The 288,358-nt window shown below is 42.9% G+C and overlaps 1 long non-coding RNA gene across 1 annotated transcript; it reads right to left on the bottom strand.

Moving 5' to 3' along the window:
• Window positions 1-45,038: 45,038 nt before the first annotated feature.
• Window positions 45,039-209,535, bottom strand: LOC130302987 (uncharacterized). Its single transcript, XR_008853125.1, has 4 exons — window positions 209,460-209,535; window positions 198,233-198,292; window positions 186,115-186,272; window positions 45,039-45,703 (listed from the first exon to the last, which is right to left on the bottom strand). It is a non-coding gene; the product is annotated as an uncharacterized LOC130302987 (long non-coding RNA).
• Window positions 209,536-288,358: the final 78,823 nt, after the last annotated feature.

Below are 288,358 nucleotides of genomic sequence, written 5' to 3'. Positions count from 1 at the left end.
GGCAGCAACGGACGCCACACAGCACCACACCAGTGTTAACAGGGTGTAAAAGCTCACTTACCATGTGCTCCCAGTCAGATTGGGAGGCTGTTAGGAAAGAAAAGGCCCTTGTGTAGCTAACTACTACTTATATAGGGTTGGGCTGAGGGGGTGGGGCAGAGTGCAAACACAAGTAAAAAAAAAAAAAAAAAAAAGGGGATAGAAAGCACAATGTGAATTCAAGTAGAAAAAAGACATGGCCGCACATCTACATATTGTATTTTGATGTAATTTCTTCTCAGCATAAATTCAAAAACTAACAGGTTGTTAGTATACATTCTGATCAAAAGGTACAAGCCCACTCTCCACGTCAAGACAACCTAATTAGAGTGGGTCCCTAACGTCCCAAGCATAAAATTTGTAGCGCTGGGCGGCGACCGCCACTGCCGCAACGCCAATGACCACAGGGGGAACGACCCACTGGCAGAGAGGCCCCAAGTCCACTCAAACCAGACTCTGGGTCGCACCTCCCTACAGACACAGCGCCAAGGCAGCAACAGACGCCACACAGCACCACACCAGTGTGAACAGGGTGTAAAAGCTTACTTACCATGTGCTCCCAGTCAGACTGGGAAACTGCTAGGAAAGACACAAGTTAAACCAAAAAAAAAAAAAGAGGAGATAGAAAACACAATGTGAATTCAAGTAGAAAAAAAAACATGGTCGCACATCTACATATTGTATTTTGATCTAATTGCTTCTCAGAATAAATTCAAAAACTAACAGGTTGTTGGTATACATTCTGATCAAAAGGTACAAGCCCACTCGCCACTTCAATACCAACATACCAGCATATGGTCTTACAAGGAGTCTGAGGATTTCATCTCGGTACCTAATGGCAGTTAGGCTACCTCTGGCAAGCACATGGAGGGCTGTGCAGCCCCCAAAGAAATGAGACCCCACACTATTACTGACCCACTGCCAAACTGGTCATGCTGGAGGATGTTGCAGGCAGCAGAACATTGTCCACGGCGTCTCCAGACTCTGTCACGTCTGTCACAAGTGCTCAGTGTGAACCTGCTTTCATCTGTGAAGAGCACAGGATGCCAGTTGGGAATTTGCCAATCTTGGTGTTCTCTGGCAAATGCCAAACATCCTGCACGGTGTTGGTTTGTAAACACCATCCCCACCTGTGGACGTCGGGCCCTCATACCACCCTCATGGAGTCTGTTTCTGACTGTTTGAGTGGACACATGCACATTTGTGGCCTGCTGGAGGTCATTTTGCAGGGCTCTGGCAGTGCTCCTCCTGCTCCTCCTTGCACAAAGGCCGAGGTAGTGGTCCTGCTGCTGGGTTGTTGTCCTCCTGCGGCCTCCTTCACATCACCTGATGTACTGGCCTGTCTCCAGGTAGCGCCCCCATGCTCTGGACACTACGCTGTCAGACACAGCAAACCTTCTTGCCAGAGCTCGCATTGATGTGCCATCCTGGATGAGCTGCACTACCTGAGCCACTTGTGTGGATTGTAGATTCTGTCTCAGCCAAAACATCAGCCAGATAGCATAGGAACTCAGAAGTGGTCTGTGGTCACCACCTGCAGAACCACTCCTTTGTAAGGGGTGTCTTGCTAATTGCCTTGCTAATTTTCACCTGTTGTCTGTTCCATTTGCACAACTGCATGTCAAATTGATTGTCAATCAGTGTTGATTCCTGAGTGGATAATGTGATTTCACAGAAGTGTGATTGACTTGGAGTTACATTGGACCTGTGTTGTTTAAGTGTTCCCTTTATTTTTTTGAGCAGTGTAGAAGGCCCATACAAAAATATGGGGAAAACTGTTCCAATTCAATTGTTTGATCTATATATGCCTATTTTCTCTTGTTGCACCTACAAACAAGCAAGATTTCTGGCTCTCACAGACCTGTAACTTCTTCTTTAAGAGTCTCTTCTGTCCTCCACTCGTTACCTGTAATAATGGCACCTGTTTGAACTTGTTATCAGTATAAAAGACACCTGTCCACAACCTCAAACAGTCACACTCCAAACTCCACAATGGCCAAGACCAAAGAGCTGTCGAAGGACACCAGAAACAAAATTGTAGACCTGCACCAGAATGGGAAGACTGGATCTGCAATAGGCAAGCAACTTGGTGTGAAGAAATCAACTGTGGGAGCAATTATTAGAAAATGGAAGACATACAAAACCACCAATAATCTACCTTGATCTGGGGCTCCAAGCAAGATCTCACCCTGTGGTGTCAAAATGATCACAAGAACGGTGAGCAGAAATCCCAGAACCACATGGGGGGACCTAGTGAATGACCTGCAGAGAGCTGGGACCAAAGCAATAAAAGCTACCAGCAGTAACACACTACGCAGCCATGGACTCAAATTATGCAGTACCAGACATGTCCCAATGCTTAAGCTAGTACATGTCCGGGCCCATCTGAAAGCCTTTGGAGGAAGTTAAAAGTCTGTGTTGCCCAGCGACAGCCCCAAAACATCACTAGAGGAGATCTGCATGGAGGAATGGGCCAAAATACCAGCAACAGTGTGTGAACACCTTGTGAAGACTTACAGAAAATGTTTGACCTCTGTCATTACCAACAAAGGGTATATAACAAAGTATTGAGATGAACTTTTGTTATTGATCAAATACTTATTTTCCACCATAATTTGAAAATAAATTCTTTAGAAATCAGACAATGTGATTTTATGGATTTTTTTTCTCATTATGTCTCTCATAGTTGAGGTATACCTATGATGAAAATTACAGGCCTCTCTCATCTTTCTAAGTGGGAGAACTTGCACAATTGGTGGCTGACTAAATACTTTTTTGCACCACTGTATGTTTATAAATGACCTTTTAGAAGGAATACAAAGTAGTGTTTTAATATTTGCAGATGACACTAAACCAGGTAAGGTAATCACCATAGAGGAGGATACCATTAGGGGTCATGTCCTGTAGGAATGCATATGAACTGAGTTCATGCATTTTTTTGACAGCAGGAACACCATTTCCATTAGCAGGAGTCCCACAGGACCAGCCCTAAAGGGGAAATCATGAGTTCCCTCACTTTTTTTCCCAGGACTTGACCCCTGGATAACATAATATTACAGAGGGATATGGGAAGCTAAAGGCTTGGGCACAGTCATGACAAATTAAATTTAATGTGGACAAATGTAAGGTTATGCACTTGGACCTTAAAAACAACATACACAATCATGTGCTAAATAATAATACAATAGGTTAAACTTCTGCTGAAAAGGACTTGGGGGGCACTGGTGGACAGAAAACTCAACTCAGCAAACTGTGCCAGGCAGCTGCTGCCAAAGCTATCAAGGTCATGGGATGTATCAAGAGAGGCATAGAGGCTTTTGACAAGGACTTAGATTTGCCTCTGTATAAATAACTAGTCTGATCACATATGGAGTATTGTGTCCAATTTTGGGCCCCTGTATAGAAAAAGGAAATGGCTGAACTAGAGAGGGTGCAGAGTAGGGCGACAAAGATGATTAATGATATTGGTAGATTACAGGACCAAGACAGGTAATCAAGCTTGAGGTTATTTAGTTTGGAGAAAAGACGATTGGGGGCGATCTGTTCACAATGTACAAATATATGAATGGACAGTACTGAGATCTTTTTAGTGATCTCTTTATACCTTGGCCGATAACCATGACAAGGGGGTATCCTCTACGTCTAGAGGAAAGAAGGCTTCACCAGCATCATAGATGTAAATTCTTTGATGTAAAGCAGTGAGACTATAAGTTAAAGTTCAAGGGGGGCAAGTTATGGATACTTGATTTATGTGTATATAATGTTGATCCGGGACTTGTTCTGATTGCTATATGGGAATCGGGAATGAATGTTTCCTCTGCCTCATGGGGACGGGGATGGTGGTGTTGGGAGGGTGCATTGTCATTGCACAATGACTATGCACATCCTCGTACAGCAGCAGAGATTGAAAAGAACGTGCTTTTGCTGTTCCAGATTAATATCTGATGATAAAATAAACAAGGTGGTGCTTATCTGGCCACTGAATAGCCAAAAAGATTTCTTCTCTGCAGGAATACAGAAACCAGTGACACAATAAAACAAATGTGACCTCTTGCATAGGAACTATGTAAAAAAGTGGTAGTTCAATTGCTCACAGTTACTTTTATTTAAGCCATCAAATGAATTTTTACTTTACTTTTCAATGCACCCCAGCACAGCATAGTGGGGTCCCAGGGTACTGTTGGCTCTAGTGTCTTTCTGAAATCCCAAACATACAGTACAATGTCCAAAAATGATGGAAGATGTAGTCATTTTCATTTGTAAGGTTTAATTCCAGCTGTATTTGTATTCTACAATGAAACACAATTTAGATGCAGCTTACAACGTGACCTAGATAACAAGCTTTAGTAGAGAGTTTAAAATAGAGATAAATATATGTTTGATAATTGATATTTTAAGGTCTAAAAATGCAGATAAACGAAAAAGAAAAACAAAGTCACAATACAAAATCTTCTCAGATATCAAATTAGATATAGAAGAAACCTTTATTTATAAACAATGGGGAAGCTTTACTATTGTTATTGTGCCAGAATTCTTGTGTAATCTACACCCATAAACTAGCTTATATGACTTGCCTTTTTATAACAATAATTCCTTGTTCGACAAGAGGAGGTGACTTAGTGGAAAGGACGTGGGGCTTGCGCAAAATATTTTATGCAAACAGTTGCACCAAAAGTAAACCAATAAGCCAATAATTTTGGAGTAAAATTAGCCAATAGTCCGAAATAAAGTAAGCTTACTGTATACTTTATCTATACTTAGACTAAAGAGTCTTAAAATATTCAATGTTTATCAAAAAGCTTAAAGCATTACATAAAAATAAAACATTTGACATATCACACAGAAATGTCAAAAGTTTTGATCAGTTGGGGTCCTGGTGCTGTGACCGCCACCAATCATTAGAGCTGGAAGAAATGCCCACTTACAGCTGGACAAAATGCTCAGCTGTGCACGTCACTCTCTGGCTCACTGCTTGATCACACTAATCGCAAAAGATGGGGATGAAAGTCTTACAATGGAGTCAGTGTCCTTTAATTTGTTGAATTAAATGGATACTCCGCCCCTAGACATCTTATCCCCTATCTAAAGGATAGGAGATAAGATGTCTCATCGCTGGGGGCCTGCCGCTGGTACCCCCAGTGATCTCCCTGCAGCACCCGGTGTCCATTTAGAACACTGGCTTCTGCATCGGAGGCTCATGACATCACAGCCACACACCCTCATGATGTCACGACCTTGCCCCTTCAATGCAAGTCTATGGGAGGGGTCGTGGCGGCCATCACACCCCCTCCCATAGACTTATAGACTTGCATTGAGAGGGAGGGCGTGGCCATGACATCAGCGCCATATCGCTAGTCATCAGGCATGGAGAGAAGTTCGCTCCATGCACCTGATGACTGCGGCGCCGCAGCAGAGATCGCAGAGCGTCCCAGCGGCGGGACCTTTGGATAGGGGATAAAATGTCTAGGGGTGGAGTACCCCTTTAAGCAGCAAATTGGGGATCTAGCTATCACTGGGGGTCTGTGTACAGTGACCCTGACTGATCAAAATTTTTGACATGTCTGTTTTAGTAATGAATACTAAGAAAAAAAAAAAAGAAAGGGGTTGGTGCAGCTCACAATTTACTACTGTCTGAGGTATCGGGGCAATCACTTATACCCAAAGTGATGAAATAATCTAAATATGTTGTGCAAAAATAGCCCAAACCTCAAGGATAGTATTTTTATTATTAATATTATTATTTTAACTACTATCCTTAAGGTTTGGGCTATTTTTGCACTGTTTTAGTAATGCTTTAAGCCATTATGATAAATGTCATGCACTTTAATATGGCCTAGTCTACGTGTGCATTGTTTGAATTTTCCGCAATATTAAGCATGGCCTGTCTGCAATTTGTCTGCAATCTGACCCATTTAAGCACACATAAAGCTGGTTGGAGGAGTAGTATTTATCTCAGTTAAGACTACTAAACTAACTAATGTTAAAGCAGCAAATGGGCCAGCACTGACTGGATAACTTTACAGTATTGGAACAAATAATGGATAGACAATCTAAGATACAAGAAACAAGAATTTAACTAAAAAGCACCAACAGAGCACTATTAAAACTAGACCTTAGAGAGGGGCGTGGCTTGCCGCACCAGGGATGAGTCGCAGCGTGTGAGAGCTCCTGCAGGGCAGACGGTAAAAAGGCATATCCCCCGGTCATGAGAGGCAAACACAAGGGGAGAAAAACTCACAAGATCGCCCCACCACCTAAAGAACAGCCCGGCTCCATCGCCGCCTACTTCGCTGTGCGGCGCAAGTCTGAAAAGGCTGAGCGGCCTGCTGCCTCACAGACGCGGCCGCCATTAGCTGCGCCTTCACTTCCGGCCACAGGAGAGACGGAGAGAGAACGCACAGATATGGCCAGGTGCCCTCGACAGCACGCAGATCGCTGCGGGGATCAGCTGCCCCACCAGCCCGAGATGCCCGGAGGAGCCCCACAGGGAAGGGCTCAGCACGGCTCACCCCTACCAACGATACAGCAGGGAACTGCTGCGCATGATCACAACGTCGCGGTTCAGAGAGCGGCCTCCCCTCAGCCCCCCATCCTGCAACATGAGGGTAGAGGCTCCTCTGGCCCGGCAACTACAGGTATGGATGCTCCTCCGACCCAGGCAGCACAACCACTGAATACTACCCCACAGGGTGCTTACCTGCCACCCGGAACAGCTGCAGATGGCGCTCCCTTGTTGCAGACACACCAGCATACCCCAGCTACCCAGATGGTGCCCATCCCACACATCTTAATTGAGGGTCACTCTGCTCGCTCTCCTGACCCACCCGCATACGCAGAGGCAGCAGCTATCCAGTCTGAAAAAAGGAGACGGGACCCCAGGCCCCACGGGTTCCTCACAGCGGCTGCTGACAAATCTCCCTTACTTGCTGTTGATCCCATCCCTGCCCCACGGTCCCCTCAGAAAACTCCTGGCCCTCCTGCACAAGATGTTACTGACTGGGCAGATAACATGGACTCTGATGATAATGCTGACTCTCAAGACTCTGCTAATGACAGTGATACCCCGGATTATTGGGGTGCGAGCCCCCCAGCCAAAAAAACGCTGTTCAAAACACCTGTCAAAAAAGAATACCCAGGTCCTGTTGCTTCGGGAAACTCCTCATCTGATGATACAATGACAGACCGCAGACGCCCTCTGAGACGCCATTTCACCCCAGACCGCACTCAAGCGCGGATCAACTCGCCAGTGGAGAATATGCTACCCACACCGGAGGCGGCTGCGCACACTCTTAAACGGTTCCCTGAACTCCAAGCTCTCCTAGCGTTACTATCTACCAAGAATGACATGCATACTCTCACAACTGACCTAAAAACGGCATGGCGCAGAGACCTGCAACCAGTAAAAGATGATGTGACTAAACTTACTGCTAAAGTTAAAGAACTGGAAGATTTCCGCTCATCTATTTCCTCACAAGTTCACTCTCTGACCGACACAGTGAAATCTCTCACCTTGAGGCAGTCTGTGATGACAGATCAAATAGACGATATGGACAATAGAAATAGACGGAACAATATCCATATAAAGGGACTCACTGAGGCCGTCTCCCCGCAAGATCTAGATAAAACAGTGCAGAAAATCTTTAATGAAATTTTGAAAAGACCCTTGGAAACACCACTGGAACTGGATAGAGTGCACCGTGCACTTAAGGCGAAAAGTCCAGACCCCCAGAGACCTCGAGACATCATCTGCAGAGTGCACCGATACGTGTTGAAAGAGGAGATAATGCGCAAGGCGAGAGATCTGAAACACATCTCCTACAATGGCTCCAGAATTTTTCTATACCCAGACTTGTCTCTGCGCACCTTGAAATTAAGAGCGACCCTGAAGCCTCTACTCCAGGTTTTGATTAATGCTCAAATCACTTATAAATGGGGCTTCCCCTTCTCTATGACGCAAGACATGGACGTGTCTCTGCGACGTTGCGCAAACCGGAGGACTTACCCGCCTTTCTGGACACCTTTAAACTGCCTCCAATTGCTCTGCCGGAGTGGGACGGCCTGTTCCAGCCGATGCATTGGCCGAGAGCTGCACCCCCGAATCGCATTCAGCAACAACAGGAAAGGTCGGAATACCTGAAGAAAGCACCGCGCTTCCTACAGCAAGACCGAGAAGCCTGATCTCCTAGTTTTTGCTCCCTAGAAGGTTCCGGAATGTTCCCCTAGGGGTACCCCCATTTGTTTCCTGTGAAATGTAACTTATCTGACTTTTCCGGGATCTGGTGCAGTGACTGGAGCTGATTTCCCCATTCAGTAGCTTACCCTTACTGTTATAACTTAGTTTTGCCTCTCTTTTAGCCCTAATTTGTGGGGTGCTTGTCACCCTGCAGCTCAGATTTCCATTGTTGCCTTATATAAATAGTGCTCCCTTGCTGCCTTGTTTCTACTGTTACTATGAGAACATGGGAGTCTCAGTTATTTCTGGTAATGATTAATGCCCTGTATTGCCTCAGTTTACTTGGTTCCAATACTGTTTACTACTATAGTGCTGTACCCTGCCTGGGTTGCGCCTTCCATAGACACCACCACTAGCGTCATGATGGGGCTGGTACCTATCCCAGCATTAGCCTTATGGCTATTCTCCTTAGGACCCGTGCACCCCGTTCTATAGGGTTGCTGCTCTTTCTGCACTCTTCCTTTGTTTTCCCACTAACACTTTCTTTTCCCCTCTCTTTCCACCCTAGGATCACACCATGTATTACCACCTTTTTGCCTCGCGGGCTGACCGACCAGACACCCCACGACATAGCTGGTAAGTGGACTACATGGCATATCCCCTACTATGGCAGCTAACATCGCACTTACCTCCCTGAACGCTCAGGGATTTAATACACCTGAAAAGTGTGCACAGATTTTATACACTTTGCACAAGCAGAGGGCACACATACTGACTTTGCAGGAGACTCATTTTAAGTCCGCTCATGTCCCGGCACTGTCCACTAAATATTATTCGACCTGGCTCCATAGTACCAATCCGGAGTCTCGATCAAAGGGCGTATCAATCGCCTTCCATAAATCTCTCCCACTTAAAATCCTCACCTCCCTACCAGACCCACAGGCCAGGTACTTATTTGTCAATAGCGAAATTGCCAACCAACCATTCACCATAGCCTCTATATATGCCCTGAACAGGGATCAGGTGAAATTCATATTGAAAACCCTTACGGCGTTAAAATAATTTGTCACTGGTCCCATCCTCCTTAGTGGGGACTTTAACTTACCCCTGTTCCCTCCGGTTGACACGTCCCATGGAACTTCGAGTGTGTCTCACAGTAAATTGAGAGCTCTTAGGAACAGACTGCACTCGATGCAGCTGAGTGACACATGGCGAATATTCCATCCACAGGACAGAGACTATACCCACTATTCCGCGCCCAGAAATTCTTATAGTCGCATTGATTATATTTATTGCCCGCATTTCCTACTCCCTTCTGTAACTAGGACTCATATTGGCCTACGCATATTGTCCGACCATGCTCCCGTCAGTTGCTCGCTGATGCTTCCCTCTCTGTCAAAACCACAATCCTCATGGAGGCTGAATGAGTCGTTGTTGCGAGACCCGGTATGCTTACAAATTTTCTCTCCGATCATGCGACAGACGACTCTTCGCCCATGATCAAGTGGGAGACGCTCAAGTGCGTCCTTAGGGGCATCTTAATTAAACATGGTTCCCGTCTGAAGAGGGAAGCAGCAGCGAATATATCCAGACTACACCTCACCCTCCACTCTCTGGAGACACGGCACAAGCAATCCCAACAGGATACTGTCCTGAGGGAACTTATCCAAGTTAGAAGTGAGCTGCTTAGGGCTCTCTCGTCCAGGCATGCTTACCATAAACAACTGACAGGTTGTCTATACTACGAGTGGGGTAATAGGGCCGGTAGACTTCTGGCCAACGCTCTGAGGGAAAGGAAATCGTCCCTATTAGTCGCGGTGGTCAAGAATGCCTCGGGTTCACCCTGCTCTTTGACCCCGGCCATCCTTGAGGCGTTCCGACAATACTACACCTCCCTATATAATTTACCCCCACCTTCTCACTCTCATGCGGCGGCACCCGAACCCCTCTCCTTAGCCGACTACATAAATAGAACGGCACTCCCCATCCTTAATCAGTTAGATATCCAGGCTTTGGAACAACCGTTCACGTCTATGGAATTGGAAGCCGTATAGCTTCCCTACCGTCGGGAAAGAGCCCTGGGCCAGATGGTTATACGGCAAAATTTTACAAACTACTATACCCGACTCTTTCTACCTCCTTATTGGCGGCTTTCAATGACATATCAGTGAATACACCCCCCCCCTCCTTCCTGCGGGCATATATCACAGTGCTGCCCAAAGAGGGCAAAGACCCCTTGCTCTGTCCAAGCTACCGTCCGATATCACTCATCAACACTGACACTAAATTGTTTGCCAAACTGATAGCCAATCGCTTGTCCGCACACATGGGCTCCCTTGTCCACCCGGACCAAGTGGGCTTTATCAAGGGTCGGGAGGCGAGGGATAATACCCTAAGAACGTTTTCTGCGATCCACTACGTGAAGCGTTCTGATCTCCCCCTTTTCCTCTTGTCCCTTGATGCCGAAAAAGCATTTGACAGGGTGGACTGGGACTTCATGTCGGCGACATTATCGCAAATCGGAATTGGCAAAACTATGCTGTCCCGCATAATGGCCCTTTACTCCCACCCCCAGGCCCAAATTCGGATAAACCTTTCGACATACGCAACGGCACACGTCAAGGATGCCCCCTGTCCCCCCTCTTATATGTGTTGTGTATGGAACACCTCCTGGTAGACATCAGACAAAACACCGATATTGGTGGTCTTGGGATAGCCCGGGACCATTACAAATGTTCGGCATATGCGGACGATCTATTGTTATACCTCTCCCCTGATCTCCCTCCCATCGCTCCTAGCCACAATAAAACTCTTCTCCTCCTTTAGCAATTACAAATTAAACCCCTCCAAATGTGAGGCTCTGAACATCACTCTACCCGGATCCCTAGTACAACACCCGCGGTCGACTTACCCGTTTAAATGGCAACCCTTGTCCCTTACCTACTTAGGCATTCAGGTTCCGTCGGACTTGGCGGACACCTACAAGTTCAACTTCCCCCCACTTCTGAGTTCCCTGAGGAGGGACCTGACGAGATGGGAGAGGAAGGATTTTTCCTGGTTGGGCAGAGTGAATGTCATGAAGATGAATATTCTTCCCAGACTTCTCTACCTGTTCTCATGTATTCCCATCCATCTTCCTCGAACCTTCTTCAGGGAAATTACATCGTTACAAGCTTCTTTTGTCTGGGCCAACAAACATCCTAGATTAGCCAGGCAGGTTCTGATCCGTAAAAAATGCGCTGGAGGCTTGGCCCTTCCCGATTATTTGTCCTACTACCTCTCTTCCATATTGACTAGAGTACTGGACTGTTGCCATCACGGGCAGGATAAGCAGTGGGTAAAGATGGAAAGCTCGATTATAGCCTGTGATTTGAAAGCATTCCTATGGCAACCGAGACTAGAACAGCCACGATTGCCAGTTGCCTCCCTCCCACCCGTACTCCACTCAATATCGAGATCCAGGATCAAGGGGCCCTCAAACTTGGCCTTTTCCCATTTGAGGGCCCCTTGACCCCCCTGTTCTACAATCCCACCTTTGCCCCTGCGGACTCTAAAGGTAACTTTTTAAATTTTTGTCATGATCAGGGTATCACATTTTACGATATGGTGTCTCACTCCAGCCTTAAAACTCTCTTAACCTTAGTCCCAGACTCGCCCCCCACGACCACTCACATGTTTCAATATGCTCATCTGACACATTATTATCACCACATGAGAGACCAATTGCAACTGCACAGACCCCTCACTAAATTTGAATTGTTGTGTGTGGCACCTAGACCAGTGGAACACGCAGTCAGACTACTTTACTCCTATCTATTGGAGGCCTCAACTGCTTCGCCTCTCCCTTACAAACTGGGTTGGGAGAGAGATCTGGGTCACGTTGTTCCGGAGGGAGAGTGGAACAGGGCTATTGTCAATTGCCACAAAATGTCAGTATCTTGTAAGCACAGGAGACTAATTTAAAAATTCTCACCCGGTGGTACAGGGTCCCCGCTCTTCTGGCTTCCTTCTATCCGGGGACTTCAGATATGTGTTGGCGCTGTGCTTCTGGCAAAGGTGACATGATACACATTTGGTTAACATGCCCCTTGCTCGTCAATTATTGGACCGGAGTGATGGATGCCATAGCACGTATCACCTCGGTCCGCCTAGCTCTTACCCCTGAAATTGTGTTACTGTCCATGCTCCCCTCTGACACCCCGAAATGCTCTGTTAAATTAATCGCCTTTCTACTATTGGCGGCCAGAACAGTCATACCACGACTGTGGAAATCAACATCAGCCCCCACGATCTCGTCATGGCTCCAAGAGGTCTCCCACATCCATAGGATGGAAGAGCTCACTGCTGACTCACACAACCATCTATCAAAATATACGGCCACTTGGCACCCCTGGTCAGAGTTCCTGTCCTCATGGGAGTTCTCCACTCTCCACCTCTCTGAGTAACCTATCACACTGGACCCACATGCCCCTTAGCCCTTCTGTACCGCACACACGCTTAGATACACTCAGCTACATTTAGGTCACCTTATACTTACCCTTCAGAGATCTGGCTGCTGGTTGTGGGGGACTGGTATCGACTCGGCTCACGTGGTAAGCATTTACCTTTCCTCTAAGATCCTCTCCAATTCTTTCCCCATCCCCCCTTTTTTTGCTCCCCCCTCCTCTCTCTTTCCTTCCTGTTTTCCACGCTCTCTCTTCTTCCTAGACTTTCCCCTTCTTTTGGCCTGCTCTTATGGCTCTCCTTCCACAACTATAATCTGTAGACTCTGTTTGGAGGCGACTTTCTGTGTTTTTCTTATTTTTTCCCGATGACACCGCTGGAGTAAGTGTACAGGGTTCAGCGTAGCTTTACTAGTGCTCTCTCCTTAGTTTATAGCTGCACCCCCGCAGGGCTGTATTCTTTAGCGACCAATATCACTTATCCCATAGCCTGACTAGTGGTATCCTGGAAGGCTCTGATGTACACTCCAGTAAGTTGTTAATTAACCCATGCAATGCCTCCCTTGTCCGGGTTCTTCCAAATTTTATATGCCGCCCCCCCCCAGATATTAACCCCTAAGATATTAGACCTTAACCCCTTAAGGACTCGGGATTTTTTCGTTTTTGCACTTTCGTTTTTTCCTCCTTACCTTTTAAAAATCATAACCCTCTCAATTTTCCACCTAAAAATCCATATTATGGCTTATTTTTTGCGTCACCATTTCTACTTTGCAGTGACATCAGTCATTTTACACAAAAATTCACGGCGAAACGAAAAAAAAATCATTGTGCGACAAAATCAAAGAAAAAACGCCATTTTGTAAATTTTGGGGGCTTCCGTTTCTACGCAGTGCATATTTCGGTAAAAATGACACCTTATGATTGTTCTGTAGGTCCATACGGTTAAAATGATACCCTACTTATATAGGTTTGATTTTGTCGTACTTCTGAAAAAATCATAACTACATGCAGGAAAATTTATTCGTTTAAAAATGTCATCTTCTGACCCCTATAACTTTTTTACTTTTCCACGTACAGGGTAATTTGAGGGCTCATTTTTTGCGCTGTTATCTGAAGTTTTTAACGGTATGATTTTTGTTTTGATCTGACTTTTTGATCACTTTTTATTCATTTTTTAATGGTATAAAAAGTGACCAAAATACGCTTTTTTGGACTTTGGAATTTTTTTGTGCGTACGCCATTGATGCAGTGGTGTTTAATTAATGGTATATTTTTATAGTTCGGACATTTACACACGCGGCGATACCACATATGTTTATTTTTTTTTATTTACACTGTTTTATTTTTTTTATGGGAAAAGGGGGGTGATTCAAACTTTTATTAGGGAAGGGGTTAAATGACTTTTATTAACACTTTTTTTTTACTTTTTTTTGCAGTGTTATAGCTCCCATAGGGACCTATAACACTGCACACACTGATCTCCTATGCTGATCACTGTGATCAGTGTTATCGGCGCTTGACTGTTCCTGCCTGGATCTCAGGCACGGAGCAGTCATTCGTCGATCAGACACCGAGGAGGCAGGTAAGAGCCCTCCCAGTGTCCTGTAAGCTGTTCACTGCGGCGGTCCCGAACAGCCCGACTGACTAGCCGGGATACTTTAATTTTCGCTTTAAAAGCGGCTGGCAGCTTTGACCGCCACTTCTAAAGGGTTAATACCACACATTGCCGCGATCGGCGATGTGTGGTATTAGCCACGGGTCCCGGTCGTTGATGAGCGCCGGGACCAACGCGATGTGATGCGATCCCGCTTCATATCGCGGGAGCCGGCGCGGGACGTAAATATATGTCCTGCGTCGTTAAGGGGTTAATGTCACAATAATTAACAAAACAATGTTGTACCCGATATGCACAAAACAACATCTATTCTGACCAAAAGCATATTTTCAAAGGAATAAGACAAAACATTCATTTTCTACAGTTAGGAGATGAGTTATTCACTGTATTACTTTGTTGCTGTAAAATACACATACATATCTCTCACTGCATTTCCCTCCAAATTGCAATACTGGATTTTCTATGGGGACTATTAATTTGCCAAATGTAAAATACATTAGCTTCCCAATTAGTGAAAGTGTTCTGTAAGGAGATGAGAAGTGTATGGGTCTCATATGTGTATGGTGTCCCCATAGTTTACCACTAATTCTTTAAATAGCTGATAATATTGGTGAAATGTTATCCGGCCTTTAACAGGCTCATCTATCCAGGAAGCACACAGACAGGAGGGCTACATTAAATTTGTTATGGGTCCAATTCGATCAAATGAATTGTCTGAAGAGGTCAATTCAGACCCAGAAGTGTCCTGATCCCTGGAAACCCTGAAAAGTTATGCATATTGCTCTGAGGTCTCCTAGGATGGTAACCAACTCCTTTCAAGGTCTCCAATGAAAATACACTATTAATAATTTCAAAGTGACAGAGGGTTTTTTAATTCCGTCACCATTTTTGAGGCAAATGCTTACCATTGTATATACACATAGTTGTATTAGAAGAGGCAATGGCTTTTTAATCCTTAAATAAATTAGTAATTACTTTATTGATATTGCAATGACTAATTTCACACATGACAATTTCCTGTAGTATGGGAGGAAAACAGATTAACCAGAGGAAACACTTTAAAAATGCAACAGAACGGACAAACAATATTCTAATGTTGTACTTGATTTGATTTGAATCTAGTAACTTAGATAATTCTGGAAAGGGAAGAAACAATGGCTTTGTCACTTATACATATGTGGTAGCCTTGGGGGTGTATGGTAGTTGGGATGTTCTAGTAGATAAGGGGTTAATGTTAACCCTATAGTTTGTGACGCCAGGCTGAGGGCTAGTATGCTGAGGTAATTCTCCGGCCTATCGCCGCCCTTCCCAGAAACGACAGGTGCATGTAATGAAATGACTGAAGGTCCACAATGTACTTGAACTTGAACTTGGGTAACTTTACTTAAGTGCTTGCGGTACATTCAATGAACAATCACAGTCTCAGGAATACAGTCTCTATATAACTCAATGACTGACAATTGTTGCAGATCTTGAAATAAATTAAAGTCTCTGAATTTAGGGTAAGTATTGTAGATTTAGGGGATAGATAAGGTCCGGTGATCCTGCAGAGTGCGTGGGGATTGATACACTCAGAATTTAGAAGTTATCGGCCGTCGCCGCAAGGTTCAGGCCTAGACTCACAGATCTCAGCAGAGCAGATGCTTCTTGCTTGCTTGCACAGGAACTAGAGAGATGCTTACAGCTTGGCTGCACAGGAACAAGAGAGATGCTTACAGCTTGGCTGCACAGGAACAAGAGAGATGCTTACAGCTTGGCTGCACAGGAACAAGAGAGCGAGAACATGGCCGCCGCTCCCTTATATGGGCAGGGGCTAATCTGATTGGTCCGAACATTCGTCATTCACTGTTACAATGAGTGATGGGATTAACTACGTCACAAGGACCTCCAAAGGTCCTCAAGCAGAAATACCATAGAGTTCACCTTACCACGTGACCCGCAGGTCCTGCTACGCTATGGGACAGGTAATTAACTATTAATAGAGCTTATATATAATATTTACATGCTTCCTAAGTAAGCTATTGGTGCAATTACTATCTGGATGAGAGGTGACTAGGGGTGGATAGGACAATAGGAACCCCGACGTCCTAGGGACTCTGGCTACGGGGACCCACAATAAAAAGGTACCAGATAGGCTACGGTACCGGGACACCACAAACCCCCTTACTTAAGATAAGTCGACCTCGACATATGTCTCCTAAGGACTAGGACTAGAACAGGATGATCTATAAATTTGCTATACATCCTAAGTAAACATTGAACACATTTACATTCTTTTGATACTCTTACTAGTATCTGGACTAGACAATTAGAATCTATCTAGGCATTAGTGATATCTAGACAAGAATGCTATCTAGACCTTTGAAGAAGCTATCTATCCTTTAGCTTCTAGCTTCCTAGACAACTTTATTAAACTTATTATACAGTTTAAAGCTTACTAGACAATTAGGCAGCTATCTGACATGTAGTTGCTAGCTCCTAAGACATCCTATTAATTCTCTACACATTCTATGAGGCTAAACTGAACATTAGTATAACTCTCTATACATGAGACTATCTAGACATTAGTACAGCTCTATTTACCGTTAGTTTCAAGCTGACTTAGACACTTTTATTATCTCACACATTTTATTCGCCAACAATAAGTTACCTGTTAGTACACAAAAGGTTATACTGGCTAGCCGGAAGCTAGGTCACAGTAAGGGTGGCTGCTAGGGTCTATCGGCTACACGCTACTTATCCCTAGAGCACTTTCAAAACAACCTATCTAGGTTATTCTTAGAATTACGTGTTTAATTCTATATTCGCAAGAGCACTTACTGGTCAGGCAGAGCATCTCATACATGCAAAGAAGAAGAAGAAGAAGTGTATCTAACAGTGGCAGGAATTGGGTATCAATATGCTACAATTCCTAAGTGTTTTCTTAAGTGAGATATTTATTTTGATGTATGTACTAGAGAAACTTGAGGTAGTACATTTAAGTTAGTAATCTAGAGTACTATGTGTGCAAGTACTATTTTAAGGGGAATCCTCCCTACTGTTTTTGTTGAGACAGGTGCTAGCGATGGACGACAGCAATAATACTACCCTCGGAGAAGCCGGGGTGTCACCTGTTGAGTTACCTACTAAACACCTTTAGCATTTTATACATTTGTATGTACAAGAATTATATATATTTTTAGTGTTGAGTGTACACGTGCAGTACGTCGATATTTTCTGTGTACAACTCTAACTTACTTTTTATGTACATAGACATTAGACTAGTTTTCCTATGTACAACCTTTACTTACTACTTATGTACACAGACACGAGTATACCTTCCTGTGTACAGAACCATATACATATTTACTATACATTTATCAACACTCCAACATGTTTCAGCTGCATTCACCCGATAAGTGACACATTTAGCATAAGAGTTCTTATGAAGCTGCTGGTATATACATAAAGCAGACGTGTAAGGATCAGCAGTCCACCTACACTAAGAGTCTAAGGCAAATATACAAATGGGTGTGTAAGGATCAGCAGTCCACCTACACTAGGAGTTCATAGGAAGGGAAAGGTAAACACGGCCTTAACCACAACTCAGCCGGGTACAGTCCTTGATGAATCTCCTACAGGCTAGGAGTCACTTGACTTAATAGTTAGGCACAAGCTTAGTGGTTACATTGCTGAACTTTGAACTGGAACAATTTAGCACAGTCCTGCTAGGCACTAGTCTTGAACTTGGTGGCTGTAAGACAAAATGGTTAGACAGAAAAACAATAGGACATTACGTTAGAGTCTCTTTAGAAGATGTTCTTCTTTACTCTTGTAGTGCCTCTCTTGGTTCCCCTATATCTGCCAACATCAGGGGCAGGATTAGAATTAACATAGCTTTGCCTCACCACATTGGTGAGGTTGGAGTGGTGGAAAGCAGCTTGAGAAGGGGCAATAGGGCTTGAGTACCATCTCCAAACTAGGATGGACCCATGACTCTTTCGTTGGTACCCTGGAAGCAGGCAAACTCTCCATGTCAGAAGAGGGCCTTGGTATATATGTTGGTACCTGTGCAGGAGGCAAACTCTCATTGCTCCGAGAGGGCCTAGGTACGGTCATTGGTGCCCGCAATTTGGGCTTACATTCGTGAACTTGAGCAGACCTTTTCGGCCTCAAGTTGAAGGGATCGGACTCCCAATCCGTTGACGGGAAATATTTGAAAGGAAGCTGTTTTGGGGCTGTTGGTCTGGTGACCGCTGCAGCCCATTCTCCACGGAGGCTCCGGACGGGGGTGTGCTCCACAATTTCACCCACCTCCAAAGTGTAGAACTTCTTATGGAGATATGGCCTTTGCACTGCTCGCCGGTTTACGAGGATGGTCTGCCCAGTGTGGCAGTCAAGGAGTGTCCCATAACCTCTGACCTTGTCGAACTTGGCCACAGTTGCTCTTCTTCTTTCTAATGGCTCCTCCCCTTCTCAGGGGTGATCCCATTTACGGATGTACAATGCCTCCATTTCTTTGGTATTTTCTTTATACCGCACTCTTACTTCATAAGGCAAATGCACCTGCTTGGGAGCATAGAGTTCTTTGTATCTGGCCTTTAGCTTTTCCATCAATTCGGCCAGCTCGGCTTCTTGACGGGCCCTTTCCCTTTCTGCAGTTGGGATTGGTGGGAGCGGCCTCCCAGGTAATGGTTGAAGTACTCTGTGCATGTACTCGATCAGCTCTGGCTCATCTCCGAACACCCATTGCGGCAATTTTGGTGAGCATGGTCGTACACTTGGCAAGCTTGATCGAGGTATGACCTCAGGGCTGGAGGAGGAAGAATAGGCACCCTCTAACGGGGTACTCACAGCAGACTCCTCCAACGGGAGCTCGGCCCACGAGCCCCAGGTTCTGTGGTGAGGGGACAATCTCACCGGTGATGCACCTCTAGGTGTCCCTGCACTTTCCGCTGGAGGTGTTTCTGGTCAATCGTCGTCATCATCAGGCAGTGGGGGAAGATTGCAGGCCCCCTCTTCGTCTAATGACAACCGCTGCAGACGGTCAGCAAGCTCTTGAAAAAGTTGGACTGCGACTGCCACAACTTTCCGTGTTTCCGGCGCCATTTTGCCAACTTCACCACGTGGAACGCTGCTCTCCGCCATGTCTGTACTCTCCTGCTCTCCGTGCAGACTGAAGAGGTTGCTCTGCGTGGTGTCTTTTATAGTGGGCTTCTTCAAAATGGCACTGGGCAGGAAGGACACTGTCGGTGCAGCCCTGACTTCCGGTCCCTCCAGAAACGACTCCTGTATCTCTGAGTTCCCTTTCCGCTGCGACACAGCAACTTGGTGGCCACGCCCAGGGGCGGGGCGTGGTGCAGCATGGGCTTTCTTCACACGCTTTTTCGGCAGCAGTTTGGCTCCGCCTGTGCCGACCGGACCAGAGGATCTCAGCATGAACTCATTGCGCAGTTTACACATTTCAGTACTAGATGAATCTTCGCCTCCCCCCTTACTTTTCTCTTGGCCCCCTTGTGTGGTGCAGCGCAAGCACCGTTCCTATACACAGCAACACGGTTTACAACACATGAATAAAGTTAGTTTTCTGGGGGGGGAGTACACTTTCACTAATGGCGACTATACAAGGCACACCCGTATCCTGTTCGTGCAACGCCAAAAAGGCTTTGTGGTAGCCTTGGGGGGTGTATGGTAGTTGGGATGTTGTAGTAGATAAGGGGTTAATGTTAACCCTATAGTTCGTGATGCCAGGCTGAGGGCTGGTATGCTGAGGTAATTCTCCGGCCTATCGCCGCCCTTCCCAGAAACGACAGGTGCATGTAATGAAATGACTGAAGGTCCACAATGTACTTGAACTTGAACTTGGGTAACTTTACTTAAGTGCTTGCAGTACATCCAATGAACAATGACAGTCTCAGGAATCCAGTCTCTATATAACTCAATGACTGACAATTGTTGCGGACCTTGAAATAAATTAAAGTCTCTGAATTTAGGGTAATTATTGCAGATCCGTCTGGATTTAGGGGATAGATAAGGTCCGGTGATCCTGCAGAGTGCGTGGGGATTAATACACTCAGAATTTAGAAGTTATCAGCGGTCGCCGCAAGGTTCAGGCCTAGACTCACAGATCTCAGCAGCGCAGATGCTTCTTGCTTGCTTGCACCGGAACAAGAGAGATGCTTACAGCTTGGCTGCACAGGAACAAGAGAGATGCTTACAGCTTGGCTGCACAGGAAAAAGAGAGCGAGAACATGGCCGCCGCTCCCTTATGTGGGCAGGGGGTGGGGCTAATCTGATTGGTCCGAACATCCATCATTCACTGTTACAATGAGTGATGGGATTGACTACGTCGCAAGAACCTCCAAAGGTCCTCAAGCAGAAATACCATAGAGTTCACCTAACCACGTGACCCACAGGTCCTGCTACACTATGGGACAGGTAATTAGCTATTTATAGAGCTTTTATATAATATTTACATGCTTCCTAAGTAAGCTATTGGTGCAATAACTATCTGGATGAGAGGTGACTAAGGGTGGATAGGACAATAGGAACCCCGACGTCCTAGGGGCTCTGGCTATGGGGACCCACAATAAAGAGGTACCAGATAGGATATGGTACCGGGACACTACACATAGATTGAAGTGTAACAGTGCTGTTTACATGCTGACTTAATGCAGAACAATATGATTTTTGGTGACACTAGCAATACAATGCAAAATGCTGACTGCATAATGCTACCAGCAACAGAAGTTGAATTGTTGCTTGGACACAGGCTGAGGTATAACTTTATTGTGTAAATGCGTGATGCAACAGCACAGTATGAATATAAGGATAAATATGTTTTAGATATGTTTTTATATTCACTGATTGCATACTGCAGCTTCTCTCACTTAGCAAAGGTTGAGACTGAAACACACTAAAACTTCTAGCTCTAAGACTAAGACTTCTAGCTCTCCAAATTCAATCTTCACAAATGAAAAAGATTTCCTTGTTTTTCATAGGTAGCTTTGATTAGTCCACAAAGACCTAAAGTCTTTCATTAAGGGGGGGGGGGGGGGCAAAATGAAAAGCACTATGGAAATCCACAGGGCCATTATGAGGTTAAATAACTGTGTAGTACATGAAGACTAACAGTTTGTAATCTAAAACTTCAGCTACTTTCTTTGTAGAACAAACCTGTCCCATAAATGTCCTCCTTATATGGGACAATATTTTGAATACTATTTAATGAAATTTTTTTTAGATTCCCACCATAAGTGTGAATGGATTTTGGGGTGTTTTACTCTGTATATCCCTAATGTAATTGGGCTAAAGACATTTTGTTTCATAGATGGTACCCCTTTGTTGTACCTCTATGTTATGTGTAATTCAATTAACATATTGTATGCCTTTAATTTTAAAAGTTGCTACTTAGATGCTGAGCCATCAGAATGTCTGTAAAAGACCACATGGGGTGCCTTGGAAAATGTATAGCTCAGTGAAAAGACCCTAGAAAGCTAATACAAGTAATAAAACACAAAAACTTTTGAGAAGGATAATTAAAGAGCAACATTTTGCAAATGACTAGAACCAGGGTCTTGAATTTGAGTAGTCCTAAGAAAAGAGATACCTTATTTCTGAAACCTGGCAGAGAGAAAGTAAATATGGACTATAGAGTAAATGCAAGCCAGTAATGACAAAATTCCTATTCATCTAGATTATTAAACATTCAAAGCTGCACAACAGAAATCAGAGTCAATCCACAATGCAGATGTAAAATTGAGTCCTGCACAGGTTACCAACCATGGCTAGGCCTTTCCTTTTAGTTATGTGCTCTCTTAATGTTGCATATACACTCTCAAAATTGTAATATGTCCTATGGACTCAATTTGATGTGAAAAATGTATGTTCTTCATTTATTGTTCCAATAATTTTAGTAAAATATAAGGTCATTAGGACATGATTCTTACTGCCCTGGGATCAGTTTACAATATATCACCTATCATTTGAATGTCATAATGGACATTTTCTAAATGATTATATTGCAGCTGAATATGTCCATCTTAGAAAATGTGTTTCAAATGAACTTCACTGTCTGGGTGTCTTTCTGCTTGATTCATGTTTTTTTTCCCTTCTCTTTATTAATGTATTCTTGCACTTCTCAAAGACTTTTAGACTATAAATGTTACTACTCCCCTAAAAAATCCTGAAAAAGTAACTGTTCATTACATAGCATTTAAAAATTATTTCCTTCTTACATCATTATCTTAAATATAAAGATCAATAATTATTTTGGTCTTTAAGAGCAATAGAAATAGGTGTATATAATCCTTTTATTTATTAAGGGCTTGAGATGATAAAGCTTAAGAAATCTGCACAATTTATGTAAAATCCTCTAGAGCTACAGCTCTTTGGTAGTAACATTTAAAAATTATATTCTCCTGACCTTCTATGCTTACTTGACTTCTGTCTAGGGGGCTATAGAATAAATGTTAAGCATGGGTTTATGCTAATACACACATAATTTTGCAAGCGAAATGTTACAGTAATAGTTCAAACTAGAAAGCACTATCAAATGAAATAACTGAAGTAGAAGAAAGCAAATGATCAAAAATATACTGCTACATTATTTATTATGATTATTGTATATTTACATTTAGAGGACAGATTCCTCTGTGCAAAATTGCATAGAAGATAGCAAAGAACCTCTTTAGAATCTACTTCAGAGTGCTTGAAAGCAATGTTAGTGCTTTCAAAATTTCTTGGCACCTCTTAATTTCCACATGAAAATATTGTAACATTGCAGATGCAGCTATTTTTCATTGCCAAGGGAGATCATTTAATATATTCCACTATTTCAAAATATATATTTTTATATTTTAAATAGGACATATTTTTATAAATGGTGTATGCTTGAGGACTGACCCAGAATCATAAATGCTGGAACACTATCCCTTAATTATTCATTTAAAAGTTTCTATGAATCAACACAGATGTACATGCATAACATTCGGCTAAAGAAAAGGATGAGTGAATTGAATATACCCTTTCAGGGAAAGTGAAATTATGTTTCTTTGTTCAATAGGAAAAAAAAGATTCAGCGTTACTAATGTCACACAATAGAATGTAGGACTCGAGATTCATGTGAAGCTAATGACTGTAAAGCTGAAACATGAATCTGTCATGGAAGTAGTGCAATTTTTATTTTGCATCATTTAGAGGTGACACTGCCAGTAGTGAGGAACAGAGTCTAAATTTGCCCCCCAGTCTACCCAAGGGTCCCCCACAAATATTTAATTTACTTCAGGCCCTTTTATACAGGCCAGTCATCAAAGATCAAAAAGCATATTATTTTGTGTGGCCATTTAACTTAAAGTTGTCAGCTGCGTGAGGTCCGTGGACTTTATTTTCCGTAGTAATAAATGTGATCAATAGTGATCAAAAACAAATTTGTCACGGACAATCAAACTGAAGTACAAAATTCTGTAGTATGCAACAATAGGCTAGGACTTGGTTCACACAGTGCTATTAATGTACAACTCAGTAATATGTCAGCATACTCAGCAGTGGATCTGTCCAACATAGTCAGCTAGTGACTACATTTATGACACTTACTTGTGTACATATTGGGGTCATTTACTAAAGTGATCCTGACAGTTTTTTCTTAAAGGGGAACTCCGGTAGAAAAAAAAAAAAAGGGTTTACATCTTGGCACTTCAAAAAGCTTTGTAAATAATACAAGATATGCCATCAACCCAGATGAGAGGTCCTGTGGGCTTAGTTTCACCTCTCTTGGGCTGCTGGCAGGTCCACTTTAAAGGTGTACTCCGGTGGAAAACAAATGTTTTCAAATCAACTGGTGCCAGAAAGTTAAACAGACTTGTAAATTACTTCTAAAAAATCTTAACCCTCCCAGTACTTATCAGCTTCTCTATTCTACAGAGAAAATTGTGTAGTTCTTTCCAGTCTGACAACAGTGCTCTCTGCTGACACCTCTGTCTGTGTCAGGAACTGTCCAGATTAGAAGTATATCCTCATAGAAAACCTCTCTTGCTTTGGACAGTTCCTGACACGGAAAGAGGTGTCAGCAGAGGGCACTTCCTGTGGAACACAGCAGCTGTTGGGTGTGTCTGACTTCCAGAGAGAGAGGATTGAAGCAGTGTTTCCTACAGCCTTTTCCCCAGGTGGGTGGCAGCTTCCTTGGGAGAGCCTCCTGCTATGGAGCCCCAGGCTTCCACCCCTCGAACTAGGCCGGAGGGGGGTGGGAGTGAGAGAGCTACGGCCGATTCCCAGGACAGGGTGAGAAGATCCAGCAGGCTCCGTAGTAATGTGGAGCCCACTCCCCCGTCCTTCGCTGGAAACCGCAAGGCGTCCGGTAAGAAGCTTATGGTTATGTCTTCGGGGACTGTGTCTGATACTATGGAACCCCAGCAATGGGGGGTGAAGGGTCCCAGGGAGTCGCTAGCTACTTTCGGTTCCCGCATGCAGGCAAATCTTGTAGAATATGAGCAGCTGGGGAAAAAGCTGAAAATCATAAGGGAAGACCTGAAGTTTGCTCGCTACCAAACAGATAACTCTGCCAAGGCTATGAGGGCTAAGTTTGCTGCCAGGGTGTGTGAGCTGAAGGCAGAGGAGCAGGAGGTGGTGAGAGCCCGAATGCTGATTGTAGAGGGAGCAGGCATGTTTAAAGAAAAATTAAAGAATGAAGACCGCTATAAAACCATGCGGACCCCTGTGAAGGAGGAAGAGGATAGTCAGGGGGAGGAAGAGTGCTTGTGTGTTATGGAGGAGAAGATGGAGGAAGGTGGTGAGGGAGATGGCGGCAGTGAGGGTGATGAAAGTGAGGGGGATGTGTGTGATACCCCGTGTACCCCTAAGACCTCTGTCACCCCGAGTGCGGATTACATCAACCCTGCCTAAGTCGCCCTACCAGCCACCTCTGAGGAAAGTGACAGTAATGATGGCGGTGACAGTGGACTGGTCTGTTGGGGGCTCCTGCGGGCCATAGTGATGCAGGAGTCACCCACCCGTCTGGAAAATTTCAGTTTTGGCCAGGACCTGGGCCCTGAGGAGAGGAAGAGGAAGAAAAAGAAGAAGAAGAAAAAGGCTGAGGAGCAGATAAAGTTTGTTTTCTCTCCTATCCAGCAGTCTGAAAAGTTGGTTCAGGCTGCTGGGCCCCCCACCCTGCCAGATCCCGCTTCTGTTGTGGAACGGGACCAGCACGGGGGGTACAGTGCTGCATCCAACATGGCCGCGGGTGCTACAGTCACGCGTCCTGCTGGTAGGGAAGAGCAGGACGGGCTAATAGTGGGCAATAGTTATGCGGCAGTTTGCAAGGGGAGCGGTTCCCCGAGTATTGTGGGCAATGTTACTAGCCCTGCGGGGCACTTCCCTGAGAGGGGGGGGAGTGTCCAGGCGCCTGAGGTGTGTGGTGAGATCTTCTGCTTGGGGGGCAGTCCCCTGGGCGCTGCTAGTAGTGTCGGTGCTGCGGGGCACTCCCCTGAGAGGGGGGGGAGCATCCAGGTGTCAGAACCTGCTGCTGAGCCTGTGCGGTTGGGCACAGTGTGTGGCGCAGGCACTGCAGGGATCTCCCCTGTGAGAGAGGGGAGTCCCTGCACATCAGTGGCAGGAGGAGTGGTGGAGGTGCGCCTGGAGGGGCAGCCTTAGCTTCGGGAGGTGATGTCGGCGGTGACATCTCGAATGGAGGAGGAGTCAGCGTCGCCGACAATGGCAGCCGCCGGTGACCTGAGAATGTACAAAAAGGCCAAGCTAAAGCATGTCCAGGCCAGCCCAGAGGTAGTGGGTGAAGCAGCTGCTGATCCCAAAAATACTGTCAATAAAAGCAATGTTAATACAAGGTGTGTGAAAGATGGGAGTGGTAGTGCTGTGGATGAGAGGGGTGTATGTGGCAGTGGTAGTGGTGCAGATGGGAGGAGTGGTAGTGGTGCAGATGGGAGGAGTGGTAGTGGTGTGAATGAGAGTGGTGATAGTGGAGTGAATGAGAGGAGTGGTAGTGGTGCAGATGGGAGGAGTGGTAGTGGAGTGATCGGGAGGAGTGTCAGTGAAGTGATTAAGAGTGGTGATAGTGGAGTGAATAGGAGGGGTGGTAGTGGTGTGAATGAGAGGAGTGGTAGTGGTGCAGATGGGAGGAGTAGTGGTGTGAATGAGAGTAGTAGTAGTAGTGGTGTGGATGGTAGGAATAAGAGTGGCTTTTGTGGCAGTACAGGTGGCCTAGGCGGGGATGTAGGGACGGTGTCTGGTCCGGCTGCCCCCCCGGTCGTCAGGAGTTATGCAAGTGTGGCGGCTGGGGGTTCAGTAGGATCTTTACCTCCTGCATCTGGTGAAGGTCAGTTGCAACGGCGTCTCCTGGAGGCACTAAAGAGAGGAGAAAGGATGCTCCAGGTAGAGGGAAAGGAGATGGACCTGTCTTTTTGGGTGGAGAGACATGGTCTGGGAGCGTTCCGAGAGAGGAATGGGGAGACCGTATGGTCCCTCCAGACACACGGGCAGGAGGTAGGTCGCAGGAATGTGGCCCGTTTGGTCTGGAAAGGCGAAGATGCGTGCCCCCAAAGGGGCAAGGTGGTGGAGCTTCTTTTCCAGATGGGTTTCAGGGCTGGGGACATCTTTGCCCTGATTCACCCCTTCGGCTCCTCCGAGTTTGACGTCAGCTTTGTTAGGCCGGAAGGACTAGATCTCTTTTGGTCTAATTATGAGCTGATGAAAAACGAGCCCGGATGGCGAGATTTCGCTGTAAAAGCGGTATCTCGCCAGAGTATGGTAAAGAAAGTGACCGTTTTGACCCGTAACGAGTCACTTTCTTGTTATGACATTATGACCTGGCTGGGCAGGTACGGGGAGGTGACGGACGTCCCCCGGAAGAACTTTGACGAGCACAATATATGGTCTGGGGCCTGGACGTTTTCCGTTCGTCTCAGGCGTTCAGGGAACACGGTCACCCACATCCCTTCGGCCGCCTTTCTGGGACGCGACAGGATTCAGATCTTCTACCAGGGGCAGCCGAGGCTGTGTCACAGGTGTGGTGACCCAAACCACTTTAGTGCCAACTGCACTCAGCAGATATGCGCCCTCTGCTGTGGGGTGGGTCATCTGGCGGCCACCTGTGGGCAGATTCGGTGTAACTTGTGTGGTGACTTAGGTCACCCGTTCAGCCGGTGTCCAGGCTCGTTCTCCAACACTGTGACCGCCCCGGCTGGGGAGAGCCTAACGGTTGCCCCAGCGGGGGAGGGGACTAGTGGAGGAGAGGGGGCACCAAAGCCAGTGAAGGAAAAACATAAGACCCCCTCTATGCGGAGGCGAGAGGAGAAGCGCAGGTTGGAGAGGGCCCTTGAGAATGCCCAGGTGCCAGGGGTAGCTCGGGGTCCCACTCCAGACACTAGCTCAGAAGGAGGTCAGAATAACTCTGAGGCTTTGGGTGGGGCCGAACTGGATGAGGAGATAGGGAGACTGCGTAGGGAAGAAGGTCAAGATGCTCCTTCCTCCAGTCATGCCTCTGAATCCGAAACTGTGGATGAGGAGGAGAAGGAGGGGCAGACAGTAAATGGTGGCCAGGAAAAGAAGAAGAGGAGGAAGAAGGGTAAGAGTAAGGCAGCGCCGTCCTCCTCTTCAGTTGTAGCCTCAGACCATAGAAGGAACAACTCAGTCTCTGACCCTCTGATCGTCCTTTCAAATCGATATGAGGCCCTTGGGGATACCATCTCCCCTCCTCTTCTCGAGGGTCCGGAGGCAGTGCGGCCTCCAGGAGGTGCCGAGCCTCCTTCTTCTGGGGCAGTTTCCTCAGGGGGAGAGGTAACACCAGATGCTGGAGGTAAAGATCCTGGGATGGATATATCCCTGAGTTTAAAAAGAGGCAAAGGGTCTTCCTCCGATTCAGATGGGGGTGGAGGGAAGGAGAGGAAGAAGGTTTAAGGGGTGAGGCCATCTAACTCAATCACCCAGGATGGCGGCACTCACCCCACTGACACTGGCATCTATTAACTGTGCCAGCATAAAGTCTGATACGGCTAGATTCGCAGCCTTTGATTTTCTCGGCCGTGTTGAAGCCGACATTTTGTATCTGCAAGAGACCAGGTTGTCAGATCTATCCTCCCTGGTAAAAGCCAGAAGAGAGTGGAGGCGCGGTCCCTCCCACTGGTCTCTTGCGGCTGAGCCGTATAGTGGGGTGGCGGTCCTTTTTACCGCTCCTGTTGAATGCAGACGGGTTATTGAGTTAGAAATGGGGAGGTGCCTGATCTTAGATGTCTTCATGAAGGGACAAGAGCTCCGGCTCATTAACATCTACGCCCCGCAAACTAAGCGGGGCCGTAAAGATCTCTTTATGAGGATTAAGCCCTTTCTTTTTACGAGTCGACAAGTGATCTTTGGAGGGGACTTCAATAATGTCACGAGGTCCCAAGATAGGAGAGGCTCCAATGGTCCGCTGACTTGCGATAGTGTGGCACTGATTAGCATAGCTAGAGAAGCTCGCCTAGAGGACGCCCACATCCGGAGCCCCTCAGGCCACACGGGTTTCACCTATCATCAAGGTAGTCGCAGGTCTAGGATAGATAGGTTTTATTTAAAGGAGGAAGCCGTCTCTTCCGCAGTGTCCGTGGTTGAGGTGGAGTTCTCCGACCACTGTATGATTTTGTTTTCCCTGAATGTTTCAGAGACCCCCCGGATGGGAAAAGGTTATTGGAAGCTGAATTCGTCCCTCCTGGAGGAAGCGGAGATAAGACAGTCCTTTGAGGATTTTCTTCAAAGTCAGGTACCTTTACTGGGCCTATGTAGTAGTAAGTCAGAGTGGTGGGAGATATTCAAGAAGCGGGTTGCGGGGTTCTTCCGCCAGCTCTCGAGCCTCAGGTCCCTGAATAGGTATCGCCTGTATCAGGGTCTGAGGAGGAAACTCGAGCTCCTTGTCTCGACTGGAGGTAGCCAAGAGGATATCTCCAGAGTGAAATCCTTGCTGATGAGGTGTCAGTACGATAGGCACGCATCTTTGGTTTTTGAGAGAGATTTCGGGAAGTACCGCTCGCCCGACCCTTACAGAAACTGTAAGATGTCAGTGAGTAGTAAAGTCATTTCAGGACTGATTGATAGTACAGGATCTCTGAATCGGTCCAGATCAGGGATATTGGAGGTCGTCAGATCCTTCTACTCGCACCTCTTGGGGAGGAAGGATCTAGATCGAGACAAGATGTCGGCTATCCTGGCTGAAACCATTCCTGAGCCAGGGGTAGACCCCTCTCTTGATGTTTTGGCAGAAGGAATCAGGGAAGAGGAAGTGAGACTGGCGATCGAGGGGCTCGCCCCTAAGAAGTCGCCAGGTCCGGATGGCTTAACATCCGAGTGGTACAGGACCTTTAAGGAGTCTTTAGCTCCCCTCTTGACTGAGGTATTCAATGAGTGTCTCTCCTCGGGCACTCTGCCGAAGTCAATGAGGAGGTCAGCCCTGATTCTTCTATCAAAGGGTAAAGATCCCAGCCGTATTGAGAATTGGAGGCCCATAGCTCTTCTCAATACGGACAGGAAGCTTCTGGCCAAGATACTGTTTAATCGGCTGGTGAAGTTTGCACCCCGGCTCCTTTCAGGAGCTCAGCACTGCTCTCTTCCAGGCCGAAGCACCTTAAGTGCGGTCCTTAGTGTCAGGGAGGCAGTGGAGAGGAGTAGTGCGGGTTTCTGGAAGGGGTACTTGCTGTCCCTGGATCAGGCCAAAGCGTTTGATCGGGTGAACCACGAGTACCTCTGGTCCGTCCTCCTGAGATATGGCTTACCGAGTACTTTTGTGAATTGGCTTAAGATCTTGTATGCAGGGGCAGAGAGTTTCCCACTGGTGAACGGTTGGTCTGGCCGCTCTTTTGAGGTGGGGTCCGGAGTCCGTCAGGGTTGTCCTTTGAGCCTGCTTTTATACGTGTTCGCAATCGATCCCTTCGTCCGGAGGGTAGATTGTGGGCCATTGGCGGGAGTGGGGATGAGCCTGGCAGAGCTGGATGTCGCCCAGAGAGTGGTGGCGTACGCTGACGATGTCACCATTTTCGTGTCCTCGCGAGAGGAGGTCGATGTGGTGATGTCGGAAGTGGACCGCTACTCGGAGGCATCCGTGTCTAAGATCAACCGGGATAAGTGTGAGAGTCTCTGGCTGGGAGGGGGAGATCCCATGTTTGATCTCCCGGACACCCTTCCAGGGCCCCAAGAGTCAGCAAAAGTGTTGGGCATCATATTCGGCCAGGATGATTATCCCACCAAAAACTGGGATGGTAAGCTCCAGGATGCCACTCAGAAGGTGGACCAGTGGAAGGGTTGGTCTATGACCCTCAGGGAAAGGGTACACCTGATCAAATCGTACCTGCTCCCCTTGTTTATCTATCTGGGCAGCGTATGTATCCTGCCAGAGGCTTACTACACTAGGGTCTACAGCCTGTTTTTCCAACTGTTATGGGGGAACAGGATGAACCTAGTCAAGAGGGAGGTTACGTACCGCACGAGGAGACTAGGGGGTTTATCTATGGTAAACCCTGTGGTGTTCTTAACAAACACCTTCTTGAAAGCTAACATCTCAAACCTCTGGTCAGAGAGGGCTTCTCCGTGGGTACTCTCCTGTAGGGAATGGTTTCGGCCTTTCTTCCAGGAATGGGAGACAGGAGGGCAAGTGAAGGACCTCCGTACGCCCCATGGATATCTTCCGGCTTAGGCTACCCCGACTCTGAAGGCGATACGTCGGTGGGGTCTGGGAGTGTGGGAGATCAGGACCCAGTCAAGGCAGTTCCTTGACAAACGGGTTCTGTTGACCCACTTCCAGAAGCCTCTGGCGCTCAGGGACTGCCCAGGTCGGGATCTGAGGGTGGGGTTGTACCTTTTAAACATGAAAAGGATCCCCCAGAAGTTTTGGGACTTGGCCTGGCGCTGCTTTCAGGGGAAGCTATATGTGAGGGACAATTTGAAGTGTAGGAACTCTGATGACCGGGGATGTCCCCGAGAAGAGTGCGAGGACATGCTGGAAAGCATGGACCATTTCCTGCTTCATTGTCCCTTTAATATAGGAGTTTACAACAGGGTGGGCGCTTCCATCGGCTGGAGTCAACTTGCCGGCCTTACCTATCAGGAGTGGGCTTATGGGGCATTCAGGAACCTGGGTGGCCGAGATCGGGGCACTTTATTCTTAGTCAGTTTAGTGGTTAGGTACTACACGTGGAATGCACGGTGTTTAGTGTCGACCCAACAGAAAATCCTCTCCGAGGTGGAGGTCTGTAGGAACATCACCGGTGACCTTGGGAAGATCAGGTCTTTGGAGCATGGCAGTCTTGGTACCAGTAGGGCTTCTCTCCTATGGAGAGGGTTTTCCTTTGATGTGCCCTAGGTACTAGACCTTTTAGGTAGAGTACCTTTATTTTGGTTAGGGACAGTGTCAGAGGGACAGAGATAGGATGAGAACAGGGTTAGTTTGAATGAAGGGATAGGATTAGGGAGAATTGTAGGGGGAGTTAGGGAAAGAGTGTAAAATTATTTTGAATGTATCAAGTCTGCCATCCTTCTCCCTGGTGGTGGGCTGATGCATGTGCACGCTAGTTTTTTGTTTTGTTTTTAAGCTGATATGTTATGAAGGGCTTACAGGCGACCAAACTTGGGCCTAAAGTGGGTTGTGGTTCAGTGTGTATAAGTTTGTGTATAAGTTGGTTGGGAGGAGTGCTAGGTGGGGAGGGTGTGCTTGTGGGTGGTGGTGTTCATCTTTGGGGGACCTGACATGGGTCAGTTAAGGACTGGACTTTGTGAACTGTAAGAACGGTATGGACTCTGACCCATGTACAGGAGGGGTGGTGTGGGTGAGGGTACAGTTTTAGTGTAGGGTTTTTCCTAGGGTTTTCTATTGATTTTGTAGGTGTTTTCTGTAGTGCATATATTTTGTTTATATTATATTTTATTTATATAGTATATTTAATAATTTTGTACCTATATTGTGTTATATCTATATTGTTTCATATTGTTTCAGCGTTATGGTAGCCGGACCAGTTGCTGTGTTGATATGTGGTTTATTTAGTTTATTTCAGTTATTTGGTCTGTTTTATGTTTTCTTTGGTATTTTCATTAGTCCCGGATAGAGGATCCAGTTAATTTGGACGTTTTGTAAGTGAATGCATGTGTGATATGATTATTTTGATGATGATTATTATTATTACTATTATAGTTTTTGTTTGTATGTATATATATATGTATAAAGATTAAAAAAATATAAAAAATGTAAAAAAAAGAAAAAATATAAAAAAAAAATGTAAAAAAAATATAATAATTTTTTTTTTTTTTTTTTTTTGAGGTGTGCTTGCTACGTTTCTGTTTAGTTTTCTTGTTGCGTGTTCCCAAGTATGGATGGTTTTGAGTTATAGTCGGATAATAATAACTTTTATGTTTATATTTTGACAAGCCAAGTTGTGCTATTTTATTTATTTACTTATTTTTCTTATGTTCATTTTCGGTAAGTGTGTGAGTGTTTGATTAGATATTTTGGGCATATTTTAATATCTTAGTATTTTAGTATCTTAGTAAAGCTGGGCTGGCCGGTTAGGCAGGGTTTTGTTTATGAGGTTTTGTTTTTGGTTCTAGAGTATTTCTTATTTATGTTATAGCTGGTTAAGCTTGCTTTGTGTTTTGTATTTGATAAGTTTTGTATTTTTCTAATAAAAAGAGTGTCAGCAGAGGGCACTGGGGGTCAGACTGGAAAGAACTTCACAAATTTCTCTGTAGTATATCTGTAGTATACAGCAGCTGTCAAGGAATGGAAGGGTTAAGATTTTTAAATAGAAGTAGTTTACAAATCTGTTTAACTTTCTGGCACCAGTTGATTTGAAAACATTTGTTCCACTTTAAGTTTTGTGCCCAAATTGTATTGCATGCTTTTTGCACCAGAACTTGCAACAAAAAAAAAAAAAAATCCAACCAACCTGATCAATACTCCATTTTACTCACAAAACCTTAAGGGTGCGTTCCCACATGGCGTATACGCAGCGTATTTGACGCTGCGCAAAATTTATGGCAGCAGCGGGAAATATCTCTCTCTCTCTCATACTACCAACAAAACCCATAAATGATTACTGTGATGCGTCTATACATGTAACCAAACATATGATGTTGCTCGGTATCTCGGGCTGCAGCATACCATCGCAGGTATCGCAGGTATTGCTTTCTCTCTCTCTCTCTCTCTCTCTCTCTCTCTCTCTCTCTCTCTCTCTCTCTCTCTCTCTCCCTCCCTCCCTCTCTCTCTCTCTCTCTCTCATACTACCAACAAAACCCATAAATGATTACTGTGATGTGTCTATACATGTGTGACGCCGTGTCTGTGATGCACGGCTCCGCCTCCAAAACTCACTGCACACATAGGGCTGCCGCCGGAAAGCCCTGTGTGTATAGAGAGCGAGGAATACACAGCGTATTTCCCGCTGCTGCCATAAATTTTGCGTAGCGTCAAATACGCTGTGTATGCGCCCTGTGGAAATGCACCCTATAAGGGGCTGGGGAGAATAGAGATGTGGCTGCAAAAAGGGGCGTGTTCCCAACATTTTCAAAATATTCTAACAGATTAACTAATGTTCCCACTTAAAATGTGGTGGATTTGAGCAGTTGTAAAAAACATAGGGAAAAGTGCAAAGTGGAAAAATTAGTAAATGCCATGAGAAAATACTTGTCGGAAAAAAAATAAAAAAAAATTATGAAAACTACATTCCACTCTTAAAAAATCAGGGCCATTTTTTTTTTTTTTGCTGGACTCTAGGGAGTGGTCTGCTAGCTGACAAAATAATTTAAAAACAAGTTATTAAATGTAAATGAAAGATAAATAAAAAATAAAGCAATACTGTGTCTCATATGAGAAGACCCAGAGATTATATATAGATGTGACCACCCTTACCTTTTCTTAAATTTAGGTAACAGGAAAAAACTAAGAAAATTGAACTGTTCAAAGCGCCAGACCCCCCAAGTAGTCAGTCCAACAGAGTGTAAACCAGATACATAAAATATCACCTTGTCCTGATGAGGGGCCCTCTCCGGGCCAGAAACGCGTTGATATGTGATCTTAATAAATGATATTTTATGTATCTGGTTCACACTCTGTTGGTCTGACTACTCGACGGGGTCTGGCACTTTGAACATTTCCATTTTCTTCGTTTTTTTCTGCTTCTCCATTACCGAACCAGAAGGCTCCTGGGATTGGGAGGAATCAAGCTGCAGGATCCCACTGTACTTTTTACACGCAAATAGATGTTGTGCTCTCAGCACAACATCACAGGGTGAGTGTTTTCATCCTGCAATACCATACCTGTGCCTGACATACTTCACCAGGGGCGCTTTTGTGTCTCACTTTTCTTCCTTTCCTCTGAATTTAGGTAAAGATTTCAAGTTCTCTCAATACAAATTCAATACAACATCACAACATACTATCAAAACCCTTAACATGCTGCAATTCGCATTCCATCCACATGCAGACATATATAGCATAAACATTTATTAAGAGTATCACAGGGTCATGTTTTTCCTAAGCTAGTCTACTTATGGCATGCATTTTGGGATTTACTGAGACACAAAGAAAGGTAAAGAAGGACACATCTGGAAATGTCCCGGCAATAGTGACAAATGAACTCAATGCCTTGACATTGAGCCTGCATGAAGGGAAGAGTCCGAGTTGGCTAAATAAATTAAAAAAAAAAAACTATTTACTCTAAGGGTTGAGAAAAAGAATAAAATGCATAACAAATTCTATGTTGGCAATGTTACAAAGCACATCTAGAGGGCATGACTAATAGATCTGTTTACTATACCAGGTGAAAAATGACACACTACCCAGAAATACAATAAGAACAGTGGTGGTCTGCACAGTGTAAAAAGAGGAGCCAGCAACGAACAGTTAAAATCCAACATCTTTATTAGTTTAAAATCCATCTGGCCGTCTGTCTTCTGACTACTTATGCATTTTAAACCTTTTCATCTTTTAGTTATTATGTGTCTAAGAGCTGCAATGTCTTGAGATGCATAAGCAGTTAGAGGAAAGACAACCAGATGGTTTCTAAAATAATGGAATAAAGTTTTTGCATTTAACTGTTTGGTGCTGGACCCCATTTCAGCACCATAAAAAGACACATGCTTTGAATTTTTTACTACTTTACATTTTACTACTTAGTCTGTTGAGCCCTCAGAAAATGTATTTCCTCAGGATAAATTGTGGAATACAACAGAAGATAGGTGTAGATCAAAAGCATTTTGTAGATGTAATGGCTAAAATGTAATAATGTCTGTTCTAAAATTCCTTTATTTAAAGTAATGCCAAGAGCTAATCTTCTGGCATTATGGCCATTTGAGCATCATTTCTCTATCTGCATATCTATCTATCTACTGTACAGGTATCTATCTATCTAGATAGCAAAAATCCAGCACCACTCCCCAGCAGTGGCATAGCTATACAGGTCGCAATGGTCGCCATGGCGACCGGGCCCGTTAGCCTGGGGGGCCCGCAGCAGCAGGGTCTGGCAGCAGCGCAGTCTACATGAGGAGGACCTGGGGTGGGACCTGAGTGACTATCCCACCCCTGCCTTTCCGCTGCATTAAGTGAGTGGAGGAGGAGGGGCATGGCACGTACGGCGCCAACAGGAAGCCCTGCCTCTCTCCTTCTGCAGTGACTGCCCGTAATCTCACCTAGTCACACCGCCTGCAGGACCGTCAGTCACAGCCCGGTAATCCGCCAGCAGGACCGTCTGTCTGACTGCTTCCCTTTCCTCTGCCCGGTATGAGTAAACCCCACGCATTATAAATGAACGGTGCTGCAGCGTGCAGCGCCGTTCATTTATGGCAGTGTTCTTCAACCTGCGGACCTCCAGATGTTGCAAAACTACAACTCATGGAGACCACTGATTTAAGGCATGCCTATGAAATTCATAGTAGTTGCGCATAGTGACATCCTCTGATGTCAGAAGCCAGTGTTTTCCAACCATGGAGCCTTCAGCTGTTGTAAAACTACAACTCCCAGCATGCCCAGACAGCCTTTGGCTTTCCGGGCATGCTGGGAGTTGTAGTTTTGCAAAAGCAGGAGACACAAAACTACAAATCCCAGCATGCCCAAACAACCTTTGGCTGTTTGGGCATGCTGGGATTTGTAGTTTTGTGTCTCCTGCTGTTGCAAAACTACAACTCAAGCCAAAGGCTGTCTGGGCATGCTGGGAGTTGTAGTTTTGCAACAGCTGGAGGTGCCATGGTTGGAAAACACTGGCTTACAGTAAATGTCTTAAAGGAGTACTCCAGGATGCAAAAATTGTCATTCAGACTACCAGCAGTAAAATAATAAATATATATACCTGCTGTCGCTCCCACGGTGCCTCCAGTAACCCGCTCTGGCCTCCACCCCGATCCTTTTCCATGTTGCCGGTGGTCGGTGAGTCACACTGCCGCTCAGCCTATCGCCGGCCGAGGTGGGGCTTGGCTGAGTGCAGTACGACTCACCGACCACCGGCAACCAGGAAAAGGATTGGGGTGGAGGCCAGAGCGGGGTACTGGAGGCACCGGGGGAGCGACAGCAGTTATGTATATTTATTATTTTACTGCTGACAGTCTGAATGGCAATTTTTGCATCCTGGAGTACTCCTATAAGTTAGAGAAATATATATTAGGAAAACCCCTCTTATCATAAATCATCCTGTACAGATTAACATTAGGGTAGAGTTACATGTAACAGATCCGCAGCATATTTTACTCTGCGGATCCGCCGATGACTTGACTCTATAGAGTGCCTCCTGCTGTTTTCCCCCTTGTGTGCTACTCACAACAGCAATCTTCCACTAAAAAGCAGCCACACAGGGACCTGCGAGTCACCGCGGGCACATGCTGTGTACTCGGAAACATCATGGAGCGGCTCGTAGCGGCTGATTGCTGCTGTATGCAGGACACGGGGGAAAACAGCTGGAGGCACACTATAGGGTCAAGTCATTGACGGATCAGAAGAGTAACATACACTACTGATCTGTTACATGTGACCCTACCCTAAGGGTGCATTCACATGTGCGTATTTTTGCTGCAGATTTGCTTCCGCAGATATTGCTGCCCATTGACTTCAATGGGTAGCAAAATCTACCACAGCAAATCTGCAGCAGAAAATTTATTGAATCTGTGGGGGGAGGGGCGGGGGTGTGATTTGTGGGCTGCACACGTTCAGCCATATTGAATAATGGTATCTGCTTGTTTTAGGTGGTCATAGAATTTGGGGTCCGGAGGCAGCGTGTGTATGTATGGTGTGTGTGTATGTACTGTATGTATGATGTACGAATGATGTGTGTGTATACATGATGTGTGTGTATGTACTGTATGTATGATGTGTGTGTGTGAATGATAGATGTGTGTAAACAAGATGTATGTATGATGTGTGGAGATGTATTATGCGGGGGGATCTGGAGGCGGCGGGTGTATGTATGATATGTGTATGCATGATGTGTGCGTATGTATGTATTATGCATGTGTGGGGAGGGGGGCGGAGGCGGCGTGTCTATGATGTGTGTGTATGTACTATATGTATGAATGGTGTGTGTGTGTGTATGTACTGTATGTGGCAGTATTATATTCAGGGGGTACATTGGGTGGCAGGATTATATTCAGGGGGTACATTGGGTGGCAGGATTATATTCAGGGGGTACAGTAGGTGGCAGGATTATATTCAGGGGGTACAGTGGGTGGCAGGATTATATTCAGGGGGTACAGTAGGTGTCAGTATTATATTCAGGGGGTACAGTAGGAGGCAGTATTATATTCAGGGGGTACAGTGGGTGGCAGTATTATATTTGGGGGGTACAGTGGGTGGTAGTATATGCAGGAGGTACAGTGGATGGTAGTTTTATATTCAGGGGGTACAGTATTTAGAATAATAATAATGATTATTGTCTTCATACAGAGGATGAGGAGCCTATGATGTCCGGGCGTCAGACTCTGCAGAGAAGATGGAGCTGGAAGAAGACCTGACGTCTGAACCAGATGAAGAAGAAAAGAAAAGACAACATCACTCAGGTCACTGATATCATTGTGTATTCTCCTGACTGTCCTATCAGCTGGAGTCACTTGTAAGTTCCACAGTGATGATGGGTGATGCTGTACCCTAATCTGGGGCTCTCCAGCTGTTGCAAAACTACAACTCCTATAATGCCGGAGGTTCTCCAGACATGATGGGAGTTATAGCTTTATAACAGCTGGAGAGCAACTGGAACCAGGGTGATTGGGTGATTGGTGGGGGTCCCAGCAGTTGGATCCCCACTAGAAAAATGGGCTGCTTATTCTTAAATGCCTGGGCATATGTTTTGTCTGTCTGGCCCTGCCTGTTAGTCACTTACCGTATATGCCGGCGTATAAGACGACTGGGCGTATAAGACGACCCCCAACTTTTACAGTTAAATAAAGAGTTTGGGATATAGTTGCAGTGTAAGACTACCCCTCCTACCGCGATGTACTGTACCTTGTAGTTCCCCTCATATTAAGTAGGCAGTATAGTTCCCCCACATTAGGTAGGCAGCATGTTCCCCCACAATAGTAGGCAGCTCTCCCACATTAGGTCAGCAGTTCCCACACATTAGGTCAGCAGTTCCCTCACATTAGGTCAGCAGCTCCCACACATTAGGTCAGCAGTTCCCCCACAATAGTAGGCAGCTCCCCCACATTAGGTTGGCAGCTCCCCCCCACAATAGTCGGCAGCTCCCCCCCACAATAGTAGGTAGCTCCCCCCCACAATAGTGGGAAGCTCCCCCCCACAATAGTGGGAAGCTCCCCCCCACAATAGTAGGCAGCTCCCCCCCCACAATAGTAGGCAGCTCCCCCCCCCACAATAGTCGGCAGCTCCCCCCCACAATAGTAGGCAGCTCCCCCTCACACAATACTAGGTAGCTCCCCCCCCCACACAATAGTAGGCAGCTCCCCCCCCCCCCCCCACAATAGTAGGCAGCTCCCCCCACAGACATACAACTTCCAGCCATATAGAGTGTATGGCTGGAGGCTGTATGTCTGTGTACTGCCCCCCACAGTGTTCCGGTCACCACTTCTCAGGCCGGGGTCACAATCTGCTGCTATGGCCTATGGACCATAGCAGCAGTCCCGGGACCAGAGGAGCGGTGATCGGAACACTGTAGATGACGCGCCGCCGGTCACTCACCAGGCCCCGGCCAGCTCTCATCCTCCTGCGCCTCTATGGTTGTACGCATGGGACGTCACTGACGTCACGTGCGTACAACCATAGAGAGGTGGAGAAGTGCAGAAGGACCGGAGGAAGACTGCAGGAGGACCGGAGGAGGACGTGTGGCGGTCGGGGAATGGTTAGTGACCCGCGGACATCCTTATGTTCCGAAAAGATTTTTCAGGACAGGGATGTCCGGCATAGGAATACTTATGATTATCTTTGCGGCTCCTGTGTACGGCTGCAGGCGGGGGCCGGCCAGAGCATGTAAAAACGAATTCATGTATACTAAAAACCAGGGTGCCTCCAGCTGTTGTGAAACTACAACTACCAGCATGCCCGGACAGCCGGGCATGCTGGGAGTTTTAATTTCACAACAGCTGGAGGCACCCTGGTTTTTAAGTATACTGTACAGTTATTAGTTTGTACATGCTCTGGCCGGCCCCCGCCTGCAGCCACACACAGGAGCCGCGGAGATAATCATAAGTATTCCTATGCTGGACCCCAATACCCGGCGTATAAGAGGACCCCCGACTTTTCAGAAGAAAATTCGGGGTTATACGCCGGGATATACGCCGGGATATACGGTATATAGTTGTGTATTCTCCTGACTGTGTCCCATCAGTGCTGTAGTCACTGATATGTTTGTGCGGCCGAGTAAGGGATCGCCCGGGATTGGGAAAGCCGGTCGTCAGGTGGTAGGGGGGCCCAAGGCAATTTTTCGCACCGGGGCCCTTGGGTTTCTAGCTACGCCCCTGCTCCCCAGTAATAGTAAAAGCAAATGGTGCTTTATTAACTCATGTGAAAAATACAGATGCAACACTTCAACAGCATCTCGCCATCTTTCTCAAGCAAGTGACAAATGCAACAATATATCAGGTGAACAATTACAGCAATCAAAGATGTCTCATTATAGAATTATATCAAATAGGATGTTTCATCCAATTTGTAAAACAAGGAGGCAATGTAGTTAATCTCCTAAAAAAAAAAATCTTTTAATTAGGCACATCACGTCCACATGGTCTTAACGTTGATTTTACTGTGACATCTGCTATTTATCATGCATAGATCTATCCATCCCAGAGTCCGTTATGTCTAGAGTTTTGCAATATTGAATGTGATATTTTCTTTTGTAGCCTTGCACAGTTTATTTCTTTCCACTTATAACCATTGTATTGGCAGATACTACAGATACTACAGATATGCCCTCATCCATCCTGTCTTCCCCTGACCCATAGTGTTGACCACGCATGTGCGGACTTCCGGACGGGGCTAGATACATGTTTCTTATGTGGATTGGTCTATTACTCAGTAGACCTCTGTACTTTATATATTTTGCACTTGACATCATTTTGTAATGAGACCTCTTTGATTGCTGTAATTGTTCACCTGATATATGTAACACTTGTCACCACTCTGGCATGCTTGAGAAAGACGGCGATATGCCATTGATTCTGTATTTTGCACTTAACTTAATAAAGCACCATTTGCTTTCACCACTACTGTGGAGTGCTGCTGGATTTTTGTTACCTGGATCTATCTCTACAGTCTGCATCTGGGACTGTTGTATCCGCTTCCACCCATGAACTCTCTGTTGTTGGTTCTGCTGCTTCTACACCCACTGCTATCTATCTATCTATCATCTATTTATCTATCTATCATCTATCTATCTATCTATCTATCATCTATCTATCTATCTATCTATCTATCCTATATCTATCTATCCATCCATCTATCTAATCTATCTTTCTGCTATCTATCTAAAAGGAAGAATCAGTGTAGCATGCACAGATGCAAAAATGAAAGTAGCTTTATTCCAACACAGACTGGCAACGTTTTGGTCACACAAGCCGGCTTGAGAAAGGTCATAATGGTGAGACCAAAATATCTCCAGTCTGTGTTGGAATAAAGCTACTTTCCATTCATTTTTGCATCTGTGCGTGCTACAGTAATTCTTTCTTTTTGTATACATCTGCAGCCCTGGAACCGGGACCCCTCACCTGCAGCACACAAATGTCATTTTTATCCTACTGGTGTGCTGCTTCCTCTATGATTTTTTGGATATCTATCTATTTATTTATCTACAAGTATCTATCTGTCTATCTATTATGCTTATTAGACTATTAGATTCTACGAGACATTATCTTTACGCTTAATACTGGATTTAAATCCTACAAATGACATGACCATCAAAAATTACAATATTGCATTCTAGATTTTAATGTTCAATATTCTTACAATTTTATTTATATTTTATAGCCTTCTCATTTTTATTTTATTTTATTTCAATGTCTATTTAACTTCCGAAAGGTCATATTAACTTTATTTTACCTCCTAGGGCTTTAATACATTTTTTTTTGCCCAGCACAGGTTTAAAGGTTATCAGTTCAAAAGAACAACTGTACATTTTTGTGACAGATAATACTATTCCCAGTGCACTAAATTTCACAACATATCACAGTATATAGAGTGTGTACAGCTTGAAGACCTGTCCCTTGACTGACTTCACACATTAGAGAGAAGTCAAGGCTCTCTCTTTTTGAAGACCAATAGTGATGGAATGAAAAGAAGGCAGAAGGTGTTTGTCATTGCACCGATCAATAAACCAGTTGTTCTAATAATACAGTTTTAAAGCAAAGACATCCATTTGTATCAACAGACAAGTCTCTTGTCCTGAATAGAAATAAAATGTACAATTGATATACATTAATACCAAATAAATCATCAATATATATCTCATGCAATTGAAGAAAAAACAAAAAATACATATTCAATGGGCACTTTCAGATACAATAACTTTTTATATGTTGTACATCTTGGCAAAACATTAACCTTTCTAATATACTTCATTTTATTTCTTTTTTATAGAAATCATGGCTTATAAAATCATGGCTTTGTCCAAGCTGAAGCACAGTCATGGGCAAAGTCCAGTAAGGGACTATTTACTTAAGATCCTGCTGACTATGGAAGTGCACATTACATGCATGAAAGTTATTTATGCCCTCAACCAAGGTAAGCCAACCCACATCTCTTGGCATCACAGCTCAACATGATTAGATGCACGCCCATGTAAGGGATTGGGGTACCTGTCAGATAAACTAAAACACTGTATAACTCTGGAAGGGAGGGCGGGGGTCGACAAACCTTAAAAAGGTATATGATCAGTCCATGTTAAGGACTCTATACATAACAGTAAACTGCATTTTTAGAAATGACCACATGTCCTCTTTAAGGCCTTGCAGTGGAATAATGTAATGTATGTGACTATATCACAGGATTTCACTGTCCAGGCCAACATTCAGACCCGCATATTTGACCTAATTTCCTCCTAAGGCTCAGTGTCTAACATATTTATTCCCAATCCCAGTTTTAGCCTACATTCAAGGTTGAGGCATCCCACAATGCAAACTTCTTCGGTTCCCTTACAACTGGCCTTCCTCACATTTCTCTGGAAGACTATTCATATACCACAGCCAACATTGAGGTACCTTCTTGCAACCAGATTAACCTAGCCCACTACCCCAATTCTGTCAGTCAGGCAAATCTGTCATTAGGCAAAATCTCAAAAGGCACCTTTTCACTCACTTTGGCTTCAGCCTCTCTATTATGAAAAGTCAATCCAGTCTCTACATGACATACTATAGATGGGTTATCCCAGGCAAAGCACACATGCTAATAAAAAGTTTTCAGTTACCTCTTGTGTAGTATCCATACTTTGGTTTAAACCACTCTTCTATTAGGTCCTCTCTTTCCCTCTTATCAATATTGTGGCATAGAATTCCAGTGTAAATAGCATTTGCGAAGAAACAAGAAATGTATTAGAAAATAATGTAAATGTTTTTTCGGTGGGCCTTGCATATATCTATTTTGTTTGATGGGACATACATGGGTTAACTGCATTTATGATTCCTATTATCCCTTTGATATGGTTTCCTAATGCAGCCTACATTTCTCATGAATGCCTGGCTTTGCAGAGTTTCAAGGAGAATAGTCTCATCACTGCACTTGTTCTCCTCTGAGTTCTATCTAAGTGTACTAAGTCATACATTTGTGTCTAGTGACATAGAACTTCAGTCTCCACATTTACACCATAGAGCATCAAATATGATATAGCTGTGGCCTGGTTATTTTTGTTTACATGTTTTAAAACCACATATATAAAATCCAACTCCCTTTTTTAATATTTTTTTTTTCCTTTGGAGTATTTTGTGATATCAGCATCTTTATCAGAAACTCTTCTCAAGGATGTTTTACAGTTTATTGTTATTTTAACCAGCATTTCCCACAAAGGTGTGCTATTGAGTTAGTTATGATACAGTGTTACTCATTGTTATAAGTGGAGATAGTCTAGAAACACATTGTGATCTAGTATTGTTTCGAACATAATGATAGAATTATGAGAATAACATAATGTTAGCATTTCAAAAGTGATTCAAACTAACTGTAAAGGATAAAGAAAATACTACATTTTCTGGAACGCTCTTGGTATCACAAGGCACAAAGAGGTGTCTGTGTTGGCATGGAGACTGGATGAGTGACTGGTTTAGGCATTTGTTTTATTTTTATGTGTAGTTTCATGGTTATATTCACAACTGGCTGGTCTGTTTATTTTAGTGATATATTTTATACAAATTAATACATAATGTTTCACTTCATCTTTCCTTCTCTGGGCGGGATTCTCCCTAAAGGGTACTCCGGTGAAAAAAATTTTTTTTCCATATCAATTGGCTCCAGAAAGTTGAACAGATTTGTAAATGACTTCTATTAAAAAATCTTAATCCTTCCAGTACTTATCAGCTGCTGTATACTACCGAGTAAGTTGTATAGTTCTTTTTGGTCTGACCACAGTGCTCTCTGCTGACACCTCTTTCTATGTCAGGAACTGTCCAGAGTAGGAGCAAATCCCCAGAGTTTACCTCTCCTGCTCCAGACAGTTCATGACACACAGAAAATGTAGGAAAATGCTGCGGTGGCGCTTCCAAGGAATTACCCCAAAGTCGTGGGTATTGGTATAAAGTAAATGATTTATTTTTACAGCATAAAGAAATCAAAGACAATAAATAAAGAAATAAAGCAAGATGCGTTTTGGGAGTCACAGCTCCCTTTTTCAATTGCAGGTGGTTGCTGTATGGCCAGGTGACAGGTGTAGGAATTTAAATACAGGAAAAAATGGTGCCAAACCAGGTGAGCTGGTGACGTCATGTGGGATGGATGCCGGGGCCAGGTGTGGACTGGGCAAGAGAGACCTACATAGTAAAACATTTTCAATAAAGGAGCATGAAAACCACGTAAAACATGAAAAAATGCATCGGTATAGTCTTTTACAGGAGTATTTAGTTCAAATAGAACCGCGAGAAATGTCCGTAGTAGCGACCAATCAGAGAGCTGCCGGTGTCCGTGGGACCAATCAGGAGGCAGTGGGCGGAGGCTGTCATTGCTGTGCTGGGTTGCCGCGGCAGGTACTGAATGGAGACGAGCCTCTTGAGGCTGATTGGTCGCTTGCTGTTAGATAGTGTAAAGGTGACCAATCAGGATCGTGCTGCACATGACTGTGTACAGTTACGCTGTCATAGGGGAAAGTCCGTGTGGGGATGTCATCCAAAAATGGGCATGGGGATAGTGGGCTAAATTCTGATTGGCTGTCCGTGATATCGAGTGAGCCAATCAGAGGGGGGACGTATAAGTCCCGGTTCCAAGTCTCTGCCGCTGGTGGCGGTAAGGTGTCTTTCAAAAATGTCAGCCAATCGCTGCTGGGATGGTCCGGGTGTTGGCCAATCGGAGAGGAGACGTGTATATCCTCTCCGGGTGTTCCCTGGAGGCCTCGGCGGCAAATCTTTTTTGAAGAATATGACCAATCGCTGCTGGGCAGGTCCGGGCGGCGACCAATCGTGAAGAAGGAGGTGTTTTGGCGACCAATCATGAAGAAGGAGGTCTTTAAGCGCTGTCAGGGTGCCGGTATCAGACTTTAACTTTGACAGTTCGGGCTGTCATCCGATCTGGTGGTCATCTGGATATTACTTGGAATGTTTCATGGAAGGGCTGTGAGACCTGTAAGGGAATGGAGAAATAGAGATAGAGAGATAGAGGGGAGGGGAGAGACAGGTGGCTTCTGCAGCGGCTTGGTGTCATCTTGTCACGCAGTGAGGAGGCATCTGCTATGGCTGTCATGATGTCATCGGGACCCATCGACTTGTATTTAGCTGGCATCGGTGAGGCAGGTGGACTTGCATCAGTGGGTGGAGGAGTGGATTAGGTAACATTTTCGATGTATTCATCATGGACAGAGGTGTCAGCAGAGATTACTGTGGTCAGACAGAAAAGAGCAACTCAACTTCCTCTGTCGTATACAGCAGCTGATAAGTACTGCAAGGATTAAGATTTTTTTAACCCGCGTGCTATTAAACTTCTAGACGCGGCTTTCAAAGTTGATCGCTGCATCTAAAGTGAAACTAAGCTACCCCAGGCTATCTCAGCAGACTTTTTGGGATCGCCGCGTTGAAATAGCGGCATCGCGAACAGCTGCCTCCTGTTGTCCAATCGCCGAATGACTGCTCAGTGCCTGAGATCCAGGCATGAGCAGACAAGAGGCAGAATCATCGATCAATGGTTTCCTATGAGAAACCATTGATCAATGTAAAATATCAGGGTGTGCAGTGTTATAGCCCCCTAGAGAAGCTATAACATTGCAAAAAAAAGTGAAGATCATTTAACCCCTTTCCTAATAAAAGTTTGAATCACCCCCCTTTTCCCATTTAAAAAAAAAACAACTATGTAAATAAAAATAAACATATGTGGTATCGCCGCATGAGGAAGTGTCCAAATTATAAAAATATATCATTAATTAAGCTGCACGGTCAATGCCATACGAGCAAAAAAATTCCAAAGTCCAAAATAGTGTATTTTTGGTCACTTTTTATGAAATTAAAAATGAATAAAAAGCGATCAAAAAGTCTGATCAATACAAAAATGGTACCAGTAAAAACTTCCTATCACAGCGCAAAAAATGAGCCCTCATACCGCCCCATACGCGGAAAAATAAAAAAAAGTTATAGGGGATCAGAAGGGGACAATTTTAAACACATAAATTGTCCTGCATGTAGTTATGATTTTTTCAGAAGTATGACAAAATCAAACCTACATAAGTAGGGTATAATTTTAATCATATAGACCTACAGAATAAAGAAAAGGTTTAATTTTTACAGAAAAATGCACTGCGTAGAAACGGAAGCCCCCAAAAGTTACAAAAGGGTTTTTTTTTCTTCAATTTTGTCGCACAATAATTTTTTTTTTCCATTTTATAATAGATTTTTGGGTAAAATGACTGATGTCATTCCAAAGTAGAATTGGTGGTGCAAAAAATAAGCCATCACATGGATTTTTACGTGCAAAATTTCAAGTAATGATTTTTTAAGGTAAGGAGGAAAAAATGAAATTGCAAAAACGGGAAAAAACCTGGTCCTTAAGGGGTTAATAGAAGTAATTTACAAATCTGTTTAACTTTCTAGCACCAGTTAATTTGAAGAAAAAAATAAAATAAATTGCTTTCCACCGGAGTACCACTGTTGGATGTCATTGTAGGTCATTCTCAGTGAATGCATTTATTTCCAATATATGTCACTTTTTTTTTTATCACAGTTACTTTAGTTACAAATAGTTACAAAGAAATGATGGCACTCAGTGATGTATGTTATTATTGGAGAATAATAAACTGATGCAGCAAAAATTTGTCCAAAATTTCAAATAAAATTTGGTGATTCTGAATATGTTGTTATTCATTTCAGACAGATCACATGACCTTAGACAGCGGCCGTGAGGGCCTCCCCTATATTGCCTTCTAAGCAGACCTTTTTATTTCCCAGGCAATCAGTACTATAGTTGCAAGTATCAGACTTACGCAGCAAAAATTTGTCCAAAATTTCTAATAACATTTGGTGATTCTGAATATGTTGTTATTCATTTCATACAGATCACATGACCTTAGGCAGCGGCCTGGAAGGCCTCCCCAATATTCCCTTTTAAGCAGCCCTTTTTATTTCACAGCCAATCAGGACTATACTTATAAGTATCAGACTTACAGCAATGACAGCCCAACCAGGAAACCCTGCTGTTTTGTGGGAATAAAGATATGAGTGGGTGATAAAGGTATGACAGATATAAGTGAGTAAATGGCAGATAGTGGATTAGTGTCAGTTTAGGATGTGATTTTCATAATGAGGAGAAGAGAATAAACAACTGAAAGATTTTAGAGAGTGATAGGATGCAGTCAGCTGAGTCTCCATGAGTTTATTAGAACTGTCATTGTTTCGAATGCAGTTGCAGCTATACAATTTGTGAATCACTAATTTTCACCATATCCCATCTCATTATTCAATAATATGAATCTTATAATAATAATGATAATGGCTAATAATGTGCCATTGACTCATGAAAAAGATATAAATGTGTATGTGGAAACACTCCTTGTTCTCACATACTGTATCTGGCTGCTAATACTGTCAACAAATATTGGTGTATTCATAGAACACTTTTATACTTCAGTCTGTGTCCAAATAAAAATAGTTTTTCAAGTTCATGATTCAAATTCAAATTTAAATCCTGTGCTGATAGCATGCATTGCCTAGTGAAACAGATGCCCAAGAATCACAGACATGACATTACCCATTGTTTTGCAAATATCAACAGTAGTTGCGAATAGTGGCACTTAAATGATCAAATAATTTAGCATCAAACATCAAGCATTTATACAATTTTGTAAGCTAGTTTCTGTCCAACTGACAATTTTTATCCATTTTACATCCAGGTACTCATAATGCACCACTGCTGGCTTCTATAAATGTCTTGTCCATGATGTCCTTTATATATAATAAATATATTTAATTACTAATTGATAGCACAACCAAAATTGCTACCTGCTGTAGTTCTACATCAAACATTTAAACAGCACCATTATATTTTAGTATGTGTCCTGCATTTTCTGAAAATTTTAATTTAGCATTTTTTAAGATTGTGTTAAAAGTTTAAACTGCTTCATGATTTCCCTTTTTAATTGCTTTCAAAATGTATGGTTTCTTCATTTTACAGGAAAATCAGGCACACTGGCATTCGCACATGTAGCCTTGGTGATAGAAGACAGATAGACAAATAGATAGATAGATAATTATTGGACCTCTTGTAGAAAATGTGATGCTTCACCCAAAACCACTGTGTGCATAAAAGCAGCGGGCATTTGTCTCCCTAAAGGTATAATTTGTGGACTACTTGTTAAAAAGCTTTTGTTTTATCTGATATCACTGTGTGTATAATACCATGTGCACAGCCATGCACTGTATGTTGCTGTCACTTTGATGTAACTAATGCTTTCTTAGTGAGAAGAGCTTAAATGGACACTGTCAGGTACAAAAACTTTTTATATTTTGGCAAAACATTAACCTTTCTAATATACTTCATAAGAAGCACAGCCTTGGTCTAATTCCAGTAAGTGAGGGTGCTCTCTTCTGTCCTATCAAACACAGAGGAGTACTTACAGTTAGGAGAGAGCACAGAGGAGTACTAACAGACAGGAGAGAGCACAGAGGAGTACTATCAGACAGGAGAGAGCACAGAGAAGTACTATCAGACGGGAGAGAGCACATAGGAGTGCTATCAGACAGGAGAGGGCACAGGGGAGTGCTATCAGACATGAGAGAGCACAGAGAAGTACTATCAGACGGGAGAGAGCACATAGGAGTGCTATCAGACAGGAGAGGGCACAGGGGAGTGCTATCAGACAGGAGAGAGCACAGAGGAGTACTATCAGACAGAATAGAGCACATAGGAGTCTTATCAGACAGGAGAGCACAGAGGAGTGCTATCAGACAGGAGAGAGCACAGAGAAGTCCTATCAGACAGGAGAGAGAATCAAGGAGTCCTATCAGACAGGAGAGAGCACACAGGAGTACTAACAGACAGGAGAGAGCACAGAGGAGTACAATCAGACAGGAGAGAGCACAGAGGAGTACTATCAGACAGAAGAGAGCACAGAGAAGTCCTATCAGACAGGAGAGAGCACAGACTTTGTCCATGCCTGTGTTTTAGTTTGGACAAAGCCATGATTTTTATAATCCATGATTTCTATCAAAAGGAAATACAATTTTCTTATGAAGTATATTAGAAAGGTTAATGTTTTTCTAAGATGTACAACATATAAATTGTTTTTGAATCTGACAGTGCCCATTTAAAGAAGTTGGATACAGTGCTAGGAGACCACTTTTGGGTGGCACTTTTGAATCAAAATTGGCCTTCAAATGGAATCAAATTGGATGGTCCTTTAATCATATAATTTCAAAACTATTTTTAGGAAATCAGCCCATCTCTAGTCATTATTTTAATAAGAAAACAAAACATATCATTATTTGTAGCAATTGTAGTAAAATTGCTCTTATTTTCCTATAAGTTCATTGCATTCCAAAATAATACATAGTAGGTTTGTAAGGACAGAAAGTTTCCATTGTTAAAAAAAAAGAAAAGATAAAAAAAATAGATAAATACATAAAATAATCTGTGGTTTTCAGTATAGACAGCAAACATTTTACCCTTTTTGATATGGGGCAAATGGAAAATGTTTGGAAAGTTAATTTCATGAAATTAGAACCATAGAAATGATAGCCATGTCTAATTTCATCCAAACCATTGTGGAATCAGACAACCTTCTAATGTGTATGGCAGCCTCTTGATTACCCCCTGGCTGCAAATAAATAAGAAATGGGCAGTTGAATATCAACTAAGGCTGGGTTCACATATATCAGTCGTCTGGCAAAGTTTCCCTTCGGCGTGCACCGGAGGGAAACTGATGCTAGAACTGATCCAATTTATTTGAATTGGACAGTTCACAATCATCCAGCGTCTCAATTTTGACGCCGGATGGTTGGACATGCCGGAGGGCACCGGACAGGGGAACGCAGCTTGCTGCGTTTCCCTGTCCGTTGCCCAGAAACAATGGACGCCGCATGCCATACAACTGATAACAAGTTGTCATCAGTTGTGTCGAGATTTAGGCTGAGTTCACCTATGCCGGATGCCAGACATAAGTGAACCCAGCCCAACTGATCCCTTTGGTCTTGAAGTCATAAGCAACCACCAGAGGAGTCTGATAGAGACTTAACTCTTGTATCTCTGTAGAAAATACATGCTGAGCATGCTGAACATGCATGTCTTTCATAGTCAGCTCTGTTAGGCTTGGTTCACATATATCAGTCGTCCGGCACAGTTTCCCTCCGGCATGCACCGGAGGGAAACTGATGCTAGAACTGATCCCATTCATTTGAATGGGACAGTTCATAATCATCCAGCGTCTCAATTTTGATGCCGGATGGTTGGACATGCTGGAGGGCACCGGAAAGGGGAACGCAGCTTGCTGCATTCCCCTGTCCGTTGCCCAGAAACAATGGAAACCGCATTCCATACAACTGATGATAAGTTGTCATCAGTTGTGGCATCAGTTGCGTCAAGATTTAGGCTGAGTTCACCTATGCCGGATGCCGGACATATGTGAATCCAGCCTAAGGCTGGGTTCACATATGTCCGGCATCGGGTATAGGTGAAAGCAGCCTAAATCTCAACGCAACTGATGACAATGTGCATCAGTTGTCATCAGTTGTCATCCGGTGTCCATTGTTTCTGGCACCGGACAGGGGAATTCAGCAAGCTGCGTTCCCCTGTCTGATGCTGTTCAGCTTGTCCAACCATCCAGCATCAAAATTGAGATGCTGGATGATTGTGAACTGTCCCATTCAAATGAATGGGATCAGTTCTAGCATCAGTTTCCCTCCGGTGCACACCAGAGGGAAACTATGCCGGACAACTGATATATGTGAACCCAGCCTAATATGATCAAGTAAAGAGAATCTTCGACACTGTAGCTTGTGGTGCTCGTGGATGTAGTGGAAAATAATATGTTGATAGAATCCTGGCATTCAGAAAATCTTCAATACATGTATCATTTTTATTGCAAAATAGCAAGCAGATGCAAAGTGCAGCACACGTTCCACACTAAGGCCTTTATCAACTGCATGCAGTTGATAAAAGCCTTAGTGCCGGAACTTGTGCTGCATTTTGTATCTTCTTATTATGTTGCCATAAAAATTATATATGCATTAAAGATTTTCTGAATGGCAGGATTCTATCAACATCCTAGCTCCGTAATATAGATCTGGAGGACCTAATAAAACACATAACTACTTCTCAGGTGTAAATAGAATACATAAACAAATGTTCTAAAATATTTTTGCAGGCATGTTTGTAAACAAAATCACAGAAATAGAAATAATGATTTAAAAAGAGATACCTTGATAACTACAACAGATAAGGTACTTGAGAAAATCACATTAGAACAGTGTCCTGGAGGACTTAATGTTGTAAAATGAGGATTAAACCTGTTTAATCAGATTTGGTGGACAAGCAAACATTATTCTTTAAAAACAAACAAGAAAATAAGCACCATGAAATCAATATAACCAAGTAAAACAGTTTTTCGCATGACTAGACTTAAGATTTAAACATGACAATAGGTATTAGTGTTTAAGTGGTGACAAGTGACAGATTTGCTCAGCGCAGAATTGTATGAGTGTAACTGTACTGTAAATAGATATATGTACCTATGTAAATCATGTGTTTTACATGTTAAACTGTGTAAAGAAGTGTCTCAATGGTATATTTGTATTTCTCAACGCATAGCTTTTTGACCTGAATATCTTGATAAAAAAACTGATAAAAGTTTTATGTCTTGCTACATTTAAAATATTTTTATTTTATTACATTCACTTTTAAACTGCTAGCAAATACCCTATGATCCCTTCTTAATACATACACCAAAATTATTTAAAAACCACTCTAATTATTTAACTCTGTGTTTCTGTTACGCCGAGCGCTCCGGGTCCCCGCTCCTCCCCGGAGCGCTCGCAACATCCTCGCTACGGCAGCGCCCCGGTCAGACCCACTGACCGGGTGCGCTGCGATACCGCCTCCAGCCGGGATGCGCACCCCGGCTTCCGTACCTGACTCGCTCTCCCTCGGTCCTGTCCCGGCGCGCGCGGCCCCGCTCCCTAGGGCGCGCGCGCGCCGGGTCTCTGCGATTTAAAGGGCCACTGCGCCACTGATTGGCGCAGTGGTTCCAATTAGTGTCTTCACCTGTGCACTCCCTATGTATACCTCACTTCCCCTGCACTCCCTCGCCGGATCTTGTTGCCCTTGTGCCTAGTGAAAGCGTTCCCTTGTGTGTTCCTAGCCTGTGTTCCAGACCTCCTGCCGTTGCCCCTGACTACGATCCTTGCTGCCTGCCCCGACCTTCTGCTACGTCCGACCTTGCTTCTGTCTACTCCCTTGTACCGCGCCTATCTTCAGCAGTCAGAGAGGTTGAGCCGTTGCTAGTGGATACGACCTGGTCACTACCGCCGCAGCAAGACCATCCCGCTTTGCGGCGGGCTCTGGTGAATACCAGTAGTGACTTAGAACCGGTCCACTAGCACGGTCCACGCCAATCCCTCTCTGGCACAGAGGATCCACCTCCTGCCAGCCGGCATCGTGACAGTTTCAGTCAATCTCATTACCAGTGTATATCACTAAAAGCAAGTGTTGTAGTGTAATAGGATTCTACCATAGCAACAAGTCAGTTTGGGAAAGTGTAATGTAGTCATACCTTTGGCTTCTTATTCCATTTCTTTATGTTCATAAAAATGACATTATCGGGTAGTCAGAACATGGTCAAGGGTCCGCAATTCCCATGGGCTTCCATGTCTCTCTCATCCTCAGGCATTGCTTTGACACTGCATAATAGACACACAGGTCCACCGCACCGCGCCGTAATAATGAGTGACAGTGCATGTGTTGCAGACCTGTGTGTCAATTCTACAGTGGCTAATCAATGACTGAGGCAGACAAAAGTGTGGCAGCCTTGGGAAATTGTGGATCCATGGCCACGCCTACCTGACTATTGATCCTGACTGCATGATAAAGTCATTTTTATAAGGATAGAGATATGGAGTAAGTAGCCAAAGGTATGGCTGCATTACACAGTCTGGTTACACAGTGTGCGGTTATGTAGGGTCATGTGATGTGACAGTTGCACATTAATGACAGCCATAGATAGTTTCCTGAGAGCATCAAAATGCAATGTTAGGTTTCAAAAACATAATACATTATGAAAGAGATTCTAAATGAGGAGCCAGCCAGGGTGCGTGTGATCGGCGGGCGTGCGGCGGGATCGGCGGGTGCACAGAGGTCCCGGCGGGTGCATGGAAGTCCAGGGGCAGCAGTAGAGAGACAGAGCAGATAAGTCCTCACCCTCTAGTAGTTGCAACTATAAAAAAAAAAGTGCAAAAGAAAAACAAAACAGCACCCCATAAAAAGCTTGGGGCAGGCAGCAGACCAGTGGTCGCCAAAGTGTGGACATTCATATGTTGGAAAACTACAACTCCCAGCATGCCCAGACAGCCAACAGCTGTCCGGGTATGCTAGGAGTTGTAGTGTTGCAAAATCTGGAGGGCCACACTTTGGCGACCACTGGTCTGCTGCCGGCCCCTAGCTTTTTATGGGGTGCAGTTTTGTTTTTTTCTATGTTTTTTTTTTGCGGGGGGGGGGGGGGGGTGTATGCGGTCCGTGCCACCAGCGACTGTTCTGTGTGGCTGTACCATACCTCGTGTGCAGACTGCGCTGATTGCTGATCAGTGAGTTATTACTTTCAGCACTTTTTTGGGGTATGGCCAAACAGCGCAGAACAGTCGCTGGTGGCACAGATCCCAAACACCCACAAAAAAGCTTGAAAAAAACGGCACTCATAAAAAGTGCTGATCAGCAATCAGCGCAGTCTGCACATGGGGTACAGTATGTCCACATAGCGCAGAGCAGTTAGGGGTTGCACGGACCACAAAAGCTCCCCAAATAGTGCAAAAAAAAAAACCTGCACCACAAAAAAAAGCCTTCAGTAAACATAAAAAACACAACACTACACCTACACATTGAAATAAAGTGAAAACACTACATTTACACCCGTACGACCCCCCCCCCCCATAAAATATAAATACCCCAAAGGCTTTTCCATGGAGGAGGTATACACCATGTGTTTGCCTCCAACACCGAGACTGCCAATGAGGGAGAGGAGAAAGACTTTTCATTTCTTCCTCCTCCCCTTTGTCATCATCCAATGATGATAAGCCCCAATGCCAGTAGAGGTTCCCCATACTTGTAATCCTGCCCCATATACAACTTCCCCTGTCTCCCATATAGGTAACCCCGCCTGGACCCCAGTCCGTACGGTTATGAGCCACTGATTGCTCGATTTGTTGGCTGCCCAGGAATCCAAATTGACCCCACAGTCCTCACTGAAATTAACTTTACATTTTTTTCAGTGAACATTGTCAATTTGGTGGCAGCTCAAACAAACTTTTGGGGCCCAGCACCCCAATGCTTTCCTGTGCACACAGCAGAATTTCTGCAGCAGATGTTTCTGTGGTGGATATTCCAATTCGGGAGTCCGCAGTAAGCATAGACATGTCTATTCTTTCTGCGGAGTCCAAGCAGAAATGCATTGCCATCTATGAGACAGGGCACTTCCTAGCACTCCTAGCGCTGGCATGTTATGCCAGTGCTCCGCTGTTGATGGAATGTCCGCACAGAAATTTTCCTTGCGGACATTCCCCTGTCTGAACATTGCCTCAGCCGCCTTTATGAAAATCACTAATTTAGGCCTCAAATGTGCAAGGCGCTCTTTCTGGAGCCCTGTAGTATTTCAAGGCAACAGTTTAGGGCTACATATGGGGTATTTCCGTACTCAGGAGAAATTGTGTTACAAATTTTGAGGGGCCTATTTTACCTTTACCACTTCTGAAAATGAAAAAATAAATGGGGCTACACTAGCATGTTTGTTTAAAAAGAAAAGTTTTTCCTTAATTTTTCATTTTCACAAGAATTGAAAGGAGAAAGAGCCTCCCCAAAAGAAGTAACGCAATTTCTCCCCAGTATGGAAATACCCTATATGTGGGCGAGGGGGGACAACATGGCTCAGAAGTGAGAGAGCACCATGTACATTTGAGGCCTAAATTGGGGATTTGCACAGGGATGGCTGATCATACCAGAGGTTTTTACAAAAATGCTAAAAAAAAAAATAAAAAAAACACGTGTCCCCCTTTTGGAAACTACACCCATCAAGGAATGTAATAAGGGGTACAGTGAGCCTTAACACCCAACAGGGGTCTGACAGATTATTGGAACAATGGTCCGTGAAAATGAAAAATGTAATTTTTAATTTGCACAGCCCACTGTTCCAAAAATATGTCAAATGCCAGTGGGGTGTAAATGCTCACTGCACCCCTTATTACATTCCGTGAGGGATGTAGTTTGCAAAAGGGGTACACATGTGGGGGGATCCACTGTTCTGGCCCATGGGGGCTTTGTAAATGCACATGGCCCCTACTTGAATTCCAGTCAAATTCTCTCTACTAAAGCCCAATGCCGCTCCTCTTATGCATCCTGTTGTGCGCCCACAGAGCACTTTACTTATACATATAGGGTATTTCCATTCTCAGAAGAAATTGAATAAAAAATTGGGGGGGCTTTTTATCCTTTTACTTTTTTATTTTCACGTCCAACTGCAACGGAAATTTATCAAACATCTGTGGGGCGTGGGGGCTCACTGTGCCCCTTGTTACATTCTTTGTGTATTGTAGTTTCCCAAATAGTGTGCCATATGTTTTTTTTTCTTTTTTCTTTTGCTGTTCTGGCACCATGGGGACTTCCTAAATGTGACATGTCCCCAAAAACGATTTCAGCAAAATTCTCTCTCGAAAATCCCAAAGTTGTTCCTTCCCTTCTAAGCCCTGTATTTCACCCTCAGAGCGCTTTACATCCACATATGAGGTCTTTCCATACTTGAGAGAAATTGGATTACAAACCTTGGGGGGCTTTTTCTCTGTATACCCCTTGTAAAAAGGAAAAAAATAGGACTACAAGAACATGTTACTGCAAAAAATTGAGATTTTGAGTTTTATCTTCCACTTTGCTGCTATTCCTGTGAAACACCTAAAGTGTTAACAAACTTTATATATGTATTTTTTGCATTTTCTCACAGAAAGGCCCCTCAAATACATTTCAAACTTAACCGATCCCTGAAAATTTCAGATTTTGAATTTTTCGAGAACATTTTGAAAATTGCTCCTATACTTTGAAGCCCTGTAATGGCTTCAAAAAGTAACAACATTTCAAATTTATGATGCCAACATAAAGTAGACATATTGTATATGTGAATGAATATATAATTTATTTGGCATGCAAGTATCGATGAAAAATGTTGCACTATATTAAATTAAAATATGTCATGAAAAAAATATTCTCGGAATCAAATTCATAAGTAAAAGCAACTCAGAGTTATTAATGCATAAAGTGAAGGTGGTCAGATTTGCAAAAAATGGCTGTAACCTTTAGGTCAAAATGGGCTTCATCCTTAAAGTGTACCTCTCATGAAACAAACTTTTTATATATTAAAGGTAAAGCCCTACTGAATAACTTGTTAATTGCTTTTATTAAAAAAAAAATCCTCCTTTCATGTTTTTTTTTTACTTTAAAAACTTCTCCACTAGGGGTCTCCCTAGCAATCCTGTCAGCAAGCATTTCGGACTCAGTGAGTGAGTCTGAAATCTGCTCTGTGCAGCTCCCAGCCTGTCAGTCAGACAGGCAGGAGGAAGGGGGAGCACTCAGTTCATACACAAGAAGGGAGCAAACAGAGAGGATACATTCTCTCTTCTCTTTTTCTCAGTTCCTCTCCCCTCTATCTACTTTCCACATGGCTAATTATATATGCATTGCTTATCTGCTCTCTCCACGGACTTGCTGTTGCTATGACAACCTCCTGTGCATTGTGAAGTGAATTGAGCTACTGGAGAGCATAGAAAGAAGGTATTTTTAGGGGTTTTTAAAGCAAAATAAAAGCAGGGATAGAGTTAGTCAGGGACAGATGGGGAGGGGGATTAGGGAAAGTTTAGATGGTGATATGTACTCTTTAAGGGGTTAAGGGAAAACTGTCAGCAAGTTCACCTACACTAAACCCAATACACTGGGTTATACTGTGGGTGAACATGAGTCCATACAGGAGCCACTTACCTTTTTTTGTTGGGTTGCAGCCAGGCTTTCATCCTGTAAAGTCACGTAATTCATCCCCTTTAGACCCGTTCTGCATGCCAGGGTCATACTTTGGATCCCGGAGGAAGGTGCCTAAGCCTGCCCCCTTATTTGCATATGCATTTTCTTGAACTCCACATCCCCCTGAGCGCTGCGCTCTGTATGCAGAGTGCATGTGCTGAAGATTTTACGCAGCTCTCATGTCCAGATCACGTGAGAGCTGTGCGTCCCCAGAGAGCGCTCTGCGCAATGTAACTGCATATGCACTGAACCCTCCCTACAGAAGTTGGGAGTAATGAGGGCCCGGCGCATGCGCAGTTACACTGCACAGAGCGTTCTATGGGGATGCACAGATCTCACGTGATCAGGATGTGAGAGCTGCATAAAATCCTCAATGCATGCCCTCTGCATACAGAGTGTAGCGCTCAGGTGGCGTGTGACTCCACAACACTAGGACGTGAAGTTGAAGAAAATGCATATGTGGGAGACAGGCTTAGACACCTTCCTATGGGACCCAAAGTATGACTGCCGTTAGGGGACACGCCTACGGTGCGCAACTAAGGGGGGGAATTACAGGACTTTACAGGATGAAAACTCGTTGGCAACCCAACAAAAAATGTAAGTGACCCGTGTATGGACTCCTGTTCACCCACGCCTAGTTACTGTGAAAGGCCAGACAAAAGTACACACCTGCTGGTGTTGTAAACAAATACTGTTTTAAGTGTACTGGAGCACATTGTACACCCCTCATAAGTGCATACCACATATATACTTCTAAGTGGTGTACCAATTTGTTCCTGTTATAGTCCTAAGGGCCTAGTTGCAGTAAAAGGCCAGCCAAAAGAATACACCTGCTGGTGTTGTAGACAAATACTGTTTTAAGTGAGTAACCCTGGCTAAGATGGGAATTAATAGGGCGAGAGTAAGGCCTTTGTCAGTTCTCTCTGCCGCTATGTCACATTTTATTGAAACAATAAACATTATTGAATATATAAAGCAGCTACATTTTTCTGTGGATCCCTAACTAAATTGTGATCTTTTTCTCTTTTAACCCCTTAAGGACCAAGGGCGTACAGGTACGCCTTTGCTCCCTGGTACTTAAGGACCAAGGGCGTACCTGTACGCCCGTGGGAATTTCGGTCCCTGCAGCGCGCCGGGCGGGGACCGGACCGGGGTGACTGCTGATATCAATCAGCAGGCACCCCGCGCCAATGCCCAGGGGGGTTATCAGACCCCCCCATGTAGGCGATCGCCGAAAATCGCAAGTGAATTCACACTTGCGATTTTCGGCGATTCCGGTGATGCGGGTCACGTGTGACCCGCTGACCCGGAGATACAAGGTGATCGGGGGTGTAGGATACACCCCCTATCACCCTCTGTATCTATGGGGAGGTGGCGATGTCGTCACCCCCCCAGGATCGCTGCTATTGGCCGGACGGCCGGCCAATAGCAGCCGGCAGGGGAGGGGATAACGGCCCCTTCTCGCGGCTCTGCTTGCTCCCTGAGTTCATTCAGCGGCCAGAGCTGCGAGAAGGAGCCAGGGACCCCCCCTCCGTGAAGATCGGAGCCCCTCACAGAGGAAGACCCCCCTTAGAGCAGGGAGAGAGTACAGCCCCAGGGACAGGTAGGGTTAACCAGTAAAAAAAAGTAAAAAGTAAAGTAAAAAAAAGTGTAAAAAAAAAGTTAAATTTTTTTTCCCCCCCTGACCCCCTAATAGGACCTAAAGGGTCCGCAACAATTTTTTTTAGTGTGACCCGGGCCCTATTAGGGATTCAGGGCGCTGCATTTGGCCATTTTTTTTTTTTTTTTGCTGCAGCGCTTTTTTCCCCCCCATACAGTTAGTTACACCAATCACACACACTACATACTCACCTCCCCCCCCCACACACACACCCGCCACCAACCCCCCCCCCCCCACCACCACCACCACCACCGTAGAAAAAAGGCGATGGCTCGCCAGGCATTTTCGGCAGCGGAGGCATATGCTTTTCTTGCCTCCGACTCCGAATCTGTCAGTGAGGACGATGAAGATCCAACATTCCTGTGTTCTTCATCGTCCTCCTCATCATCTAGTACTGATGATGAGTCACCTATACGGCGGCGGAGACGCCGCCAGGCGAGGCCACGCACCCCCCATGATAGTGGCCCAGTGGCCGGCACTAGTGCGAGTGGTGATGCTGCTCGTACTAGGAGTCCGACCCCCCAGACAAGTTTACCAGAGCCCCCTTCCGGTGAACCTGTCTGGAGACCCCCAGAGGGTTATCAGCCACGGGTTCCGGAGTTTGTTGGTGACTCCGGAATCCGGATTGACAATTCTGGATTCACTGAAATTGACTATTTCAGTTATTTTTTCAGTGACAGTTTTGTCAATCTAATGGTGGAGCAGACGAATCTGTATGCCAGGCAGTTCATCGCCCACCACCCTGATTCTGTTTTGGCCAGGCCCAATGAATGGTACGCCATTGATGCAGCAGAGATGAGGACATTTTGGGGCCTCTTGCTGCATATGGGCCTGGTCAAAAAACCAAGTGTCAGACAGTACTGGAGCGGGGACATCTTCTACCAGACCCCGCTTTACAGTATGGTCATGGCACGGAGGCGGTACGAGGCGATTCGGAAATGCTTGCATTATGCAGATAATGCGGCATGTCCGCCCCGAGGTGATCCCGCCCATGACCGGCTTTACAAAGTGAGGCCGGTCATCGATCACTTTGGGGCCAAATTTTTGGAGGCCTATGTACCGCTCAGGGACCTCTCTGTTGATGAGTCTCTTATCAGTTTTAAGGGGAGACTCATCTTCCGCCAGTATATTCCCTCGAAGCGGGCGCGGTATGGCGTGAAGCTCTATAAACTTTGTGAGAGTACCTCCGGGTACACTCTCAAGTTTAGAGTGTATGAGGGACGAGATTCCCGTATTGAACCCCCAGATTGTTCCCCCACTCTGGGTGTTAGCGGGAAAATCGTTTGGGAGCTTGTGCACCCTTTGCTGGATAAGGGTTACCATGTGTACGTGGACAACTTTTATACCAGCATCCCTCTCTTCACATCCCTCGCCGCCAGATCCACGTCCGCTTGTGGGACCGTGCGGAAGAACCAGAGAGGCCTCCCTATAAATTTTCTGCAGACACCTATGCCCAAGGGTGAGTCCCGTGCCCTTACCCATGAAAACCTGTTGTTGGTCAGGTATAAGGATAAGAGGGATGTCCTTATGCTGACCACTATTCATGGTAACGGCAGCTCACCTGTCCCTGTGCGAGGTACCACAACACCGGTCCTCAAGCCCGATTGTATTCTGGACTACAATCGGTATATGGGGGGAGTTGATCTTTCTGATCAAGTCCTCAAGCCATACATGGCCATGCGCAAAACACGGGTATGGTACAAAAAAGTTGCGGTCTACATGGTACAGGTTGCCATGTACAACTCTTTTGTACTGTCCCAGTACGCTGGCAACACAGGGACATTCCTCCAGTTCCAAGAAGAAGTCCTAAAGGTCCTGATCTTTGGCGACCGGGAAAGAGCAGGCCGGACTTCCCAAGGAACTGGAGTTATAGGTGCCAGGATCGTCCCAGGCCAACACTTTCCAGGTGAAGTCCCCCATACTGGAAAGAAGGGACGATCCCAGAAAAAATGCAGAGTGTGTAACAGGAGGGGGATTCGGAAAGACACCACCACTCAGTGTGACACTTGCCCCGATCATCCGGGCCTCTGCATTAAAAACTGCTTCAGGGAGTATCACACTTCCATGGAGTACTAAATTTTCCCTTTTCATTTTAATTTTCCATAATTTGACCCCAATGTACCATGTCCAGAGTACATTCCAAATTTTAACACCATAAAACCACTAAATTGCCCCAAAAAACTCATCTAAAAAAAAAAAAACTGATGAGACCTCTGGGGGTATTTTTTTCTCTGGGTCATGGGTTACTGAGTCACTATCATCGGGGACTTTTTTTGTTGCCTCAAATGCGCAGCGCTCTCTCTCCACCTGAGCGGGGTGCGCATTTGAGGCAACAGGTTAGGGACGGCCACACACGTCACATTCCCAGAATGATGATTCAGAGCATAGGGTTTGGGGTGGGCATATTTTTTAGTTTTGGCTATGCTCTGGGTCATCATTCTGGGATCAAAACCTGTTTTATAATTTTATGTCCCACTGTACCCCATTTTAGTTATTTAGTGTACCCCAGTTATTTACCCCATGTAATGCCCCTTGAGGGGGGGTCCCACTGTTCTGGCTCCTTAGGCCGCAACGCAGAAGCTCAAGGCCCCTGAATGCGACCTGCTCCTCTCAGACCAGTGTGCAAGCTGTTTACACCCAGACTTGAGGTATGTCCTTACTCCAAAGAAATGTATTTACAAACTTACGGTGACATTTTCTCCTTTTACCACTTGTGAAAATGAAAAATTTGGTGTAACCCCAGCATTTTAGTGTAAAAAAATCCAATTTTTCATTTTCACATCCCACTTCATGAATATTTATCAAACACCTGTGGGGTGTGAAGACTCACTGTACCCCTTGTTATGTTTCTTGAGGGATGTAGTTTCCGAAATAGTATGCCATGTGTTTTTTTTTGCTGTCCTGGCACCATAGGGGCTTCCTAAATGTGACATGCCCCCCGAGCAAAATTTGCTCTCAAAAAGCCAAATATGACTCCTTCTCTTCTGAGCATTGTAGTTCACCCGTAGTTCACTTCAGGTCAACTTATGGGGTACCTCCATACTCAGAAGAGATGGGGTTACAAATTTTGGGGGGTATTTTCTGCTATTAACCCTTGCAAAAATGTGAAATTTGGGGGGAAACACACATTTTAGTGAAAAAATTATATATATTTTTTTACATATGCAAAAGTTGTGAAACCCCTGTGGGGTATTAAGGCTCACTTTATTCCTTGTTACTTTCCTCAAGGGGTCTAGTTTCCAAAATGGTATGCCATGTGTTTTTTTTTGTTGTTCTGGCACCATAGGGGCTTCCTAAATGCAACATGCCCCCCGAGCAAAATTTGCTCTCAAAAAGCCAAATATGACTCCTTCTCTTCTGAGCATTGTAGCTCGCCCGTAGTGCACTTCAGGTCAACTTATGGGGTACCTCCATACTCAGAAGAGATGGGGTTACAAATTTTGGGGGGTATTTTCTGCTATTAACCCTTGCAAAAATGTGAAATTTGGGGGGAAACACACATTTTAGTGAAAAAATTATATCTTTTTTTTTACATATGCAAAAGTTGTGAAACCCCTGTGGGGTATTAAGGCTCACTTTATTCCTTGTTACTTTCCTCAAGGGGTCTAGTTTCCAAAATGGTATGCCATGTGTTTTTTTTTGCTGTCCTGGCACCATAGGGGCTTCCTAAATGTGACATGCCCCCCGAGCAAAATTTGCTCTCAAAAAGCCAAATATGACTCCTTCTCTTCTGAGCATTGTAGTTCACCCGTAGTTCACTTCAGGTCAACTTATGGGGTACCTCCATACTCAGAAGAGATGGGGTTACAAATTTTGGGGGGTATTTTCTGCTATTAACCCTTGCAAAAATGTGAAATTTGGGGGGAAACACACATTTTAGTGAAAAAATTATATATATTTTTTTACATATGCAAAAGTTGTGAAACCCCTGTGGGGTATTAAGGCTCACTTTATTCCTTGTTACTTTCCTCAAGGGGTCTAGTTTCCAAAATGGTATGCCATGTGTTTTTTTTTGTTGTTCTGGCACCATAGGGGCTTCCTAAATGCAACATGCCCCCCGAGCAAAATTTGCTCTCAAAAAGCCAAATATGACTCCTTCTCTTCTGAGCATTGTAGCTCGCCCGTAGTGCACTTCAGGTCAACTTATGGGGTACCTCCATACTCAGAAGAGATGGGGTTACAAATTTTGGGGGGTATTTTCTGCTATTAACCCTTGCAAAAATGTGAAATTTGGGGGGAAACACACATTTTAGTGAAAAAATTATATCTTTTTTTTTACATATGCAAAAGTTGTGAAACCCCTGTGGGGTATTAAGGCTCACTTTATTCCTTGTTACTTTCCTCAAGGGGTCTAGTTTCCAAAATGGTATGCCATGTGTTTTTTTTTGTTGTTCTGGCACCATAGGGGCTTCCTAAATGCAACATGCCCCCCGAGCAAAATTTGCTCTCAAAAAGCCAAATATGACTCCTTCTCTTCTGAGCATTGTAGCTCGCCCGTAGTGCACTTCAGGTCAACTTATGGGGTACCTCCATACTCAGAAGAGATGGGGTTACAAATTTTGGGGGGTATTTTCTGCTATTAACCCTTGCAAAAATGTGAAATTTGGGGGGAAACACACATTTTAGTGAAAAAATTATATCTTTTTTTTTACATATGCAAAAGTTGTGAAACCCCTGTGGGGTATTAAGGCTCACTTTATTCCTTGTTACTTTCCTCAAGGGGTCTAGTTTCCAAAATGGTATGCCATGTGTTTTTTTTTGTTGTTCTGGCACCATAGGGGCTTCCTAAATGCAACATGCCCCCCGAGCAAAATTTGCTCTCAAAAAGCCAAATATGACTCCTTCTCTTCTGAGCATTGTAGCTCGCCCGTAGTGCACTTCAGGTCAACTTATGGGGTACCTCCATACTCAGAAGAGACGGGGTTACAAATTTTGGGGGGTATTTTCTGCTATTAACCCTTGCAAAAATGTGAAATTTGGGGGGAAACACACATTTTAGTGAAAAAATTATATATTTTTTTTACATATGCAAAAGTCGTGAAACACCTGTGGGGTATTAAGGCTCACTTTATTCCTTGTTACGTTCCTCAAGGGGTCTAGTTTCCAAAATGGTATGCCATGTGTTTTTTTTTTTGCTGTTCTGGCACCATAGGGGCTTCCTAAATGCAACATGCCCCCCAAAAACCATTTCAGAAAAATGTACTCTCCAAAATCCCCTTGTCGCTCCTTCCCTTCTGAGCCCTCTACTGCGCCCGGCGAACAATTTACATAGACATATGAGGTATGTGCTTACTCGAGAGAAATTGGGCTACAAATATAAGTATAAATTTTCTCCTTTTACCCCTTGTAAAAATTCAAAAATTGGGTCTACAAGAACATGCAAGTGTAAAAAATTAAGATTGTGAATTTTCTTCTTCACTTTGCTGCTATTCCTGTGAAACACCTAAAGGGTTAACACACTTACTGAATGTCATTTTGAATACTTTGGGGGGTGTAGTTTTTATAATGGGGTCATTTATGGGGTATTTCTAATATGAAGACCCTTCAAATCCACTTCAAACCTGAACTGGTCCCTGAAAAATAGTGAGTTTGAAAATTTTGTGAAAAATTTAAAAATTGCTGCTGAACTTTGAAGCCCTCTGGTGTCTTCCAAAAGTAAAAACTCATCAATTTTATGATGCAAACATAAAGTAGACATATTGGAAATGTGAAAAAAAAAATTTTTAATTTGGAATATCCATTTTCCTTACAAGCAGAGAGCTTCAAAGTTGGAAAAAAGCTAAATTTTCAATTTTTTCATCAAATTTGGGGATTTTTCACCAAAAAAGGATGCAAGTTACCACAAAAATTTACCACCATGTTAAAGTAGAATATGTCACGAAAAAACAATCTCAGAATCAGAATGATAACTAAAAGCATTCCAGAGTTATTAATGTTTAAAGGGACAGTGGTCAGATGTGCAAAAAACGCTCTGGTCCTAAGGTGTAAAATGGCCTGGTCCTTAAGGGGTTAATATAGAATGAACATAGTTCAACTGTTTTCTTTGCCAAACCTTTAACTTGCACAAAGTAAAATAGTCTGTCTTTTTAACTCATTCATCCATTAATTAGTTAATTATTTAATTAAAGTGGTTACTGCACATTGTTTAATCTTTTTGACAGTGCATACTGTTGTTTGCCTTTATATGTCTTTGGCATATGTTTTGGGAGGAAAAATAAAGCATCCATTGGTGGATCCTATTCATGTTTTCAGGAATCCTATCCCTGCAAACATATATAAAATGCAGTTGTTTCGATCAGTACAGTTAGGACTTATTTTTTAGGTATATTAATTTGAAGCCTTCAGTTCCAGGAAAAAAAAAAGAATCATATCTAAACCCATTAAAAAGAATGTAATGATATCTAGTACAATACTATTTGTTTGTTAGCTATTCAGTTTAGAATAGTTATCTAAAGTACAAAGGAGAAAACAGTAAACATCTTATATCTCAAAAACAAAATGTTGTGTATTAGTAGAATTTAGGGCACTTACATAAAAGTAAAAAACAATGAACACATAAGAATATCGTTGCGAACATCACTGATTCTCATGTGTTTTTCCTGTGCTTCCACTGAACAGTGCTATTCAGTTGATACACTCTGAATGGTTCTATTCATATTGTCAGCTGATTTTTTGTCATTCATTTTAAAACATAGAGAAAAGGAATAAATAATGACACAAAGGAATCTCATATGATATTACAGCTTGATCTGTAAGTATATCTTTACTTTAACATGGACCTTTACCCCCTAAATGTGATATATTTCTTCAGCGCTTAACACATTTGTGGGTTTAAAGTAAATAAATATGTTATTTTGCAAATAATGTGTTTTATATGTTAAGTTTTGTGTGTTATTGGTGTATTTTCATTTTACATTGCTTGGTATTTTTATACTAAATATATTTATCCTGCAGTATACACAAATGTATATAACAATCATTTGAACGCTCATTGTATTAACCGAAAAGACAGAAATCACCACATTTTGCTGTGAAATACATATTTGTGTATTACTGCAATAGAATAAAAAAAATACACGATGCATTTTAAAGGGAATTTGTCAGATTACTGTCATTCTCAGAATGTTAGGCGTAATGGTAACTGACTCTTAGCTGGTGACTGTTTAACCCCTTAAGGACGCAGCCCATTTGGGCGTTAAGGACACAGACAATTAAATTTTTACGTTTTTTCCTCCTCACCTTCAAAAAATCATAACTCTTTTATATTTTCATCCACAGACTAGAATGGGGGCTTGTTTTTTGCGGGACCAGTTGTCCGTTGTAATGCCATCACTCACTTTACCATAAAATGTATGGCGCAACCATGGTGAAATTAAAAAGAAAACTGCAATTTTGCTAATTTTGGAAGGTTTTGTTTTCACGCGGTACAATTTACGGTAAACATGACATATATTTTTTATTCTTTGGGTCAATACAATTAAAATGATACCCATGATAACATACTTTTCTATTACTGTTGCACTTAAAAAAAATCGCAAACTTTTTAACCAAATTAGTACTTTTAAAATCCCCCTATTTTGAAGAACTATAACTTTTCCATTTTTCCGTATAAGAGGCGGTATGAGGGCTCACTTTTTGCACCATGATCTGTACTTTTTATAGATACCATATTTGCTAATATAGAACTTTTAATCCATTTTTGATACATTTTTTGGTTATTAAAATGTTATAAAAAAGCATCTATTTTGGACTTTTTTTATTTTTGCATTCACGCCGTTCACCGTACGGTATCATTAACATTTTATTTTAATAGTTCAGATATTTATGCACGTGGTGATACCAAATATGTATATAAAATATTTTATTAACACTTTTTGGGGTGAAATAGGGAAAATCGGACAATTCACGTTTTTATTTGGGGAGGGGTTTTTTCACACTTTTTTACTTTATTTTTTCACTTTTATTTTTACACTTTAATAGTCCCCATAGGGGAATATTTATAGCAATCACTCGATTGCTAATACTGTTCAGTGCTATGTATAGGAACCAGCACTGATCAGCATTATCGGTCATCTTCTGCTCTGGTCTGCGGCAAGGCAGATCAGAGAAGAAGATGCCGGGAAGGCTTCAGAGGCAGGTGAGGGGACCTCTGTCTACCGTGCTGGATGATCGCATTGCCGCTGCAGCGCTGCGGTCGATCCGATCATCCCTTTTAGTGACCGTGATGCTGCAGATGCCGTGATCTGTATTGATCACAGCATCTGAGGAGTAAATGGCGGACATCCGCCAGATCACCAATGTCTGCCATTATGGGTGGGTCCCTGGCTGTGATCAGCAGCCGGGACCTGCAGAGCATGATCCGGGCATCTCTCCGATGCTCGCGGTTATGCTTAGGAGGTAAATGTACGTCTTGGTGTGTTAAGTACCACCTCACCAGGACGTACATTTACGTCCTACGGCTTTAAGGGGTTAAAAAGTTCTACACTTTTTTTCTCTTCCATATTGATTTGCTTTAAATGGGTACTCCATTGCAGAACATCTTATCCTTTATGTACAGGATAGGTGATTAGTGTTTGATCGCGAGGGGTTACGACTACTGGACTGTATACTGCATGGACCTCTGTATATAGAGTACTGACTTCCACCGCACTAAGCAGTGGCCAACTTGCCCCCTACAAGTATCTCTATGGGAGAGCCGAAGATACAGCGTTCGGGTATTTCTGTCATTCCCATACAGCTACATGGAGGGGCGTGTCTGCCAACGTTTTGTGCAGTGGTTGACAGTGCTCTGTGCAGGAAGTAGAGATCACTCTGTACATGGAGAGAGACAGGGTGCAAGGCTGGAGATTGTAAGGTCCCAGTGGTCAGACCCCATAATCAGACACTTATCCCCTACAACTAAATACCACTTTAACCCCTTAATGACTGTGGACATATATTTGCGTCCGTGGTCAGCTCCTGTTATGCAAAGTGTGCTGAGGAGCTGAAAGCACTTTGTATCTGCTGGATCATGGTTGCTATCAGCAACCAGGACCCGCGGCTTATACCGAACATAGCCGGTCTGGCTGATGTTCGTCTAAAAAAGGAGAGATCTATGACGGTTAGCTGAGTGGAGCTGTTCGGGACTGTTCCAGTGAAATTGCGGGTCCAGAACAGCTGAGAGAACAGCGTGAGGTGCCTCACCTTGCTTCCCGCTGTCTGATCATTGTTTTCTTGCTCCAAGCCTGAGATCCAGGCTTGAGCAATCGAGCGCAGATAAGAGTGATCAATGCTATGCTATGGCATAGCATTGATCAGTTTATGCAATCAAAAGATTGCAAGTAATAGTCCCCTATGGGGTTAAAAAAAAGTGTAAAAATTGTAAAAAAAAAATTAAGGGAATAAATGGGATTTAACCCCCTTCCTAAATAAAAGTTTGACTCACCCCCCTTTTCCCCCTTACTACATATGTAGTATCGCCACATGCATAAATGTCCTAACTATAAAAATATAATGTTATTAAACCATACGGTCAATGGCGTACACGTAAATAAATTCCTAAGTCCAAAATTGTGTCTTTTTGGTCACTTTGTATACCCCCAAAAAATGTATAAAAAGTGATTAAAAAGTCATGATACCGATAAAAACTTCAGATCAAGGCATAAAAAATTTGCCATCATACCACCCCATATACGGATAAATAAAAAAGTTACAGGAGTCAGAAGAGGACAATTTTAAACATACAAATGTTTGTGCATGTACTATAGTTATTTATTTTAAGTAGTAAAATAAAAAAATATAAATTGGTTATCACTGTATCCGTATGAACCTACAGAATAAATATATGGTGTCATTTTTACCGAAAAGTGCACTGTGCAGAATCGGAAACCCCCAAAAATTACAAATTAGCATTTTTTTTCCAATTTTGCGCCACAAATATTTTGTTCCTGGTTTCGCCATACATTTTTAGGTGAAATGATTGATGTCATTACAAAGTACAATTGGTGGAGCAAATATCAAGTCCCATATGGGTCTGTAGGGGGAAAATAGAAAGCGAGGTGAGGAGGAAAGTGAGGTGAGGAGGAAAAAACGAAAGTGCAAAACGGAAAAATGCTCATTCTTTAACCCCTTAAGGAGCCAGCCCATTTATACCTTCAGGACCCGGCCATTTTTTTAACATCTGACCACTGTCACTTTAAACATTAATAACTCTGGCATGCTTTTACTTTTCATTCCGATTCTGAGATAGTTTTTTGTGACATATTCTACTTTATGTCAGTGGTAAATTTTTGTCGATACTTGCATCATTTCTTGGTGAAAAATTCCAAAATTTTATGAAAAAATTGGCATTTTTTTTTACTTTGAAGCTCTCTGCTTATAAGGAAAATGGATATTCCAAATAAATTATATATTGATTCACATATACAATATGTCTACTTTTTGTTGGCATCATAAAGTTGACATGTTTTTACTTTTGAAAGACATCAGAGGGCTTCAAAGTTCAGCAGCAATTTTCTAATTTTTCCCAAAATTTTCAAAATCGGAATTTTTCAGGGACCAGTTCACTTTTGAAGTGGATTTGAAGGGCCTTCATATAGAAATACCCCATAAATGACCCCATTATAAAAACTACACCCCCCAAAGTATCCAAAATGACATTCAGTAAGTGTGTTAACCCTTTAGGTGTTTCACAGGAATAGCAGCAAAGTGAAGGAGAAAATGCAAAATCTTCATTTTTTACATTCGCATGTTTTGTAGACCCAGTGTAGATAGGAAAAAAAATGCAAAGTGATCTCCAAACTGCAGCACTCCCGCTGTTGCAAAACTACAAATCCCAGCATGCCGACACGGCAAACAGCTGTCTGGGCATGCTGGGAGTTGTGGTTTTGCAACATCTGGAGGGCTACAGTTTAGAGACTGTAGCCCTCAAGATGTTGCTAGGCAACTCACTGGCTTCTGTAGTATCCAGGGAGCCAGCCGCATGACATTGCCGCCCGCCGATCAGCATCGCCCGCAGCCTCCGAATGGGTAAGTGGATCTTCTGCCGCCAGTCCTCTGTCGGTTTCCCCGTTCTGTCCAGCCTATTGTGGGTGGGCAGAACGGGGAAACCGAAAGTTAACCCCCTGCCCCCGATCTGCTATTGGTTGTCGCTCTAGATGACCAATAGCAGGGATAGGAGGGGTGGCACCCCTGCCACCTCACTCCTATCACTACAGGGGGATCGTGGGAGTCTTGGACAACCGCTATCCCCCTATATTCCGGGTCACCAGGTCACCATAGACCGGTATGACCCAGAATCGGCGCAAATTGCCCGAGTGAATTTACCGGCGATTTGCGCCGATCGCCATCATGGGGGGGTCTGATGACCCCCCTGGGCATTTGCGCGGGGTGTCTACTGATAGATATCAGCAGTCACCCCGGTCCCACGGGCATATGGATACGCCCTGGGTCCTTAAGTACCAGGGAGCCAGGGCTTATTCATACGCCCTAGGACCTTAAGGGGTTAAGCTTGCTACCTAAGTCCTTGAAATCCTTTTCTAAAAAAACCTCCGCCTACTTCTTACTTTGTCATCAATGTGCAGTATGACTGCTTAGAAGAAAACAACACACCAATGATCCTGTTATTTGTAATATATTGCTCTGTCTATCAAAGGCAGGAGTCCCTGTTCCTGTACAGTACACTGAGTGGCTGGGCTGGGTGAAAAGTTCCCAGCCCAGCAAATATAGTGGGTGGAAGCTGAAATGCATACAACATTATCTCTTACCCATGGCTGCTCAGTGTATAGAAGCAGAGAAAAAAAAAATATCTCAAAAAGTTTGGATTCTTACACATTTAATTTTCTCTGAAATTCTCACCAAATTCTATTTACATATCTTTAATACTATCTATTCAGATCACATTGTTTTCCTAGGGCATTTTCCCAACTCTTTTTGAGCAAGTTTCTATGTTTTCAGAGGGTTTTTTTTTTTTTTTTTTGAAGGCCAGCAATATACTAAGAAAGTTTCTATTCTACTTCTGAGGTTATTATTAAAAAATATCATGCAGCACAAGACCTTAATTAAAATGTTTTTATATCAATACCTTTTATTAAAATAAAATGTAGCAGCAAACATATAACTCAAGAAATGCTTAATGGTTTAGTATTGGATATGTGTTTACACTAAATAATTACCCCATTATTAATCATTTTGTTATGAAAGTGTCACAATTCTGATACACTGACCTATAATAAATCACAAGTGAAAATCATTATTTTTAATATTCACACTTTAGTGTATAATAAACATTATTGACTTCTGTAACAAGCAGATTAAAACATAGACACATAAATAATTAATGCATTATTTCAGTGTGTAATGCTCCTTGTGATTAATGGTAATTTCTATACTTCATAGATGTATTTGAAATAAAGTGTAATTTCTTGTACACTAATGCTAATGAGTAATAGGGAAACATACAATTGTGATTATAACCTCCTAAAGGCACCAGAAGGCATTTTGTTTTTTCAGACATGTTGAGGATGTTTTTTTTTGTTTTTTTCAACTGATTGAAACTGTATGAGAAAGGAACAGACTGCAATTACAAGATGGTGCATGCATGAGCCGGTCTTAACCACACCAGATTTCAGAAAATGCCATCATGTGATCGCAACACGTAAGTGATCACATGACGGCATCAGTTAGAGGGATGGCACCTAAAGTCATCATTAAAGGAACACTGTCGACCTGTTCACCCACACTAAACCCAAAACACTGGGTTACAGTGTGGGAGAACAGGAGTCAGACGAGGGGTCATTTATTTAAATATGTCCAGTAGGTCCTGAGATATGTCCCCAAGAAGATCCTCTGCTGAATTCAGTGACATGTGCACAAAGGCGGGGCTTGGCGGGCTCAATTTGCATGTTGATTGTCTGTGACTCCACAACACTAAAATATAGTGTGGGGGGGAGGGGGGGCTCCCACTCAATTTACATATTAATTGTCTGTGACTCCATTTCACTTGGATGTTCAGCCAGACAATTAATATGTAAATTGAGCAAGCGAAGCCCCGTCCCCTGTGCACGATTCACTGAATTCAGCAGAGGATCTTCTGGGGGACACATCTAAGGACCTACCGGATGTATTTAAGTAAGTAACCCCTTGTTGGATTCCTGTTCACACACACTATAACCCAGTGTATTGGATGTAGTGTCGGTGAACAGGCTGACAGTTTTCCTTTAAGAGGGAGCTAACACATCCACACTTATTATAGAAAGTACTGCAAGCCAGAGGGTGCATTATGAAACATCATCATAGCCGCATACTGATTTTAAATATAATGAACAATGATACAAAGCATGTTAAGATAAGTCAGAGTAAAAAAAAATTATCAACAGTACAATTTTATACAGTACTGTAAATGTGTGATGAGCGTAGAAAATGTGGACTAAAAATGGGGCACATGACTGATTTTGCATGGAAAAAAACGTTGTACTAGGAATAGGAAAAACTTAAGGACAGGCGATGTGTAATGTATGTCATGGGAGTGTGTGAATTAAAAGGTATGCAAAAAATGTGTGAGATAAATAAGTATTGATGGTGGGGGTTGAATGAAGACAAAATGGTGACAGTGTGGGGCCAAAAGAAATGTGAGCTTATGTATGAATAAAAATATAAATAAAGTGGGATCTGCATGTAGAACCAGAGCTTATTTACTTAATCCCTTAAAGGGGTGCTCTCCTGGAAAAAACATTTTTTATCAACTGGTGCCAGAAAGTTAAACAGATTTACAAATTACTTCTATTTGAAAATATCAATCCTTCCAGTACTTATCAGCTGCTTTATGCCCCACAGCAAGTTCTTTTCTTTTTTAATTTCTTTTCAGTCTGACCTCTGATAAATACGGGAAGGGTTAAGATTTTTAATTAGAAGAAATTTACAAATCTGTTTAACTTTCTGGCACCAGTAGATTTAAAAACATAAATGTTTTCCAGTGGAGTATCCCTTTAAGAACACAACCCATTATGACCTTTAGAACAAGAACATTTGCACATCTGACCACTGTCACTTTAAGCATTAATAACTCTGGGATGCTTTTCCCAATCATTCTGATTCCGATTTTGTTTTTCCGTGACATATTCTACTTTATATTAGTGGTAAATTTCCGTCCATACTTGCATCCTTTCTTGATGAAAAATTCAAAAATTTCATAAAATTTTTTAAATTTGAAGCTTTCTGCTTGTAAGGAAAATAGACATTCCAAATAAATTATATATTGATTCACATATACAATATGTCTATTTTATATTGGCACCATAAAGTTGACATGTTTTTACTTTTGGAAGACATCAGAGGGCTTCAAACGCATAAACCGTCCGACTTTTCACCACAGCAGTGGCTTTGTCAAGGACTAAAGGGCAATGGTGTGTAAACAAGCTCAACAGGGGTTCTTATAACCTCCTATCAGTGAGGTCACAATCCGTCTTACAACCAATCACTATCAAGTCCCCATGGATTGGTCCAGAAAAGATTGACACGGCTGTTATCCAATAGTTTTCATTTTGTTGACCAATCCCTTTTGTTCCAGATGCTTTGCTGTATTGCATCATTCTGAAGGACAGTTTGTTCCTTCTATTGAAACAGACATAGGTGCGTTATTAATGCTTGTTCCTGACAGCTGTGCCGATTGTTCTTGCGCATGTCTGTGCGTCCCGGCATGCGCGAGCTGTAAGTTTGTCAGCGCAGTAAGTGAAGTGACCGTGCATGTCTGTGCGTCACCACCTGCGCAAACTTTCAGAAGATCGATATAGAACTGTGAAAGGCAACTGTGCCCGTCTGCACAGTACTCCTATGCGTAGGCTGTTAGTTTCTTGATGTGTGTCTTCCTGTTGCTATGAAGTAATATTCATCTTATCTGTTCATTTTATGCAATAATGGGCGATTTCTACAGCTGTATTTTTCTGATTTTCTTAAATTATGCTAAGATAGTTGTATTTATATATTCATTGTGAATGATTATAGTATTCCATATTGGATCTAGTAACTGTTGGCATTATATATGACAGTAAGACCTACTGTCTCACAGCATATCTGTATGTGCATATTGCATGATTATAGTATTCCATATTGGATTTTGCTCAATGTTAGCAGTATATTTTACAATAGGACCTGCTGTGAAAACTATATTGATGGCTTAGTACTAGTACTAGATAAATAGTACTCCATATTAGATTTGTCATTATAGTAGTTAAATCCTGATGTTTACTTTATTACACAATATATAACATTATCTATCATTATGCAAAAAGGTCAGGGCCCAGAATACCCTATATATAAACCATTCTGGGGCTGATAGATTGATATTCTTTATTGGTATTGATTTATATTTCATTAATTTGTTGTTTCTTATTGAGACTCACAGTTGCTCATTCTCAATCAGCTTGATATGCTGACATTTAAGATGGCGAGATTGTTCATAAAAAAGATGAAAATGTAAACCCTTCTTTGAGTCCATATGGGCTCAATGACTGAAGGCGATGAATCCAACGTGATTCTTCACGTAAAAGTTGGATATTAAGATTGTCATGTCGAGGTTCAAGTTTAACTTGGGTGATACCCCAAAATTGAAAAGCCAGGGTTGTCTGCATGTATTTCTCTCATATGACGCGAAAGTGGAGTATCTGTCCTTATATTTATTATGCTGATATGCTTAGAGATTCTTCTCCGTAGGTGTTATATCATTTGCTAATATATAGTTTTGGGCAATTGCATTGTGCCGCATGTATAATTCCTACAGAATATGTGTATAGGGGGACATGAAATTTGGAACGGAGGGGTGTCTCCGAAATTTATTTTCCAGGAATGGATGAAGTGGATGAAATGATGAAGTATGGGGAAAATGACAATTACAATGTTACTACTGATATGCCAATTATGTTCCCAGAATGATGACCCAGAGCATAGCCAAAAGTAAAAATATGCCTGCCCCAGACCCTATGCTCTGAATCATCATTCTGGGAATGGGATGTGTGTGGCTGTCCATAACCTATTGTCAACATAAAAACCCATGATCATAGTGACTCATGACCCATGACCAATTTTTTGAAAAAATACTGCCAGAGGTCTTATCAGTGTTTTTTTCAGGTTTTTGGAGCAATTTAGGTTAAAATTTGGAATGTACTCTGGACTTGGTATATTGGGGTCAAATTATGGAAAATGAAAAGGGAAAATGTAGTACTCCATGGAAGTGTGATACTCCCTGAAGCAGTTTTTAATGCAGAGGCCCGGATGATGGGGGCAAGTGTCACATTGAGTGGTGGTATCCTTCCGTATCCCCCTCTTGTGACACACTCTGCATTTTTTCTGGGATCGTCCCTTCTTTCCAGTGTGGCGGACTTCACCTGGAAAGTGCTGGCTTGGGACAATCCTGGTACCTATAACTCCAGTTCCTTGGGAACTCCAGCCTGCTCTTTCCTGGTCGCCAAAGATCAGGACCTTTAGGACTTCTTCTTGGAATTGGAGGTATGTCCCTGTGTTGCCAGCATACTGGTACAGTACAAAAGAGTTGTACATGGCAACCTGTGCCAAGTAGACCGCAACGTTTTTGTTCTATACCCGTGTTTTCTGCATGGCGTTGTGTGGCTTGTGGACTTGATCAGAGAGATCAACTCCCCCCATATACCGATTGTCGTCCAGAATACAATCGGGCTTGAGGACCATGGTACCTCGCACAGGGACAAGGGTGCTGCCGTTACCATGAATTGTGGTCAGCATAAGGACATCCCTCTTATCCTTATACCTTACCAGCAACAGGTTTTCATGGGTAAGGGCACGGGACTAACCCTTGGGCATAGGTGTCTGCAGAAAATTTAGAGGGAGGCCTCTCTGGTTCTTCCGCATGGTCCCACAAGCGGACGTGGATCTGGCAGCAAGGGATGTGAACAGAGGGATGCTGGTATAAAAGTTGTCCACGTAAAGGTGGTAACCCTTATCCAGCAATGGGTGCGCAAGGTCCCAAACGAGTTTCCTGCTAACACCCAGAGTGGGGGGACATTCTGGGGGTTCGATACGGGAATCCCATCCCTCATATACTCTAAACTTGTAAGTGTACCCGGAGGTACTCTCATCAAGTTTGTAGAGTTTCACGCCATACCGCGCCCGCTTCGAGGAAATATACTGGCAGAAGACGAGTCTCCCCTTAAAACTCATAAGAGACTCATCTACCAAGAGCTCCCTGAGGGGTACGTAGGCCTCAAAATATTTGGTCCCAAAGTGATCTATGACCGGCCTTATTTTGTAAAGCCGGTCGTAGGCAGGATCACTTCAGAGGGGGGACATGCCGCATTATCAGTGTAATGCAGGCATTTCCGAATGGCCTCAAACTGCTTCCGCATCATGGCCATACTGTAAAGTGGGGTCTGGTAGAGGACGTCCTCACTCCATTACTGCCTGACACTTTTTTAGGCCCATATGCAGCACGAGGCCCCAAAACATCCTCATTTCAGCTGCATTGATGGCGTACCATTCATTGGGCCTGCCTAGCCATAAACAAATCTGGGTGGCAATGAACTGTTGGGCATACAACTTTGTTTGCTCCACCATTAGATTGACAAAGTCGTCACTGAAATAAAAACTAAAAAAGTCCATTTCAGTGTCTGGGGGGGGGGGGGGTTGGACTCCTATTGTGGCATGGCCACTCGTATTTGTGTTGGCCACTTAGTCACTATCATGGGGGGGGCCTCGCCTGGCGGCTTCTCCGCCGCCATGCAGGGGGCTCATCATCAGCGCTAGATGATGAGGAGGACGAGTTAGAACACAGGAAAGTAGGATATTCCTCATCCTCACTGGCAGAATCGGAGTCGGAGGCCAGTGAGGCATATGAGCTCTACTCGGTATCCTAATATATGAGCCATTATTGTGTATTATCAGTGCTTGTCTTCTAATAACATGTTCACAAATGTACACCACATATTGTACATATTTATCTGTGTGTATGAATGTGTTCATATATTTATTAAACAAATTTTTACACTTGTTTAGTACCTTAGGTTCCTTCCTTCAATGGGCACTGTTGTACATCTTGGCAAAACAAACTTCATAAGAAAATTGTATTTCCTTTTTATAGAAATCATGGCTTGTCCCCATACCATCCAGAACATGGTCCTGTCCAGTTGCTGCATCATCTTTGTCTGGGCTAGCACTCCTCTGTGCTCACTCCTGCCCTTTCAGACTGCGGCATGAAATCAGAGAGGAGGGGTTACAGAGCAGCCTACTGGATGAGGAAACCATGCACAGCAGACTCAGGGAAGAAAACGAGTCATGCAGAGTGAGGGCAAGAGATAAAAAAAAACAAAAAACAAGTGAGCAGCAAAAATAAGGTTTTTGTGAGAGAAATATAGGTGCTAGATACATAATAATGGTGTACAGATCAGGATAGATTTTTGTGGGATAAAAAAAAGTATAAACAGTGTGTCCTGAAGCCATCCCTAGTTATTAATATTGTCAAGTAAAATTACCAGTAGTCATTTTTAAAGTGAATATCCAAAATAATGTAAGACACAATGGGCATGGGCATCAATTTGGGCAAGAATGTAAAAGGTAAAAAGGTAATAAATAGATTACTTAGCTCAAACACTTTTGTAACCAGTGTCAAACTTTCAACGCAAATTAAATGCAAGCACAATTTTGCTTTCCAAAGGACACACTTTTAACATAAGGCTGATGACTAATTTGCTTCTTTTATAGAAAATATTCAATTATTTAAAAAATAGGTTAGCTAAAAATGCTGAAAATTCATATATTAGCCCCTCTACAATAACATATAAGTGCTGATCAGTGTGTACATTGGGAACTCAAGAAGTGTATCCTTTTTATATATTCTGCATGATCCACAATCCAGGATCCAAGTTGGAGAAGTCAGCCAAAACTATTACAATATTTAAAAGGTTTTGTAAGGATTCGGGTCTCTTTTGCTTATTAACGAGAATAAAACCTTATTTGAAAGGTTTCATATTTTTTCTCAAGGAACCATCTTCTTTTCCTGAAAAACATGAAGATTGCCATGTCTGTGCTGAGAATAACTCACACTTGTCAGCATTCAACAAGTGCATGTGGGAAATGAGGTCAGAAATTGCACTTTGATCATAACCTCCTGTAGTGGCATGTTGGTGATACAGCACATTACAAGTGATAAGTATACAGTAGTATTTGCCAATTATTTACTTTTTATATTGCTCAGGTTGTAAACTGCTGATGTATTTAAAATGTCAATTGGTTATTTTCTTTTTCTATATCATACATTATCACTGCCGCAAGTGCCCAAATAGCACAGCTTTTTTGCAGTACTATGGTCATGTTTTTAAAGAATCTACCCTAACTAGATAAAGCTTTCAGCCAATAGGACCACAAGGTTACCACACAGTTTCTGCATAGGTTTCAGTTTAATGTGGTGGTCACCTTGGTAGAGTAAGAAATATACCCATTTACTTACACAATGATTTAGGCACAAATAATATCTCTCCTTGGGGAACCAAGAACCAATGACCTCCAGAGTAGGTGGAATTACTTCATAAAAATAAACATATGTGGTATCACCGCATGTGGAAATGTCAGAATTATAAAAATATATTGTTAATTTATCCGAACGGTCAATGGCGTGCGCACAAAAAAATTCCAAAGTCCAAAATAGCATATTGAAAAATGAAAAAATGAATAAAAAGTGATCAAAAAGTCCGATCAACACATAAATAGTACCGCTAAAAACTTCAGATCAAGGCACAAAAAAATTAGCCCTCATACCACCTTGCGGAAACATAAAAAAGTTATAGGGGTCAGAAGATGACAATTTCAAACATATACATTTTCCTGCATGTAGTTATGATTTTTTCCAGAATTACGGCAAAATCAAACCTATATCAGTAGGGTATCATTTTAATCATATAGACCTACAGAATAAAGATAAGGTGTCATTTTTACCAAAAAATGTACTACGTAGAAAGCCCCGAAAAGTTGCAAAATGACATTTTTTCTTCAATTTTGTCGCACAATGATTTTTTTTCCTTTTTGCTGTAGATTTTTGGGTAAAATGACTGTTGTCATTACAAAGTAGAATTGGTGGCGCAAAAAATAAGCCATCATATGGATTTGTAGGTGCAAAATTGAAAGGGTTATGATTGTGCCACAGTCGGGTCACCGAGGAGAGGGAGGGTGCATCAGGAAACTAAGTCAAGTCCCACCCTTTTATCATGATTTCATATATGTGCTGACGATGTCCACCCACAACTGTTGCCCTTGGATGGGAGAATGGGATTTGAGGAGACTACTGTGTATATATTGCGTGCATGTGTGTGTGTGTGCATATAATGTGTAAGCATATAGTCTGAGAATGCAAATCCAGTGTGTGTGCATATAGTGTTAGTATGCTGCAAATGTGTGTTTGTGTGTGTGTGATTTATGTATATATATATATATATATATATATATATATATATATATAATAAAATAAAATAAAAAAATATATATATATTAAAAAAAAAACATATATATATATATATATATATATATATATATATATACATACAGTAACCCCCCGACCTAAGATGGCCCCGACATATGATAAAATCGACATACGATGGCCTCTCAGAGGCCATCGCATGTCGATGTCAGCATCGACATACGATGCTTTTATATGTCGGGGCCATCGCATTAACTGCTATCCGACAGCGCAAAATGCTTAAGCTGCTGTCGAATAGCAGTTTAAGCATCCCTGGCAGGTTCGCTTACCTATTCCCGCTGCTCCGGGTCCACTTCGCGATCCTCTGGTGTCTTGCGCATCTTCTCCAGGGTCCGGGCCTCGCTTTCCGGCGTCGTTATTACGTCACTACGCACGCCGCGCCGGCGCAGCAGCGTAATAACGTCACCAGAAAGCGAGGCCCAGACCCTGGAGAAGATGCGCAAGACACCGGAGGATCGCGAAGAAGACACCGGAGCAGCGGGACAGCATCGGGAGCCCCTGGGACAGCATCGGGAGCGGTGAGGACCTGGTCCGGAGCGACGGGGACAGGTGAGTACAGCTTCCTATACTTTACATTGCACGGATCCCTCAACATACGATGGATTCGACAAACGATGGGTCGTTTGGAACGAATTACCATCGTATGTTGAGGGACCACTGTATATATATATATATGTATATATTTATGGTGACGAACCGTCTTGGGGATTAGCTCTGGGATCGTCCTGGTCACTTGCCACGGGACACGTTCCTCACAATAACACCACAGACCACAGTTCCTCATACAAGTCTGGCTCCTCGCCAGCTTTATTTCCACAGGTTGCAGGTAAAACAAAACATAAACAGGAACAAAATAAAGTCCTAGACCGTCTGGTCACTGACTACACATATCAGCATGCCCTGACTATGGACTGGTGAGCTACCCTCAGCCAGTTAAACATGTGTCTCCTGCAACCTGTTACTCACAGTTTACACCACTTCTTGAACCACTCGCAGCGCCTTCTGCGTGTTACCTAAACAGGGCCCGTGTGTCTCCCCCTCTAACAGCCAGCATACTGTTTCCCAGGGAGAGCCCCAACTATTCTGTTTCCTTTCCTTTTAAACACACTTCCCCTTCCTGATACCTCATTAATCAGGCCACAGGTGGATTCTCCAGAGTTAGCAAGGGAAATACACCCTTTCCTTGCCACACTGCCACAATATATATATATATATATATATATATATATATATATATATATATATACACACACACACACATATATATATAATATTTTTATTTTATTTTATCAGGATGAGAAAAAAAAAACTCTTATCCCCATCATCATCTTTCCAACCTCATCACCTTTCTGATCCCACAAAGGAACACTCACTTGTCACCAACATTTCCTTCCTTCTCTTGTGTCAGTATGAGGATGCAATGATTTCCAATTGATTGTGTTACCTCCATGATGCATTTTTTTTTGTTGCACAAACGGAAAATCAATAAGATTAGTTTGACATGATCTCCTTGAAGTAAACCCATGTTGTTGTTTTAGATGTTCAACAATCACATTCTTTAGAACATCTCACACAACCATTTTAAAAGTTAGGATGAATCGGGGTCCCAGTGCTGAGAAACCTTCCAATAGTTATCTATGGCCTGGTTATGGGTTTGATGTGGCTTGGGGCAATCTCGAAAGGATTACTGGAGACAGGCTCCATAAGTCTATGGAGCCTGTTTCCCGTATTGAGAGCCAAGCAAGTGTATAAAGTGTGCTACTCTATGTTTCACCCAGCACTAACTAACCACAATCGATCTTTTTTTTTTTTTTTTTTTTTAAATATATTTTATTCACGGATCCAGAGCATGTACAAAGCATATATGACAAAGGTGCATTGAAATCAGTCAGAATCTGGAACAACAATACAATGTCAGGATAATAGGTCAAAAGTATCGTCTGGATCCAGTTTGTAATACGGAGGATTACCCCCAAAATATAGGAAATAACAAGTAACAACTGTGAAACAAAACCTCAAATCTCCCAAAAAAGGCTGCACCATTCCCACCCGAGTACAGTGTCGTACCTATGTAGGGTATTTGCCACCTAAGGTCAGACTATACATTATGCATACAGAGAGTTCTAATAGTGGGGTCCCATAGAGAGCCAAGGATGTAGAGGATCATATAACATTAAGATGGTAGCTCTAGATTACCAAGAGTGCCCCTGAGAGCCTCAGTTGAATACCATGTAGTGTGTTTAAAATATGTCATTATCCTGTGACGTTCGCCGACATCAGGTAAGTAGTGCAGATATCTTTTCCATTTATTAAAAAAGGCCTTTGCATGCAACTCTGAGCATCTTATGGACAATAACATCTCTCTGTGTAATACAGAATGATATTCCTTTAAGATTTCTGTAATTGTCGGCACGGTAGGTTGGAGCCAGTGTCTAAGCAAGCACAGTTTAGCAATCAAGATAAGTAAGTGTACACCCTTGGGCATTTTGCCCCTATCAGGAGGGTTCGATTCTCTAACAGGTAGATAGTGAAAGAGGTATGGTTCTGGGGAGAACGGTAAATGTCTATCCCAAATGGTCAGTATTAAGGAGGATAGGTCAGACCACAATTTCGACACCTGCGGGCATTCCCATAAGCAATGCCAGAGGTCCGCCCCCTGTAGTTGACATGTCGGACAATGTGTGAGGAACGGAGGCGGAGGTGGCGTGCCCCTCCATTTAAATGCATACGTAGCCTTGTGTAGAATACGCCAATGAATCTCTCTTAACTGTGCACTGGGGGTAGAGCCATTGACAGCCAATAAGCCTTCTAGTAAACAGGGGGCGATTTCAGAGTCACCAAGTTTAGAGGACCATTTGGCAAGAGCTGTGGCCCCCCGTCCCTTTAACGCTATATCCCTGATGGTTGCGTAGATCAGCGAAAGGGAACGGTGGGACTGTGTACTCCCCAACAATTTGTCAAAATCATTAGGTTTTTCTACCGTTGCATAACCTCTCACCACACCATGAAAAAAGGAGCATAATTGATTATACAGCCACTGATGGGAATCGGGAAGGGTATATTTGCTCTGGAATTCCCCCCAGCTCATGAACACTCCAGTAGATTCAGTCAAGAAATCAGCAAACTGAGTGATACCCAGCGATTTCCAATTGTTGCCTATCGGACTATTGGTACAGTGATCAAGCGCAGGGGTGCTCCACAACTGAAAGTGTCTAGAAAGACACCAAGGCATCCCACACATCCTACGGAGCGCCTTCCATGTTGCCAATGTGTCACTAAATAGTACATTCTTTCTCAATGAACCAGGGATATCTTTATAAGGTAAATGAAACAGGGTGGACAGTGAACCCAGCGGGCAGAGACCCCTCTCCAAGGGTGTGTTTGAAAAATGAGCGGTATCAAAGATCCAGTCCCGGACATGTCTAAAAATAGCTGACAAGTTATATAGACGAGCATTAGGCATTTGCAATCCCCCCTTCTCTCTTGCTAGACATAAAGTGTCATAGGCTACTCTTGGGCGTTTACCTACCCAAATAAACCTTGTAAAACTAGCATGGAGCCTTTTAACATCAGTATGGCGTAATAACAGGGGAATTGTCTGCAGCGGATATAGGAGTTTTGGGAAGCTCATCATTTTAATTAATTGCACCCTACCATAAAACGAGAGAGGCAGGTTCTGCCATCTGTGCAACTCGCCCTCAATTTTCGCAAACAAGGGGGGATAGTTTAGAGTATACAGGGAGAGTGGAGTGCAACCTAATTTTATACCTAAGTAAGAGATATATTTCTTAGCTACTTGAACCAAGGGTACCTGGGCAGGATCATGAGATCCCGAACCTAAAAATAGCAGTTGACTTTTATCTAAATTCACCCTGTAGCCCGATAAAGAGCCAAAAGTGAACAAGGCTCTAAAAACAGCCACAATCGATCTTATCTTTTGGCATGTCTGTGTGACATGTCAAAAGTTATTTAAAATGACAGTAATACTTTAATATGTGCTTACAATTGCGTGCATATGTAAATATAATGTTCAGATGCCCAACGTGTTCCAAGAGCCATTTTTCAACATGCTAGGTTGCATGCCGCTCATGCTACTGTGAGCAGCCTACATGGCTTAAACATGCTATTGAACACTTCTAGGAAGTCATTGTTCCGCTATTAGAAAGGGGCTACCAGCATCTGTTCTTGAGGATTTGGGGGCCCAAGTGCCTTTCACATGGCAGAACATTCCTCAGACAACATTTAATAGAGTTGAGTGAGTCAAACTTGTAGAATCTAGTCTTGCTCAGAATTTTTCCTAAAATGCGGTCCGGCAATCATAAGAACTTAGTGTAAGCCTGATAACTCTGCTTTTGTAGAAAAAAGAATGAGAAAGACTTGGGGGGACATTTATCAATGTTTGCTTATGTATTCCTTTTTTTAGTTATTTTTTTCATACAATGTTTTTGCTTATGTGTGACATATTTATCAACTGGTTTCAGCCTGTTGATAAATTTCTTTCACTTAAGCATTTATTATAATTTTTTTAATCTTTGGTAGTAGCTTTTTCTGCTCCATGTCTGAGCTGGAGTAAATTTAGTAAGTTTTTTCATGCACTTTTTTGCGACTTTCGCACTTGATAAATTTCTGACCACTGCAAGTCAAAAATCACTTTTTGCTTTGGTAAGCAAGATTTTTATTTTTTGCTTAGGACACTGCGCAATCAAAAAGTCACAGAAAAAAGAGAGTAGTCGCAGTTGCGACTTTTTTGCGACAATTTTAAGCAAAAAAAGTCTACTAAATGCTTTGATAAATCTCCCCCATAATTTCAGCATAGGATGAGGAAACATAATCAGTGAGATGACATCGGGGTAACCCAGAATACTTTGCAGCTAGCAGCAGGATCACATGACTGCAGCTTAGCCAATCATTGATTGCATTATGTTGCACACAGCTTCCTGGCCAATCATAAGACAGCATAGGTGTCGGTCTAAGAGACTGATGAAACATCTGCACTGCATTCTGGCCACAATGTTAGAGATTAAGCTGATCAGTAAGCAGTGAACAGTACAATTACTGTGAAACTACTAATCCCAGAAAGCATTCACACTTCAACACAAAGCAATTTAAGAAAAGCATTGTGCAGTGTCCTGATCTCAGTGACCTGCATTACTGTATCCAGTTACTGCGTTACAAATCCCAGCAGTGTGACTACACAATGAATCCATAGAAAGCTGTCACACTACTACACAAAGCAATTTGTGCAAAGCATTATTAAGTGGGCCGACCTGTGTTTTAACTGTCTTTTCTGGGTTTATCCTAATATAAAGTGCTTTTAACTGGGTTTAACATAAAAAAGCATTTTAATATTGAGAGTAAAAGTTTACTTTTCCTGCTATGCCTTGTTACCTGGATTGTTGGGTTTAACCAAATATAAAGTATTTCTAGCTGGGTTTTAAACAAAGCATTTTAACATTTAGAATAAAAGTTCACTGGGTCTTTTTAAGCCATGTTACTTGGGTTTAACAAAATATATAGCATTTATAGTTGGGTTGAACAAAAATAAATGCATTTTTAGTGGTAAGAGTGAAAGGTCACTTGGCTTGTTATATCACCTTACCTGCATTTTCTAAGTTTAACCAAATATAGAGCATGTCTAGGCGGGTCTAACCATTGAGAGTGAAAGTTCACTGGGCTAAATATGCCACATTACCTATATTTTCTGAGTTTAACCAAATATAGAGCACTTTTAATTGGGTTGAAAAAAAAAAGCATTTCTAGTGGTGAAAGTGAAAGTTCATTGGGCCTGTTAACCATGTTATCTGTATTTTCTGGATTTAACCAAATAAAGAGCATTTACCAGAGCATTTTCTAACAGTGAGCATAAAACATTATTGGCAGGTTTCTCCACCACTTGACTATTTGGTGAGTGACAAACCACCATAAAAACAAAAAAAATAACTAAACAACATTTTTACTAAAAGAATATCTGCTAACAAATGGTTTCCTGAGAATGAGGTAGAGGAAAGAACACCTATCCCATGACCACTGTCAGTAAGCATGTTGGTGGTAGTACCAGCCCTGTGGGCACCACCCATCTGCTCAAGCCCAGTACAGGTAGCAGCAGCAACCAGGTGCCTGGTAAAAGTAGTAGCAGAAACATCAACAAGCAAAAGTTGTCAATTTCTTCCGGGGGATGTGTTGTTTTGGAGGATAATATGGTTGCTGTTGACATGTTGGCTCATTACCGGTAATGTTAGGAAGAAGAAGAGTCTGACGACATGACATTGAGCCAGAGGTCAGTGGATTCCTCATTGTCTAAAGTTACATCATACAGTGGAAATGTCTTTCTTAGATGGTCTGTTCAATAAAATCTGTCTTTGCTTCCCCCCATAGTGTTAAGCAGAAAAATAGCATTAGCCATGAGAAGGAGATATGTGAGCACACTCAGCCTTTGGAGTGCGCTGTAAAGGAGGAAGAGGTAAAAGCAGTGGCGGATGATAGCACTAGTGGGACTGGTGGAGGTAGATGTGGTGGGGATATGGTTAGGCAGCAAGCTGGCAAAGCGGAGAGAGAGCAAGGAATTCAAGATCAGACATCAGGAAAAGAGTGGCAGGGACTATGAGGAGCAGTATGATGATTATGCTGTTGTTTTGGACAGAACTTGGAAACTAGGTGACAAGGCGGTGACATGTGTCAGTAATGAATATCGAAGCAGAGATAGGGTCAGAACAGATGTAGGCCTTTTCGTTTGATCATCTCCGGAGCAGGTGATAGTGATGCCGCTTCATCTGTAGGTTCGAGAGAAAAAAAAAACTACTAGAGAAGGGGCACAGTCAGGTGGTGTTGGTATTTTGCCTTGCAGAATTTCTTTCCTACCTTAGCAGAAGCATAAAGAGTGGCAAACGGAAGTAAGCCATGGCCTGGGTCTGAGTGTAAGAACTATGGTGGAGATTTATCAAAACCTGTGTAGAGAAAAAGTTGACCAATTGCCCAAAGCAACCAATCAGATTGCTTCTTTCAAAAATGAAAATAAATAAATAAATAAATAAAACAATCTGATTAGTTGCTTTGGGCAACTGGACAACTTTTCCTCTATACATGTCTTCATAAATCTCCTCCTACGTCTCTACATAAGCACAGGAGTAGCGTCACAAGGTCCCATGGGACAGTTAAGATGCCTCACATTGTAAAGAAAACATTGCCCACTCTGCTGCTCCTCCAAATTCCTCTTATTTTTCAGGCCTCGTCCACAGACAGTGTGGTCTCTGTCTCGTCCTCATCAGTGTTCTTCCCACCTCCGCTATCCCATTAGTTAGCTATTATGAAATCTATGTCTCACAGACAACAGTATTCGCCCAATTACTCTATAGTAGTTTGGCTTAATTCACACCTGCCCCAATTTTTGGTGGTGCAGATGCAACCATCCCATCTTGTTGATTGCACAGCTTTTCCCTGTTTGCCATGAGTGTTCTGTCTTGTCCACCTACCAGTGTAGCATCAGAAAGTGTGCAGCAAGGCAGGCAGTACTGTTGCCCTGAAGGGAAAAAATTTGTCAGTACCGTGAAAAACTCTCATTTATTAAATAAAACTGGCATGGACCAGTGAGCAATCTAAACCTCCGGGGCCTGATGCCACCAATTAGACAGTACTGACACCAACCCTGCGGTCTTCTGACTACTGACTACTTTAACTCTAATCAGTCCACCACTGCCTGCTGTCCACTGGCTACTATAACTACCACTAGCCCACCCACCACTGCATGTTGTCTGCTGGCTACAACAATTACAACCAATCCACTAAAGCCTGTTATCTGCTGGCTACAACTACTACCAGTCTACTACTCTTGCTGCTGCTGCTACTACCCGCCAGGCCTACACATACACAAACCATGATGCCCAAAAAAGGTTTAATTCTTTTGGATTTTCATACAGAAGATAATTCTTTTAAACTATTTTAGTACATTAATCACAATTTTTAAGATTAATTGCATTTCAGGTTGCTTAGAACTTATTTGTCACGAGCGTAATTTAAAAAGAAAATTCTGCCAACCCAGCGAACCAAGCTTTTAAAAAGTTTACTCAACTCTATGGTGAGGGGGGGCTACGGTGTGTTTTTAAAGTGCAGTAGATGTCTTAGTGAAGGTAGTACCTATATATGCAGCGTAGATGGGGCAGCAATAAGCCCAACAGATTAGTGAACATCAGACCTTCAGCAATACATCTCACTGTTACAAGCTATAGAGGTAGTGCTGGTGAGAGTAGCACACCGATACCAAAAGAACTAGGACATCACTGTTTCAAATTTTTGTTATAGGTCACTAGTGGCTCTAAGGAGCATAATAAAGAAATTGTTTTTAGGGAGGGGTCTTTAGTATAGGGTTTTCCCCCATACGGGTTACCCTTGATGGGTTGTTTGTTTGCACCCTATTAACCACATAGGACCCAGGTCGTACAGGTACGCTGTCGGTCCCTGGTACTTAAGGACCCAGGGCATACCTGTACACCTGTGAATTTCTGTCCCCGCCGCACGCCGGGCAGAAACCGGACCAGGGTGACTGCTGATATCGATCAGCAGGCACCCCGCGCAAATGCCCAGGGGGGTTATTAGACCCCATGATGTCGGTGATCAGCGCAAATCGCAAGTGAATTCACACTTTGCGATTTGCACCTATTCTGGGTCATACGGGTCTATGGTGACCCGGTAACCCGGAATATAAGGGGGATCGCAGTTGTCCAAGACACCTATGATCCCCCTGAAGGTATAGGAGTGAGGTGGCAGAGGTGCCGAAAGCGACTACCAATAGCAGATCGGGGAACGGGGGGTTAACTTTTGTTTTTCCCGTTCTGCCCACCCACAATAGACGGGGCAGGACGGGGAAACAACAGAGGACCGGGCGCCGAAGTCCACTTACCCATCGGCGACGGCTGTGGGCTTCGATCGGGACGGGGATCGGCGGAAGAAGAGGACGGCGATGCGACTCCCTGGATCCTACGGAAGCCGGTGAGTTGCCTAGCAACATCTGGAGGCTACAGTCTGAGACCACTATACAGTGGTCTCTATACTGTAGCCCTCCAGATGTTGCAAGACTACAACTCCTAGCATGCCCAGACAGCTGTTTGGGCATGCTGGGATTTGTAGTTTTGCAACAGCTGGAGTGTCACAGTTTGGAGATCACTGTGCAGTGACCCAACTGTAGCCCTCTAGATCTTGCAAAATTACAACTCCTAGCTTGCCCACACAGCAGTTTGCTGTGTGCGCATGCTGGGATTTGTAGTTTTGCAACATCTGGAGGGCCACAGTTTAGAGATCACTGTTCGGTGGTCTCTTACTGTAGCACTCCAGATATTGGCAAACTGCAAATCCCAGCATGCCCAAACAGCTGTTTCAGCATGCTGGGAGTTGTAGTTGAGTACCTCTAGCTGCTGCATAACTACATCTCCCAGCATGCCCTTCGGTGATCAGTACATGTTGGGAGTTGAAGTTTTGCAACAGCTGGAGGCACCCTGGTTGGAAAATACTGAGTTAGATAACTGAAGGTTTTCCAACCAGTGTGCCTCCAGCTGTTGCAAAAGTACAACTCCCAGCATGCACGGTCTGTCAGTACATGCAGGGAGTTTGCTGGAGCTGGAGGTTTGCACCCCCCCCCCCCCTTTTGAATGTACAGGGTACATTCACACTGGCGGGTTTACAGTAAGTTTTCTGCTTCAAGTTTGCGCTGCGGCAAATTTTTTGCCACAACGCAAACTCCTAATGGGAAACTCACCGTAAACGCCCGCCAGTGTGAATATACCTTAAAAACAGTACACTACACTTACACATAAAGGGTAAAACACTACATATACACCCCCTTACACTGTCCCCCCCAACAAAAATGAAAAAACGTTTTGTACGGCAATGTTTCCAAAACGGAGCCTCCAGCTGTTGCAAAACAACAACTCCCAACATTTCTGGACAGCCACTGACTGTCCAGGCATGCTGGGAGTTTAGCAACAGCTGGTGGCACCCTGTTTGCGAATCAATGGTGTAGAATACCCCTATGTCCACCCCTATGCAATCCCTAATTTAGTCCTCAAATGCACATGGTGCTCTTTCACTTCGGAGCCCTGTCGCACTTCAAGGAAACAGTTTAGTGTCACATATGGGGTATTTCCGTACTCGGGAGAAATTGCACTTCAAATTTTGGGAGGCTTTTTTCCTTTTACCCCTTATGAAAAGGAAAAGTTGGGGCTACACCAGCCTGTTAGTATAAAAAAAAAACATGCTGGTGTTGCCCCATACTTTTTATTTTCACAAGCGGTAAAAGCAATAAAAAATAAAAAATTGTAATGCAATTTCTCTTGAGTACGGAAATACCCCATATGTGGGCGTAAAATGTTCTACAGATGCACAACAAGGTTCAGGAGTGAGAGCGCACTATGTACATTTGAGGCCTAAATTGGTGATTTGCACAGGGGTGGCTGATTTTACAGCGGTTCTGACATAAACGCAAAAAAATAAATATCCACATGTGACCCCATTTTGGAAACTACACCCCCCACAGAACCTAACAAGGGGTATAGTGAGCCTTAACATCCCACAAGTGTTTGACAAATTTTAATTTGTAAATTAGTAATTTGTAAATTTTCACAAGGGAAAATAGGGAAAAAGCCCCCCAAAATTTGTCTTCTGAGTAAGAAAATACCCCATATGTGGATGTAAATTGCTCTGCGGGTGAACTACAATGCTCAGAAGAGAAGGAGCGCCATTGTAATTTTGAAAAAAAAATTTGTCCGGAATTGAAGGCCACGTGTGTTTACAAAGCTCCCATAGTGCCAGAACAATGCCCCCCCCCTTATGTGACCCCATTTTGGAAACTACACCCCTCACAGAATGAACTAAGGGGTACAATGAGCATTTACGCCCCACAGGTGTCTGACAAATTTTTTGAACAGTGGTCCGTGAAAATGAAAAAAATTATTTTTCATTTGCAAAGCCCGTGGGGTGTAAATACTCACTGCACCCCTTATAAAATTCTGTGAGGGGTATAGTTTCCAAAATGGGGTCACATGTGGGGGGGTCCACTGTTCTGGCACCACGGGGGGCTTTATAAACGCACATGGCTCCCGACTTCCATTCCAAACAAATTCTCTTTCATAAAGCTTAATGGTGCTCCTCCTCTTCTGAGCATTGTAGTGCGCCAGCAGAGCACTTGACGTCCACACATGGTGTATTTCCATACTCAGAAGGAATGGGGTTACAAATTTTGGGGGTCAATTTATCCTATTACCCCTTGTAAAAATGTAAAATTTGGGGGAAAAACAGAATTTTAGGGAAAAACTTTTTTTATTCATTTACACATCCGACTTTCACAAAAAGTCGTCAAACACCTGTGGGGTGTTAAGGCTCACTATACACCTTGTTACGTTCATTGGGGGGTGTAGTCTCCAAAACAGTATGCCTTTTATGTTTTTTTTGTTTTTGCTGTTCTGGCACCATAGGGGATTCCTAAATGCGACATGCCCCCCAAAAACCATTTCAGCAAAATTTGCTTTCCAAAAGCTAAATGTGACTTCTTCTCTTCTGAGCATTGTAGTTCGCCCACAGAGCAATTTACGTCCTAACATGGGGTATTTATATACTCAGAAGAGATGGGGTTACAAATTTTGGGGAGCATTTTCTTCCATTACCCTTTGTAAAAATGATACATTTGGGGAAAAAACTGCACTTTAGTGAAATTTGTTTTTTTTCATTTACACATCCAACTTTAACGAAAACGTTGTCAAACGCCTGTTGGGTGTTAAGGCTCACTAGACCCCTTGCTACGTGCCTTGAGGGGTGTAGTTTCCAAAATGGTATGCCATGTGGGGGTTTTCTGCTGTTCTGGCACCAAAGGGACATGCCCCCCCAAAAACCATTTCAAAATTCTCCAAAAACTCTCCAAAATTTCATTGTTGCTCCTTCCCTTCTGAGCCCTCTACTGCGCCCGCCGAACACTTGACATCCACATATTAGGTATTTCCTTTCTCGAGAGAAATTCGGTTACAAATTTTGAGTTTTTTTTCCCCTCTATTACCCCTTGTAAAAATTCAAAAACTGGGTCTACAAGAACATGCGAGTGTAAAAAATGAAGATTTTGAATTTTCTCCTTAACCTTTCTGCTATTCCTGTGAAACACCTAAAGGGTTAACAAACTTTCTGAATGTCATTTTGAATACTTTGAGGGGTGCACTTTTTATAATGGGGTCATTTTAATAAGAAAGCCCTTCAAATCCACTTCAAAAGTGAACTGGTCCCTGAAAAATTCTGATTTTGAAAACATGTCAACTTTATGATGAAAATGTAAAGTAGACATATTATATATGTGAATCAAAATATAATTTATTTGGAATGTCTTTTTTCCTTAAAAGCAGAGAGCTTCAAAGTTAGAAAAATGCAATATTTTAAATTTTTTCATCAAATTTTGGAATTTTTCACCAAGAAATGATTCAAGTATCGGCAAAAATTTACCACTACCATAAAGTAGAATATGTCACGAAAAAACAATCTAGGAATCAGGATGAAAGGTAAAAGCATCCCAGAGTTATTAATGCTTAAAGTGACAGTGATCAGATGTTCAAAAAATGGCGGGTCCTTAAGGTATAAATGGTCTGGGTCTTAACCACTTTGATAGGATGCAAAGGCATATACATGTGTGTATTTCTAGGTTTGGTTCATTCTTGATACTGAGTAAATCGAGATGTTTAATATATATTTTTATTACAATTTCACCTGATTGAATTTTTATTGTTTTTCTCTTAAACATTTCAACATTACTCCCTCTTCCATCCTGCCCCTTTTCTGAATGGCTTATACTGGATATCTTTAAACAAACAATTACATTAATGTGGTCTAAGGTGATACAAGGTACTCAACTCCAAGTGCAGTTGTGCACCTACGTTGGAGTGGAGGACCTGCACCTTTGGATCACAATGTGGTTTCACTGCTGTGGTTAATGTAAACAATGACATTAGCTAACCCTCAAAACTGATGTAAAATTGGGACATTAGCCAGTATATCCTTTTATGAAGGACACACTTGAGCCCGCACACCACACCAAGGTTTTTCAAATGGTGCGGGACCTATTAACTAACCTACCTGGCCAGATAACTAAAACCAGGAACCAAATTTCGGCAGCCTTAGGTCCAACTTGCAGATTGCTCTCAGTTACCTCCAGTGTGGGCTAAGCACACATACAATGGGAGGGAGGAGACAAGCCCCACCCTGGTTGGTTCATTTATAGCAGGCCTCACATGTGAAACCCTAATGCTACCGAGCAAGATAAAAGGGTGCATTACTGAGGAGCAATCTACAAGTCGGACCTAAGGCTGACGTAATTTGGTTCCTGGTTTTATTTATCTGGCCAGGTAGGTTAGTTGATAGGTCCTGCACCATTTGAGAAACCTTGGCGTGGTGTGCGGGCTCAAGTGTGTCCTTCATATAAGGATACACTGGCTAATGTCTCAATTTTACATCAGTTTTGAGGGTTAGCTAATGTCATTGTTTACATTAACCACAGCAGGGGAACCACATTGTGATCCATAGGTGCAGGTCCTCCACTCCAACGTAGGTGCACGACTGCACTTGGAGTTGAGTACCTTGTATCACCTTAGACCACATCCATGTAATTGCTTGTTTAAAGTTAGTCATGTATAAGGCATCCACATACACATTTATCTGGTGTCAGGATGCCTCTGTGGTACCATCTGCAAGCATCCTCCATTGTATGCAATTTTTGCTTGGGACCGCCCTTAGCAACAGTTCACAAGTGCAGGACCTTGACCCCAGTGATGGTGCACAACTGCACTTGGAGTTGAGAGTTTCCTGCTATAACCATGTTCATGCATTTATAAGCCAACATGGTTTATACTGATATCCATCAAGATGCATAATTTATAAATAACTGCTTCAAGTGTTGTCCTCTCTGGTGAAGTGAAACTCCTTACGTTTTTTTCCGTTGCACTAAAGGGGAGACTTATAGGATAATTTGATGTTATAAGGCAGTTTTATGCTTTATGTTTTATCTAGATTGCGGTTTTTCAAAGCAATAATTTCTTCAAAATCTATATAAAACAGATTTCTGGAAAAAAATAATAATATGCCAATCCATATGAGCACAACAGTGACTTCCATTAGTGTGATAGGTTATCATTTAAAGGTTTAGGGTAATCAGAACAGAATGAAATTAACAGTAAAATACCTTATAGGGAAAAGCAAATTAGGATTATTATTGAAAAGTAAGTTTTGTTTTTTATTTACCAGGAGTCAACTGAGATTGGTTTTGGTCCCCAGTAAATAAAAGTACACTCACATTATGCATTTGATCAGCATTTATCTCATGCACCATTCTTTATTTTTGATAGACCATACACTTAAAATGCATTTGATCATTTGGTTTGGGCCCCATATGGCCCCAACCCCTAATTCACTGCTCTCATGGTCCACCCTTGCTATGGTATCTCCATAGTTTTGGCATGACTACTGTTACAGCCCATGTTAGTTTTGAGGACAATTAAAATTTTTAAATTTTTAGTATTTTCCTCCTCGTCCTTTAAGAAACATCACTATTTTATATGTCTTTTCACAGACCAATATGAAAGCTTGTTTTTTTGCATGGGCAAATATAATGAGTTGTTTTTTTTTTTACCATAAAATGTACAACAATTTTTTATTTGTGTGGGAAAATTTAAAAGAAAGCTGACAATTTTAAACTTTTTAGGCGTTTTGTTTTACACAGTGCTTTTTGATAAAAAAAAATGATATGTTTTCTTTATTCAATCTGGGGGCAAATGTAATATGCTCTGTAATTTGCATTGTATTGTCCAGGGTGATAAGTGCTCTATTGATATAGTTTGGATCTGTCAAGCTTTTTCATAGGAGTGGCAATCTGGCAGCCACCATTTTATATTCTTTAAAGAGTAGCTCCCACCATGACTTTTTTTTCTTTTTTCTGTCCCTGCCCATTACCCATCCATCCCTAACCCCCTCCCTGCCTTGAATTTTTTTTACATATTAAAAATGCCTTTTTGTCTGCCTGGTAGTGTGCTCACTACCAGGCAGACTTCCCCAGCAGGCACCACGTCACTGATGCCTGCTGGGACCGATACTTCCGCCTGTAGTTCACCTATACAGGGCGCTTCCAGCTGTTTCCCCACTGCAAATCCCAGCTTGCCCTGTCATCTATTGGCTGTCAGGGCATGCTGGTAGTTGTAGTCAGGAAACAACTGGAGGCACACTGTATAGGTGAACACCGGATCTGTGATGGCCGCACATACCACTCCCCGCCGTGCAGCCCACAACCCCCCCGGCCCCGTCGCGCAGCTCAACTCACTCCCTCTCCCCCTTAGTTCCCCCATTCAGAGTACCCCCTCCCTGCTGCGCAGCCCACAACCCCCCCGGCCCCGCCGCTCCGCTCAACCCACTCCCCCTCCCCACCCCCCATAGTTCACCTATTCAGTGTCCCTCCAGCTGTTTCCCCACTACAACTCCCAGCTTGCCCTGACATCTATTGGCTCTCAGGGCATGCTGGAAGTTGTAGTGGGGAAACAGGAGGCATACTGTATAGGTGAACACGCAACCCCCCGCCCCAGCATAATACTTTACCTTGTCCCCGGGAGCCTGCGCGCATCCAATTCCTTCAAATCGCTCACTCCCGCCTGTCTGATTGACAGGAGGGAGCGAGCACAGCAGTTACTGAATTTTGACTCATTGCCAGGCTTAAACGAGTCGAAATTCAGTAGTGACGTCACTGCCGAATGCATTCGGCCACTAGAAGGGTGACCCCTAGTGGCCGAATTTAAAAGTGATTTTAAACTGGTTTAAAATTACTTTTTTTTAATTAACGTATATTAGAGATATGTTGTAGTACTTAGATTTCATGACAGTGCCCATTTAACTTCTGTGATTGTGCTGCTGGGATCCAATGAGCACCCCCAACCCATCGACAACTGTATCCTCTTCTTTTAGACACGGTGATCGGTATTGGTCACAGCATATTAAGAGTAAATCACTGAAAATTGATGTCACTCACCGCCTATGAAGCTAAAAGGCTTCCCCCTATGTCATCTAGGGGTTAAATGTAACAAAATGTAAACACAAATATTCAAAATATTGAAGATAATGGAGGCAGTTTATCATTCCCTGCCCCAGAGCCAAGTGACAAAAATATGCAAGTGCTTTGAACAAGCCCCGTCTTTGTGCAAAAAATGTTGCGTAAACTCCTGACTAGTGCAGAAAAAATAAGAATTCACACCAAAAATATGATAAAATTATTGTTTATTAGTTTGTATAAATTCCTATAAACCAATACAGGTTACTGTATCTAAAATAAACATATGGGCCCCGATTTGTGAAACTGTGTGAAAGAAAAAGTGGAGGGATTTTCCCACAGTAACCAACCACAGTTCAGCTTTAACTTCACCAGAGCTTGTTAGCTTAGCTGTGATTGGTTGCTATGGAAAAATCTCTCCACTTCTTCTCTCACACAGTTTAAAAAAAAATCTGGGCCCATATGGAGTATTAAAAGCCACATATAAATACAGTACCATGATATTATTAGTTGAGGAAATGTTTACCCTTCAACTGTATTTTGGAAATAAAATATGTCATCGCACTATAAGAAATTTCAATCTCTTGTTTAAAGGGGTTATCCACCATAAGGTGATTCTAGTACGTACTTGGTAGAAAGTAATGGACATGCTTAGGAAGGGTCTGCACTTGTCTTGGTGCTAAATGGCAATGTTGTGAGATTACCTTAACACTGTGGCTATGTTTTTGTGAACTGGTATTTTTTATTTGCATTTTCTTCTTTGCCTACAAATTCTATAATTCCATTTTCTTCTCTCCCACACATCAGCCACCCCACCCACTGAAACATAATTGAGCTGCATCCATTCAAAAGACTTGTGTTTTCCAATCAGGGTGCCTACAGCTGTTGCAAAAATACAATTAGTTGCAGATTGATCTCTCTTCCACCAAGCGATCGTTCCACCCAAGGAAGCCGACAGGCTCCCTGTCATCAGCTAACTAGTGATGTCAGGTCTCGGCCACATTGCAACCTGGGAAAAACCTGAGGCAGCAGTAATTTCATATGCTGTTAAAAATAAATATTGGGGGGAAAATCACAGAATAATTGTAAGACCACCGTCACACACAGGTACAGAAACTATTTTATGAACTACACTAATTTTGAAGCCCCTGTAGCATAGTCAAATAAAAAAAAATATCCTGGAATACCCCTTTAACTGTTTCACGCGGCATCTTGCACGCGGCAGCCCATTTGTAATCAGTCCCTGGAGCGTGTTCACTCCGGGTCTGATTACGGGCGATCACAGGGCGGGCGGCATGTGACGTCTGCGCCCCCGTGTGACGTCACGCTCCGCCCCTCAATGCAAGCCTATGGGAGGGGGCCTGATAGCTGTCACGCCCCCTCCCATAGGCTTGCATTGAGGGGCGGAGCGTGATGTCACACGGGGCGCAGGCGTGACGCCACACGCCGCCCGCCCTGTGATCGCCCATAATCAGACCCGGAGCGAACACGCTCTGGGGACTGATTACAAACGGGGTGCCGCGTGCAAGATCACGGGGGTCCCCAGAGGCGGGACTCCCACGGTAAGGCATCTTGCACCGGAGTACCCCTTTAAATGCCATGCAGCGGTGGGAGTGTGAGGTTACTGATAGTAACCAACATTCACTGTTCTGAAGCGAGCGCAGCTCTTGTGCTCGCTTCAAAGCTGCTTAAGTATTCAAGGCACACAGGTACCTGTACGCCCTTCACTCTTAAAGGGGAACTCCAGTGGGAAAAAAATATTTTCAAATCAACTGATGCTAGAAAGTTAAACAGATTTGTTAATCCCTTCTATTTGAAAATCTTAATCCTTCCAGTACTTGGCTGCTGTATACTACAGATATACTGCAGAGAAATTTGTGAATTTCTTTTCTGTCTGACCACAGTGCTCTCTACTGATACCTCTGTCCATGTCAGGAACTGTCCAGAGCAGGAGAGGTTTTCTATGGCGAATGATTCCAGTCTGGACAGTTCCTGACATGGACAGGGGTGTCAGCAGAGAGCACTGTTGTCAGACAGAAAATAAATTCACACATTTCTCTGTTTTATACAGCAGCTAATAAGTACTGGAAGGATTAAGATTTTTAAATAGAAGTAAATTACAAATCTGTTTAACTTTCAGTCACCAGTTGATTTGAAAACATTTGTTTTCTACTTGTTTCCACCAGAGTTCCTGTTACGCCGAGCGCTCCGGGTCCCCGCTCCTCCCCGGAGCGCTCGCTTCACTCCCTCCGCTGCAGCGCTCCGGTCACGTCCTCTGACCCGGGGCGCTGCGATCCTGCTGCCAGCCGGGATGCGATTCGCGATGCGGGTAGCGCCCGCTCGCGATGCGCACCCCGGCTCCCCTACCTGACTCGCTCCCCGTCTGTTCTGTCCCGGCGCGCGCGGCCCCGCTCCCTAGGGCGCGCGCGCGCCGGGTCTCTGCGATTTAAAGGGCCACTGCGCCGCTGATTGGCGCAGTGGTTCCAATTAGGGTTTTCACCTGTGCACTTCCCTATATTACCTCACTTCCCTTGCACTCCCTTGCCGGATCTTGTTGCCTTAGTGCCAGTGAAAGCGTTCCTTGTGTGTTCCTTGCCTGTGTTTCCAGACCTTCTGCCGTTGCCCCTGACTACGATCCTTGCTGCCTGCCCCGACCTTCTGCTACGTCCGACCTTGCTTCTGCCTACTCCCTTGTACCGCGCCTATCTTCAGCAGCCAGAGAGGTGAGCCGTTGCTAGTGGATACGACCTGGTCACTACCGCCGCAGCAAGACCATCCCGCTTTGCGGCGGGCTCTGGTGAAAACCAGTAGTGGCTTAGAACCGGTCCACTAGCACGGTCCACGCCAATCCCTCTCTGGCACAGAGGGTCCACTACCTGCCAGCCGGCATCGTGACAGTAGATCCGGCCATGGATCCCGCTGAAGTTCCTCTGCCAGTTGTCGCTGACCTCACCACGGTGGTCGCCCAGCAGTCACAACAGATAGCGCAACAAGGCCAACAGCTGTCTCAACTGACCGTTATGCTACAACAGTTGCTACCACAGCTTCAGCAGTCATCTCCTCCGCCAGCTCCTGCACCTCCTCCGCAGCGAGTGGCCGCTCCTGGGATACGCTTATCCTTGCCGGATAAATTTGATGGGGACTCTAAGTTTTGCCGTGGCTTTCTTTCCCAATGTTCCCTGCATCTGGAGATGATGTCGGACCTGTTTCCCACTGAAAGGTCTAAGGTGGCTTTCGTAGTCAGTCTTCTGTCCGGAAAAGCCCTGTCATGGGCCACACCGCTCTGGGACCGCAATGACCCCGTCACTGCCTCTGTACACTCCTTCTTCTCGGAAATCCGAAGTGTCTTTGAGGAACCTGCCCGAGCCTCTTCTGCTGAGACTGCCCTGTTGAACCTGGTCCAGGGTAATTCTTCCGTTGGCGAGTATGCCGTACAATTCCGTACACTTGCTTCAGAATTGTCCTGGAATAATGAGGCCCTCTGCGCGACCTTCAAAAAAGGCCTATCCAGCAACATTAAAGATGTTCTGGCCGCACGAGAAATTCCTGCTAATCTACATGAACTTATTCACCTAGCCACTCGCATTGACATGCGTTTTTCTGAAAGGCGTCAGGAACTCCGCCAAGATATGGACTCTGTTCGCACGAGGCGTTTCGTCTCCTCGGCTCCTCTCTCCTCTGGTCCCCTGCAATCTGTTCCTGTGCCTCCCGCCGTGGAGGCTATGCAGGTCGACCGGTCTCGCCTGACACCTCAAGAGAGGACACGACGCCGTATGGAGAACCTCTGCCTGTACTGTGCTAGTACCGAACACTTCCTGAGGGATTGTCCTATCCGTCCTCCCCGCCTGGAAAGACGTACGCTGACTCCGCACAAAGGTGAGACAGCCCTTGATGTCTACTCTGCTTCTCCACGTCTTACTGTGCCTGTGCGGATGTCTGCCTCTGCCTTCTCCTTCTCTACAGTGGCCTTCCTGGACTCTGGATCTGCAGGAAATTTTATTTTGGCCTCTCTCGTCAACAGGTTCAACATCCCAGTGACCAGTCTCGCCAGACCCCTCTACATCAATTGTGTAAATAATGAAAGATTGGACTGTACCATACGTTTCCGCACGGAGCCCCTTCTTATGAGCATCGGATCTCATCATGAGAGGATTGAACTTTTGGTCCTCCCCAATTGCACCTCGGAGATTCTCCTTGGACTTCCCTGGCTTCAACTTCATTCCCCAACCCTGGATTGGTCCACTGGGGAGATCAAGAGTTGGGGGTCCTCTTGTTCCAAGAACTGTCTAAAACCGGTTCCCAGTAACCCTTGCCGTAACTCTGTGGTTCCTCCAGTAACCGGTCTCCCTAAGGCCTATATGGACTTCGCGGATGTTTTCTGCAAAAAACAAGCTGAGACTCTACCTCCTCACAGGCCTTATGATTGCCCTATCGACCTCCTCCCGGGTACTACTCCACCCCGGGGCAGAATTTATCCTCTCTCTGCCCCAGAGACTCTTGCCATGTCCGAATACGTCCAGGAGAATCTAAAAAAGGGCTTTATCCGTAAATCCTCCTCTCCTGCCGGAGCCGGATTTTTCTTTGTGTCCAAAAAAGATGGCTCCCTACGTCCTTGCATTGACTACCGCGGTCTTAATAAAATCACGGTTAAGAACCGCTACCCCTTACCCCTCATCTCTGAACTCTTTGATCGCCTCCAAGGTGCCCACATCTTCACTAAATTGGACTTAAGAGGCGCCTATAACCTCATCCGCATCAGAGAGGGGGACGAGTGGAAAACGGCATTTAACACCAGAGATGGACACTTTGAGTATCTGGTCATGCCCTTTGGACTGTGCAATGCCCCTGCCGTCTTCCAAGACCTTGTCAATGAAATTTTTCGTGATCTGTTATACTCCTGTGTTGTGGTATATCTGGACGATATCCTAATTTTTTCTGCCAATCTAGAAGAACACCGCCAGCATGTCCGTATGGTTCTTCAGAGACTTCGTGACAACCAACTCTATGCCAAAATTGAGAAATGTCTGTTTGAATGCCAATCTCTTCCTTTTCTAGGATATTTGGTCTCTGGCCAGGGACTACAGATGGATCCAGACAAACTCTCTGCCGTCTTAAATTGGCCACGCCCCTCCGGACTCCGTGCTATCCAACGCTTTTTGGGGTTCGCCAATTATTACAGGCAATTTATTCCACATTTTTCTACCATTGTGGCTCCTATCGTGGCTTTAACCAAAAAAAATGCTGATCCCAAGTCCTGGCCTCCTCAAGCAGAAGACTCCTTTAAACGACTCAAGTCTGCCTTTTCTTCGGCTCCCGTGCTCTCCAGACCTGACCCTTCCAAACCCTTCCTATTGGAGGTTGATGCCTCCTCAGTAGGAGCTGGAGCTGTTCTTCTACAAAAAAATTCTTCCGGGCATGCTGTCACTTGTGGTTTTTTCTCTAGGACCTTCTCTCCAGCGGAGAGGAACTACTCCATCGGGGATCGAGAGCTTCTAGCCATTAAATTAGCACTTGAGGAATGGAGGCATCTGCTGGAGGGATCAAGATTTCCTGTTATTATCTACACCGACCACAAGAACCTCTCCTACCTCCAGTCGGCCCAACGGCTGAATCCTCGCCAGGCCCGGTGGTCTCTGTTCTTTGCCCGATTTAATTTTGAGATTCACTTTCGTCCTGCCGATAAGAACATTAGGGCCGATGCTCTCTCTCGTTCCTCGGATGCCTCAGAAGTTGATCTCCCTCCGCAACACATCATTCCACCTGACTGCCTGATCTCCACTTCTCCTGCCTCCATCAGGCAGACTCCTCCAGGAAAGACCTTTGTTTCTCCACGCCAACGCCTCGGAATCCTCAAATGGGGTCACTCCTCCCATCTCGCAGGTCATGCGGGCATCAAGAAATCTGTGCAACTCATCTCCCGCTTCTATTGGTGGCCGACTCTGGAGACGGATGTTGGGGACTTTGTGCGAGCCTGCACTATCTGTGCCCGGGATAAGACTCCTCGCCAGAAGCCCGCTGGTTTTCTTCATCCTCTGCCTGTCCCCGAACAGCCTTGGTCTCTGATTGGTATGGATTTTATTACTGATTTACCCCCTTCCCGTGGCAACACCGTTATTTGGGTGGTCGTTGATCGATTCTCCAAAATGGCACATTTCATCCCTCTTCCTGGTCTTCCTTCTGCGCCTCAGTTGGCTAAACAATTTTTTGTACACATTTTTCGTCTTCACGGGCTGCCTACGCAGATTGTCTCGGATAGAGGGGTCCAATTCGTGTCTAAATTCTGGAGAGCTCTCTGTAAACAACTCAAGATTAAATTAAATTTTTCCTCTGCATATCATCCCCAGTCCAATGGACAAGTAGAAAGAATTAACCAGATCCTGGGTGATTATTTGCGACATTTTGTTTCCTCCCGCCAGGATGACTGGGCAGATCTCCTTCCATGGGCCGAATTCTCGTATAACTTCAGGGTCTCTGAATCTTCCTCCAAATCCCCATTTTTCGTGGTGTACGGCCGTCACCCTCTTCCCCCCCTCCCTACCCCCTTGCCCTCTGGTCTGCCCGCTGTGGATGAAATTTCTCGTGACCTTTCCATTATATGGAGAGAGACCCAAAATTCTCTCTTACAGGCTTCTTCACGCATGAAGAGGTTCGCGGATAAGAAAAGAAGAGCTCCCCCCGTTTTTTCCCCTGGAGACAAGGTATGGCTCTCCGCTAAATATGTCCGCTTCCGTGTCCCTAGCTACAAGTTGGGACCACGCTATCTTGGTCCTTTCAAAATTTTGTGTCAAATTAATCCTGTCTCTTATAAACTTCTTCTTCCTCCTTCTCTTCGTATCCCTAATGCCTTTCACGTCTCTCTTCTCAAACCACTCATCCTCAACCGTTTTTCTCCCAAATCTGTTCCTCCCACTCCTGTTTCCGGCTCCTCGGACGTCTTCTCGGTCAAGGAAATTTTGGCTGCCAAAAAGGTCAGAGGGAAAAATTTTTTTTTAGTAGACTGGGAGGGTTGTGGTCCTGAAGAGAGATCCTGGGAACCTGAGGACAACATCCTTGACAAAAGTCTGCTCCTCAGGTTCTCAGGCTCCAAGAAGAGGGGGAGACCCAAGGGGGGGGGTACTGTTACGCCGAGCGCTCCGGGTCCCCGCTCCTCCCCGGAGCGCTCGCTTCACTCCCTCCGCTGCAGCGCTCCGGTCACGTCCTCTGACCCGGGGCGCTGCGATCCTGCTGCCAGCCGGGATGCGATTCGCGATGCGGGTAGCGCCCGCTCGCGATGCGCACCCCGGCTCCCCTACCTGACTCGCTCCCCGTCTGTTCTGTCCCGGCGCGCGCGGCCCCGCTCCCTAGGGCGCGCGCGCGCCGGGTCTCTGCGATTTAAAGGGCCACTGCGCCGCTGATTGGCGCAGTGGTTCCAATTAGGGTTTTCACCTGTGCACTTCCCTATATTACCTCACTTCCCTTGCACTCCCTTGCCGGATCTTGTTGCCTTAGTGCCAGTGAAAGCGTTCCTTGTGTGTTCCTTGCCTGTGTTTCCAGACCTTCTGCCGTTGCCCCTGACTACGATCCTTGCTGCCTGCCCCGACCTTCTGCTACGTCCGACCTTGCTTCTGCCTACTCCCTTGTACCGCGCCTATCTTCAGCAGCCAGAGAGGTGAGCCGTTGCTAGTGGATACGACCTGGTCACTACCGCCGCAGCAAGACCATCCCGCTTTGCGGCGGGCTCTGGTGAAAACCAGTAGTGGCTTAGAACCGGTCCACTAGCACGGTCCACGCCAATCCCTCTCTGGCACAGAGGGTCCACTACCTGCCAGCCGGCATCGTGACAGTTCCCCTTCAACAGGTTAAGCAGAGGAAATAATAAATACATAAATAAGACTTAAAATTAAATGCAAAAAACACACAAGCTACACCTAGATCATACTTTATTTTTTAACCCTCAGACTACACAGGGCATACAGGTGCAACCAAGGACGTCTGGGACTCTGGAACTTAAATGGGTACTCCAGTGAAAAAAATAATTAAAAAAAATTGTACCAGAAAGTTAAAGGGGTTGTACGCTGCCCTGACTTTTGGAGTTCCGCTCATAGCATCCGGATGTTCATTACTCCGAACGCTGTGTGCGGGCTTCACGCCCGCCCCCTCTACTAAAGTCTATGGGAAGTGGGCGTGAAAACGGTCTCATGCCCCCTTCCCATAGACTTTTGTTGAGGGCCGGGCGAGACGTCACGAGGGGCCGGTGTGACATCATGCCTGGCGGCCGCGAACGCGGTAGCCCGCACACAGCGTTCGGAGTAATGAACTTCCGGACGCTGTGAGTAGAGCTCCAAAAGTCAGGGCAGCGCAACACCCTTTAAACTCTTTTGTAATCTAGGTCTATTAAACTTCCTACCTGTATACCTGGCTACTAAACTTCCTGGCTACTTACATACTGGCTACCAATTTACTATAATTGGTAATATTGGTCTCAGTATAGAGAAATTAATCAGAAACACTATGATGGTGATAGGAATGTGATTGCTGAAACCACACTGTATAGTTGCCAGCTGATAGTAGTATATTAAAAGAGGAGGCTGTGTGCAATTGAGTGTGAACGAGGGTGTGGTTAGGGGTGTGACCGGGGTGTAATTATTTCTAACATTGGACTCTGGAAAAGTGGCAATGTATTCTCTGGAGTGATTAAGTGATTTGGCTTTGTCAGATACCTATAGATTGATACTTTCTGGACTGCATAGTGTCTACTGTAAACTTGGATAGAGGCAAGATAATGGCTACATTTTCGGGTGTGGCCTTTGCCCCTTATTTCTGTTAAAAGGTAATGTAAATATTACTGTTTGTTAGTAGATTGAGGACTGTGGTAAGATTCCAGATTTGTGACAACAGTTTAAGGAACATCATTTGCAAAGCAAAACTGGCTGGTTGCTAATAGTAACAGACTACATTATCATTAACATCATGAGTTTTTCAACTCATACCTGTTATGTTCCTGCATTAAAGTAGAAAATATTCTGAGGCATTTAAGGACATCAGTATGAGTCCATAGATTTCTTATTATATGTAGGAAATAAAAATTGTTTTGCATTTCCCTTAGCACATGTTTTACTGGGGACAAAAACTCTAGAGACCATTTCAGAATCCTGATTTAGATAAGTAAGCTTCTATATACACATGCAATTTCTGTGACGAGAGCTTTTAAAGAATTTTAATACCATTTGAAGACTTTACCGACTTTTCTCGACATTTGTAAATTTATATCAAAGTACTGACTTCATAAAAGATCACTAGACATAGAATTCAAAGACTAGAGAACAAATACTACTTTATGTAATGTCCTAATGTTCCTGTTCCCCTCCTGTTTTGTCCAATATTCATACTTTATGAGTAGAGATGAGAGAATTTTTGAAAAATTTGATTCGGCTGATTTGCTGAATCTTCAAAAAAATTTGGGTCGGTCCGAATTTATTTGCAGCAAATCTGTTTTAAAAATGGCTATTTCTAGCCTACAGAGAGCCTCAATAGGGGTGTAGAACACTTTGCCTTGCTGTAACTAGTGTTGAGCGGCATAAGCCATGTTCGAATTCGCAATATTTCGCGAATATATGGATGAATATTCGTCATATATTTGCTTAATTCGCATATTCGTAATAGTTGCGTTTTTTTCTTCGCATATGCGTAAATTTGCATGAACTTTATAGCAAGTATTCCAGTGTAACTTGATAGTAGCAGCAGAAGGGAGGGATCAATATTCGCCAATATTCGCATACGCAAATATTCGCCCGGCAGTCTCACACAGTAGTATTATAGCCTTCTTTAGACCACACAAGCTAGAAGCAGAGAGGGATGATCACTGTGATGTGTACTGTGAAAAAAAAAGCAAATATTCATAATTTCGAATATATAGTGCTATATTTGCGAATGTTCGCGAATATGCGATATTTGCGAATAAAATTCGAATTGCGAATATTCGTGAGCAACACTAGCTGTAACACGCATTGGGTGTGTGCTGGGTTAGTGAAATAATACTGTTATTGAGTATTACATGCAGATTAGAAGCGTCACTATTAGAATCACTGTTGCAGAGCAGCACAATAACAGAGCCTGGAGAAGGCATCAGTATATGGAGACCATATAGTGCCTAAATGACACAGCGAGGAGGTGGCAGCAGCATAAGGATACCATATAGTGCCTGAATGACACAGTGTGGAGGTGGCAGCAGCATGAGGAAACCATATACAGTAGTGGCTGAATGACACAGCAGGAAGGTGGTGACAGCATGAGGAGACCATATAGTGGCTGAATAACATAACGTGGAGGTGGTGGCAGGATGAGGAGACCATAGGGCCTCACAACTGAAAAGATTAAAGATAGTTTTTAACATTTAAATTGAAGATTTCAAATGGATGAACCTAAAAAGTTTTATTTAATGTGCCAGGCAGCATGAGGAGACCACATGGCAGGACAGAGACACAGCCTGGAGGTGTCAGAAGCATGAGGAGACCATCTAGTTGCTGAATTACCCAGCCTGGAGGTGGCAATAGCCTGACGAGACCATAGGGTCTAACAATTGAAAAGATTAAAGATAGTTTTTAACATTTAAATTGAAGATTTCAAATAGATGAACCTAAAAAGTTTTATTTAATGTGCCAGGCAGCATGAGGAGACAACATGGCGGTACAGTGACACAGCCTGGTAGTGTCGGAAGCATGAGGAGACCATATAGTGGCTGCATCAAACAGCCTGTAGTTGGCAGCAACATGAGGAGACCATATCGTGGCTGAATGACACAGCCTGGAGTTGGCGGCAGCAAGAACAGACCATAAAGTGGCTGAATGACACAGCCAGGAGATGGCAACAGCCTGGCGAGACCATAGGGCCTCACAACTGAAAAGATTAATGATAATTTTTAACATTTAAATTGTAGAGTTGGCAGCTGTCAAGCCCCCTCCATAGGCTTGCATTGAGGGGGTGGAGCGCGACGTCACACGGGGGCGGAGCCATGACATCACTATGCTCTGTCCCTGTGATCGCTAGTAATCAGACCCGGAGAGAGCATGCTCCGGGGGCTGATTCTAATGGGGCGCGGCGTGGAAGATCACGGGGGTCCCCGGCAGCGGGACCCCCGCGATCAGGCATCTTATCCTCTATCCTTTGGATAGGGGATAAGATGTCTTAGCACAGGAGTACCCCTTTAACTTTTAATAATATTCTTAGGATAAAATATATGTACCCAAAAATTTCAAACAAAAGGAAAGGTGTGCAAAAAACACCATGTACTACCTACACCACCAAGCATTGTTGTGATGCAAAGACCTTTAAAGGTGGAAGGGAACAATATAGGGTTCACTGTAACCGGTTAGGGTAAAAACTTCCCCTGTATGGACCAACTCTCGGATTATTAGTTTCCTTTTTGGCAAGCGTTACTCGCCCTAAATAGGGTGGCCCCACACAGGAAACTCTCCCTATTTCCACCTAAAAACCCTGTGAAATGGCAGTGTTTGTAGGTGGAAATAGGGAGAGGTTCCAGTGAGGGGATTAATAATGCGACAGTAGCGCCTTACAGGGGAAGTTTTTACCCCCACCGGTTACAATGGACCATATGTTGTTTTCTTCCACCTTTAAGAGGTATTTGCATCACATCAATACTCGGTGGTGTAGGTGGCACACTGTGTTTTTCTGCACACATTTCCTTTTGTTTGCTTAAAAAAAATGGGGTACATATATTTTATCCTAAGAAAAGTTACGTTTTAGCTAATGCATATCCTCAATACTTACTTATGGTCTGATGCTGAGGAATGTCTGCAACTGGGGAGCAACACCTTAAATATGTTTTGCACTATCCATATTTGTGAAGTGTGGTGTGGCACCATGATCAATCTACTCTGATGCATCAGGTATTGGTGGGTGGAAATCCTGGCTGATCCATGGCTGATTTATCTTCACAAAGGTCAGTCTCTCCACATTTTCGTGGACAGACAATTTCTCCTTGGGGTTACTATGGCCCCCGCCGCACTAAACACCCGCTGTGATGGCACACTACTGGCCACGCAGGACAGCTTTTACATGAAAGCTTTTCCAGTTGCGGCCACAAATCAAGTTTGGCTGCTCAGAAAATCTTCAAGGTGTGTTGGAATGGTCATGTCAAGGTATGCCACCACCTGCTGGTTCAGGTCCTGCTGCAGTTCTACTTGCTGCTGATGAGTTGCTATACTATGAAGAAAGCTACTCTCGCACCTTCCTCAGTTCTATAATAACAATTTAGAGTAGTCCTGGTTGGGATTCCTGCGGGCGGAATCCCGACCAGGACTACTCAAAATTGTTATTGTGGACCTGAGGAAGGCGCGAGTGTGTGCCGAAATGACTTTTACCTCTGACTTCTTTTTCTAATAAAAGTTAGTCCTGCGTAAGTGCTGGCTCATATCTCTGTTTCATCTGACTCCTGTCGAAACACAGTAGCGCTCTCAAAAAAAAAAAAACCCGCTTTTTGAACTCTTCACTTCGTCCTGTTGACCGTCTCCCTCGGGAACACAGAAAAATAAGGGGTGAGAGCAGCAGACTGTCACCACTCCCATTTTCTTTACCCCCTACAATACCACAGGGGCCCCACCCACCTCTGTGCACATCTACTCAAGGTCAGTACGTCACCTTGGGTGTTGGTGGCGGGTATATGCACCATCCATTTTCTAAGAAATACTACACAGGGAGTGCCCCGTTGTGTTTTTTTCTCCTCCTCTTTTCCTTTACACATTCAAAGGGATAATACACATAAATATGTATTTTGCAGTGGAAAGATGTGTAATGGAAAGGGGAAAATGTGGCAAGCAGGTATAAAGACCTAGGATGGCAACTCTGGTTATGTAGTAAATATTTATAGGGGTCCCTGTGGTTTGGTACCTGTGGAGGCACCTCTGTCTATCACATAAATTCAAGTCACAGTTTTACCCATAATTGTTATCACTAATAGGAGCCATGTGAATAGTCACCTATGGGGCACTTGTAAAAATTACAAGGATACTTTTGAGTGGCCGACTATCACATCGTTTGTGTGGGTCCACTTATTACACATTTTACATTGATCTCCAATTATGTCAGGCAAGGTAAGATATATAAGAAAATCAACTAAACTAAACTTTTAACTAAATTGTAACTAAAATTGCCATGATTTTCATGTGTTGTTTTTTTAAAGTGTATTTGGGCTGCACTTTTCTTTTTCAGACAATTAACATGCAGTGTTTCAAGTCTTGTTGAGAAGCCTATGGAAAAGTGTCTAAAACAAAAAACAGCTTATCTAAAGGATGTTGTACCAAAAAACACTAAAAAGAAGAAAAAAACCACAATCAAAAATGAATTATTTGTAGTATGTTTTGTATATAAATATATATAAATAAACTTGGTGAAAAGTTTATCTATTGTGAATGTTTTTTGTAGAGAATAACATGTTTTTTTTTTTACATGGTTTAAATAATATATTATGACCATAGATGCAACCTGTTTCTTAAAAATTTAATAATTATCTTTTTGCCTCATAAATATAAATTGTATTATCCAAATTTGAGAAACATAGTTTATTATGAGAGTAGTGTTGTTCTGGAATAATTTTGCATTAGAGTTTTATATTTAACTGCTACACAGATGAGAGGAGATTCAGAGAGCTTTGAACCTTACTTAATACAAATGTAATTGAATTGCTGTAGTGTTTCTGCTGTGGTAAAACACATGATAGCAGACAAGAATATTTTATTGATACTTACCTTTTTACTGTGTTGGTAAACAATAGGCAAATATGTCTTGGCGCGTGAATGTGTTATTTGGCCTCTGTTTTACAATATATATATATATATATATATATATATATATATATATATATATGCTAAAATAGTGCAATAGTCACTGAAAAACAAGTGTTGGCTTTGTCCATGTTTAAAAAAAAATCGCAAAAAAGAAATTGGCTGTAAAGCATGTGTTTGGCTTTTCCTTAACTGAATTTTGCACACTTCTAATGAGTGGGATTAGTAAACAGTTTTCGGCAGATGTATAGATCAGACTTGTTTTTACAACATAATCCACAGATGTTAAAATTGGATTACGATCTGGAGAATTTGGAGGCCAAGTTAAAATCATGATCTCTTTTTCATGTTCACCAAGCCATTCCTGAACAATTTTTGCATTGTGACAGCGCATTATCCTGATAAAACAGGTAACTGCCATTAGGGATTATCATTACCGTAAAGGTAATGCATGCATCAAAATATAGGTAGTGGTAGATGTCAGAGTAGCATACACATACTAGGACCCATGCTTTAACCACAGAACATTGTCAGAGCTTCACACTGCCTCCACAGATTTGCCTTTTTCCCTTTTTGCATTCTGGTGCCATCTCTTCCCTAGGTAAGTAACACAAATTCACCAGGCTGACCACATAACAGAAAATGTAATAACATGTAATTCCCTTGATTATGGTCCAAATTTGATGCTTATGTGCTCTTTATAAGTGCATCAAACTTGAGCATAGGATGCTCATGATGCTGCTTGCAGTTTACAGGTAGTCTTTTCTTGGACCGCTTTTGATAAACACTCACCATTGCATACCAGGATTTGTCCACAAGACAAATAAGCACTGGATGTCACATATTTACATGCTGCAGATTTGTTGTTATATGTATAGATGTTTCAATTGAACAGTGAGGGCTTTGTTTTTGTTTTGTTTTTTAAATATTCACAGTTCCCATTTTAATTTAGATATGGCACTTTAATCAGTTATCATTCAGTTTTTTTTTCTTTACTAATTTCTTATCATGTTTAAAATATTATCTTCTTTTTAGTCCCATTAGAAACATAAAACAATTACATTGACATGGTCTGAAATGGCAGGCGGTCCTCAACCCCAAGTGCATTTGTTGACGACAATATACGTTCACTACTGGGGTAGATGTAAACAATGACATTAACTAACCCTCAAAACTGATGTAAAATTGAGACATTAGCCAGTATATCCTTATGTGAAGGACATACCTGAGCCCGCACACCAACGCCAAGGTTTCTCAAGTTGTATGGGACTTAACACTAACCTACCTGTGCCAGATAAGCAAAACCAGGAACCAAATTACAGCAGCATTAGGTCCGACTTGTAGACTGCTCCCCGGTTACCTCCAGTGAGACTAAGCACACATACAATGGGAGGGGGGAGAGACAGGCTACAAGCCCCACCCTGGTTGGCTAATATATTGCCGGCCTTACAGGTGAAATCTTAATGCTACCTAGTATGATAAAAAGGGTGCATTAGTATAAACTTTAGACATTAAACAGCTTACATTGACGTGGTCTGAAATGGCAGGAGGTACTCAACCCCAAGTGCAGTTGTGCTCCTACGCTGGGGTGGAGGTCCTGCACTTATGGTCCGTTGCTATGGGCGATCCCCAGCATAATATGCATACAATGGAGGATGTCTGCAGACGGTCACAAGTACCACAATGGCATCCTCCACCAGATAAACGTGTGAATGCGTGAAATTTAAACATTAAACAACTACATTGACGTGGTCTGAAATGGCAGGTGGTCCTCAACCCCAAGTGCGGTTGTGCACCTACACTGGGGTGGAGGTCCTGCATTTGTGGACCACAATATAGGTTCACTACTGTGGTAGATGTAAACAATGACATTAACTTACCCTCAAAACGTATGTAAAATTGAGATATTAGCCAGTATATCCTTATATGAAGGACATACCTAAGCCCACACACCAACCCCAAGGTTTCTCAAGTGGTACGGGACCTAACACTAACCTACCTGTGCCAGATAAGCAAAACCAGGAACCAAATTACAGCAACATTAGGTATGACTTGTAGACTGCTCCCCAGTTACCTCCAGTGTGACTAAGCACAGAAACAGGGTGGGACTTGTAGTCTGTCTCTCCCCCCTCCCATTGTATGTGTGCTTAGTCACACTGGAAGTAACTGGGGAGCAGTCTACAAGTCAGACCTAATGCTGCTGTAATTTGGTTCCTGGTTTTTGCTTATCACACACAGGTAGGTTAGTGTTAGGTCCCGTACTACTTGAGAAACCTTGGCGTTGGTGTGCGGGCTCAGGTATATGCTTCATATAAGGATATACTGGCTAATGTCTCAATTTTACATCAGTTTTGAGGGTTAGTTAATGTCATTGTTTACATCTACCGCAGTAGTGAACTTATATTGTGGCCCACAAATGCAGGACCTCCACCCCAGCGTAGGTGCACAACTGCACCTTGGGTTGAGTACCTCCTGCCATTTCAGACCACGTCAATGTAAGCCATTAGAAACATAACTTTACAATAGCTTAATTGCTGACATAACACACTGCAATACTTTGTTCTATGTAACACAGACTGGCATCCTTGGCACACAATGATTGCACCAAAGGGGGCAATAAGGTGACAGACGGAGTCCCTTTCCTCTGTTTGTACACTAAGATACTGTAGTTAAAGCAGTGCCAGCTGTAATAAAGAGATGATGCCCACTTACAAAGGTGTGGGCTCGGTTCATGGTGTTAACCACTTGGTGACAGGGCTAGGTTTATATGACATTTGTTGACAATAGTTTTTATTTTTTTTTTTAGATGAGTAATAAGATGTTATGCTCAAGTTGCTTATGAATGCTTTATCTGATGTAAGTGGAATGTTAGTTGGAAGGTGTCCTTTCTTGACACATTTATTAATATAGATTTTAATAATGTGTGCTTCACATTGATTTATTTTGCACAATACTTACTTAAGTGATTAATTGGCAAGAGCAGCTTTTTGTAAGGTAAAGTAAAACTGAAATGAATTGTTCTTAATGCTAAGTGACATTTTTATTTTACGAGATGTTTTCTAAATGGGACCATTACATGGAAAGGTCTACAGTTATAGAAGACCATGATGGTTTTATGAGTTAACAGCTATAACCTTATTTTCAATGTAGAGATTATTCTATACAGCTGTCAATAATTGAATCCATGAATGTACAAACATGTATCCAATTTCTAATTGCTCTTTATTAATAATGAATCTTATATTCTCATTATAAAGAAGTATAAAAAATCTGCTTCGTTGAAAGTCAACCTCTTATTGCTGTTAAACTGTGGCCTGCAAATACAATAAATAATGAAGATTTCACAGCTGATGCTGCTGCTCCAGCATAGAAATTAGGGTCGTCTCCCACCCATACTTTCCTGTGCTTTTTTTCCTGTGTAAGTGTTACGTTTTGACACACTACACAAGTGCCTCTGCAGCACGGTTGCCAAACTAACTTTTTTTTTTTGTCTGGACAATTTAAATAATTTATTAAAATGAAAAAAAAAAAAAAAAAAAACACGGACAATGTTATATGGACAAATTGGAAATTCATAATAAATTTTATATGGTATACATGTTTAAACACTCCCCAACTTATGACACCAAGAAGCACGAGTGAAATAGTTAAGTAAGTCAAGGAAGTGGCAGATGTTGAGAAGATTTGCAAATGATCACATTTTCAGAAACCTCCAATCTGTGTCATGTGGGTGGGGCTTCAATGGTGTAATAGACAGATCAAGAACAAACCTTCTCAGCCACATAAAACCTCAGAATTAAGGTTAGGTCAGTACAATATGATTGTGTGATGCCTCCCCCCACCAGATTAGAAAATTGCATGTAGTAATCCATTCTGTACTAAGTAAAATTGGGCATCATATTACTAGCCTAGGGTGTCGCTCAATATCTACAAAAACCATCAGAAGGCACTTGCAGGACATTGGTCTCCGAGCTAGGCATCCAGCTACAAGTGTTGCATTGACCTCATGCCACTACTTCCAGGGGCTATTATGGTGCAGAGCAATGGAGGCTGAAATAGAGGTCTATCCTCTACATTGATGAGCCCTGTTTTTTGTCTTTAATACAATGATAGTCAGAGATTGATCTGAAGACAACATGGGCAACACCATGAAGAGTCCTTAACAAAGGAACATCACACTGGCCCTTCTCCCAGGATTATGATGTGGGTTGGCATATTTTACAAGGGCCACATCCCTGTAGGCCTCATTCCAGATGCACTAGCAGCTCTGCGTTATATTGATTTGGTCATTCAAGGAACAAGTGGTATAAATATTTCTCTAAAGTCTCCAAGGAGAAGTAAAACAGGAAAACACTAGGCCACATGTTTATTGTGCACTGGGAGCAGCCTGCATGTCCTAAATGTGCTACAATGGTCTGCAGTGTCTCCAGACTTTCTTCCATTGATCACATCTGGGACGTCATTGGTTGGCAAATACAAAGGGAGCTGCCAGCAGTGAAAGTTGATTATTTGCATGCCCAAATGCATTCATTGGCCCTAATTTACTAAGAATGGAGTGTAGTTTTCTTTGTGGGTTTTAATTCCCTATAATGTTTATCCATGGTATTTACTAAGGTTTCCCTAAATTTTGCACTTTTCCCTACATTCTGCTTTTTTTACACCTGCTTTGATTTGTAGGGTTTTCCTCAGCTGAAATCCACCACATTTTCTGTGGAAACCTTTTACATATGTTGGGTTTTTGTGAAAATGTCGGGGACACACCCCTTTTCTGTGACCACACACCCTTTCCCCTATCAGCCACACCCCTCTTTCGGGTTTTCTCTGTAAAATGGAGAGTTAGTCAGGTTTTTTTTAGTATCTGCCACAATGAGACAGAATTCTGGCGCAATGAGACAGAATCTGTCACAATGCGCCAGAATCTAGCACACAACCTGACAAAACATGTTGGTTTTACAATAGTAAATCAGGACCATTATGGCAGACAACCATTAACAAATTCACTGAAAGCATCTATTACTTATACTCTGTATGAGTATGTTCTCATACTTAAAGGGGTAGTCAGGTGGAAAATCAACTGGTGCAGAAAGTTAAACAAATTTGTAAATTACTTCTATTAAAAAATCCTTCTAGTACTTATTAGCTGCTGAATACTACAGAACTCTCTGCTGACATCATGACCACAGTGCTCTCTGCTGACATATCTGTCCATTTTAAGAACTGTCCAGAGTAGAAGAACATCCCCATGGCAAACATATGCTGCTCTGGACAGTTCCTAAAATGGACAGAGATGTCAGCAGAGAGCACTGTGCTCGTGATGTCAGCTCAGTTTTCCAAAAAAGAAAAGAATTTCCTCTGTAGTATTCAGCAGTGATGAGAGCTCAGTGTTCCAAAAAAGAAAAGAATTTCCTCTGTAGTATTCAGCAGCTAATAAGTACTGGAAGGATTAAGATTTTTTAATAGAAGTCATTTACTAATTTGTTTAACTTTCTGGCACCAGTTGATTTAAAAAAAAGAAAAAAAAAGCTTTCCACCTGAGTATCCCTTTAACCCCTTAAGGACCCGGGCTTTTTCTGTTTTTTCATTTTCAATTTTTCCTCCTTAACTTTAAAAAATCATAACTCTTAAAAATTTTCACCTAAAATTATATATAATGGCTTAATTTTTGCGTCACTAATTCTACTTTGTAATGACATTAGTCATTTTACCCAAAACTCTACGGTGAAACGGGAAAAAAAATCAATATGCGACAAAATTGATGAAAAAACACTATTTTGTAAGTTTTGGGGGCTTCTATTTTTACGCAGTACATTTTTTGTCAAAAATGATACCTTATCTTTATTCTGTAGGTCCATACGGTTAAAATGATACCCTACTTGTATAGGTTTGAATTTGTATCACTTCCGAAAAAAATCATGAATACATGCAGGAAAATTTATACGTTTAAAATGGTCATCTTTTGACCCCTATAACTTTTTTATTTTTCTGTGTTCAGGGTGCTTTGAGGACTCATTTTTTGCGCCGTCATCTGAAGTTTTTAGCGGTACCATTTTTGTTCTGATCAGACTTTTTGATCACTTTTTATTTTTTGTGGTATAAAAAGTGATCAAAAATGCGCTATTTTGGACTTTGGAATTTTTTTGCGCGTACGCCATTGAACGAGCGGTTTAAAAAGCGGTATATTTTTATAAATCGGACATTTCTGCACGCGGCGATACCACATATGTTTATTTTTATTATTATTTACATAATGTTTTTTTTATTTTTGGAAATGCCGGGTGATTTAAACTTTTATTAGGGGAAGGGATAATTGAAAGGGTTAATGATTTTTTTACACTTTTTTAATGCAATATTATAGCTCCTATAGGGGGCTATAACATTGCATTTACTGATCTTTTACACTGATTGATCCATCTCCATAGGAATGGATCAATCAGTGTTTTCGGTGATTGAATGCTCAAGCCTGGATCTCAGGCTTGAAGCATTCATTCGGCAATCGGACAGCACAGGAGAAGGTAAGAAGACCTCCTCCTGTGCTACAGCTGTTCGGGATGCCGCGATTATACCGCGGCGATCCCGAACAGCTCCCTGAGCTAGCCGGGCACTTTTTCTTTCGTTTTTAGCCGCTCGGCTCAGCTTTGAGCGCGCGGCTAAAGGGTTAATAGCGCGCGGCACCGCGATCAGTGCCGCGCGCTATTAGAGGCGGGTCCCAGCTTCACTATGACGCCGGGCCCGCCGCGATATGATGTGGGGTCACCGTGTGACCCCGCGTTATATCGCAGGACCGGGACCCATGACGTATGCATACGTCATGGGTCCTTAAGAGGTTAATAATACATTAAGATGTTTTAAAAATTTTGTTTTCATTTTTAATTATTTCCATATGATTAACATGTCTATTGATCCTGTGATTTCATAATTCCATAGCATTTTCTTCTTGGTGTTACAATTACAAAATTGAATTGTGCAGCTCAATATACTTATAGTACATAAAGTCATTACCAGCATAAAAGCTAGTTTCACACTGCAGTATTTGGCTCAGTATTTTGCATTAGTATTTTTAAGACAGAACCAAGTGGAGTGGGTCCAAAACATAGAATAGTGTTTTTCTTTTGCTCTGTAGGTTTTAGTGTTGCTCGCGAATATTCGCAATTCAAATTTTATTTGCAAATATCGCACATTTGCGAATTTGCGAATATTCGCGAATATAGCACTATATATTCGCAATTACGAATATTCGTATATTTTTTTCCCCGCTACACATCACAGTGATCATCTTTATGCTAATTTGCGCATATGCTAATTTTCGCATATGCAAATTTTCACACATGCGAAAATAAAACGCAAATATTACGAATATGCAAATTTAGCGAATATATGACGAATATTCGTCCATATATTCGCAAAATATCGCAAATTCAAATATGGCCTATGCCGCTCAACACTAATAGGTTTCTCTTTTGATTTTGAGTCACAAAAACTGCCGTGTGCAACCAGCCTTCCCCTAACATGTAAAATTAATACAGTGACCCCCCGACCTACGATGGCCCTGACATACGATAATTTCAACATGCTCAGAGGCCATTGCATGTTGAAGGCAGCATCATCATACGATGCTTTTTTATGTCGGGGCCATCGCATAAACGGCTATCCGGCAGTGCTGACTGCTTCAGCCGCCGCCGGATAGCCGTTTACGGTGCCCCGTGAGCTCCGGTGATGGTCACTCACCTGTCCTCGGGGCTCCAGCGCGTCCTCTTCGGGATCCTCTGCATCGTCGGCGCTCTCCATCGTCGTTATCACGTTGCTGCGCATGCCATCCCGTCATCCAATAGGAGCGGCATGCGTAGTGACATGATGGCGGTGACAGAGAGCGCGGTTGCCGAGGAAGCAGAGGCCTTGCCGGAGCGTCGGGGACACAACAGCGATGGACGGCGACATCCCGGGCAGCAGTGACGAGCGGTGATGGTCCGGAGCGGCGGGGACACGTGAGTACAACTTCCTCTAACAGTGGTCTACAACCTGCGGACCTCCAGATGTTGCAAAACTACGACTCCCAACATGCCCGGACAGCCAACGGCTGTCCGGGCATGCTGGGTGTTGTAGTTTTGCAACATCTGGAGGTCCACAGGTTGTAGACCACTGTCCTATACTTTACATTGCACGGATCCCTCAACATACGATGGCTTCAACAAACGATGGTCCGTTTGGAACGGATTACCATCGTATGTTGAGGGACCACTGTATATTTACAACCTGCTAACCAAAAGTCTCCAAAAAAATCATGGACGCATGTATTTTTTCTTTCACTGAAAAAAATAAAGAAAGAAAGAAAAACACTGTAAGGCTACATTTGCACTTTTTTTTAAAAAAACATTTTAATTTTTTTTTTTTATGAACTACCACTGGAGTTTTCTAGCGAAAGCCAGAAGAGGATACAAAAGGAATGGGAAATATAAAAAAAAGGGACTTAATATTCTCTTCATGGATTCACTTTTTACTTTAGCTCAAAAACTGCAAATGCATTGCAGCCTAATTGGACAACGGACAAAAAAAAGTTCTCTATATTTAGGGACTGTCCAAGAACTTCTGAACTCGGCTTTGTAGAGTACTAATGTAAAAACAAAAAACAAAAAAACTCCACTTAAATAGAACTCAGTTTAAATATATTATTAAACAATTATATTATTCTGAAACACAGAATATAAAGGATGGCCCAATTTTAAATGTGTAAAAGACTGACTAACTAAAGAAAGTTAGTATGAAGAATCTGCATTCTCATATATTTTCTTGAGTTGAGTTGTACTTGTATTTTTGCAAGGTTTGTTACATGATTTACTTTATTTTCCTGCAATGACTGGAATAACAAGAATCAGGGGCAATATATTTCTTTCTGACATGTGTGCATTTACATCTTTTAGCGCAGTTCCTTTCTTAGTGGCAGATTAGCCTTTTAGGAAAACAGTTGCCTACTGAAATCGGTTGGATTTATTTCCTGGAGATGACAGAGAGTTAATTGAGGTCAAGTTTTTAAATGCTGCTTATAAAATATGTACCATGATTTGCAAAGAGATAAATCTATAGAGATAAATAACAGTAGCCGAGGGTTGAGCTTTAAAACAACAAAAAAATATAGTTTATTTGGTAGATTTAAATGTTAATTGAACTGGTTTTAATCTACGATCAACTCTTTTATAAGTCTAATACATGTTTTGATGTATTCACTTTACAAAATCAAGTCAAAGTTTGTTTTATTCCAAGCACCAATATTATGTTCTATAAAATTATTCACCAAGTGCAGGACTTTTGCCTTTCGGGTAGGGTCACACGTAGCATAGACGTAGTGTATTTCACACTGCCCAAAATCTGTTGTGCATCAGGAATTAGGCTGCATATTCTCCCATGAGCTGACACACATTGCTACCCCCGATAGCCCTGTGTGTGCAGTGAGGATTGGGCAGCGTGCCGGTCTCCAAATCCACTGCACACACAGGGCTACCGAGGGGAGGCCCTGTGTGTCTGCTAGTAGCAAAATATTGTATACTTATAAAGAAACACTAGAGCCATAGCTACTGATAAAACTAGAATAATTTTATTAACACTCTTTAAAATTACAATCACAAACATGACTGCTGAATATTGTCATAATACAAGGTCAATGGTTGTAGACAGATAACTATTCTGAAAAGAAGGTGGTAAGACAGGTATAATAAATGTAACCGTGCTCATATATAGTGTGTATGCAGTGAGATCTACAGCAGCAGTATTGGGTGTCCAATAGTAATGACCGATAGGACAAGGGAAGGGGCATCTACTGATGTGATTTCCAGTTACCCACTCAGGATAACTGGAATGGACACTAACGGTGCATAAAATAATAGCACTGAAAAAGCTGGTGCTCACGTACGTGATGGGGAGCTGTCACCACCGCCCCAACGTACGTTTCGTCAGCCTGGACTTTCTCAAGGGACGCAAAATATGCTGCGTATTTTCTGCAGCGTGAAATGCCTCTTTAGCTGTTTCTATTCTCCAACAGGCACTGCTAACAAGTGGATGGGATGCTGGGCTTTTTCCAGCCAAGGGGAACACACCTAAGCTTTTCAAGCTAATCTGGATATCAATTTTAAATGTTATATCTTGGTGCTGGAGGGGCCAATTATCAATACAGTCAACTCCAAAAATGCAGATGCAGTCAGCTGCTAGTAATCATAATTTCCCCTAGAGATCAACGAACTGAGTTTGTCCAGCTCTACATAAGTGAGTCCAGCCCTCACATCTTTTATTATATCTTTTCATGTGACAACACTGAATAAATTACACTCTGCTCCAATGTAAAGTAGTGAGTGCACAACCTGTATAACAGTGTTTAATGTTGTGTCCCCTCAAAATAACTCAACACACAGTCATAAATGTCTAAACCTTGGCAACAAAAGTGAGTACACACCTAAGGGGAAATGCCCAAATTGGGCCCAATTTGCAATTTTTCCTCGCAGGTGGCATGTGACTCATTAGTGTCACAATGTCTCATGTAATTCAGGAGAAGGTGATGTTATCGCTCTCACACACTCTAATACTGGTCACTGGAAGTTCAACACAGCACCTAATGGCAAAGAACTCTCTGGGACTGTGAAAAAAGATTTGTTGCCCTACATAAAGATGAACTAGGCTATAAGAAGATTTTCAAGGCCCTGAAGATAAGCTGCAGCACAGTGGGTAAGACCATATTGTGGCTTTACAAAACAGGTTCCACTCAAAACAGGCCTCAGTATGGTAAACCAAAGAAGTTGAATGCATCATATCCAGAGATTATCTTTGTGAAATATACATGTGAGTGTTGCCAGCATTGCCTTAGAGGGTGAAGGGGTGGAGGGTCAGCCTGTCAGCACTAAGACCAAATGCCACACACTGCACAAAGCAGACTATAGACATGGATTACTGGAACCATGTCCTGTGGTCCGATGAGACTAAAAATAAACGTTTTTGGCTCAGATGGTGTCAAGTGTGTGTAGCAGTAACTAGGTGAGTAATACAAAGACAATTATATCTTATATCTATAGTCAAACATGGTGATGGGAGGTGTTGTGGTCTGGGACTGCATGAAGGTTGCTGGCACTGGAGAGCTACAGTTCATTGAGGGTGACATGAATGCCAGTATGTATTGAAGCAGAACATGATCCACTCCCTTTAAAGACTGGGTCAAAGGGCAGTATTCCAACATGAGAAAGATCCCAAACTTACCTCCTAGAAGACCACTGCCTTGCTAAAAAGGCTGAGGGTAAAGATGATGGACTGGCCAAGTATGTCTTCAGACCTAAACCCTATTGAGCATCTGTGGGGCATTCTCAAACAAATGGTGAAAGCGTGTAAGGTCCCTAACATTCACCAGCTTGGTGATGCCGTCATGGAGGAGTAAAAGAGGAACTCAATGTCCAAGAGAATTAAGGCAGTGTTGGAAAATAATGGTGGCCCCACAAAATATAGACATTTTTGTCACAATTTGGACATTTTCACTTAGGAGTGTACTTACTTTTGTTGCCAAGGTTTGGACATTAAAGGGGTACTCCGGTGGAAAGCTTTTTTTTTCTAATCAACTGATGCCAGAAAGTTAAACAGATTTGTAAATTACTTCTATAAAAAAATCTTAATCCTTCCAGTACTTATTAGCTGCTGTATACTACAGAGGAAATTATTTTCTTTTTGGACTACAGTGCTCTCTGCTGACACCTCTGTCCATGTCAGGGACTGTCCAGAGTAGGAGAAAATGCCCATAGCAAACATATGCTGCTCTGGACAGTTCCTAAAATGGACAGAGGTGTCAGCAGAGAGCACTATGGTTGTGACAGAAAAGAAATCCCAAAAGAAAAGAATTTAGTAGTATACAGCTGCTAATAAGCACTGGAAGGATTAAGAATTTTTAATAGAAGTAATTTACAAATCTGTTTAACTTTCTGGCACCAAAGAAAAAAAGTTTTCCACTGGAGTACCCCTTTAATGACTGTGTGTTTAGGTAATTTGAGGGGACATAACATTAAACACTGTTATACCTGCAGTGCACTCACTACTTTACATTGAAGCAGAGTGTCATTTCTTCTGTGTTGTCTCATGTAAAGATATTATAAAATATTCACAAAAATCTGAGTAGTGGAATTACTTATGTAACATAATGTGTATATGAAAACTGGTGTCATTTGTAAGGAGTGCACTGATTACTGTGACTGTCTGAAGCTCCTAACTGAATCTTTTCTATTTCCTCTAGTCCCTCCCCTCCCAAAATTGCTAGCATTTTTAGTTGGGGGAGCCCTCAATCACCAGTAGAGCTCACAGTAGCAGATTCCCCTTTTTCAGACCAAGCCTCACAACATCTAGATTACAGTGTTAGTTACATAAGCCTGTATGTCCTGACTCCTGCTCTTCCCTGTATCAGGAGAGCATTCCCATGAGCAGGAGACACAAGGCACCTGGGCTGCTGCAGAATGGGATCCCTGGGGCAGCATGAGCCAAAGTGTGGTGACCACTGGTGTTACAGGGGTACTCTGCCTCTAGACATCTTATCCCCTATCCAAAGGATAGGGGATAAAATGTCAGATTGCCGCGGTGCCTCTGCTGGGGAGCCCCCGTGTTCGCTCTGTGCGTAATGACGGGCGATACAGGGGATGGAACCGCGTGACGTTGTGGCTCCGCCCCTTGTGACATCACAGCCTGTCCCCTTAATGCAAGTCTATGGCAGGGGGCGTGGCGACTGCAGCGCCCCCTCCCATAGACTTGTATCGAAAGGGGCGGGTCGTGACATCACGAAGGGCGGTGCCGTGACGTAACGATGCTCCGGCCCCTGTATTGCGCGTCATTATGTGCAGAGCGAACTCGCTCTGTGCTGTAATGATAGCGCTGTGCCGCAGCGGGGATCCCGTTGCTCCCCAGCAGTGGCACCGTGGCGATCTGACATGTTATCCCCTATCCTTTGGATAGGGGATAAGATGTCTAGGGGCGGAGTACCCCTTTAAGTGTGCTGGCGGTGGTTGTGGGTAAAAAATAGACACAGTCGTGATGCAAGGGTATAGTAACTCACCATACTCCAAGGTAAAGCAGTCCTCCTGGGCGAAGCACTGAGGAAAAGAATACTCCAGATGCAGAGTTACAGAAAACTGCCTTTACTTGAGAATCACAGACAGATGTTACAGTCGACAGCAATGTAGAGGGAGAATGGAGAGAAAATCAATGAATCATTAACACTTTAAGGACCAAGCCCATTTTGACCTTTAACCCCTTAACGACAATGGACGTAAATGTACGTCATGGTGATGTGCGCAGCCAGGTACGTCATCTGCTATCAGCAGCCAGGGACCCGCCTGTAATGGCGGACATCCGAGATCGCACGGGTGTCCGCCATTAACCCCTCAGATGCCGTGATCAATACAGATCATGGCATCTGCAGCAGTGAGGAAATTTGAATGGATGATCGGATCGCCCGCAGCGCTGCCACGGGGATCCGATCGTCCAGCATGGCGGCCGGAGGTCCCCTCACCTGGCTCCGGCTGTCTCCCGGGGTCTTCTGCTCTGGTCTGAGATCGAGCAGACCAGAGCAGAAGATGACCGATAATACAGAGCAGTGCTATGTCCTATGCATAACACTGAACAGTATTAGCAATCAACTGATTGCAATGAATAGTCCCCTATGGGGACATAAAACGTGTTAAAAAAATGTAAAATAAAAAAGTAAAAAAATTTGAAAAATCCCCTCCCCCAATAAAAAAGTAAAACGTCCCTTTTTCCCATTTTACCCCCAAAAAAGCGTAAAAAAATAATGAATACACATATTTGGTATTGTTGCGTGCGTAAACGTCTGAATTATTAAAATATATTGTTAACTATCCCGTACGTTGAACGGCGTAAACGTAAAAAAATAAGAAAAAAGTCAAAAATTGCTGCTTTTTTGTCACATTTTACTCAAAAAAAGTTAATAAAAAAATTTATCAAAAGTAAAACCTAAGCAAAAGTGGAACTGATAAAAACTACAGATCATGGCGCAAAAAAATGAGCCCTCAAATTGCCCCATATAGGGCAAAATGAGAAAGTTATAGGTGGTCAAAATAGGGCAATTTCAAACATACTAATTTTGTTAAAATGGTTTGAGATTTTTTTTAAGCGGTACAATTATAGAAAAGCATATAACATGGGAATCATATTAATCGCATTGACCCACCGAATAAAGAAAACATGTCATTTTTACCGGAAAGTGTACAGCGTGAAAACAAAACCTTCCAAAATTTGCTAAATTGCGGTTTTCTTTTCAATTTTCCCACATAAAAAATATTTTTTTTGGTTGCGCCATACATTTTATGGTAAAATAAGTGATGTCATTACAAAGTACAATTGGTGACGCAAAAAACAAGCCCTCATATGGGTCTGTGGATGGAAATATAAGAGAGTTATTTTTAGAAGGCGAGGAGGAAAAAACGAAAATGCAAAAATAAAATTGGTCTGGTCCTTAACCCCTTCCCGACCTATGACATATCTGTACCTCATGGGTGGCAAGGTGTTCCCGACCCATGACATACAGGTACGTCATGAACATTTTTGCCGCTACCCGCGGCATCCCGCAGCGCCCGGTAAGATGGTGGCTATCACTGATAGCCAGCCATCTTACCATGCGACCACGGGGGGTTTCATCCCCCACCCCCCCCCCCAGCGATCGCTGCTATCAGCTGGTCAAATCTGACTAGCTGATAGCAGCGTTTCGCTATGAAAATACTTAGCAGCGCGGTGTGTGAGTCCCGATCACGGGGATCGGGACACACACCGCTCTGCTAAGTGTCCCTGACCCGTCCCCCGGTGTCACTTACCCGTCCATGCGGTGTCCCGAGCGGTCCAGGCGCGAGCGGCGTCCTCCAGGCGGTCCTGCCGGCGCTGCGTCCCGGAGGTGAGTTTCCGGCAGCAGTGCGGCATCTTCATTGGCAGCAGTGAGATCGCCGTAAAGCGATCTCACTGCTGCCTCTGGGAGTTTCAAAACTGCAACTCCCAGCATGCCCAGACAGCCTTTGGCTTTCTGGGCATGCTGGGAGTTGTAGTTTTGCAACATCTGGAGGTCCACAGTTTGGAGACCACTGTATAATGGTCTCCAATCTGTGCTCTTCCAGATGTTGCAAAACTACAAATCTCAGCATGCTCAGTCTGTACAGGCATGCTGGGAGTTGTAGTTCTCTAACATCTGGAAGAGCACAGATTGGAGACCATTATACAGTGGTCTCCAAACTGTGGACCTCCAGATGTTGCAAAACTACAACTCCCAGCATGCCCAGACTGCCCAAGCATGCTGGAAGTTGTAATTCGGCAACATCTGATCCTTCAGATATTGCCAAACTACAACTTCCAGCATGTCTGGACAGTCTGGACATGCTGGGAGTTGTAGTTTTGCAACAACTGGAGGCACACTAGTTGGGAAACATTGTCCGTTTCCTACCTCAGTGCCTCCAGCTGTTGCAAAACTATAACTCCCAGCATGCACTGACAGACCATGCATGCTGGGAGTTGTAGTTTTGCAACAGCTGGAGGCACACTGGTTTGGAAACACTAAGTTTGGTTGCAAAACATTTGAAAGTTTATTACTTAACTTAGTGTTTCCAAACCAGTGTGCCTCCAGCTGTTGCAAAACTACAACTCCCAGCATGCACGGACAGCCAAAGGGCATGCTTGGAGTTTGCAACAGCTGGATGTTTGCCCCCTCCCCCCAATGTGAATGTACAGGGTACACTCACATGGGCGGAGGTTTACAGTGAGTGCTGCAAGTTTGAGATGGCGCAAATTTTGTGCTGCAGCTCAAACTTCCAGCGGCAAACTTGCTGTGAACCTCTGCCCATGTGACTGTACCCTAAAAACACTACACTACACTAACCTAAAATAATAAGTAAAAAACACTACATATACACATACCCCTACACAGCCCCCCTCCCCCCAAAAAATTAAAAACGTCTGGTACGCTACTGTTTCCAAAACGGAGCCTCCAGCTGTTGCAAAATAACAACTCCCAGTATTGCCGGACAGCCATTGACTGTCCAGGCATGCTGGGAGTTTTGCAACAGCTGGAGGCACCCTATTTGGGAATCATTGGCATAGAAAACCCCTATGTCCACCCCTATGCAAATCCCTAATTTAGGCCTCAAATGCACATGGCGCTCTCTCATTTTGGAGCCCTGTCGTATTTCAGGGCAACAGTTTTGGGACACATGTGGGGTATCGCCGTACTCGGGAGAAATTGCCTTACAAATTTTGGGGGGCTTTTTCTTCTTTAACCCCTTATGAAAAGGTGAAGTTGGGGTCTACACCAGCATGTTAGTGTAAAAAAATAAAATTTTTACACTGACATGCTGGTCTTGCCCTTTACTTTTCATTTTCCCAAGAGGTAAAAGGGAAAAAAGACCCTCAAAATGTGTAAAGCAATTTCTCCCCAGTACGGAGATACCCCATATGTGGGCGCAAAGTGCTCTCGGGGCGCACAACAAGGCCCAGAAGGGAGAGTGCACCATGTACATTTGAGGTGATTTGCACAGGGGTGGCTGATTGTTACAGCAGTTCTGACAAACGCAAAACAATAAATATCCATATGTGACCCCATTTTGGAAACTACACCCCTCACGGAATGTAATAAGGGGTGCAGTGAGAATTTACACCCCACTGGCATATGACAGATTTTTGGAACAGTGGTCTGTGAAAATGAAAAATAAAATTTTTCATTTGCACAGTCCACTGTTTCAAATATCTGTCAAACGCCAGTGGGGTGTAAATGCTCACTGCACCCCTTATTAAATTCCATGAGGGGTGTAGTTTCCAAAATGGGGTCACATGTGGGGGGTCCACTGTTCTGAAACCATAGGGGCTTCCTAAATGGGACATGCCCCCCAAAAACCCTTTCAGAAAAACTCACTCTCCAAAATCCCATTCTCGCTCCTTCCCTTCTGAGCCCTCTACTGCGCCCTCCGAACACTTGACATACACATATGAGGTATTTCCTTACTCGAGAGAAATTGGGTTACAAATTTTAGGGTGATTTCTCTCCTTTTACCCCTTGTAAAAATTCAAAACTTGGGTCTACAAGAACATGCAAGTGTGAAAAATGAAGATTTAGAATTTTCTCCTTCACTTTGCTGCTATTCCTGTGAAACACCTAAAGGGTTAAAACACTTACTGAATGTCATTTTGAATACTTTGGGGGGTACAGTTTTTATAATGGGGTCATTTATGTGGTGTTTCTAATATGAAGACCCTTAAAATCCACTTCCAACCTGACTTGGGCCCTGAAAAAGTGCGATTTTGAAAATCTTGAGAAAAATTGGAAAATTGCTGCAGAACTTTTAAGCCCTCTGGTGTCTTCCAAAAGTAAAAACACGTCAATTTTTTGATGCAAACATAAAGTAGACATATTGTATATGTGAATCAATATGTAATTTATTTGGAATATCCATTTTCCTTTCAAGCAGAGACTTTCAAAGTTAGAAAAATGCTAAATTTTCAAAATGTTTCGATTTTTTACCAAGAAAGGATGCAAATATCAGTGAAATTTAACCAATAACATAAAGTAGAATATGTCACGAAAAAACAATCTCGGAATCAGAATGATAACTAAAAGCATTCCAGAGTTATTAATGCTTAAATTGACAGTGGTCAGATTTTCAAAAAATGCCCAGATCCTGAAGGTGAAAATGGGCTGGGTCATGAAGGGGTTAAAAGGGCACTCTCATTAAAACTAATTTTTGCTATTGCACTCCTTATGGTAAATGAAAAATATTTCTAATATACTTTGCTTAAAAAAAATGAAGTTTTCTATGTTTTATTTGTGCTTAAAAAAGCTCAAGAGCACATTTTCCCACAACTCATACACAGACTTTGGACCAGAGTCCTAACACAGGAAGTGCAGCCTGGAGTGCTGAGGGGGGGGGGGGGGGTGTCCAACCAACAGCATATGGCAGTTATGTGTGAGAGGAGCTATGATTGGATGAGGCTGGACACCCCCCCTCAGCACTCCAGGCGGCACTTCCTGTTTTCGGACTTTGGCTTGGATATGCCACTGTTCTCCCCCCTTCACTGCTCTATTTGAGTGCTGTCAGGCACTTCAAGACTCAGCAGCTTTTTAGCAACATTTCTTCTTATAGTCTGAAAACCAATGTATGTTTTGTATACTGGAATGTCCCTTTAAATGTATGCTTATACAACAACCATTCTTCACTCCAGATAAAAGCCATCACATATTTATATTCAAGTGCCTGTGAAGGGACATGGAGGTGTAGAATTTTAATGTGTATATTTTTAATTTTTGACAATTACTTTAATGTAACAGTGTATAACTTATGCTAAGCAATATGCCATCCTTCCTAAGATTTATGGTATTAACCCATAACCCTCTTTAGCTATTTTTATTTTGTCCAAGACATTTGCAAGACATGCCAGATGTTTTATGCTATATATCATATCTAGCTTGGGCTCATCTTGTAGAAATATGCCTCTACATCAAACTCAAAATCATTTACAGCATTTTTACAAAATGAGTCTAGAAATACTAAAAAAAATAAAAATAAAATCCAGAATGTTGCATCTACTTATTGCCCACCAGTAAGTGTATATTTTGCTGCAGGCAAGTAATTAGAAAAATGAAGACATTTTGCATTTCACTTAGTTTGTTTATCCTGTTTCTAAAAAAGTATTTTATGTAATCGCTATTATATTTATATGTGTCCATTGAAAATTTCAGTTTTTAACACTTATAGCGTAACTTGTCATTTCAGGAGTAGCACTATATATATTGCGTATATAGTATTTTTAGCAGATGTATGTTATGCAGGCTTCATCTATAATTTTCATACCGAAAAAGCCAGTCAAAAAGCTGGCCTCTAGGGGTCCCCCTGCCTGCTTGGACACATACCAGTCCGGCCGTGTCCAGCTGTCATGACCTATGTCATGGACCCAGGTGGTGATTGACAGGGCTGCATGTATGTTCGCTCCCGGCCCTCACTCTGCCTGTGTGAACGCGTAGCCGGGAGTGAGCACAGGGTAAGTAAAGACCTGCACTGCCTGTGTGGTGAAAACTCCTGCTTCCCTCCAGATTCTACGAAGAGGTAGAGAAAAAAGGACCAAAGATTTCCAGGAACTGCTAGCTCAAAAACACCGGAGGCACGAGTTAAAGATGAAAGATCCTAGCAGGGATCATATTTATTTAAAAAAAACAAAAGGAAAGATGACGCGTTTCGAGGGTAACCCCCTCTTCCTCAGATCAACATAACATACATTAGACACATGGCAAGTTTAAATACAGTGTGAACGAACAGGCGCCAAAAACGCACAGTGGGCGTGGCTAGAATGGTCAAAGGTCACTACAGGTATTGCCCTTACAAACATTACATGGAATCAACAGTCATAAAAACATGAAGGTATAATAAGGATAAGGTGTACAATCCTATCATGTGAAGACTGGTTAGCTAAAAAGGTAAATACTATGTAATTTCTGCATTTAAGCAGAGGCATGTACAAGTGCAGGTAAGGGCAGCGCTCGTCCCGAGATGGTTGTTAGGGACACGTCGCTAACCACATAGGGGGCAGGGGGATAGAGCCAATCAGCGAGGTCCGGCTGCTTGGCCTATCAGTGAACAGCGCGGCCAGGCCAATCAGCTGGCGGCGCCGCGCTGTGTACAGGAAGCGAAACGTCCCTGCTGGTTGTTAGGGACGCGTTGCTATGAAAAGGCGGCTGAAAGAAAAACACAGCGCGGCGCCGCCAGCTGATTGGCCTGGCCGCGCTGTTCGCTGATAGGCCAAGCAGCCGGACCTCGCTGATTGGCTCTATCCCCCTGCCCCCTATGTGGTTAGCGACGTGTCCCTAACAACCATCTCGGGACGCGCGCTGCCCTTACCTGCACTTGTACATGCCGCTGCTTAAATGCAGAAATTACATAGTATTTACCTTTTTAGCTAACCAGTCTTCACATTATAGGATTGTACACCTTATCCTTATTATACCTTCATGTTTTTATGACTGTTGATTCCATGTAATGTTTGTAAGGGCAATACCTGTAGTGACCTTTGACCATTCTAGCCACGCCCACTGTGCGTTTTTTGGCGCCTGTTCGTTCACACTGTATTTAAACTTGCCATGTGTCTAATGTATGTTATGTTGATTTGAGGAAGAGGGGGTTACCCTCGAAACGCGTCATCTTTACTTTTGTTTTTTTTAAATAAATATGATCCCTGCTAGGATCTTTCATCTATAACTCATGCCTCCGGTGTTTTTGAGCTAGCAGCGCCTGGAAATCTTTGGTCCTTTTTTCTCTACCTCTTCGCATGCTTCAACAGGACAGGTTTACCTGACCTCTGTGGACTCTCCGGCTGAGCAGCCTGCTCCAACAATATACCTCTTATTGAGGTGATATGCACTATTTCTTCTTCTCCAAGGTGAGCAGCCACTTTTAAGGGGCTTTACTACTCCACACCTACTCTAAGGGTAATACACGAGGCACCATTCTTTTTTCTATATTACCACAACCCTCCAGATTCTGTCAGCTATGAGGGACGCAGGAGTTTTCACCACCCTGGAGCTCCACAACAGCCGACATCAGAGCGCACGGGAGAAAACAGCTGATGTCGGCTGGTGCAGCTCCAGGGTTCGCGCTGCACATTATTCAGACCTCTCTCTGCTGGCCACTGCTCATATTGCTGCCGGCCGCCGCCACTCACATGTCCACCCGCCACCACGCGCTTAGCTGCTCACATCTCTGCCTGCTGCCGCATGTCTAATGCTTCCCATCTCCCCATATGCCCCATCTCCCTGGTGCTGGTCTCGCTCATGTTACTCATCCTGTGTGACACTGATACTATATAACAAGGGTTAGCAATACTACAACTCCCAGCATGCCCTGACTGTGGACATGCTGGGTGTTGTAGTTTTGCTAATGCTAGGGAAGAGGGGAACTGACAGGACAGCATACTGAGGGAGGGGGCGGAGACCTGCACAGTAAGGCCACGCCCCCTCCCTTTGAGAGGAATTTTAGCTAGTGAGCTACAATAAAAATGTAATTAACCCCTCAAAGACATAGCATTTTTCCGTTTTTGCACTTTCGTTTTTTCCTCCTTACCTTTTAAAAATCATAACCCTTTAAATTTTGAACCTAAAAAATCCATATGATAGCTTATTTTTTGCGTGAAACAATTCTACTTTGTAATGACATCAGTAATTTTACCCAAAAATCTATGGCAAAACGGAAAAAATAATAATTGAGCGACAAAATGGAAGAAAAAAAAGCAATTTTGTAATTTTTGGGTGCTTCTGTTTCTATTTTTCGGTACATTTTTCGGTACATTTTTCGGTAAAAATTACACCTTATCTTTATTCTGTAGGTCCTTACGGTTAAAATAAAATCCTACTTATCTACTTATATAGGTTTGATTTTGTCGAAAAAATCATAACTACATGCAGAAAAATGTATATGTTTAACCCCTTAACGACGCAGGACGTATAACGATATGAAGCGGTATCGCGCCGCGTCTTCATATCGCGTCGGTCTCGGCGCTCATCAATGGCCGGGACCCGCGGCTAATACCACACATCGCCGATCGCAGCGATGTGCGGTATTAACCCTTTAGAAGCGGCGGTCAAAGCTGACCGCCGCTTCTAAAGTGAAAGTGAAAGTGACCCGGCTGCTCAGTCGGGCTGTTCGGGACCGCCGCGGTGAAATCGCGGCGTCCCGAACAGCTGACAGGACACCGGGAGGGCTCTTACCTGCCTCCTCGGTGTCCGATCGGCAAATGACTTCTCCGTTCCTGAGATCCAGGCAGGAGCAGTCAAGCGCCGATAACACTGATCACAGGCGTGTTAATAGTGATCTGTGTAAAAGATCAGTGTGTGCAGTGTTATAGGTCCCTATGGGATCTATAACACTGCAAAAAAAATGTAAAAAAAAAAGTGTTAATAAAGGTCATTTAACCCCTTCCCTAATAAAAGTTTGAATCACCCCCCTTTTCCCAAAAAAAAAATAAAACAGTGTAAGAAAAAAGAAAAATAAACATATGTGGTATCGCCGCGTGCGTAAATGTCCGAACTATAAAAATATATCATTAATTAAACCGCGTGGTCAATGGCGTACGCGCAAAAAAATTCCAAAGTCCAAAAAAGCGTATTTTGGTCACTTTTTATACCATTAAAAAATGAATAAAAAGTGATCAAAAAGTCCAATCCAAACAAATATCATAACGATAAAAACTTCAGATCACGGTGCAAAAAACTGAGTCCTCATACCGCCCTGTACGTGGAAAAATAAAAAAGTTATAGGGGTCAAAAGATGATATTTTAAACGTATAAATTTTCCTGCATGTAGTTATGATTTTTTCCAGAAGTGCGACAAAATCAAACCTATATAAGTAGGGTATCATTTTAACCGTATGGACCTACAGAATAATGATAAGGTGTAATTTTTACCGAAATATGCACTGCGTAGAAACCGAAGCCCCCAAAAGTAACAAAATAGCGTTTTTTCTTCGATTTTGTAGCACAATGATTTTTTTTCCGTTTCGCCGTGCATTTTTGGGTAAAATGACTAATGTCACTGCAAAGTAGAATTGGTGATGCAAAAAATAAGCCATAATATGGATTTTTAGGTGGAAAATTGAAAGGGTTATGATTTTTAAAAGGTAAGGAGGAAAAAACTAAAGTGCAAAAACGGAAAAACCATGAGTCCTTAAGGGGTTAAAAATGTCATCTTCTGACCCCTATAACTTTTTTTTTATTTTTCCACATATGGGGCAGTATGAGGGCTCATTTTTTGCACCGTGATCTGTTTTTATCGGTACCATATTTTTTTTGATCAGACCTTTTGATCACTTTTTATATATTTTTTTATGGTATAAAAAGCGACCAATAAGACACTTTTTTGGACTTTGGAATGTTTTTGTGTGTACGCCATTGACCGTGCGGTTTAATTAATTATATATTTTTATAGTTCGGACACTTACGCAGACAGCGATATCACATATGTTTATTTTTATTTACACAGTTTTTTGGGGGGGGGCTATAACATTGCAAAAAAAAGGGGGAAAAAAGTAAATAAATGTGATTTAACCACTTCCCTAATAAAAGTTTGTATCACCCCCCTTTCCCCCAATGTATTGATCAGTGTTATCGGCTGTTGATTGCTCAAGCCGGGATTTCAGGCTTGGAGCAGTCAATCACCAATCGGACGTGCAGGACGCAGGTAAGGCAGCCTCCTGATGCCTCCTAGCTGATAATTACATTGCGATTTTACCGCAATGTTCCCGATCAGCTCGACTGAGCTGCCGAGAAACTTTCACTTTAGACATGGTGATAAACTTTGTTCACCGTGTCTAAAGAGTTAATGCCTGAACGGCAATGTCCGACATTAGCCACGGGTCCTGGCTGCTGATAGCAGCTGGGATTGTGTGGGTATGATAACCCACCCGTGCCTCAGCGCCGTTTATTAATGGAATTTTATGGCAAGGGGTTAAAAAAATAAAGGTGCTAGACACTTAAAAATTTGATGTACATGGTCAGGATTAGGTACTGAGTACTATATTTTAAAAAAATTGTTGGATCTGACAACATGTGGGGGAGTCCACTGTTCTGGCACCATGGGGGCTTTGTAAATGCACATGGCCCCCGACCTCCATTCCAACCAAATTCTCTCTCCAAAAGCCCAATGGCGCTGCTCCTCTTCTGAGCATTATAGTTAACCTGCAGAGCACTTTATATCCACATATGAGGTATTTCTATACTCAGAAGAAATGGGGTTACAGGTCTTTTTCTCCTGTTACCCATTGTGAAAATGAAAAATTTGGGGTAACACCAGCATTTTATTTTAAAAAAATGTATTTTTATTTTTACGTACCACTTTAACGAAAGTTTGTCAATCACCTGTGGGGTGTTAAGGCTCACTGTACCCCTTGTTACGTTCCTTGAGGGGTGTAGTTTCAGAAATAGTGTGCCATGTGTTTTTTTTTTTTTTTTTTTACTGTTCTGGCATCATGAGGGCTTCCTTAATGCGACATGCCCCCCAAGAACCATTTCAGCAAAATTCGCTCTCCAAAAGCCCAATGTCTGAGCCCTCTAGTGCACCCACAGAGTACTTTACATCCACATATGAAGTATTTCCTTACTTGAGAGAAATGGGCTTACAAATTTTGGGGGCATTTTCTCCTACTATGAAAAGTTTGGGGTAACATCAGCATTTTAGTATTAAAAATCTAATTTTTCCTTTTCACATCCCATTTTAACGAAAGTTTGTCAATCACCTGTAGGGTATAAAGACCCAATTTACCCCTTGTTATGTTCCTTAAGGGGTGTAGTTTCCAAAATAGTGTGCCATGTGTGTGTGTGTGTGGGGGGGGGGGGGATAACTGTTCTGGCATCATGGGGGCTTCCAAATGCGACATGTCCCCCAAAAGCCATTTCAGCAAAATTCACTCTCCAAAATGCCTTTGTCGCTCCTTCCCTTCTGAGCCCTCTAGTGCACCCACAGAGCACTTCACCTCCTACACCTACATGTCCACGTATGAGGTATTTCCTTACTCAAGAGAAAAGGTATTACACGTTTTGGGGGGCCTTTTTACCTTTTACCTCTTGCAAAAATGAAAAAAATGGGGATACAATAACTTGTTAGTGTAAAAAATTGAGATTTTGATTTTTCTCCTACATTTTGCTGCTATTCCTGTGAAACACCTAAAGGATTAAAAAAAACTTTGTGAATGTCATTTTGAATACTTTGAGGGGTGCAGTTTTCAAAACGGGGTCCATTGTAGGGGATTTCCAATATAAAGACCCTAAAATTCACTTCTAAACTTTATTGGTCCCTGAAAAATTCTGATTTTTAAATGTTCGTGAAAAATTGGAAAATTGCTGCTATACTTTAAAAGCCCTCTGATGTCTTCAAAAAGTAAAAACATGTCAACTTTATGATGACAACATAAAGTAGACATATTGTGTATATGAATCAATAAGAAATTGATTTCACATGTCCCTTTTCCTTATAAGCAGAGTGCTTCAAAATTAGAAAAATACAAAAAGATTACCCCAAGATGGGGCAGGGTCAAAACAACAGTTAATTACCTTTGACTCAGGAATAAACCCTGAGCCACTAGTACCCTTATTATTCCCACCCCTAAAACATAGCTTTTATTAAGCACATGTAAAATATATTTGTGGTGAATATCGAACTCTAAAACCACAGTCTCAGCTGGTGTGTCTGTCACTATTCACTTAGTATCACTTTTGTCACCCATAGTGCTCAACTCTATAGTGCATATACACCATTGGTCTGCAGTACCACAGTGTTAGTTAACACCACCAGAGACTGACTTAAAAGCAGAAACTATGCCCCCTCTACATGTTTCACTGCTATCGCAGCGTCCTCAGGAGGAACGGGCATGTTCCTCCTGAGGACGCTGCCCGTTCCTCCTGAGGACGCTGCGATAGCAGTGAAAGATGTAGAGGGGGCTTAGTTTCTGCTTTTAAGTCAGTCTCTGGTGGTGTTAACTAACACTGTGGTACTGCAGACCACTGGTGTATATGCACTATAGAGTTGAGCACTATGAGTGACAAAAGTGATACTAAGTGAATAGTGACAGACACACCAGCTGAGACTGTGGTTTTAGAGTTCCATATTCACCACAAATATATTTTGCATGTGCCTAATAAAAGCTATGTTTTAGGGGTGGGAATAATAAGGGTACTAGTGGCTCAGGGTTTATCCCTGAGTCAAAGGTAATTAACTCAAAGTTAGAAAAATACAACATTTTCACATTTTTCCAGAAATTTTGGCATTTTTCACCAAGAAATGATGCAAGTATCGACGAAAATTTACCACTAACATAAAGTATAATATGTCATGAAAAAACTATCTCAGAATCAAATTTATTAGTAAAAGCATCCCAGAGTTATTAATGCATAAAGTGATAGAGGTCATATTTGAAAAAAAAAAAAGCTCCCGTCCTTAGTGTCACAATGGGCTCTGTCCCCAAGGTGTTGAAAGCTGTCTGTGCTGTGTATGTTACCAGGGAATTTCCCTACCATCGTCTTCCTTCCCCTTCTATAGACTTGTATTGAGGAGGCGGGTCGTGATGTCACGATGGGCTGTGCCATGACGTCACAATGCTCTGGCCCCTTGATTGCCCTTCATTATGCACAGAGTGAGTTAGCTCTGTGCAGTAATGACAGAGGGATGTTGCAGCCGAGATCCCGGGGGTCCCCAGCGGCGGGACCCCACGCGATCAGACCTCTTCTCCCCTATCGTTTGAATAGGGGATAAGATGTCTAGGGATGGAGTACCCCTCTAAGGACCAAGCCCATTTTGACCTTAAGGACCAGGTCAATTTTAGCATTTTTTTTCCTCCTCGCCTTCTAAAAGCCATAACTCTTTTATATTTCCATCTACAGACCCATATAAGGGCTTGTTTTTTGCGTGACCAATTATAATTTGTACTGAAACCTCTCATTTTACCAAAAAATGTATGGTGAACCAAAATAATAATTTTTTTAGGGAGGAAATTTTAATGAAAACCACAATTTTACACACTTTGGAGAGTTTCGTTTTCACACTGTACACTTTAGGTAAAAATGAAGTGTTCTTTATTGTCTGGGTCAATACGATTAAAATAATACCCATAGCTAGATACTTTCCTATTTTTTGTACTGCTTAAAAAAATCTCAAACTTTTTTGTACAAAATCAGTAATATAAAATTGCTCTATTTTGACCACCTATAACTTTTTCATTTTTGAAAAAGTTTTTTTTTTTTTGGGGGGGGGCTGTATGAGGGCTCCTTGTTTGCGCCATCATGTGTACTTTTTATTGATACCACATTTGCTTATATAAAACTTTTAGATCACTTTTTTTTTTTAAAATGAATAAAATGTGACAAAAAAGAAGCATTTTTGGACTTTTTTTTTTTTTTTTACGTTTACACCGTTCACCGTACAGGATAATTAACATTATATTTTGATAGTTTGGACATTTACACACTCAACAATACCATATATGTTTATTAGAAAAAAAAAATTGCGCTTTTTGGGGGTAAAATTGGAAAAAAGGACAATTTTCATTTTTATTGAGGGAAGGTATTTTTAACTTTTTTTTTCACTTTGAATTTTTTAATTTTTCAACTTTGTATGTCTCCATAGGGGACTATCAAATGCACACAGTTGATTGCAAATACTGTTCAGTGCTATGCATAGGGCATAGCGCTGATCAGAATTATCGGCTATCTTCTGCTCTGGTCTGCTCAATCTCAGACCAGAGCATAAGATGCTCGGAGATGGTCGGAGGCAGGTGAGGGGACCTCCAGACGCCATTTCAGAGGATCGGATCCCCACGACAGCGCTGCGGGCGATAAACGATCATTTATTTTAACATGCGCATTGCCGCAGATGCCGTGATTTGTATTGATTACGGCATCTGAGGGGTTAATGGCGGACATCCGCCCGATCGCAGACATCCGCCATTACCGGCGGGTCCCTGACTGCTGATGGCAGCCGGGACCTGCAGAGTATGATGCGAGCACCGCTCTGATGCTAACGGTCATACACAGGACGTAAATGTATGTCCTCGTGTGCTAGGTACCGCCGCACGAGGACGTACATTTATGTCCGTGGTCGTTAAGGGGTTAATGGCCACATTTGGTAAAAGGACATATTACATTCTGATTGTCATAAATTGTTGTTATATTGCCAAGCTACTCAACTTACCATAAAGTTGTGACAGTCCACCATTTAAGCATATAAAAGTCAGGTATTTCAACATTACATTTTTTTGTATCACATAGTTCATCTTATGATAATCACCACAGGAAGGGACATTAAAGTGTACTTGTATTTAAAAAAATAAAATAAAAAATTATGTATCTTAGAGACATTTCAATAAAGGGGTCAAGGTGTTCAGACCTTGACCGATGGCAAGAACTAGCAGTAAATGAGGTGCATGGCCATGCGCTCCTCTCTTCAATCTGTGACTATGAGACCTGGATGGCCCCATAGACTTACATTATAAGTCAGTTCAGATCATGTGACACAAACCCGGAGTATACACATTAAGAGCACACTTCTTCCAAATCGTTCTTGTAATCAGTCAGTCTGAACATTCTGACCAAACAAAAGTTTGATATGTCTGTATGTCGCAAAAACACAACAGTCTATTATGCAAAAATAGAAATATTATGCAATAAAAGATATAAACTTTAAATCTGAAATGTACAGGGGCGGACTGACTGGCCCGTCTGATCGGACATGGTCCGAGGGCTCGGCCGGGTACAGGGCCCGCCGCTGCCAAGGATCCAGGACACTTGTCCCGGATCCCCAGCAGACAGTGCTGCCTTCTCCTGTATGTGCGGTACACGCACATACAGGAGAAGGCATTCCCTCTGTGTGAGCGGCATCTGCGCCTACACAGAGTAGACTTGACCTCCACCCCCACTACGCAGTGTCAGCGCCGATGACGTCACTCATCAACGCCTTCACTGTAGGACCCTGTTGCTTACATCTACTGTGGGGGGACCCTGCTGCCTACACCCACTGTGGGAGACCCTGTTGCTTACACCTACTGCCGGGGAACCCCGCTGCCTACACCTAATGTGGGCGGACAATGCTTCCTAAACCTACTGTGGGGGGACCCAGCTGCCTACACCTACTGTGGGGGGGGGGGCTGCTGCCTACACTTACTGTGGGGGGACCCCGCTGCCTACACCTACTGTGAGGGAACTCTGCGGCCTACACCTACAGTGGGGGAACTCTGTGGCCCACACCTACTGTGGGGGAACTCTGCTGCCTACACCTACTGTGGGGGAACTCTGCTGCCTACACCTACTATGGGGGAACTCTGCTGCCTACACCTAATGTGAGTAAACTCTGTTGCCTACACCTAATGTGAGGGATTATCTACTATGTTCCTGCCTAGCTAATATCTAAACTACCAAACTAATAGGAGGGATACCTACAACTGCATAGGGGGTTTTCATACAGGGACAGCTATCTGGAGGAATTACCTACAGGGGGCATGACTACCTACCTGAGGGACATTAACTATCTGGGGGCATGATCTACTAGGGGCCACTACCTCCTGGAGACATTACCTACCTGTAGCTTTCGTAAGCAACACCTTATTTTCTGTCCGCTAACACAAAATACTCTGTCTAGACTAGACTCTGGATCCGCCACTGGGTGGAGGGGGGTGCATGCTACATACTTAACTAACTACCTTGCAACCTAACTTTATACCTGGATGCCTAACTACTTACCTACATGCCTGGCTGCCTAACTACCTACCTACATATCTTGCTACCTACCTACATACCTGGCTGTCTAAGTACCTAGCTAGTCACCTACCTACATATCTAGTTTTTGTGATCTACCTATCTAGTTCCCTTTTTACCAGGCTACCTACCTGCCCTTTTACTGTGCAGTACACCAATGAGAGCATTATTACAGTTTGTGGGTCTATAGATGGGAAGATTGTGTAGAGGAGAAGAGGGCACTGGAGAAATGCAGAGTCTAACATGTTTGTCCTGCAGATGAGATCGACATGGCGGTCTGATCTAGACGGAGAAGAAAAGGAAAGAGGATGCCGCTGATCAGAAAAGACGTAATTGTGAGTCCCTTTGTGTAACTGTAATCACTTCTATGATGTACAGATCCTGTGCACAGCTGATATCTAGCACCATATGGTCCTGCATATAATCACTTCTATGGTATACAGATCCTGTATAGTATACTTGTCTGTGTATAGTGGTTTTATATAGTGGTTTTATTAACAGTTATTGTGTGGTGGTATATATTTACTTATTGAATACTGGTATTATTGGTCAATTTATTTTTTATATGTTAAAGTGTTTCTTATGTATAAAATGTTGTTTATTTTGTGTGTAGGAGTGGTGGAGGGATTTGGGTGAAATAGGGGCAGAAGTTTGACCAGCGGCGGAGTATCGCAGGGGTACCTTGCTTTTTTTGGTCCAGGGGCCCTGAGTGTTGTCAGTCTGCCCCTGGATATGTACCATATTTTCCAGCATATAAGGCGACTGCACATATAGGACGACCCCCAACATTTACAGTTAAAATATAGAGTTTGGGATATACTCGCTGTATAAGACTACCCCTCTACCGTGATACGGTACCTTACCATTTACCCCCACACTAGGTAGGCAGTATTGTTCCCCCCCACATTAGATTGTCAGCATAGTTCCCCCACATTAGGCTGTCAGCATAGTTCCCCCACATTAGGTTGTCAGCATAGTTCCCCACATTAGGTTGTCAGCATAGTTCCCTGCATTAGGTTGCCAGCATAGTTCCCCCACATTAGGTTGTCAGCATAGTTCCCCACATTAGGTTTTCAACATAGTTTCCCCCACATTAGGTTGTCAGCATAGTTCCCCCACATTAGGTTGTCAGCATAGTTCCCCCACATTAGGTTGTAGTTCCCCCACATTAGGTTGGCAGTATAGTTCCCCCACATTAGGTTATAGTTCCCCACATTAGGTTGTAGTTCCCCTACATTAGGTTGCAATTCCCCCACATTAGGTTGGCAGTATAGTTCCTCCACAGACATTCAGTCTTCAGCCATATACAGTGTATGGCTGGAGGCTGTATGTCTGTGTACTTCCCCACTTCAGTGCTCCAACCACCGCTCCTCCGGTCCAGAGTCACGATCTACTGCTATGGCCTATAGGCCATAGCCGTAGGTCCCGGGACCGGAGGAGCGGTGGTCGGAGCACCGAAGATGACATGCTGGTAACTTACCATGCCCGCGTATCCTCGTTGCTTTGCTCCGCTCTGCTGTTGCCTACCCCTACCACCTGGTGGCCCTTGCGTTTTTAACGTTAACGCAGGGCTGCAGAAAAATTACCAGGACATCCTTAACACAGGGTTGTCCCGAATGTGATGGGGGAAATTAATCTCGGCCGATATGCCTGGGGTATGGATAATCCGACTGCAACACCCGGTGTATAAGACAACCCCCAACTTTTGAGAACATTATTCGGGGTTAAAAAGTCACCTTATATGCTGGAAAATATGGTAACTTTCTGTATAATAGATAGGTAGATAGATACTAAATTTTTTTATTGCAAGCTCAGATCAGATCAATACATGTAGATAAGGTAGATTTTCAGTAATTTTAAGGTTCTGTATTTGTTAATACTTGGATTTTAACTTTAATTTTCCATTTGTTTAAAGTATGTTTACAGCAGATCACAAAAAACATATATTTTTATATGTCATTTAAAGTACATTCTTTCTTTTACATATCTACAGATCTTGGTAAAGGAATTTAAGTGCTGTAAATGGCTTTTAAATGGCAACCCTGGGGCTGTTAGTTGATGGTAACCAACAGAGCAAACCAAGGCCAAATCCAATGCTTTTAAAACACAAATTTCTTATAAGCATGCTGTCATATTATCAATCATGTACTGTCACCTAAAGCAATAAAAACAGGGTCCTTGGCTTGTAGGCATGAGAAAATCAGCATGTCTCATTTTACTCCCAATAGTAAAATTATGGGATAGATTCCAAATATGTCATGGAAGAATGGTATTAAATGTAAGTGCACAAGGAAAGAGTAATATTTTACTATGGAGTTTGATAGACTGGAAACCATGGATTTATAGTCAACTAAAATATAACGTACATATATGAGCTCCTTATGGGAGATAGGTTTACTGTATTTTTTACTAAAAGATTACAAATTGTTTGCTAAATACTATGGAGATTTTAATGTGCATAGTATATTTTGCTTATGTACTGTAACTGTGTGTACTGTAACTGACTGTACAATAGTTAAAGGGGTACTCCGGTGCTCAAACATCTTATCCCCTATCCAAAGGATAGGGGATAAGATGCCTGATCGTAGGAGTCCCGCAGCTGGGGACACCCGTGATCATGCACGTGGCACCCCGTTTGTAATCAGTGCCCGGAGCGTGTTCGCTCCGGGTCTGTTTATGGTCGACCGCAGGGCAGGCGGCGTGTGATGTCACGCCTCCGCCCCCATGTGATGTCACGCTCCGCCCCTCAATGCAAGCCTACGGGAGGGGGCGTGATAGCTATCACGCCCCCTCCCGTCGGCTTGCATTGAGGGGCGGAGCGTGACGTCACACTGGGGCGGAGGCGTGACGTCAAACGCCGCCGGCCCTGCGGTTGCCGGTAATCAGTCCCGGAGCGAATACGCTCCTGGCACTGATTACAAACGGGGTGCCGCGTGCATAATCCCGGGGGTCCCCAGCTGCGGGACTGCCGCGATCAGGCATCTTATCCCCTATCCTTTGGATAGGGGATAAGACGTCTAAGCACCGGAGAACCCCTTTAAACAAAGGGGGGGATCTCAAAATCTCATTTTGATCCTATCCTGTTATTTATTGCTCTAAAACTGTTTTAAAAAAAACAGTGCTTTATAAATATTTTAGAAAGATATGGAAGAAATGCTTTAAAGTAAGAATGATTTGAAACAGGATTTTGGGGGATATTCCTGTGGTCATTTACTCTTATTAACTCTCTGTGCTCATAAGGCCGATCCTAAGTCTCGGCTATCCGGGAGCTGGGGTACATATCTGAGTCAGTAACACCAACGGATCATCCGGAGTAAGGATGTGGGGTCCCATTGTGAACATCTTTGAGAAAACATTAAGACTGACGCAATGCTAATTTGAAACTAACTTTGTATTGCATAAGGGAAATCAACCATGCATAACATAACAAATAGTGAGATATAATATAGCACACAATCTTACAAATATGTATCTAGGTCCCAATCACCAACAAGAAAACCTGTGACCCACCCTTATCTTCGCCCTAGCGGCCATTGGGTACCTTTAATTCGTGCACCATGAACAGATGGAGCACATACAAAATCCTGCTCCACATTGTTACTTGGAGGAGGCTAAAACTCTCAAAGGCCGACATTTATCATTGTAGGTTATAAGGGAAGCATTTTTCTAAATTTCAAAATTTTGTGCACGTACAAATTTTCTGAAATTTCTCTCTTCACATACACCAAAAAGCTAAGCTAAGTCTGAGCTGGTGTAGTTTTAGAGACTTTTCAGTGGCTTTGCGCCTTTTTTACGCCTTTTCACAAAAAGGCGCAGTTCGTAAAACCCTTCCATATCATGTTTATTGCCAAAATCAGTGGATTGCTATTCAAAATCAGCAGAAATGTGTAAACCAAAAGGTGCAAAAAAGGCGCAAATAAACCCTGCTTGCGTCTTCTTTGCGCCTTTTGTAGACACAAAAAACAGTCTAAAGACAATGATAAATGTTGGTTAAAATGTCCGTAAACGGATCTCAAGGTCTTTTATTGGTATTCAAATTCCGGGTGTCCTGTTAAAGGGTTGAAAAAAGGTTTGAAGAATACATCTCTCTTTCACATTGCTCACTGTTGTTAGCAGAAGCTCATTATTGTACCACCCTCCAGCCCTTCATCAAACAAACTTCCTTCTTTTAACGCCAAATAGTTCAAATTATAACTCATTCAGCCCAAAATACCTGCTTCGATTTTGTTGCACCTCAATTTTTCCATGAAGACCACTTTTAGCCAGACTTCTCTGAACAGCAAGTAGGTGTACTAAGTGGCACTGGTTTCTGCCAATTCTGAGCTGAAGGCACTGCTGGACAACTTCCTATGTCTAAGGGATGTAAGTATGATGTGTCTTTGATCTGCTTTAGTAAGCTTTCTTGGCTGACCACTGTGCCAATGTTCCTCAATAGTGATGAGTGAACTATTGAAAAGTTTGACTCTCCAAGTTTCAAAATGTTTCCAAAATTGCTGGTTTGATTTGGTTCGGTTCAATGCAAACCAGCAATTAAATAAACCCCTAAACATGTTTAGAACACTGCCTAACAGCTTTAAAGTCCTGTATAATACTGCTAAGAATGTATTAAAGTATTTTTAACCCCTTAACGACGCAGGACGTAAAGGTATGTCCTGGTGACGTGGTACTTAACGCACCAGGACGTACATTTACGTCCTGAGCATAACCGTGGGGATCGGAGAGATTCCGGCATCATGCGCGGCAGGTCCCGGCTGTGCATCACAGCCAGGGACCCGCCAGTAATGGCGGACACCCGCGGTCCCGCGGATGTCCGCCATTAACCCCTCAGATGCCGTGATCAATACCAATCACGGCATCTGCAGCATTGCGGTCACTTAACAGGATGATCGGATCGCACCGCAGCGCTGCCGCGGCGATCCGATCATCCTGCAAGGCAGACGGAGGTCCCCTCACCTTGCTCCACTGCCTTCCAGGAGTCTTCTGCTCGGATCTGCCTTCCAGCAAACCAGAGCAGAAGATGACCGATAACCCTGATCAGTGCTATGTCCTAGACATAGCACTGAACAGGATTAGCAATCAAGTGATTGCTTTAAATAGTCCCCTATGGGGAATATTAAAGTGTAAAAATAAAAAGTGTTAAAGTGTAAAAAAATAAAGTAAAAAAGATGTGAAAAACTCCCTCCCCCAATAAAAACGTAAATTGTCCCATTTTCCCTATTTTACCCCCCAAAAGTGTAAAAAAATTATTTTATATACATATTTGGTATCACCGCGTGCGTAAATATCCGAACTATTTAAATAAAATGTAAATGATCCCGTACGGTGAACGGTGTGAACATAAAAAAAAAGTCCAAAATAGCTGCATTTTTATAACATTTCATTCCCAAAAAAATTAATAAAAAATGTAATAAAAGTTTTGTATAAGCAAATATGGTATTAATAAAAAAGTACAGATCACGGCGCAAAAAATGAGCCCTCATACCACCGCTTATACAGAAAAATGAAAAAGTTATAGGTCTTCAAAATAGGGGGATTTTAAACGTACAAATTTGGTTAAAAAGTTTGCGATTTTTTTAAAGCACAACAGTAATAGAAAAGTATATTATCATGGGTATCATTTTAATTTTATTGACCCAGAGAATAAAGAACACATGTCATTTTTACCATAAATTGTACGGCGTGAAAACAAAACCTTCCAAAATTAGCAAAATTGCGGTTTTCTTTTTAATTTCCCCACATAAATAGTATTTTTTTGGTTGTGCCATATATTTTATGATAAAGTGAGTGATGGCATTACAACGGACAACTGGTCGCGCAAAAAACAAGCCCTCATACTAGTCTGTGGATGAAAATATAAAAGAGTTATGATTTTTTGAAGGGGAGGAGGAAAAAACGAAAACGGAAAAATAAAATTGTCTGAGTCCTTAAGGTCCAAATGGGCTGAGTCCTTAAGGGGTTAAAATGTGTTTAAGGCTCAGTTATGAAATGCGGTAACACATGGTAGCTAAAAGCTTCTTTAATGCGCTCATGCATTTTTAAGGCTAAAACAAAGTGGCGTCAAGTCTCTCCTGCTGCTTGGAGGACAATCTGGACACACACGGCAAAGGCCTCTTCTTGCATTGCCCATAAAGAAGCACAATACAAAATGTTGTTCCACTGGTACCATACCCCTGTGGTCCTTAATCGATGTTACCCAGATGTGTCCTCTAGTTGTTGGAGATGCCATTCCAGTCCAGGTACGTTATCCTATATTTTTTGGGACTGCCCTTCACTTAGACACTTCTGGCTAGAAGTTCAATCTTTGGTGAGATCAGTGATTAATAAATATATTCCATTTCATCCTTTACAATACCTCCTTAGGCATGCCATGCATTGAGACTAGACTATTTCATCATATCTTAATTGCAGCTAAGAGCTTAATTGCCCAATGCTGGCGCACTGCAGATATTCCCACTATGTTGCATCTGAAGAATAACATTTTGTTAATCAGAAAAATGGAATATCTTTCAGCAATAACAGATAATCTCTTACCCAAGTTCTATAAAGTGTGGATGCTCTGGGATAGGTTCATGGAAACGGAAACGCCACCATGAGATGTTGGAGCTGGGTCTCGGATCTGCGCAGGTCTATTCTTGTTTCTTTTTCTCTTCCTTTACTTCCTTTTCTTATCTGTGTCTTCCGCTCAACAGTCCCCTCATCTACTTCATGGCTTTTTCTACTTACCAAGTTTTTTTATACATATATCTGTGATGCTCTTACCCAATCTTCCAGATTTTCTTCCAAAAATAAATAGACAACCGCATTGAAAGGCTTGCTTTATGTTCTCAATTATCGCTGACGTTAAGCGGTTCTTGTAACCATTTACTTTCTTACATCAATTTGTTTTGTACATGCCTAACTATGTTTAATTTCCATTATTGTTTTTATTGCAAAATGATTCTGCTCTGACCTGGTAAATCTACATGAATATCTGGAACTTTATCTTTAATGCTATGTGTCAGTTGAATATGTGAAGACGAGATATCATATGGATTGTTGCTCACTGACCCCTGTCCTTTTTTCATGAGCTTTTTCCCTCCCCCCCTTTTTTTTTAACTTAATTTACCTGAAGATATGATACTTTTTTCTAAAAAAAAAATTTCTTTCCTTTTATTTGTATTGGTTTTGCTTTGTTTTGGAACATTTAAAACTTTTGATAAATAAACAGTTATTTAAAAAAAAAAAAAAAAAAAAGTATCATTAAAATGCAGATGGAGGTATCGAAAGCCGCACTGGCTTTTTCCAAGCGTTCCAAAATGTAGCAACAGGTTTTTAGTCTGCCAAGTGAAGAAGATGGCATGGATTATTCCAACCGTTCCAAAAATCCCTATACCACTTTTGTGTATATGTTTTGGTAATTTTTTTAGTGTGTTTTTTGGACTTTGGTATTTTTTAATAGTTCAGCCATTTCCACATGCAACAATATCACATATGGTAGTTTAATTAAAGTGTTTCACATTTTTATTTTTTAAATTGGGAACGGAGGGTCATTGCTATTTTTTTTTTTTTTTTTTTTGAGTGTGAAGGGCCTATTCACATTTATTAAAACTTATTTTTCATGCTGAGAGTTGTAGTTGCGTACCATATAGATAGACACATGTTAGGGCAGCAAGCTCCAACCTATCACTCTCCAGCTTCCAGCATGTCCTCACTGTCAGGTAGGTGGTAGGTACATGATTTTTGGAAAATTTGCAATTGCGATTACTAATGTAAATTGCGATTTTGATATGTGATTGCGATATAATAAACAAATGGTAAAATTACCCAATTTCATGTCCAGTCTTCCCCATTTCACGTCTATCTTCCCCATTTCATGCCCACTCCCCATTTCACGTCTATCCCCCATGTCACAATTACTCTATTTCATATACATCCCCCCATTTAACATTTCCCCCATTTCATGTTCACACCCCCATGTAACATATCCCCCCATGTCACATCTTTCCCCATGTCACATCTCTCCCCCATGTCACATCCCCCACATGTCACATCCCCCCCTACATGTCCCATCTCTCCTCCCTATGTCACATCTCCCCCCCATGTCACATCTCCCTCCTCCATGTCCCATCTCTCCTCCCCATGTCACATCTCCCCCATGTCACATGTCTTCCCCCCATGTCCCATTTCTATCCCATGTCACATTTCTACCCCATGTCACATCTCTCCCTACAAGTCACATCTCCCCCATATCACATCTGCCCCCATATCACATCTCCATGTCACATTTCCTCCCATGTCACATCTCACCTCCCCCATGTCATATCTCATCCCCCATGTCACATCTCCCACCCTCCATGTCTTATCTTCCGTGTCACATCTCATCTCTCCCCTCCATGTCATCTCCTCCCCATGTCATATCCCTTCCCCGGGTCACATCTCTCCACCCTGTCTCATCTTCTCTTGCATGTCACATGTCATCTATGTCCATGTCCTCCATGCCACTATGGAGATTTCACTGTAAACAGTGATTTCCCTCAAAAAGGCAATGCTGTGCTTTGGCGCAAAAAAAGTCAGTATAACATTGTACTCTGGAGGGAGGTAAGAGATCTTTAGCTGCCATTTGCCCTTATCAGACCTCTGGTTTTTCTATAGATGTCGTAATAGTCACTAATGGCCACTATCATCATGATGTCACACCACACCCCCTCAATGCAAGTCTATGGGAGGGGACCTGACGGTCGCCATGCCCCCTCCCATAGACTTTCATTGAGGGGGCATGGTGTGATGTTACGAGGGGCATGGCAGTGGTGTCACAACCATGCCGCCCGCACCCAGCATTCTAAAAAAATGCCGGGTGCTGCACACAGATCGCGTGGGGACTGAACAGAAACAATTAAGAGACTTTTAGGCTGGATGAATACTGGTCACACAGAGGCTCATTTGCTGTCTGATTTCTGGGATTGTGTGGCCCTACAAATCATTGTTGGCTATCTACACATTTTATGTGTAAACAGATGTACGACAGACAATAATGTATAGGAAGGGCTGCATGAATTATCCAGCAATCGTTCCTGAAGCCCTGACCACACAATCATTGAGCAGTGTAAAAGGTTGACTAAAAGAGTGCTGATCTTCTGTAAAAGGACTCTTAACCCTGTTGCCTTGACTAAAGGCTCCCATATTACAGAAAAGTTGTTTAAACCTGCCAACTGCTTTACCTACAAAAAACAGAAACTATACCAAATAGAAAAATACGTCTTTATTAAAGGGGTGCCAGAAAGTTAAACAGATTTGTAAATTATTTCTATTAAAAATTCTTAATCCTTCCAGTACTTATCAGCTGCTGAATACTACTACTTCCAAAATTATTTTCTTTTTGGAACACAGTGCTCTCTGCTGGCATCACAAGCACACTGCTCTCTGCTGACATCTCTGTCCATTTTAGGAACTGTCCAGAGCAGCATATGTTTGCTGGGGATGGGGATTTTCTCCTACTCTGGACAGTTCTTAAAATGGACAGAGATATCAGCACTGTGCTCGTGATTCAGCAGAGAGCTCTGTGTTTCAAAAAGAAAATAATTTCCTCTGTAGTATTCAGCAGCTAATAAGTACTGGAAGATTGAGATTTTTTAACCCCTTAACCCCTTAAGGACCAGGCCATTGTACACCTTAAGGACCAGAGCGTTTTTTGCAAATTTGACCACTGTCACTTTAAACATTAATAATTCTGGAATGCTTTTAGTTATCATTCTGATTCCGAGATTGTTTTTTCGTGACATATTCTAATTTAACTTAGTGGTAAAATTTTATGGTAACTTGCATCCTTTCTTGGTGAAAAATCCCCAAATTTGATGAAAAAAATGAAAATTTTGCATTTTTCTAACTTTGAAGCTCTCTGCTTGTAAGGAAAATGGATATTCAAAATATATATTTTTTTGGGTTCACATATACAATATGTCTACTTTATGTTTGCATCATAAAATTTATGAGTTTTTACTTTTGGAAGACACCAGAGGGCTTCAAAGATCAGCAGCAATTTTTAAATGTTTCACAACATTTTCAAACTCACTATTTTTCAGGGACCAGTTCAGTTTTGAAGTGGATTTGAAGGGTCTTCATATTAGAAATACCCCATAAAAGACCCCATTATAAAAACTACACCCCCCAAAAGTATTCAAAATGACATTCAATAAGTGTATTAACCCTTTAGGTGTTTCACAGGAATAGCAGCAAAGTGAAGGAGAAAATTCAAAATCATCATTTTTTACACTCGCATGTTCTTGTAGACCCAAGTTTAGAATTTTTGCAAGGAGTAACAAGGAGAAAATGTTTACTTTTATATGAAACCCAATTTCTCTCGAGTAAGCACATACCTCATATGTCTATGTTAATTGTTCAGCGGGCGCAGTAGAGGGCTCAGAAGGGAAGGAGCGACAAATGGTTTTTGGGGGGCATGTCACCTTTAGGAAGCCCCTATGGTGCCAGAACAGCAAAAAAAAACATATGGCATACCATTTTGGAAACTAGACCCCTCCAGGAATGTAGCAAGGGGTAATAGCAGAAAATACCCCCCCAAAATTTGAAGCCCAATTTCTCCCGATTTAGAAAACACCCCATATGGTGGTGAAAAGTGCTCTGCTGGCGCACTACAGGTCTCAGAAGAGATGGAGTCACATTTGGCTTTTTGAAAGCAAATTTTGCTCTGGGGCATGTCACATTTAGGAAGCCCCTATGGTGCCAGAACAGCAAAAAAAAACATGCATGGCATACAATTTTGTAAACTAGACCCCTCGGGGAACGTAACGTAAAAATTTTACATTTTTAAAAAGGGTAATAGCAGAAAATACCCCCCAAAATTAACACAATTTCTTCCGAGTACGGCGATACCCCATATGTGACCCTAAACTGTTGCCTTGAAATACGACAGGGCTCCAAAGTGAGAGCGCCATGCGCATTTGAGGCCTGAATTAGGGACTTGCATAGGGGTGGACATAGGGGTATTCTACGCCAGTGATTCACAAACAGGGTGCCTCCAGCTGTTGTAAAACTCCCAGCATGCCTAGACAGTCAGTGGCTATCTGGCAATACTGGGAGTAGTTGTTTTGCAACAGCTGGAGGCTCCGTTTTGGAAACAGTGGCGTACCAGACGTTTTTCATTTTTATTGGGGAGGGGAGGGGGATTGTATAGGGGTATGTGTATATGTAGGGTTTTTTACTTTTTATTTTATTTTGTGTTAGTGTAGTGTTTTTAGGGTACAGTCGCACGGGCGGAAGTTCACAGTAGTTTCTCGCTGGCAGTTTGAGCTGCGGCAGAAAATTTGCCGCAGCTCAAACTTGCAGCCGGATACTTACTGCAATCCTCCGCCCATGTGAGTGTACCCTGTACGTTCACATTGGGGGGGGGGGGGACATCCAGCTGTTGCAAAACTACAACTCCCAGCATGTACGGTCTATCTGTGCATGCTGGGAGTTGTAGTTTTGCAACCGCTGGAGGCTCCGTTTTGGAAACAGTGGTGTACCAGACGTTTTTCATTTTTATTGGGGAGGGGAGGGGGGCTGTGTTGGGATATGTGTATATGTAGTGTTTTTTACTTTTTATTTTATTGTGTGTTAGTGTAGGGTTTTTAGGGTACAGTCACATGGGCGGGGGTTCACAGTAGTTTCTCGCTGGCAGTTTGAGCTGCGGCAGAAAATTTGCCGCAGCTCAAACTTGCAGCCGGATACTTACTGTAATCCTCCGCCCATGTGAGTGTACCCTGTACATTCACATTGGGGGGGGGAACATCCAGCTGTTGCAAAACTACAACTCCCAGCATGTACGGTCTATCAGTGCATGCTGGCAGTTGTAGTTTTGCAACAGCTGGAGGCACACTGGTTGTGAAACACCGAGTTTGGTAACAAACTCAGTGTTTTGCAACCAGTGTGCCTTCAGCTGTTGCAAAAGCTGAAACCCCCAGCATGTACGGACAGCGGAAGGGCATGCTGGGTCTTGTAGTTATGCAACAGCTGGAGGCATACTACTTTGGCTGGGGATGCTGGGGATTGTAGTTATGCAACAGCTGGAGAATAACTGGTTTGCTACTTAACTCAGTGTGCCTTCAGCTGTTGCAAAACTACAACTCTCAGCAGTCACCGACAGCCAACGGGCATGCTGGGAGTTGTAGTTATGCAACCAACAGATGCACCACTACAACTCCCAGCATGCACTTTAGCTGATTGTGCAAGATGGGAGTTGTAGTTATACAACAGCTGAAGGTACACTTTTCCATAGAAAAAATGTGCCTCCAGCTGTTGCAAAACTATAAGTCCCAGCATGCCCATAAGGGAATGCTGGGAGTTGTGGTGGTCTTTCTCCTGCTGTTGCATAACTACAAAAAGGGCATGCTGGGAGCTGTTGCTAAGCAACAGCAGGAGGCTGTCACTCACCTCCTACTGCTGCTGCTGCTCCACGCCGCGCAGGTCAGTCCCGCCGCCGCCGTCGCTCCTGGGGCCCCGATCCCAACAGGGATGCCGGGGATCGGGGTCCCCAGCACCCGGGGTGCACGTCCCCGTTCACGTCCTCCGGAAGAGGGGCGGAGCGGGTTGCGGGAGTGACACCCGCAGCAGGCGCCCTGATTGGTCGGCCGGTAATCCGGCCGACGAATCAGGGCGATCGTGAGGTGGCACCAGTGCCACCTCACCCCTGCTGGCTCTGGCTGTTCGGGGCCGTCTCTGACGGCCCCGATCAGCCAATAATTCCGGGTCACCGGGTCACTGGAGACCCGATTGACCCGGAATCCGCCGCAGATCGCTGGACTGAATTGTCCAGCGATCTGCGGCCATCGCTGACATGGGGGGCCATCATGACCCCCCTGGGCAATATGCCCCGATGCCTGCTGAACAATTTCAGCAGGCATCGGGCATCGGCTCCGCTCCAGATGGTTGCCGGGGGGCGGTAAAACACATGACGTTCTCATACGTCATGTGTCCTTAAGGACTCGCAAATGGAGACGTATGAGAACGTCATGTGTCCTTAAGGGTTTAAGGACATAGCATTTTTCTGTTTTTGCACTTTTGTTTTTTCCTCCTTACATTTTAAAAATCATAAACCTTTCAATTTTGCACCTACAAAGCCAAAAGATGGCTTATTTTTTGTGCCACCAATTCTACTTTGTAATGACACCAGTCACTTTACCCAAAAAACTACAGCGAAATGGAGAGTACATTTTTCATTACAAATGAAACCTTATCATTATTCTGTAGGTCCATATGATTAAAATGATACCCTACTTATATAGGTTTGATTTTTTATTACTTCGGAAAAAAATCATAACTAGATGCAGGAAAATATATATGTTTAAAATTGTCCTCTTCTGACCCCTATAAAAATTTTTATTGTTCCACGTATAGGGGCGGTATGGGGGTTGCCGTGATCTGAAGTTTTTATCAGTATAATTTTTGTTTTGATCTGACTTCTTGTTCACTTTTTATTCATTTTTTTGCGTGTACGCCATTGACCGTGCAATTTAATTAACAATATATTTTTATAGTTCTGACATTTACGCACACGGCGATACCACATATGTCTATGTTTATTTTTATTTACGCAGTTTTTTTTATGGGAAAAGGGGGGTGATTCAAAATTTTATTAGGGAAGGGGTTAAATGATCTTTATTAACTTTTTTTTCCCCTTTTTTTTTGCAATGTTATAGCTCCCATAGGGCGCTATAACACTGCACATGCTGATCTTTTACACAGATCACTGCAAAGCCATAGCTTTGCATTGATCAGTGTTATTGGCGGTTGATTGCTCAAGCCTGGATTTCAGGCTTGCAGCAATCAATCGCCGTTTGGACGCTCAGGAGGCAGGTAAGCCACCCTCCAGCTGCGACCCAGCTGATCGCCACGTCTAAAAAGCTAATGTCGGACATCTGCCAGAATGGCGATATCCGGCATTAGCCATGGATCCTGGCTGCTGATAGCAGCCGGGACCGTGGGTATGATGCGAGCTCAGCTCCTGAGCTCGCTTCATAACCCTCCCGTGCCGCAGCGCCGTAGAAACCCGGCATTTTGCGGCAAGGGGTTAAAGGGGTAGTCCAGTGGTGAAAAACTAAGGATAGGGGATAAGTTTGAAATCGCGGGGGGTCCGACCGCTGGGGCCCCCTGCGATCTCTCTTTACGGGCGGCCAGGCTCTCCGGCCAGATAGCGGGTGTCGACCTCCGCACGAAGCGGCGGCCGACACGCCCCCTCAATACATCTCTATGGCAGAGCCGGAGATTGCCAAAGGCAGCACTTCGGCTCTGCCATTGAGTTGTATTGAGAGGGCGTGTTGGCCACCGCTTCGTGCGGAGGTCGACATGTCCCCTTCCCGCAGGCTGTCGGGGCTCCGTACAGGAGATCGCAGGGGGCCCCAGCGGTCGGACCCCCTGCGATCTCAAACCTATGCCCTATCCTAAGGTTGTTCACCACTGGGTCACCACTGGACTACTCCTTTAATAGAAGTAATTTACAAATCTGTTTAACTTTCTGGCACCAGTCGATTTAAGAAAAAAAAAAGTTTTCCACCGGAGTACCCCTTTAAACAATTTATTTGGGCATCCACCCAATGCTCCAGCACAACTGTAGTCTCCATAGTCAGACATGAGGGAACTTAAGAAGATAAAACTTGAATGATAGTGAGGTCACAGGGTTTATTCTGACATAGCCACTATATGCAAAGAAATTGTATACAATTGTATCAATAATTGCTCTCAACTCCAGATGACCAAAACAATATGCAGTATCTTATTATAGTAATAACATGCAATGAGAAACACATCTTTTTATAGACTATTTTTACTTTTTGCATGGAAACTTTCAGCACTATTTTTCTTCATTATATTTATACACATGCATTGTTTATTTCCCTACAGATGGAATAGATTAATCACTATTATATGATTTTGTTTAAATTATTTGCTTCCTCAAGGTGCATGGTTATTGATTGAAATGTTACAGCCACATTATGGCGAATGCAAAGATCACAGAAAGGTTTCCTAGCAACTGCAGCGGATCCTTCTAAAGTAAGTCAGTTAAACTGGGCTATAAAGTACGTGCTATGTTTTTAAATTTGTAAGCTTAGATGGTTCCCAGATTTACAGATGCCCACTATATAGTACAATAAAACCTGTAATAGAAGATGAATGGCTTGAGAAGATCACATCAGAATCCTGACAGCTATATCATTATTTAAATGATCCATCTTAAATTCTACTGTGTAGCTAGTGAGGCTGAGTGTCAGAACTGAAAAGATGCCTCAGAAATATTTCACTTCTTATAGCTATAGTTTTTCCTTGATGAAAGAAATAGACAAAAATATTTTAGTATTGTGTTAAACCAAAACCTGTTACTAGCAAACCAACACATTTGTTCATTACATGATTTTTATAAAATTCTATATATTGTACTCTATGATTTGAATGCTAAGCTTGCATTCAGAATATCATGAATTTTAAATATACAAATATATATATATATATATATGTGTGTGTGTGTGTGTGTGTGTGTGTGTGTGTGTGTGTGTGTGTACATGCTTGAGAAAGGTTGCAATCGGGCAACCGAAAAGTCGCAAGACACTGGGTGAATAAACCACTTCTATTCTTTCACAATCCATGGTGTGCTGCTGGAATTACTTCTATCTTGGATACTATACATAGGACTCCTGACCAGAGCCTAGTCCGCTTGCACCCAGCATCATCTCTCTTTGTTTGGGTTGTGCCGCTTCATTCCTTGCAATTTTTTTAATACATATATATATATATATATATATATATATATATATATATATATATATCTCAGGCCTCTTACATCAGCCAAGCCAGATCACCCTGCTCAGTACTGACGAGTGGCAAACACCACGAAACAGCTGTCTGCAGATGGGTAGAAACTTTCCTTTTGGGGAGAAGTCTGGCTTGGCATAAATCCCGATCAGCTTTTTATATTCCTTAACAGGAGCCAAGCTGATACCAGGGAACATTACCTGAAAAAGGTGATGTAATGAGCTGCTTTGCATATTCCCCTACCCAGAATGCCCGCGGAGTGCTAAATGGTCGTCTGAAGCTCTGTTACACCAGGAGTGGTGGCCTCTCCCTGAGGTAAATACTCATCCCCTTTAGCTGCTCTCAGGCCTCTTACCTCAGCCAAGCCAGATCACCCTGCTCTGTACTGACGAGTAGCAAACACCATGAAACAGCTGTCTGCACATGGGTAGAAACTTCCCTTTTGGGGAGTATTCTGGTCAAGCTGATACCAGGGAACATTACCTGAAAAGGTGATGTAATGAGCTGCTTTGCATATTCCTATATATATATATATATATATATATATATATATAGTTTACTGCATTTCTATATATCACTGTATGTAGACGAAACATGATACAAACTACTAATTAGCTATATTGTTACTTTATGCGCTCCGGCCACACACGCTGGCTGTTAGCGCATGGTCCCGTTACCTACTGCTGTCAGCTGGGCTAGGATTCGCATCGCTGGGTGTGTCCGCATACGAATCCCAGTCTGTCACTCACCAGGTGCTTCTCTGGCCCCTGCCTCGGCCTCTCTGCTCCGGCGCGCGTCCCCGTCCCCTAGGGCGTGCGCGCCGGAGCTTTAAGATTTAAAGGGCCAGTGCGCCCACTAGTGTAGTACACATGTGGCTCATTGATAAATTCCTCCTTCTCCCACACTTCCCTGCCGGATCTTTGTTGCCTTGAAAGAAAGCATTCCTGAGAGTTGCTTTGCCGTGCATCTGATCCTTTGGTCTGTGACCTGACCTTGCTCCTCTGCCGCCTGCCTACTGACCTCCTGCTACATCCTGACTACGCTACTGTGCCACCTGCCCTGACCTTCTGCTATCCTGACTACGAGCTGCCTTATCCCTCCTGTGCCTCTCATCTCCTCAACCACCTGTGTGGTCGAGCTGTGGCATGCAGCAAGTCCATCCCGCTTTGCGGCGGGCTCTGGTGAAAACCAGCGGCACTTTAGACTCAGCTCCCTGGTATGGTCCGAGTCATCTGCACACAAGTCCAGCGGATCCAAATCCACCGGTGTTCCTGTGTTCTTAAACGTGAGTGTTACATATATGCTTCAAAATAGAATTTGTATTTCATGGTTCAATTACAGGTCAACAAAGCATTGGTATTTTATAGTATCTTTTCACTCCATGTCATGTAAAAAATATCTTTATCACAGTCTTTATTAGCTAGAATAGAAAACTGCACTGTATCAACCCAATGGTTGTGGACCTGCTCTGTCACTTACCGATTTGGCTTTGGGCCAAACTTAGGATCGGAATCTAAGTGTTCCCAAGGTTTTCACCCTTCATCCTGCACCAGGATGTGAAAGCTGGTCTAAGCTGCAAGGGCTACCACAAGAGTGATCCCGGCTAAGTGGCAGCTAGCTGAGCAGGCCAGAATGTCCCGATGCCAAGCACCGGGGATACAGGCAGGTGGGGGGACCTGTTGCTAGATTGAATAAGTGTAGCAGCAGAGTCAGATGAGGCAGAGCTGACTTGGTGTTTAAGCAGAGCTGGTCCTGTTAAAACAGCAGAGCTGAATAGCTCAGGTGCAACTAGATGTAATGAGCTTGCTAGCAGACAGATGCATGGTTGACAAGATGAGTCATATACTTGAGAGGCAAACAGGTTCCAAGGGAACCGGCTAGAGGCAGAGTCACGTAGCAGGCTTATGTCTGAAACACGGGAACATAATAGATCTGAACTGCAGCAGATACATTCGCGAGTAGACAAGCTACACTATTGCTCAAGCACCATTGGAAGGGGTAAGTGCCCTTATATAGAAGGAATATAGCTTAAGTTTTGGGTCACAGCGGGATGTGCTGCATTCTGGAGGCTGCCAACCAGCATTACATGCAACAGGGAGCAATTATTATACTATGTGTTAAACTAGTGCCATGGGTCAGTGCAGGAAAGGAGGGCAAGCTACTACTTACTCAAGTGATAACAGCTGCTAAAATGGAAAATGTTTATTATTATTATTTTTTTTTTAAATCAACTGGTGCCAGAAAGGGGGCGTGGCGTGACATCATGTCCCCAGTCCCGGAAACCCGGAGGTTTCCGAAACTGGAGATTTAGCACCCGCATAGAATGCGGGTGCTGCAGGGAGATTGTGGGGGGTCTCAGCAGCGGGCCCCCCATGATCAAACATCTTCTCCCCATCTTATACCCCTTTAACCATTTTTCTCTTTCACAAAACCACCTGGCTTTGTTTTATTTGTATGAATAAAGCACCTAGGTTGGTCTTTCTACCTAGCAGTCCATCAAAAAAGTCCTTATGTGCTCTTACATTTGAACTCATCACCCCAGACAGGAATATAGCTTAGGTTTTGGTACACAGCGGGAGGTGCTGCATTCTGGAGGCTGCCAGCAGGCATTACACGCAACAGGGAGCAATTATTATACTATGTGTTAAACTAGTGCCATGGGTCAGTGCAGGAAAGGAGGGCAAGCAACTACTTACTCAAGTGGTAACAGCTGCTAAAATGGAAAACTTTTTATTTTATTTTTTTCAAATCAACTGTTGCCAGAAAGTTAAACATATTTGTAAATTACTTATATTAAAAAATCTTAATCCTTCCAGTACCAATCAGCTGCTGTATGCTCCACAGGAAGTTAAACAGCTGCTGAACACAGTGCTCTCTGCCTACACCTCTGTCCATGTCAGGAACTGTCCAGAGCAGGAGAGGTTTGCTATGGTGATTTGTTCGTACTCTGGACAGTTCCTGACATGGACAGAGGGGGCCAGACAGAAAATAACTTCACAACTTCCTCTGGAGTATACACCAGCTGATAAGTACTGGAAGTCTTAAAAAAAATTTATAGTAGTAATTTACAAATGTTTAACTTTCTGGAGCCAGTTGATATGAAAACAAAATTGTTTTCCACCAGAGTACCCCTTTAAGAAGAATCCCCACTGCAAGGGAGTAGTTTGCCTGTGTTGGACAGGAATGAGGCTTTCCAAAGTGAGCAACTTCTTTGAGCAATATATTTATATTTGAAAAGAAAAGAATATAATCAGCAAAAAATAATGGAATGGAATAATGGAAAAAATAACACATTTTATTTTCCTCTAAATAAAACAGCTCAAGTATGTATCTGTACCTCACCATTGGTAATGCAGAGCACTATGCCAGGCTTTAAAGGGGTATTCCGGGCAAAAACATTTTATCCCCTATCCAAAGGATAGGGGATAAGATGTTTGATCGTGGGGGGCCCGCTGCTGAGACCCCCGCGATCTCCCTGCAGCACCCGCATTGAGAATGCGGGTGATGAATCTCCAGTTTCGCAAACCTCCGGGTCCCCGGGACTGGGGACGTGACGTCACGCCACGCCCCCTCAATTCGGAGGTTTCCGAAACTGGAGATTCAGCACCCACATAGAATGTGGGTGCTGCAGGGAGATCGCGGGGGGTCTCAGCAGCGGGCCCCCCATGATCAAACATCTTATCCCCTATCCTTTGGATAGGGTATAAAATGTTTTTGCCCGGAATACCCCTTTAACCATTTTTCTCTTTCGCAAAACCAACTGGCTTTGTTTTATTTGCATGAGTAAAGTACCTAGGTCCGTCTTTCTGCCTAGCAGTCCGTCAACAAAGCCCTTATGTGCTCTCACATTTGAACTCATCACCCCAGACAGGAATATAGCTTAGGTTTAGGGGCGCACTAGGAATGTGGAAATGGGTGTAGGATAAATAAATAGAAAGATCTTGTTTTCTGCCCTCCTCTTATATCTTCATTGTTGGGGAAGTGGTCTTTCAAAACATTGAAAATTAATAAACCAAACTGGACATTTTCGGAGTATAATTCTTATAAACTATCCTGATATCACATACCTAAGTTATACTGAAAGCATTCTTTATCCTATTGAAAATATTTTAATGTATCCATAGAGATATCAATCTGGCCGCGCATGGATTTGTGTGACAGTAACACGTCACAGTGTGGTAGGCAGTCCAGAGGGAATCTGTTCTTAGTGTGTGCTTCCAGTATGTATACTGTATGGGGTGGGCACAACACTGAATATTTTCCCGGGAAAGAAATGCCTTGCTAGAGCTCCATATCTAGATCATTTACAGTATTAACCCCTTAAGGACAGACCCATTTTTTACCTCTATGACCAGGCTTTTTTTTTTCAATTTGACATGCATCTCTATAAATGGTAATAACTTTAGAACGCTTTTTCTGAGCAGAGCAATTCTGAGATAGTTTTTTCATGACATATTGTACTTTATATAAGTGGTGCATTTTTGTTGACACGTGCAGCTTTTTTTGTGAAAAACTCCAAAATATTGTGAAAAACTGGAAAATGTTTGGCTTTTTACGTTTATTTTTTATGGTGTTCACTGCCGGTAAAAGTGATGTTACATTTATTCTGTGGGACAGTACGATTATGGCGATACCCATTTTATATAGCTTTCTATGTTCTTTTCCCTTTTCTGCCCAAAATAGATTTTTCTGCCATAAATTTTCCAACAGCCGTAACTTTTTTATTTTTTTGTCCGACACCATTGAGTAAGAACTTATTTTTTGCGGGATGCACTGTACTTTTTATTGGTATAATTTTTGCAATATGTGCTACCTTTTTTTCTTTTTTATTACGCTATTTGTACCAAAATTGGCGAATTTTTTTTTTTTTTTTTATGGTGTTCACCGTGCAGGATAATTTACATTATAGTTTTATAGTACATTTCATTATGGATGTGGCAATACCTATTATGTATATAATTAGTGGTTTTTTAAATCTTTTTTGGTGATAATACAGGACTTTTATTGGGAAAGGGGCATTTTTTTTTTACACTTCATACTTTTATTGAATAACTTTTTACAGGTTATACTGTGCTATAATACATTTGTACTGCAGCACAGCATGAACCGATCAGCTGCACACAGTACAGCCTGTGCTATCCAGCCTGTGGCTGCCGTAGCAGGCAGACAGGAGGCCATGATCTGACCTCCTGCTGCCATAGCAACCAACAGCGACCTGTGATCGTATCATGGCGCACTCACCTGTCAACACCAAAGATGCGTGATCAGGATTGACCACGGAATCTATGGGGTTAATGCTGCCAGGACTGGGGTGATTGCGGCTCCGGCAGCTGCAGCGGGACTCAGGCTGTGATTGAAAGCCGGGTCCAGCCGCCGATCTCCTGCGTTGCCCACGGCAGTACCGGAGGACACTAGGACGTATGCATACGTCCCAGCGTGATAACATATCGGGTGCTGGGACGTATGCATACGTCCTATAGTGGGAAGGGGTTAATGGGGTTCTGCCACTCCTAGACATCTTATCCCCAAAGGATAGGGGATAAGGTGTCTGATCACGGGGGTCTGACCACTGGGGATGCCCGCGATCTTAGCTGCGCCATCCATGCCAGATGACTGGTGATGCGGGGAGGACGCTACTGATATCACGGTCACGGCCCGCTCGTGATGTCACAGCCATGCCCCCTCAATGCAAGTCTATGGGAGAGGGCGTGACGGCCATCACGCCCTCTCCCATAGACTTGCATTGAGGGGATGTGGCCGTGACGTCACGAGCGTGGTGTGGCTGTGACGTCACAAGCCTCCGGCGCTGCACCCAATGCGGCGAGACCCCCGTGATCAGACATCTTATCCCCTATCCAAAGGATAGGGGATAAGATGTCTAGGGGCAGAGTACCCCTTTAAGCACAACTGGAAAACTCATATTTTTATGAAGCCTACAGTATTTCGGCCATGGCCCACACATACAATAATATGACCTAGTAACAAATATGACTTAAATTCATTCAATTATATACTTACTACTATTGTGAAATTACTTTTACACTTCTGATAAATGTAAAAGCTAAGTAGTCACATGGAACATTCTTAACATGCCACCTAATATTATCCCTTCATGTGCGCCTTTGTGAAAATATGCCTCAAAGCATAGTTATTTCTAAGAAATGCATAAACAAATTTTAGTTAAAAGTCTTACTCAAACAGAGCCTTAAGACACACAAAAATGAAAAGTTCAAGATTTTATAAATGTCACATGCCATATACATACACATATCTTCAGAAAAAGAGTACAAATCTGATAAACTAAACAGATTCAAACTGTGAAGAGTTAATGTACCTTATATCATTTAAACCTTGTAAGTGGTCAACCTGAAGTGAGTAAAATCCCAGCTAGTAGAGTATTCTGTATTTATGACCACCTGTATAAAACAGTGCAACATACAGTGTTTTTTTCTTTGTATAAAAGTTCAAGTTCCTGACTAAAAGCTGACCCATGCTGATCCTTTAGCCACAGAAGACCTTTCAAAAATGTCAAAGTGTGTTAAGTTCAAGCATATCACATGCTTACATACACCACAACAGTACGGAAATGAAAGAGATCGGATCCAGCTCAATGCAGGTAAAATCAGGTTTAATCCATAGGACAAGGAAGGAACAAGTAACGCGTTTCAAGAGCTATAAGCGCACATGCAAAGTTTGATTTTAAGATAGAAAGTTGAGAGAAGTAACATTTATATAAAAGGGATTCAACATCTCGGCTCTAAATAGTACATCTATAACCGTTGTGTGTAATTGTATCTAAAGGAGACTAAATAAAGACAAACAGAAATAAAAACTGTGTGCATATCTGTTAAAGAGGTCCTGTGGTCAGTAAAAAAATAAAAAAGTGTTTTTACTTTTTTTCTATTGCCCCATTTCCCAAGATGTAGGGATTTTACTATTTGGTTGACCGAATTTTCAGATGAGGGGGATCTTAATTATAACCCCTTCCCGCTATAGGACGAATGCATACGTCCCGGCACTGCCGCGGGCAGCGCATGAGATTGGCGTCGGGACCCGGCTGTCAATCACAGCCGGAGTCCCGCTGCAGCTCCCGGAGCCACGATTGCACCTGTCTCAGCAGCATTAACCCCATAGATTCCGTGATCAATCCTGATCACAGCAACTATGGTCTTGACAGGGGGAGAACGCAACAATCGCCTTTGATTGCTCGGGCAACAGGAGGTCAGATCATGACCTCCTGTCTGCTTGCTACAGAAGACTGTAAGATCCAGCCACAAACTGGGTCGCACAGGCTGTACAGTGTGCAGCTGATCGGCTCATACTGTGCTGCAGAACAAATGTATTGCAGCATAGTATAACCTGTAAAAAGTGTAAAAAATAAAATAAAAAGCTCTTCAATAAAAGTATGAAGTGTAAAAAAAAAAATGCCCATTTCCCAATAAAAGCCTTGTATTATCACCAAAAAAGATCAAAAACACAAATCATATACATACTAGGTATTGCCATGTCTGTAATGAAGTGTGCTATAAAACTATAATGTTAATTATCCTGCACGGTGAACGCCGTAAAAAAAAAAAAAAAAAGCGCATAATCTGCCAATCCGCCAATCTGCCACAAATAGCATAATAAAAACATCAAAAGGTAGCACGTGTCACAAAAATTATACCAATAAAAAGTACAGCTCATCCCACAAAAAAGAAGCCCTTATTCAATGGCGTCGTAAAAATAAAAAAAGTTATGGCTGTTGGAAAATGAATGGCAGAAAAAGAATATTGCTCAGAAAAAGAACATAGAAAGCTATATAAAATGGGTATCATTTTTAACATCACTTTTTACTGCACAGTGTACACATTAAAAGTAAAATAAAATAAAAAACACCAGAAACTTTCCAGTTTTTCACAAAAAATGCTGCATGTGTCAACAAAAATGCACCACTTCAAAAATGCATCTCAGAATCGCTCTGCTCAGAAAAAGTGTTCTAAAGTTATTACCATTTAAAGAGATACATGTCAAATAAAAAATTAAAAAAAGAGCCTGGTCATTAAGGTTAAAAATGGGTCTGTCCTTAAGGGGTTAAAAAGGGATGCATATGCTATGCTGAATGTGTGTGACTTTGAGGCTGAGGATGAGGATCTTGGTCACAATCATATCAGTCTGCTAGGCTGCAGAAGGCCATGCCTGCTCCCCTAAACCCTACACACTTTTTTAAATGCAGCATCTGAGGCATAAATTGGTGATTCTTTATTTTTTTGCACAAAAACTTTGGAATACCAGAAAACTGGGGTACATGGGTGTGCATTGCAGCAGCAGAATTTGAATCTGAGGCATACAGTCTGACAATCTGTCTCTTGGATGTCATGTGCTATACTTCTACTTTGGACATATCTGGACAATTAACACCATGGAGAAGCCTTATCTTTAAACAACATTCCAAAAGATTTTTGCTCAGGAAGATATTTATCTCTTTGATCCAATTACTATGTTTGTTCCCAATACTGCAAATTTGGGATAATGACTTTTTGTCTGAAACTTTTTGTTTACATAGGGTTATGCTCAAGGAAAGCACCCTGTCTTTTCTGCTATTCCCATTAACAATAGAACCTTTAGCTATTTTCTTGACATAATCTCCTAAAGTAGCAGGATTAAGACATGGAGATCTATCTGCATAAGAAAATAGCACTATAGCACTTTATTTATAAATGACTGGCTGGTCCAATCTGCCATGTCTGTTACTAATGCATTTTAGTCCCCCTATGGCTTAACAATGAATTAGACCAAGTTGACAATCCTCTTGTTATAGCCAAATGACTACTCTTTACAGAAAACTGTTGGCCATAAGACATTTTTTACATTTATATTTACTATATTTTTCGAAATTTAGGTTTTGACCTCTGTTAATGACTGACATGCTCGTTGTACAACCAATACCCTGAAGAATCTGCAAAAAAAAAGAAAGGAAAAAACAAACAAACAAACAACATAGAAGGACTGCTATAAATTGCCTCCAGTCATTAGATGAATACATTTAATAAAAAATAAAACTATAGCTGCAACTTTTGTGTTTGTCTTTTAAAGCCCCAATGCCAATAAATCATTTCCATGAAACACTCTTTTTTAAGAAACTCATCTCAAACAGAGATATACAGACAATCAACCATAACACTATGCACAGGCTGGGTTCACACCTGCATTGGAGGATCCATTGATTGCCCACATTAAAGTTTCAGTCAAAAATACTCGCCAAAATAGCACAGCATACTTTGTCTGGTAAAATTACGATCAAAGTGAATGTGATCTGTCTTTTACCTTCCTCGGTCCTCGTCGTGTGACATCATCTCACCAAACTCTTAGGTGCCAGACAACGGCAGTGGAGCTCCGTTAAATTGGTTGTGCGGGATCGAGGAAGGAATGAGATGGTACTCTTTTCTTTCTTACAGCTTCCTTGTCCATATTATAATTAGAAGGTTTTGGCTGCACTACCCCTTTAAGGCTTCTCAACAGTTCTAACAAGAATAGGAACATTCTCACAATTTGCAGACTCCAATAGTACTTTCTGCATATGCTGTAGCTCTGTCTAATAGCAAGTTGTCGTGAGGGAATAAGTTCCTGGCATTTTCAATACCTTTTGGAGACATATCTCAAAATGTCATCCTCTTTATTTAAAGAATAAGCAGGAATTGGAAACAGGGTAACCAAAAGACAAACAACTTTCAGATATTATTTAAACTGTCCTGACGGTATTTGTAAAGCCCACAAATTATAATACGGCTCCTTTCACACTAGTGATTTCTTCGTTATTGAAGTTCCGTCGCATGTTCCGTCACGATTTTCGACGAAAACAGGCCGTTACAAAACCCCTGACGGCCGAGACTAAATCGCATTGCAGCCTATGGGATTTTGTAATGGCTGTTTGCACCCGTATATGCCCGTAATTCATTACGGACATTATACAGTGACGGGACATCGTGGCAGAAAAATTACTGCATGCAGGAAAACAGAAGATTGGGGAACCAGATAGAGGTGAATGTGAGCTGCTGGTAACCCGCTGGGGACCAATGCTAAATTATTATTGGGCTTTTTGGTTAAACATCACTGGGCTAGCTTATTGATGTGCCTAAAACCTAACTTTTAATTGTTTACAAATAAAATGCAAAACATAAATAGTGTACCCACGTGTTTCTACCAGTACTTAGGCAGGTGTCATCAGGGTGGTAACATCATTGCTCAAAACATCATATCAAATATGTAACTAGTGGATTACATTCAGATCCAGGTACGGGGTTGCTTCAGAGAAAAGACTGACCCGAAATATTTTGTCACATCAGGGATTCATATAGTTAGCCTGTAAAAGAAAAACTGCAGCTCTATCCCAATAGGCATATAGTTCCCCAGGATCTCCAGTTCAGGTCCACCTAAAAATAAGCACAAGTACATACAGCCCAGTCAGTATTAACCTGCAAGAGAAGCGTAGGGGAGCTACAAGAGTTCCCTAGTCTTACTCACTGTTTCCACGGTTCAGACGGGGTCATGCACAACCTGCTGTAGCGCAGGGAGCCGGAGAATCACTGCTCTACTCGCTTGTTCCAGCGAGGTGTCGATGTCTGGCATCACTTCCTGTCAGTCAGCCGGATATACGCGCGCAGTCAGCATGTGGGCACGCCCCCACAAGCGCGTCATGCTTGACGCGAACTGACTGCGTGCGTATATCCGGCTGACTGACAGGAAGTGATGTCAGACGCTGGCACCTCGCTGGAACAAGCGAGTAGAGCGGAGATTCTCCAGCTCCCTGCACTACAGCAGGTTGTGCATGACCCCATCTGAATCGTGGAAACTGTGAGTAAGACTAGGGAACTCTTGTAGCTCCACTACCCTTTTCTTGCAGGTTAATACTGACTGGGCTTTATGTACTTGTGCTTATTTTTGGGTGGACCTGAACTGGAGATCCTGGGGAACTATATGCCTATTGGGATAGAGCTGCAGTTTTTTCTTTTACAGGCTAACTATATGAATCCCTGATGTGACAAAATATTTAGGGTCAGCCTTTTCTCTGTAGCAACCCCGTACCTGGATCTGAATGTAATCCACTAGTTACATATTTGATATGATGTTTTGACCAATGTCGTTACCTCCCTGATGACACCAGCCTAAGTACTGGTAGAAACGCGTCAGCGTTTGTTGTCCAGAATTTGTTGGGATGGTTGGGCTAGCTAGGCCGAGCAGAGCCCACCCGAGCAATCCACTATACAACTATAATCCCTTGCCATTTTTTTGACGATGGTAATTTATATCCACAAGTACACTATTTATGTTTTGTATTTTATTTGTAAACAATTAAAAGTTACGTTTTAGGCACACCCCTAAGCACGTTAATAGGTGTTTAATATTGTTTTGGTCTATATGCTGGGTAACCCTCATACGCTAAAGCGTGGTCTAGACACAGGACCCTACTTTTCTGTGACTAAATATGCCATCTTATCTCTTGCATCTAAATTGGACTTTAAAATAAATCATGAAACCATTTATCCTTTCTCCTTGTACTATTATTTTATATGATAACTGATTTATGATTGTATATCCTTCTGAGGAGTTTTGTCCTTGTTTTTGCTTATACATTCCTAGAAACATATAAACATCTATGTTGTAGTAAAATAGTTTTTGAATGCACAGGTTTTCTCCGAACATTAGGAACTGATCTGAAGTTGGTCTATGTTGTATCTCCAACAGAGGAGGTAGAGGATGGGGAGGGGGGGGGGGTGGGGGGGGTTTGAAGGTAATATAAACAAATGAAAATGTGCAATAAAATATACTTGTTGAAACATAATAATTACATTTGGTATATTAAAACGGTACCTGTCATTTAGCTATTCCTGTGTCAGTCAATAAGATATCTACATAATTTCACTTTGACACACTGACACCTGCCAAATGTAAAATTAATGACATTTCTTAATTAAACATTCAAAAATTATTAAAAGTGTCATGATGCATGGAATAGTAAAAGAATTAAATATTACTGGCAAAGCCTCTATTCATGTAACATTTAGGCAATATGAGTTGAGGCATATATATATATATATATATATATATATATATATATATATATATATATATATATATATATATATATATATTGCAGCCTCCTATGTTACCTAACATATTTGTATTAGTAGGTACTGAAACCACTAACTGTACAAGAATATTGTCCTCAAAATTGTATTTTCAAACATTTGCACCATACCTTGGGAATGTTTATTTCTCATGGTGTACAGAGTTTACATATATGATCATCAACGTGGATCTTTTGTTGTGACTGACATTTGCCTGACATTTGCTCTCCTGTGTGTGCTGACAGGGAAAATCCCCCTTATATGGAGACAGACTAATGCTGTGTCTCATATGATCCTCTATAGCAGTGGTCTCCAACCTGCGGACCTCAGGATGTTGCAAAACTACAACTCCCAGCATGCAGGGAGTTGTAGTTTTGCCACATCTGGAGGTCTGCAGGTTGTAGACCACTGCTCTATAGTTTCAGTTAGGGTACAGAACTTCTGTGTATCTTTAGCTTATTACACTTACATAGGTCTCATTGCAAGTGCAGTGTTAAAACTTAACCCCTCTGCAAAACCAGGGGAATCATGGGATATATAATCTGTCTCAGAACAAAAACATTCATACAATTCTGTAATAATAGCTTATATTGCATTATACAAGCAAAACACAAACAAACCCGGAGAGTTTTTTTTTTTTTTTTTATATAGCTAACAACAATAGTTGTTAACTACAAGGCACCTAAAAACACTTATTTCAAAGCTTAAAGGGATTGTCCCATCTCCTTAATTTTGGTTTTCTGGCTCCTCTATGTTTGCAGTGGTTGGAGGGAGATGGGAAAGCCGAAAGAAGCCTAAGCAGGGAAATTGAGCAATGTGCATAATTCTTATTTATATAAATCAGGAGTATGGCTCATGAAGCTATCATTTGCGTAAATCCTATTAAAGTCAATGGGTGTTATGCAAATTGCGTAACTTCCCAGCTTTGGCTGCTTTTGGCTTTCCAGACTACCTTCCCAGTCACTACAAACAGGCCAAAAAAGCCAGAAGTAAGGAGAGAAGACAATCATTTTATTTCATTGAGATTTAGCAATTAAAGTGGTTCTCCATCAAAAGGTGATTTTAGTACGTACCTGGCAGACAGTAATAGTCATGCTTAGAAAGGATCTGCACTTGTCTTGTGGCTAAATGGCTATGTTGTGAGATTACCATACAACTGTGGCTAGCTTTTTGTGAACTGGTATTTCCTTTTTGAGTTTTCTTCTTTGCCTACAAATCCCATAATTCCATTTCCTCCCTCCCACACATCAGCCACTCCACCCATTGAAACATTAATGAGCTGCATCCATTCAAATTAGTGTGGTTTTCAATCAGGATGCCTACAGCTGTTGCAGATTGATCTATCTCCCACCAAGCCATCCCTCCACCCATTGAAGCAGACAGGCTCCCTGTCATCAACTGACTAGTGAGTCAGGTCTTGGCTGCATTGCAACCTGGGAAAAATCTGAGACAACAGTCATTTTGTATGCTGGTAAAAATAAATATTGGAAATCACATAAGAATTGTGAGAAAACCGTCACACACAGTTACAGACACTATATTATGAATTACACTAACTTTACAGCCCCTGTAGCATAGTGAAATAAAAAAAATCCTGGAATACCCCTTTAAGAAATATATTAATTCCAAAAATACAGAAATGTCTCATTGTAAAAAAATAAAGTAGATAAATTAAGTATCCAATCTCCTCTGTAAACATCTGTATTGTCCCTGCTATCATATAAGCCAATTGGAACTTTTGTTGTATAATTTTGAAGAGTGGAGGAAGCAGAAGATTCCTGGTTAGGCCTACTGTAGGTGTAGGGGTTGACAGATGATGAAAAAAAAAGGAGCCATTATATTTGGAATTTAATGTAGGATAGAGGGCCAGGTCAGGGAGGAGATGGATACCACTCTAGGCCTGGGGATAGGAGTATCCTGCAGGTTAGTAACCTACCATAACTATCTTGCTAACAAAATTCCAAATTTTGGCAGATGTTTGCAGAGTTGAAAACTGTCATCATGTCATGGACCTTAGATTCTGGGACACATCTGGCAACAGTGATAGACAATTTTGTTCCCAAAGACGTTGCAGTCCTAATTGCTCTTAGCCCTGGAGATAAGGCATATGGCCTTGATTTCTACATCTAGCAGGCTGGTAATTTCCTAGTGTGTTCCCTGGCCCAGTTTATGTGGTTTTGCCCCAAAGGAAATAAGGCCATAAGTAAAAATGTGGCTGCAGTGTTCTTTAGCATCTGCAGAAGACAGGGGTGATATCTCCACCTGTGATGGTTCTACTTGATGTTCCTCATCTGCTTCCAGGGTGTTTTCGGTTGGCATGAGTGTGAAGTTCCTCTTTGGCTAACCTAGTTCCCTAGGGCACTCCACCAGGCTTTTATTTGTTCATGATAAATGCCGTCACATCTATGTGAAATAATCACTAAACAATACCAAAAATGTAACCAAAGCATTTTATTACCTACTGGGGGAAGAACAAGGCTTAAAATGTCTAAATGACATAACATTTTTATTTTTAAGCATCAATATGTACCAACAATTACTTTAGGTATCAATACACATATATTAGCAGTAGAGTATCAATTATGTCTTCTCATTTTCAGGTTTCAATATTCTGAGTAAATTGGAATCTGATGAGTACTGAGTCTAAGTTAACATATGATAATGTTATAATGAAATTCAATATAATACTTAACCCCTTGGGGACGGAGCCCATTATAACCCTAAGGACGGGAGCATTTTTTGCAAATATGACCACTGTCACTTTAATCATTAATAACTCTGGGATGCTTCTACTTATAAATTTGATTCCGAGATTGTTTTTTCGTGGCATATTCTACTTTATGGTAGTGGTAAATTTTTGTCGAAACTTGCATCAATTTAGCATTTTTATAACTTTGAAGCTCTCTGCTTGTAAGGAAAATAGACATTCCAAATAAATTATATATTGATTCACAAATACAACATGTCTACTTTATATTTGCATCACAAAGTTGAGATGTTTTTACTTTTGGAAGACATCAGAGGGCTTCAAAGTTCAGCAGCAATTTTCCAATTTTTCCCCAAATTTTCAAAATCGAAATTTTTCAGGAACCAGTTCCGATTTGAAGTGGATTTGAGGGCCTTCCTATTAGAAATACCCCACAAATAACCCAATTATAAAAACTGCACCCCTCAAAGTATCCAAAATGACATTCAGTAAGTTTGTTAACCCTTTAGGTGTTTCACAGGAATAGCAGCAAAGTGAAGGAGAAAATTCTAATTCTTCATTTTTTACACTCGCATGTTCTTGTAGACCCAGTTTTTGAATTTTTACAAGTGGTAAAAGCCACCAAAAATTTGTAACCCAATTTCTCTCGAGTAAGGAAATACCTCATATGTGTATGTCGGCGGACGCAGTAGAGGGCTCAGAAGGGAAGGAGCAACAATGGGATTTTGGAGAGTGAATTTTGCTGAAATGGTTTTTGGGGGGCATGTCACAGTTAGGAAGCCCCTATGATGCCAGAACAGCAGAAAACCCCCACATGGCATACCATTTTGGAAACTACACCCCTCAAGGCACTTAACAAGGGGTCCAGTGAGCCTTACCACGCAGGTGTTTGACGATTTTCGTTAAAATCGGATGTGTAAATGAAAAAATATTTTTTTTTACTAAAGTGCAGTTTCTTCCCCAAATTTACCATTTTTACAAAGGGTTATGGGAGAGAATACCCCCCAAAATCTGTAACCCCTTCTCTTCTGAGTATGGAAATACCCCATGTTAGGACATAAAATGCTCTGCGGGCGAAATACAATGCTCAGAAGAGGAGGAGCGCCATTGAGCTTTTGGAAAGAGAATTCGTTTGGAATGGTAGTCAGGGGCCATGTGCGTTTACAAAGCCCCCTGTGGTGCCAGAACAGTGGACCTCCCCACATGTGACCCCATTTTGGAAACTACACCCCTCACAGAATTGAATAAGGGGTGCAGTGAGTATTTACACCCCACTGGCGTTTAACAGATCTTTGGAACAGTGGACTGTGCAAATGAAAAATAAATTTTTTCATTTTCACTGACCATTGTTCCAGAAATCTGTCAGACACATGTGGGGCGTAAATGCTCACTGTACCCCTTATTACATTACACGAGGGGTGTAGTTTCCAAAATGGGGTCACATGTGGGGGGAGTCCATTGTTCTGGCACTATGGGGGCTTTGTAAACTCATGTGGCCTTCAATTCCGGACACATTTTCTCTTCAAAATCCCAATGGCGCTCCTTCTCTTCTGAACATTGTAGTGCGCCCGCCGAGCACTTTACATCCACATATGGGGTATGATCTTACTCAGAAGAAATTGGGTTACAAATTTTGGGGGGCTTTTTTCCTATTTTCCCTTGGGAAAATGAAAAATTTAGGGTAACACCAGCATTTTAGTGAAAACATTTTTTTTTTTCATTTTCCCATCCAACTTTAATGAAAATTTGTCAAACACCTGTGGGGTGTAAATGCTCACTATACCCCATGTTACATTCTGTGGGGGGTGTAGTTTCCAAAATGGGGTCACATGTTGGTATTTATGTTTTTGCGTTTATGTCAGAACCACTGTAAAATCAGCCACCCCTGTGCAAATCATGAATTTAGGCCTCAAATATACATGGTGCACTCTCACTCCTGAGCCTTGTTTTGCGCCCGCAGAGCGTTTTATGCCCACATATGGGGTAATTCCGTACTCAGGAGAAATTGCGTTACTAATATTGGGGGGCTTTTTTCCTTTTACTGCTGGTGAAAATAAAAAGTATGGGGCAACACCAGCATGTTAGTGTAAACATTTTTTTTTTTTACACTAACAGGCTGGTGTAACCCCCAATTTTCCTTTTCATAAGGGGTAAAAGGAGAAAAAGCCCCCTAATTTGTAGTGCAATTTCCCCCGATTATGGAAATACCCCATATGTGGCCCTAAACTGTTTCCTTGAAATACGACAGGGCTATGAAGTGAGAGAGCGCCCTTCGCATTTGAGGACTAAATTAGGAATTGCATAGGGGTGGACATAGGGGTATTCTACGCCAGTGATTCCCAAACAGGGTGCCTCCAGCTGTTGCTTAACTCCTAGAATGCCTGGACAGTCAGTGGCTGTCCAGAAATGCTGGGAGTTGTTGTTTTGCAACAGCTGGAGGCTCCGTTTTGGAAACCCTGCCGTACAATACGTTTTTCATTTTTAATGGGGGGGGGGGGGGGGACAGTGTAAGGGGGTGTATATGTAGTGTTCTACTCTTTATTATGTGTTAGTGTAGTGTTTTTAGGGTACATTCACACTGGCGGGTTACGGTGAGTTTCCCGCTAGGAGTTTGCGCTGCGGCAAAAAAATTGCCACAGACCAAACTTGAAGCAAGGAACTTACTGTAAAGCTGCCCGTGTGAATGTACCCTGTACGTTCACATGGGGGGACAAACCTCCTGCTGTTTCAAAACCACAACTCCCAGCATGCACTGACAGTGCATGCTGGGAGTTGTACTTTTGCAACAGCTGGAGCCACACTGGTTGGAAAACCTTCAGTTAGGTTCTGTTACCTAACAGTATTTTACAACCAGTGTGCCTCCAGCTGTTGCAAAACTACAACTCCCAGCATGTACTGACATACCGTGCATGCTGGGAGTTGTACTTTTGCAACAGCAGGAGGCACACTGGTTGGAAAACCTTTAGTTAGGTTCTGTTACCTAACAGTATTTTCCAACCAGTGTGCCTCCAGCTGTTGCAAAACTACAACTCCCAGCATGTACTGACATACCGTGCATGCTGGGAGTTGTACTTTGGCAACAGCTGGAGGCACACTGATTGCAAAACCTTTAGTTAGGTTCTGTTACCTAACAGTATTTTCCAACCAGTGTGACTCCAGCTGTTGCAAAATTACAACTCACAGCATGTACTAATCGCCGAAAGGCATGCTGGGAGATGTAGTTATGCAACAGCTGGAGGTTACGCAACTACAACTCCCAGCATTCCGAGACAGCTGTTTGCTGTTTCAGCATGCTGGGATTTGCAGTTTTGCAACATCTGGAGGGCTACAGTTTATAGACCACTGCCCAGTGATTTCCAAACTGTGACCCTTCAGATGTTGCAAAACTACAAATCCCAGCATGTCCAGACAGCAAAGAGCTGTTTGAGCATGCTAGGAGTTGTAGTTTTGCAAGATCTGGAGGGATACAGTTTAGAGGCCACTATATAGTGGTCTCAAACTGCAGCCCTCCAGCTGTTGCAAAACTACATATTCCAGCATGCCCAAACAGCAAACAGCTGTCTGGGCATGCTGGGAGTTGTAGTTGTGCAACATCTGGAGAGGTACAGTCTCAGACTGTAGCCCTCCAGATGTTGCTAGGCAACTTACCGGCTTCCGTAGGATCCAGGGAGCCGTCCTCTTCTGCCGCACGCCGCCCACGCCGATCTCCGTCGCCCGGAGGGGTAAGTGGATCTTCGGTGTTCAGTCCCCGTCGTTTTTCCCATCCTGCCCCGCCTATTGTGGGTGGGCAGGATGGGGAAAACGAAAGTAAACCCCTCCGCCCCTGATCTGCTATTGGTGGTCGCGTCTAGACCACCAATAGCAGAGATAGGAGGGGTGGCACCCCTACCACTTCACTTCTATCGCTGTAGGGGGATCGTAGTTGTCTTAGACAACCACGATCCCCCTTCTATTCCGGGTCACCTGGTCACCATAGACCCGTAATGACCCGGAATCGGCGCAAATCGCAAGTGTGATCTTAATCCTTCCAATAGTTATTAGCTTCTGAAGTTTTCTGTCTAACTGCTCAATGATGATGTCAGGTCCCAGGAGCTGTGCATGATGGGAGAATATCCCCATAGGAACTGCACAGCTCCCGGGATGTGAGTCATCAGAGAGCAGTTAGACAGAAAACAACAACTCAATTTCAGAAGCTAAAAACTATTGAAAGGATTACGATTTTTCAATAGAAGTACCGTATTTAGCGGCGTATAACACGCACTTTTAAGGCTAAAATTTTTAGCCTATGTGCGTGTTATACGCCGATAAACCCCCAGGAAAGGCAGGGGTAGAGAGGCCGTCGCTGCCCGCTTCTCTTCCCCTGCCTTTCCTGGGGTCTAGAGCCCTGCTGCCGGCCCTTCTCTCCCCCTGGCTATCGGCGCCGCTGCCTGTTCTGTCCCCCTGACTATCGGTGCCGGCGCCCCAATGCCGGCGCCGATAGCCAGGGGGAGAGAAGCGGCGCCGACAGCCAGGGGCAGAGAAGGGGCAGCGGCACCCATTGCCGACACCGCTGCCCTGTTGCCTCCCCCCATCCCCGGTGGCATAATTACCTGTTGCCGGGGTCGGGTCCGCACTGCTGCAGGCCTCCGGCGTGCGTCCCCTGCGTCGTTGCTATGCATGGCGCGGCACACTGACGTCATACGCCGCGCCGTGCAGCGCATAGCAACGACGCAGGGGACGCACGCCGGAGGCCTGCAGCAGCGCGGACCAGACCCCGGCAACAGGTAATTATGCCACCGGGTATGGGGGGAGGCACCGATAAATACGGTAATTTACAAATCTGTTTAACTTTCCGGAGCCAGTTGATATATAAAAAAAAGTTTTGGCCTGGAATACCCCTTTAATATTGCTGACTTTAAATTTACTTAGGGAACATGAATGCTGTTACTTCTTTTTTTAATCAGGGAAAAGGCTAGAACATGGTCAATAGGCAAAGTAATACATTGGAGTAAGGGATTTGATAGAGAAAGGGAACTGGACAATCCAACACTCAGTGTGTCATTTGTGAGTAGTGAAACTATTAAGAAGAAATTATAGAGTTCAGCTTTTACTTCTTGAGGCTGAATTGAGATGGCAATCTATATTGTATTTACACCTTTACATTTTCTGATTTTATGTATAGAAACATGACTGGCTGTCAGATATATCGTTGATTGAGTAAATTGTGTTTCATGGTTCATGGCCTATCCTGAAATGTGCTACTTTATGTGGAAATAGTTTTCATTTTCCAAAAGTGGAATCATTATCTGGTGAAATGTGAAATCCAAGAGAACATCCTATTGCAATGAATCTTGACTTTACCTATGTCTGTTTATCACGGCATAGCAGACCCAATACAACAGATTCATATAAACTTCAAAAAAGAAAATAATCCTGTAATTCTTTCATAAAAGAATAAAAAATATAGATATCAGTATAGCCCAATTTGGGTAGTAGTATAAAAATCTATGGCCCTTTTTTGCGTCTTGTATACTAGCTGACAGGCTGACAGGTGGTCTGTCCCAAAAAAAAAAAAATCACTTTCAGAAGGGCCGTTCTTATATATTACACCTGATATCATATTTTTCTCCACAATGAAACATTTTGGAGCACATTTTTTAAGAGGTGACATTTTTGATATAGGGTATATTTTCAATGGTTTGCTCAAATCTTTTTAGGTTTGTTATAGACAGTGTATTTGGCCCTACCACTGCTTCTGTACATGACTGACCTGGAAAGCTTAGCAACCGATAGTCATCTTGTTTTTGCTTTCCATTGAATCAACACAGTAGGGTTTTAGATTGAACTCGATGGACTCTTGTCTTGACTCCTTCTCTTCTGAGCATTGTAGTTAGCCCGCAGAGCATTTTACGTCCTAACATGGGGTATTTCCATACTCAGAAGAGATGGGGTTACAAATTTTGGGGGGAATTTTCTCCCATTACTCTTTATAAAAATGGTGAATTTGGGGGGAAAAATGCACTGTAGTGAAATGTTTTTTTTTCATTTACACATCCGACTTTAACGAAAAGTCGTCAAACACCTGTGGGGTATTAAGGCTCACAGGACCCATTGTTACGTGCCCTGAGGGGTGTAGTTTCCAAAATGGTATGCCATGTGGGTTTTTTCTGCTGCTCTGGCACCACTGGGGCTTCCTAAATGTGACATGCTCCCCAAAAACCATTTCAGAAAAACTCACTCTCCAAAATTCCACTGCCGCTCCTTTCCTTCTGAGCCCGCTACTGCGCCCGCCGAAGACTTGACATACACATGTGAGGTATTTCCTTACTCGAGAGAAATTGGGTTACAAATTTTGAGTGGATTTTTCTCCTTTTACCCCTTGTAAAAGATTTTGAATTTTCTCCTTCACTTTGCTGCTATTCCTGTGAAACACAAGGGTTAACACACTTACTGAATGTCATTTTGAATACTTTGAGGGGTGCAGTTTTTATAAAGGGGTCATTTGTGGGGTATTTCTAATAAGAAGACCCTTCAAATCCACTTCAAACCTGAACTGGTCCATGAAAAATTCAGATTTTGAAAATTTTGTGAAAAATTGGAGAATTGCTGCTGAACTTTGAAGCCCTCTGATGTCTTCCAAAACATGGAAACTTTATGATGCAAACATAAAGTAGACATATTGTATTTGTGAATCAATATATAATTTATTTGGAATGTTTATTTCTCTTACAAGCAGAGATCTTCAAAGTTAGAAAAATGCAAAATTTAAAAATTTTTCATCAAATTTTTGAATTTTTCAACAAGAAATGATGTATCGACAAAATTTTACCACTAACATAAAGTAGAATGTGTCACGAAAAAACATTCTCGGAATCACAATGAAAGGTAAAAGCATCCCAGAGTTATTAATCCTTAAAGTTAAAGTGGTCAGATGTGCAAAAAACGCTCTGGTCCTAAGGTGTAAAATGGTCTGGCCCTTAAGGGGTTAATAAAACATTATTTAGCTAAACCAAATAAGACATACATACAAGCATTAATACAATAGTAAATACTCTATGTTTAGCAAACTAGCATGAATCAATGCAAGCATTCAGTAAAGGGAAGAAACGATCCTGTTACGGCGCTCACCCGTGTAGCAGAATGGATGTCACAAGCCGATGGTAAGTAAAGACATACTTTATTTTCAACGTAAAACAGGACTACGCGTTGCGAAGGGACACACTCCTGGACCTGAGGAAGAGGGGAGCGTGTCCCTTCGCAACGCGTAGTCCCGTTTTACGTTGAAAGTAAAGTATGCCTTTACTTACCATCGGCTTATGACATCCATTCTGCCACATGGGTGAGCGCCGTAACAGGATTGTTTCTTTACTTTACTGAATGCTTCATGTAGACCGTCCTGCCAGACGGGAGGATCCAGGCAGCACACCGTGACAATTGACCCACACCAGTTGGGCTCCTGAAGCGGCTATAGATGTTATGCTCTCAGCATATCATCACCAGGTGAGCACATTCTTTCCTGTGAGCACCCTATCCCCCTTGTTGGTTGGGAGTAAAGGCACAGAGACGGGCGCATTGTCCCTCTTTTGTTTTTCATATTCTAATGAATCAACGCAAGTGATACATGAATATTTAGTGTAGAAATGATACAATCAATATACTTATCCCTCCCAGGCTTAAGGAGCAGGAGAGGCTCCTCTCTTCAAGGAAAATTCAAAAAGAAAGAGACAGAGGGCCATATGGTTTCCTGTGAAATCCCGCTGTTAATACCCCACCCCTTTGGCCCAGTGTCCGCCTGCTCTCCTTACATAACCTGGAAAAACAGGTTCTTTAGCCCCACCTACTGTGGCTGGAAATTTATACTAAATGATGGATGTAAAAACACATAATTTCAATCTCCATAACAACAATCATTTTGTATGCTGTTAAAAATAAATATTGGGGTAAAAATCACATAAGAATTGTGAGAAAACCGTCACACAGGTACAGACACTATATTATGAACTACACTAACTTTACAGCCCCTGTAGCATAGTCAAATAAATAAAAAAATTCTGCAATACCCCTTTAAGACAGAAACTACATCCTTCATGTAAGGGGATAGGTTATGGTTACTGTAACTATCATATATTTTTATTTGACATGAAAGTAACACATGTACTAAGTTTCACCAAAACATATCCAGCCATTTGGAAGTTATGTTGGTACATACATTTCCCATAGACTTGCATGGGACTTTAAACAAAAACCCTGACCCTTGCAAAAGATTTGGATTGATTTATCTATCCTATGTTTGTAGTTGACATATAAGTAACATGTGTACCAAGTTTTATCGAAATATCTTCAGCTGTTTGGAAGTGATGCACAAACATACACACACACATTGGGGGGAATTCATCAAGCTGTGCTTACATAAATGACTTATGTACACTGTTTTCCAGGGTGTAAGTGTTTCTTCCATGTGTCACATTTATCATACCTTCACAGAGCGGTTGATAAATTTGGCATACATAAGCAAAAACCAAAAAACGACTTCAGAACACCACTTTGTAACACCACCTCTTCCCCTCTGTGACTTTTCTGCTCTAAAGCCGCATTTGTGACAAAAAAAATGTGCAATATATTTGTATTTATTTAATTTTTTACCACTTTTCCCCCTAAATGTACTAACCCATTTTTTTGTATGTTTTTTTTTTTCTCATTTCAGTTCTGTGTATGCAAAGGACTACTACAGACTACGGACACAAGCAGAGTGTTTTTTGGAATAATTTGTTTTTAACGTGTTGAGTTTTTTTTTGTTTTTGTAACAGGCTTAGTAGTGGAAGCCGTCTAATAGACGGAATCCATTACTAAGCCGGGCTTAGCATTAGCCCCAAAAACAGCTAGTGCTAACCCCCAATTATTACCCCAGTACCCACCGCCACAGGGGTGCTGGGAAGTCCTGGTACCAACAGGCCCGGAGCATCAAAAATGGTGCTCCTGGGCCTAGGGAGTAACAGGCTGGCAGTATTTAGGCCGGGGAGGACAATTACCAAGGCCTCATCCACCCTGGTAACGTCAGGCTGTTGCTGCTTAGTTGGTATCGTGCTGAGAATGAAAATACGGGGAACCACAAAAGTTTTTTGCATAAATAATTAAAAAAAAAAATAGACTTCCCCGTATTTTCATTCTCAGCACGATACTAACCAAGCAGCAACAGCCTGACGTTACCAGGGTGGGTTGGGGCCATTGTTACTGGCCCTTTCCCAGCCTAAATAATGCCAGCCTGTTACCGCCTAGGCCCAGGAGTGCAATTTTTGATGCTCCGGGCCTGTTGGTACTGTTGTATGATACCCTGTCCTCATATCCCGTCCTCATATCCTGCCTCAAATGCCGTCATTATATCCCATCCTCATGTTTTGTCCTCATATCCAGTCCTCATAAGACAGAAACTCCATCCATCACGCAAGGGGGTAGGTTAGGGTTAATTTAACTATCAAATATTTTTATTTGATATAAAAGTAACATGTGTACTAAGTTTCATCAGCATATCTCCAGCCATTTGGAAGTTGTGCTGGAACATACATTTCCCATAGACTTGCATGGACTTTAAACAAAAAACCCAACCTTCGCAAATGGGGGTGGGTTTGGTTAATTTATCTATCCTACGTTTGTTATTGACATATAAGTAACAAGTTTACCAAGTTTTATCGAAATATCTTCAGCCGTTTAGAAGTGATGCTGGAACACACACACACATACATATTGGCCCTGATTTACTATTGTAAACCCAACATGTTTTGTTGGGTTGTGCACCAGATTCTGCGCCAGAAAATCTGTCTGTACCAGAATGTGCACCAGAATTGAAAAAAAAAAAACGGACTAACTCTCCATTTTACTGAGAAAACACTAAAAAGGGGCGTTGCCATGGGAAAGGGGGTGTGCTCACTAAAATGGGGTGTCTCTGTGACATTTTTTTACAAAAACCCACCATATTTACTAAGGTTTCCACTGAAAATGTAGTGGATTTGAGCTGAGGAAAACCCAACAGATCAGAGCATGTGTAATAAAAAAAGCAAAATGTATTGAAACCTTAGTAGATACCGTGGAAAAAAATTGTAGGAAATTAAAACCCTCAAAGAAAACCATACTCCTCTCTTAGTAAATCAGGGCCATTGAGTTTATATACAGATTTGTCATTGTGAAATAATTGTCTTTATGATTTCGCATTATAGTCCAACAGTGCTCACTGGAACATTCAGAAGTTTGGAAATGCTCCTGTAACCAACACCATAGTTATGTTTTGCAACAATTAGGTTGTGATGGTTTTGAGACAGCTCTTTATTTTTACCCATCATGAGATGTGTCTTGTGTGAGACCTTTTTGTATGCCATCAGTTGGGTCGGAATCAGCTGATATTAGTTTGCACTCACAAGAGCTAGATTGCGTTTTATTTATTGGTAGATTTCAGCTGTAGTCTTGGCTTTTCATGCCTTTCACACCTTTCTTCACGTGTTCAATAAGTTTTTCCTGTGTCATTTCACATTATTACACATTACTTAATTTCTGAGCTTATTTGTTTTCTTTTCTTTATATGTATGGGTTATATATAGCCTGTGTGTGAATAGTTGTAGCCAGTCTCATCTTGATCCCTGGCATGTTAAGATATTGTACTGCATTCCTGAAACCTAAGTTTAACACTACTGCTTTATTACTGGCCTTATCTTGATCCATGGTGCATTAATATATTCCAACACATCACTGTGTTAAGTTAACAAACTCAAGATAACCACGGATATATATATATATATATATATATATATATATATATATATATATGTATATATATATATATATATATATATATATATATATATATATATTACAAAAAAGAAGGCAGCACATCCGAGAGTCCCAGGGTCCCAGGGTCCAAGTCAGATATATATATACATATATATATATATATATATATATATATATATATATATATATATGTGTGTGTGTGTGTGTCAGTATACTACCTTAGTTGCATTGTAGCATTACATGAAAGTCTACAAATGGCCTGTTTTTTTTTTATTTGTATGTTTTATAAACATTATGTTGCTCAATCAATGAGAAAAGTCACTGCTGCGCATGTAATAGGGTGTATTATGTTAAAAGTGGAAGCTCTTAATGATCAGAAGTACAAATGTAACAGTTCAAGCAGTGAGATCCTATTATACACCACTTAAAGTTGTAAGATGAAGTTTAAACCAAATGTTTTCAACTTTTACAGTATCAGGGCAATTAGTTTTATTGACTCTACTGCTCAATAAATAAACATAATGGATGTAAAATGTTAATATATGTTAAAATCTTGGCATTAGTTAGATGTTTGGTAAATGCCTTTTAAAGAATCAAAAGAACACATATGAAGAATAAGAAAGCTGTTTCCATTTTAACAAAACAAAAGTAGAATAAAACGACCGTATTTGAGACACCCTCCTTAGTAGCAGTTCAAGTGAGATATATATATATATATATATATATATATATATATATATATATATATATATTAGTTAGGAGTAGCCGTATTAGTCCAGTGATGCAAAAAGCAAAATCAGAGGTAGTTGTCAGTGATGAAAAAAGCAAAATCATCGGTAGTTATCATCAACTACCGATGATTTTGATATATATATATATATATATATATATATATATATATATATATATGTTGTAAGCCATTTTGATATCATGCTTGACAACAAATGCATTTAGAAGGTTTCAAATACTAAACTATTTGGTTACTATTTTATAGCTTTGGTTACTATTTTATAGCTGTTCTGATTTTTTATGCATCTTGGCAGGAGTTTTCTGAGTCGTCATTTCTCTGTGGGTAAAAGTTTTCTCTAAGGCTAGTTCACATATGTCAGTTGCCTCTGACTGTCCCAAACAGGAATGCTTGGTGTAACAAACTGGATCTTTTTCATCTCTGATATCTCCATCTAGTGCCCCATAGGTTAAACTTGGGCATGGCTTTGAACCTATGGACCATCAAGAATAGTTGCTCTCTGGCCTGGTTTCACCAAATAATAAAAGGATGTGGTGTATTTAACGTGTCTGGGGCTAATTTATCAATAGGTTTCACACCCTTTCATGAATTGTGCACAAAAGCATCAGTGATGACTGGAAATATTGTATGGCATAGACACTTTTAATGCATAAATGTGGCCCATTGCATATAAATTAGCAACTTTTTACAAGTTCCAAATGGTAAACAAATGACAAAAAAAAAAAAAAAAAAAACAATATCAGTTGGTATTGCAAGGGCACCCCAAAACATAGCCAGCCACAACATGTAACATAATTTATAGTGTCAACCCCCCCCCTTTACTGTGCAAACCTAGGAAGTGTCAAGAGTCCCTGTGAATTCTCTCTAGCCAAAAATTTGATTCGGCCAATTCGCTAAATTTTCCAAAAACAATTTGGTTCGGTCAGAATTTATTTGCCGTGAATCTGTATTAAAATTGGCTATTTCTGGCCCACAGAGAGCCTCAATAGGGGTGTAGAACACTTTGCCTTGCTGTAACACGCATAGGGTATGTGCTGGGTTAGTGAAATAATACTGTTATTCAGTATGGCATGCATATTAGAGGCGTCGCTATTAGAATCACTGTCACAGAGTGGCACAATGACAGAGCCTGGAGGTGGCATCAGTATGAGGAGACCATGTAGTGGCTGAATGACACAGCGCTGAGGTGGCCGCAGCATGAGGAGACCATGTAGTGGCTGACTGACCCAGCCTGGAGATGGCAACAGCCATTGGGCCTCACATTTAAAAATATTAAATACATTGTTTTAACATTTAAATTGAAGATTTCAAATAGATGAACATAAAAAGTTTTTTTTTAATGTGCCAGCAGCATGAGGAAACCACATTGTGGTACAGTGACAAAGCCTGGAGGTGGCGGAAGCATGAGGAGACCATATAGTTGCAGAATGAGACAGCCTGGAGGTGGCAGCAGCATGAAGAGAACATATGGTGGTAGAATGAGACAGCCTGGAGCTGACATCAGCATGAGGAGAACATATGGTGGCAGTATGAGACAGCCTGGAGGTTGCATCAGCAGCATCAGGAGTCCTGAAAGTGACCCGGTGACATAGTGGGGGTCGGTGGGTGGCAATACCAGTACTCAATGACGAAGGTGGGTTAAAAAAAAAAGAACTTGGCATCAGATGTGTGGCATCAGGCGGGTGGCAGGATCAGAATAGTAGCTGAGGCAGGTAAGCAGAAGAAAATGGTCTATTTTGTAAAAGTGTTAGTGTGCACAAGTAAGTATTGAGAATATGCATTACGTAAAACGTAACTTTTAACCACTTAGGGACAACGGGCATACAGGTATGCCCTGACGCCCTGGTACTTAAGGACCAAGGGCGCACCTGTACGCCCCTGGGAATTTCGGTCCCCGCCATATGCTGGGCAGGAATCAGTCGGAATCACTGCTGATATCTATCAGAAGGCATCCCGTGCCAATGCCCTGGGGGGTCCTGAGACTCCCCCTCCCCATTTTGGTGATTGCTGCAAATCGCCGGTGAATTCACAAGGACAATTTTTGGCGATTGGTTGTCCAAGAAACCCATGATCCACCTGAAGGGATAGGAGTGAGGTGGCAGGGGTGCCGCCCCTCCTATCCCTGCTATTGGTCGGTCAGAAGTGACCAACCAATAGCAGATCAGGGGTGGGGGGGGTAAAAGTTTGGTTCCCTTGTTCTGCCCACCCACAGTAGTCTGGGCAGAACGCGGGAACCGACGGTGACCGGCACCAGAGGTCAACTTACCATGGGCAATCAGTGGTGGGCGGCAGAGGATGGCGATGCGGTTCCCTGGTGCGGCGAAGACGTGCAGCGATCCTACGGAAGGTGGTGAGTAGTTGCCTAGCAACATCTGGAGGGCTTCAGTTTTGAGACCACAATATAGTGTTCTCTAAACTGTAGCCCTCTAGATGTTGCAAAACTACAACACCCATCATGCACAGACAGCTGTTTGCTGGTTGGGCATGCTGGGATTTTCAGTTTTGGAACAGCTGAAGGGCTACAGTTTGGAAATCACTGTGACCCTCTACATCTTGCAGAATTACAGCTCCTAGCATACCCACGCAAACTCATAGCGGGAAACTCACTGTAAGCCCCCACCAGTGCGAATGTACCCTAAAAACACTACACTACACTAACACATAATAAAGGGTAAAACAGTACACCCCCTTATGCTGTCCCCCCTAATAAAAATGAAAAACATATCAAACTACATTGTTTCCAAAACGGAGCCTCCAGCTGTTGCAAACAACAACAACTTCCAGCATTTCTGGACAGCCACTGACTGTCCAGGCATTCTGGGAGCTTAGCAACAGCTGGAGACACCCTGTTTGGGGAATCACTGGCGTAGAATACCCCTAGGCAATCCCTAATTTAGTCCTCAAATGGGCATGGCGCTCTCTCACTTCGGAGCCCTGTCGTATTTCAAGGAAACAGTTTAAGGCCACATATGGGGTATTTCCGTACTCGGGAGCAATTGCACTACAAATTTTGGGGGGATTTGGTGTTGCCTTGCACTTTTTATTTTCACAAGAGGTAAAACTGAAAAAAGACCCCCAAAATTTGTAACGCAATTTATCCTAAGTACAGAAATACCCCATATGTGGATGTAAAATGCTCTGTGGGCGCACAACAAGCCTCAGGAATGTGAGCGCACTATGTACATTTGAGGCCTAAATTGGTGATTTGCACAGGGGTGGCTGATTTTACAGTGGTTCTGACATAAATGCAAAAAAAAAATGAATACCCACGTGTGACCCCATTTTGGAAACTACACCCCTCACGTAATGTAACAAGGGGTATAGTGAGCCTCCACAACCCACGGGTGTTAGAAAAATTTTCATAAAATTTGGATGGGAAAATTAAAAAAAAATGTTTTACTGAAATGCTGGTGTTACCATACATTTTTAATTTTCATAAGGGAAAATAGGAAAAAAAAATAATAATTTGTAACCCCATTTCTAGTAATAACATACGGATGTAAAAAGCTCTGCGGGCGCTCTACAATGCTCAGAAGAGAAGGAATCCCATTTGGCTTATGGAGAGAAAATTTGTCCGGAATTGAAGGCCACATGTGTTTACAAAGCCCCCATAGTGCAAGAGCAATGGAACCCCCCCACATGTGACCCCATTTTCAAAACTACACCCCTGACGTAATGTAATAAGGGGTGCAGTGAGCATTTACGCCCCACAGGTGTCTGACAGATTTTTGAAACAGTGGTCCGCAAAAATGAAAAATATTATTTTTCATTTGCACAGCCCACTGTTCCAAAGATCTATCAAAGGTCAGTGGGTGGTAAATACTCACTGCACCCCTTATTAAACATAAAGTAGACATGATGCAATTATCGACGAAAATTTACCGCTGACATAAAGTAGAATATGTCACGAAAAACAATCTCAGAATCAGAATGAAAATTGAAAGCAATTAAATAGTAAAATATTGGCTACAGACCTCAAGATATATATATATATATATATATATATATATATATATATATATATATATATGTACCATATTTTTCGCCCTATAGGACACTCTGGCATATAAGACGCACCCTATTTTAAATGAGGAAAATCTAGAATACAATGTAAAGTATAGGTCACAGTGATCTTCAACCAGCGGACCTCCAGATGTTGCAAAACTACAACTCCCAGCATGCCCGGACAGCCGTTGGCTGTCTGGGCATTCCAGGAGTTGTAGTTTTGCAACATCTGGAGGTTCCGCAGGTTGAAGACCACTGAATAGGAGGTAATACTCACGTGTCCCCGCCGCTCCGGACCAGTCAATGCTCATCAACGCTGCCCTGGATGTCGCCCTCCATCGCTGTCGCCACGTCCCTGGGATGTCCCCGTCGCTCCGTAACGTCTCTGCTGCCCGGTATCCTCGCTCTCCGTCGCCGCCATCACGTCGCTACGCACGTCACTCCTATTGGATGACGGGGCGGCGTGTGCGACGACGTGATGACGACGAAGGAGAGCGCCGGCCATGCAGGGGATCCCGGCACGGAGGAGACACCGAGGAGACAGGTAAGGTCCCTCCCGGTGCAGCCGAGTTAGTTTCACTTTCGCTTCAGATGCGGCAGTCAGCTTTGATTGCTGCATCTGAAGGGTTAATATAGGGCATCACCACGATCGGGAATGTCCTGTATTAGCCGCGGGTCCCGGCCGTTGATGGCCGCAGGGACCACCTTGATAGGTGTGTATTCGCCATATAATGGGAAGAAAAAGTGCGTCTTATACGGCGAAAAATACGGTATGTTTAAAACATATATAAGAGTAGTTGTAACAGCAAATGGTATTTATTAATAGATAAAATACAGTACAATATTAGAGGTAGTCCAAGCAGGGCCCTTGCTATGGACTAGGTTTAGAAAGTATATACATACACACATATGTACATATTCATGTACATATATATATATATATATATATATATATATATATATATATAGTAATGCGTAAAATATATTACACTAAAATTAGATTAAAATAAAGTAAATTGAAAAAATATAAATAGTCCGTATAAAAGCCACCTCAATTGCATAGGAATAGTTCATGTAGTAGTTAGTTATTTGACCAGTCATTCACTGTAACAAGATATCAATGTTTCAAAGGATCAAAGTTTCAAAGTATCTGTTTGCGCATAGTTTGACAGTAATCCACAGAAGAGAAGAAGATGTTTGGTGCTCTGCACCACTCACCGCACCGCTAGCGTTGGAGGTCCCGGGATGGTAGCCTTGTTGGATCTAGGCTCCGTCTTGCAGGCTGCTACGACTGGGCTACCGGCTCGATATTGAAGTCTGCGCAGTGAATCCCGATGTCCGGGTATCCTCCTGATATGGCACGGAAATTCGTACGGCTGTGGTGGTGGAAATGAGGTAAAGGAGGTGGTGAGTGGATGCGGGCAGATGGCAGTATTCAAACAAGCAGTGGTATTACCGGTCGGCGTCCTCGTGGCTCAGTGCGCACGTCTGAACAGTGGTCCTGTTTTTAGGGGTTCCAACTGTTGTGAATAAGGGTAGTTGAACTTGCAGTAGGTGGTCTGTATGACTTGGGTATACTGGCTAGACGCGTTTCAGGGAGACCCCTTTTTCAATAGCAATGTATAATGTACTGTAATACTCAATATGTTTCGTTCTTGTATTTTTTTGTCAAATGGAAAAAATATATTTTTATTTTTTGGGGGGAAGGGCCTATTTACATTTTTATTAAAAACAGTTTTTTTTTTACTTTACATTTTTATGTCCCCAATTCGCCGTGGGTAGTCTGATCAGTTTCCTTCAGCACCTCCAATGCCGCAGATGCTTTGATCAGTATTGATCACAGCCTCTGAAAGATTGAAGGGGTACTCTGCTCCTAGACATCTTATCCCTTATACAAAGGATATGGGATAAGATGTCTAATCATGGGACTCCCGCCACTGGGACCCCCCGTGATCTCTGCTGTGGCACCCCAGTCATCCTGCGCTGAGCGAAATTTGCTCCGAACCTGATGACTAGCGATGTGGCTCTGGAGTCACGCCATTGCCACGCCCCCCCCTCATGATGCATAGACTTGCATTGAGGGTGTGTCCATGATGTCATGAGCCTCTGGCACGGCAGACATTGTTCTAAAGGAATGCTGGATGCTGCAGGGAGATTGCAGGGGGTCCCATCGGACCCCCGCGATCAGATATGATCTATCCTTTAGATAGGGGATAAGATGTCTAGGGGCAGAGTACCCCTTTAATGGTGGGCATCAGAACAATCACTGATGTTTGCCATTACCAGCTGGTCCCTGGCTTCTGATAGCATGCTATGCATGACGCAAGCGCAGCTCCTGTGCTCATTTCATGTGCAAGACTTAAATGTACGTCCTGATACGTTAAATACCAGCGCACCAGGATGTACATTTAGGTCAATTGTCCTTAGGGGTTTAATATGTTAAAGACTTAGATAAGGTCACAGTGCTGGCCAGTGAACCCCTATGCTGTCAGTGCTGGGATTTAATAACCCACTGCATTATGGTATATATTAAGACATACAAAAGTAAGGGATATAGTCATACTTACTATGTCAACCGTTAAATAGTTGTAAAATAATTGTGACCAGGTTCTGCCTTATTGCTTGCGCATATCGTGAAGTTTCATATGATATCATTACAATAAAAGTCACAATAAAGTATAAGCTTTAAATCCCTTTTAAACCAAACATAAAAACACCATTTATTTGCTTAATTGAAACAAAGGTGAAGTGTGTTAAACTATTTAAACATTTTACTGTGATGCTGGAAACAATTAAAATGTATTTTATGGATAGGAACACATTCAGATTAAAATGTATTTTCCATAATTTGATGAAATATTTTAATATGATTCAGACAATTAATATTAATGCACAGCAAAAGCACTTAGAACATTATTCTATATTTAAGATTTTTAAACAGGAAAGACATGTAGGATGCTGTAACTAATGCGTTTAATTGGTCTTCTTTATTAGAGAACAGACTGATCAATTTGTCGCATGTTATCTGTATCATGTCAGAGTGCAATGAATGTGCCACAGAGACAGCATGTTGCTAATTATTTCAGGAGTGCTGTTAGAGAGCTTCACATATTTTAGTTATCATAAAATATTGAGTGAGAACATGATGACTAGATGAATAAGCAAGTTAAAATGGTCAGGTGTCTTTGTATTGATTTAACATTTTCTGAACTCTAATAAAAAAGGAATATATTTTGAATACATTTTTCTTTCTTTCTGTCTTACTTTCTTTTTTTCTTCTCAGTTTTATTTCTTTTAGATATGAACTGGTGCTTTAAAAGTGTTTTTTTATTGCTAATTTTGGGAATATTAATAACATTTTATTATTCCCATGGTTTAGTTGTGAACATCATAGAAAAATCATGGTAAACATCATGGAAAAAATGCAACTTGGATCAAGCAATTGCAAGTAAACACACAGACTTCTTTTATCAACTTGTGTAGACATACCAAAATTGGAGGACATCATTAACACTGACATGTTTCTTGCGCCTTGGCACCCTTAGTCATGGTTGAGACTAAGGGTGCCTAGGCGCTAGAAATGAGTCATAGCTGTTACAGCTGTCTAATAATTTTTGTATGTAGGTTGGATTAAAGAAGTCCATGTTTGTATTTGCAATCCTTGGATCCAAGTTGCATTTTTTTCCAATATATACTCAGGGCTGGTGCAAAGATTTTTGTCTACACAAGGCATTTTGGTTACCCCATCTCCCCCCCCCCCCACCTTCCCCATCACTGATGTAGCAAGGGTTGGAAGCACCCAGGCAATACAGAATATTTTGTATTGCCTGTAAATGTATGAAAATGGTGATGCATATAGTGTCTGCATCATTGCTCATCAGAAATGTTCACTTAAATAAATACCTCCACACCAGGACGACGTAATACTATTGCACTGACTAATACTGTTATAAAATAAAAAAAATAAAAAAATTAAAAAAAAAAAAAATATATATATATATATATATATATATATATATATATACAGAGACCATTATCACCAAATAATTGTAATGCACCATGACCACTACCATTACCACCATATAGTGACGGGATAATACTGTCATACTGATACGATACTAAATAAACGCCACTATTCACAGACCAGTATCACCAATACCACCACTATACAAGGAACAAATAATTCTGCCACACCATACCATGACCACTACCATTACCCCCATGTAGTGATGGGAAAATGCTACCAAACTTATACTTAATAAAACCACTATACACAGACCAATATCACCAATAACCCTACTATACACAGACCAATATCACCAATATCACCAATTACATCACTTTACACAGAGCAGTATCACCAATAACACCACTCTATATCCCATACATAATATTCCCCCATAGAGGGACCCTATAGTGGTGACCCGACTATACACAGGCACTGGAGACCGTATTAGTGATTAAATACAGTTGTATCAGGTGATGTCTTCTCTGATCTTGGTCACTTTCCCTTTTCTTCTCCCTCCGGCTCAGACCATCAACCACAACTCGTTTCTACAGAACCTGCCAGACAAACATTTAGGCTGTGCACTTTTTAAAGGGGTTATCCAGGAAACAAAACTTTTTTGTCATATATCAACTGGCTCCAGAAAGTTAAACAGATTTGTAAATTAGAAAAAATATTGCCCGGACCTTCCAAGGTAGTGTGATTTGATTGAATAAACAATAGATAACTGGGTCGTACTCCAATAATAATTCAATGGTTATTTATTTAAAATGTATAGTGCATTACTCCTCACAGGGCCCTTGTGAGAAAAAACACATATGATAGATATACAAAATTAGATATACAAGATTAAACGATCTTGAAATGTAAAAATATTATAAAAATATAATAAAAGTATATCACTGGCATATAAAATAGCTCTATATAGACGAATTCATATAACGTCTTTAGGGTATTGTAAAGGTATGGTATAAATGTCCTTTTGTGTGGCAATTATAAATCAAAGTGGATACTCTGTTACCGGTCCTGAGTGATGTGGCTCTGTCAGCTCCCGTGCCCGGATAGCGGTCAGCGGTCTTAGATAGTGCTGTGGCTTTAACTCTCAAGGTCCAGGTGTTATGCGGTAGTGGTCGTCCCAGGCTGGTGGCACTGGCAGGCGCCGATGGTGAATTCGCCGGGAGGCCGTGCGCTAGCAAGCGCCGATGGAAGATTTGTCAGGAGACCAAGCGCTGGCAGGCGCTGATGGTATCGATCTCCTCACCGCTGGACTTGGAAGCCGGAGACTACACGCTGGGTAGATGGAGCTTGCCTCGTGTAGATGGCGTGTGACGTCAGCTTGAGCCGGAGCTGACCAGGTAAAATCAGGACCGGACACTAGTCTAGATCGACTAATGCGTAGGAGATCCACAATGTGATGAATTTGCTCCGTGAGCTAGAGCTTAAGTTCATGGAGAGCATAAATGCCAGTGAGCAAGATTAGTGCATAAGACTAGACGCGTTTCAGGGTTCTCAAACACGACCCTTTCCTCAGTAGTCATGATGGTTAAAAACAATGCTTGTCTATTTATAGGAGTACGAATCCCATGATTCAACAGTATTCTAAGTGATAACAAAAACATGAAATGGATAATCAAAAGGAATTGCCTAGAGAGCAAAAGTAAATGATTGTGTGTGTGAATACCGTCAGAAGACGGGAAATGGACATATTGGATTACGTGTATGGGTGAAACTGACTAAACTATTTGTAGGATTGCAATTGAATATCTTTCCCACAATTGCAATAAAAGTAAACATTATTAATAGAATGGAAATGTAAATAAAACATAAAAATAAAAATAAAAGTGAGGGTAAAATTAAAAATAAAAATAAAGATAAAAAATAAAATAAAAATATAAAGATAAAAAATAAAAAAAAATGAAAAAGAGATTAGATAGAATTAAATGAAAACTAAAAGGTAAATAAATGAATCAATGATAATAAAATAAATATAAAAATGGAAATAAAAAATAATAAAAATAAATAAAAATATAAGTGCGAAATAAAAGAAAATGTGATGAAGTGAAAATAAAATGTATAGGTAAGATGTCATTGTAGAGGATGGAGTCAGTTCATGGGGCACCCCCCCAAAACACTACAGGGGTGATCCCATGGGCCAAGTGCATCCCCTACAAAAATCCAAATAGTTCAAAACTGGAGTTGAGTCCCCCTGGTTCTAAAGTTGCAAATTCAAAGATCTTCTTACTTTCAGCCTTGGACATCTTAAGCAGATAACTGCCACCACGCCAATCTTGTTTGACTAATTGGAAACCAGTGAAGGAGAGAGAAGACATATCGCTGTTGTGGATGGTAGAAAAGTGAGCTGATAACGGATGTTTTAAGTTTTTATTTTTGGAGGCAGTGGAAGATGGTATCCTCAATGAGAAGGAACATCAATTTATAATAGGGACCCTAGACCGCTTGCCGATTTTTTACTGTCTCCCGAAGACACATAAGTGCCTGATCAATCCCCCTGGGCGTCCCATTGTGTCAGGGATAGGCTCAATCAACTCGAACCTGTCCCAATATGTAGACAGATTTCTTCAACCATTTGTGCAAAAAACTCACACATACCTTAAGGACACCACTCAAGTTGTTGACATCATTGAAAAATTTGAGTGGTCCAATAAATACATATTAGCCACTTTGGACGTTTCTTCACTTTATACGATTATTCGACATGACTTAGGGATAGCAGCAGTCGAACACTTTTTGAAACATGGGCACATTAAATTATCACAGATTAATTTTATCACTTCAGCCATCCGATTTATTTTGACACATAATTATTTTTATTTTGAAGGGGATTATTATTTACAATTAATTGGTACCGCTATGGGCACCAGGTTTGCGCCAAGTTATGCCAATCTCTTTATGGCAGCTTGGGAGGAAAGTAACATCATACCCCATCTTGGCGCAGGCCTGGTGCTCTGGAAGCGGTACATCGATGATATTATTTTAATCTGGGAGGGTGACAAGATTAGTTTAGAGCACTTTATCTTAGGTTTAAACACACAAGATTATAATTTACACTTCACATCCACAATTAGCAGGGAATCCATCAATTTTTTGGATATTGTCATCAGCGCTGATCGGGATGGTCTTACTTGCAAGACTTATTATAAACCAACGGCTAAAAATAGCTATATAGGGTTTTCGAGTTGCCACCTACCTAGGTGGCTAATGAACGTCCCAAAGGGACAATATCGAAGGTTAAAAAGAAATTGTACCTCAGATGACCAATTTTTGGTCGAGGCCAACCTCCTTACAAATCAATTTAAGGAGAAACACTATCCCGATCAGCTCCTGGAACAATCTCTTGAAAATATTAAACTATTAGACAGAACCACTTTTTTTGAAAACACTAGGGAAAAAAAAAGAAGCCGATTTTGGAGGAAAATTGGTAATTCCCTTTAATAATTCTTATAAAAAAGTAGAAAAAATAATACGGAAACACTGGCATTTGCTACAACAAGACCGTGAGGTGGGGGCACTCTTACCATCACGTCCCCCGATAGTATATACTCGGGCCCCAAATTTGGGCCTTACCGTTGCACCATCCATAAAAGCTCCCCCAAGGAAACAGAACACTACCTGGTTAAACACAAAGGGATTTGTGAGGTGTGGAACATGTGCTAATTGTATAAAAATTAAGGGCCCCAAAAAAGTTCTAGAGATCTGTTCTAAAATTAACACGTTCAAATGGAAAATAGAAGAGTTAATTACCTGTAATTCAAAAGGTGTACTATATATAATCGAATGCGGCTGTAAAAAGCAGTATGTGGGTCGTACCAAAAGGGCCCTTAAGATGAGGATAGCTGAACACCTCAATAACATCAAAAATAAAAACTTAAAACATCCGTTATCAGCTCACTTTTCTACCATCCACAACAGCGATATGTCTTCTCTCTCCTTCACTGGTTTCCAATTAGTCAAACAAGATTGGCGTGGTGGCAGTTATCTGCTTAAGATGTCCAAGGCTGAAAGTAAGAAGATCTTTGAATTTGCAACTTTAGAACCAGGGGGACTCAACTCCAGTTTTGAACTATTTGGATTTTTGTAGGGGATGCACTTGGCCCATGGGATCACCCCTGTAGTGTTTTGGGGGGGTGCCCCATGAACTGACTCCATCCTCTACAATGACATCTTACCTATACATTTTATTTTCACTTCATCACATTTTCTTTTATTTCGCACTTATATTTTTATTTATTTTTTATTATTTTTTATTTCCATTTTTATATTTATTTTATTATCATTAATTCATTTATTTACCTTTTAGTTTTCATTTAATTCTATCTAATCTCTTTTTCATTTTTTTTTTATTTTTTATCTTTATATTTTTATTTTATTTTTTATCTTTATTTTTATTTTTATTTTTAATTTTACCCTCACTTTTATTTTTATTTTTATGTTTTATTTACATTTCCATTCTATTAATAATGTTTACTTTTATTGCAATTGTGGGAAAGATATTCCATTGCAATCCTACAAATAGTTTAGTCAGTTTCACCCATACACGTAATCCAATATGTCCATTTCCCGTCTTCTGACGGTATTCACACACACAATCATTTACTTTTGCTCTCTAGGCAATTCCTTTTGATTATCCATTTCATGTTTTTGTTATCACTTAGAATACTGTTGAATCATGGGATTCGTACTCCTATAAATAGACAAGCATTGTTTTTAACCATCATGACTACTGAGGAAAGGGTCGTATTTGAGAACCCTGAAACGCGTCTAGTCTTATGCACTAATCTTGCTCACTGGCATTTATGCTCTCCATGAACTTAAGCTCTAGCTCACGGAGCAAATTCATCACATTGTGGATCTCCTACGCATTAGTCGATCTAGACTAGTGTCCGGTCCTGATTTTACCTGGTCAGCTCCGGCTCAAGCTGACGTCACACGCCATCTACACGAGGCAAGCTCCATCTACCCAGCATGTAGTCTCCGGCTTCCAAGTCCAGCGGTGAGGAGATCGATACCATCAGCGCCTGCCAGCGCTTGGTCTCCTGACAAATCTTCCATCGGCGCTTGCTAGCGCACGGCCTCCCGGCGAATTCACCATCGGCGCCTGCCAGTGCCACCAGCCTGGGACGACCACTACCGCATAACACCTGGACCTTGAGAGTTAAAGCCACAGCACTATCTAAGACCGCTGACCGCTATCCGGGCACGGGAGCTGACAGAGCCACATCACTCAGGACCGGTAACAGAGTATCCACTTTGATTTATAATTGCCACACAAAAGGACATTTATACCATACCTTTACAATACCCTAAAGACGTTATATGAATTCGTCTATATAGAGCTATTTTATATGCCAGTGATATACTTTTATTATATTTTTATAATATTTTTACATTTCAAGATCGTTTAATCTTGTATATCTAATTTTGTATATCTATCATATGTGTTTTTTCTCACAAGGGCCCTGTGAGGAGTAATGCACTATACATTTTAAATAAATAACCATTGAATTATTATTGGAGTACGACCCAGTTATCTATTGTTTATTCAATCAAATCACACTACCTTGGAAGGTCCGGGCAATATTTTTTCTATACATATTTTGTTATTTTTTGCAGCTGTGGTATAGTTGCATGCCCTGTTGACCTCAGGCAGTGTCTACACATTAATTGTGAGCTGCACTTGCACCCCTTTTTTTCCTTTTCTTCAGATTTGTAAATTACTTCTATAAAAAATCTTAATCCTTTCAGTACTTATGAGCTGATGAAGTTGAGTTGTTCTTTTCTCTCTAGGTGCTCTCTGATGACACGTGTCTCGGGAACCGCCCAGTTTAGAAGCAAATCCCCATAGCGACTCTACTCTGTGCAGTTCCCGAGACAAGAAGAGATGTCAGCAGAGAGCACTGTTGCCAGATAGAAAACAACAACTCAACTTCAGCAGCTGATAATTATTGAAAGGATTAAGATTTTTTAAAAGAAGAAATTTACAAATCTGTTTAACTTTCTGGAGCCAGTTGATATAAAATTCAAAAGTTTTCAACCAGAGTAAACCTCTAAATTTTTTCGAGGATTCATTTTGGTGAGGATCGAGCTGGCGGTCCGCTGCGAGGTGAGCTATCCACCCCCCCCCCCAACTGTCTTACTCTGTGTGGAACTGCAAATGTTTCATTTAATCAGTCATGGTTCATTTTTATCGCTCCAACCTGTTTCATTGGACTCTTGTGGTAATTCCAGAGGTAATATATGATGACAAGACCATAGGGCCTCAGTCTTGAAAAGATTACATAGATTTTTTTTTAAATTTTAATTGAAGCTTTTGAATAGATTCACAAGTTTAATGTGAGAGCAGCATGAGGAGATCACATGGCGGCACAATGACAGAGCCTGGTAATTGGAATGAGCAAATTTCAAATCCTTTTTTGAGGACCAATTGGAAGGCAAGTCTGGTGCGAGCAGCTGCGGTAACTCCAGCTCCAACTGCTAGAGGGAGGTTGTGTGTTACTAAGAGCTCCAGACTTCAAGGAACCAGGCCAGAGCCAGCATAGTTTCCACCAAGCCTCTTCCCAGGAATACGGCAGCATCCTGGGAAGGGCATCCTGCATAGAGTCCAGGGAGTCTCCACTTCCCATTCTGGGCTGACAGGTGGGGAGACCAGCCTGCTACAGCCAACATTCCGGTCGGTGGGAGAAGATCAAGCAGAGTCTGTTGCAATGGGTAAGAAAAGTAGTGCTGGTCATGGCATTACCCGCTTGGGGGTGATCCCCTTGGTAAGGTTTCTGGCAGTTATTCTGATGCTGCAGGGTGCTTCTCTGTGAGGGGGGGAGTGCCTGGGCAGCTGGCATTGGCCCTACGGAGTTTCCTCTACATTTGGGGTGCTAGTGGAGCGAATGAGAGGGGTGCTAGTGGAGTGAATGAGAGAGGTGGTAGTGGAGTGAATGAGAGGGGTGCTAGTGGAGTGAATGAGAGGGGTGTTTGTGATGCCACCAGGAAGAAAATGATTAGCGAGGCTTCTCATGTGGGTGCAGGTTTGGGGTCTGGTCCGACTGCACCCCAGGTGGCAGTTGCTTCTCCAAGAAGCTATGCAGTGTCACTGCCTGGGGATCTGGGGGGTCCCTATTTGGTCTGGCTCTGGGAATGGTCACTTGCAACAACGTCTCCTGGAGGCTCTGCATAGGGGAGACAGGTCGATCCAGGTAGAGAGGAGGGGTTCGGTTGACCTGTCCTTCTGGATAGAGAGACACGGTTTGGGGGCCTTCCGAGAGCAGAATGGGGAGGTGGTCTGGTCCCTCCCAACACCCGGGCTGGAGAGTGGCCGTCGGAGTGTGGTCAGCTTGGTTTGGAGGGGCAAAGATGCTTACCCACCTCGGCTTAAGGTGGCTGAGCTCCTCCTCAAGATAGAATTCAGGGCAAGGGCTATTTTTGCCCTGATTCACCCCTACGGTACCTCTGAATTCGACATCAGCTTCATTCGGCCAGAGGGGCTGGAGCTCTTCTGGTCAAATTATGAGGTGGTGAAGAGTGAGCCCAGCTGGCATGATTTTGCCGTAAAGGCTGTGTCACGACAGAACCTGATCAAGAAAGTGACAGTTTTGACTTGTAACGAGTCACTTTCTTGCTATGATATCATGACCTTGCTCGGGAGATACGGCGATGTGACGGACATGCCTAAAAAGAATTTGGATTAGTATGGGATCTGGTCGGGGGCCTGGACATTTTCCGTCAAATTAAAATGTTCTGGGAGCTCTGTTGCCCACATCCCTTCAGCTGCTTTTCTTTGAAGAGACAGGATACAGGTCTTCTACCAAGGGCAGCTCAAGGTCTGTCACAGATGCAACAGCCCCACCCACTTTAGTGCAGCCTGTACTGTACAGGTCTGTGCTTTATGTGGTGGGGTAGGTCATCTTGCCACCTCCTGTAGGCAGATCAGGTGCCACCTGTGTGGTGCCTTAGGACACCCGATTCTTTGTTGTCCTAGCACTTTTGCCCGTGCGACTGTCGCTTCAGCCGGGGAGAGTGGTAATGTTGCCCCAGCTGCAGAGGGCACGAGCGCGGGGGAGGGGGCAACAGGGTCAGTGAGGAGGAAAGATCCCACTAAGCCAAGGAGGGAGGATGATGTAGGAGGGGTGGGAAACTTAAGGGGGCTTCTGTTCCTGCTCCCTAGGTTAGTCCTGTATTTGCTGAGGCCCTGGAGGATGACGTTCTGGATGAGGAGATGAGGAGAATGTCTAAAGAGGAAGGCAATGGGGCCGTTCTTTCCGATTCCTTCCAATATGAAAGTGTGGATGAGGAGAGGGAAGAGAGGCCAAAAGTGAAGGACAATTAATAGGGGAAGAAGAGGTCGGTGCCCTCTGTAAAGCCCCGCGCTGCGGACCGGGTGCCAAGCAGCAGCCTATCGCACCCCCCCCCCCCCCCCCGATTGACTTGTCAAAACGGTACTCCATCCTTGAAAACATCTCCTCCTGCTCCCAATAATGGATCAGTCAAAATAAAAAAAGTGCCAAAGACAAGGAGGCCTCTTCTTCTACTCACACCTCTTGCGAAGGAAGGATCTAGATCAGGACATGATGTCGGGTTTTCTGGCATAAACTGTTCCTGGACCAGGGGTAAACCCCTCTCTTGACATTTTGGCTGAGGAAATCAGGCAAGAGAAAGTGAGTCTGGCGGTTGAGGGGCTCGCCCCTAAGAAGTTGCCAGGTCCGGATGGCATAACATCTGAGTGGTACAAGACCTTTAAGGAGTCTTTATCTCCCCTCTTGACCGAGGTCTTTAAAGGGGTACTCCGGTGGAAAACGTTTCTTTTTTTTTTAATCAACTGGAGCCAGAAAGTTAAATAGATTTGTAAATAATGTACAAAACAAAGAGAAGACAGGTCTTGCACTCACCGCTCATGTTCTGGCCAATCGGCTCCCATCTCGGGCTACTCCTCCGGTAAGATAATCAAGGTAGCATGGGGCACTCAGAGGCGGCTGTTGGCGGTTTTACACATGGCTGAATGACTCAGCATGGAGGTGTTGGCAGCATGAGGAGACCATATAGTGGCTGAATGACACAGCTTGGATGAGGCTGAAGCATGAGGAGACCATATAGTGGCTGAATGACACAGCGTGGAGGTGTTGGCAGCATGAGGAGACCATATAGTGGCTGAATGGCACAGCCAGGAGTTGGCAGCAGCATGAGTAGACACTAGGCCTTCACAATCCCTAAGATTATAAGATGAATTCTGAAATTTAAACTGAAGACTTTGGGTAGCTTGTGCTACCTTAACAATTTTTTTATTCCCAGACCCAGTCCCAGCAGCATCAGTAAATCATATATTACCTGAATGGCACATCCTGGAGTTGGCAGCAGCATGAGTAGACACCAGGGCATTAACAATCCCTAAGAAAAAAAGACGAAGTTTGAATTTTAAACCAAAGATTTTGGGTAGTTAGTGTTATTATAACAAAATTTTTATTCCCAGACTTAAGCCCAGCAGCATCAGTAATTGCCTGAATGACACAGCCTGGATTGCCATATATTGCCTGAATGACACAGCCTGGAGTTGGCAAAAGCATGAGGAGACCATTGAAATATAAGAATTTTAAATTGAAATCCAAGATTTTGAAATTGAAATTGAGGATTTTGAAGTGGAACTTTTAACTCACAAGTTTTAGTGTCCCGGGCCCCGGTGTAAGGGCACAAAGGATCAAATCAAACAAGGAGTCACATATCACAAGGAACTATGAAAGAGCCTGGAGATGGCATCAGTATGAGGAGACCATATAGTGGCTGAATGACTGCCTGGAGTTTGTGGCAGCACGAGGAGACCATATAGTGGCTGAATGACACAGCCTGGAGGTGGCTGAATCATGAGGAGACCATTGAAATTTAAGAATTTTAAATTTAAAATATTGAAATTGAGGATTTTGAAATTGAAATTGAAAACAAAGGACCTCATCTAACAAGGAGTCACATGTCATATGGCAGCACAATGACAGAGTTTGGAGGTGTCATCAGTAGGAGGAGACCATATAGTGTCTGAATGGCAAAGCCTGGAGTTGGCTGAAGCATGAGGAAACCCCATTGCTTCACAATCCCTAAGAAAAAAAGGCAAAGTTTGAAATTTAAATTGAAGATTTTGGCTAGCTAGTGCTACCATAACAATAGTTTTTATTCCCAGGTCCAGCAGCATCATTAAACCATATATTGCCTGAATGACACAGCCTGGAGTTGGCTGAAGCATGAGGAGACCCCAGAGCTTCACAATCCCTAAGAAAAAAATTACGAAGTTTGAAATTTAAACTGAAGCTTTTCTGTGGCTAGTGCTACCATAACATTGTTTTTTATTCCCAGGCCAGCAGCATCAGTAAACCATATATTGGCTGAACGACACAGCCTGGAGTTGGCTGAAGCATGAGGAGACCACATAGTGTCTGAATGGCACAGCCTGGAGTTGGCAGCAGCAGGACGAGACCATTGAAATCTATGATTTTTTAATTTTTGAAATTGATATCATGGATTTCGTAATTGATATTTCACTACTCTGCCTGACATACTTATTCCGTGTATGAGGGATGTACAATAAGCTTCACAACGCTTACAACAATATTTGTCTAGAACAGCAGCAGATGTGTACTATTGACTGTCCTTTCACAGTATATAGACCCTTGACAGATTAACAGGTACAAAATAGTACACTACTTAGATGTAGGTATGTAGTATGCACTAATGAGGGCATAAAAATGTGCTACAGTACGCTTAAAAATACTTATTTTTTTCTGTGTCCCAGATTACAAAATTCTGTGTCCCAGAATACAAAATCAGAAATTATCAGAAAACCACCTGACTTCAAAATAATAAAATGATAGATATGTTCTCTAAAGAAAAGGATCCTTCATTAGATGACAATATGAGTATTGTGTGTTCCAGTGACATTAGCTCATCGGAGGAACAGGAAAACATGATACAACTTAATTCTGCAATTGAAGAACCACACAAAAGAATAAACGACTTAAAGCCTACTGGAACTGAGCAACTTCAGAATGGTAAATCTACCATCTGGGATAGTCAGTCAATTCCAACAGCCGGTGATCAGTATCCAAAGTTCCCTGTTTCTTCTAGTCTTTGGCAATATTCCTTTTATTACTGGTCTGGTATCAACATGGCAATAATGCTGGGAGAGTAACTCAAGGATAGCCACATATAGTGTCTGAATGACACAGCCTGGAGGTGGCTGAAGCATGAGGAGACCATATAGTGTCTGAATGGCACAGCCTGGAGTTGGCGGCAGATGAGGAGACAATAGGGCCTCACAATCTCTAATAATAAAAGAGGAATTTTGAAATTTCATTTGAAGATGTATGGTACCTAGTGCTACCATAAACATATTTAGGTAATGTCCTAGGCTCAGCAGCATCCCTAAACCATGTAGTTGCTATATGACACATACAGGAGCAGGCAGCAGCATGAGTACACAAGAGGGATTCACAACCCCTAACATTAAAAGGTGAATGTTGCAATCTCTATTGAAGATACATGTTAGCTTGTGCTTACATCCAAAAATGTAAGGCCCAAGCCCAGCAGCATCAGTTGCTGAATGACTCAGGCAGGAGCAGTCAGCAGCAGGAGTAAGGAGTACACAAGAGGGTTTCATAACCCCTAAGATTGAAAGATAAATGTTGAAATCTCAATGAAGCGTAAATGTAAACTAGTACTAACATCCAAAAAATTAAGGCACAAGCCCAGCAGCATCAGTAAGCCAAGAAGTTCCTGAAACACACAGTCAGGCATCAGCAGTACACAAGAAGGTTTCATAACCCCTAAGATTGAAAGATCAATATTGAAATCTCTATTGAAGAGCTATGTTACCTTGTGCTATCATCAAATAATTTAAGGCCCAAACCCATCACTGAGCACAGTAGTTCCTGAAAAACACAGCCTGGAGCAGGCATCAGCATGAGTTTACAAGAGGGCTTCACAACCCCTAACATTAAAATGTTAACGTTGAAATCTGTATAGAAGATGTATGTTAGCTAGTCCTAACATCAAAAAAATTTAGGCACAGGCCCAGCATCATCACTAAACCATATATAGTTGCTGAAACACACAGCCTGGATCAGGCAGAGGCAGAAGTACACAAGGGGTCTAATAACCCCTAACATGAAGAGGTGAATATTGAAATCTGTATAGAAGATGTATGTTAGCTAGTGCTAACATCAAAAGAATTTAGGCACAGGCCCAGCAGCATCAGTAAGCCAAGTATTTCCTGAAACACACAGCCTGGATCAGGCGGCAGATTGCGTACATAAGAGGGCTTCACACCCTCTAACATTAAAAGATCAATACTGAAATCTCCATTGAGCATGTATGTTTGCTAGAGCTACCATAAAAAATGGTAGTTAATATCCAAGACAGTCCCAGCAGCATCAGAAAACAATATACTGGCTGAATGACACAGTCTGGAGGTGGAAAAATAATAACGAGCCAATATAGTGTCTGAATGGTACAGCCTGGAGTTGGCCGAAGCATGAGGAGACCATATAGTGGCTTAATGGCATAGCCTGGAGTTGGCAGAACCATAAGGAAACAAAATAGTGTCTGAATGAAACAGCCTGGAGGTGGCAGCAGCATCAGGAGTCCTGAAAGTGACCCAGTGACAGAGTTGTGCGGTGGGTGACAATACCAGTACCCAGTGATGAAGGTGGCTGGAATGTTTGCAAATGGGGAGCAGTGACTTGTTTGGCACTATCCATATTTGTGACGTGTTGGTGTAGCACCATGGTCAATTTACTTTGACACATCTGGCATTGGTGGGTAGAAATCCTGGCTGATCCATGCCTGATTCATCTTCACAAAGGTCTATTCACATTTTTGGACATATGAGTCCTCCTTGGGGTGACTATGGCCCCTGCCACACTAAACACCCTCTCTGATGGCACACTACTGGCAGGGGCAAACTCTGCCAGTTGCGGCCATAAATCAAGTTTGGCTTCTCAGAAGTCCAGCGGATCTTCAAGGTTTGCAAGCAAAAAAAGGTAGGGGTCGGCACTACCTGTTCTGATCCGGACTTGGAAACAACAGGAAACACGCCTGGCACACTCAGCTGCTAAAGTAATCCACTTTCAGCGGTGCTCAATCCACAAGGTTGTAGGTACATGCACGATAATTCCCAAAGGAAGTAAAGGATGGCACTTCGCAGCGTAGATGCAATGTTTTTTATTCACTGGTAAACATCAGCAGGTGTAGGGGTACCGAGAGGGAGCAAACAAATGGAACAACACCGTTTCACGGTAGCACACCGCTTCTACTGGTTCCTCCCAATGGCGTTGTTCCATTTGTCTGCTCCCTCTCTGTACCCCTACACCTGCTGATGTTTACCAGTGAATACAAAACATTGCATCTACACTGCCAAGTGCCGTCCTTTTCTTCCTTTGGGAATTATTATGATCTTCAAGGTTTGATGGCATGGCCATGTCAAGGTATGCCACCACCTGCTGGTTCAGATCCTGCTCCAGGTCTACCTGCTGATGAAGATTTGCTTCACTATGTGGGTGAAGGAAGGTACTCATCAGCGTCTGTAGACTCAAGGTGCTGCTAATGGAGCTGGAACTGCTCCTGCCACCCCACCCCTCCCCAGCAGCCATGGCAGTGGAAGGTGAGTGCAGCGGGCCCCCCCAGTAAGACCTGCGAGTGGATGGACGATGGCGCCGATAGGCATCAATCAACTGACTACGTAGGATTTCTCTGCAGTAGGTCAGTTTGTCCTCCCTCTCAGTGGGTGTAAAAAAGGCACCCATTTTGTGGCGGAAGCAAGGGTCCAATAAGGATGAGACCCAGAAGTCATCCCGCTGCCAAATGTTGACAATTCGGCAGTCACTACGCAAGCAACTGAGCATGCATCGTGCCATTTGTGCAAGTGACTCGGAGGGACTCCCTGCCTCCATCTCCACTGCATACTGCCAGAGTGTGTCTGGGTCCTCTGTCTCACATTCCTCATAACCCTCTAGCTCCTTTAGTTGATCATGCTCCTCCTCTCATGTCAGAAGACTACAAGCACCACCCATCTCATAAAACCTAAACTATGCTCCACTGTGCCCCTCATATTCCTTCTCCTCCCCCAGTTCAGCCCCCACAGGGCTCATGTGACCGTGAGATGTAGGCGCAACATCTTCATTGCCCTGGCTAATCATCATTTCCAACACTTCTTGTTGGAAATGAAGCAGTGGAATGACATCGTTCATCCCGTAATCCTGGCGACTTACTGAAAATGTAGCTTCCTCAAGGGCCTGAGCAAACGGCAAGTGTCACGTAAGGCTGCCACTGGTTCACTTTGAAGTTACACTGAATATACAATTTTAAATTTACACAACTAAATGCACACAGCAAGATGGCGGCCACTCAGACCACTGAAAGATTTCCCTGGCTAAAAAAAAGAGCTGAAAACCAAAATGTAGTCTGTGCAGCCAGAGGGGGGCAGAACTGAGCATTGGGTCCTGAGCGTCGGGTACCCCTATCGCTTGGATCATCAGGAAATCGGTGATGGCTTTTCTCTGTTCGTATAGTCGTTCCAACATATGGAGGGTGGAATTCCAATGTGTGGCAATGTCACAAATCAGACTATGTTGGGGAATGCCATTCTGATGCTGCAGCTCAAGGAGGGTGTACTTTGTGGTGTACGAGTGGCTGAAGTGCATGCAAAGTTGCCTTCCCATTGTTAGGATGTCTTGCAAATGGGGGGAACACTTCAGGAACTGCTTGACAACCAGATTTAACATGTATGCCATGCAGGGCGCATGGCTCACCCTTCCTTGTCGAAGCGCGGCCATGATGTTCTTCCCATTGTCGGTCACCATAGTTCCAATTTCCCGTTTTTGTTGGGTAAGCCATGCAGCAATTTCTTGATGAATAAATTTTAGCAGTTCCTCCACTGTGTAACTCTTTTCGCCAAGGCAAACCATGTGAAGAAAAGCGTGACACTGCCTTACCCTGCACACATGGTATGCTGAAGGGCCACTGAGACTAGTCTAGGCACTCAGTGGAGGCTGAGGACATGGTGGAGGATGAGGAGGCAGAGTCGCACACTGTCATAGGACCAACGGTGTGACAGCGTGGAGGAGGAAGCGGTGTGGCCTCTCCAAGTTGGGGTTGTGGCTCTGCAGGAACCACATTCACCCAGTGAGCCGTAAAGGAAATGTATTGTCCCTTTGGTGTATGTATTGTGTACTTTGGTACACACCTGCAGGCTCAAGGACTGGACCACCTTCTCTTCCACAAAATTGGGTAGGGCTGGTACAGCCTTCTTCGCAAAGAAATGATTGCTTTTCACTCTCCACCACGGCTCGGCACAAGCCATCAGTTCTCTGAAAGGTGCAGAGTCCACCACTTGAAATGCTAAGGACTGCAGCACCAGTAACTTAGACAGGAGCACATTCAGCTTCTGCGCCATTGGATGAGTGGGCGATTACTGTTGTCTATTGGACATGGCTTCGCGGATGGATTGTCAGTGGAATGGCTGACTAAAAGTGGGAGGAGTAGGAGCATCTGGAGCGACAGGAGGGAGGGTATGACACACAGCTCACTTCGGCTGAGGTGGTGGAGTATTGGCTGGATGATGCAGCAGACGGGACCACTACATTGTAGCCACGGTTCTCCCAGGCCGCTTTATGGTGGCGAAGCATATGTTGACGCAGGGCTGTGGTGCCAACATTGGGACCTTGGCCATGCTTCACCTTCTGCTGACATATCCTGCATGTGGCTTTTTGAACCTCCTCCAGATGTTTGATGAAAAACTGCCACACCGCCGAGTAGCTGATTTTCCCATCAACAGTCCACACTAATTGATTGCTACTGCCGCCATCTCCAGGAACCCCTTTTCCACTACCTCCCGGGAAGATTGGCTGCCGCAAAGCAGGTGGTCTCCCCCGGGCACGTTTGGGTCCAGAATTTCCACTTCTGCCATCATGTTGACTGCCAACCATGCTACCGCCTTGCTGCTGCCTCACGGGCAACCTGCAACTCTCTTCTCCTGATGATGATGAAGCCCCTTCTGCACCCGGCTCCCAATTGTGATCGGCTTCCTCATCATCATCAACAAGTGTCTGCACATCACTGATGTCCTCCTCAGGTTCCTCAACAGTGTCTGCTTCAGGCAGTAGCTGCTGACTATCCTCTATTAGATCGTCCTCAGTGAATAGTGGAGCTGAACCCACAGCATAAGATACTTCTGTAGGAGAGGGAACAGCATAGAACAAAATAAATGCTCCCGGGCCATGACAACTGAGGGTTGTGTCTGAGGAACCCACAAGTGTCAGATGTCACTTGTGATGAAGTGGATGATCCTGTTAACCAATCGACGGTGGCAGATGGGTTGCTGGTCGAGACACGACCACTAGCTGATAACGGGGCTGAGGCCTCTCGCTGCGACTCCTGCTGCCACTCGCCCCTAGTCTGCTGCGACCTCTGCCTGAAGGATTTAGGCCTCTGACACTCCTCTGTGCAAGTCCTGGCACTTCTCTGCCTCACATACTTAGAGCGTATATAAGGGGAGTACAATACGATTCACTACGCTAAAAACTGTATTTGTCTAGAACAGCAGCAGATGTGCTCTTTTGGTAAGGGTTAAATTGCCTATCCTATGTTTGTTGTTGACATATTAATAACTTGTGTACCAAGTTTCATGTTAATATCTTTAGCCACACAGACATTGATTTTTACATATATACTAGCTGAGTACCCGGCGCTGCCTGGTTTTTCCTACCTTATCCTTGTGGGGGAGGAAAAGCAACAAAGGAGGAAACGTTTGTCCTCATATCCCGTCCTTAAATCCTGACCACATATCTTCTCCTTGATAGCCCTACCCCAAATCCCCTCTTCATATTCCAATCTCATATCCTGTCCTCATATTTTGTCCTCATATCTTGACCTCATATCCATCCCCATATCCCGACCTCATATTCCAACCTCATATCCTGCCCCTATATCCCCTCCCCATATCCTGACCCATATCCCATCCTCATATCCCATCTTCATATCTCGACCGCATATAACATCCTCATATCCAGTCTTCAGATCCCGACCGCATATCCCATACCAATATCCCATCCTCATATTCAGTCCTCATATCCCGTCCTCATATCCCGACCTCATATATTGTCCTTATATCCCATCCCCATATCCTGTCCTCATATCTAATCCTCATTTCTAATCCTCACATCTCGTCCTCAGGTGGGGCTGAATTGTGGTAAAGATATTGTAAGCTAAAAATAAAAAGGAAGTGGCTTAAAGGGTAGGACTGTCTTTGCAAGATGGAGCATGAACAACAAGAGAAAATGTGGTTTCAAATGGCAGGAAATGCTCAACCCCAAATGCAGTTGTGCATTTATGCTGGGGGAGCAGATCCTGCGCTTGTGGTCCATTGCTAAGGGCAACTGTCCAGCATAAAATGCATACAGTGGGGGATGCCTGCAGCAGACCACAAGTGCCCAAAAGATGGGGCATTGAATGCAGGGAGGGTGTGGCCTGCCAATGACTGACGCATTCAACAGGAGATGCAGAGCGGAGCTTGTGAAGTAAGGCACCAGAAGTCCTATATCCTGGCATGGGACTTAAAACAAAAACCCCATCCTTCACATATGGCGGTAGATTAGGGGTTAACTATCATGTGTTTTTATTTGCAGAGATATGCAGAAACAAAAAATCAGACAGGAGAAGGCGCTGCCTAATTGCCATTATCAGTGGAGGGAGAGAATAAAGCAGAAAAGAAAAAATCATAACAATAAACAGTATCAGACACAAACAGGACAACGTTATCACGGTCCGAATGAAAAAGGAAAAAAGAAAAAGAAAAAACAGTGTCAGAATTCTGGACCACAGATGGTGACTCCAGCACTTCAGATGAAATAAGCGAACTGGATTATAGTGATCGACAGTAAAAAAAACAAGGAAAAGGACGAGGAAGAAAAAATGCAAGACAATGAAAAGGAAAAGAAAAAACGCAAACGTGTGTCTTGGCACCAAAAGAAGAGACATTTTCTCTCCCACAGGAATCTGCGAGCAATAAAGAAGCACCGGCAGAAGTTAATTTGTCTAGTGTCATACTTGATGATAGTGTAATGCTGCTATTATCCAGGGGCCTCAATTTCTGCCTAGCTGAAGATTTCAGTTTCGAGGATTTCAAAATTGATCTCTTCAAAGGCATACGCAAATTAAATCAGAATATTTTTTTTGCTGTGCAGGAAAATCTTGGAAATAAAAAAGAAATAAGCAAAAAAGAAGGAGAAATCCCTATAAATATAGGACCCCTGGGTTTTACTGCAATTAGGGAGGGTACAAAAGTTGTAAAATAATGTCTCACCACTTTGATTGAACTTGGAGGTGGTGACTCTAGTGGAATGGAGGAACAAATGATGGTGTTTTCACATTTTGTGGGGGGGGGGGGGAATAGATCCAGATTTTCGCCACCCCTTCAACCGGGGGGGGGGGGGGGGGGGGGGAGTCTGGATCTATTCCAACTTAAGGTGTTAGATGGCATCAGGGCTATTCTATACCCTAAAGCTGTACAAAACCTTAGTGATTTCGGGATACAGGCATTAGAATAGTTTAAAAAAAACAAGACAATCTTATAATTAAAAAAAAGCTGACAAGGGTGGGAACACTGTTATATTGAATACATTTTATTACCTAGCTAAAGCAAAAAGACAGTTAGAGGATACAGAAATATACACTGAACTGGCACACAATCCCACAAAAAAATTATGGTCCAGATTGCAAACACTACTACGCACACAGGTAGAAAAAGGCATTATTTCAGAAAAATGTGCAGAAAAACTTTTACCGTTATATCTCAATAATGCAAAGTGGTACTGCGTACCCAAAATCCACAAAACCCTCATTTCACCTCCTGGTCATCACATTGTGGCAGGTGTTGGTTCATTAACTGAAACCCTGTCACAATACATTGACTGGCTGTTACGTCCCCTTTTGGATCAACTTCCTGCATTAGAGAAGGACACAAATGAATTTTTGCCTGCACTGGAAGACATTCCAGTTACTGAGGGCCTTATACTTACCTCTATTGATGTAGAGTCTTTATACACTCGCATCCCGCAGGACACAGCCATTAAATGTATTAAACAAATTTTAAAGCTAATAAAAGTGAGGGTCTTGTGGATTTTATCTGTGAGGCTTTAAATTTCATCTTTAAAAACCATGTGTTTCAATGTGATGAAAAATGGTTTGTGCAAAAAGGTGGCACAGCGATGAGTACGCCCGTCGCATGCACGATGGCAAATTTATTTCTAGAATATTTTGAAGAAAAGTATGTTTTTTCATCCGGGAACCTATACCTCAAGCATGTAAGATGCTATCTACATTTCTTCACATCTTCATGCTGTGAGATGGGTCCCAGGACGAATTTGACCAGTTTGTCACCTTTTTAAATACAAATGAAATGAACATGAAATTCATGTCCAAGTAATATTATACAATGACCATCTCCAAACAATAGGATACGGCAAACCGACAGCTACGAACACCATCCCCCATCATTCAAGTTACCACCCAGTTCATACTAGAACAGCTATAACCTACAGAGAACAGTTGTGGTTGAAGCGCATTAACAGTTCAGATCATCAATTTGATTTACAGGCTGCAGCCCTCATGGAGCGACTCTCCGTGAGAGGCTACCCAAAAGATGTACTGGAAAAAGCATTCATACGAGTACAAAAAACTGATCGAAAGACACTATTGAAAAAAGCACACACACTAGATTACATACACACTAGAAAACATACTAGATTTAAACAAGGCACTGTAAGTACATCTGTCCGCATTTCATTTTCTTTCAAACTCAGTCTATTAGCAAAGACCATTAAAAAATCCATCTTGTCGCATTGGGGAATTCTGTAAAGAGACCCTACATTAGATCCGCTTTGATTGCATAAGCCTATGATCACATTTAAACGTCCAAAAAAATTGAAAGACGTCCTAGTTAAAAGCCGTTACTCTGATGAAAGTAATAATAAAAGTAATTGGCTGAAGAAAACTGAAGTAAAAGGTAACTAGAAGTGTGGCCACTGTAATTGGTGCGCTTGCTATCCGGCAGGTAAAACTGTATCCATAGGTGGAGTGAATAGACACCTAAACAAGGTCATGTGTTGTAGAACTAAAAATGTAGTATATGCAATAACATGCGAATGTAAATGGTATTACATAGGCAGTACAATCAGACCAGTTAATGTACTCTTTGGAGAACATATTTGATCTATTACCACTGGCAAAGGCTCACCGAGATTAATAGAACTCATCAATACAGAACATGATGGATGTACAGATAAATTAACATTTCTGGGTATACAAAGAGTTAATGCAGAAGGAGGTCAGGATATTGTTAAAAAGTTACGAAAAAGTGAGGCTAAATGGATACTAAGAACAAGAGCGCAAGAAAATGACAGAATAGATATGGGAGTCTTCCTCTAGAATGTTGTATTTTTGGTACTTTATGAATGAACTGTCTAAAAGTTGTATATTTAATTTATATATTCACATTTGTATCACTGTTTCCACTCACCTGTGTTCCACATCACCAAAGGAGGAGGGTATTCAAGACACGGAGCACGAGTCAGAGGAAATCGTCTGTTGAAGTTCTGCAAGGAAAGAAATAGCTGTAACCACTCAGTGCCCACTGGCGTCTACTCACAGGATGCGGCATGGTGCCACCATATACCTGTCTGTCTAGCTACAAGCAATAAAGAAGAAGTCACATTGTACGTGGTGTGTGCCTTTGTATTCTTTTATGAATGGATTTATCTATTACAGAGATGCAAGGAAGCTGGCACATCTGTGTATTATACAGGACAATCGCAGCGGGTGTCAGGAGTGACACCCTGAGAGATCTGTCTTTAAGCAGAGGTACTACTACTCCCATCATAGAACAATCTTTTCCATGCTGGGAGTAGTAGTACTACCTAAAAATGTAAAAACATTTAGAAAAAAGGGAAACACCCCCCCCCCCACATACACACACACCCCCACTTAAACACATTATTAAAATAAATTACTAATAAACATTAATAATAAAAATTTGCCGCAAATTTATTAGGATCAAATCAATTTTTTTATTTTTTATTTGGCGATCAGCCGAATGAAATTTTTTAAAAATTTGCTAATCTCTAGCTGTAAACAGATGTGCAGGGGAGAAGAACTGTTCCTGGCCAGGCATGTTTGGACAGAGGAGTTCATATTGATCCAGCAGAGATTGCAGTCAGCATTAGTATCTAGGAAAGACAGAGACAGTGCCTCGAGCCTGTTTAATAGTGGTATTGAAGAAGGTCTTGATGGTAAGGTGTGTCCCAAAGATTTTTACAGGGTTGATGTTCCTGTGCGGATACACCAAATGGTAAATAAATTGGGTAAACTGGAAAAATAGTAAGACCTCAGACTTAAAGGTCAGCAGACAATATAATAGAACAGTTCATATCGCTGTACAGAGCACTGGTGAGACCTCACTTGGAGTACGGTGCACAGTACTGGAGACCATTTCTCCGCAAAGGATATAGCTACATTGAAAAAAGTTCATAGAAAAGCTACTAGTACATCCATTGCAGGATAACATTTACAAGTAAAGGTGAAGGATCTTAACATGTGTAGGTTGGATGAAAGATGAGACAGAGGAAGTATGTGGCATCTCTCACCAATCTCCCTCCAATCAGGAGATGCTACATCTCCTTTTATCCAGGACAGATTTAAGGTCAACTGTTAATCACAATGCACAATAAGTACCCCTGCCCTTGTAAAATTTAAAAATATAAAGATCCCCAAGAAAGAGGACATCCTGGATTATAACACCTAATCGGATCAAGTGTTAAAATGGGTGGAAAACAACTTATATCATATCAACTGGCTCCAGAAAGTTAAACAGATTTGCAAATTACTTCTATTAAAACATCTTAATCCCTCCAATACTTATCAGCTGCTGTATCCATTTTTCTCTCATAAACCTCTAATAAAAAACTATTTGCATAAATGTAGTGTTTTCATAGTGTTTTTCACAATCTTCACGAGAAACCCTTACATCACGTGATCAAAGAATTACCTTACAGGAAAAACTCAACAGGACAAAAGGCAACAGAAAAACATATACTAAAACACTCTGGGGAACATATTCAAAACTCTTTACGTCAAAAAATGTGCATTTGAGCCAAAATGTTGGTGCAAAAAAGGTCCCATCATATATTCAAAGTGTTTTACATGAGAAATATCCAAGGTTTATACTAGTCACACCAGTTTTGCAAAAGTGGGTGTGGTTATGTTAATTTCATGTTTTACATGATATCTTCAAAACATTTCACACAAGTTTTTCGCTAGTGTAGAAATCACAAAAATGGTTGTTTTTTTGTATTTGTGTGTTTTTATTTATTTTTTTATTTTTATTTTTTGGGGTGGGTGGGGTGGGGGTGGTAAGATGTTATTAAACCAATTATTGAAATATAAATATTAATTATTGGCAAATGTTAGTTTTTTTTCCATGGTCACTGGGCCTGCACTCACATTTAAAGGGGTATTCCAGGATTTCTTTTTTTATTTGACCATGCTTCAGGGGCTGTAAAGTTAGTGTAGTTCATAATATAGTGTCTGTACCTGTGTGTGACGATTTTCTCACAATTCTTATGTGATTTTCACCCCACTATTTATTTTTAACAGCATACAAAATGACTGTTGTCTCTGATTTTTCCCAGCTTGCAATGCGGCCGAGACCTGACTCACTAGTCAGCTGATGACAGGGAGCCTGTCTGCTTCAATGGGTTGAGGGATCACTTGGAGGGAGATGGATCAATCTGCAACAGCTGTAGTCACCCTGATTGAAAACCACACTGATTTCAATGGATGCAGCTCATTAATGTTTCAATGGGTGTGGTGGCTGATGTGTGGGAGCGAGGAAGATAGAATTGTGGGATTTGTAGTCAAAAAAAGAAAAGTCAAACAGGAAATACAAGTTCACAAAAAGCTAGCCACAGTGTTATGGTAATCTCACAACATAGCCATTTAGCCCAAAGACAAGCACAGATCCTTCCTAAGCATATCCATTACTGTCTGCTAGGTACATACTAAAATCACCTCATGGTGGATAACCCCTTTAACCCCTGGACATGTTTTATCTACACAGTTATCTCTTGTTTGGGCACTAGTAATCATGGAATATTACATGAGATGCTTCTGCCAGGAGGATTTTCAATTTTGCACCAAGCTCTGTAATTCTACAATTTTTGGCACAAAAAAAAAAATATATATCCAGATAGAACATGCGAAAGAAATGGCACTCACCACACGGTTGTCTTGATCAAAGTTTTATGCTTGTTTTACAGACATCAGATCTCAGGTTGGCTAAAATGCTGCAGGAGAGGGGGCGGGTTGCGGGGGATAGGCAACCTCCATTTTGCATCAGATGACGCTTCTTCCGGCCTGCCCCCTCCCCCCCCCCCCCCAAAAAAAAAAAAAAGTGGCACAAGAGTTAGCCATCACATATTTTCATATTTTTTAAAGGAGCACAAGAGGCCTTTGGAAATGTGAGGAGAAAAAAAAGCGTCATTAGAAATGACTGTAGTTTTTCAATATATCCCCCACTATTTCTGAGATGATAAAGTCTATTTAAATTGCATATAAAATCAGCATGAAGCTCACAAAAAGTGCTACAGGTTTTTTTTTTAGTGGCATTTTTTTCAGGCTTTTTATGGGTAACATCTATTTTGGCTTCTCTCTCACAGACCTTCAATGTGACTGAAATCTTGCTGAGAGGCAGGATGTTAACCCCTTAAGGACGCAGGACGTAAATGTACGTCCTGGTGCGGTGGTACTCAACGCACCAGGACGTACATTTACGTCCTGTGCATAACCGCGGGCATCGGAGCGATGCCCGTATCATGCGTGGCTGATCCCGGCTGCTGATCGCGTCCACCATTAACCCTTCAGGTGCCCGGATCAATACAGATCCCGGCATCTGAGGCAGTGCGCGATTTAAATGAACGATCGGATTGCCCGCAGTACTGCTGCGGGGATCCGATCATTCAGAACGCCGCACGGAGGTCCCCTCACCTTCCTCCTTCCGGCTCCCGGCGTCTTCTGTTCTGGTCTGTGATCGAGCAGACCAGAACAGAAGATAGCCGATAACACTGATCTGTTCTATGTCCTATACATAGAACAGATCAGTATTAGCAATCATGGCATTGCTATGAATAGTCCCCTATGGGGACTATTCAAGTGTAAAAAAAATGTAAAAAAAATGTAAAAGTTAAAAAAAAAAGTGAAAAATCCCCTCCCCCAATAAAAAAGTAAAACGTCCGTTTTTTCCTATTTTACCCCCAAAAAGCGTAAAAAATTTATTTTATAGACATATTTGGTATCGCCGCATGCGTAAATGCCCGAACTATTAAAATAAAATGTTAATTATCCGGTACGGTGAACGGCGTGAACGTAAAAAAAAAAAGTCAAAAATTGCCACTTTTTTAATACATTTTATTAAAAAAAATTATAAAAAATGTATTAAAAGTTTTTTATATGCAAATGTGGTATAAAAAAAAGTACAGATCATGGCGCAAAAAATGAGCCCTCATACCGCCGCTTATACGGAAAAATAAAAAAGTTATAGGTCATCAAAATAAAGGGATTATAAACATACTCATTTGGTTAAAAAGTTTGTGATTTTTTTTAAGCACAACAATAATATAAAAGTATGTAATAATGGGTATCATTTTAATCGTATTGACCCTCAGAATAAAGAACACACATAATTTTTACCGTAAATTGTACGGCGTGAAAACGAAACCTTCCAAAATTAGCAAAATTGCGTTTTTCTTTTTAGTTTCCCCACAAAAATAGTGTTTTTTGGTTGCGCCATACATTTTATGATATAATGAGTTATGTCATTACAAAGGACAACTGGTCGCGCAAAAAACAAGCCCTCATACTAGTCTGTGGATGAAAATATAAAAGAGTTATGATTTTTAGAAGGCGAGGAGGAAAAATGAAAACGTCCTTAAGGCCAAAATGGGCTGAGTCCTTAAGGGGTTAAAGTAGGAGCCCTTCTTCAGCCATAAGAGGGACGCTTAAGAGGAAAAATGACTTGTTTTCTTGTGTCTTGTTCAAGAGAATGCAAAAGTCTTCCAGGCTGTTAGGCTAGTTTTATTTGTTTTCTTGCTCATTCATTTCTTGGTTTAGTGTCTCATTAAATTCGCTGCTCAACCTGAATTTAGGTTTTAAGATTTGAGATGTAAATACAGAAAAATACAACCGCTGGAAACCTTGAGATTTCTCAGGTAACATACTTGTTTATTCTTTTACAGAAAGTTTCTACTGATGTTATGTGGAATAGTACACCAAACTGTATTCGAGAAATGCTGATATCCTATAATTACCAAACCTGTTTTTCTCATAGTTGGAAAAATATACTTTCAAATCAATGCACCTGGTAATGTATGTGGATGCCAGATGTTTAACAAGCATCCATATTCTATACTGTTGGCTTCCTGGCAGCACCTGTGTGTCCTTAATTCAAAGACATCTGCTTCACATTAATTCGTTGACATAGATGGCATTTTCTACATTTGGACACATGAATCTTATTTATAATTCATTGGGTACAGATGCTTACTGGCAGCAGAATCTCAAGTTTCATTGAATGTCAATCATCTTTTCTTACTTTGAGATCACGGGGAAATAAATGGACAAGTTCTCATTTATCATGTTATGTATAACTAGTTTGCACAGTTTGCACAGAGTTTAACATTTCTAGTTTCGTCTCTCATTTTTGCTCTCCATACTCTACTTTGCTACTGCTTCCGAACATTCTCTTCACCTGCGCCACTATACTCATGTGGAATAATGGCAATTGGATAGGTGATGATTTCTGATCATTAAGTAATCAATTACCAAGCCCTGGCAGATTATATTTCTTCTGAAATAAGGTAATTGCTTAGCTGTCTAAAATTGTATCATGCGTCTTATCAGGTTGTCTCAGGTGCACCATGGCACAGTAAACAACAAGAAAGTTATCATACCCCCCCCCCCCCTTACCAGTGCAATGTATAAGATCAGTGGTTTTAAACTGTGGCCCTCCAAGTGTTGCAAAACTGCAACTCCCAGTATGCCCAGACAGCCGTTGGCTGCAGCTATGGCAGTCCGAGCATGCTGGGAGTTAAAGTTTTGCAACAACTTGAGGGCCACAGTTTGAGACCACTATACTAGATGTTTAATGATGTCTAACTTTTCAGAGATTATAGCAGTTAAACTGTTAATATAAAATTCCCATAATGACAGTGAATGTGCGCTATAATGCTCATATTTTAATTATTTCTGAAAACATAAATAAAATAAAATACTATTTTTCTTATGTCTTCAAACCGTAATTTAATTCAATTCCCAATCCTTAGTACATTTAATAATTAATCACGGTAGGATGAGTTCAGTAGATTTGTCACATTACTTGGATGGTGGCTTCTTAAAGCATCTCTGTCATTTAAAGAAGAAAAAAAGACTTTTCACATGTCAGAGACATGTCGAAAGGTTTGATTGTTCAGGGTCTCCCTGTTGGAACCCCCACCAACCAAAAGAACAAGGGAAGAGAAGCGTGCAACCAATCAAAACGTTTGACATGTCTCTGTGACATGTCAAAGTGTTTTGAAATGATAGGGACACTTTATATATCTGCAATTTATTGAAAACTGGAGAAGGTACTGAGTAACATATATATATATATATATATATATATATATATATATATATATATAGTAAATTTGAGTAGCCGCATTAGTCCAGTGATGCAGATGCAAATCAATAAATGTTGCAGTATCTTATTATACCTTTTTTATTGGACTAACAGAATTTTGTGAACGTTTTTATTGGAATTTTTTATGTTGATTATTAAAACAGGGGAATCAATGTGGATTTGAGCTTTTTAGCTCATTATCAAAATTTCTTATATCCTGTGCTATACTGGATCATCCTATAACCTGTGCTATACTGGATTTTCTTATAACCTGTGCTATACTGGATCCTCCTATAACATGTGCTATACTGGATTTTCTTATAACCTGTGCTATACTGGATTCTCTTATAACCTGTGCTATACTGGATTCTCTTATAACCTGTGCTATACTGGATTCTCTTATATCCTGTGCTGTACTGTATTCTCTTATAACCTGTGCTGTACTGTATTCTCGTATAACCTGTGCTATACTGGATTCTCTTATAACCTGTGCTATACTGGATTCTCTTATAACCTGTGCTATACTGGATTCTCTTATATCCTGTGCTATACTGGATTCTCTTATATCCTGTGCTGTACTGTATTCTCTTATCCTGTGCTGTACTGTATTCTCTTATAACCTGTGCTGTACTGTATTCTCTTATAACCTGTGCTGTACTGTATTCTCTTATAACCTGTGCTATACTGTATTCTCTTATATCCTGTGCTGTACTGTATTATCTTATAACCTGTTCTGTACTGTATTCTCTTATAACCTGTGCTGTACTGTATTCTCTTATAACTTGTGCTGTACTGTATTCTCTTATAACCTGTGCTGTACTGTATTCTCTTATAACCTGTGCTGTACTGTATTCTCTTATAACCTGTGCTGTACCTAAATCTCTTTTATCCTGTGCTGTACTGTATTCTCTTATATCCTGTTCTATACTGGATTCTCTTATATCCTGTGCTGTACTGGATTCTCTTATAACCTGTGCTGTACTGGATTCTCTTATAAACTTTGCTGTACTGTATTCTCTTATAACCTGTGCTGTACTGGATTCTCTTATAACCTGTGCTGTACTGGATTCTCTTTTGCATCTCACTTTGTCCTGCTTAATTATCAGTCTCTCCCCTGTTCCCCCCTCCCCCTTTTTCTCATTCTTATCTATTTAGTGTATGTTCCTATAGCAGGACAATTTATGGCCCATCTGAGAATGCTCCACATCTATTTTCTTAACCCCTGCATATTTGTGAGATGTAACCTGTGCCTTCTGCTTATAAGCTTAGATTTATTTTGGACTTGAAAAAGGGAGTAATACAGAAAGCTTGTCTCTACAAAATTTTGTTAGTCCAATAAAGAAGGTATTACAAGATACTGCAAAATTTTTTGATTTGTATATACTTTTTTTTATTTTTTTAGTTCACTGGAAATAAAGGACCTAGGGAAAAACTAACACTAAGCAACCCTGTCACTCTATCCATCCTCCACTATCCCTCCTCCACTGGCACAGTGTAGTCAGGTAGAAGACATTTTTCTGCCATTTACCAAATTCAGACTCGTCCATCAGAGTGCTAGATAAAGAGGCATGATTCACTCCACAGAACACATTTGCACTGCTCCAGCATCTAGCAATGCCAACTGACACTTAGCATTGTGTTTGGCAATGTAACGCTTGTATGTGGGTGCTTGGCCATAGAAACCCATACTATGAACCTCCTAGAACAAATATTTTGTGTTAATGCCAGATGAGGTTTGAAACTCTACAGATACTGAGTCAGCAGAGCGTGGGTAACTTATGCACTATACTCTTCAGCAATCGGGGACCCTGCTTTGTAAGGGTTCACATATGTCCAGCATCTGGCACAGGTGAACTCGGCCTAAATTTTGACGCAACTGATGCCACTAATGATGACAACGTGCATCAGTTGTCATCAGTTGTATGGCATCTGGCTTCCATTGTTTCTGGTACTGGCGTGTCAAACCATCTGGCGTCAAAATATGTATGCTGGATGATTGTAAACTGTCCCATTCAAATGAATGAGATCAGTTATAGCATCAGTTTTCCTTCATTGCACACAGAGGGAAACTATGCTGGACGCCTGATATAAGTGAACCCAGCCCAATTGTATGTGGTCTTTTCCAGTGCTTTTCACTTTACAATAATACTACTCACTGTTGAGTGGGGACAGTCTAGGAGATGTATTTAGAACAACCAATTCTTGATTTAGGTGCTTGATTTTATACATTGGACTGCATGAAACTTATTCAATATTTAAGATAAATATATAGTGTATTAAAAATTAGCCCGATCTCTATGAAGCAAGGATAACAGACATCCCCTGGACAAGAGTTGTGTTGTTTTGAGAATAAAAAAACAGACCCTGTGTTCTAATCTTAAAAAAACCCTACTAAATGTGGAAAATTACTATATGGCTTCTTATAGAATCTGTGACCTCTTGGCACAGTAGTAGTAAAATTAGATTAAAAACAAACAGCAATATTCATAAGCCAAGTACAATCAAAGGTATTTTAGCAATCATGAGAATATTTCACTAAATTTCATTTTTTATTGAAGTATGTAAACGCCATATTTCTTCCTGTGACTACTTGCCAATTTTGTAGGGAGGTGGGTAGAGCATATGTTGTTAATCACACTTCAACCCACTAGAAATGTTTGAACAGTGACAGCAAACACTAATGTTTCTACAAATATGTTCATATGCCTTTGTAAATTCTCTGTGGATATTGATTGCTGGAGAATCTTTCAATTAAAAAAAAAAAAAAGAAACAGACATCAAATTAACTATGGATTTCACCATCTGTGAACTATTCTTCACATTTCCCAACAGATAAAAAAAAGTCAAGTTTTACAACAATATGGCCTGTTAAGTATTGTTTGCCACATTTTGATTTCTCTTCTTTCAATAAATGGGAAACTGCACAAAGCAGTTCGTGACTTGGACATAATTAAAGAATACAATTTTAGAAAAGAGAAACACGATCGAAGAAGTGTTTGTCTGAAATGTATTATTTCTTAGAATGAGTTAAAATACAATTAGAACATTTCTTATATTCTTAATCATTGTGACAGAGGAAAATACACCCATCCATCAGAAAAGATAAACAAATAAATAAATAAATTAAGCAACGATGCATTGTCAGTGAGGGTGAGTAGCCCAAGAGAGAAGGGTGCACATCCTCAATGTCCTGCATCTGATCAAAGTACCCCCTCACAGTCTCTGTCTTGGTGGAGGATTCTTAGGAATTAAAGTATGAGATCCATAGTATAAAACGTAGGTTGGGGAAAATATTGGGTCACATAGACTATACAAAGAGGTTGTATAAAGTTTAGGTCATCCGTCATTTTTGTCTCGGTTTCATGTTGTCCATACTGATTTTGCTGATGATGCACCAGTGACCAAATGTGGTGACCAATGGTAATTTTACCAAGACTACATCTACAGGGTGGGCCATTTATATGGATATCTGGATACACCTTAATAAAATGGATATGGTTGGTGATATTAACTTCCTGTTTGTGGCACATTAGTATATGTGATGGGGGAAACTTTTCAAGATGGGTGGTGACCATGGTGGCCATTTTGAAGTCGGACATTTTGAATCCAACTTTTGTTTTTCAATAGGAAGAGGGTCATGTGACCCATCAAACTTATTGGGAATTTCACATGAAAAACAATGGTGTGATTGATTTTAATGTAGCTTTATTCTTTCATGAGTTATTTACAAGTTTCTGACCACTTATAAAATGTGTTCAATGTGCTGCCCATTGTGTTGGATTGACAATGCAACCCTCTTCTCCCACTCTTCACACACTGAGAGCAACACCGCAGGAGAAATGCTAGGCCAGGCTTCCAGTATCTGTAGTTTCAGGTGCTGCGCATCTCGTATCTTCACAGCATAGACAATTGCTTTCAGACGACCCCAAAGATAAAAGTCTAAGGGGGTCAGATCAGGAGACCTTGGGGGGCATTCAACTGGCCCACAACGGCCAATACACTTTCCAGGAAACTGTTCATCTAGGAATGCTCGGACCTGGCAAGTTCCATGTTTTTCCAGCAAGATGGTGCACCACCACATTATGGGTGTCAGGTCCGAGCATTCCTAGATGAACAGTTTCCTGGAAAGTGGATTGATTGTAGTTGTCCAGTTGAATGCCCCCAAGGTCTCCAGATGCATGTGGAGAGCCGGAGTGCCATGTAGGTGATCGTGGGGGTCCCATCGGTCGGACACCCACGATCAGACACTTATTCCCTATCCACTTGTTCCCTATCCTATCATGGGCATATGTACTTATGTACCAGAGTTCCTCTCTAATGACAAAGCCCAAGTTTTCAATTTTGACATGCTTTGACTGAGTAAGGGATTGAGAGATTTTTTGAGACATATTATATTTTATATTAGTGGTAATTTTTTGTTGATACTATACATTTATTTTTTATTGTACTGTACTTTTTTAAAATTATTTTTGTGGGTCAGTATGATTATGGTGATACCCAATTTATATAGCTTTTCATGTTCTTTTTCCTGTTCACAAAAAAAAAAAATCCTTTTTTGTATTGCCATAATTTAAAAACTTTTTTTTCATCGGACCGCATTGTGTGAGGGCTTCTTTTTTGAAGGACAAGCTGTAATTTTTATTTTCACCATTTTGTGATACTTGCTACTTTTTGATCATTTTCATTCCACGTTTTGGACCGAAATTAGTGATTCTTGCTCTTTTTAGTTGTTTTTTTTTTCTTAGTGCATTCACTATACGGGACAAACAACATTTAATTTCATTGTACAAGTCATTATGGACCGGGCAATATCTTAAAGGGGTACTCCGGTGAAAACCTTTTTTCTTTTAAATCAACTGGGGCCAGAAAGTTAAACATATTTGTAAATTACTTCTATTAAAAAATCTTTTTTTATCAATTCTTTATTTTCGAGTATTACAATACGACAGAACATACAAATGTAATATGAAGTACATTACATAATGCTAATCAAGAAGAAAGAAAAGGAGAGAAAAGCAAGATAAAGGGGTTGTGTGGGCTAGGCCCCAGGCAACATTTAAAAAGACCATTGGGCTCCTGTGTTGATGTATCATTATAAAATCAATAAGATAAATCTATCAAGAGAAGTATTGGCCAACATCTACTCAGGACATACATAAAACAGAAGGTCAGACATGCCTATAAGCATCCAATAAGTCTGAGGTGTTGTCACCTAGGAGGCCAGTTAATTAGGTTGAACTGTAATATGAGTATGGTACTGAACATAATAGGGCCAATGAACATGGGTACAGTGTGTCAGAGTACTGATAAAGAAGAAAGAAAGAGGAGAAATGAAAAGGCGTAGGAATTCTCCAAGGTGGGAGGCAGAAGAAAGAGAAAATAGGGAGAAAGAGAGACAAGTGGAGGATAAAGAATAGATACAAGGTTTTTGGACGTGGGTGGGGAGGTGAGGAAGGGGGAAGGGTGGGTTGGGAAAGAGGGGGGGGGGAGTTGTCTATGGGGTCATTTGCTGGAACCCAGTTGCGAGAGATCAGTGTCAGCATCACGAAAGCCCAGCCAAGGAGCCCATATATTCCAGTATCTGTCATGTGAGCGATCACTCCAACTGGAGAGTTCCTCCATTCTACACAACTGGGAAACCTTAGAGATCCACTGTTGAACTGTAGGAGGTGTTTCATCTAACCAATGTAGTGGGACTAATGCCTTGGCTGCAGTTAGCAAATGTGCAATCAGAGATCTCTTCGACAAGGTGCAATCCCTAGTCGATAAGCCCAAAAGAACCGCCTCAGGTGAGAGAGGGACATGCCTTCCCACTACCTTATCTATGATGAGATTTACCTCATTCCAGTAAGACGTTATCTTGGGGCACGACCACCAGATGTGAGACAAAGAGCCCACGCCCCCATGGCATCTCCAGCATGTAGGGGAAGCACTCAGACCCCAATGATATAATAACTCAGGCGTCCTATACCATCTGGCTACTAGTTTAAAATGACCTTCTTGTAGCTTGACGCACCTAGAGAAGCCATGGGAGCTTGTTAGAATGGATTTCCTCTCTTGGTCCGTGAACTTGCGTCCCAACTCCTCCTCCCAGGATCCCAAGTACAACGGGTCAGAAGTTTGCCTCTCATCTCTCAAACAGGCATTAAATGTGGAAAATTTTGGCTTGCAGTTCGGTGAAAGTTGCATCAACTTATCTATCCAGGTCGGGTTTTCACCAATGACATACACCTTTAGAAATTCAACACACGTCTCCCTGAGCATATGAAGATGTAGAAAGTTAGTTTTAAGGTGTGGGACTATCGTGGATAGTGTCTCAACTGTGGGTGGTTGGTTTCTGGCACAAAGGGTTTTGACAGGGACGTGTTGAAAGTGGGACCACAAGTCGTCCGCCTCTTGTATTTCAGGGTGAACTGCATAAGGAATCAGGGAACTTGGAAAGCATGGAGAAATCAGTGTTTTTCCGTGGTTTCCTTGTGTTGTGCCTTTATCATAAGCCCTTTTGGTAGTGAGTGTACCTTTCAACAGTGGGTTATTAACATGTGAGAGGGAGCGACGTGTAGGCAGCCAGACATGACGGTCCACCCCATAGCCTCGGGAAGCCATTTGGGAGCGTTCAAGTTCCGAGCTACCCAGTAGGCTAGTTCCAGTAGAGATCTCAACCCATCTGTGAATATGGTTAGCTGTATAAAGCATAGTAATGTCTGGCATACCTATGCCACCGCTCCTCTTAGATCTAGTAAGAAGGGAATGTGCTAAACGTGGGCGCTTCCCTGACCAAAGGAAAGCCCCAAAGAGCCGTTTCCACTGCATGAGATACCATTTAGGTAGCTCTATGGGTACCATGCGTAGTAAGTAGAGTATGGACGGTACAATGTATGTCTGTAGGAGGTTGCGTCGCCCCACCCATGAAAGAAAGGGTAACTTGTAGGAGTCAATTTTATTCCTCATTTTAGTCAGTAAGGGTACATAGTTAAGGTCAAACAAGTTGCTCAGCGACGAGGGAAGAGCTATGCCCAGGTATGTGATGTGTTTAGATGGCCATCTGTAAGACGAGGAAGATTGTAGACTCGAGGCTACACGAGGGGGTATCGTGATGTTCAGTATCTCCGACTTACTATAATTTACTTTGAAATTGGATAGGGTTCCATATTCTTCAATAACGCCTTGGACACGAGGCAGGGCTTCAGTAGGATTAGTGATCATTATGAGTAGATCATCAGCGAATGCTGCCGTAAGATGAGTCCTATCCCCTATTTGCAATCCCCTAATCGCCTCATCCTGTCTCAAGGCCTGGAGAAGAGTCTCCATCACGAGGACGTACAGTGACGGCGATAGGGGGCACCCCTGTCGCGTCCCATTACATATGGGGAAAGATTCAGAAAGAGTGCCATTGACCCTAACCCGAGCGCTGGGTTCACTATATAGGGACATGATAGCTCGGATGAAGCGATCAGGGATGCGATATTTGGCTAACACCTTGGTCATGTAGTCCCACGCTACCCTATCGAACGCCTTCTCAGCATCTGTGCCGAGAAGGAGTAGAGGGATCTTTTTTTGTGTGGCATAGTGAATAGCGTGCATGACTCGTAATGCGTTATGCTTCCCCTCCCTGCCCTTCACAAAACCAGTCTGGTCCACATGAATAAGGTCAGGGAGGAGAGGGCGAAGTCTCATGGACAACAGCTTAGCCCAGATCTTTAGGTCCATATTCAAGAGTGAAATGGGCCTATAACTCGAGCACATTAGGGGATCTTTACCTTCTTTTGGTAGAATAGTGATGTGTGCCTCTAGAGATTGGGGTGGCAAATGGGTGCCGCCAAGTAACGCGTTGCACCACTGAGTAAGCCGAGGCAGCAAAACTGCGCCCAACTTTTTATAGTATTGTAAGCTCAAGCCATCTGGTCCCGGGCTCTTCCCTATGGGGAAGGACTTTATTACTGCCTCAACCTCCTCAGCAGTGCAAGGCTTCAGCAATGTCTCCCCTTCTAGTGTGGTGAGGGTAGGTAAATTCAATCGATCCAAGAAAGTTTGGATTGCCTGCGTGCGTGGCGATGGCGTGGGGTTATTTGGGTGTATGTTATAAAGAGAATAGTAGAAGTCCCGGAAAGCCGTTGCTATAGGGCCAGTATCTACGTGTTGGGTACCATCCGGCTCCACAATCCTATCAATGTGTGTTTTCTCTCTACGTTTTTTGATCATGGCCGACATGAGTCGTCCCCCTTTATTCCCATGTAAAAAGAATTTTTGTTGAAAACGTATGACCTGGTCGCCATGCTGTTTTGACAATATGTCTTTTAGTTGTTCCCTAAGGGAAGTCAAAGTCGTGTAGTTTCCGTCAACATCGGAATTTCCAGTTAACTGAGAGGAAGACTTTTCCATGTCAGTAATGTCTGCCAGTAATTGAGTGATTCGCGCCGTCCTTTCTCTCTTTACCTTGGAGCCCAGTGATATGAGGAGACCCCTCACATAGGCCTTATGGGCTTCCCAAGTGATTGTAGGGGAGACATCTTGTGTGGTATTTATGTCAAAGTATTCAGCTATTTGAGACGAGAGCTTAGCAAGTTCTATGTTGTCAGATAGCAACGACTCATTCAGTCGCCATGTCCTGGTCCTATTGGGTATGTGCGGTAGGGCGAGATTTGCTTGTACTGGGGCATGGTCAGATAACGTCCGCGATCCTATGTCGGACGATTGGATCGTGGGAAGTAGGCTATGATGACAGAAGATGTAGTCCAGTCGGTGAGAGGTCTTATGGGGCGCAGAGTAGAATGAGTATGTCCGTTCCGTCGGGTGCATCGCTCGCCACACATCAGTCAGTTCCATGTCATGTAATCGGTTGCGAAGTGTGCGGATAGCAAGGCTTGAGGTGTAAGTGTTAGTAGACGAGGTGTCAAGAGATGGATCTAATGGGAGGTTTAAGTCCGCACCAAGTATTATGGGGCCTTCAGCAAAGGACCTCAAATTATCAAGGGTTTTTAACAACCAGGGGACCTGTTTTTTGTTAGGGGTGTACAATGAGGCTAAGGTGTATGTCATGGATCCAACCTTACCTTTAACAAATAGAGACCTGCCATCTCCTCCGTCATGGACAGCGATTAAAGTGAATGGGACATCCTTCTGTATTGCGATAGTAACCCCACGGGAGGAAGAGTTGGAGCTGCAACTGTGGAACCAATGCAAGAAGTTATTAGTGGGTAGTTTAGGGACCCTTCCCTGTTTGAAATGAGTCTCCTGTAAAAAAAGGAAGTCAACCCCTTCTCTAGCTAGCAACGTGAAGATGCTATGTCTCTTGCATGGTGAGTTGAACCCTTTCAAGTTATATGTGAGGAATTTTAGTGTGTTCATTGGAAAAGAAATCTACAGTTTCCTCAGGTGGTTAGGATATCTATCGACCCGGGGAGGATGCTGGGTATGTGGGTAGGGAAGTGGGAGTAGGGTAGGGTGTTGAGGATAGGAGTGGGTGAGTGCGAGTAGGAGAGTGGAGAATGAGGAAAGGAGGAAAGAGAAAAGCAAGGACAGAGGAAGAAAACAGTAAGACAAGCGGTCCTTTCTAGAGAGGTGGGACCGTGATAGTGCCAAAATTAGAACTGAACAATGAATTATCAGCCAAGGCCAAAAATTCAAGTGGGTGGGAGACGGAGGGATTCCTGAACCGACAGCCGGTCCGAGGCCGACCGTGAATCTTTCTGCTTACATATAAACTTTAATAAAACAACGGCATACGATGAAAAGTATCAAATAAACATCTGCCTACAACTAATGCTGGGCTACTGTCACTCCGTGGGAACCATCATTAGAAGTAGCCCCTGAGGTGCGTGCAGTGACCACGCAGTGGCCTATGGTCACCGGGGGGGGGGGGGGGGGGGAGGCGGAGGGTCGAGTAACGGAGAGGAGTGGGGGAGAGGTTGGTGGGGGAGGGGAGGAGGTGAAAATAGGGGGGGGGGGATGGAGGGGGGGGATGGAGGGGGGGGAACAGAGGAGGAGGGGGGGGAGGGGTTAGGGCCGCCAGGCTCGCAAGTGGTCAGTGTAAAAAAAAAAATTATACATAATATAGAGAAAACAATAAACATTTAGCATAGCATTATAAAATATTCACAATGTGGACTTCCTCAGAGAGTCTCCCACAGCAATGTTAGTCAGGTATGAGGAACCTCCGCATATCGACCACAGGATGAACAGGAACATTTCCTCATCGGGTCTTGGACTAATAAGCAATTGACTAGTGCCCTAAATCCTCTATAGGAAGCTCGAGCAGTCCTGTGGGTACTGATAGATGGTAGCATTTATGTGAGTCAGCGAAAGTCCACATCGCGGTGGCAGGCAACATAATAAAAATGACTTATGGGAATCCAGGAACACTGAAGCTGGCATGAGATCTCAACCCCTGCAGTCCATCCCAATCCACCTTGCCCCTCCGAGATGGTGCTGCCCCGGTACACCACAGCAGCCACCACAGTCCAGCAAAGCCACTTTAGCCAGAGGGGTAATAAAGAGATAAACCTACTAACCGTAAGAGTCCGGTACGTATCTTGAGAAGGTAGGGAGCTACTGATCAGTCAACCGGAGGACGGTACCTTAATGCAGGGAGTTGTAAAACTAGGGCAAGTGTCCTTATCTGTGTTCTTCAGGTAGAGGAGCAGTCAGATCTCTGGTGAGCCTTTTGTTGCTTCTTCTGCTTGGGAGACTTGAAGCGTTCCACTTTCGACCACTGCGACATCTTGGGTAAGGCAGGTAGTGTGTGGCTGAGCTGGACCGGTAGCCACGACGGGACCTCAATCTTTTCAATTCCCAAGAAAGGCCACAGCTTCTCCAGCTCTTCAGGATCGCGTATAGCGAGACGTCTTCCATCCTTCAGCACTGAGAGACCGAAAGGATACAGCCAGGTATAGGGTGCATTGATCTCCCTGAGACGTTGAAGCAGGGGATTCAGTAGTCGGCGTTTAGCCAGTGTAGATGGTGCAATGTCCTGAAATAATTTCACCGCCACACCCTCGTGGAGTATGGAGTCGGCTTCTCTGTTTGCTTTCAGGATCGCAGCCGTGTCCAGGTAGCTAAGAATCCCTGGGTGGTTCGGACGGTTTCGGCTTAGGCCTCAGCGCTCTATGCACTCTTTCTATGATCACCTCTTCGGCCCTCTCGCTCCCCAGCAAGGATGCGAAAATCTGGCGGGTCACTGCTGGTAGGGAGTCCGCCGCGAACGTCTCCGGAACCCCTTTTATTCTGATATTCCGGCGCCTGCTGCGGTTCTCTTGATCTTCAAGGAGCAAGAGTGCCCTATTAAGCTGGGTTTCCTGTGCCCTTAGGTGGTGAGAAGCAGAGTCACAGAAAGAGACAGTGTCGGTAAGTGCATTTTCTAGGTGTTCGGTGCGATAGCCCACCTGTTTCACATCTGTCTTGATCTCCACGAGTTCCTGTAGTAACGGCGCCATTGCTGCTTGTATGGCTTTAGTCACTGCTTGTTGCACCGTCTTCCTTATGAGGGCCTTAGTGACCGACAGTCGCGTATCTTCCCCACCAGAGTCGTTGAAGGTCCCTGGGAGGCTTTCCCTATCGGACCCGTCCTCTTTTTCAGCATCGCTTACAAGTGCGGCGGTCGGCGCCATCTTGGAGGGCCGTGCTGGGCTCTGCTCCGGTTTTCTTTTCAGAAATGCGGCCATGTCCGATTGATTATTTCGGGTCTTGGTCGGTCCAGGAGTGGTACCGGACTTTGTGTCATCATGTTTACCCATTTTGGCAGGTATTTATGAGCCGTGTAGGTCAGCTTAGGACTTAGGCTGTGGAGAGCAGCGCGTTCATGCGGCCATCCAGCTCAGCGGTCAGGCTCCGCCCCCCTTCTATTAAAAAATCTTAATCCTTCCAGTACTTATTAGCTGCTGAATGCTACAGAGGAAATTCCTTTCTTTTTGGAACACTGATGACATCACGAGCACAGTGCTCTCTGCTGACTTCTCTGTCCATTTTAGTAACAGTGCATAGCAGATGTATGCTAAGGGCAGCATGGTGGCTCAGTGGTTAGCACTGCTGCCTTGCAGCGCTGGGGCCTTGGGTTCAAATCCCACTAAGGACTACAATAAATAAAGAGTTATTATTATTATGACGTCAGCAAAGAGCAATGTGCTTGTGATGTCATCAGAGAGAATTCCAAAAAGAAAATAATTTCCTCTGTAGTATTTAGCAGCTAATAAGTACAGGAAAGATTAAGATAAAAATCATAATCCTTTCAATTTTCCACCTAAAAATCCATATTATGGCCTATTTTTTGCATCGCTAATTCTACTTTGCAGTGACATTAGTCATTTTACCCAAAAATGCACGGCGAAACGGAAAAAAAAATCATTGTGCGACAAAATCGGAAAAAAAACGCCATTTTGTAACTTTTGGGGGCTTCCGCTTCTACGCAGTGCATATTTCAGTAAAAATTACACCTTATCATTATTCTGTAGGTCCATACGGTTAAAATTATACCCTACTTATATAGGTTTGATTTTTTCGCACTTCTGGAAAAAATCATAACTACATGCAGGAAAATTTATACGTTTAAAAATGTCATCTTCTGACCCCTATAACTTTTTTATTTTTCCACGTACAGGGCGGTATGAGGACTCATTTTTTGTGCCGTGATCTGAAGTTTTTATCGGTATGATTTTGTTTTTGATTATGTTTTGATTATGTTTTGATCTGACTTTTTGATCACTTTTTATTAATTTTTTTAATGGTATAAAAAGTGACCAAAATACGCTTTTTTGGACTTTGGAATTTTTTTGCGCGTACGCCATTGACCGTACGGCTTAATTAATTATATATTTTTATAGTTCGGACATTTACGCACGTGGCGATACCACATATGTTTATTTTTTTTTTTTTACACTGTTTTATTTTTTTTATGGGAAAAGGGGGGTGATTCAAACTTTTATTAGGGAAGGGGTTAAATGACCTTCATTAACACTTTTTTAACTTTTTTTTTTTGCAGTGTTATAGGTCCCATAGGGACCTATAACACTGCACACACTGATCTCTAATGCTGATCACTGGCATGTATTAACACTCCTGTGATCAGCATTATCTGCACTTGACTGCTCATGCCTGGATCTCAGGCACAGAGCAGTCATTCGTCGATTGGACACCGAGGAGGCAGGTAAGGGCCCTCCCGGTGTCCGATCAGCAGTTCAGGACGCCGCGGTCCCGAACAGCCCGACTGAGCAGCCGGGATACTTTCAGTTTCACTTTAGAAGCGGCGGTCAGCTTTGACCGCCGCTTCTAAAGGGTTAATACCGCACATCGCCACGATCGGCGATGTGTGGTATTAGCCGCGGGTCCCGGCCGTTGATGAGCGCCGGGACCGAAGCGATATGATGCAGGATCGCGGCGCGATCCCGCTTCATATCGCGGGAGCCGGCGCAGGGCGTAAATATATGTCCTGCGTTGTTAAGGGGTTAAAAGAAAAAAGGTTTTCACCGGAGTACCCCTTTAATGGTTTGTTTTTTGAGGTGATAATACATATTTATTGAAAACCCTTTTATTTTTATACTTTTTTATTGTTTCCTGTTAAAATATGCTGCAGTATATGTGCAGCACACTGCAACACAGGACTGCAACACAGCACAACTGTCAGTATTACACTGACAATCAGCCTATGAGATCCAGGCTTGGCAGACAGGAGGACTCCTGCAACCATGGCAACCATCAGGTCCCTTCAGTCGCATGGCAGGGTTGCTGTTGGGGAACAGGGGTAAATTTTCCCCTGTCAACTTTATAAATGCCATGATCAGTACTGATCACGGCATCTATAGGGTTAATGCTGCCAAGATCAGTACAATCTTGGTCTCATCAGCTGTGGCAGGATTAACAGCTGGGTCTCACCGGCAATCTCCTCAAAAGTCCTATTGCAAAAACCTGTCAAAAGATAGGATGTATACATAGGAAAGGGTTAAAGACCAGCCGTTATGACCATGCAATTTTCATTTTTAATTTCTATAACTTCAAAAAAAAATTTTTTTTTTGTGACATAGCGAAATAAACGCTTGTTTAGCAGGATAAATTGCATAAAATTGTGTGTAAAAGTGTGACTTTCCAGTTTAAATTTTTTTTTGCTTTCAAAATTTACACCATTCACTAGGTGATAAACTTTTAGTTAAACTTTATTCTCTGGGTCCGTATGATTATAGCAATATCACATGCATATGTTTATTTTTGAAGAGACACAAAAGTTTATATATATGACTGGTGTTGGTGAAAAAATAAATGAACTTTTCTGATTTCACATAGCTCTCGGTATAACGTTATGTCGTCCCAGCTCATCATGGCTTCTTCCTGTATCTGAGACAAGCTGTCTCAGCAGGAATTGTATGCTCAGCCAATCACTGTCAACAGCAAATGCAGGGAATGCAGGAAAATAATATATGTCTTTAAGCAGTCCCTTTAACCCCTTGAGGACTTTAGGGCCTTTTTTGGCCTTAAAAGGGTACTCCACTGCCCCATCGTTCGGAACATTTTGTTCCGAAAGCTGTGTGCGGGCTGTGGGGGTCATAACATCATGGTCACACCCCTCATGATGTCATGCCATGCTCCCTCCCATTTACTAGCATTTAGGGGGCGTGGCGTGACAAGAAAAACCCTGCAGCCGCACCCAGCATTCGGAACAAAATGTTGTGGAGTACCCCTTTAAGGACTCAGGAAATTTTCATTTTTGCTCTTTCATTTCTTTTTCTCCTTTCCATTTAAAATCCATACCTTTTATATTTTTCCACCTACAGACCCATATGAGGGCTTGTTTTTTGCACAACTATTTGTACTTTATAATGACACCTTACATTTTAACATAAATTGTACCATGAAACAAAAAAATTATTATTATTTGTGGGTGGAAATTTATAAGAAAACTGCAGTTTTGCTAATTTTGGGGGGTTTGGTTTTTACACAGTGCACTTTATGGTAAAAATTACACATTACCATTATGCTGTAGATAAATGTGATTAAAACGATACCCAATTTATAAAGTTTTTCTATTATTTGTACTACTTTAAAAAAAATTTAACATTTCTTACCAAAATTGGTTTGCATAAAATTGTTCTTTTCTGACAATTGTAACTTTTTTTTTTCCGTATATGGGGATGTATGAGGGCTAATTTTTTGTGATGTGATCTGTAGTTTTTATTGGTACTATTTTCTTTTGATGGGACTTTTTTTTAACACTTATTATTATTTGTTTGTGATGTGATTAAAAATCAGTATTTTGGTATTTTTTTTTTTTTTTTTTTTACGTTTATGCCATTTACTATGCATGAACACTCATAAACACTATATTTTAATAGTTTGGACATTTACATACGTTAAGATACCAAATGTGTTCCTTTTTTTTTTAATGGAAAATAGGGGTAATTTTATTTTTTATAAGGGGAGGGGATTTTATATAATTTTTACACTTTTTTTAGACCCCATAGGGGACTTTTATATGCAATCAATAGATTGCATTCACTGTATAATGCTATGCCCATGGCATAGCATTATACAGTATCTTCGGCATGATTTAAATAGCCATCAATTCTTACAATATTCATCGTGCTGAATAAATAATGAAACAATTTTATAGACATCATGGATTATGGATATGGCAATGCCAAATGTATGTATTTTTTATATTTTATATAAAAACAAATATTTTTTTAGGAGAAACTGTATATTTTTATGTGTTATATTTATTTATACAATGCATTCAGAAAGTCTTCAGGCCCTTTCATTTTTTTCACATTTTGTTAGGTTGAGGCCTTGTGCTAAAATAAAACAAAAATAACAATAAAAAAAGTTTCCTATCATTCTGCACTTAATTATGAGAGTGGAAAAACAGAATTAATGAATTTTTATGCTAATTTATAAGAAAGTAAAAACAAAACTTTGAATGTACTTAAGTATTTTGGGGCACACAGTCTAAATTCACCTCTCAGAGGCCAATATTTATCATTGGCTTTATACTGGTTTTGTGTCTAGAAAAGGCTGGGTTTATTTGCGCCTTTTTTGCGCCTTTTGTTTTACACATTTCTGCTGATTTTGAGTTGCAATCCACTGATTTTGGCAATACACATTTTAGTCTCTAAAACTACACCAGCCCAGACTTAGCTTAGCTTTTTGGTGTATATCAAGAGAGAAATTTCAGAAAATGTGACCTGCACAAAATTTGTCAAATGCTCTGCAGCAATTTAACAATTTGGTGCTCCTACACATTGCCAGCACATAAAACAAAGGTATAGAAAAATCCTTCACTTACACCTACAATGATAAATGCCGGCCATAATGTTGAATAACCCTTCTATGTCCGCCCATAGACATCTTATCACGGCCACTTGTGAAGGTACACATTTTCTGAAATTTCTCTCTTCTCATACACCAAAAAGCTAAGCTAAGTCTGGGCTGGTGTAGTTTTAGAGACTTTTCAGTGGCTTTGCGCCTTTTTTGTGCCCTTTCACAAAAAGGCGCAGTTCATAAAACCCTTTCATATCATGTGTATTGCCAAAATCTGTGGATTGCAACTCAAAATCAGTAAAAATGTGTAAACCAAAAGGCGCAAAAAAGGTGCAAATAAACCCTGATTGCACCTTTTGTTGCACCTTTTCTAGACACAAATAACTGTCTAAAGACAATGATAAATGTCAGCCAAGGTTCAGAACACCTGTCCATTGGATAGGGGAAAAGATGTCTAGGGGTGGAGTACTCCTTTAAATGAGCACTCTCATTAAAACTTATTTTTGCTATTGCACTCCTTATGGTAAATAAAAAAATCTTTCTAATGTACTTGTAAATTACTTTTTCTATGTTTTATTTGTGTTTAAAAAAGCTGGGACTAGGTGTCTCCCTACATGTTCAAAGCACATTTCCCACATCTCTTACACAGACTTTGGACTCCTGCTGGCCTGGCAGAAGTCCAAAATCAGGAAATGCAGTCTGGAGTGATGAGGGGTGTGTGTTCAGTCTTAGCCAATCATAGCTAATCTCTCTCTGAACTGCTGTGGGATGTGTATAGCACAGTGAGGGAGGAAGTTCTCCCCTATATGGCTTCAGATGATATTACACCTGCTGGGGAACACATCTCCCCAGTCTGTGAATCTGACAGCGACTGAGCAGAATTTACAGAGCAATATCAAGGTAGAAAACTAACAAATAATAAAAATAAAGGCAGGGGGTGGTTTATCATGATGGAGGCAGTGAACTGGGAAGATTATTACATTTAACAAGATCATGAGAGTTACTATTTAAGTCTTGCACCAGAATTCTGGCACACTTTTGGCACAAAGTGTTGCATCTTAAACCCCACCCATCTTTCCCCCTTTTGCCAAACGGGTTTTAGTCTAAAAAACATAATAAATGTGCTGAACAGCATGTAAGCCTTCTTTTTTTCTTTTTTGCTAACATTGAACCAAAATGTTGGCACATTTTCAATACTAAGTAATATTAAAAGGGTATTCCAGGCAAAAACGTTTTTTATATATATCAACTGGCTCCGGAAAGTTAAACAAATTTGTATATTACTTCTATTAAAAAATCGTAATCCTTCCAATAGTTATTAGCTTCTGAAGTTGAGTTGCTGTTTTCTGTCTAACTGCTTTCTGATGACTCACGTCCCGGGAGCTGTCCAGCTCCTATGGGGATATTTTCCCATCATGCAAGGGATATTCTCCCATCATGCACAGCTCCCGTGACGTGACATCATCATTGAGCAGTTAGACAGAAAACTTCAGAAGCTAATAACTATTGGAAGATTTTTTTATAGAAGTAATTTACAAATCTGTTTAACTTTCTGGAGCCCGTTGATATATATAAAAAAAAGTTTTTGCCTGGAATACCCCTTTAACTGTTGGCCAATGTCACCAGAGTCATCTCCAAATTAGATTGTCTTCTGCAAGATCTTTGAGGTCCATTGTTATATTAAATCCGAGGTTCACCAGAGGATCCTTTGGCATTCTGATGTCCATTTAAAAACCACATTCTAGCAGATACAAGTGCAGGAAACACACTATTCAATGATGCAGATTCCTCAGTAAGTGGCAATATTCCTTTGTTACTAAAGAAGAGCTGTTCTTTTGATCTTAAAACCATATTGAACAGCTTCAGCATCTAAGCAGCAATTTGCTTCATGCTTGGCTGTTCTCTGCTGGATTGCATCAATACCAACATCTTTCACAATGGTTGTTTTCTAGTACAGCAGGAGGTTAAAATGTGCTGCACGCTGAGGTGATCAGTGATGAGGTACAACATTAATACTTTTCACTTATGACTGAAAGAACATTACAGTGGGTCTGCCTTGTCTTAGGCATAAAAAGAAATGAGTCAATGGTATCAAGTCAACATATGGATACATTTTTTTTCATTAAAGGTACGAGTACAATTAAAGTTTGCCACCACCTTTGAGTGCCATTTTATAGCTTATATGTAATATAATAAAACAAAAAACAAACAAACAAATAAAATAAAAACCTATATAAATTGAGTATTGTAAGAATAAAGACATGTCATTTTTACAGGACAAAGCATAAAAATGAAACCCCCAAAAGGTGAAATGTGCTGTCATTTTTGTATTAAAATGAATAAGCTTTTTGAAGGTTAGCTGAAAAAAAAATTAAAAGGCAAAAAAGTTAAAATGGCTGTGCTCTGAAGGGGTTAAATGTTCGAGCCTCTGATGTTGTCATTGACCAGTCTGATGCTATAATGAGATGGGGAATGTGATCTTGCTGCTAGCTGCAAAGTATGTTGGGTTACCCTGATGTCATTTCAGGGTTCCTTCTTCTTCATCCTATTATGAAATGCCAAGCGTTTCTCATGCCTCTTCCCAATGTTTGCTGAACAGCATTTTAAGCTTCTGAGCAAAACCAGGTTCTACGGGCTTGGCTCACTTATCTCTAGTGAAGAGACAGTTACTGAAGTTCACCTGTAAATTATTTTAATGTTATGTTTAATGTTAAGGGGCATAACAGTGATAATCTCATGATAATAGCACCTATTAGGGGGTGGGATATATTAAGGAGCAAGTGAACAGTCAGTGCTTGCAAATGGTCAAGCATATGGATCTGAACAACTTTCACAAGGAGCAAATTGATTGAATAGTAATGGCTAAAAAAAATTGCTTGGGGCATTTGACAAACAGCGGGGCCTGTGAGGTATTCCTGAAATTAGTTAGTACCTAAGTGGTACTCAAGTAGTTAAAAAAAGCACAACCAGTGAAGGCTACGGGTTAATGGACACCCAAGGCTCATTGATATGCATGGGAAGTGATGGATAAAGAGTACCTCTCATTAACTTTAATACATTTTATAATCCTCCCAGTTCACTGCCCCATCATGATAAACCACCCCTGCCTTTATTTTTATCATTTTTTTAGTTTTCTACCTTGATATTGCTCTGTATTTTCTGCTCAGCCTAAGGTTCAGGTTCACAGACTGGAAAGGGGCGTTACCCAGTAGGTGTACCATCATCTGAAGCCATACAGGGGATAACTTCCTCCCTTACTCTGCAACCAACAGGAAACGGCAGTTAAGTGTGTGATGAGCTATGACTGGTTAAGGCTGGACACCCCCCCCACCCCCCTCAGCACTCCAGACTGCATTTCATGTGTTTAGACTTCTGCTAGGCCAGCAGGAGTTCAAAGTCTGTACAAGAACAGGAGATGGGGGGAAGGTGCCCTGGACAAGTAGGGAGAAACCTAGTGGCAGATTTTTTAAGCACATATAAAATTTAGAAAACTTCATTTTTTTAAACCAAAGTTAGTAGTATCTACAAGTGCCCCATAGCTCATGAGGCAGAATGTGACTTTGTCATCTTATTAAATATTTTAATCTTAAACCTTGTCCATTTGTTTATACACAGACTTTCTATAAATCAATAGATCATATGTATAGATCTCTAAATAGAGTTGATGAGAGGGGCACAAAATTCAATACATCTCCTAAAATGGTGACAGATACTATACTAGAGCTGAATAATAAAACACAAAGTTTCATTGTTTCAGCTACTACAAAAGTTACATTACTTTCTGTAAATATACCAAATTATTGTCAGCTGACTTTGTGGCCTTTTCCACAACTACATTTAGCTGTTAGTAATAAAACATTGTAGTACTTTCAAAGACAAAATGGACAATTTTGCATATTGAATCTCCAGGTCTCCTTGAAAGTGTTCAGAAATCACAGTCATTTATTTGTATTGTCAAGACAAGGTCCATGATGAAAGCCTATTCATCTTTACTTGAAGATGAATAAGACAAAAACTGTATTTTTTTATTTTTTTATTTTATATATATTTTTTTTGCTTTGAATCAAGTAATGCACTAGCTATTGAAGATTGTAGAATGAATGTTATTAGTCCTGGATCTAAAATGTATTTCTTATTTTGAGAACCCACTGTTCCACAACAATTCCTTTCATTTGTGTTATGTTTATTCTTGGAAGATTCTCGAAATATTCATAACACAATTTAATGTCATTATATGATTTTACTTAATACATCCTTTCTATTTATTTGTTTGTTATTTTACTCATGATTTTGTTTTATATTATATTAACCTTAAATTTTTATGTTTAGTTTATTATGTTCACATAAAGGTCATGTTGACACACTGTTAATAAAAAAGGACATAGATGGCAAAAAAAAACTGCAATTTTTTGTATTTTGTTCATTTTTTCACTTGTAATGGGCTGACAAAATGGCAGCAAAACTAAACGTGGCCCTTTTTTATGGTATGTGAACATAGCCTAAATAGTTTAGGTATTATTGTAAAAAAAATGCCATGAATATTAACAATAAACAATAAAATTGTTTACTTTTTTTCTGTAATCTATTTTATATTTTGAAATAATTAAATCATAGGGCCCTATTTTCTGAGTGTTTAGATGCAGGTCACAAAGATACAAATGGGAATAAAAGCCATAATTCACCTACATGTCAACTAAAATATAAATTATTAAGCACATATTTTAAATATGTGGAAAAAAGTAATATGTTACTCATTCTGCATATATTCTGCATGAAGAACACATCAAAATCCAGGATACAGCTTATTTGAATGAAATGGGATAACACACTTCTTAAACTCTTACGAAATTCATGATCAAGAACTGTGCAAATACATTTCACCAGTTATCCTAGGAGTTTCTGCTGTGTATTTGGCCAGATATTGCACAGTTTTTTTCCTTAGATAAATTTTTTTAACAAATCCAATTTAATTGAAGATTTTCAATAAACAAAATCTTATAGCTGTTTTTTTTTTTTTTTTTTTACAGGAAATACTGGTTTCCTATAACATCTTGTTTGACAGGAGCAACCAGAGAAGGGAGAGGGGAAACTTATAGAGGTATTTATATGACAGACACTATGCACTTTCCAAACCCTTTAGTTCCCCTTTCCCAAGCTCCCCCTTTCCCCTTCAAACCCCTCTGTCTATCCCTGCCCCTTCTGTACTCCTCCAGACCCCTCTGTCCATCCCTGATCCCTTTGTACTCCACCATAACCCCCTGTCCATCTCTGACCCCTCTGTCCATCCTTGATCCCTCTGTACTCCACCAGACCCCTCTGTCCATCCCTAATCCCTTTGTACTCCACCATAACCCCCTGTCCATCTCTGACCCCTCTGTCCATCCGTGATCCCTCTGTACTCCGCCAGACTGCTATCCATCCTTGACCCTTCTGTACTCCTCCAGGCCCTGACCTCTCTGTAATTCTCCAGAACCCTCTGTCCATTCCTGACCTCTCTGTAATTCACAAGACCCTCTTTCCATCCCTGACCCTTCTGTACTCCTTCAAACCCCTCTGTTCTCCTCCAGACCTCTCTGTCCACTCCTGACCCCTCTATTGTTCTCCAGACCCCTCTGTTATCCTGCTGGTGGGGTCATTGTGTACACACATTACATTACTTATCCTGTACTGATCCTGAGTTATATCCTGTAGATCTTTTATTAAAATTTCAAACATAACAATAAAAAAATTACAAAACATAAACATACCATATCCGACAGAACATATCAATATAGCGAATCGTAAAACCAAACACCATAGCACAAAATACAACACCGGTCCACCCCACACTTATTCCTGCACACAAACAAATATATACATTATTTACAAAAGACAGATTCCTATAATACCCATTATACCCATACCATACTAATAAACTATATACACTAATATACACTAATACTAAATGTGAATTTCCTGGCCCAGTTGCAATACCAAAAACCCAATACCAATAATATACCAAAAAGAATAACAACAACAACAATAATAATATATACAAAATAATAAAAAAAACAACACAAACAAAATAACACCACTTTTTTTTTTTTGTTTATTTTTATTTTTATTTTTTTTTTGGCCCTGAGCTGGTCCCACATCCCATGCCCCCAGTACATGTTACCAGACGTCCATGAACCAGTCCAGGATTTTCTGTATATATAAAAGTCCCATACAAACCCCCTCCCCCCTTTTAACCCACCACCCAACCTAAACTAAACCCAAACCCCAGGTGGCATCACACAATATATACAGTATATACATTACATAAAAGACTAACAATATACACAGACTAACAATATATACAATACATAAGTATACAAATAGACTACAACAATAAATACAATAACAAATACATATAACACTATAAGTCAAACAACAAACCCCTAAAGCTCAAGTTCAGTGCCTGCAAGCCCTATATTACCATAAACCAACTGCTCAAAACAAAAAGACTAATGTGCCAGCATCAGCCCACCACCAGGGGGAGACAACGGGCTAAGGCACTTTAAAGGCAGAGCCCCTCCACAGACGAGAGGCCCTGCCAGCACCCAGCCTCTCGTACTCCAGAGAACGCACCTTCACCAGGTCACCGAGAATGTTCCTAACCACCACATCCACAGGGAGGATTTTACGCTGCGTCGACACTAAACACCGTGCATTCCACGTGTAGTACCTGATCACTGAGCTGACTAGGAATAAAGTGCACCGGTCCCAGCCTCCAAGGTTTCTGAATGCCCCATAGGCCCATTCCGCATAGGAGAGACTGGCCAGCCAAGGCCAACCAATGGAAGCGCCCACCCTGGTGTAAACCTCTGTGTTAAAGGGACAATGAAGCAGAAAATGCTCCATGCTTTCCAGCATGCCTCCACACTCTTCGCGGGGACATCCCCGGTCATCAGAGCTCCTGCACTTCAGATTGTCCCTCACACACAGTTTCCCATGGAAGCAGCGCCAAGTCAAGTCCCAAAACTTCAAGGGGATCCTGATAGAATTCAAAAGCTCTGAACCCTCCTCCAGATCCCGACTTGGGCAGTCCTTGAGCGCCAATGGCCTCTGGAAATGGGAAGACAGGACCCCCTTGTCAAGGAATTTCCTCGACAGAGTCCTAATCTCCCCCATCCCCAGACCCCACCGACGAATAACCTTCAGAACCGGGGTAGCATAAGCCGGGAGATGCCCGTGTGGTGTGCGAAGATCCTTCACTTGCCCTCCTGTCTCCCATTCCTGGAAGAAAGGCCGAAACCATCCCCTACAGGAGGATACCCACGGAGGAGCCCTCTCTGACCAGAGGTTTGCTATATTGGTCTTAAGAAAGGTATTCACTAGGAATACCATGGGGTTGACCATACACAACCCCCCTAGTCTCCTTGTACGGTAAGTAACCTCCCTCTTCACTAGGTTCAGTCTATTCCCCCATAACATTTGGAAGAACACACTGTAGACCCGGGTCCAGAGAGGTTCTGGCAACATACATACACTGCCCAGATATATCAACAAAGGGAGCAGGAATGTTTTGATCAGGTTAACCCTTTCCCGGAGGGTCAAAGACCAACCCTTCCACTGATCCACCTTCTGAGCGGCGATCTTAAGCCTGCTGTCCCAGTTTTGTTTGGGGTAATCCCCTTGGCCAAATTCAATGCCGAGAACTTTTGCAGATTCCTGGGGCTCTGGAAGGGCGTCCGGGAGATCAAAACTAGGATCTCCCCCTCCCAGCCAGAGACTCTCACACTTATCCTGGTTGATCTTGGACCCGGATACCTCTGAGTAGCGGTCCACCTCTGACATCACCCATCTGACCTCCTCTTGTGAGGAGACAAACACAGTGACATCATCAGCATATGCTACCGCCCTCAGAGCCGAATCCGGCACCGCCAGGTCCATTCTCACCCCCGCCAACGGTCCACAATCAATCCTCCTAAGGAAAGGATCAATTGCAAACACGTACAGCAAAGGGCTTAAAGGACAACCCTGACGGACACCAGATCCAACCTCAAAGGAGCGACCAATCCAACCATTCACAAGCGGGAAAATCTCTGCCCCTGCATACAAGGTCTTAAGCCAATCAACAAACCCCCCCGGCAGGCCATATCTCAGAAGAACAGACCAGAGGTACTCATGGTTAACCCGATCAAACGCTTTTGCCTGATCCAAGGACAGCAAGTACCCCTTCCAGTGGCCAGCCCTACCCTGCTCCACAGCCTCCCGGACACTGAGCACAGCACTAAATGTACTGCGGCCCGAAACAGAGCAATGCTGAGCCCCCGAAAGGAGCCGGGGTGCAAACTCCACCAGCCGGTTAAACAGCACTTTTGCCAGAATCTTTCTGTCCGCATTGAGAAGAGCTATGGGACGCAAATTCTCAATGTGGGACGGGTCTTTACCCTTTGACAAGATGATCAGCGCTGACCTCCTCATTGTCTTTGGCAGAGTGCCCGAGGATAGACACTCATTAAAAACCACAGTCAAGAGGGGAACCAAAGTGTCCTTAAAGGTCTTGTAGAACTCAGATGTTAAGCCATCCGGACCGGGTGACTTCTTGAGGGCAAGCCCATCAATCGCCATCCTGTCTTCCTCTTCCCGGATCATCTCTGTCAAAACGTCAAGAGAGGGGTCTACTCCTGGTTCAGGGATGGTTTCAGCCAAGAAAGCTGATACCTTATCTCGATCTAGATCCTTCCTTCCCAAGAGGTGCGAGTAGAAGGATCTGACGACCTCCAGGATCCCTGATCTGGACCTTTTCAAGGATCCCGTACTATCAATCAGTCCTGAGACTATTTTACTATTCACTGACATCTTGCAGTTTCTGTAAGGGTCGGGCGAGCGGTACTTCCCGTAATCCCTCTCAAAAACCAAAGATGCGTGTCTGTCGTACTGGCACTTCATCAGCAAGGACTTCACTCTGGAGATATCATCACGACTACCTCCAGTCGAGACAAGGTTCTCAAGTTTCTTCCTCAGGCCCTGGTACAAACGGTACCTGTTTAGGCTTCTGAGGCCCGAGAGCTGGCGGAAGAATGTTGCAACCCTTTTCTTGAAGATCTCCCACCACTCTGACTTACTGCTACAAAGGCCCAGCAATGGTACCTGGATCTGAAGAAAATCCTCAAAGGACTGTCTTATCTCCGCTTCTTCCAAGAGGGACGAATTCAGCTTCCAATAGCCTCTGCCCATCCGGGGGGTCTCTGTGACATTCAGAGAAAACAAAATTAAACAGTGATCGGAGAATTCCACCTCAACAACAGACACTGCTGAAGAGACGGCTTCCTCCTTCAAATAAAACCTGTCTATCCTAGACCTACAACTACCCCTATGATAGGTGAATCCCGCGTGGCCTGGGGTGTACCGGATGTGGACATCCACCAGGCGAGCCTCACTTGCTATGCTATTAAGGGCGACGCTATCATAAGTCAGCTTGTCTCTGGAACCTCCCCTGTCTTGGGGCCTCGTGACAGCATTGAAGTCCCCTCCAAAGACCACCTGCCGACTTGTAAAAAGATAGGGCTTGATCCTCATAAAGAGACACTTCCGGTCCCACTTAGACTGTGGGCCGTAGATGTTAATAAGGCGAAGTTCTTGTCCCTTCATGAGGACATCTAAGATCAGGCACCTCCCCATTTCTAACTCGATAACCCGTCGGCATTCTACCGCTGCGGTAAAAAGGACCGCCACTCCGCTATACGGCTCGGCCCCAAGAGACCAGTAGGAGGGCCCATTCCTCCACTCTCTTTTAGCCTTGTAGATAGATGACATATCTGTTAGCTTGGTCTCCTGCAAAAATAAAATATCAGCATTAATATGGGCAAAAAAATCATAGGCCGCAAATCGAGCTGTATCTGACTTAATGCTGGCAACATTAATGGATGCCAGAGTCAACGGAGAGGGTGCCGCCATCAAGGGTGATTGAGTTAGACAGCTTTCTTTTTCCCACCATCCTTCCCATCCACCCCACCACCCTCCTCATCAGATGATGGTTTACCCCTTTTTAGTGAGATGGATGTGTCCATTTTCCCATTATATACTTTTTCCTCGTCCCCTGACTCTGGGCCAGTCTCCCCCCCTGAAGACTTAGATTCCCCAGGGAGAGAGGACTCAGCATCTCCTGTGAGCCCCCCCGCAACATCCGGAACCTCACCCACCGCCTCCTCCCCCTCCGAAGAGGAAATGTCGCGGAGGGCTCGGAACCGGTTGGAGAGACCAATCAGAGGGAGATCAGTTGTACCTTCCTTTGGCATCTGGCGGGTGGGAGAAGATATTACATCTCCTCTTTTTTTATTCCTCCGAGTACCCCGCTTTGTTTCTGCCCATCCCCCACTGTCCTCATCCGCGCTCTCACCATGGGAGGACAGTGAGGAGACAGCATCCCCCTCTTTGTGGATCCTCCCAATCTCCTCATCCAGTTCACTATCCCCCAGGGCCTCAGCAGTAAGACTGGCCGCAGGGACAGGATCAGGAGTCACCCCAGTTGGTTGATGCTCCTGTGAGTCCTGAATCTCCCTATCCCTTTGGCGCTTCTTGAGACGCCTCAGTTGGGCAGGCGTCTTCTGCTTACTTTTCTTCCCTGGCCCCTGCACCCCTTCATCCCCGGCGGCCATCGCCCCAGCAGAATCCACCTCAAGGCTTACTCCCACCGGGGCAACAACCGCGTTGACAAAGGAACGAGGGCAGCGACTGAATGGGTGACCTAAGTCACCACACAGGTGACACCTAATCTCCGCACAAGATGCAGCGAGATGACCTATTTCCCCACACAGAGTGCACTTCTGCACAGTGCAATTGGCACTAAAATGTGTGGGGTCACCACATCTGTGACAGAGCTTCGGCTGACCCTGGTAGAAGATCTGGATACGATCTCTTCCGAGGAAGGTCGCAGATGGTATATGGGTAACGGTGTTTCCTGAACGCCTCAGTTTGACCATAAACGTCCAGGCCCCTGACCAGATGCCATATTCATCCCTGTTCTTTTTTGGGACCTCCACCACCTCTCCATACCGACCTAGCCACGTCATGATGTCAATACAAGAGAGTGATTCGTTACGGGTTAAAACGGTCACTTTCTTGACATTATTTTGGCGAGACACCGCCTGAATGGCAAAGTCTCGCCAGCCGGGTTCGTTCTTTACCAACTCATAATTCGACCAGAAGAGCTCAAGCCCCTCCGGCCGAACAAAGCTGATATCGAACTCAGGAGTACCATAAGGATGTATTAAGGCGTAGATGTCAGCTGCCTTAAAGCCCAACTTCAGCAGAAGCTCAACAACTTTAGATCTTGGAGGACATGTATCACTGCCTCTCCACCTCAGCCGGACCACATTCCTACGGAGACCACCTGGCCCGGCTGTAGGGAGGGACCACACATTATCCCCCCCTCTTTCCTCTCGGAAGGCTGAAAGACCATGTCTCTCTATCCAGAAGGATAGATCAACCTCCCTACCCTCTACATTGATCGATCTCTCCCCTCTCCTTAAGGCCCCCAGGAGACACTGCTGCAAACTGCTCTCCCCAGAGCCAGAGGACGAGGAAGGTGCCCCCCTCCCCCCAGCGGTGACATTTGCGTAGCTGCGTACCGGTGCTGCCACCGCTGGGGGTGCAACTGGACCAGGCCCTACATCCCTACCACTAATCTGCGCCCCTTCACCACCCTCCTCCACATAATCCATACCCAAACCATTGTCACATGTTTTAGCTAATGTGCCCCCCATACCTCCACCCGTGCTACAGCCTAAACCACCATTCAAAGCCCCAGACAGATTATTAACAGATACATTCACTCCTTCATTCACTATTACATTAACTTTCTCACTCATACTGGCTGGACCGGTGCGTTCTGGTGCAGATTTTGTACCATCAGCATCACTGGGTACCAGAGCTGGAGCCACCACCACAGGACAGGTCACCGGTCCCTTATACAAGGACCGGGAAGCCTGCCTAGCCTGCTTATTAGCGGCCCCAGCCCTGTTTTTATTGGTACCCTCCGCCTCATCAGTACTGGAGTTTCCTGCTCCTGGGCGCCGCTGATCTGGATCAGCGGCGCCAATACAAAATAGGGGTTTAAGTCCAGTCTTTCTGGGAGGCGAAGACATCTTAGCCCCGGCAGCTCCTCCACGACGACACCGCTGCTCCAAAGGAACAGCAGTGCCAACGCTCAGAGCCACCGGAGCTCCCGCAGCCGACTCTGGCACAAAATCGCCCCCCCCTCCCGTTAGGGAGCAACCCAATGTGCCAGAGCCTTTACTGCCCATCGCTGGGCAAATATCACTGTCCGACCTCACAGCCGATACACTGTCTGCTCCACAACTGTTACTGCAAACAGCTATGGAGCTCACCGCCACACTAGACTCCATACTCTCCCCACTCTCCTGCACTGAGTCCACAGCAGAACTCAGGCTGGGCTGAGAAATGGGGTTCACACAGTGAGCTGACCCTGCGGCCAGTCCGGGGGGTTCAGGGAGGGGGGTATATACAAATGTTACCTGCTCCTGGAGCTTGGTCTTCTTTGACTTCTTCTTTTTCCTTCCCCCAGGTGCCTCCTCTGGTAACTCATGTCCAAATGTGAAGTCCTGGAGGCGACCTGGGGACTCCAGGAGCTGGATCTGGGCCATCAGCGCCCCTCCCTGGTGATTGGTGCTACTTTCATCCCCCGAACCGCCAGGGCCGCAGCCAGATGACATTGCCACTTGCCCTGCAGGGAGCCCACTGTATGGGGTGAGATGTTGCAGACCCCCGGGTGGATTTGGCTCAACATTATCGGCCTCCGCAACGTCTCCTTCCTCCTCCACCCGTGGCTGAAGCCCCCTCAGCTTTCTTTGCTTCTCCCTCTCCTTTTCTGCAAAGCGATCTTCATTCTGAAGCTTTTCTTTAAATGGCCCGCTGTTCTCCAAAATAAAAGTTTTCCTTTTCTTTAGATTGCTGATGCTGGTTTTTAGCTGTTTAATCCTTGCTGACAGCTCAGCCTTCTGGCATTTTGACGCAGTTTCCATTAAAGCTTTTGCCTCCTGTACCTCCTCCTGGAGCCTATACAAGCTGCTCCTTGCTTCTTTATATCCCTGAAGTATCTCTGCAACACAGGATCCATAGGTGGTTCCAGGCTCCTGGGCCCTGGGCATTGCCCAATCCTCCTCCACACCTCCATGGGCATTTGGCTTTGCTCCAGGAGGAGTATCACAGTCCATAGTACCTGTAGTACCTTTTGTTGGAGCAGCCTTGCGGCTACTCTTCGTCTCCATGGGCTCAGGAGGTGCTGGAGATACATCGCTGCATCTCCTGGCAGAGCGCCTTAACCCAGACACATCTGGTGCAGTTCCTGATGCTGGTCCCTCTGCAACTGGTCGCTGGCTCCCCCTGCCCCCCGCGGACCTACTTCGGGGGGCAGGTGTTGGGGTTCTCCGCTCCTCGCTCATACCAGGAAACGAACCCTCCTTCTGGGGAAAGGAAGGTCGCTCCTGGGAGAGAGGTGGATCACTCTCAAGGTCGAGCACACCAAACGCTCACAGGAAGCCCAAACAGGAAGATGCTCCCTCTAGTGGCCAGACTCCAGAGCTGTACTCACTATTCTGCTGGTGAGGTCACTGTGTACATACATTACATTACTTATCCTGTTCTGATACTGAGTTATATCCTGTAAATCTTTTATTACATTTTAAACATAACTATAAATAAGTACAAAACATAAACATACCATATCTGACAGAAAATATCAATATAATGAATCATAAAACCAACACCATAGCATAAAATACAACATCGGTCCACCCCACACTCATTCCTCCACACAAACAAATATATACAATATTTACAAGGCATTTTCCTATAATACCCATAGCATACTAATAAACTATATACACTACTATTAAATGTGAATTCCGTGGCCCAGTTGCAATACCAAAAACCAAATAATTAAGCAAAACCCAATACCAAAATGAATCACAACAACAATAGCAATAATATATACATACAAAAATAATACAAACTAACACAAACCAAATAACACCACTTTTTTTTTTTTTTTTGGCCCTGAGCTGGTCCCGCATCTCATGCCCCCAGTACATGTTACCAGACGTCCATGAACCAGTCCAGGACTTTCTGTATATATATATATATATATATATATATATATATATATATATATATATATATCAAAGTCCCATGGAAACCCCCTCCCCCCTTTTAACCCACCACCCAACCTAAACTAAACCCCAAGTGGCATCACACAATATATACAATATTTACAGTGCATAAAATATACATGAATTATATATATATATATATATATATATATATATATATATATATATAGATGCATATGTATATATGTTATATCCTGTATTATACTCCAGAGCTATATTCACTCTTTTGCTGGAGAACTTGCTGTGAACATATGCTACACTTTGGTCCTCTGTGCCACTGCCTGCCAGAGCTGCCATTGACATAAGAAGTGTGAGAGAGCCTACGGCGAGTACAGATTTAGAGGTACCACTATTAGATAGAAGTGTAACTTTGTTGTAGAATAGTGTGATGCTCAGGACATTGCTGACTGACTGCACTGACTACAACCCTACTGACTACAACAGTATGATGGTGATATGTATGATGATAATATTCCTCCTTGTATACTAGTATTATTGGTAATATTGCTCTCAGCATACAGGATTTGATCACTGACGGTATGATGATAATATGTATGGTGATAATATTTCCTCCTTGTATACTGATATTATTGGTAATATTGGTCTCAGTATACAGGATTTGGTCAGTAACGGTATGATGATAATATTTACTCGTTATAAACCGGTCTTATTTGGTAACTATATAATTTATTTAGAGGCCTTTTTTATCATGGAAAATTGTCTTACCTTAACAGGCTTGAGTCTTTTCAGGCATATGTTATTATAAAAAAATCTGTCCACAAAATCGCAGAACAGTTGCATCAGTAGGTTTAACATTAATGTGCTCTATGTAAGTCTATGGGAAAGTGGTTGTTTGTGCATCCAAAATGTAACCCCCCCCCCCAAAAAAAAAAAAAACGGAGGTGGATCCTCTGTGTCAGAGAGGGATTGGCGTGGACCGTGTCGGTGGACCGGTTCTAGGATTGCTACTGGTATTCACCAGAGCCCGCCGCAAAGCGGGATGGTCTTGCTGTGGCGGTAGCAACCAGGTCGTATCCACCGGCAACGGCACAACCTCGCTAACTGCTGAGAAGGCGTGGGACAGAAGGACTAGACAGAGGCAAGGTCAGACGTAGCAGAAGGTCGGCGCAGGCGGCAAGGTTCGTAGTCAATGGAGATAGCAGAAGGTCTGGAACACAGGCTTTGGACAACACTAAACGCTTTCTCTGGCACAAGGCAACAAGATCCGGCAAGGAAGTGAAGAGGAAGTGAGGTTAAATAGACAGGGAGCAGGTGGAGGCTAATTAGACTGATTGGGCCAGGCACCAATCACTGGTGCACTGGACCTTTAAATCTTAGAGAGCTGGCGCGCGCGCGCCCTAGAGAGCGGAGCCGTGCGCGCCAGAACATGACAGCCGGGGACCGGGACGGGTAAGTGGCTTGGGATGCGATTCGCGAGCAGGCGCGTCCCGCTATGCGAATCGCATCCCCAACATGAATGTCAGTGCAGCGCTCCCGGTCAGCGGGTCTGACCGGGGCGCTGCAGAGAGGAGAACACCGTGAGCGCTCCGGGGAGGAGCAGGGACCCGGAGCGCTCGGCATAACAATGTCATTGTCACATACTGTGTTCACAGGCAACTACTTTTCCCTACACTTACATAAAGCACTTTATTATTAAAAATACCGACGCAATTCTTTTTGCCATTTTGTGGATGCATTTTTTTTATGAAATACGACTGAGATACACTGTGTGACCATAGTCTGCATAGCATGTAGGTATAATATACTGTATATTTTTTCCGTTATGTACCCTATTATACCCGACTATGATTAACATCTGACCCCTCCCATTTGTGGCTCCGCCTACTCATAGACACACCCATGACCAAAATGGACTGCTTATTCTAAAATGCCCGGGCCTATTTTTGGTCCCAGTCCGGCCCTGGCCATGGTAGACAACCCTTGCTGGTGCTCCTGATCCAGGGGTGTTTTTGGTACCATACAATCTTATTAAATAGGATGATAACCTCTTGCACAATCCTTGAATCCTTCTCTATGGCAAAAGCTGCATTTTTATAGAATACTTGTGAAATGTGCCACATTGAAGGAGGTCCAAAGAAAGCAAGACCAGTACATGGAATGAGGTGACTGATATGACATTTTTGCCTTGGATGTAATAGAAAAAAAACCTTTCTTTTACTGAACTCTATCAATGACCTGGTTTTATGGCTAAACTCAAGACTGGCCAATTGTCTCTCTTGGGAAGCCAATTTTATCAAAGAAAACTATGATTTTTGTAAGCCGACAGTTGCCGATTTAATTTTCTGTATGAATATAATTGTTAACATGTCTCCATATTTTACTGCAAAGTGCTAGTTGTTTGGAAGTGTTTTTCTATGTTTTCAATTTTTTTTAAAGTTATTACAAAAGATTGCAAAATAATCCACTCTCTAATACAGTAAAAACAAATTGCTCATTATTTTATTGTCTATGTTTTCCATCACAAGAAACTTATGCGCATTGTTTGCTAATTTAATGATGCATCCCATCAATAAAAATTAGCATTAAGACTCATGGAGGCTGATGCTACTTAGTTTAGGAGTCAGTGTGTAAAGGGAGCAGGGGAATATCTAATATAAATTGATGATGCTTTTACAGTGCATCTCATTAAAGTCATAAAGAGACTTAGAATTTATGTCAAGGGTAAATAACACATCTCTGTCTGGACAGCTCATTAAATTCTAGAGGTGAAAGACTATACGTAGAAAGCTATTTCAGGTAACTGTACAAATTGTTTTCTATTGGATTTTCTATGTCATTAGAAATGGGGAAAAGTTGATTCCAAAGTAATTTCTTAAAATTGAAATGCACTCCTCAAAACCATATGTCATTCTAAACCTTGGAAGAGAATAATCAAATTGAAAAGGCAATGGAAAAGACAGATGATACATTTTAGAGATACAATATAAGGCATAATTGATATAGCATCAGCAAACTGATATTTTGCCCTCTTCCTTGAAAGGCACATCCATAAAAAATAACTGCAATGATGAAAAAGTGATACGAACATTTGCCTATCTGTAATTGCTAAGAATTCTTTCTTTAGAAGAATGTGAATAAACCATTAAAGGGAACCCATCCTGAGAACATTGTAGATCGTATTTTCATTATAGTTATACAGTGATTTGCAACTATCTACATAATGGAATATTCCAGTTTTAACAACAGCCATTAGAGTACACACAATAGGCTGGAATTTAAACTTTTTCTGTGTCTCAAATGTCAGTGTCATTTAGTAGGTAGTGGATTTGATAGAAGAGAAAAACACTGTGAGACTACTAGCGTTGTTATCCTGTTTCACTAAATAAAACAGGTTTCCATGCAGCACCATAGAGCACACACAATTTATCAAAACCTGATCAAAAAAAGGACTCTGAAAAATAAAGTGGCAATGCATACATGTTACTTATTGTACCTTCTTGGGGGCAGGGGGTGAACGCACCTCTGATATGAATCCTCTGACAGTGGCTGGGGATTAGGATTTTTCTGTCTGACCACCGCCAGCACCCTAAGGCAGCTGCCTTAGCTGTTTTATAGTATCGCTGGCCCTGTATATCTACAATATATTAAATAAAATGCAAAGAAACCAATCTAAGATCTATGCTTATCAGTAGAGATGAGCGAATGGAATCGGACGAATCCGAAATCATTCCGAATTTCATGAAAAATGTTATTCTGACCCCATCTGAATTTCCAATCGATTCAAAATAACAAATTTCTTCATTCACTCCATTTTGTTATTACTTTAAGGCTAAGATTTCACTGAGTTTTTGCAGTAAAAAAATGTATTTAACAAAATTTTAATACATTTTTAAACAGGGACCAATTTATGTGGGCGGCAGTGACCTAAAAATGTAACCAACAATAATAAAAATTTAGAAAAGGGCCATTTAAATGTAAAAATAATATATTTTTTAGAATTCATTTTGTTAAACTTTTTATTAGTAATTTATTGCAATAATGTGTTTAATAAAGTGTGTGTGTGTTTTAACTTTTTTTTCTTTATTTTTTACATTTTTTAAGTAGTACTACTACTCCCAGCACAGAACAGACTGTTCCACGATGGGAGTAGTAGTGCCTGTACTAATAGACAGATTGCCCCGGGGTCTGACACCCGTTGCGATCCTCCTACATAATGTATAGATAGAGAGCTGTCTGTGGGAAATATGAATAATAGGTGTATATATATATATATATATATATATATATATATATATATATACATATATATATATATATATATATATATATATATATACATATATATATATATATATATATATATATATATATATACATATATATATATATGTGTGTAAAACTCAATGTGTGTGTGTGTATGTGTATGTGTGTGTGTGTATGTGTGTGTGTATGTTCCAGCATCACGTCTAAACGGCTAAAGATATTAACATGAAACTTGGCACACATGTTACTTGTATGTCAAGAACAAACATAGGATAGGTAATTTAACCCTTACTCACCCTCATTTGCCAGGGTCGGGGGTTTTGTTTAAAGTCCCATTCAAGTCTATAGAAATTACATGGAACTGCAGAACTTCCAAACGGCTGGAGCTATTTTGATAATACTTGGTCACATGTTACATATATGTCCACTTAAAATATAGGATAGTTAATTTAACCCTTAACTACTCCCATTTGTGAGGGTCAGGGTTTTTGTTTAAAGTCCCATGCAAATCAATGGGAAATGTATGTTCCCATATAACTTCTGTACGGCTGGAGATATTTCAATACCTGGTACACATATTACGGGTCGGGATAGGAGGTCGGGATAGGAGGTCGAGATAGAAGGTCAAGATTGGAGGACGGGATATGAGGAAGGGAAAGGAGGTCGGGATAGGAGGTCGGGATAGGAGGTCAAGATAGGAGGTCGAGATTGGAGGACGGGAAAGGAGGATGGGATAGGAGGTCGGGATAGGAGGTCGGGATGGGATGTCGGGATTGGAGGTCGAGATATGAGGACGGGAAAGGAGGTCGGGATAGGAGGTCAGTATAGGCGGTCAGGATAGGAGGTCGATATAGGAGGATGGGATATGAGGACGGGATAGGAGGTCGGGATAGGAGGTCGGGATAGGAGGTCGGTTTAGGAGGTCAGGATAGGAGGTCGGGATAGGAGGAAGGGATAGGAGGATGCGATATGAGGACGGGATGGGAGGTTGGGATAGGAGGTCGGGATAGTAGGATGGGATAGGCGGTCGAGATAGGAGGTCGATATAGGAGGACGGGATAGGAGGTCGAGATAGGAGGACGGGATAGGAGGTCGGGATAGGAGGTCAGGATAGGAGGTCGGCATAGGAGGTTGAGATATGAGGATGGGATATGAGGACAGGATAGGAGGACGGGATAGGAGGATGGGATTGGAGGATGGGATAGGAAGTCGAGATAGAAGGTCGGGATAGGAAGTCGAGATAGGAGGTCGATATAGGAGGACGGGATAGGAGGTCGAGATAGGAGGACGGGATAGGAGGTCGGGATAGGAGGTCGGGATAGGAGGTCAGGATAGGAGGTCGGCATAGGAGGTCAGGATAGGAGGTCGAGATAGGAGGTCGGGATAGGATGACGGGATAGGAGGACTTGATAGGAGGTCAGGATAGGAGGTCTGAATAGGAGATCGAGATAGGAGGTTGAAATAGGAATATAGGAGGATGGGATATGAGGAAAGGATAGGAGGTCGGGATAGGAGGACGGGATAGGAGGACGGGATAGGAGGGGGGATAGGAGGTCAGGATAGGAGGACGGTATATGAGGTTGAGATCTGACAACAATATATGAGGACAGGATGTGAAGTCAAAAGCTTCCTCCTTTGTTTCTTTTCCCCCCAACAAGAATTAGGAAGGAAAAACTGGGCAACGCAGGGTACTCATCTAGTATATATATATATATATATATATATATATATATATATATATATATATATATATACAGCAAGGTAGAGGCAGCACAACCAAACAGAGTCCAGGGAAATTCTTGGGGTGCAGGCAAGTGAGGTACACTGTCCCAATCGCAGACCATGAAAGTTGATCCAGAACAAAATAATCCTCGCAGCACACCCGAAAAGTGTAAAGTAGTGAAGGTTTATTAACCCATAAGGACGATACAACGTTTCAGCAGCATCACGCATTCTTGAGAATGGCAGCGTAATGCAGCTGAAACGTTGTATCGTCCTTATGGGTTAATAAACCTTCACTACTTTGCACTATTCAGATGTGCTGCAAGGATGATATATATATATATATATATATATATATATATATATACGGCAGTGCAGGGGACCAGAGAAAAGCGGCTGTGCCCCACATCTATACATAACACAGGACGATCGCAGTGGGTGTCAGGAGTGACAGCCACTGTGATCTGTCCTTAACTGCAGGTACTACTGCTCCCAACATGGAGCACACTCAGCTCCATGCTGGGAGTGTTAGTAACTTCATTAATAGACAGATCGCAGCGAGTGTCACTTCTGACACCTGTTGCGATCTGTCTATTAATAGAGGTACTACAGCTCCCAGCATGAAGCTGAGTGTGCTTCATGTTGCGAGCAGTAGTACCTGCAGTTAAAGTGCAACTGTCACGGATTTTAACCCCCATAAACTAACCCCAGGATGACAAAATTGTTAGAAGTTACAGTTCAAGCTTACCTTTTGCTGCTTTCTAGCAGCTTTAATTAGGCTAACAAACGCTTTTTATTAAAGTCAGTAACAGTGATTGACGCACAGGCCCCTTATTCTTATATGTGGGTGGCGAGTTTTCTACTGTAAAAGAATAAACAGTGTCTATTCTGCTGTGCACAGCGGTGATGAGATGCAGGCAGCTCTCACAGCAAGCGCCATGGGCGGCATAATGCAGTTGCAGAATGAGCTGGCCGCACGCATCGCATCACTGCTGTGCACTCTAGGAAGACAGGAGAATGGGCAGCCGGCTCATTTCGCTACTGCATAACACCCCGCATAGGGCCTTAGGGACCGAGCGCTTGCTGTGGCCGCCCATATTGCATAACTGCTGGGCACAGAAGAACAGGCACTGTTTATGCGCCACCCGCATATAAGAAGAATAAGGGGCCTATGCGCTGGGACCTGTGTGTCAATCACACAGCAGTCCCATTGCTGACATACAGGGGATATTTGACTGTTGTTGACTTTCATAAAAAGCATTTTTTAGCCCGCATTTTTGTCATCCTGGGGCTAGTTCATGGAGGTTAAAATCTGTGACAGTTGCGCTTTAACTGCAGGTACTACTGCTCCCAACATGGAGCACACTCAGCTCAATGCTGGGAGCTGTAGTACCTGCATTAATAGACAGATTGCAACTGCAGTAAAGTAAAGATCACAGCGGGTGTCACTCCTGACACCCACTGCAATCGTCCTGTATAATGTATAGATGTGGGGCCCGGCCACTCTTCTCTGGTCCTCTGCACTGCTGTATATTATATATACATATATATATATACATGTATATATATATATACATATATATTAGCTGAATACCCGGTGTTGCCCTGTTTTTCCTTCCTCATCCTTGTTGGGGAGGAAAATCAACAAAGGAGGAAGCTTTTGACTTCATATCCCATCCTCATATATTGTTGTCATATCCCGACCTCCTATCCCGACCTCCTATTCCGTCCTCCTATCCCATTCTCCTATCCCATCCTCCTATCCCGTCCTACTATCTCGACCTCCTATCCCGACCTCCTTTCCCATCCTCCTATCCCGACCTCCTATCCCATCCTCCTATCCCGACCTCCTAACCCGACCTCCTATCCCGTCCTCCTATACCGACCTCCTATCCCGTCTTCCTAACTCGACCTCCTAACTCGACCTCCTAACTCGACTTCCTATCTCGACCTCCTATCCCGACCATCCCGTCCTCCAATCTTGACATTCCATCTCAACCTCCTATTTCGACCTCCCATCCCGTCCTCATATCCCGACCTGTAATATGTGTACTAGGTATTGAAATATCTACAGCCGTACGGAAGTAATGTGGGAACATATATTTCCCATTGATTTGCATGGGACATTAAACAAAAACCCCGACCCTCACAAATGGGGGTAGTTAAGGGTTGAATTAACTATCCTATATTTTAAGTGGACATATAAGTAACATGTGACCAAGTATTATCAAAATATCTCCAGCCGTTTGGAATTTATGCAGTAACATATATTTCCCTTAGACTTGTATGGGACTTTAAACAATAACCCCGACCCTGTCAAATGGGGGTGAGTAAGGGTTAAATCACCTATTCTATGTTTGTTGTTGACATATAAGTAACATGTGTGCCAAGTTTCATGTTGATATCTTTAGCCGTTTGGAAGTTTTTGTGGAACATACATACATACATACATACATACACACACACATTGAGTTATATATATATACTAGCTGAATACCTGGCGTTGCCCGGTTTTTCCTTTCTAATCCTTGTTGGGGAGGAAAATAAACAAGCTTTTGACTTCACATCCCGTCCTCATATATTGTTGTCATATCCCACCCCCATATCCCGTCCTCATATCCTGACCTCCTATCCCGACCTCCTATCCCGACCTCCTATCCCGTCCTCCCATCCCGTCCTCATATCCCGTCCTCCTATCTCGTCCTCCTATCCCGACCTCCTATCCCGACCTCCTATCTCGACCTCCTATCTCGACCTCCTATCCCATCCTCCTATCCCTTCCTCATATCCCATCCTCCTATCCCATCCTCATATTTCGTCCTCCTATCTCGACCTCCTATCCTGTCCTCCTATCTCGACCTCCTATCTCTACCTCCTATTCCGTCCCCCCATCCAGTCCATCTATCCCAAACTCCTATCTCGACCTCCTATCCCGACCTCCTATCCCAACCTCCTATCCTGACCTCCTATCCTGTCCTCCTTTCCCGTCCTCCTATCTTGACCTCCTATCTCGACCTCCTATCTCAACCTCCTATCTCAACCTCCTATCTCGACCTCCTATCCCTTCCTCCTATCTCGACCTCCTATCTCGACCTCCTATCCCAACCTCCTATACAGACCTCCTATCCAGACCTCCTATCCCGTCCTCCTATCCAATCCTCCTATCCCGACCTCCTATCCCGACCTCATATCTCGTCCTCATATCCCGTCCTCCTATCCCGACCTCCTATCTCGACCTCCTATCCTGACCTCCCATCCCGTCCTCATATCTCGACCTCCTATCCCGACCTCCTATCCCGACCCGTAATATGTGTACCAGGTATTGAAATCGCTCCAGCCCTACGGAAACTATATGGGAACATGCATTTCCCATTGAGTTTTATATATATACTAGCTGAGTACCCGGCATTGCCCGGTTTTTCCTCTCTAATCCTTGTTGGGGAGGAAAATAAACAAAGGAGGAAGCTTTTGACTTCATATCCAGTCCTCATATATTGTTGTCATGGGACTCCTATCCCGTCCTCCTATCTCGACCTCCTGTCCCGACCTCCTATCCTGACCTCCTATCCCATCCTCATATCCTGTCCTCCTATCTCGACCTCCTATCTCGACCTCCTATCCCGACCTCCTATCCTGACCTCCTATCCCATCCTCCTATCCCGTCCTCCTATCCCGTCCTCCTATCTCGACCTCCTATCCCGTCCTCCTATCCAGTCCTCCTATCTAGACCTCCTATCCCGATCTCCTATTCTGACCTCCTATCCCGTCCTCCTATCCAGTCCTCCTATCTCGACCTCCTATCCCAACCTCCTATCCCGACCTCCTATCCTGTCCTCCTTTCCTGTCCTCCTATCTCGACCTCCTATCTCGACTTCCTATCTCAACCTCCTATCTCAACCTCCTATCTCGACCTCCTATCCCTTCCTCCTATCTCAACCTCCTATATCGACCTCCTATCCCAACCTCCTATACAGACCTCCTATCCAGACCTCCTATCCCGTCCTCCTATCCCATCCTCCTATCCCGACCTCCTATCCCGACCTCATATCTCATCCTCATATCTCGTCCTCCTATCCCGACCTCCTATCTCGACCTCCTATCCTGACCTCCCATCCCGTCCTCATATCCCGACCTCCTATCCTGACCTCCTATCCCGTCCTCCTATCCAGTCCTCCTATCTAGACCTCCTATCGCGACCTCCTATCCCGACCTCCTATCCCGTCCTCCAATCTCGAGCTCCTATTCCAACCTCCTATCTCAACCTCCTATCCCGACCTCCTATCCTGCCCTCATTTCCCGTCCTCCTATATCGACCTACTATCTCGACCTCCTATCTCAACCTCCTATCTCGACCTCCTATCCTGACCTCCTATCCCGACCTCCTATCTCGACCTCCTATCCTGACCTTCCATCCTGTCCTCATATCCCAACCTCCTATCCTGACCTCCTATCCCCGTCCTCCTATCCCGACCTCCTAACCCATCCTCATATCCCATCCTCATATCTCGACCTCCTATCCCGACCTCCTATCCCGACCCGTAATATGTGTACCAGGTATTGAAATCGCTCCAGCCCTACGGAAATTATATGGGAACATACATTTCCCATTGATTTGCATGGGACTTTAAACAAAAACCCCGACCCTCACAAATGGGGGTAGTTAAGGGTTAAATTTACTATCCTATATTTTAAGTAACATGTGACAAAGTATTATCGAAATATCTCCAACCGTTTGGAAGTTATGCAGTAACATATATTTCCCATTGACTTGTATGGGACTTTAAACATAAACCCCACCCCTGGCAAATGGGGGTGAGTAAGGGTTAAATTACCTACCCTATGTTTGTTGTTGAGATATAAGTAACATGTGTGCCAAGATTCATGTTAATATCTTAAGCCGTTTGAAAGTTTTTGTGGAACAAACACACATACCTACATACATACATACATATACACACACGTTGATATATATATATATATATATATATATATATATATATATATATATATATATATATATATATATATATGTGTATACCTATTATTCATATTTCCCACAGAGAGTTTTGATGGGCTGGAACCATCTGGTCAATCACAGCTCTTTGCAGGAAATAGGAATCTGTGATGTGAAGAACATAGTGCAGGATCGTGCAGAAGAGTGGTCGGTTGCCCCGCATCTATACATTATACAGGAGGATCGCAATGAGTGTCATTCTGTTCCATGCTGAGAGTAATAGTACTTTCAAAAAAATGTTAAACATAAAGAAAAAAAGTGAAAAAATGTAAAAACACACACACCTTGAATTTATTCGGATGAAATTTATTCGGGCTAATCAGTTGATTCGAATTTTTCAAAAATTTGCTCATCTCTACTTAGTAGCTATAGGAACACATACAATTAAATGAATAACAATAATTATCTAATTAAAGGGGTGAGGTATATTAGGCAGCAAGTAACCAGTCTCTTCTTAAAGCTGATGTGTAGGAAGCAAAAAAAATTGTCTGTTACACAAATGTGTCCAACTTTCATAGGGTCATTGTGTTGGCTAAACAAAAGGTGTCAGAGCCCACAAAGTGCATTGCAGCTTAATATGTATGTCAAAGTATGCATGGTTACCTCTGCACACATCTACGTGGGCCTAAATAGACCATGGAGCAATGGAAAATATTTATTAAATATTATGCAGATGGCTAACTGTTGTAGAGTAAATCACTCATGGAATAGATGGAACCAGGATGCACTATGGGTATAAGATAAGCTGACAGAGGCAGTGTGATGTTCTAGGAAATGTTCTGCTGGGAAATCTTGGATTTTAACTTTTATGTATGGTGTCTTTTTCAGTCATACTATCTATGTAACTATTTACCACTACCTAAATATTATTACAAATTTACATTTTTTTTTTTTTTTTGGCAACATGCTTCCATAATGGCAGTGGCCACTTTTAGTACTTGGCTCACTACAATAACTATTCAGGCTCATGATTTGGGGAATATGATGAAGAGTTCAAGGTGTTGACTTGGTTCCAGTCTGAGGTTGTGTAGCATCAAGCGTCAATGAGTCTCAACTGGTTAGGTGGCATGAGGAGGACCTAAAAAAAATAGTAGACTTGTATGTTCAATGGTACGTTCAGACGTGTAAATTTTCGCAGCGTATTTCGCTGCGGATCCGCCGCTGAAGGACCTCCTATATGCTGCCTTTATATGTGCCTGCTCGGAGCGGCAATACGACGCTACAAGCAGACACACTGCGATGTGCTAGTCGCCGCGCACATGCGCAGGATACTCGCACATCGCGGCAGCTCTCGGCCTAGCTCATTGAGCAGGGGAAGGGGCCGCTATGTGTGCGAGTACACTGCTCATGCGCGGCGACTCGCACATCGCAGTGTGTCTGCTCGGAGTGGCGTATTGCAGCTCCGAGCAGGCACATTTAAGTGCACCATACAGAGGTCCTTCAGCGGCAGATCTGCAGTGTAAAATACACAGTAAATCCGCACGTGTGAACGTACCCTAAAACAGTATTCTGGGGAAATATGTTTATGTGTAATAAAATAATGCTTAAGGTTTAAGTAAAATAAATTTTAAAAAACATTGAATCCGCTTGTACTGTGCTGGTCCTTTATGTTAGCACTTCCTGTTCTCCTTCCTGACACATAGGAAGTTCTCGCTCACCATATCACTGGCCAGTGATTGGCTAAGTGATTGCTTCCTGTATGCTGGGATGGATCACAGGAAGCACATACAGCATGGACAGGCAGTTATATTGGTGGAGAGCCAGGCATTGTAGGAATGGCAGCTGTGAGGGATCTTCAATATATATATATATATATATATATATATATATATACAGTAACTCACCGACATGCGATGGCCCCGACATATGATCAAATCGACATATGATGGCCTCTCAGAGGCCAACGCATGTCGATGTCAGCATCGACATACAATGCTTTTATATGTCGGGGCCATCACATTAACTGCTATCCGACAGCGCAAAATGCTTCAGCTGCTGTCGGATAGCAGTTTAAGCATCCCGGACAGGTTCACTTACCTATCCCCGCTGCTCCGGGTCCACTTTGCGATCCTCCGGCGTCTTCAGCATCTTCTCCGAGGTCCAGGCCTCGCTTTCCGGCGTCTTTATTACGTCGCTACGCACGCTGTCCCGGCGCAGCAACGTAATAACATCACCAGAAAGCGAGGCCCGGACCCCGGAGAAGATGCGGAAGAAGCCGGAGGATCCTGAAGAAGACGACGGAGCAGCGGAACAGCATCGGGAGCCCCTGGGACAGCATCAAGAGCGGTGAGGACGCGGACAGGAGCGGCGGGGACAGGTTAGTATTAAATGCACTTTTTACATTGCACAAATCCCTCAACATACGATGGATTCGACAAATGATGGGTCGTTTGGAATGAATTACCATCGTATGTTGAGGGACCACTATATATATATATTTAATCGAGCCGAAACGTTGCGTGCACAGATGTGTGAATAAAACTTTGTGATTGTTTCACCTACAAGCCGGAGTGCTGCTTCTACCTTTTTTCTGTACTTCGTGGGGAATTGGTCTGTTCCCGAAGCTTGGCACCCACGTGGATCTGGAATCCTGCTACACAGTGCTCCCCGAACCTCTTCCTTTTGATATATATATATATATATATATATATATATATATATATATTCATTTTCAAAACATTTACTCATCAAAAAAAATGTTTTTTAACCAATTAATAATAAACTGCTATGTATAATATGAACTATGGTCTGTGGGGGTAAAGAAGCAGTCACCTCCCTTCACTTTATAGAAGATCCAAAGTTTTTTTGTGTACAGATGACCTTGCTACTTACATCATGGTCCTGAATTTTTGCATATGTCTCAGCAAATAAAATTGTAACATGTGATTTGCCAGCTAATTGTTGAAATTGTTGAATTGTTCTATTAGGAATTCCCCTACTCAGTACATTAATACCGATGGTATCTTTGTTAACAGATATTTATAATTTATATAAAAAATAAACTGATAGCACCTTGGGGGAAAAAAAATGACATTATTATGTATTGTCAGATTAAAGGGGTATTCCAGGAAAAAACTGTATATGTATATATATATATATATATATATATATATATATATATATATATATATATGTGTGTATATATATATATCAACTCGGTCCAGAAAGTTAAATAGATTTGTAAATTACCTCTATTAAAAAAATCTTAATCCTTACAATAATTATCAGCTGCTGCAGTTGAGTTGTTCTTTTCCATCTGACAACAGTGCTCTCTGCTGACATCTCTGCTTGTCTCGAGAACTGCACAGAGTAGAAGAGGTTTGCTATTGGGATTTGCTTCTACTCAACTCCAGTAGCTCATAAGTACTGAAAGGATTTTTAATACAAGTAATTTACAAATCTGTTCAACTTTCTGGAGCCAGTTGATATATAAAAAAAATTTTTTCCTGGATAACCCCTTTAAGACAAATGCAATATTTACTTAGACTAAGATAAATATGGTGAACAAAAGAAATGTTTATAGTGTTGCAGTGTTAAATATTTTGTCAAGGTTCCATTCATGAGGCTGTTGAATTATCTTTTGTATTGCACTAGTTGGGGATAAACTTTAAATTTTACCTTTTACCAAAGAGCAAAACAAATAATAGAATGGCCTGTAGCAGTCATATTGGTGATGGCATTCAATTGAATGAGATGCGGCAGCAATTTTAACTTCTTTCCTCTTTCAATTTTTCTACATAGGCAGAATTCCATCTGCAAATGGCAAACAGTTTAATGGCCATAGCCTGTCTATTTTCTTCTATCTATAATTTATGTTTCTATTCTGAGTCTGAACCTAATAGGTGACAGATTACTGCAAATGGAAGGAAAAACAAAATAGAATTTAAACTAATTTCAAGATATTCCTTTTATCGTTTGTCTTTGAGTGCATGTTCATATTCATTCAAAAGATGTACAAACTACAGCGATGCAAATAATTACATTTAGTGAAATATGCATGATTAATGCGAAAATTAAGTATAAAGAAAACATTATGGGGGAAATGTATCATTCTTTGCCAGCACAGAGTGGCGTAACTGCTTAAAGGGGTTCTCCGGTGCTTACACATCTTATCCCCTATCCAAAGTATAGGGGATAAGATGCCTGATCACGGGAGTCCCGCTGCTGGGGACCCCGGGATCTTGCACGCGTCACCCCGTTTGTAATCAGTCCCAGGAGCGTGTTCGCTCCGGGTCTGATTACAGGCGACCACCGGGCCGGCGGCGTGTGACGTCACGCCTCCGCCCCCGTGTGACGTCATGCTCCACCCCTCAATGCAAGCCTACGGGAGGGGGCATGATAGCTGTCGCGCCCCCTCCCATAGACATGCATTGAGGGGTGGAGCGTGACGTCACACGAGGGCAGAGGCGTGACATCACACGCCACCGGCCCGGTGGTCGCCTGTAATCAGACCCAGGGACTAATTACAAACGGGGTGCTGTGTGCAAGATCCCAGGGGTCCCCAGCGGCGGGACTCCCGCGATCAGGCATCTTATCCCCTATCCTTTGGATAGGGGATAAGATGTGTAAGCACCAGAGAACCCCTTTAACATTTTTGCACAAGTTCTGTTTTTGTAAACAAAAAAAAATGCACAAATTTGCCACTCTGCGCTAGTGGACGAAATTATATTTCCCCCCCCCCCCCCCATGTGCATTAATAATAAATGTAGTGCGCACACTGCAAATATGCTATATATTTTAAGTAAATCTATGTAAATAAAACATGAATACAGTATATAACCTAAGGCAAAAAATCTTGAGCATATACTCTACATCAGGGCTCAAGTTCGGCAGGAACGCATGGGAACTGAGTTCCTGCACTTTTTCCACAGCAAAAACACCATTCCCATTAGCAGAAGTCCTGAGGACCAGCCCTTGAATGCATATCTTGGGTGAATTCCCACACTGCTCTACATCTAAATATACCTGTAATGCCTGAAAGGGTGTGGACTCACTCTGCCACCTATCGGTTTGGGCAAACCAAGCTATAATATTGCTTAGGCACTAGAAGATGGGTGGAGCAACTTTATATAAGTAGTGAATGACAGGGATTGGTAAGGGAAACTTTACAGAAGCACATATTGACCCTTTAGTCTCTTAAGGACGAAGGGCGTACCTGTACGCCCTACACCCGGTCATAGCCGGGACCCTAGCCTAACAGGGCGCGACATCGATCGTTGTGCCGCGCGCTGTTAACCCTTCAGACGCGGCGATCAAAGTTGACCGCCACATCTGAAAGTGAAAGTAAACGCTTCCCGGCAGCTCAGTCGGGCTGATCGGGACATCGCGATAAAATCACGATGTTCCGATCAGCTGGGACGCAGGCGGAGGTCTCCTTACCTGTCTCCGCAGCACCCGATCGTCGATTGATTGCTCCAAGCCTGAGCTACAGGCTTGAGCAATCAAGCCCCTATCTCACTGATCCGTGCAAAGCTATGGCTTTGCAGGGATCAGCATAGGAGATCAGTGTGTGCAGTGTTATAGGTCCCTATGGGAGCTATAACAATGCAAAAAAAGTGAAAAAAAAAGTTAACAAAGGTGATTTAACCCCATCCCTAATAAAAGTTTGAGTCACCCCCCTTTTCCCATAAAAAAAAAAACTGTGTAAATAAAAATAAACATATGTGGTATCGCCGCATGCGGAAATGTCCGAACTATAAAAATATATCGTTAATTAAATCTCACGGTCAAATTCCGAAGTCCAAAATAGTGTATTTTGGTTCATTTTTATATCATGAAAAAATGAATAAAAAGTGATCAAAAAGTCCAATCAGTACAAAACACAGACCACGGCGCAAAAAATTAGCCCTCATGAGCCCATACGCAGAAAAATAAAAAAATTTATAGGGGTTAGAAGATGAGAATTTTTTACATATAAATTTTCCCGCATGTAGTTATGATTTTTTTTCCAAAGTACGACAATATCCAACCTATATAAGTAGGGTATCATTTTAACCATATGGACCTACAGAATAAAGATAAGGTGTTATTTTTACCGAAAAATGAACTGCGTAGAAGCGGAAGCCCCCAAAAGTTACAAAATGAAATTTTTTCTTCAATTTTGTCGCACAATGATTTTTTTTTTCCGTTTTTGGGTGAAATGACTAATGTCACTGCAAAGTAGAATTGGTGGCGCAAGAAATAAGCCATCATATGGAATTTTATGTGAAAAATTGAAAGCGTTATGATTTTTAGAAGGTGATGAGGAAAAAATGAAAATGCAAAAACCCCTTAAGGGGTTAAGCTGCAGAAAGCGCTTGGGCATGGCCCCTAGAGGCCGAAGCAGGAAAATTGCTTTATCTAGGAAGTAAGAAAATGTCAGTGTGGTTAATTATTGGGCACTATCACAGGAAAAGAGGTATGTATGAGAAAAACATGAATTGGTTGCATTAATGGCAACTTAAGGAAACTTCTAAAATTATAATGTGTGAAAGGTGAAGTATACTTTAAGATAAAATATAGCTAAAATGGGAGGCGTGGCTTGGGCACGCTGGAAGATGGCTGCTTCTCCTTAGAGCTCCTGCAGAGCCACTGCTACCAAGGGCTGTAAAGTGTGGTTATGGGCAACAAGCACAAGAACAAACGCAGACAGAAGACACAGCAGCTCCCCCACTCCTCGGTGGCACACATTACGTCGTTCTTTCAGCCCAGGCGAGCCGAGGAGAGCCTGGACAGTCAGAGGCCTCAGCCCCGCGCACGGACGCCGGCGCCATTACACCCTGCTCCCTCAGAAGCGCTACATGCAAAAGGCGCCACCATCCTGTCAGCGATGCCGGACCTTCCAGCTCCCCATATAGGAGGCGATGCCGCACGATCCCCACCTCAAAGACCGGCAAGTACACCATCCCCTAGACGTGAGCACTTACCTGTTGCTGAGGCCCCCACACAGAGCGCTGCTCTCCTACAAATGGCGGACCGCTCTGCCCCGGCTGCCTCCTCTCCCTTGTTGCAGCCCCACACGCTGGGAGCTGCCGGCCGGACTGAGAAAGCCAATATGTCTCCAGCAGCTGAGACTGCTTCTTACGCGCTGGAAGCGGTGAAAATGTTAAAGACGCCTCCAGCTACCTCAGTCTGTCCAGGCCTGCAGGACAAGCGATCTCCCTCACCTCCCCACAATCAGCCTGATCAGACATCTTCCCCATGCAGTCTTAACCCCCTGTTGTCTGGACCTTCACCCCCACCTGAACTGTCTGCCAGAACCACACCGACTCAGGCACGTCAGCCTCAAGCTGGGGCTCCACTGAGGGTGACAGTCCCCCCGAATATTGGGGGGCCAGTCCTCCAGCAAAAAAGAAGTTGTTCCGGACACCTCAAAGGGGTACCCCATCACTCCGAGCCTACACAGATTACTCCTCTTCGGAAGAGGCGCATGGGGGAGAGCAGCGCCCTCGCCGCCATGCTGGCTCCACTTCATCCTCACCTCCACCTGTATTGCTTACTGACTCTGCATCTCTCCGCTTACCTGTGGAACCCACACTTCCAACACCAGAAATGGCGGTACGCACTTTAAAAAGCTACCCGGAACTACAGGCGCTTCTGGCCCTATTACCCACAAAAATGAACATGCTCTCCTTGGCCGCGGACCTAAAAACCGCCTGGCAGAAAGACCTAGAACCGGTACAAACAGAAGTTGCTAGTCTAACTACCAAAGTTCAGGTTCTGGAGACTTCTCATACGGATATGATTGCTGACATCAAAGACCTTAAATCAGCTACTGCAACACTCTACTCATCTCAAGCGACAATGATCGACCACTTAGATGACATTGACAATCGCAATCGACGTAACAACGTCCAAATCAAGGGCCTCCCAGAATTGGTGTCCTCCCAGGAACTATAGGGAGTGGTTCAACGGATCTTCAATGAAGTACTACAAAAACCCGCAGATAATCCGATAGAACTGGACAGGGCCCACCGAGCGCTGAAAGCGAAAAATCCGGACCCGTCCAAACCCCGAGATGTCATATGCCGAGTACATCACTACACCACCAAAGACACGGTCATGAGGAAAGCTAGAGATCTCAAACATTTGACATACAACGGGACTCCCATCCAACTCTATCCCGACCTCTCGATTTGCACCCTGCGCCTCCGGGCCTCACTCAAACCCCTCCTTCACACCTTACAAAATGCCCGCATACTATATAGATGGGGATTCCCTTTTTCATTGATCGCCAGACACGGCTCCACCACGGCCACTCTACGTTCCCCTAGGGACCTTCCACACTTTTTGTCCACCTTCAAGCTCCCACGAATCACCCTGCCAGAGTGGGAATCCTTCTACCTGCCCTCATATCCGAACTGCCCAAGACCTGCCCGGGATGAGATGTCTTCACCGCAGAACATGGACACCACTCCATTTACACCTCATCCGCAACGGCTGAAGCGCAAAACCTGACCTACCCATCCCAAGGACTCTGGTGTCATGGATATGCCTCTCTTTGCGGTTCCCCTAGAGGTGGATGCTGACCCGGCTGGGTCCCCTCGATGTCCTTAAAGCATTGTTATTGACATTTATGTTCACGGTTCATAGATTCACTACCCTAATATAGTTAGACTGTTGTCCTCTAATAGATGTCTTGTACATGACGCCCTGCCCATAGCATTCACGGGTGACCATTGACACCCCTGTTTAACAACGGCCCTTGCCATGTGAGTCTCTCCCTCCGGGAGACACCATCTGATCTCATCCAGGCTCTTGTAGCGAGCCCTCTGAATTCCCCACTGTCGAGGTTGTTATTGTTGACGACAGTTCTGTTCCTTTTTTGGCGCCCCTTCCACTTCACCCCCATTAGGGACACGGTCAGACTGGTACTGACCTTGTTTATGGTCCTTATGACCACCGCTATTAGACCCTGTGTAGCTATCTCCTTTAGGTTGCTGCTGTTCTTTTCTTTCCTAACCCCACCCTTTTTCCTTCTTGCTCCTTTTCTCCTAGGTATACCTCATGACAACCATCTCTACCTCGGACAGTGGCTGCACAGGCGGACTCTTCATATGGCGGTAAGACTACTCAGCATTCTCTCTGATCCACATGGCGGTCGAAATTAAGGTAGCCTCATTTAATGTTAAAGGGCTGAACGGCCCCGAAAAACGTAGCCAAATCTTATATTCCCTCCATACATAAACAGAGGACACAAATCCTGGCTTTACAGGAGACTCATTTTATGGAGGGACATGTTCCGCAGTTCATTAATAGGTACTACCCAACCTGGGTTAACAGTGCAAACTCTGAAGCGAAAACTAAAGGGGTGACACCGGCATTCCATAAATCTCTTCCCGTTAAAATCTTAGACTCTATGAGCGATCCTAACACGCGTTACCTATTTGTCAACTGCGAAATCTCAGACCAAAAGTTCGCCATAGCCTCCATATATGCCCCTAATCAGGGCCAAACTTCATTTCTGTGCACTACACTTGAAACCCTCTCTTCCTTTGCAGTTGGACATATTATCCTCTGCGGAGATTTTAACATCCCCCTGCACCCGCTCTCTGATACCTCCACGGGTCACTCCTACATGTCATACCGTCAGCTTCGCGCTATCCGCCAACACCTTCACTCCCTGCAACTCAGCAACACATGGCGCACTCAACACCCACAGGGCCGTGACTTTACCTTTTTCTCCCACCCCAGACAAATGTATAGCCGCATTGACTACGCTTTTTGCTCTCACCACCTGCTACCCTATGTCACTTCTGCCTCTATCGGCCCCATCACCTTCTCTGACCATGCCCCCACGTTCTTTTCATTTCGACTGCCTCTCTTTCCAAGCCTCATGCCACCTGGCGCCTGAACGAAACCCTACTACTGGACACATTGTGTTCCCAAGAGCTCAAGCTCACAATTTCTAATTTCCAGACTGACCATGCGAACGACGACTCCCCACCACTCATTAAGTGGGAAGCTCTAAAGTGTGTTCTGCGTGGTGTACTGGTCAAGCATGGGGCTAGGTTAAAGAGAGAGAACTCAGCCAAACTGGCCTCTCTCCATGTTGAACTTCTTGCACTTGAATCTCTACACAAGAGAAATCTGCAAGAGCAGACACTTAGAGACCTGATTAGAGTCCGTCAGGAACTCCTGTCTGTTCTGAACTCGAAACACAGGTACTATAAGCAACTGACAGGTCGATGTTATTATGAATGGGGCAATAAATCGGGTAAACTTCTAGCTAAGGCCTTGAGAGAGAAGAGATCCTCACTTTTTGTCTCCTCCAACAAAAACTCATCTAACACGCTATCCCACCTGACGCCGGACATACTATCCGCCTTCAGACAATACTATTCAGACCTGTATAATCTGCCAAGACCTCCCACCTCACCCCCCTCCCTCCACACCCGTCTCTGCAACAATATATTTCCTCCACAGCCCTACCCACTCTCTCGCCAGATGTTGTCTCCTCCCTAGAGTCCCCGTTCTCTCCGGAGGAACTGGAACTTGCTATATCCAACCTACCAGCGGGTAAATCTCCGGGTCCGGATGGATATACTGCCAAGTTTTATAAGGCCCTCCGGTCGGAGCTGGCGTCCCCACTCCTCACGCCCTTCAATTCCATCCCTGAATTTCCACAACCTCCCCCCTCCTTTCTGAGAGCCTTCGTCACGGTGATCCCTAAAGAAGGTAAGGACCACACGCTCTGCCAGAATTACCGCCCCATCTCACTCTTGAATGTGGATACCAAACTTTTTGCAAAATTAATGGCTAACAGACTAGCTACCCACATGGAGTCTTTGGTCCACCCAGATCAGGTTGGGTTTATCAGAGGAAGAGAGGCTAGAGACAACACCCTGAGAGCTTTATCCACTATCCACTATGCCCGTAGACACGCTAGTCCTCTCTTCCTATTGTCTCTTGATGCCGAGAAGGCCTTTGATCGGGTGGACTGGAGCTTCCTGGATGCTACTCTGTCCCAGATAGGTCTGGGCCCTATGATGAAGGCTCGAATCATGGCTCTTTATTCCGACCCCCAAGCACAGGTCTGAGTCAATGGTCAGTTATCCCCTCCATTTAACATTCGCAATGGCACGAGGCAGGGCTGTCCTCTTTCACCAATCCTCTACGTGCTCTGCATGGAACACCTGCTCAATTCGAGACAACGAGAATATTAAGGGCCTGCAAACTGCCTCGTGTCATTGCAAATGCTCGGCCTTTGCGGATGACATTTTGCTCTTCCTTTCCTCTCCAGTCACGACCCTCCCCTCTCTTCTCTCCACCATACACACTTACTCTCAATACAGTAACTACAAGATAAATCCTTCCAAAAGTGAAGCTCTCAATTTCACCCTTCCCTCCCATGTAGTCGCACAGCTCCGCTCCTCTTTTCCCTTTAAATGGTGTCATAGATCACTCACATACCTGGGAATACAGGTCCCTTCTAACCCAGCTGACACTTTCACGCTTAATTACCCACCTCTCTTACAGCTCCTGCGATCCGACCTGGCTAGATGGGAGCGCAGAGACTTCTCCTGGCTGGGAAGAATTAACGTGCTGAAAATGAACGTTCTTCATCGCCTGCTCTATCTATTCTCCACTGTGCCAGCTCTTCTGCCCAGATCCTTCTTTGGGGGACTCTCTGCGCTCCTATCTGGCTTTGTGTGGGTCCATAAACGCCCGAGACTAGCTCGCACAATTTTAACTAGGCGCAAGTCTGAGGGAGGCCTAGGCCTTCCGGACTGTCTTGCTTACCATCTAGCTTCAGTCCTCACGAGGGTCTTGGATTGTCAGGATTCCGCGAGGACAAGGCTCTGGATATCCCTGGAACGTGACTCATGCTCCCTAGACCCTAAAACGTTTATGTGGCGTCCCTCCACACCGCACTCCTCCCACACATTATCCGATCTACCCCCAGTATTAGCCACGATGGCTCAGACAAGACACACTTACCTATCTTCTTCAAGTCTGTTTACCCCAGATGGTCCGCTGACGCCGGTGTTCAATAACTCGTTATTCCCCTCAACTTCCTCTGCCTCTTCATTCCTTGGCCTGTCGAAACATACCTCACCTACTTTTCTCACTCTCCTGACTCCTAGCGGTTTGAGACCTCTAGATGACCTACTGGGTGATACACCCCCCACCTTCATGCATTCCTTTCAATACACCCAATTGCGTCACTTTTATTTGAAGCATCACCGTACACTCCATCTCCATCGCTCTCTATCCCCATTCGAGAAGCTATGCACGTCTGGCTCCCGTCCGACCCGTCCGATTAGTGGTATTTACTCACTTATCCTTGATGAACTCAGTAAAGGTCCTTTGCCATATAAGAGGGGTTGGGAGAGGGAACTGATGACTCAATACTCGGATGAGGAATGGAACAGAGCCCTACGCTACTGCCATAACGTCGCTACCTCCTGCAAGGCCCAGGAAACTAACTTCAAAATCCTTACCAGGTGGTATCGAGTCCCGGCTCTACTGTCCAAGATTTTCCCGGGGACCCCGGATGTGTGTTGGAGATGTGGAGAGACGGGGGGCACCATGACTCATATATGGTTGAAATGCCCAAGACTCTGCACCTTCTGGACCCAGGTGCTGGATGTGATCCATAGATTAACATCCATAAGACTGGACAAAGACCCGGGACCCCTACTACTATCCATTCTCCCCCCTCCTCCCTAAATGGCCCGCCCAACTAGCTAGATTCATGCTACTAGCGGCTAGGACAGTCATTCCTAGACTGTGGAAATCCACTTCCCCACCCTCTTTCTCATCGTGGCTGCGAGAACTCTCGCATCTCCATAGGATGGAGGAGTTAATAGCCGATTCCAGACGATCAATGGACAGACACCATCTGATCTGGGGACCTTGGGTCTCTTTCATGTCCTCCCCTGAATATAGGTCTATAAACCTGGAACATCAGGGCCCCCCGAGTTGACTGCAAACTCGAGGCATACTCACACCCTTCTCTTCCTCAATATCTAATGCCTACCTGAAATCGACACGCCATGTCAGAGAGTCTTGGCCTGTGCACCCTGTTGTTAGGTAAGCCTTCTCCTTCCTATACCTTTGTTCCTCGCTCTCATCTGCTGCCTTCTACTCTCGCTTTCTTCTCATTTCTCATTTGTCTATCTTTCTTTCTACCCCACCTTCCTTTTCTTTCTGTCCTCCTCTTTGACTCTTTGATGCAGCGCTCCATCATACCTACTCAGTTGAGATCCAGCTAGGACAGTCCCTCGCTACCCTTACGGTGGAGCTTTCATTTCATTACATATGATTAGGATCTTTTTACGGTTCTTGGCACGCACGTATTTCCTGCTTATCTTATCCTGTGTGTTAAACTATACATGTGCCTTACACAGTGTTCGTACTGTTTGTACTGTTTATACTGAATATTTACAATAAACTTCTACTGTTGGAAAAAAAAATATATAGTTAAAATGTATAATACATTCGCTCTGTTCCCTTTCTTCTGGAACTCCCTCCCTCATTCCATCCTTCAACCCTTTAAATGCACATTGGAAACTTATCTCTAATAAGCTTATAACTTCAATTAAAGTCTACATCAATTAGCATGCAAGTCCCACTGTCATGTCTAGAGCTGCTTACTCCATTCTTCAACCCTTTCAACTATTCCTATTCCTTATTAATAGTAAGCTTGTATGGGCTGAGCTATTACCTAATATATGGTATCTTTTTGTATGAAGTGTTTCATTTGCCTGTATTACACTGTCTCTTTGTAGTTAGCACAAATCATTGAGCCTATAATGGTGCTTTGTGAAGAGTTACAGGTGGCACTATGTGTGTGTGTGTGTTGTGTAGGAATGTGGTGGAACCTTTTCTGGAGTGGCTTCCAGTCCCGTTACTTTCTGATAATGGAAGAGGTAGGTACCCAGTGATATCAAGTGGGGGTTTTCAGAGACATATATGTACACACTCACTCCAGTTTTTCATGAGAGCAACACATCCACAAGATAAATGGGGCAGAAATGGTCTGCCTTAGGAGCTATTTGTAATGGAAACAGTTGAAGGGTTCAAAACGGACTTAGACAAATTCATAGAACAAAATAATATTAGGAGGAACCTGATGGACATGTGTCTTTTTTCAACCATATTACCTATGCTATTCTTTACAGTGGAATAGTGGCAAACAGACATAGTTCCAAACACAAAGTTTTGGGCTGCTGTCACTTTAACACATGCCATTTAAAGGGGTACTCCCGTGGAAAACCTTATTTTTAAATCAAAAATCAACTGGTGCCAGAAAGTTAAACAGATTTGTAAATTCCTTCTATTAAACAATCTTAATCCTTCCAGTACTTTTTAGGGGCTGTATACTAAAGAAAAATCCAAAAAAACAAACACATTTCCTCTGATGTCATGACCACAGTGCTTTCTGCTGACCTCTGCTGTCCATTTTAGGAACTGTCCAGAGCAGCATATAGTTGCTATGGGGATGTTTTCCAGCTCTGGACAATTCCTAAAATGGCCAGTAGAGGTCAGCAGAGATCACTGTGGTCATGACATCAGAGGAAATGCATTTCTTTTTTTGGATTTCTCTTTAGTATGCAGCCCCTAAAAAGTACTGGAAGGATTAAGATTTTTTAATAGAAGTGATTTACAAATCTAAATTATATCTGGATATCACCAGCACTGGAATGGATTGAATGGAGTATATATCTCTAGCTGCAGCAAAACCAAATCAGCACACGTCCCCGTATGTTGTGCAATAAGTGAAGATAAGATATATATATATGTGTATATATATATATATATATATATATATATATATATATATATATATATATATATATATATATTAGTGGTATGCGCTGCTGGAGAGGGTGTGTGGTTAATACAGAGAGATAAAAGTGAAAAGAATACCTGTTTCTGTAGGACAGAGTGATGTTTCAGTACTGACACTTTACTAGGAAACAGGTGTGCAGAGTAGTGCTGGAGGTCAGACTGAAGGCTTGATTGTGCTGAATTAAACTTACAAAAAAGTGGATGGTTGTTAATGGATGGTCTATAATTCTTACTGTTTATACTTATAGATGTACTGCTGGTGTGTTGGTCCCATACCTTACGCAGCTTAGCAGCTATTGTGTGTGTTGACACCGTCCGTGTGGCTGGTTGCTATGGGTGATGCCCATTCAGATAAATAGATTATTGCCTACTGCGCGTGTTTCTAAAAAAAACAGCATAGTTTGATAGCTATAAGCAACAAAGTTGAAGGACCATAAGTGGTTTTTACAAGTGCGCTTAGTGATCTGTTAGCGATCCTGCACTGATACAGTGGTCCCTCAACATGTGATATTAATTGGTTCCAGGAGAACCATCATATGTTGAAACCATCATATGTCGAGTACATATGTCTATGTAAAAATGGTGATTGGTTCTGGTGCCTTGGAACCATTGTATGTTGAATACATATCTCTATGGGAAACTGCTAATTGGTTCTGGGATGACCATTGTATGTGGAGTGTATGGGGAGTGTTTAACAAACCAGGGTGCCTCCAGCTGTTGCACAACTACAACTCCCAGCATGCATGTACAGCCATTGACTGTCTGGGCATGCTGGGAGTTATAGTTTTGCAACAGCTGGAGGCACACTGATAGGGAAACATTGATGTATGGGGTGTATAGTGTGTATATGTATTGTATGTGATGTGTGACATCGCATACAGTACTGTACAGTTCTTTAAATACCTTCAGGGGGGACAGAAAGTCCTCCATTACCATCCTGCCGACTACAGCTCTATAGGAAAGGAAGGGGAGGGCATCCAGCAGCTCATTGGATGCCTGCAGCAAGATGCTGCAGGCTATTGGCTATGGCTGCACTGGGGGGGGGGGGGGGCTTACACGGAGCTCACAGTGGAAGCATGCCGGAGTTAGCACGACAGCATGTGAGTAACAGGAGGCAGAACGGGCACACGGGGCACATTAAACAACTATCTGTCAGTTGCTGAAGTTGTCAGCGCTGTCAGATAGCTGTTTGTACGATGGCCCCAACACCCAGCAGCATCATATGTCGATGCCACCTGGCACCAGTTGATTTAAAAAAAAAAAGGTTTTCACCGGAGTACCCGTTTAAGCTAGCTTTCGAAAACTTAGTTTGTTGTATAAGGCAGTCATCCCAAGCAAGATAGTTCTTACAAAGTCTGCATATAAAAATAAGAATAAGACATGCACTCTCATCAACACACAAGCATCTGATAACTCTTCTAAAGACAGTCTAGACTTGTCCTAGCAGAATGATACTCGGCACAAATTCATCAGTCTGACAGGGGCAGAGACTCATTAGATTCTTTTTTTATGGGCCAATATGAGGCATGGACCTTTCCTTTAAGAACAGCAACATAGTAGGAGTCTGTTATCTCCCAAAATCATCACTGTAGGCATCACAGATTTGGTTATGAACTTAGTATAAATATGAGCACTTCCCTTCTTGGTAAGACACCCTGTCCCAGACTGAGTTCTTATTGGTCAGGACAGATTAACACTCATTGATACAATAAGAACAACAGTTTCCACCAAACACAACATTTTTTATTAAATCCACTGTTGCCAGAAAGTTAAACAGATTTGTAAATTACTTCTATAAAAAAAAAATCTTAATCCTTCCAGCACTTGTTAGCGGCTGTATACTACAGAATAAATTATTTTCTTTTTGGATTTATTTTCTGTCACCGCCACCTCTACTGTCCATTTTATGAACTGTCCAAAGCAGGAGAAAATTCCCATAGCAAATATATGCTGCTCTGGACAGTTTCTAAAATGGACAGCAGAGGTCAGCAGAGAGCACCGTGGTTATAACAGAAAAGAAATCCAAAAAGAAAAGAATTTCCTCTGTAGTCTACAGCCGCTAATAAGTACTGGATAGATTAAGATTTTTAAGTAATTTACAAATCTGTTTAACTTTCTGGCACCATTTCATTTAAAAAAAAAAATAAAAAAATTTTCACCGGAATACCCCTTTAAGGCTTGCTGGTGCATGCTTTGATAATTTCTCATCTAAGAACTTTGCAAGGATGACGCAATCCCCTTTCATATAGAAAATAATAATAACAATAATTAGAAAAAAAAATTATAATAATCTTTGTAATTTTATAAATAATAATCATCATTTAAGATATGTGGCTTGTCAACAAACATTCCTTTTTAGTAAAGGTCACAGCACATATGAAATATTATAACATTCATTATAAACCATTGGAAAACTGTACCATGAAGGTATGTTGATCTCTGTGGCAAAACAAAAATAAAACTAATCTTAATTTTGTTAACCCAAAGTAGATTCCTAGCATAGCCAAATGGCTATAAATGTTATTCCAGGTAGGGGCTTCTCGTGGGGGGGGGCTAACAAGGCTATAGCCCAGGGTGGAACCCCAATAGCCCGGGTCTCTGCACCGCTGCTGCTCACTGTTTTAAAGCAGCCACAGCACAATAGCGCAGTGACCCCTTTAAGACAGTGAGGCTGCCGGACCCGGTGTGCCGAGAAACATTGCACAAGTGACATTCCTTCGCTGCCTCGCAAAGGAGGACATCAGTGACGTCAGGCCGCTGCCGGAGAAAAGAAGCGCTGCCAGGTGAGTGTGCCTGTGTGTGTGTGCCTCTGTATGGTGAATGTATTTGGAAATATGGGGGGACATTTATCAATGTTTGCTTATGTACCGTATATACTCGAGTATAAGCCGACCCGAGTATAAGCCGAGACCCCTAATTTCAACCCAAAATCCCAGGAAAAGTTATTGACTCGAGTATAAGCCTAGGGTGGGAAATACCTCATCCCCCCCTGTCATCATCCAGACCCGTCATTAACATCCTCATCATCCCCTTGTCATCATCCCACACATCCCCCCTTCATCATCCCCTTGTCATCATCCCACACATCCCCTTATCATCCCACACATCCCCCCTTCATCATCCCCTTGTCATCATCCCACACATCCCCCCTTCATCATCCCCTTGTCATCATCCCACACATCCCCTTATCCCACACATCCCCCCTTCATCATCCCCTTGTCATCATCCCACACATCCCCTTATCCCACACATCCCCCCTTCATCATCCCCTTGTCATCATCCCACACATCCCCCCTTCATCATCCCCTTGTCATCATCCCACACATCCCCTTATCATCCCACACATCCCCCCTTCATCATCCCCTTGTAATCATCCCACACCCCCCCCCTTCATCATCCCCACCCCCCTTCATCATCCCCACACCCCCCCCCTTCATCATCCTCTTATCATTCGCCCTCAGTGGTCTTCAACCTGCGGACCTCCAGAGGTTTCAAAACTACAACTCCCAGCAAGCCCGGGCAGCCATCGGCTGTCCGGGCTTGCTGGGAGTTGTAGTTTTGAAACCTCCGGAGGTCCGCAGGTTGAAGACCACTGCGGCATTCAACCTGCGGACCTCCAGAGGTTTCAAAACTACAACTCCCAGCAAGCCCGGGCAGCCATCGGCTGTCCGGGCTTGCTGGGAGTTGTAGTTTTGAAACCTCCGGAGGTCCGCAGGTTGAAGACCACTGCGGCCTTCAACCTGCGGACCTCCAGAGGTTTCAAAACTACAACTCCCAGCAAGCCCGGGCAGCCATCGGCTGTCCGGGCTTGCTGGGAGTTGTAGTTTTGAAACCTCCGGAGGTCCGCAGGTTGAAGACCACTGCGGCCTTCAACATGCGGACCTCCAGAGGTTTCAAAACTACAACTCCCAGCAAGCCCGGGCAGCCATCGGCTGTCCGGGCTTGCTGGGAGTTGTAGTTTTGAAACCTCCGGAGGTCCGCAGGTTGAAGACCACTGCGGCCTTCAACATCATCCAGCCCCCTCTCACCCCCTTTAGTTCTGAGTACTCACCTCCGCTCGGCGCTGGTCCGGTCCTGCAGGGCTGTCCGGTGAGGAGGTGGTCCGGTGAGGAGGTGGTCCGGGCTGCTATCTTCACCGGGGGCGCCTCTTCTCCGCGCTTCCGGCCCGGAATAGAGCCGTTGCCTAGACAACGACGCATCTGCGTCGTTGTTAAGGCAACGTGACTATTCTGAGGCCGGGCCCGAAGCGCTTAGAAGAGGCCTCCCCGGTGAAGATAGCAGCCCGGACCACCTCCTCACCGGACCACCTCCTTACCGGACAGCCCTGCAGGACCGGACCAGCGCCGAGCGGAGGTGAGTACTCAGAACTAAAGGGGGTGAGAGGGGGCTGGATGATGTTGAAGGCCGCAGTGGTCTTCAACCTGCGGACCTCCGGAGGTTTCAAAACTACAACTCCCAGCAAGCCCGGACAGCCGATGGCTGCCCGGGCTTGCTGGGAGTTGTAGTTTTGAAACCTCTGGAGGTCCGCAGGTTGAAGACCACTGCGGGTGGGGGAGTTCACTCGAGTATAAGCCGAGGGGGGTGTTTTCAGCACGAAAAATCGTGCTGAAAAACTCGGCCTATACTCGAGTATATACGGTATTCCTTTTTTTAGTTATTTTTTTCTTACAATTTTTTTGCTTATGTGCGACTTATTTATCAGCTGGTTTCAGCCTGTTGATAAATTTCTTTCATGTAAGCAATTTTTTTTTTTGCTTTGGTAGTGGCTTTTTCTGCTTCATGTCTGAACTGGAGTAAATTTAGTAGGTTTTTTCATGTGATGCGACTTTTTTTCTGCTTTCACATTTGATAAATTTCTGACCACTGCAAGTAAAAAATCACTTTTTGCTTTGGTAAGCAAGTTTCTTTTTTTTGTTTTGCTTAGGGCACTGCACATCAAAAAGTCGCACATAAAATTGAGTAGTCGCACATGCAAATTTTTTGCGACAATTTTAAACAAAAAAAAAAAACCTACTAAATGCTTTGATAAATGTCCCCCATGGTCTTTTGTATAGTTTATTTTATTCAGTAACATTTCAGTTATTAGTCAGTGGTAATGGTGGTGGTGGCCATTGTATGGCGGTATTATTTGTTCCTACTGGTAATACACAAAACTAGCAGTGTGCACCTGTGCATGTGTTTCATTTGTTTGGAGATGCTAAAAATGTTTGTTTTTTGTACTGGTATTATTGGTAATATTGTTCTTAGTTTTGGTTAGATATGGTCACTAACAGTATGACAGTAATATGTATGGTGATAATTCTCCGTGTATACTGGTATACTGTGTGCGATTGGGTGTGAATGAGGGCATGGTTAGGTTGTGACTGGGGTATGGTTATGGGCGTGGTTTGTGCCATGGGCTCTAGCGCCTGGTCTTTTGTAGACCTAGCAATGCCCCTGTTTAGAGGCATGGAATACTCTATAGAAATATACACATTTTGCTCCAGATTCATATTCTACACTTGCATGCCAAAGATAAGTTTCAAATTATGCCATAACATGCATTTTTTCTCACTTTATATCACAACACTGGATGTTTTCTTTATCAATATTTACATCTATACTTTTAACCTCTTCAGGACATAGGGCGTATGGATACGCCCTGCATCCCGAGTCCTTAAGGACCGAGGGCGTATCCATACGCCCATGGGAATTCCGGCCCCCACCGCTAGCCGGTTGGGGACCGGAGCCGGATGCCTGCTGAAATCGTTCAGCAGGCATCCCGGCATATCGCCCAGGGGGGACATTATGCCCCCCCAATTCAGTCCAGCAATCTGTGGCGATTCTGGGTCAATCGGGTCTCCAGTGACCCGATGACCCGGAATTACTGGCTGTTCGGGGCCGTCTCTGACGGCCCCGAACAGCCAGAGCCTGCAGGGGTGAGGTGGCACTGGTGCCACCTCACGATCGCCCTGATTCGTCGGCCGGATTACCGGCCGACCAATCAGGGCGCCTGCTGCGGGTGTCACTCCCGCACCCGCTCCGCCCCTCTTCTGGAGGACGTGAGCGGGTGCGGGACGTGCACCCCGGGTGCTGGGGACCCTGATCCCCGGCGCCCCTGTTGGGATCGGGCCCCAGGAGCAGCTGCGGCGGCGGGACTGACCTGCAGCGTCTGGATCGTTGGAGGTGAGTGACAGCCTCCTGCTGTTGCTTAGCAACAGCTCCCAGCATGCAAAAAGGGCATGCTGGGAGCTGTAGTTATGCAACAGCAGGAGGCAGACCACCACAACTCCCAGCATTCCCTTATGGGCATGCTGGGACTTATGGTTTTGCAACAGCTGGAGGCACATTCTTTCTATGGAAAAGTATACCTTCAGCTGTTGTATAACTACAACTCCCAGCTTGCACAAACAGCTAAAGTGCATGCTGGGAGTTGTAGTGGTGCATCTGCTGGTTGCATAACTACAACTCCCAGCATGCCCGTTGGCTGTCGGTGACTGCTGAGAGTTGTAGTTTTGCAACAGCTGAAGGCACACTGGTTGTGAAACTCAGAGTTTTTTTTTACCTAACTCAGTGTTTCACGACCGGTGTGCCTCCAGCTGTTGCAAACTACAACTCTCAGCAGTCACCGTACACCATGCACCGTACATGCTGGGAGTTGTAGTTTTGCAACAGCTGGAGGCACACTGGTTGTGAAACACTGAGTTAGGTCACAAACTCAGTGATACAAAACCAGTGTGCCTACAGTTGTTGCAAAACTGCAACTCTTAGCAGTCACCGACAGCCAACGGCATGCTGGGAGTTGTAGTTATGCAACAGCTGGATGTCCCCCCCAATGTGAACGTACAGGGTACACTCACATGGGCGGAGGATTACAGTAAGTATCTGGCTGCAAATTTGAGCTGCCGCAAACTTTCTGCTGCAGCTCAAATTGCCAGCGAGAAACTACTGTGAACCCCCGCCCGTGCAACTGTACCCTAAAAACACTACACTACACTAACACAAAAAATAAAATAAAAAGTAAAAAACACTACGTATACACATACCCCTACACAGCCCCCCTCCCCAATAAAAATGAAAAACGTCTGGTACGCCACTGTTTCCAGAACGGAGCCTCCAGCTGTTGCAAAACAACTCCCAGTATTGTCGGACAGCCGTTGACTGTCCAGGCATGCTGGGAGTTTTGCAACAGCTGGAGGCACCCTGTTTGGGAATCACTGGCGTAGAATACCCCTATGTCCACCCCTATGCAATCCCTAATTTAGGCCTCAAATGCGCATGGCGCTCTCACTTTGGAGCCCTGTCGTATTTCAAGGCAACAGTTTAGGGTCACATATGGGGTATCGCCGTACTCGGGAGAAATTGTGTTACAAATTTTGGGGGGTATTTTCTGCTTTTACAATTTTTAAAAATGTAAAATTTTTGGGAAAACAAGCATTTTAGGTAAAAATTTTTTTTTTTTTACATATGCAAAAGTCGTGAAACACCTGTGGGGTATAAAGGTTCACTTAACCCCTGGTTACGTTCCCCGAGGGGTCTAGTTTCCAAAATGGTATGCTATGTGGTTTTTTTTTTGCTGTCCTGGCACCATAGGGGCTTCCTAAATGCGGCATGCCCCCAGAGAAAAATTTGCGTTCAAAAAGCCAAATGTGACTCCTTCTCTTCCGAGACCTGTAGTGCGCCAGCAGAGCACTTTTCACCCCCATATGGGGTGTTTTCTGAATCGGGAGAAATTGGGCTTCAAATTTTTAGGGGTATTTTCTGCTATTACCCTTTTTAAAAATAAAAAATTTTTGGGAAAACAAGCATTTTTTTTTTTTTACATTTGCAAAAGTCGTGAAACACCTGTGGGGTATTAAGGTTCACTTTATCCCATGTTACATTCCCCGAGGGGTCTAGTTTCCAAAATGGTATGCCATGTGGTTTTTTTTTTTTGCTGTTCTGGCACCATAAGGGCTTCCTAAAGGTAACATGCCCCCCAAAAACCATTTCAGAAAAACGTACTCTCCAAAATCCCCTTCTCGCTCCTTCCCTTCTGAGCCCTCTACTGCGCCCGCCGAACACTTTACATAGACATATGAGGTATGTCCTTACTCGAAAGAAATTGGGCTACAAATACAAGTAAAAATTTTGTCCTTTTACCCCTTGTAAAAATTCAAAAATTGGGTCTACAAGAACATGTGAGTGTAAAAAATGAAGATTGTGAATTTTCTCCTTCACTTTGCTGCTATTCGTGTGAAACACCTAAAGGGTTAAAACGCTGACTGAATGTCATTTTGAATACTTTGGGGGGTGTAGTTTTTATAATGGGGTCATTTATGGGGTATTTCTAATATGAAGACCCTTCAAATCCACTTCAAACCTGAACTGGTCCCTGAAAAATACTGAGTTTGAAAATTTTGTGAAAAATCGGAAAATTGCTGCTGACCGTTGAAGCCCTCTGGTGTCTTCCAAAAGTAAAAACATGTCAATTTTATGATGCAAACATAAAGTAGACATATTGTATATGTGAACCAAAAAAAATGTATTCGTAATATCCATTTTCCTTACAAGCAGAGAGCTTCAAAGTTAGAAAAATGCAAAATTTTCAAATTTTTCATCAAATTTACGGATTTTTCACCAAGAAAGGATGCAAGTATCGACAAAAATTTACCACTATGTTAAAGTAGAATATGTCACGAAAAAACAATCTCGGAATCAGAATGATAACTAAAAGCATTCCAGAGTTATTAATGTTTAAAGTGACAGTGGTCAGATGTGCAAAAAACGCTCAGGTCCTTAAGGCCAAAATGGGCTCCGTCCTGAAGGGGTTAAGTTATCCACCATAAGGTGATTTTAGCACTTACCTGCCAGACAGTAATGGACATGCTTAGGAAGGATCCGCGCTTGTTTTAGGGCTAAATGGCTATGTTGTGAGATTACCATAACACATTTTTCATAATCTTTTTGTGAAATGGCTATTTCTTATTGAAAATACCTCAGTCCCATAATACCTTCATTGTAAGTGTGAGGTCACTTTTCTCCCTCCCGCACCTCAGCCGCCCCATCCATTGAAGCACAGGTGTGCTGCCTTCCATGCTTTGCTGTGAACAATAGACCAGTGTTCTCTAACCAGGGTGCATCCAGCTGTTGCAAAACAACAATTCTCTGCAGAATGATCTCCTTTCCACCCAGCAGTTGCTCCACCCATTGAAGCAGACAGGCTCCCTGTCATCACCTGACTAGTAATGTTATGTCTCAAGCCGCACTACAACCTGGGAAAATTTTGTATGCTGTTAAAAATAAACATTGTGACAAAGATCACATAAGAATTGCGAGACCATCCATCAAACACAGGTACAGACACTATATCATCACTACACTAACTTTACACCCCCTGTAGCATAGTCAAATAAAAAAAAAATCCTGGAATGCCTCTTTAAATAGTGTGAGTGATGCAAGTTAAATTTACTGGAAGTTTTGTTTTTATTATTTTTTAGGTTACCTAATTTTGAATCCATAATATTTCAAGTACCTTTGACACTTCCTCAGTAGCTGTATCTTCCTTCGATGAATCTCATCTAATCTTACTAGCATGTATATGATCCAGAATACTAACAAATTATTCTATTGTGTGGTTATTACATTGCTTTGTTACAAATACAAATATATTACACATACACTAGTTACTTCATCAGGATCCTGATAATTCTGTATGGGTGATAAGTGCACTAGATCTTACAAGTGCTACTTCAGACTAATTAAAATTCGTAAATGACCCTTGTTGACCCCACATTTCATTTTGTTATAGAAAGTTAACACATATATTAAATGATGCTTAAGTATTTTCGTGGATTCTTATTAACCTTTTAAGAATTTTCTAAATATTACATTCTGCTACTTTTGTGCTGTAACATTAATATAGATCATTAACATGATGAATGATGTGCTATTTCATTCATGCCAGTATTATTACTAAAACAGCTAGTATAACTACGGTAATATCAGTGTGCTGTATTATCTTTTTTATGCAGATTTGCCATGTTTTTTGCTTTCTTGGCGAATGACATTTTTTTAGTTATTGTGCAGATGAACACAGTAATAGTAGTTGCATTCTTATAACTTGTTAGCAGAAATTGTCTTATATGTGCAAGAAAATACATTAAATATGTACTGTACATTTGCACAATAACTGCCGGTGGTCTAAAATCATCCTTACAGTTCTGATACTTATTCGTAGCTCACTTACAAGCCTACATAAAAAATTAATAAAAATGTTGCCATGAGTAAAAAAAGAGAGAGGGTAACTAAGGGATGTAAAAAGAAGCTAGCAAGGGATAGAAGTCTTCACCCACCCATAACTCTAAGCCTTTGTAATACACAAAAGTTCTCTTGAATCCTGCCACTGCAGTTTTTGAGCCAAAGCCAGAAGTCAATCCAACAGGATGGAGAAGTATAAGTCCTTCCTTTATATTTCCCATTCCTTTTGAATCCACATTTGGTTTATATATGAATATTTACATAAGGTTACATCATTATGTAGATGGTTTATAGTAGATGGTGATAGCCCTACTCTTTTGATCAAAGGGAAGGCAAAAAACCCTTATGGAGGAAGGTATCAATTAGAGGGAAAATGCCTTCCCGATTTCAAACACAACAATCAAAATAAATCCCTAGGTTAATGTTCCACCTCCAGAAATCTATTATCCCCTTTCAATGCCTTGCCCAACTTGTTTTGGTTGCCGCCCAGCTCTGTTTGTGGCCGGCTTTTTTTTTTCCCTTTCCCCACCCTGCTCATTAGTATCCTTTGCGTACTGTCAGCTTTTCACCCTGCAGTCCCCACATCAGGTAATGAATGAATTGTCAGCCGCCGCTGCTCTGCTTCCTCACCCCCCCTCCCCAACCCAAAAGCAATGTCCCCGCATCGGAGAAAGGGTTAACTGTGAGCAGCAGTGCTGCACATTCTCCCCATGTCGGGGAATGAATATATTGTTAGCCGCAGCGTGCTGTCCCCACATCAGGGAACAAATCATATGTGACCTGTGGGCACTGCTCTGCTTCCTCCCCTTCCCCCCCAAAAAAGTAATGTCCCAGCATCGGGGCAAGGGTTAACTGTGAGCCACAGCACTGCACATTCTCCCCATGTCAGGGAATGAATGCTTTTTGAGCCGCCGGCGCAGGGCTTCTGTTCTCTTCTGATCGGAGAACAGAAACTGTCACCTCCCCCTGCAAGCGCTGAAAGCCAGTGATCAGCTTCTGCTCTGAAGCGCCCATGGCTCACACTAGCTTCCTGCTGTGCAGTGCCTGCGGCTCACTAACTTTCAGAGCTTGCTGGGGGGAGATGACAGCTTCTGTTGTCCGATCAGAAGAGAACAGAAGCCCTGCGCCCATGGCTCACAAATCATTCATTCCCCGACGTGGGAAGAATGTTCAGCGCTGTAGCTCACAGTTAACCCTTTCCCCAATTTGGTGACATGCCTTTTGGGGGGGGGGAAGGGGAGGAAGCAGAGCAGCGCCTGCAGGTCACATATGATTAATTCACCGATGTGGGGACAGCGCGCTGTGGCTGACAATTAATTTATTCCCTGATGTGGGGACTGCGTGGTGAGAAGCTGACAGTGCGCCCGTGGGGGGAATCATGATAGCGCTGCGGCTGACATGTTACTAATTCCCCCGCCATGGGGACCGTTCGCCCGTGGGGGGAATCATGATGGCCAATTCCCCTGATTCCCCCGCCGGAACACGGTCCCCATGGCGGGAAAGGGGTTACATGTCAGCCGCAGTGCTGATACAGAGTATTCAGTACACTGTGAGCCACGGGCACAGGGCTGGCTGACAGCGGGAGGAGACATCCATCCTCCCACAACAATTCAATGAATATTGATCATGGGGGTGTGGAAAGGGCAAATCCATTTCAGGAGAAGAAAAAAAACAGCATCGCCTGCAGCACTGACGTCTTGTCCTCAACAGTGAAAAAACATGGCCGCAGGTGTGGACGACAATTAAAGGGGTACTCTGGTGCTTAGACATCTTATCCCTTATCCAAAGGATAGGGGATAAGATGCCTGATCGCGGGAGTCCCGCCGCTGGGGACTCTCGTGATCTTGCACGCGGCATCCCGTTTGTAATCAGTCCCCGGAGCGTGTTCGCTCTGGGTCTGATTACCGGCGACCACAGGGCCCACAAAAGGGGTGCCGCATGCAAGATCACGGGGGTCCCCAGCGGCGGGACTCCCACGATCAGGCATCTTATCTCCTATCCTTTGGATAGGGGTTAAGATGTCTAAGCACCGGAGTACCCCTTTAAAAGCAACCAGAAAAACTACTGAACTTCCATCACAGAAAAGAGGTCAGTAAAAAACAGACATGCTGTGGACAGATGTATAACATGTGATTTACAAAAGTGCTAAACTCACTACAAGCACGCTAGATAACCATAAAACTGTGATACTATAGTACCCCTTTAAGGACGAGTCCAATTTTCATTTTTGCACTTTCATTTTTTCCTCCTCCCCTTCTAAAAAATCATGATGCTTTCAATTTTCCATCTACAGATCCATGTTTTTTGCATCACCAATTGAACTTTGTACTGACATACAGTATGTATGTACAGTTTTTATCAGTATAATTTTTGTTTTCATAGAACTTTTTGATTGCTTTTTATTAATTTTTTGATTGGTTTTCATAATTTTTTTTTTTTATTAATGTGGTTAAACTACCCTTATATTTTAATAGTTCAGACATTTACGTACACGGCGGTACCTCATATGATTATTTTTTATTTTTTTGTTTTATTATTTTATTTAAAAAATGGGAAAGGGGGGGGGGAATTAAACAAGGGGTTACTAAACTACCATGTTTTGATTGCCTATACTGATCATTTCTAAGCATTGATCAGTGTTATTGGTGCTCTGCTGCTCCAGCCTGCTGAGCAGGCATGGAGCAGCACATCACAGATCGGACAGCGAGGAGGCAGGTGAGGATCCTCCTGCTGTCCAGTTAGCTGATGGGGACATCGCAATGGTTCCGATCAGCTCAGCTGAGCTGCCAGGACGTTTTACTTTCGTTTTTAGAGGCCACAATCAACTTTGATCGTGGCGTCTAAAGGGTTAATGCCAGGCATCAGCCCGTTTGGCAGAGTCCTGCATTAACCCTGGGTCCTGGCTGCTGATAGCAGTCAGGACCCACCGGGTTTGATGCGCACTCTGTTTAGTTAGCACACTTCAAACCCCAGGAAGGGGACGAGGGTGTACAGGTATGCCCTCAGTCCTTAAATACCGGGACGCAAAGGGCGTATCTATACGCCCTCCATTCCCAAAAGGCTAACATTAATTTTCTTTTCGCCTTTCTCTGCACCAACATTCTCATTTTATGTATTAACCTTTTATGTGATATAGTATGAAATGCTTTTGAAAAGTTTAGATACACAATGGCTCTGATTTACTAAGAGTGGAATGTAGTTTCCTTTGTGGGTTTTCATTCTCTACATTTTTTTTTCCACGGTATTTACTAAGATTTCCCTACATTTTGCTTTAATTACGCATGCTCTGATCTGTGGGGTTTTCCCTCTGCTCAAATCCATAATGGTATTATCTACATTATATAAAAAGTTTTTGCTAACAACAAGTACACTTTAAGCATGCAAAAAATACATACAGCTTAGAGCCACCTTTTATGAGGTATACTAAACAATACATTTTTAACCCTTTTTGGATGGGCCATTTTTCATTTTTGCACTTTCCTTTTTTCTCCTCACCTTCTAAAAATCATAGCACTTTAAATATTGTACCTACAGACCCATATGAGGGCTTTTTTTTGCACCACCAATTGTAGTCGCAGGGACCAGTGGCATATACCGGACATCACTGATTGTGGTGATGCCCGGCATTAACCCCTTGGATGCCACGATCAAAGTTGATCGCTTTGTCTAAAATAAAATAAAAAACCTGTCCCAGCAGCTTATTGGAGCTGATTGGGACCACCACGGTAAAACCGCGGTGTCCCGATCAACATAGAGGATGGTGGAAGGGCCCTTACCTGCCTTCTTGCCATCTGATCATTGCTCTGAAGCTCTAGTCAGCCATGGCAGGCTGGCGCAGCAGAGCACCGATAACACTTATTAATGCTATGCTATGGTATTAAACAGTGTATGCATTCAGAAGTTTGCATCTAATAGTCCTCCATCAAATGTGGACTAAAAAAAGTTAATAAATGTAAATTAACCCCTTAATCCCCGCAAGACGCGTTCCCCTGTTTGGTGCCCTTCGGCGTGTTAAACCATCCGGCATCAAAATTGAGATGCTGGATGATTATGAACTGTCCCAGTCAAATGAATGGTATCAGTTCTAGCATCAGTTTCCCTCCGATGCCCGCCAAAGGAAAACTATGCCTGATATATGTAAACCCAACTTATCACAGCACCAGCATTGGTTTATGAGGGATCGGTCCTGTCAGACTAATCTTTTTAACTTCTATGAGGAGGTTATTCCTAGATTTTATCTGGGTAAGGATGTGGACATTGGCCCTGATTTACTATTGTAAACCCGATGTTTTGTCGGGTTGTGCACCAGATTTAAAAAAAAAAACGACTAACTCTCCATTTTAATGAGAAAACCAGAAAAAGCTGCGCGGCCGTTGGTAAAAGGGGGCATGTCCCCAGCATTTTCCCAAAAACCCAACATATTTACTAGTGTTGAGCACGAATATTCGTAATGCTACTTTTTATCAGGAATATCGGTACTTCTCGATTTCGCAAATATTTAGAATATAGGGCTATATATTCGTAATGACAAATATATTTTTTTTTCACATGAAAATTTTTATGCAAATATCCCATGCAAATTTTTATGAACGAACATAGGGAATATGTAAATTTCGCGAACATAGGACGAATAATCGTCATTATATTCGCGAAATATTGTGAATTTGAATATGGCCCCTGCTGCTCATCACTAACATTTACTACGTTTCCACAGAAAATGTATAGTGCCTGAATTGCACAGCCTGAGGGGGTTAAGTATGAGGAGACCATGTAGTGGCTGAATGGCACAGCCTGGAGGTCGTGAAGCATGAGGAGACCATATAGTTGCTGAATGGCACAGCCTGGAGTTGGCTGAAGCATGAGGAGACCAAATAGTTGCTGAATGGCACAGCCTGGAGTTGGCTGAAGTATGAGGAGACCATATAGTGGCTGAATTGCATAGCTTGGAGGTGGCTGAATCATGAGGAGACAATTTGGTGCTGAATGGCACAGTCTGGAGGTGGCTGAAGCATGGAGACCATATAGTGGTTGAATGAGACAGCCTGGAAGTGACAGCAGCAGCATCAGGAGTCCTGAAAGTGACCCGGTGACAGAGTGGTGCGGTGGGTGGCAATACCAGTATCCGGTGATGAAGGTGGGTGAAAGAAGGAGAAATTGACATGAGATGTGTGGCATCAGGCGAAAAACGTCAGAAAAAGTTTTTTTTTGTCAAAGTATTGATGTGCAGAAGTAGGTATTGAGGATATGCATTATTTAAAGGGGTTCTCCGGTGCTTAGACATCATATCCCCTAGACAAAATGGGGAAAAAAATGCCATTTTGGGGGCTTCCGTTTCTACACAGTACATTTTTCGGTAAAAATGACACCTTATCTTTATTCTGTAGGTCCATACAGTTAAAATCATACCCTACTTATGTAGGTTTGATTTTGTCGTACTTCTGCAAAAAATCTAAACTACATGCAGGAAAAGTTATACGTTAAAAATTGTCATCTTCTGACCCCTATAACTTTTTAAATTTTTCGCGTATGGGGCGGTGTGAGTGCTAATTTTTTGCGCCGTGATCTGAATATTTTATCAGTACCAATTTTGCATTAATAGGATTTATTGATCGCTTTTTATTCATTTTTTCATGATATAAAAAGTGACCAAAAATGCACTATTTTGGACTTTTGAATTTTTTTGTGCGTATGCCATTGACCATGCGGTTTAATTAACAATATATAATTTTATAATTTTATAATTCAGACATTTCCGCACGCGGCGATACCACATACCACATATGTATATTTTTATTGCCTTTTTTTTTATGGGAAAAGGGGGGTGATTCAAACATTTAATAGGGCAGGAGTTAAATGATCTTTATTCACTTTTTTCACTTTTTTTTTCAGTGTTATAGCTCCCATAGGGAGCAATAACACTGCACACACTGATCTTTTACATTGATCACTGGTTTCTCATAAGAAACCAGTGATCGATGGTGCTGCCACTTGAATGCTCATGCCTGGATCTCAGGCACTGAGCAGTCATTCGGCGATCGGACAGCGAGGAGGCAGGTAGGGATCCTCCAGCTGTCATGTAAGCTGTTCGGGATGCCGCGATTTCGCCGCAGCTATCCCAAACAGCACCATGAGCTAACCGGCATGGCTTCACTTTCATTTTAGACGCGGCGCTCAACTTTGAACGCCACGTCTAAAGGGATAATAGCGCGCAGCACCGCGATCAACGACCCGTGGTTAGAGGCCGGGCCCGACCCGCTATGACGCGGGGCCACGCCTTGGCCCCGCGTTATAGATCTTGAGTGGACTCAGGACGTACAGGTACGCCCTGGGTCCTTGACAGGTTAATTATGTTTTGCAGTATC

The sequence above is a fragment of the Hyla sarda genome, chromosome 1, assembly GCF_029499605.1.
Source record: "Hyla sarda isolate aHylSar1 chromosome 1, aHylSar1.hap1, whole genome shotgun sequence".
Lineage (NCBI taxonomy): Eukaryota > Metazoa > Chordata > Amphibia > Anura > Hylidae > Hyla > Hyla sarda.
Note: the sequence above shows the minus strand (reverse complement) of the source record. Positions and strands in the feature narration are given on the sequence as shown.